Below are 288,358 nucleotides of genomic sequence, written 5' to 3'. Positions count from 1 at the left end.
GGTTTTTGGGGTACAGGCGTACAGGGTAAAAAAAAGAAAAATTTACATTAAATCAATTAAATGAAATTAAAAAAAAAAATTACATTAAATTATTAAGTGTTTTATTTATTTTAAATGTATATGTATTAGTTTTAATTTTGTTTTAATATTTTTATTTAATATTTGTAAAATTATATGTATTTTAAAATATTTTTACATTATTATTAATACATTTAAAAAAACGATATTTTTAATTTCGATATTTTTGTACTACGATATTCTTTTTTCGATATTTTTGTACTTACCTTTATGAAGATATGACTCCGATATTTTTTATGTCGATATTTTTGTGCCGATATTTTTGTATTTCGATATTCTGTCTGTCGATATTATGTCAGACATTCGGTGTGGAGAGCCTGGGACTCACGTCTGAGTATACCCAGCACACTCGGGGTGAAAATTGCAAAAAACACAGTTGATGGACAGAATGTAGAACAATGTCATACATTCACCCCAGTACAAGGATCTGGGCCTAAATCCATCGTTTTTTTGCACTCCACACCACCCTGGGTTAGACACTTGCTATATGCAAATCAGCTCTGACCCTGTGCCTCATGGGAACAGTCCAGTCCGAACTACCAAGCCATGTCTTTCCCAGACCGGAATCAAGCATCCAAGGACCGGTTTCTGGCTATCAACCTTCTTCAGCCTGGATAGCTTGACTCCAGTGGTGTGGAGAGCCTGGGACTCACGTCTGAGTATACCCAGCACACTCAGGGTGAAAATTGCAAAAAACACAGTTGATGGACAGAATGTAGAACAATGTCATACATTCACCCCAGTACAAGGATCTGGGCCTAAATCCATCGTTTTTTTGCACTCCACACCACCCTGGGTTAGACACTGGCTATATGCAAATCAGCTCTGACCCTGTGCCTCATGGGAACAGTCCAGTCCGAACTACCAAGCCATGTCTTTCCCAGACCGGAATCAAGCATCCAAGGACCGGTTTCTGGCTATCAGCCTTCTTCAGCCTGGATAGCTTGACTCCAGTGGTGTGGAGAGCCTGGGACTCACGTCTGAGTATACCCAGCACACTCGGGGTGAAAATTGCAAAAAACACAGTTGATGGACAGAATGTAGAACAATGTCATACATTCAACCCGGTACAAGGATCTGGGCCTAAATCCATCGTTTTTTGCGCTCCACACCACCCTGGGTTAGACACTGGCTATATGCAAATCAGCTCTGACCCTGTGCCTCATGGGAACAGTCCAGTCCAAACTACCAAGCCATGTCTTTCCCAGACCGGAATCAAGCATCCAAGGACCGGTTTCTGGCTATCAGCCTTCTTCAGCCTGGATAGCTTGACTCCAGTGGTGTGGAGAGCCTGGGACTCACGTCTGAGTATACCCAGCACACTCGGGGTGAAAATTGCAAAAAACACAGTTGATGGACAGAATGTAGAACAATGTCATACATTCACCCCAGTACAAGGATCTGGGCCTAAATGCATCGTTTTTTTTGCACTCCACACAACCCTGGGTTAGACACTGGCTGTATGCAAATCAGCTCTGACCCTGTGCCTCATGGAAACAGTCCAGTCCGAACCACCAAGCCATGTCTTTCCCAGACCAGAATCAAGCATCCAAGGACCGGTTTCTGGCTATCAGCTTTCTTCAGCCTGGATAGCTTGACTCCAGCTATGAGGATTTCCTTTTAGGTTGATATCACTCAGAAGTGGGAGTGATTAGTTTAGAAAGGTTTTTATTATCTTTCTTTGGGTACACTGTTGTATATATATTGTATATATGGTATAAGTGTATTGTAAATAATTTTTGTATTGTACAGATTGGGTTTGTATAATTTTGTCTGTGCTAGTTTTTGTTTATTTGGGTGCCACTTTCTTGTGATACGTTTATATGTCTGTATAAATTTGTGATTTAGCTCTTTTTACATTAATGTGTACTGAACAAGATAATTAATTATTTCTTGTGTCTTATCATTAAATGTTGAATTAATTACTCAATACCTTTCTTTCTACTTTTTTCATCTTTGATGACCCTTGCTCCGGTATGGGAGGGTGATGTGGGCAGAACCCCTTTAGTATTTTCTAGTTGAAGTTTAGTAGAGATTAGAATAGTTTAGGAAAGAAGTTAGGCATACTTAAATCCCTCCGCAGATATTACATCCTTGTCCTGCCACTTCTGAGAAGTTTTTTCTAAATCATCCAGGAACATTGCGATAAGAGAGGAATAGGCTTCTCCAATAGTATTTTTCTTAGAATGAATGATTGACTCTACAAAGGCTGTTGCTTCGCACAATACCCTCCCCCCTAATTTTCGTACAAGAAAATCTCTTATTTGTAAATATTTTAAAAAGTCATGCCAGTCCAAGTGATAATCATTTTTTAACATTTTAAAAGATTCGATCCCAGATGGGGTGAAGAAGCATCCTAACGGTACTAATCCTGCCCTGTTCCATCTGATCATACAATTATCTCAAAAAATGGTTCCTGGAAGGATTGGGTTGTCTATAAGGGGGGTGTAAAATGAAATGTGCCCTAAACCCAGAATTTTACTCACCACCTTCCACACATTGAACCCACTGTAGAGTGTTTTGAATTTTACCTTTTTGTGATAGCTGTCGTGCATATGTCTCTATAGATACCCTCTACTTTGATTGCCAAGAAGGAATTGAAGAATAGACAGTTTATCGCCCCCCTGCATTTCCTCCCCCACCGAGTTTTGTATGAGCTTGCAGCTATAAAGTAGCACCGATGCCCAATAATATATTTTACATTAGGGGGAGCCAGACCGCCTTTATCCTTAGGGAGAGTAAGAAATTTAAAGGCCCAAATAAAGCTGGCAAACGTGTGTTCTATTGTCTTAAACCAGTGGCTTGTAAATTCAAGAAAAATAGTTCTGAATAGGTACAAAAGTTTCGGGAAATACACCATTTTAACTGTGTTCACTCTACCAATGATAGACATATGGAGATTGTCCAGGCGACGTAGCTCTTTAAGTATTGAGCCCAGCATTGGTTTTAGGTTTATGTCTACCATATTCTCCAGGTTAGAGGAGATGGCGACTCACAGGTAAGTAGCTTTTTCCACCACCAGAGGATCGCCCATCCTGCTTTTTTTGTTTAAAGCGATTTGTGTCTTCCCTTGATTAAGAGCATAGCCAGAAACTAGACCAAAGTGGCTGGCTTCATTCTCAATAGCGGTCATAGCTGCGTTAGGATCAGCCGTTACAATGGCTATGTCGTCGGCGTATGCCAGTGTTTTGGTTCGGTACTCTTGTGCCACAATAGGTGGTATTTCCCTATTCTTTTCAAACCTACAGATAAAGGGATCAATATAAATTGCAAAAAGCAATGGCGAACATGGGCAGCCCTGTCGTGTCCCTCGGGAGATTGTTACTTCTTTGGTTTAGCTTCCATTCACTGATACTACTGCACTGGGGTTGATATATAATTTTTGTACTGCCTGAATAAAGCCTTCCTTGAACCCAACCTCAGCCATGGCAGCCCATAAAAATTGGCAGGAGACCCTATCGGAAGCCTTCTTGTCATAGAGAAGGATCAATGCCATAGGGTCTCCCACAACCTCAGTACCATCAAATAGGGTAATCACCCTCTGTATGTGATTATATGGCTGAGATACCCGCCACCCCCTCTCAACACACTCCCCAAGAATGGGAAACCGGAAACGGTTCTGAACTTTTGGAAGACGGGAGGGAGTGACCCTCCCGGCCGTATTTATTAAAATATGAAACAAAATTAAAACATTAAAATAACAGTTTCATATTAATGTACAATTTCATTTCCACATTGCGATGTTTGGCTAACCTTAACATATTCTCTAATACAAAGGTTCTCCTAGCCGAACTAACATCCTACAAAACGTTTAACTTGAAATTGTACATCCTAACGTTTAAGGGCCAACGGCAAGGTCGTAACCGGTGTCAAGATCCCTAAACCAGACATATCACCCTCACTTGTGAGGGTCGACCGCACAGAGGCGTACCTCAAGTGCATTTACCAATTTCCCTTGACTTGACGGGGGCCCCAATAAACTCGACGCCATTTAAAGGTCGTCCGAGGACTCCTGTGAGGTATCTAGAAGGTAGCGTAGACCCCCTCCCAAACCCCACACAACTTACCACATCTGCCGTCGCAGATGTCCCGGCCCCGGGAAATTCCCCAGGAGGGGGCTGTAACCCCTCCTACCCAGGAAGGGGCCTTGACCGCCTTTCCTTTCCTTTCGGCGGCCCATCCTTAGAAGGGACCGCCTCCCCGTTGAGGGGCCAATGGCCACCTCCCTCGAGCGCTCCCATCCGTAATGGGTGACGCCCACCCCTAGGGATCTTCCAATTACTGCTCACCGATCATGACCTTACCGCCACAGGCCGGATAGTTGACCGGCTATCCGGACCCCCCACAACACTCCTGCCTAAAGGTCATGTCACAAAGTCTTTAGCCAAGCTATCAGGTCTCCTATGAGTAACTCGTTCCCCATCCGGGACAAATGAACACCATCCCCCAAATACATACTATCCCCTTTAATACAACCATGCGGAATAGAATGCAGTGTACTTGAACGGAACAATCTACTCATTTTATTATTAATTTTTCTTACTGAATGATTCAGAGCAGAAACCGAAATAGCCCCCCGCCACACTTTCCGTGGAATCATATGGGACCATGCAATTGTGCACCCTGGAACTCTTCTCGCTAACCAACTTACAGTGGAAAGCATCCCCTCAAGAAGAAGTCGTCTACCAGTGGTCACCAAATCGTTGCCTCCAAGATGTACTATGACTACAGACGGCGGTGACCTCGTCCGCCCTAACAAACCCTCGAAAAATGATTGAAACTGGTCAATACAGAGCCCGCCCTTTCCGTAGAAGGACACACTGTACCCGTATTCCCCAGCCACGTGAATCATGTCACCTGCTTTGAATACGTCCGCGGCACGCCTCACGTATGAGTGGCCCACGACCCACACCTCCTTTTTCACAGCCGGTGCTGTCTGACCGCTGGCCCCCCGGTGTCGGGTCGACTGCACAGTCCGCCCCGCCTCGTAGGCTTGCGCAACTGAAAACCAAACAAAAACAAGAAGCGTGAGTACAACATTACAGCTTCACAACATGTGCAACCGCACATATCTCTTATAACAGTTTGAGGACCAACGCCCCACACGTTTTACTCGTTCAACATTCAGACCCCTGGCTGTAGCCTCTGTAGCAGCCCCTATCCGAAAGGAATGGGTCCCAAACTCGCCGGGGTTCAGGCCCGCGGCCGAAATTGACATCGCAAGCACCCGCTGAAACTGAAACCTCGTCAGTGGGGTGGCGTCAGCGTGTCTCAACAAGGTCCCCCCCCCATGATGCCACCCTATGCGTTAAATATTCCTCCACGCACACCACAGGGCACATGGAAGACCCGGGAATTCTTTGTATGATTATGCTGTCCCCGATCGCACCCTGATCGGTCTTGGACCTGACCAACGAGACAGTCATGGTCTCCCCCCTGATCTGAACGTGCTCTCGGCACAGTCCCCCCATGGCATCCTGCTTGTTCCTTGCTACTAGTTCGCTTACTCGCATAGCCCCATGGAATGCTAGCACAAAAGCGGCTCGGAATAACACTGATTCATACTGGGATGAACACGTTGCAGGAAGTACCGATAACAACAGAGCCAACCTATCCAAACCTATCGGGCGCCTTTCATCTACTCTGCGACCCTCAAGGCGTTGCCACCCACGTAGCGCTTTTTGCACCACGAAAGACACAGTCGGGTCTTGGATCCCATGAGCCCTTGCCATAAAGGAGATGGCGGCCCGATGCCTCTGGGCCGTAGCCACTGATTTGCCTGCCTGATGTAAGGACAGCTGAAATTTTACCACTAGCTCTTCCTGACCCCAAAGCTCTCCCCTAGCAGTCCCCAAAAAGGCCCAATAGGATCGGAACGCCCCTTCATATGCCTTCCTCGTCCTGGGTGCTAAACTCTCTCCCACGAGGTTCTGTAGTTCGGGGCACCGAGAGACCAGAGAGCTTCGGGAAAGGGTGCCGCCACCGGGTCCGCTGTGGGCAGAAAACCCCAGAAGGCCTGCATACGAAAACGAGAAAGCGCATCAGCCGCTTGATTCATCACCCCCGGCACATGTCTTGCCCTAAACAGCACGTTCAATTGCATACACAATAACACAATTTCTTTGAGTAATCTCAGAATCCATTTGCATCGTGCTGCCTGGCTATTGATACACTCAACCACGGTCATGTTATCAGACCAAAACACCACAGAGTGATCTCTGAATCCCTCAGGCCAAGTTTTCAAGGCCACCAGAATGGGAAAAAGTTCAAGAAAGGCAATGTTACTTGTCAGCCCACCCTCATGCCACCATAACGGCCATTTTTTAGCTGACCATTGTGTGCCGAATATGGCACCAAAACCAATGCTCCCAGCCGAATCTGTCCACAACCCCAGCTCTTCGGAGGACACCGCCGGTTTATTCCAGACAATTCGACCATTGAACTCCGCCAGAAATGCCAACCAAATGCGCATGTCCTGGCGAACCTCTGCCGATAGTCTCGTGCGATGATGACCCTCCTTCAGACCGACCATGGCCTGAGCGATCGAGCGAGAAAAGGGCGGGCCATCGGCATTACTCTCAGGGCAAAATTCAGCTGGCCCACCAATTGTTGTAATTGATGCAGTCTGACTTTAGACTCACTAATACATTTTTCCAGGGAAGCCCTGAATCTTAACACCTTTTCATTTGGTAATCGAAAACAACCTTCCTTTGAATCGAGCTCGATCCCCAGGAACTCGAGGCAAGTCGAGGGACCCACAGTCTTACCTGGTGCCAGTGGCACACCAAAATGCTTCATTAAGCACAAAATTCATTCAAAGCCTGTCCACATTCTGGATCCCCGGCCGCCCCCAGAAACAAAAAGTCATCGAGATAATGCATGACATGCTGAAAACCCGTCCTCTTTGTGAAGACCCATTGCAGAAAACAACTGAACTTTTCAAAATAGGCACAAGATATAGAGCATCCCATCGGCATACATCTATCCATGTAATAGTGACCCTGAAACATGAAACCAAGGAGACGCTGATCGTCTGGGTGTACCGGGAGCAACCGGAACGCTGACTCAATATCTGATTTTGCCATCAGCGCCCCGGGCCCTAGGCGATTCAACATGGCGACGGCCTCATCGAAGGATGCGTACTGCACCGAACACACTTCCGGGTCTATCGCATCATTCACGGAAAGACCACGTGGGGCTGATAAATTATGTATTAACCTAAACTCACCCGGGTCCTTCTTAGGGACCACCCCCAAAGGGGAACAAACAAAGTTAGCACATGGTGGCTCATCAAATGGACCGGCGACTCGACCTCGAGTAACCTCCTTCCCAATCTTCTCCTGTACCACGGTTGTATGTTGCAAGACCGACAGTTGGTTTTTACATTTTGCTACACCCTGAAAATCCCCCACTGGGATGCGGAAACCATATGAAAACCCGTTCCGCAGCACCCCAGCGGAAACATGATCCGGGTACTCGCTGAGCCAAGGAATCATTGCCATGGTATCAATCGGAGTAGGTAAAGGCGCCCCTCGGACTATTTCAGACCTGCTTGGCGCCTCCCCTACCACCGTTATCACCCGTTTTGGCTCTGCACATGGACTCAGGATGGGATGGCTGCCCACACCCACCGCATTCATGTCTAAACTTGCATGACCCCTGGGGCCTCGTACATTTACCCCTGTTAAAGTTCCAACAAATCCCCCTTTTACCTGCGTTGCCGTTTGGCTTCGAGTGGTAGTCATTACCTGTACTCGATCGAAAGGGTGTCCCAGCATATTGGCGGGAGGATTCACCCCCGCTACTCCCTACCAATGGTAACTTCAACATACCAGTACTCTCCATTTTTGACCATGAAACAGAATCGTAACAATCCCAAGTCAAGTTCTTGTCGTGTTCTTTCGCTTTTCTAAAAATATTATCGTAACAAAACCACTGATTGCCCCTATACGATACAGAATATTCCATGATCCGTGACTGATAAATAGGCAATTCGGACAGCAACTCGGGCCTACGTTCGCCCATGATGGCGGTAAAAATTCCCCATGCCCTGCCCCAATTGCCAATGTTTTCGTCAACCTTAAAGGCGGCCATCTTTGCGCGCCAAACACTCGGATGCATGAGCTCCTTTTGGCTCTTAACATGCTCCATCTCATAATGATCAGTCAGCAACGAGAACATGTTTACATACTCATCTGCCCACATCTTTTCCTTAATAGCCAAAGGAACATGCTGACCCAATTTTTCCCTTCGTGAGGGTGCAGACTCATCCCTCGCAATCGGCAATGGCCGCTTACCTGAACCGGAAGCTGCGTCTGCCGCTGGACCTGCTCCTGTCGATTTTCCACCCGCCGGAGACGGCATGATAACTGGCGATGGTGCCTTCACCGCCTCCCTATTGTCACGCAGTTGCTTCATCAACACCTGTGCGTCATCAGCCGTGGCGCCCTCGCCATCTTTCCCCAACCACGCTGCCAATTGTGCTGCCAACTCGGGCGGCATATCCTCCCCGGACACGGGGGTGACCACCACGGGAATCGGATTCCCCTCTGTCGGCACCGGGGTTGGCCTTTCGAGTGGGGTATCGGGAACCGGGGTGTCTCCCCCCGCTGCCCCCCGTCTGGGCCTCTTGCCCTTCCCTCCCGGAGCGGCTCCTGCCAACGGTCGTTTCGGTCCCCCTTCCCCGTCTCTAGCCGCCATCTGCCTCTTTAGATCGGTTACCTCCTTCATGAGCATACGGAGCATCTGGTCGGTAGTAACTCGCTTTCCAACTTTCTTAGGCATTCTCAGACAGAGTATCTGCAAGACAAAAAGAAAGATTACCACGTTCAAAATTGGCTCTTCGTTCCGTCTCGAGCTCACGTGCAGCGAGGAGGTGCAGCTTCAGAGCACAGGAACAAGAGGATGCTTTCTTGGCTTGTTGCTCCTTTTATCCGTCTTCAGGGCGGGCGTAAACCCGCCCCTGCCTGCCCCAAAGGGCGTGGCCGGCCGCGTCAGTGTCTAGGCCAGCCCACTCCAGGGCGGGAAAAAGCGCGCCCCGGCTACGCCGCTTCGGGCATACCAGCCGAGACTCGCCTCCCGCCCAAGATGGCTTCCCGGGGGGATCGTGGTACTCCGCCATACGTTCGGGGGGACCGAATGGTCGCCCCTTTCCAATAGTAGACTTCCTAGGGACAAAACCATGCTGACAATTAGTAATCACTTTATGAACAATTGTGGCAACCCTATTAGCCAGCATCTTTGAGTACATTTTTGAGTCTGCATTGACAAAAGTAATAGCGCAGTAACAGCCTAACTGCTCTGGGGGTTTATTCTTTTTAGGAAATATTACTATTTTAGCCCTGGACCATGAATATGGAGGTTGGCCGCCTTTAAAAATGTGAGCAAATAGCTCTAGTAGTATGTTTTTAATTTGCTCTAGAATGTTGAGTAAAACTCGGAAGGGATACTACCCAATCCAGTAGCTTTCCCCTTCAGGAGGTTTTGGATGGTGGTTAAAAGCTCATCTGAGTTGGGGGGCTGCTCTATCATAGTCTGATCCTCCTCATCCAGTTTGTCATAAACACTATTTTCTAGGTATTTTTGTACCTCAGCTGGGCCCCAGCTTCCTTCCTCCATGTATAGATCTCAATACCTCCAAAAAGCCTCTCTAATAAGCTCTGGGTCCTATAATTGGCCCTTGACGGGAACCTGTATTTTGCGGATCAGATTGGATGTGGATTGTTGTTGCATACACACAGCTAGCTGATGGCCCACTTGTTTGTTAACTTCATACACCAATTATTTCCGTGCTGTTGCTTTCCTGACTGATTTGTCAGTAAAAATATTGGTGATTGATGCCTTGGCGATTGCTACCTGACTTTGGGTTTTAGTAATTTCTTCAGCCGGATTTGCCCCGCTTTTTACTCTTATCAGTTCTTCTTCAGCCAGCCTAAGATTCTCCTGTAAGCCCCGCATGGTCTCCCTCTCTAGTTTATTTGCCCTCATTGAATACCGCATTGTCTCTCCCCGTATCCCAGCTTTTATTGTGTCCCAAACTATATCAATCTAAGCGCTGCTGATGTTGTCAGCTAAAAAGTTGGGGATCCAACCTTTCATATGGGCACAATAATTATCATCTAGTAGAAGGTTCTTCTCAAAGGTCCAGGATGTGGGTTCTACTTTTACAGGTGCCATATCCGGGAAGCAGATTAAAGTATTGTGATTGGATAGTATTTGAGGCAGCTTCTCCGTTTGGCATTTACTTTTGAGTGAGTTTGACATTAATATGTAATCTAGTCTAACATGGGTAGAATGTGGGTTGGAAAAAAAATGTATCCCGGATCGTTAGGTTTGGATGTTTGCCAGCCATCCACTAGGCTGTGTACGTAACACATATTTTTCAGAAACTTAAATACTTTCAGTTTGTAGCCTTTGTATAGCCACTCATCAATCAGCGACCAGTCAGTTGGAAGATTTATATTAAAGTCCCCACAGACCGTTACGAGAAGAGGCCAGTGTGCAAGCTCGTTGGAAATTTCATCAAAAACTACAGGGTCATCACTGTTGCTACCATATACTGCACATAATGTTAGCTTCAGTCCCCTACCGTTTTGGCATTCTGTAATAGCTATCGGCCCATCAGTTTTAGAGCGGTTAAAAACAAATCCACTGCCCTTGACTAAGATCGCAACCCTCCGAACCCGTGCCCCCTGTGACGTAGCACATACCAACCTATACCCTAGTGTGTTTAAAATCTGAATCTTAGATACCTCTATGTGTCTTTCTTGGAGGCACACAATATTCGACCCCAAGCTCTTAATCCTGTTGCGACTATTTGTCTTTTTTATGTCATTTAATCCACAGATGTTTAAGGATAATACTTTTAAAGCCCCATAGTTTTAGGATGAATGACTCGAGTGTTGCACCTAGTTTACCACCAGCCCATTTGTTACTTTGGCTTGGCCTTTGCCTGCTGGTGTTACCTGATGATGTTTCTCTCATTAGTTTGAACTAACTGTCTGACCCAACCCCATCCACCCCTGGTCCCTCACCACCCTCCACCATTCTTGGAGGTTACCTGTCCCACTCTGGGCCAGGGGTTTGACATCCGTCATCCAGTCCCCCATGAGCCCGCTGAGCCACCCCCGCCGTGAAACAAACTGGTGCTCCCCCTCATGTACTACTAATCAAATACCTATATTATATGCACAAGAAAAGGAAGTAAGGGGAAAAATAAAAGGAAAGAAACTTAATAAATACCGCAATTAAGACACCAGCCCTAAGGAGTTATCACATATGCTTGCTTAGCCATTAAGGCCCAATTGAAGCATTTAACATAATTGAAAATACATTCATTGTTTGTGCCCTGCGATTTCCTCTAGGTAGTTTTTGGAGTGTATTTCTGAGATACAGCTTTGAGTAGTTCCTTGATAGATAATTTTCAGTCTGGCCGGATTTTGCAGCTACACTGTTGCCCCATGCTTCTGGAAGGGGTCAAAGAGCTGCCGGAGTCACCACCTACGCTCCACTGTGGCGTGCGCAAAATTAGGTCGGGAAAAAAAGGTTACTCCCTCAAAAGATTCTTTGTTCGTGGGTCTAGCAAGATCATAGAGAGCTTGCCGGAGCAGAAAATTTCCAAAGAATAGTAACATGGCCCGAGAATGTTGCTGAGATACTGGGCCCCACTTACTGGGAAATAAAGGAAACCTGTGAGCTCTCTAAACGTCTTTGTCCCAGTCCCAATCTTATAGTTCTGGAAACGCCCCTTTGAGAAACGTGACCATAAATTTCCTTGGATCATCCTTCTCAATATCTTCTGGAATCCCCAGAAAGCGAAGGTTATTATGCCTCTGCCGATTTTCTTGCTCCACAGCCTTCCACATCAAGTATTTAACAATGCCCTTGTGTTCATCATTCTGTGTTTTAAGCAAAGAAACATCTTTTTCCAGTTGTTCAGTTCTTACTTTCACCGAAGCCATGCGGTCAACAATTTCAGCACACGTCTTTCCCACCTTCCGGACTGCTCCTTGCAGTTTCTTTGCCACCAGGCGCGATCTACGACGATCCGCCTTAGCCTCTGCATGGAAACTCTTGATAGGTTGTAGAATGTCTTTTAGTGCGGGCTCGTTGATCTGATCACGATATTCACCCACTTTAGAGCTTTCCGTGATTGTTTGGTTACCGCCAGCAGTTGACACAGGTTTAGAGAATGCTGTGAGTGAGGTAATTCATATTCCTACTTTAGATCTGTGGTGTCTTCTTTATCAGAAGTGTTGCAGTCCTTTTCCTGTTGGCCCCTCTTTTCCTTTTGCTTTTTCAGTCTTTTAGAGAGGTGTTTATGCTTCAGTGGGTCGGTGTTTGAGCTGCTGTACCACTTGGTGGCTAGCCCAGGCCCAATTAAAATGTAATGAAGAAAAATCATAGGTGCTTCTTTACGGATCCTTCCGCCCCGCCCCATTTTAGAGAAGATATTTGGCCGGCAGGCTACCCCTTGTCTAAATTTATAGGGAGCCAGGCAAAAATTTAGGGGTATGGTTTAGCGAGGAATTTAGATTTCTGCCCCAGATCAACAGGGTGGCTGGTGTGTGCTTTGGCACACTGAAGCGCCTTAAAAAGTTTCTTCCACTTTTGCCTAGAATGGCTAAGGAAATGGTGACCCGGGCTCTCATTCTCTCACGCCTGGACTATGCTAATGCCTTATATATTGGCCTTCCGGCATATCAGTTAAGAAACCTACAGATTGTCCAGTATGCAGCGGCTAGAGCGTTACTGGGTATGCCGGGATGGTCCAGTGTGAGCCAGCTTCTTCGGGATTTGCACCGGCTTCCGGTCGACCTACGTATATTGTTTAAGGCTCTCACGTTGGTCCATGGAGCACTTTACAAGTCTGGCCCTCAGTATCTTAGAAGTCGGTTCACGTTCTATGTGCCGCCCCAACAGCTACGCTCCTCTGGCCAATGCCTGGCCTTGGTCCCCAGGTATTGATTGGCTAGAATGGGAGGTAGCTCCCTCTCTGTCAGAGCAGCTGTGGCCTAGAATGCCTTGCCCTTTGAACCGCGGAACAACGACTACCTCAGACTGTTCAAAAAACACCTGAAAATGATGCTGTTTAAGTAAGCTCCTAATCTGATCTGGCTATCTCTCCTTCTTCCATTTGGCTTTCGTGCCGGGACACTTCCGAGTAGCTGTGCGCGCTATAAATGGAGGATAACATAACATAAAATAACTTGGCACCCTCTTCCGCACTTGAAACGGAGATACTAATGTCAGATAGTTTGGAATCCTCAGTGAGTGAAAAGAATTTATCCTGACAATCCGGTGTCTTCAGGGTATACTGCTGTTGGCAGAAGCTACTAGCTTGCGTATTAGGGGAGGTACTCACAGGTTCTACCAGGGGGGTTGCGCTGTGATATATAATATACATATTGATATCCTTACTGGGGCTTCTACAATGCTGTATCAAACTTCCAGGAGGGTGTGTAGAAGGGGCTGTAGCAGCTATTGGCGTTGCACCGTCAGAACAATGTGAGTCATTTATTGCCTCTACTGAGGTAGACAGTCTGCACTCACTTTGACCATTACCACTCTGCATCGACCTGGCCTCGCTCGCTCCCGGAATTTCTACAGTAGGAGTGGTAGTAGAGCCATTTTCAACCCTCGTTACGGAACCAAAACTTGTGGTGATTAAAGGTTGCCTACTTCCTGAATCTTTTATTAGGTGCGAAAAGCTCTTTTTGGTAGTTACTGGTTTTGTTGACTCGTTTTCATGGGCTTTCCTATCGGGGCACTCCAACCTTTCCCCCTTCTCTCCCCTGCCTTTGGCTTTGGATCCCAGAGTATCTGCTTTCCTCTGCCGAGTTATGGCGACCACAGCACTCGTCTGTGAGGGTACGGACGTGGGGGCAGATTTATGTCGGACTTGCGCCACGTTTAAGCCGCCGTTGCGTCACACAACGGCGGCGTAAACGTGGTGCATCCCTGCGACCCATTTACAATGTGACGCATCTAGGCAGATGCGTCACGTTGTAAAGCCCTGCGCCACATGCGGGCATTCCGGTGCTGGGTGGGCGTTCGGGGGCAGGTGCGCCTCGCAAATGTGCCTGTGTGAAATCTACAAGATTTCACGCAGGCACTTTTAGGCCAATGCTGCGTCAAAACCCTGCGCCTACTTGAAGCAGGCGTAGCATTGGACAGATATGGCCCCCCAGAGCATTGCTGGAGCTGCGTCGCGCTTGCGACGCAACTCCAGCAATGCGCCGCCTTTACGGCACAGATGCGTCACGCATCTGTGCCGTTTGTGCCCCATGGTGTGCTGCATTGTAAATGCGGCGCACCATGGGTGGCAGAGCTGTGGCGCACAATAACTGGCGCATCCCTCGGGATGCGCCAGTTATTGTAAATCTGCCCTGTGTTCTTTAATTTGCCACCACGCGCCCCTTTTACTGTCATGCGTACTTGTTCTCTGCAGCCACTGACACCACGTCTGATCCGGGAAGACCTGTCTGGCCAAGGAGTTCTATACCAGCTGTCGCCCGGCAGAATCAGTCGGTTTCTTCGGGGTTGAGGGCGTGAGCTTCCCGCAGCGCCTCTGTGGTCAGGTGAATCGGAGAGAGTGGTGGAGCTGCACGCAGGCCGGCGCGAAGTCAGAATACAATAGCTGCGTTCTCGCGGCCGAGGGGATGCTGCAGCTCAAGCCTGAAGATGCAAGTAAGAACAGCGGACGGGGTATTGGGGGGTGGGCGGGGGGTGGGAGGGGGGAGGGAGGGATGTTTCAGGACCATTCCTTGTGGCCCTTTCATGTCGGAAATGTTCCGTAGGCGTGCACAGCAAAGGTACTCCCAATCCACGAGCTTTTTCCTTTCCGCTTTTCGTTTCTATTTGTTTCTATACCGAAAGTCAATCAGCACACAGGGGGATGCTCAGCGGAGCATCACATTGGCGATGTCAGTCGGATGCCATCTTGCCTCCCAGTTACTGCCTGTTTAGTAGTAAACTTTAGCAATATTCTGCGTTTAGTTGGGTGCCTCGAGCAGTTGGCCCTGGTGCCACTGCACCTGCTGCACCATTCAAATCAAGCCCCTTTTAACTGCAAGATAACTGCAATTGGGTCTGCCTGTATAGAAGTAAAATAGCCCAAGCTCGTTATAATTTTACCTTTGCAAGTTGCCCTACCACTTTTGTCTGCAGCCTAATGTGCGAGCCCCTTAAAATAGCTTCTTTTTCCCTTGAGTAAATGTAAATGTACAGGAATTTATATAGCGCAAATCACCGAGCGGTTTCTAAGCGCTTGCTTAAGGAACCCGTCCTGATATTGCCCTGTGAGATAACCCCAGCAGGGTATCCGCAAGGTGAAAGCCAGGCATCCCGCCGCTAGGGGCCGTTGTGGAGATTAAGCAAGCTATTGCCCAGAGTCGCAGAGTGTGAACCCGTGAATCGAGTAGGCACCGGAGCGAGAATTGTCGAGTCCATGGACATTTTAGGACTCAAGACCCGCCAAGCCGGGAATTGAACCCTGGTCCCGGGCTGACCTCTGCTTCCAGGTCTGCCTCCTCTAACCAGTGAGCCACACTTCTCCACCTTGAGTCAGGAAACAGTTTCTCAAAATGTAGAGTGAAATCAAACGGTGTCAGTCGGTACAGGCTGCACTGAAAAAATGCATCTTTGATGCCTTTCAATTCCAAAGACTACCCACGGGCAGTAACCCTCTCGATATGCATTCAGGGCTGCGTAGCGTGTTTGCACTCACTATGCCTCGGCTTGCTCTCATGTTTTTGTTTTCCAGCACACACTGTATTCCTCCTATGTTATAATTCACTCTTTCCTCTGTCTCTGCACTCACACTCCATCTTCCTACACTCACAACCACACTCGCCTTATAGACTCTCTACTGCTGCCCGTCTCTTCAGCACTCTCCTTCCCTCACGGGCTCCTATATATACTGAAAATACCTCTTCTCTCGGTCCCTGCGCTCGCACGCTCTCCATTTGCCTGCGCTCGCGCCCGCTCCTCTGAACTCGCACTCCCCTTCTCTCCTCTGTCACTCTCTCTCCCACCCTTCAGAAGTCTTACCTGCTCCCGGGAGATGTCCGCTGTAGCCACCGAAGGGGTCGTCTTCGTCGAGGCCAGACATGCTACCGAGCTGAGGTCACCACCAAAGACCGTGGAGATCTCTGGAGGGTCCTAAAATGGAAGGGGGTGCTGAGCCCAAGGCGAGGCCAGTCCTCATGAAACGGGGGGCCTCTTTCTCCAAGATGTGGGTACCTGACACTAAGAGATGGATTCTGGTCCCCAGGTGGGGAGAGGGCATTTCATTAACATGGAGAGCTGTATTTCAGAAGAGGAGGCAGAGAGGAACTCGATCAGGGAGGAGTGCGTTCCTATGCATTGATGCCCCCTCCTCCTCTGGCAGGGCAGGATCCGGGGAGGAGCAGGGGTAAGGAGGGCACTGAAGTTTACGAGGTGACTCGCTGCTGGTCGCTATGTGGACTCCGAGCTCGCGCTGCAATAAGGAAGGGCACGAGGAGGAAGTCAGAGGCAGCTGTCTCCAGGGGCGTGCGATGTGTGTGATCGAGTCAGGGAGGTTAATGATTTGTTGTGGTGATTTACATGGCCCGATAAAGTCAGTTTACGCTGGACAGGTGCCCGGGCGTGCCCCTATTAGCGTCCGCCTGGACGGGTGAAGGAACCACAGTGCCGGACAGGAGGGGGGGGGGAGGGGGGGGGGGGTGATGTAGGGAGGGGGAAAACGGGGGAATAAAAATGCAAACATCTATTGCAGCCAGAACAAACAGGCAATGTTTCAATAAGGATTTAGCGGTTGACAAAAGTAAAATCGACGTTCACTTAGTCAGAGCTGACCCACGGCAGGCGGCCGAGAGGAGAGATGTTGAGGAAGGTGCAGTTTTCAAAAGCACATGAAGACGGGTGCACCCTGTCGCTTCTCATCGTGTAGAACCTGAAAGACCCACTGACGTGTCCCAGAATCGATTTGGCACACCCAGTCAGTCACCTTACAGGCCTGGCTCTGACTGTAAAGGCCCACACTCAGGGGCTGAGGCCTCAGTGGACTGAGATTGAACGAGAGCTGCAGAGCTCGGCATCTCTAGGCACGCCCAGAATAGGTTAAACAGACCCCGAAATGGGTGTAGAGCCGCAGTGGCATAGTACCGATATCGGCAACCCTCCCCAACAACATTGGTAAGTGCCAGTTACTGCACGACGCGTTACAAGAATCAAGCCACACACTGGAAAAACAGTTTTGCTGCAGGTTCATTTTGTAAATGAAAACTGCCAACGTGGTGGGTTAACTTACAGGTGGTCCACAGGCAGGCAGCGATGAGTAACCTAAGCTGCCCACCCTCCTAGGGGGACCAGGCGTCCGGGATTTGCCCAGTCAGTGCCGGTTTTCCACCAGATGGCCTGGCAGATTTAGGGAACTTTAGTTAATGTCCTGGTTTTTTGAAAGGGTCGACTGAAAATGGTAGCAGGTGCCTTTTTTATGTTTTTACGAAGCAGGGATAGTTATCAGCTGTTAATAGAAAGCTGCTTTATTAACAGGCATGTTACTGGCTTTAATAATTGCATTATACTTACGTTCTTACTGCCTTTTCTGTGATTCTCTGCTGAGGATTGCTGAGCACTCAGTTGAAGTAACATTTTCGTCCTTCTATTTTTGTGAAATATTCCAGTTTTTGGCTTTAAAATTCGGGTCACCCTACACCTACCCCTACCTGATGAGCCATCAGCACTGTGGGCAACCCATACAGCGCCACCATTTGATTTAGGGAGTTTATCCCTTAACCCCTTCACTGCGGTGGCAATTCCGCCGCAGTACTAAGGGGGTTGGGGGGCCGCGCGGCGGTCCCGTGCTCGTGACGGAACCGCTCCGTCACGGCACGCAGGTGAGCTGTGCTTGTGACGGAACGGTTCCGTCACGGCCCCGCCCGTGCTACAGAACGTTAGGACAGGCGCAGAATTCAAGCCGCGCAGGCGCGGCGAGAGGGCCGTGACGGAACCGTTCCGTCACCAGCACAGCCCACCGAGGCTCGTGACGGAACGGTTCAGTCACGAGCATGGGAGGGGTTAAATACCGTGGATCACAAGTCCATGCTTTTTACTCACGCCTTTTTAGGGACAGAGCATTGCAAGGCAACCCAACAGTTGCCCAGGCTTACAATTGCCCGAAGGAATAGCGGGGAACCAATGTTTCCATCCAGGGTCCTGCCGTAAAGATTCCTGGGGTTTGGCATACAGCACCTGTTCATTAAGATAGTGCCCCTATACACCCCTCAGACTCCGGATCACCCTGTAACTCCGCCTGCAACACAAATAAATATTTAATACATTCAGCAAAGTGCAAAAGAAATCCTGCTTCCAACGCTGGGTGTGCAGTAGGGTGGGTGACAGCGTGTCAAGCGGGTGAGCAAAGAAGCTGGCACCTGAGTGAGGCAGGTATATGTACCTGGCCCCAGCCCCCACACGATGCCAGAAATGACGCTGAGAGAGCATCGAAAATGGGGGGACTCTCTGGGGGAAGGAGTCACAGCAAGTAGAGCGCAGTGAGTGTGCCAGAATGCACCACAAAGGGGTAGCCCTCTTACAAGTGTGCACTGTGTGTGCTGCGGGCAGCTACATAGTGCCGATATCAGCAACCCTCCCCTAAAACAATCGTACGTAGCAGTTAGTACACAATGCGTTACAAAAATCAGGCCACACACAGTTTGCTGGAAAACAGTTTGCTGCAGGTTTATTTCAAAAATAAAATAGAGCAAAGTGGTGGGTTAACTTACGGGCAGGCAGCGATCAGTAAACTTAGCTGCCTGATGAGCCAAATGGCACCATGGCCAACCCATTTGGTGCTATCATTTTATGTGGGGAATTTCTCCCTGTTAGTCCTGGGATCATTGGCGTGAGCCTCCCTTCCACTTTGACGGATTGCCTCCTCTGTTTTGATATGTTTTTGCTGGTGTTATGCTTTGGGCACTGTGCCACTGCTAATCAGTGCAAGTGCTTCCTATGTTAAATTAATGTACTAATTGGTGATTCCATGATTGGGTTATTTGATTTACTTGTCAGACCCTAGTACAGTACACCATGTGTGCCCAGGGCTTGTAAATCAAATGCTGCATGTGGGCTTGCAGCACTGGTTGTGCCACCCACAGAAGCAGCTTATAAAGTGTGTCTCCGGACTGCCATTGCAAGGCCTATGAGCAGTCTAGCACTGCCATTTCGACTTGGCCAAGTGCACCCACTTGCCAGTCCCTAAACCTTCCCTTTGCTTCATATTAGACACCCCTATGGTAGGCGCAAGGGCAGGGTGCATTGTAAGTATAAGGTAGGACCTGCTCTGATGTGTGTAGCATGTCCTAATAGTGAATTACAGCCATTTTCGTTTTTCACTATTGAAGGCTACCTGTTCTCCATAGGCTAGAATGGGCAGTTAGATTATTACATTCTTATAATCCTAACTGACTCAGGGAACATGGTAGAACGTCGAATTTAGTATGCCTGAACTCAGAATGATAAAATACATCTTTTAGTAAAGTTGGTTTTAATATTCTGTGTTTGAAAATACCACTTTTAGAGAGTAGATATTTTCTTGCCTAAATGTCCAGGCCTGCCTCTGCTAGGTTGTGTATTCCTTGTCTGGGTTTGTGAGTGACAGGGCTGGGGGATTCCAGGAGACAGGCTGGGGCAGCCCGTGGTGAATAGAGAAATCTGCATCTAGATGGGAGGGAGGAGTTGCACCTGGGACCTGAATAGGGCTGGGCCTTCCCTCTACAATGCTGGCTCCACCTCCTGTGGCTTGTCTGATGTCTCTGCCCTGCACTGTGAAAGGAAGAAGAGAGTCATGTAAACAAAGTGCTCAGGAACTGGTTTGGACTAGGCAGAGGCCTCTCGGCCTTCACAGAACAAAGGATTTTGTGGTATAAATATTGGGACCCTGATACCAAGAAATTAGATCACTTCTGGAACAAGAAACCTTTTGCCAAGGAGAAGAACCAAGGAAGCTGCTGGAGCTTTACTGCCCCTCTGCCATTGTGCTGTTTGGTGGGTTGGCCTGCAGTGGTTGCTTCATTGCCAAGGAAAGGATGCACTTTTTAAGGACTTTCATCATTTACAGAATATTCTCCAAGTTCTTGAACTGTGCTTGCCTCCTGCTGAAGTCTCAGGGAAAAAAGACTTTAACTCCAGCTCCCCTCTGAATTTCCTTGCTGGGAATTCTCAACTCCAGACATTTGCGTATCGCTGGGAGCTGGAAGCGCGATGCACCGAGAGGAAGCGTGTCATCGCCGCAGCTGAAATCGTCGCATCGCCGGAGAAGCGAGCCTTCGCCGCATCTCCTGGGAAGCGTGTGTTCATCGAAGCTGTCTGTTGTCGCATCACCGGGGAAGTGTGACGCCATCGAGAGAGTCACCATCGCATCACCGGAGAAGTGTGTAGCAGGGCCTGTCGCTGCTTCAAAGTACTGAGCCGTCGCAAGGATGCCAGGGCGTCTACGCATCATCATCGCATCGCCACATCAACGGTGTCATTTTCTCGCATCGCAACTGGATCATCGCATCGCATCAAGACACCATCTTGCACACCGCTACGGGCCCGCAGGCCGAGAATCTACACATCACCTCCGCACCAGTAAGGATCACGACGCATCCCCTATTCTGCACAAGTATTGAAGCATGACGCATCATCTCCCCCGGATCACGGAACCAACACATCTCCCCTTTTGCGAGCCTTTTGCTTGCTTTGCGTTACACATCCAGGTACTTTGTTGAGAACTTTGACGCATTTATCATCATCTTGAACTAAGCAACGTTTTATTATCTTTTAAGCAATCATAAGTGTACTATTGTGGATTTTTGTCATTTGTGGTCTTGTGTTAAGTTTATATAAAGAATACTTATTTTTTATCAAACCTGAGTTGTGTCCATCTGTAGTGTTTTCACTTTATTACTGTGTATATTCCAAATACCCTAACACACTGCCTCTGAGATAAGCCTGTCTGCTTGTGCCAAGCTACAAAGGGGGTGAGCAGGGGTTATTAAGGAGTGTAATCCCCTTATCCTGACTTAGAGGTAAGGGTCCCTATTTGGACAAAGGTGAATACCATTGCCAACTAGAGACCCCTAGATCTAACACTCCCTTCAATACCTTGGACCACCAGTCTATGATTTTTACTCATGCCTTTTTTTATTGTCGGAGCGTTGCAAGTCAAGGCCCCAGTTGCTAAAGCTTACAACCGTCCGAAGGACTAGCAGGGAGCTGACATTTACATCCAGGGTCCTGCTTTAAAGACTCCTGGGGTTTGGCATACAGTACCCCTGCTGTGCTAATTGAGATAGCACCCCTCTGTTCCCATCAGCCTCCGGATCACCCTGTAACTCGGCAAACGCCTTGGATGTGGCCCACCAACTCAGGCTCTCTAGTTACCTGCACCCGCAGTTACCAGTGCCTCTTGTGGGACCAACTTCATATCAACCTCAGACAGTTGTACCCCATCCTTATCATGGTACTTGCATTGATTAGTCCATGCCTTATGAAATTAGAGCCCCCTCTGCTCAATTAACTTGCACACAGTGATATTGACCCGCTGGCATGTGCGATGGTATCCCCAGATCTGTCTCCATGCCATCCCTGGGTGGGATTATCGCAGACAGCCCTAACTCACAGTGCCCCATAAATTCACAGATTTCACCCATGATAGACTTCATTGCCTTGATTAGCACGTAGGGCCCCAGGGGGTGAGGACCAGTCACCAAGGTGTATTACTAAAATGTGAGGTGGAGACCCCCACAACTATTCTCTCCTACAGCTTTGTGATCCAAACTACACCGATGCATGCCAGTGAGACCCAGTCATGCTATCTGAGTGAAGGAGAATGCTACAAAGTGTCAAGAGTATATTTGTTAATACTTTTTTGCTTGCAGTCACCCAATTCAGTTATCTTTACCAGCTACTGCCAATTGTCTGCTTCATAAGCTGACCCATAGAGACCAATTTGAAACTACTTTTCTCTTCATTAACCAAAGTACCATGTAATATACTCCATTGTTCACAGTGTGAAAATTTGTACCTTAGGGAATGGCTATGCCCTGTTGTTACCTCCACACTTGACAAGGCCCAAAGATCAGGGTTCAAACTGATTGCCCTATGCAGCACCAGCAAGTGAAATAGGGACTCACAGAAGAGGGTCAATGGGAGGGGACAGAGTCTTGTGCCAATTGCCACCGCATTGCTGGATCTGGCACCTTAGAAATGTCCCTCCCAATCCTAGGAATTTGATCCCATGTCCCAGAGAATATAAGCTGTGTCATGTCCTTTGGTGGATGGCAGGTGTGCCTTACCAGCCTAAGCCAAGGCATGGATCGGTCTAAAACAGGGGGTGTGGTGCAAGGCCCCCCAAAAGTACCCCTAGAATTCAGCTTCATTTCAGGTCCTTATTGCCTGCAAACCCACCACTGTCTGAGTGCGATGTTTAGATGCTTTGTCGCTGTGCTTATGCCTCACACTAGCGTAAGTAGCCCAGTGCAAAACTTCTGATATGGTATACCAGAATGCAGACAAGTGGATGGAAAAGCTTTGGGATGGTGAGAATGGGAGTAAACCAATATGTACACATTTACGTGCCCTTTCTTAAGCTACAGGAATGCCGAATGTTTTCTAATAAATTGCCAGGGTTTGTGCTCTAAACCAGTGTTTCCCAAACCTTTGGAACCACAGCACACTTTTTAGAATGACAAAATTACCCAGTGCCTCCTAGCTTAAATGACGATGACACAGGCAAATTTTAGCTTAACTGAAGAATCCTGTAACATGCCCTCATTTACGGAGAGCACATGTTCTGTTGAAATCGCCGCTAAATTTGCCTGTGTCGTGTTTTCTGACTAGTCTGACTGGTATCCTGCTAATCAGCACCCCAGACTCTGTGCTTTTTCCCTAATTTGTACATTATGACTACTTAGGTACACTCCAGATTGGCTACTGGTGTACCCTTGTAAGTCCCTAGTATATGGCCCTAAGGTTCCCGGGGCATAGGCACGCCAGTGGTACCTAGGGCATAAAGACCCCAGGGGTCTCCCATGGGCTGAAGCATGTATTATGCCACCCACGATAGACCACTCAAATTGTGACTACAGGCCTGGAATTGCAACCTATGTAAGCTGGTGCTAACACCACTTATGACAGATATAAGTTTCCATTATATCTGTGGTTACTGCACTTAAAACCTATAAGTCACCCCTTAGGCAGGCCTTTTTAATCCTGAAGGCAGGGTGCTCGGTACTTAGTGTGAGTGAGCCCCTGCATGAGCAGGACGCCCCTACAACCTTCGGAGTCCATTCTCCGGGGTTGTAAGTGCATCAGCCATTACAATACATAGAGTGGCCATGCGTCATTATGCGATGACCATCTCTAAACTGGTTGTAACAAACCAAGTCGTGTTTGGTATCAAACATGTTGGAATCATACCTCCCACACAGTTAATGGTATGGGAAGTATGATTCCATGTGGGAGGCAATATTCCAGGCACTGTAAAGCTCCTTAGGGAGCTCCTCAGTGCTCCCGGTACCAGTCTTCTAGACCCAGACTCAGACCCAGACAGCAAACTATGGCTGCTGACGACCAGAGACATGATTCTGCCCTCCTGCTGTGGATCCAAGCTCGAATAGAGGAAAGTAGAACAATAGGTATCCTGTCACAGGGAGGTGGGACCACCTCCCATACAGGGCTTAGTGTACTGAGAAAGGGTTGGGCGCTTGCAAGCACCACTCAGACTGCTTGAAGGGCACATTTGGTGCCCTCCTTACATACTTCAGTTCAAACCAGTTCAGGGAGACAATGAATCCCACTCTGGCGCGAAACTGGGCAAAGGACATGGGAGTATCCTCCCCACTGTTCAGCCCCTCCTCTAGGAGGAACGCCTGAATTGTGCTAACCCTTTCCTTAAGGTACTTAAGGGCTTACCTGTGGGTGTGTCCCTAGATTCGTCTTGGGACAAGATTCAGATCCAACACCACTTCAACGTCGACCATCTGGGCATTCTGGACACCGCTGGACTTCGCCTTGGGAACCAAGAATGCAACTGGGAAGATTCCTGCTGCTCCTGATCTCGTCATCCTGCAAGTCTGCTGCAACATCTGTGCCTGTGCTCCATACATGTTCTTCACAAGACCTATGGACGTCCAAGACACCAGAAGTAATCTCCCTTGTTGTGAAAGAGTCACTTTCCAGCATCTGCAGGCACCGCAACAAAGCTGACTGGTCTGCTGATCCTGGGCTCCCACAGACTCCAAAAGGCTCAGCAACACAGGTAGTGGTTCTGTAAATTCATCAAGGCCTGCACTGTCTTCTTACAGAGTTGGACGCCAGTATCCCTCTTCAGAACCGCTGGAACAGAACCCCTGTGAACTGCGTCAACTTGCTGTTGCAAAGGCTTGTTGACTCTCTCCTCCACAGATCTTCGGGCTCAAAGATGGTCCAACCTCAAGCATCTCCTGCAGCCAAGATCCTCGCCTGGAGAGCATCCTTTGCACCAAGGGCCTGCATCCTTTGGTGAGCTGGTTGAGGTACACTCCTGTGCCTCCGGCCTGTGGGTCCTCTTTAGGTTATTCTTCAACTTCTGTGGGCTCCCCTGCTTGCTCGGGGCCTGCACTGGCTTACCTACTTGTGGTGAGTCCCTTGGCTCTGCTGGTCCCGACACTGCATCTTTTTCGTCGACTACATTGTTTGCCACTGTCAAGGCATGTTGGTGCCCCTGAAGGGCTCTCAACATCCAACATGGGACAGCTCGTGAACAGCTCCTGGTCTTCTACAGCGTCGCCTGGTCTGCAAAGCTGCAACTTCAAGGGTACCGTCAAACTCTCCTGTATCTCCGACATTGGTGGGCATTCGTGCTTTATGGCCACTCCTGAGTGGCATAGACTCTGTCCCCTCGGCTTGCAGGTACCTCTCATCTTGAATCTACCTTTGGGTTCCATCTGATACATTCACGTTCCTAATCTGCCGCATCTTTCCTGAAGACCTCCATTGTGGTCTACAGCCATTTCTGAGGCCACTTCACACCTTTGCACCCAGCTTCCAAGTTGTAGGTATCCTGGTTCCTGGGGTATCCAAGGGTAGGGTGGCTCTCCAACCTTAAGTCCTGCAAGGGGGGCCAAGTGCGGACTTTACCAGCTTCAAACCAGATTCGCCACTTTCAAATTACACATTCTACATTCTACATTTTTTAAAGGAATGCTTTAGGAAGGAGGAATGAACCAAGGTAATGGTTATGACACAGTAAAAAGAGAATGAAGTAATTTACCAATGTACAAAAAACAGAGCACTGAAAAAAAATGTGAATTATCTGAGAAGATCTTGAACATTTCCCTCTTTAGGAGAACAAAAGTTGCATAAATGAATCACCTTTTCCTTTGAGGAGTGCAACTCTATAAAGATTCCACACACTACGGCTGCCTTCCAGTCCTCTAGAAGGTAGTTACAGTAAAACCATTGCTAAGGAAGTCCATGCTGGGAGCCAACAACATGAACAATCTTACACCCATCTGTTTGCTCTTTCACATGAGCAAAGGGTCTTTCACATGGGCAAAGGGTGGGAAGAAGTGTCCATGTATTAAAATCAGGACTTTGCAAAATGTAATGAACGACCTAGAAATGGGCTTCCATTACATTCATAGTGCTAAGCAGGTGGTCCCATCAGACTCAATGATCTTCACCAGCTCATTGATAAAGTAGAAACTGGCAAGCAAGTTCTGACGCCATCTATCAAGTTCAGGCAAGAGCCGCGCCGTGACCGGCGCTCATGATGGAACTTTTTTTTTTTTTAAACAGATTTTATTTGTCACAGGTCACATATTCCACTTAACTCCGTAACCCGGAGACTACATCACACAGCAATGGAAATACAATAATGCAGTTGACTTTTATCCCAACAAACAACACCCCTCCCAACCACCCCCCGATTGCGTGTATGCCATCCCAATTAAACAGTTGCATGGCCAAACGAACACACTGAGTCTGTCCTGCACCCCACAAATTGCCATCATCATCTCAATTTAAAGAGGTACAATAGATGCCTCGGCTGGCGGCGGGTCCAACTCCAATCCCCTATAATCCGCCCATCGTTTCCAGATTTTGGAATGTTTACGTGGGCATCCCCTAGCAATGAATATTGGCAGCTCAAGCCCCATGCAGAAGTCCATCCCAGATCACCAGGCAACCAGCGGCGGGGCCCGAGCCGCCTTCCAAGCCCTTGCTATATCCCTCTTCGCCAGCGTGAGACCCAACAGGAGCAAGTGGCACCTAGATCTATTACCCCCAACACTCTCCATCACATGCAGTAAGGCCCTTCTCAGCGTGTAGGGGAGCTCCCAAGCCAACACCTCTGACAAACAGGAGAACACACCCCTCCAGAATCTACGCAGCACAGAGCAATCCCAGACTGTATGAAAAAGCGTGCCCTCGTGTGCCCCACATCGGAGACACTCCGGGGATCCTATCATGCCCACCTTCCACAACCGCATTCTAGTAAAGTACACGCGATGCAGGTATTTAAATTGTACTACCACAGGCGTGTGGAAATAGCAGCTCCTCGTGGATTCGCTAGGGCCTCTGCCCAGTCCTCCTCCTCCAGCTCACCTACGTCCCCCACCCACGCAGTTCGGATGCGCTGTAAGTCAGTAGAGCAGTGGTGGACTAGCGTCTGATAAATGAGTGAAATCTTGCAGTCCGGCAATTCGCCCATAAATACCTTTGCCTGCAAGGGGCTAAAGTCAGGAAGGGACTCCAGCCCCACTAAATGAGGTGACAATGCGTGCCTAAACAGTAGATACTGAAAGAATCGGGACCACGGCATTCCATACTCATCGTGCAGCTCCTGAAAGGACTTAAGCGACAGATCCGTCATTACGTCACCTAAAGACAAGATCCCTATCGAGTCCCACCCCTGAAAACCGCGTAGCGCCCCCAGCTGTGGCATCTCCCGAGTCAGCACATTCCACCACCCCATCCTATGTAAGGTTTGTAGCCAAACCTTGAATACTACCTGCATGGCCGAGGGGAGGCTCCGCCGCAACGGCGCTGAATAGAGCAACATGTGTAGAGACCTAGCGCCCATCAAGTGGCGTTCCACCGCATACGCCGGATCCCCCCTATCACCAGTCGTTGAGCACCAGTAGGTGTGCCGCCTGGTAATAGGAGAGAACATCCGACGTCGCAAGCCCCCCAGTGCATGTAGAAAGAAAGCACATACGTAGCGCTACATGCACCGCCCCTCCCTCCCATAGAAACCCTCCCAAGGCCGAGTTTACCTGTTGAAACTAACATGATGGAACTTTTTAACAATGCATCCCTAGGTAGAATCTAGAACCTTCTGTATGTACTGCGGTGCCTGAGCAACCTTTTGCCGATGACCGGTGGAGCTGCCCTATGCAGCTAAGAGGAGTTTCGCTTGGGTTCACCCCTCGGCCGTCAACTACCCAGCCGGACGTCGGACACTGTTTTTCCTCGTCTCCCGTTGTATTTCTTACCCCCTCCACCCTATGTTTATGCTATGCTCTTGTAACTCATGTTACTATTCTCCAGCACCTATTTGGCCGTCACCTACACAGCTGGTCTTCTGACATTCTTTTCCTCGCATCCCCGTATGCGTCTCCTTCCCTCCCCCTCCCTCTTTTGCTCCTTTGATTTAAACTGATGTAACTATGTAACCCGTAACTCGCTGATTCAACTGATGTAAATTAAAAAACTGTGTTTACCTACCACGGAGCCTGAGCAACCTTGGCGGATGCCCGGTGGAGCTGTCCTATGCAGCTATAGAAGAGTCTGGCCCCTTGGCCGTCACCTACCCAGCCGGTCATCTGACATTGTTTTTTCTCCTCTCCCCGTTATGTGTCTCCTTCTCTCCCCCTTCGATGGAACAATGACGACGCCCCCTGGGCGGATACCAAACCTGTTTGTACCTATAGCGGAGACTGAGCAACCTTGGCCAATGCCCGGTGGAGCTGTCCTATGCAGCCATAGAGGAGTCTGGGCCCTTGGCCGCCACCTACCCAGCAGGTAATCTGACATTGTTTTTCCTCGTCTCCCCATTATGTGTCTCCTTCTCTTCCCCTTTGATGGAATATTGACGATGCCCCCTGGGCGGATACCAAACCTAAAACCTACCGCGGAGACCGAGCAACCTTAGCCGATGCCCGGCGGAGCTGTCCTATGCAGCTATAGAGGAGTCTGGCCCCTTGGCCGTCACCTACACAGCCAGTCAGCTGACATTGTTTTCCTCTTCTCCCCATTCGTGTCTCCTTCACTCCCCCTCCCTCTGTGATTCTTTGATTTAAACAGTTGTAACTATGTAACCTGTAACTTGCTGATCCTCATGGAAAGCGCTCTGATACCTCTGGGTCTAGCCAGCGCTATATAAAAGTTTGCAAATAAAGAAAAATAAATAAGCAAATATGGGTCCTTATTCTTTAGAAGTGCAACTATGACTTACCCCTTGAATTCCATTAGGTACGCAGTCAGGTTCCCACAATGTACACGACTTCCATGGGGTTCCTAGATACTCACTTTGGGTGGTTTCTTGGGAACCTGACTCTTCTACGTCTTCTGGGTCCAGTCTTGACTTGAGTCGTGGTTCGCATTCCATTATTTTAGTATATGGTTTTGCCTCCCACTGGAGACCACTGTGTATTCTGTGCTATTTATGTATTCTAGTGACAAAGTATTGTGTATATGGTGTTGATGGAGCAAGGAATCGCACGTAAAGCGACTTGTTCACATTCATGAACCTCGTTAACTTGTAATAGTACTAATCAATCCTGTTTGTCATTAATATTACACTTTTACAGTACACGCTGGTGTCCCAGAGACGCTTGCCTATGTGTCTATTAATACTAACTCCCATTGCATACTACAGAATGGCCGCTTCGCAGAAATTCAGTCTGCGCATGCGTCGGTCATACCCATGTGATGTGACGCACTCGCAGTTCTGGAGGGAGAGTTCGCTCATGCGCATTGTAGCTAAAAATGGCCGCTTGCCTATAACCACGCGTTCTGCATGCCCATGCTGCTTTGCATTTCTATCTATTTCTGCTTAACTCTTAACCGCTATAGTTATTATGAAGTAAGGGGTGCAGTGTAGATTATCATGGTGTACAGTGTATTCACTTTTTCTGTGTTTCTAATTTGTTTTCGCTTACTTTTCATGTACCCCGTATCTGGGGGCCTGGGAGTTGGGGAGCTTCTCCATCTTAGACGTCTATGTGGACCTGATCACGTGATATGAGGACCGGGCCTTGCATCAGTGGAACTCAGCCAGCTGGCTACCGAAGCTGAGACGCTCCTGGGAAGATCACCTCTACCCCGGGAGAAGATGCTGAATTTCTCCTAAAAATTTTACATTGTTTCTGTCCACTGTGTACTCTATTGTCCTCTTCTACACGTATGCTTGGGAACAGGAATGTAAGGGGTGGGTACTGTCATTTGAATATTTAATATGGGAACCCAGAGTTTTAGGTGGTGACTATGACCTAACCACCTCTCCTGACCAATCATAAGTTGGGACCTTGTCACTTGCAACATTTGTGGGTGGTCTGGGGACCCAAAAAGGGTATATCTAGCCTAGTTTAGTTAGGGAAAATTGTCCGACTTGTCCGAATAGCTGACCTGTCACCGACCCCACGACTCTATAGGTGATTGATACAGAGAGCTGCGGAGCACTCTGTCCGAATTTTCCACAAACTCCAAGGGGTGGAAATAGTCTTAAGTGCTGGCGAAGCACTTTGCTGGGAGATTCGAGAACCCAATCGGGGTTACTGGCGGATTCCGTGCAGAGAGGGGGTAGCGCAGGCATTGCATCCGAAGCTGCAGGTGTTGGTTGTGCCCTTTGGTGAGCCCAGTCCTGACCCAAAAGTCCTGAGGGGTATCCTGTCCTGATTTTCCGTGAGCTGTACCTGCTCACCTACTGATGTCCTAAATCCTTGAGGGTCCTTGTCCTCGTCTTTTCCCGAAGCTGACCCGTGGCCAGGGTTAGTCCTCATTCCTGTCCTAGGTAAATATACTCGTGGGTGACCGTCTACTATCCTTTCCTTCTATGCCCATGATATTCTCTCTGAACTCTCTAAAATTGCCTATGTTAACTGTTTATTAGTATGTTCCATTTTTCCCCTTCCTATAGGACATATTGAAACTGCTTTTGCTTGAATAGTGTGATGAATATTATTGATGTTTAGGATATAAGTTAGACAGTTTAAGATTAGGGTTTGAATCACTTGTAGGCTTTGAAGCATTCACTGACTAATGTGGTATAAACTTATCGTCCCTAGTATAAGCCTGAAATTTAATAGCATGTTACCCTTACCCAATAGAATTCCCATTCGCACTCAATGGTGCTTGCCATTATTCATAGTTATATCATTCTTGTAATCCTGATTATTGATGTTTTGATTTGCATCTGCCTTGTAATCATGTCACTTTAAATTTTACTCCTTATATAAAACTCTTAAAACCCTTCAGGTGTCCATGGTCTTTTGAAGGATTTACAAAGTGGTATTTAATGAATAGAATAAATGTTTAGAATCATCTTACTATCTACCCTCTAATAGCTCCTGATCTATCAGGAAGAGTAAGTACCTGTGGTAAGTCAGGTGCCATGCTAATAGGGTTTCGTAGTACACCCTCAAAATACTGATAGTAGTGCGTAAACTTGCCCGACTCACAAAATATAGTATTCCAATCACGTCATGGGCCCAAGTGCGTGAAATCTGGTAAACTCAGAGCTGGGTGACCTGCGCGCTCTATCAGTATTTTCTGGTAGCAGAGGTATGGTTAGGACTAGTTAAGATAGGTAGATAAGATAGTTGCTGGTGAACCGTGAAAGATCAAATGTGCTGCTGAATATTTTTTTTTTTTTTTGCTGCTACATAAGGATTGTTATTTCATTTAAATGTCATAGAATAAGTTTATTATATTTTATGAAATATTAAGTATATTACTAACCAATTGTGAGTAACTGTTTTTATGTTGTGGGGATCCCCGGGGAAAAGAAATAGCAAGTGGTGAGTAGAATCCACTTGGCTGTGAGGTCACTGGCTAGGAGGGAGATTAGTGCATGGTTAGGTAGAACTGGAAGCGCTAATTAGGACTTTTCAAAAACTCATTGATGTGTAAATGTTAGCTACCAATACCGTGGTGAAACTCCCGTTGTGATATCACCTAGTAAGGGTCACAGATGGCAGGAGTAATAGGTTCTTTGGAGCTTGAATGACAGCAAGGTAGGACATTGGTGAAAATTGACTTAGTACATATCCCGGAAAGAAGTGGATTCGTCAAAAGAGTAGCAGGTTCTCTATTGCTTGTGTGAAAAGGATAGGCAGAAGGGATCTATCCGTAGTAAATGAAAAGTAGACAAAAGTGGGTTACTTGCAGTAAAAGAAAAACCCTCTTTCTTATAAAAACACTCAAGCACAGCGGCGAACGTTATACGTTGTTAACTAAAATCCGCATTTGCACTTTAAGAAAAATTCAAAGTTTCCGTTACCTTGTGAAGGAGGGAGTCGGTCGCAAGGCTGCGCTGACGTCACTCCGTGCCGTGCTGGTATTGGTTGAGCCAGCGGGTGTATAGCGGAGCTAGACTTGTAAGGGAGGGGTGAGTGCCGAAGAGTGAGACCGTGTCTCACGAAAGGGCCGCGCACCCATTGGTCAACAGATTTTGCAACCTCAGTGCTGATTGGTTGCTGTGAGTTGAAAGACGCGTTAGCATTGGAAGCCCATACGTAAACAAAATTAATCAATCCGAGCTTGAGGATAGTTTGGAGAGGTGTATGTGGTATCCCGAATTCTTACCTAATCCGCAAAACCTAGGTTTTCATAAGGAGCAGAAGCTAAGAGGTAGACCTTACAATATGTACGGAGGAAAGAGAAAATTGACTCTTGCCGAAAAGATCAAGAATTTTTTCAAGAAAGACAAACCCATTAGGACTAGGGAGGGTGTGATCATTCCACCTCCTAATACTCCCGCATCCTTTATGATGTTTGACAAAGGGTATCATACCTGTGTGTGGTTGGAAAATTGGATAAAGTACACTGAAGATGACGGAGTCCTAGCATTTCCCCTCGATGGTACTTTTAATGGTAAAATCCTGTTTAACTTGAGAACCCGAATGAATGAATTACACCCCGACCCAGATTAACACAGAATGAAGCTCTAGAGGAATGGGAGATTGAGGCTCTAGGGCAAGACCGACCCCGAATGGATAAGGGAGTGAGTAAATGGTATCCGAAATTACAGCGAGAAACAAAAGAGCAAAAGATGAAGCAGTGGAGACAGAATATGATGGTTTAGGGACTGTTCCCGATGCTTGGGGTAACCGAACAAGCAGGAGGGAAAAAGACAGAGAAAACTCGACACCTAATGACCATGGGGGATTCAGAGGATGAGTATCTGGAGGGTTTATTAATGAAAAATCCACCTCCTTATGCTGAAGCGCTAGGAACCTTAAGTTCGAAAAATCCCTTTTTTCACCATCCCAGAAGTAGAAGGGCTAGTGAGACAGATGTAATGGGTACTGGCAGTAGACCCAGTAATAGCAGTGCCTTTTGCAGACCTAGTACCGCAGTCCCAAATTACCGACCTTTTGGTGAAGATAGACCAGGGTCAGCCATCCCCACTGCCCCGAATATATACCCTCCGTTGGTGCCCCAAATAATGCATGACAACTCGTCAGAAAGAGTGTTACAAGAACGAGATGCCCTGATTAAGCAGCGAAATGATCTAATTCAGACTATAGCTCAGATACATCCCAGTCCTGACGCCCTGACAATCCCTGTAAGTATTGGTCCTGCTATACCCCTTTACGGGGATAGGCAGGCTAGTCCAAAAACTCCAGTCATTACTCCAATCCCAGCACCCCCAAGAAAAGAGCCACTCGTCGTTGATGATCAGGCGAGTGAATGTGAGTCTGTAATCTCCCTAATGGATCTGTCCATAAGGGAGCCTGGGAACAGCGAATCTCGGGCAGGGAGTCAGGCTAAGGCAAGGGAAGTCCTAATCGAAACAACATCAGGAATCCGGAGTGCCACAGTGGTGACTCCAGAGGAACTAGATAGATGGACTAAAGAAATGGACCGAGAAACTTCCCCGCCCAAACCTTTGGATATTTACAGGCTAAGGGTAGAAATGGAGGAATTCATGGCCGGAAATGTAGGATTAGACAGATTAAATACTCTTAACGAAGAAGAGTTGCTGTTTATCAGCAAAAGCCTTACCCAGAATACTAGAGTGCTCCATGAAAAACTAATGGACACCGCTGCGGACATGGGAATTGATGTAAGTTGATCAAAAGTCTTGCAGAAACCCTATAGAGCAGAATTCTCAGACAAAGATTTAGAGAACATGAATGTGTCAGGGAAGAAAACTCAGATAAAGGAATTGCTCAATATACTGCAGAAATGGGGAGATCTAGATAAATGGAAAGCCAGGTGGGCAAAGAAAAAGGAAGATAGTAGGGTAAAACCAAAAGCTTCTGAATACGTGTTAAAAGAAGTAGGTCAAGCAGAAAAACTGTATCCCATGAGAGAAGTGCCAGGTGGGAAATATGTACATGTCCCGTGGTCCCGACAAGACATTGTGTCTTTTACCAATGACTTCCCAAAATTGAGAGAGAAGCCAGTGGAGTGGTATAGGCAGGTGGAGCGATTTGTGAAAGTCCAGAAATGTCTCCTAAAGGACCTCGATGGGTTCTTTGACATTGTAGTTCCTGTAGATTTATGGACTGACTGCAAGATAGCAATCGATTGGCCCAGTGATGAATATACAAGGGACTCCCGAACTGGAGCCCCTTCCCCAGATGTAATGAGAAAATATGACCAAGTCATACAATACCTAAAAGGAAAGGTACCAGCAAAAGAAACAGATTGGACCCGAAAAGATAGAACTACCCAGGATCATAATGAAACGGTGCATTCTTATTATGAAAGACTATTACAGGTATTCAAAACCTACGGTGGCATCGATAATATTGAAATGAAGGATATGACTCATTTCATTTATCGATTTGTGTTGGGTTTGAGACCGGAAATATCCCAGTGGATTAGAGACAATAAAATCTGTTGGCAGGGAAAGCCCATAGATGATGTCCTCAAGTACGCTAAGTACTGCGAGGATGAAATGGAGAACAAAAAGAAGGCCCTGAAGGAAAAGGTGATGTGGGCACAAGTAAAATTGGCCGAGCAACAAGAGAAGCAGTTAAGCAAATTGAATAGTAATGCTCCGAACACTAACTCTGGGGGGGAGGGAAACCTCGAGTAAAAATGAGTAAAGAAGAGGCCAAGAAGAAGTTCCCCTGTCACGGGTGCGGGCAGATAGGGCACTGGAGAGACGAGTGTCCACATTTGCAGGCTGGTAATGCCCCCATAAATGGTTTAAATCCACAGGTGCAGAAAGAGGGGCCACGAAAGAATCAGCAACAGGTAAATCCGCCTCCATTGCCTCGGGCACCTAGGCCTAACTACAAGAATCAGGCACAACAGAATGAGAGGGTTGAAGTATGGGAAGGACAGAATGAGAGAAATCCAGCAATTTCACAATTCCTGTTAAATGATACATTCCTCTGTGATGAACCATACCGACGGGGCCTGAGGGGGGAGGAAGGGGAGTGCGTGCTTGGCGCCTCCCTACCGGTAGACCAGACAGGGCCATACATTGAAGGAAAGGTTGAAGGAAATGATGTCACCTTTCTGTTGGACGCTGGTGCTACCCGTTCGACTGTGAGAACAGCGGGCGTTCCAAACCTACCCCTCTCGGGAGAAGCGATCCAAGTAGTGGGCGTATCAAATCAGATAATTAGTACTCCTGTAACTGAACCAATGGAGATTTCCATAGGAAATTTCAAGGAAATGCACAGATTTGTTGTTTGAGACTCCAGTCCAGTAAACCTACTGGGACGAGATTTGCTGTGGAAAATGAACTGTACCATCTTTTGCACACCAAAAGGCGTCGAAATTCAGACCCCAGATGAAGATGGCCTGTACAAATTAATGTTGCTAAGGCCCGATGCAACAGTTAAAGCTCTGACCATTCATGACTTACCTGAAGAACTCCAGCAAAAGGTGATACCAGAAGTATGGGATTTCACCGGGAGAGATGTAGGATTGATGGCAAATGTGGACCCAGTTAAAATAGCCATTAAACCCAATGCTACCTACCCGAAAACTAGACAGTATAAAATGAGTGCAGAGGTAAAAGCTGGAGTCGCCCTGGAAGTGAACAGGTTGTTGGAAGCAGACATTATACAGGAAGTAATGAGCAGTCCTTGTAATTCACCCATAATTGGAATTAAAAAGCCTAGTGGAAAGTACAGGGTAGTGCAGGACCTGCGAAAGGTAAACCAGATTGTTGTACCTTGCTGTCCGATTGTGCCAAACCCTGCAGTGATCCTGTACCAGATCCCATGGAATGCAGAATGGTTCACTGTCATAGATTTGTGCCACGCGTTCTTTTCCATCCCATTGCATCCAGACAGCAAATTTATTTTCTCGTTTGAGTTTGACAGTCATGTCTACGTCTGGAATTGTTTCCCCCAGGGGTACACAGAAAGCCCCTCAATATTTAATCAGATTCTAAAAAGATGCCTTGAATCTCTAGTTCTACCAAAAGAGTTTGTCTTGGTTCAGTACATAGACTATCTTCTAGTGGCGTCTAAAAATCAAAGCGACTGTGTTACTGATACCATTGCCCTGCTAAATCATTTGGGAAAAGGAGGACATAAAGTGTCGCCTGACAAATTGCAGTACTGTAAAAAGTCAGTGAAATATCTGGGGCACCAGATAGAAAAAGGTGTCAGGAAAGTCACTTCCGAAAGAGTTAGAATAATCCGAGATATGGAATTACCCAGAACCCAGAAGGAAGTCAGAATGTCCCTAGGAGTTGTAGGGTACTGCAGACAGTGGGATTTGCTGTTTTGGCCAAACCTTTGATAAAAATGACCAAGAAAGGAGTAGATGATCCAGTCAGCTGGGATGACGAAAGCATGACAGCCTGGATAAAGTTACGAAATTGTCTGTGTTCTGCTCCTGCACTGGGAATGCCTGATTACTCCAAGAACTTTGAATTGTTCTGTGATACACGAGACAATTGTGCACTCTCAGTCCTAACACAAGAACATGGTCTGACCAGACGTCCAGTGGCCACTCTGGACCCAGTGGCTGCTGGGTTACCTGGGTGTCTGAAAGCAGTGGCTGCTACTTGCACGAGTCTGGAACAAAGTGAAAACATTGTTCTGGGACATCCTGTAACTGTTTATGTTCCACATTCAGTTGTGATCCTGTTAACTCGAACCAAGACCCAGTATCTCACACCTAGTCGGCTGACTAAGTATGAGAGAATTCTTATCGGTGCAGAAAATGTGATAATTTCCCGATGTAATATTTTAAACCCTGCAACCCTGTTGCCCCTCACCCAAAATGCAGAAGTGGAGGGCGAAATTGAGCATAATTGTATTGACTTAACTGAGTTTAGCACCAAACCACGTCCTGATATAAAAGAAACGGCCCTTCCTATAGAGGACCTAGTGATGTTTGTGGATGGGTCCTGTTTGAGACATGAGGATGGCGGGTTGAGTGCTGCCTATGCTGTAGTCACACTGGAAACGACCCTAGAGACATCCTATCTAAGTGAAAAAAAATCTGCCCAAGTAGCCGAGTTGATAGCATTAACCAGAGCTTGCAAACAAGGGAAAAATAAGAGAGTAATCGTATACACCGACAGTCAATATGGTTACGGGGTTGTTCATGACTTCGGCCAGCTATGGTTGCAAAGAGAATTCATGACTTCCTCAGGTACCCCTATCAGAAACGGAAAAGTGGTAAAAAACCTACTGGAAGCAATCCAGTTACCCAAAGAATTGGCGGTAGTCAAATGTGCTGCTCACAAATCTGGAAAGGATGATGTGACAGCCGGTAATAGATATGCTGACCAAATTGCCCAATACTGCGCCCGATACAAAATGTCCCTAAAAATCTAATTATGGGGAGGCGGAAACAGCTGCCAACTTATGGTGTTTGAGAATGTATCAACTTGGAGGGAACTGAAAGAGTTGCAGCAAGCAGCAGAGGAGGAGGAAAAGCAAAGATGGGAGACTGAGGAATGTCAGCTCAGGGAAAGAGATGGTGTTATGGTTGATAAGACGGGTGTGCCTGTGTTGCCAGATAGCATGGCTACCCCAATGGCCCGGATGATACATATAGATACCCATATTGGGAGGGATGCAATGTGCCGTATGTTTCACCAAGTGTTCTATAACTCAAAATTCAGGAACATTGCGGAGATGCTTTGTCAGAGGTGCTTAGTGTGTCAGCAGTTCAACGTAGGGAAGAGGACTGTAGTAGAACAAAGTACCATTGGAAGGGCAGAAGGTCCCTTTGTCAGACTGCAGGCTGACTTTATTCAGTTGCCCATGTGTAAAGGATATAGATATGTCCTGGTAATAGTTTGCCTATTCTCAAGATGGGTGGAAGCATACCCCGCAAAGAAAAATGATGCCCTTACTGTAGCCAAATTGTTACTCAGGGAGCTAATACCTAGGTACGGTTTTCCAGAGACAATTGAAACAGACAGAGGTGGGCACTTTGCCAACGACATCCTAAAGGAGCTCTATACAGCATTCAAGATTGAGCCTAAGCTACACTGTGCTTATCGTCCAGAGGCTTCTGGAATAGTCGAACAAGTGAATGGCACTATAAAGTCAAGATTGGCCAAAATGTGTGATTCCACAAAATTGAACTGGATAGAAGCTTTGCCCCTTGTCTTGATGGGATTGAGGAGCATTCCAAACCGAAAGACAGGCCTGAGCCCCCATGAAGTACTAATGGGAAGAGTGATGCGACAGGCATGGGTACCTGGACACAAACTGCTGAGTATTTCTGATGATTTGGTGCTAGAATACTGCAGGCAACTGGGTGACCAAGTGCGTTCTATCTCTCACCAGATTGGGGAGACTGCTGTCGAATGGCCAACCACTCCAGACCATAAACTGAAACCTGTAGATTGGGTGGTGTTGAAGAAGCACACTCGGAAGAGTTGCCTTGGATTAAAGTGGGGAAAGCCGAGGCAAGTGATCCTTGTAACTACCACTGCTGTAAAGTGTGCTGGCGTGCCGAAGTGGATTCATGCCAGCCATACCAAGAAGGTAACCGAAGAAGAGGCGGCTGAGGCTGAAGGTGGTGCAGCTGATGAGACTCCAGACGAGGGTCCGGATCTAGCTGACGTAATACTACCGAGCACCAGTCAAGACGAATGGTTCCCAGCCGACGACCTGATTCTTGATCCAATAAGAACCAGGAAATATTCCTACCTAGATAGAGAGTGGGATAGGGAGGACGAGACAGGACTAGAAGAAGAAGGTCAGGTTATCGAGATTCACGTCAGACCTGATCAGGAAATAGGTCAAGTAGGGACAGATCAAGTCATCGACACTCCTCCAAAGACTCCTGAGACCGAAAAGGGACAGATAGAAATTAAAGCTGAAGTTCATGCGGAAGAAAACCAAGGGTCCGAAGTGCATGAACAGGAACAGATAGACATAGACGAACGTGTTCAGGAAACAGAGTCAAAATCTGTTGAAACCCAAAGTCAAATACAAAATATACCTGAACAAGGCCAGCTTAGAAACCAGGCAGAAGAAGCTGAAGAAAGACCTGGAACTAGTCAGTCAGGAAGGTAAAAGGACACTGCCAAAACAATAGTGCCACAACAGAGCGAAAATAAAAGAGTTCACGAAGAAGGTCAAGTTTCATCAACCACTAAAAGACTCAAGAGGAAAAATGAACCCCGATACATAAAGAGACTGAAACTAAGATTGAAAACAGTAGAGGAGAAGATAGAAGATTAAAAAAGAGATGCTAGTGAAAGGCAGAAAGCAGGAACTCAGCAAAACAGACGCAGTACCAGAGTGAAAAGGCAAAATAAAAACTATCGGAGTCCTGAATGGACCTATTTGGTGTTGGAAGAGATTGACGACCCTGAAGCGAGTGACAGAAGCGATCAAGATTCGATCGAGGATCAAAGTTCTGAGGTAGAAGACCCACCTTGAAAAGTGAAACTGCGTAAGCCTCTTGTGTTAAGAAACAAAGAGGGGTTGGAAAGCCACCTGTAAGCTAAAATGTCTGATTCAAATGTGAATGGAAGACCTAGAGGGAATTGTTGCAAAACTTGCTTTAAGATATGCTTATGTAGCGTAGCGTAGCAATAGTAATAGTAGTATGGATAGGATTAACAGTCTTTATACCTTTTATGATAAGTAAAGATACTAACCTGTACCCTACTAAACCCATGGCCCCAGACCCAGAAGTTGTACATACGGAAGAAACACCACGAAGAGTAGAAAGACGTGACAATTCAGTCAGCCTGAGACAGACACGACCTGACTTAGAAGCACCAGATGAGGAAAGACTACATTTTCACCAAATGAGAAACAGATCACATTTAAATGTCTTTGCAAATCTTTTAGTGCATTACGTAGAAGCTATGGAAATAGAAGATTGCTATGTTTGTTTTTGTTTCTTAAGCTTTATTCGATTTTTAAATACAAAATCATAAAAGCACATAGCAAAATATACACCATTACATTTCAATTCATATTACAGTAAGTAACATTATAGCATAAAATCTTTAAGAGAAGTCAGGTACCAAATCAATAGTATATCAAGTCAGAGTCTGGATATTAATACCCCTCACCCCGGTGCCGTTTCAGCCCAACCAAAAGTTACTCTCTTCATTGATCTTATATGGGGGTGGAGTGATTCTCTGGGATAAAAATCAGATAGTCCCCAGGTGTGTATAGGTCCATCTCCTATCTGTGATTTCCAAGTCTGGAGATATGGGACAACATTGCTATTTATAAACTTTATCAACACCAGATCGCCAGATCTCTCTTTTCGAAGTGGACCCAGCCATCCCACCCTTCTAACGCATTGTATTCTACCATCGATGTCAGGGGGCAGGGGTCTATTCTTTGTTAGCCAAAACAGTGCCTTATTTCTTAGCTCCTGTTGATTTTCAGTTTTTCCATTTGTGAGCTCAGGCACGCCAGAAAGGACACACACAAACGGAGCGGCCTCCGGTGGTAAATGGATGTGATTTGATTTACGTGGCATGTTCCCTGTATTGGGACGTGGCCCTTTGGATGGTATAGTTACTTTGTTCAGCCTCGTTTCAAGGGAGCTACTGTGTGCTGTTATTAGTTTGCCGGGAACTTTCTCAATGGATGGTGTTAACATACCTCGGACTACCTGTCGGGGTTGATTAATATTATTTTGGGGAGCTGTTAAAGGCACTACCGTGTCACATAAGGACTGTAAGTGATTGGGGCCTGCCATGCTGTTTAGGAGTAGCGAGTTTGACTTGGTTATTTCCTCCATTGCCGCAATCCTATCTCCAAGATTATTCATTCTGTCTATCAGAGGCTGTATCACAGAGTTAATCATAGATTGTAGCTGGTCCAACAGAGTTGGTGAAGTTGGGGGTGCGGACAGTTTTTTCTGCTTTGCTTGGCTGCCTGTGTGTTTATCCACTGGCCGTTGTCTTTTACCAAAACAGTCCGGGAGAGTCATTTTAGGGTTCGTGTTACCTGATTCAGGTGGACAGAGGGAAGTACCCAGGAGATTTCCATAAGGTAAGGATAATGTATTGGAGTGGGGGCTTGAGATAACTGTAGGGCAAAAGGATGCATTCATGTGCTCTGATGTCGATGTAACAGCAGCATACCTAGTTTTACATACGCTGTTAAGTTCCTCCAGAAATGATAGATTTTGTGATGCGGCGGCTGACTGTGGGGGGGGTGAAATCACTATTGGAGCGGACAATAGACAATCGTTCTCGGACTGTTCTTGCAGGTTGTTGGACAATAGGTGGTGGTGTCTTGATTAAATAGTGGACCATCGTCCCCTTAGCCATATCCCTAGTCAAAGTAGAAGTTTTTCAGCCCCCCTTAAAAGACATAATGTAAGTAGCAACAGGCACCTACAGGGACTGGAAATGTCTTGACAAAAGTACTTTTACCTCTTTTAATTGCACGGCCAGGGGGGGAGGCCCGTCCCGGCCTCTTCTGGCCTATGATGGCCTTAGATGGTCCCGCCCTTGTCCCGGGCTTCTCCCGGCGCGCTCCCGAGCAGCGGGGTCTACGCCTTCTTTAAATAACTCACTGATAGGTAGTCTAGCGGGTGGGCGGGGCCGGCAGGGAGAGCAGCCCAGCTGGTCCCAAGGGCGCGCAGGGACTCCTGGTTCTTGGAGTCCCTGCAAATGCTCGCAGCCCTGCCGGTAACTAACAGAGCACCCTGGTGTTCTCTCCAGCTGACGCCTGTGTCAGGGGGCGATGTGGGACCCGCGCAGCGGGTCCTGCGAGGTCCAAAAATGCCGAGTCTGGCATGAGGAAGAAGGAAGGCTCCCAGAGGCGCTGCAACCCCAGGCAGCGCGATGTAAATGTAAATGTATTTGAGCTTATATAGCGCACAGCTACCCGCAGTGGGTGTCCCGGCGCTTGCTTAGGGAACCCGTCCTGGTATTCCCCTGTGAGATAACCACGGCAGGGTATCCACAAGGTGAAAGCCAGGCATCCCGCCGCGAGGGGCCGTTGTGGAGATTAAGCAAGCTATTGCCCAGAGTCGCAGAGTGTGAACCCGGGAGTCGAGAAGGCACCGGAGCGAGAATTATCGAGTCGGTGGAATTTTTGAGCCCAAGACCCGCCGAGGCGGGGAATTGAACCCTGGTCCAGGGCCGATCTCAAATTCCGGGTCTGCCGCCTCTAACCCCTGAGCCACACTTCTCCAGCTTGAACTTGTGCACCTGCTAAGTGCTTTCAGTTTTCCAAAATTCGTTTTTCTGCCATTTCGCGAGATTCGCGGGGCATGAATTCGTGCGAAATCGAACTTGCAATCCGCAAATTCGTGCGAATTTGCGCATTTCTTTTTTTAATTGTTCGCACGTTTTTTTGCTTATTCGCGGATCGCTTGCAGCGCACCGACCCCGAGGTTGCCCATGCGGTCGTGTATGGGTGCGGCCATCTTGTTTGCGTGACGTCTTTCCGTTTTCGGGTGCTAGTTGCATGCTCACGTCATATGCGCGCGATTACGTGTTCGTAGGCGTTTTTGCGTGCTCGCGGGGGAAATATCGCACAAACTTCCCCACGCGGTCGTCTATGGGCGCGGCCATCTTGTTTTTCATTCACTGCTATGGTTTTGGGCATGCTACCTTTCTATCCATCTTACATCTTTGTAATCCTATGTTTTTCTGAACTTTTTTGTGTTTTTTTTGCTTATTATCTCTCTCTTCAATTTCCTACATCTATATTTTGTGTTTTTTTAACTTTTTGTTACTTTATTACCACTTTATTTTTATTTTATGTCAGGGGGAAAGCCCTTTGTATGAAGCTACCTACTTCAGTAGCTGAAGGCGTGACCTATCACCATTTACCCCTGACCTATGGAATTTCCTGTAGTATATTAGCAAGCTTGTTTTATAGAAGCACTTTGCAGTACTACTATTCAAACACTGACGTGATTTTTTCTGAACTGCCTATTCGGGGACACCTGAATATTGTGCAAAGAAAGGCCAATGATAAGAAACCGAAAACTCCTAAATGGGCTGAAAACATGGAAAGCACCTCAAATGGCAAAGCAAATCCTGCACTGTTGTTGGATTTTGAACGAAAAGGGAAACTCTGTCTTCATAGAGAAAAGACTAGTTATTATAACAATGTATTCATCGGTTTCAGTGAATGCGAACATAATTACAAGGTAATTGGAGGTTGGGGTTTCAAAAATGGGTCAGAACCTGTGTTTCCTGGAATTTATTATATCTGTGGAAACAAGGCTTATTTCAAATTGCCGGATCACTGGTATGGAAGCTGCTATTTTGGCATTGTCTTCCCGAAAATATACCATGTGAACAACGCCGCTGGAAGCAATGAAAATACTAATGGTTTAGTGCGTAGTAGACGTGAAAGTGTAGGAGAAATTATAGGTGATATATTTAGTGCACTGATACCTGGAGTGGGAGTGGTTCTGAATACTCACCGCATCTGCAAATTGTCTACAGTAGTGGATCGGTTGTCTACTGACACTGCTGCCGGATTCCTGCTGGTCTATACTGAAATGGTTGCGATCAGATCGATGGTTTTACAGAATCGCCTTGCTCTTGATACCTTATTGGCAAAAGAGGGCGGAGTCTGCAGAATGCTGAAGGCGCAACATTGTTGCACTTAAATTCCTGATAAAAGTGTAGAAATTAAGAAATATGTACAAAACATAACTAATTTGGAAGAAGAACTCAAACCACTAGAGGTTGATAGTGCCTGGAAGAGACTAACTGATGGTCTCTCCTCTGTAGGTAGTTGGTTTTCTAACATAGGTCATAGTATTGTAGGGAAAATGCTGATGCCAATAGCTGGAATAAGTCGGATTGTGTTCATAATAATAATTTGCTGCAAATGTCAAAAATGTAGAAAGAAGTATACAGTAAATAAGAGAGGAGTCAAGATAAATATTGACGAACTTGAATTAGAAGAGTTAAAAAACCAGATTTATAAAAAGGCCAAAGGTTTCCATCCTAATAAGGATGCTGAAAAGAGGCTCAACAACAAATTTGTTGAAATCGAAATGAGTGAAATGTGAGAAAGAGAGACGAAGTTGGCATCTGTTTCCATTAATAGTGATGATAGTAAATATCATCAAAGAGGGGATTGATGGAGCAAGGATTCGCACGTAAAGCGACTTGTTCACATTCATGAACCTCGTTAACTTGTAATAGTACTAATCAATCCTGTTTGTCATTAATATTACACTTTTACAGTACACGCAGGTGCCCCAGAGACGCTTGCCTATGTGTCTATTAATCCTAACTCCGCTTGCATACTACAGAATGGCCGCTTCGCAGAAATTCAGTCTGCGCATGCGTCGGTCATACCCATGTGATGTGACGCACTCGCAGTTCTGGAGGGAGAGTTCGCTCATGCGCATTGTAGCTAAAAATGGCCGCTTGTCTTTAACCACGCGTTCTGCTTGCCCATGCTGCTTTGCATTTCTATCTATTTCTGCTTAACTCTTAACCGCTATAGTTATTATGAAGTAAGGGGTGCAGTGTAGATTATCATGGTGTACAGTGTATTCACTTTTTCTGTGTTTCTAATTTGTTTTCGCTTACTTTTCATGTACCGCGTATCTGGGGGCCTGGGAGTTGGGGAGCTTCTCCATCTTAGAAGTCTATGTGGACCCGATCACGTGATATGAGGACCGGGCCTTGCATCAGTGGAACTCAGCAAGCTGGCTACCGAAGCTGAGACGCTCCTGGGAAGATCACCTCTACCCCGGGAGAAGATGCTGAATTTCGCCTAAAAATGTTACATTGTTTCTGTCCACTGTGTACTCTATTGTCCTCTTCTACACGTATGCTTGGGAACAGGAATGTAAGGGGTGGGTACTGTCATTTGAATATTTAATATGGGAACCCAGAATTTTAGGTGGTGACTATGACCTAACCACCTCTCATGACCAATCATAAGTTGGGACCTTGTCACTTGCAACATTTGTGGGTGGTCTGGGGACACAAAAAGGGTATATCTAGCCTAGTTTAGTTAGGGAAAATTGTCCGACTTGTCCGAATAGCTGACCTGTCACCGACCCCACGACTCTATAGGTGATTGATACAGAGAGCTGCGGAGCACTCTGTCCGAATTTTCCACAAACTCCAAGGGGTGGAAATAGTCTTAAGTGCTGGCGAAGCAGTTTGCTGGGAGATTCGAGAACCCAATCGGGGTTACTGGCGGATTCCATGCAGAGAGGGGGTAGCGCAGGCGTTGCATCCGAAGCTGCAGGTGTTGGTCGTGCCCTTTGGTGAGCCCAGTCCTGACCCAAAAGTCCTGAGGGGTATCCTGTCCTGATTTTCCGTGAGCTGTACCTGCTCACCTACTGATGTTCTAAATCCTTGAGGGTCCTTGTCCTCGTCTTTTCCCGAAGCTGACCCGTGGCCAGGGTTAGTCCTCATTCCTGTCCTAGGTAAATATACTCGTGGGTGACCGTCTACTATCCTTTCCTTCCTGCTCTTTAATAAAGCCTCTATGCCCATGATATTCTCTCTGACCTCTCTAAAATTGCCTATGTTAACTGTTTATTAGTATGTTCCATTTTTCCCCTTCCTATAGGACATATTGAAACTGCTTTTGCTTGAATAGTGTGATGAATATTATTGATGTTTAGGATCTAAGTTAGACAGTTTAAGATTAGGGTTTGAATCACTTGTAGGCTTTGAAGCATTCACTGACTAATGTGGTATAAACTTATCGTCCCTAGTATAAGCCTGAAATTTAATAGCATGTTACCCTTACCCAATAGAATTCCCATTCGCACTCAATGGTGCTTGCCATTATTCATAGTTATATCATTCTTGTAATCCTGATTATTGATGTTTTGATTTGCATCTGCCTTGTAATCATGTCACTTTAAATTTTACTCCTTATATAAAACTCTTAAAACCCTTCAGGTGTCCGTGGTCTTTTGAAGGATTTACAAAGTGGTATTTAATGAATAGAATAAATGTTTAGAATCATCTTACTACCTACCCTCTAATAGCTCCTGATCTATCAGGAAGAGTAAGTACCTGATGTAAGTCAGGTGCCATGGTAATAGGGTTTTGTAGTACACCCTCAAAATACTGATAGTAGTGCGTAAACTTGCCCTACTCACAAAATATAGTATTCCAATCAAGTCATGGGCCCAAGTGCGTGAAATCTGGTAAACTCAGAGCCGGGTGACCTGCGCGCTCTATCAGTGTTATATCTCTTGGTAGGAGATAATACATTGTTTTAGTGAGTGTTTATAAAACATATTTTTTTTTATAACTATACTGTGTGGTTCTTTTTCACTTAATTCATCCCATGAGATTAAGTACTGGTAAAACAAGCTGCTTCACACTCCTTCTGGACTAAGCCTGAAGGTTGTTCTCCACATCTACAACTTAGAGAGCTTTCCAAAATTGCCTAAAACCACTAAAATCACCATAAGGGTTGTCTGGATTACTGCAGGCTGCTACACCTACATAAGTGTGCACCATATACTAAGCCAGCCTCCTACAGGAATTTAATTGATAAAACTATAGTGAACAAATTAAAAATGTGTAAAATCCTGTTTCAGTGAATGTTTGTGATTTGTGCATTGGCTGGCAAAGTGCCTTGATTTGTTTTGGCTGTATTAAAATTGTTGCTTCCATCACACTTCAGGATTACAAGAAATGTGCTTCATTTTTGCTCGCCTGACTGGAGTGGGCCGAGTCCATTCACAGCTATTTCTTTACATTTTTCTCTTTCTCAGTCTGCAACATGGATGGCTATTGTAAGCACCAATATCAGTGCTAAAATAGAGCTCAGGACTCAAGTCCTTGAGCTGTCCAGAACAATTGATCAAGCCTATTTGAGCGGGAAATCATCTGTTCAATTTATGATGACAGCCTGGCAAAATGAATCTTGCTACCCTTATTTGGATACCCTCCCGAATAAGTGGCTTGGATCCGAAGTTTTAAGAGTTAGGATAGGTATTAATCCTTGGCTGTCGAATCAGAGGGAGAAGGTCATTAGGCTCCACCCAGATGGGAATTGTTATGTTTGCTAGGCATTAAGGGTGATATGCTGCATATTTTGGTAGAATGTATGGCGCTTATATCTCAGCGTAAATTGCACATGAGGCCTATTTTTGTAAAATATGAAATAAGGTCTCGTGGGCACGTGATTGCTATCGCTATTGGAATATATATGAAGTCTGTAAAAAGCTTTTAGCAAAGTATCGTAAATGTTTCAGATTTATTTTGGATTTTAGTGATTTTATGATGATTATTTATGAATTTTAAATTAATATGAATTAAATCTTCCTTCTTGGTGCCATACGGGTAGAATTTTAATGTGTAAGTATGTTTTTGTAACTACTTAGTGAACCTTGGTTTCTATTGGACAGCAAAAAGCATGTCCTGGAACAAGAATGTATTGATGAACATGGTGTTTCTTATTGTGTGTTACTGATTGTGTATTTATCTTCTGTTTTAATATTTGCATTGTGGGTATTGCAGTTTAAAGACTAAGGTGTAAATAAACATTGCTTTGACTGACTGACAGTGCTAAAATAAATACAAATTTAAGCAGATTCTGACAGGAGACATAGCCCTCTGTGGTGTGATTTGAACTGCTATAACTATCCTGAAATGAAGGCCCTAGCTATGCTGCAGGATAGGCAAACCATGCGCACCCAGCTCCCTCTTGTGACACACATCTGCTAACTGTGATTACTAATATGCTCCCTATCCATGGTACTTTTTAGTAAATCAATGATATTGTAAACAGAAGGGCCTTTGCTGGACTACGTGAGAATATTCACATGTATGGCACTTTAACCCCAAATGGGAGTCGTCCCACACTACGTGCTAACAAGCCTTGACCCTGATTACTTAATCCAGAAATTAGACCTAGTTGAATTGGTTTATCCCAGGAATTCATTGCCCTTCACCAGAAGAAAGACCTACCTTGTTTCTAGCTTACTTTCTAGTAACATTGTAATTAATGATAAGCGCCTTGAGACCCTAGCGGGTGAGTAGCGCACTTTACAAATACTCTTGATTGAAAACATTTTACTCAGCATAAGACTGCGCAGACTTGTTTTGGCATTGCAATCACCCATCCTATGCGCTTTTAAATCACCATCTAACCTGCCTGAGCAAGTGGATATGTGGCTGTAAGCCCAGTGGTGCTTGGAAATGCTCTTTAACCCTCATATTCTCTGCACTTTCGCAAGCAATACTCAGTGTTGTAGATGCCTTAGTATGTGAGCAACCTGCTGGCTCCATCGCACCACCCATTAATTTATCCCAAATAGAGGCTCCCGTTAGTTGAAAGTGTGTGTAAATGTCTTGCTTGCGTAGACACAAAATACCATTATGCATTGGTGACTGTCCTCACTATGCAACGTGATAGCCCAGCTTCTGGTTCTTAGAAACATGTGGCCTTAAGCAATGTATGTCATTGTTTAATTGCAATTTGCCCATTAATTCCCTAGAGGAATTTCCCACGCTCAGTTGAATACTGTGCTGTTCAGCTCACAATCTTCCCAGGCCATTTAATTGTTAACAATGTGAGTGGCACGGAGACATTATCTAAAAATCTAAGAGTCGCAGTTTCATGTCTTGGTGCAGCCCACATCTATGAGGGTTTTACTGGAACCCCTCTGCCTCACTGTGAGTGACGTAGGTACTTAGTCCTGCTCACTTCACTTGAAGCATGTGACTCAAGAAGACAACTAGCAACAACTGGACATGCTGCCACTTAGTGAAGATTTCAAGCAGGTACACCTGGCTTCTCAGAGATATCTACCGTTTGGATGGCCTGGAGCCTTATTATAGTCTTACTGCAGTTAATTCTTATTCAAGTGTGACATCTAGTAATGCCTTGAGGTCCTGCAGCTATGTGAAATACCAAACCTATTGACTTTCCTCTTTATTAATCATATTGTAGAGTCAGTACTTTGAGCTCAAGACCACAGTTCAAGGAATACTGGCGGGTTTCCAATTTTCTAAATTCACTAGCACCAGCTCAAACAGTAACCTTGTATTCCTTGACAGAAATTGAGAATTTTAAACTCCAGTCAAAAGACCTAAAGAAAAAATTGGAAACCCACCAGTATCCTGATAGAATCATCAACCAGGCCTACAAGAGGGCGAGAAACAACTGCAGAGAAAGTCTCCTGGAAGAGAAGGTACCAAAGGAGGAGGAACGGAGACCTATTTGTACAACTACATACAACACTAGTTCCAACCAGGTCACCAAAATTCTGAATAAAAATTGTAAAATCCTTAACAGTGGAGGCCTCCAGATTAAGCATGGGCGGAAAATCCGTTCGCTCGCGGATTTTGCGGATTTTCGGGAAATCCGCAATCCGCGAGATTTGCGAATCTCCCGCAAAATCCGCAAATCCGCACTGTTCGCGTGAGTTTGCGGCTTCCCAGTACAACTTCGCGCCCCGCGAATAAGTGCTAAATTGCAGAAATACGATCTTAGCAAAACTGAAACTACTTGCCAGGTTCAAAAGTTCAGGCTCATCATTAGTAGCCATTTCCTGTAGTGCTTCCTGAGGGGCCCCTCCAGAGTTCAGTTGCCAGTTGCAACTATTATGTGACCCTGCTCTGAACCTCAGAATAGTTACACATATGCCACAAAGGTCCTGAATTACAGCTAAGGGAGACAAGCAGGAGCCAGGCTGGAAGTTAAAATCCATTAATCAGCCCCTAATTCATTATTGTCAGTTGGGGCAGGGCAGGTGTTGTAACTAATTTTGCAACAATGAAAGCACTTAGCAAGTGCAAAAGATCACTAATCAGGGCGCACTAAGGAAGCAGGTGCCAGCTAAAAAAATATTCTGTGACACATTAATCAGCCCCAAATTAATTCAGGTCACTTGAGGCAGGGAAGGTGTGCTTTGCTTTGCCGAAAATAATGTACACTGGACAACCAGAGGGTGTGGTGATGAAACAGAGGGTGGCATGGGTGGGCCAGAGGGTGGCATGAGTAGTCAGAGAGTGGCAGTGGTGACAGAGAGTGGCAGTGATGAAGAAGAGTGTCCCAAACAGGCTGGACACGTAGAAACAACAAGTTCGCGAAACTTGCGACCCGACAGGTAAGTTCGCAAATTGCGAAATTGTAAAAACCCTCGCGAACTGGCAGAAACACGGGCGAACACAAAAAAAAAAAAAAATCGCGGATTTTGCGGATTGCGAATTCGCAAATCCGCAAAATTCGCGAACGCGAGATCCGCAAAATTCGCCCATGCTTACTCCAGATACCTAAACCAATTTTCTCCCATAGAAAGGGGCGAAACATAAGGGATATATTAGTCCACACAAGACCTAAAGCTGTAAAAAACGACAAAAACCCAAACTTTTTACAAGGACACCACCCATGTGGAAACTGCAAGGTCTGCTTTTTAACCAAAAGGAGCAAAAAACTGACTTTCCAGAATGGGACCACCTGGGAGCAGAGATCCTTCACTAATTGTAACAGTCTCAACGTGGTATACCTCATCACGTGTCCCTGCAACTTGGAATATGTGGGCATAACCAGAAGGGCTATTAAGACCAGAATAGGAGAACACAAAAGTATGATAAAATGCAAAAAAAGCCAGAACCAAGCTGACCATCCACTTCCTAGAGAGCGGTCACAAACCTGAGGATATTACTTGGACAATAATTGAATCGGTGGCCCACGAGAAACACCTTTTAGAGAAAGAACAGAGATGGGTGTTCCGCATCAACTCAAACAAAATTGGTCTGAGCGATGAAATCCCATAGGGACAACTTTAATGTATGCTCACCAATGCCTTTACAACATCCATAAGGGCTAAACCCATCATGGAGCACTTTGGTTCACCTATCACAATAATGAAAAACTCTGGTGAACCATCCTGAACATGCATGAATTATCCAATCTCAATATTGGATATACCATTAGTTTTCAGTTAAATACATTGAAGTCAACCACCTTTGGTTTACTTTTATTTTAATAGAATATAATCAATACTGGTCTTTACCATCACCAGAAAACCAACTAATCCCAATGTAACAAACTTTGTCATAAAAACAGTGGAAAGACTTAAACAACACGTTTTTTTCACACTGTTGTGCCACTAACGTCACGGCCATCTTGGGTGAGAGTTCTAGTCTACACGGTCTCACACGAGTCATGGATGACTAATCAGCCTCTCTACTCAGTCAAAAGACGGCAAAGATACGGCCACACCATCCCTCGGAGCGGCACAAGGGTAGGATTAAGGCATTGCTCCACGAAGCGGTAATGTAAGTAATAAACTCCGACCACGGGTCTTTAAACAACTGGTCGCGCACTTTACAAAGGTAACAAAAACTCGCCAATACCGTAGAGTGACTGTAAGATGCGGTTTCTCTTTTCAGTACACAGCGGGGAACACCCTGCGCATACCAGCTTATGAGGCACGCTAGATGTGTCTTATCAGTATGTATAAAATCGTTTTACTCTATCACACGTGTTAACAGCGTTTGTTTATATGAAATCCTTACGGCTAACCACTGAAAGAGAGTTAACGATTTTCCCTGGAAATACCCGTTTTTAATCCTGAGCCACCACATTATAACTATCGGCAGAAGACTTCTTTGTATTCTCACGTTTGGTGTGTGTAATCGGGTGCATGGAGACTTGAGTGTATGTTTTTTTGAGATGTACTCCACAGAACCTGTGGTTTAGAATTTATAAATATAAATTAATCCATATGACGAATTTTGCCATTATGATGGAGGCATCCATCTAAAAAAGTGCAAAACTCTTGTGTCCCTCTTTACATTAAGCAAATCAAGTAAGCTTATGAGTTATAAGGACACGCAATGACAATTTGATCCTCGTGGATGATAGACATCGAGAACTATTTGAATGGATAAGTGTAACACTGACTTACATGTTTTCTGTGCTTTTTCCCCTTTTCTTATTACAGAGACCACATCAGGTCAGATTTTTCCACGCTTCCCTTAGGGCCCACTCAAGCCCGGAAGCTTAACTAGGTAGCCGATTTTTGCTACTCAGTTATAGGACTATAGGCATACATTCTTTAGAATTTGAAATTGAGTGTATTTTCTCTGTAGGGAGCATCAGAGGTCCTGATGAGTAAGTAGTAGGGGACTACTTACGATACATGTTGACCAGGTAGCAAGCAACTTGCTCTACCCACAAAACCCCCTTTTTTAACGTTCCCAGCCAGAGAACTTAATACATTCCATTTTTTTCTATTAGCCAGGGAATTTTTAATTAATTTTTTGCATTCACATATATAGGTCCCTACACTTCACTGATATCACTTTCACTGCACCACACATAGCCTATCGTCACACCAACTAGTGCTCCCACGTAGCTCGTAGGTCGTAGCACGCCCGCCCCGTAGAGGGAGGAAAGACCCCCATGATGAAGCATGACACTAAAGGGTTGTTTAGTGTGTGAGGGGTATTTTAAAAGCACATAGTGCCCTTATCTTGTCATCACAAGAAAGGGCCGCGTCTCACATTTAAGATCATCATCACTAGTATTAAATTAATTCACTTGTACACATTGATGGAATCCTGTTGTTTATACAGATCAGTTAGGAGGGTGATTCTATCATTACCTCTACACTTCCTCTACTGTTGTTTTGATGATATAAATAACATCACAAGAGGAATAGCGACTACGCAATATAAAAATAGAAGGGAAAAAGGCAATTATATAAAATACGAAATACCCATATACCCCTCTTAATAAAGTAACAAATAGATGACAAAAATTTACATAATCCAATGTAGGGAAGGCTCCATGTAAAGGTGTGGAAAGAGGGACTGTATACCCAAATTCCTGCCCCCAGCCTGAACAGGGGACAACCAACGTGTATGTAAAATGTGAACGATAGGGACTACTACCCAGTGTCCTGCTCCCACCCTAAACAGGGGACAACAAATATGTGGATGTGGACGAGAGGGACTTAAACCCAATGTCCTGCCCCACCCTAAACAGGGGACAACGAATATGTGGATGTAGACGAGAGGGACTTAAACCCAATGTCCTGCCCCTATAAACCAAAAGGGACAACCAGTGATTATAAAAATTATTTAAAAAATCACACTATGTAAAAAAACATACGTCGTCTTGAGAACATAGGGACTGCACCCAATGTCCTGCCCCACTAACAACTAAGGGACAACCTGTAAAATGAAATGTGAGAGCTCTCCAATGAGAGGAGGCCAGCAATGAGTAGACTCAACAAGAAAAATCATGCGGCACAAGGCGTCTTAAGCACGCAGGGCCTAACCCCTGCAACAAGTCATAAAATCACCCTTGCGTAAGAGTACTAATGTAATATAGAATAAAGTTGGACATAAAAAAATCCTAAAATGTACCCCATTGTAGGGCCAACCCTCATGTAAGGGTACACTCACCCCGTGTAAGGGTTCACCCCCGTGTAGGGGCCATGTGAAATGCAGCTAACACCAGCAAAGTAAACAAGATATCAAGCGAAAACTCAATTTGTAATACTGTAATGAAATTTTGACTTAAACGCTGCACACTGATATAAAATGTGAAAATTAGACACTAGACAGCAGCATTGTACAGTGCAGTGAATACTGAAGACATGGATGAAAACTAGATTTCAATTTAACGAAGAAAAGTACTCCGATGACCTTTCCAACTAAGTTTTGCCAAATACTAGAAAGAAATGTTTTGAAGTGGAAGTTTCCAAATAAGGCTTCTGTGAGTTGTTGCCCAAACGATGCACAAGCGCTGGATAATGAAGTTTAATGTTGCTTTCAAATGGTGGACATGCACTCCAATGTTAAAAAAAACAAAACAAAGTTTTAAGTACCTTTTGTAGTAGGAGACACAGACCTTCCTTTCTTGTTACTTGTCACGACGTCCGTGTTAGAGCTCTTTCCTTTCAAATCAGACATATTGAAAGAAAGCGTGATAGGTACGAAAATCGAGCGTGATTGGTAAATGGCATGGGCGTGGTTGGAACATGGTATAAAAGCATAATTTAATTGCTTGCTGTAGCGCTAAACCCAAAATGGTGGCACGTACATTGACATCGTGCCGGATGGCTCAAAGAAGCAGCGTGCACCAAAGCCCCAGAGGGCAGCGCTGCAGCTGATGCGTCACAATGTAGATCGTCGAGATGATGAAGAAATCACCAGAGACTGCGCGGGACCCTAGCACTGCACCAAGCTGAGCGTGAGCAAAGTCTCTTTTGAATTTTAAATTGGCAGTTGGATAGGGCGGCAATATCGAAGTCTCAACAAGCATTGAAAAAAACAAAGTCAAAACATGCTCCACCTAACTCGTGACTCTGGCAATTGTGGGGAGACAGCAGCATCAGGAACAAACAGTGAACACTCGCCCAGGAAGATCTGTGTAAAATACAATAAGCAAACAGATCATGTCCCACCATGCCTTAAACATGAGGTTTGGTTTGTACACCTCTTGTGTGTGTAGCCCACTGCCAAAGAACGTTCAAAGTTTATTTGCACAAAGTCCATCTGAACAGACACTGCCAATAGGCCACAGCTGTGTGCCACCAAATCCATCTTGTCACCTGTCTTCACTCTAGCAGGCACAACCACAGGTGAGATGAGTAAAACTTCACACTTTGCAAGATCTGGTGTGAGCCCAAATGTGTAGGGACAGGTGATCCAGTGCCTTCATGCCTCAGGCACACACAAGCAGAATCGGACAGACTTTCCCGTCAGAATACACATGAGAGTCACACTCTGTGCATCACCCTTAAAGTAAAAGGAAAGCCTTACTGTGTGTAAAAGCTCTCTCTGCGCAGCATCCATGGAGCTTCTTGTTGAAGTTGACTCTAGATGTAGAGTACAGCACGCTTGTCTGAGGGCTATCCGATCTGATGGACACCGGTGGGACTGCACAGCACGCTGTCTTTGTGGTTGTTTACTTTGTTTCTTTTGAAGCTTAAAGTCTTTAGAGTAAGGTACATGTGAGGCCTCTTGAACATCATTTCTGTAACACCTTGTTCCTTCTGGTTTGACCAGTCTTCCGTTACTTGTAGTATTTTTTCTCCAGCGTATTCTTGAAATCATGATTAGGTTCCTCAGGCCACTTCTACTCATAGTTGAGCGTAGGAACGCCTTTACCTCGTCACCAACAATACGTGTAGTAATCAGGACAACACAGGTATGATGGAGACAACATAGTTTTATTGAAGAGTAGGTAAGCAGGAAAAAGATCTCTGTCAGAAGTCCTAAGTATCCCTTAACAGTCACACCGGGAGCAGCCTGCTTGCTGCACAGCCCCATCCATCCAACAGTCACTCTCCTCCAGTCGTCCAAGCACTCCACACACAGCCCACACACCAAAATTGCACTCAGAACATTCACATAGGCTGAGCAGCTAGGGGCAAGTTAACATAAGAGATAAATAGAGATAGTAGGATACTACAGTGTCACTGCGTTCTCACCAGCCCTAGCTGCCTCTTTCTTGGGGCTTCTTTCTCATGTCCCTTGATACCCCCAGGCGTCTCCGGTTTCATTTGCTGAGTTGGGCTTGCTTACTTTCTTCTTGCGATAGCATGACACAATCTTAGGTAGGGTGTCTGTTACTTCACTCACAATTTAGTGCAATCTCCTCACCATCAGCTTTGGGCTACAGCAGCTACCCCTGTGCTGCACTAGCCTCATCCTGGCACACCTTCGCCTTCCTGTCCAATGCCTCATTGTCACCGTCACCCTTTCCTCTCTTTAGCTGGTGTAGTACTGCTAATTGGCCACTGGATGACAGTGTTGCTTCATTTCAAGCGTGGGCCCAGGCTGGTTTCCTGAAACCAATGCCGCAAGCTTTCTTCACTCTTTTCTTTTAGGGATGCCGGTACCAGGATTTTCTCGTGACCTTGGCTGCTCCTCGGATGCCGTGGGTCTTTGGGCCTCTCCAGGGTAAGTCCTATTCTTTCCTGCCTGCATTTTCTCTGTCATCACACTTAGGTATCAGCCTTCTGCCTTAATTACGGGCCGCGCGGATCCTCCGGCTGTTCATCTCACAGCCCGGTCAACCTTGGCACGGCGCTCACCCATTTGCATAATCGCCCAGCAGCCTCCTTGCTTCAGTTCACTCTCCATTAAAGGCTGCCTGGGCAGGCATAATTTTTTCAGTACCTGGAGGCTGTTCTACCATGGGGGCGTTTGGGCGCCGGCCCCCCTGCTTTCTCGCCGTGCGAGAAGAAGGCAGGAACAAATGGTAGTTATTTATTTATAACTACCATTTGTTTCTGCCTGCCCTTCTCTCACGGTGAGTTAGCAGTCAGCAGAACAGAACTTCTCGCGCCTCAGGGCAGGGGGGAGTGGCTTGGGGGAGTGGCTTGACCAATGTTGTTAATACTGACTGTTTGGACAGCCTGAGAGGCTGTCCAAACAGACAGTATTAGCAACAGTGGGCAAGCCGCTCCCCCCAAGCCACCTCCCACTTTCCGTTCTGCAGGATGCAGACTAGGGAAAATGACGAGGTTAGGGCAGCCGGCCGAACCAATCAGCGCCGGCTGCCATGGAGGAGAGGGAGGCTGCCTGCAGCCTCCAGTGACGACGAGAGCCCACACGACCACGTCAGACGCAGCGGCGACACGGGCATTCTAAATTCCGGAAGGCGGGAGTCTGCACTGCAGTCTCGAGACGGGACTCGAGTCGGGAAGCCAAGGTAAGTTTTTATATTTATTTTTGCCAATGCCAAACATGTGTTTTGCTTAGCTTGCGCGGTGAGGGTGTGCAGTGGAGCTGGCATGTTGTCTCCTGGCGCTGGCGCACCTTAATGGCAGTTTGGCAATCGCGGCAGCTGGTGGAGGAGTCGGAGTAATTACAGGGCCATTCCAGCTGGTGGATCTGCATTGGGGTTCATAAGTCGTTCATTCATTCATTCAGTGCGGCAGTGCGCCTTCAGTTCTGAGACTGAAATTCATAGTGAGTCTGTGGTTGTGAGACTCTTTCCTTGACAGCAGGCCGCGCTCCGAATGTGAGACACACAACCAGAGTGAGGTTGCTGGACGCCAGTGTTCATAGCACAGCGAGCTGTTCCTCACCGGGTGCCAAACTGCTCCACAAATGATGCTTAAAAAAAGCACAAAACTTTCTTTCTCGGCCGGCAGCCTGGCCTCCCCCGGGCACACGTTTTACGCGCGGCCTTTCACTCACCCACCCACCCACCCACCCACCCTCCCTCCCTCCCTTTCTCCCTCCCTCCATTCTCTAGCACGATATTTCATTTTTCTTTCTGTCACAAGAGATATGCGCCGTTAATCACACGACAGATAAAATGAACAAAAAGGAGGCGCGGGAGGGGTGAAAGAATGAGAATGTAATGTTTCTTCTCAGCGAGCAGGCAGCTGGGGGGAGGAAGGGGGTGCGTCTGGAAGAAGGGGGGGGGACTTTGTACTATCATGTAATGGAACGGGAATGGCTGGTGGACAGTGGCGGCTGGTGAAATTTGGGCTGTGAAAGCGGTTCAGCGCTCGATTCACCTGCCTCATGCAGGCCTGCCGCCGCGCGCGCTGTGCGGCCTGGCAGCAGGTGGGAAGCGCATAGAGTCGACAATCCCCTTCTGTAGCGCGAACTAATCGAAACCCCAAGTGCCGCCATTAGACCCATGCATTTTTTAACGACTCTCCTATGCTTAAATCATGGGTGCTAACGAGAACTGTGCCAAAAGGGACCCCATTCACTGCAAAATATCAGAGAAACAAATACTCCTCCGTGAAACAATTTCTGCACATTCTAAGACCAGGCAGTAAATATTAATCACCTATGAAAGAGAAAATGACGATCTAATTATGATAAATAATGCACATTCAATATTTGCAAGCTGCACGGCGATGAAATACGTTTCTATTTATTAGTATACACTCGGAGTACAGAAACAATGTCATTCGCTACCAGTCATTCATCCTGAACATTTACGCCCTACCACTTTCAAATGTCACCAGCCGCCACTGCTGGATAGGCCTATGCTACAGGCCTAGCATTACTGGTGCGCAGGGCTTTAAGTGGGATGAAAAAACAGGGGGGGTCTCTCAAAGGGGCGTGGCCAGTGTAATTAGGGGCGTGGCTTTAAATCACTTACGCAAAAAATCTGTGCTTAGCATAGTGTGCTATCCCGATTTGTATTTTACTGTTTCTGTCATTACATCCAGATATTTGATACAAGTAACATCATACCTACATTAAGCAAGGGATATTGGCTTTGTCAATGGTTATTACTTGCAGAAGATAAATAAGCTGCAACTATGACTTGTATATAATATCGACAAAGCTTCAAATTAAATCCCTGGTGACCCTACCACAATGTTGCTGCTCCTGAGTTTCAGAAAGAGAAGTGAAATCCAGAAAGAAAATGGCTCTTAAAGGATTTCCCTTCCCCCACAACGCTCACCTGGCATAATGTCATGCTGTAACTTCTCTACTACTGAGAAGTGAGCAGTGTGAGCAGCGCACATCCATGTGCCTGGTGCTGTCTCGAAACGGGTCTCTATCAGGCTTTGTTTTGCGCACTGGCACTTTTTTCCGGACTGCAGTGACAGCAAACAGCTGTCACTGCAGTCTGGGAAAAAAACGGACTGCCTGTGTCAGGGCTTAAAACAGAGCCCGAAAGAGACCTGTTTCGAGGCCCCCTGGAAAAAACTGCCGGTGCTCAGACCCCTTGAGACCCGGCCCACTTAAAGCCCTGCTGGTGCGGAAACAGCCATGGCTTGGCTGCGCGGTGACATCGTGCCAGGCCTCTGCACCGCCGCATTCATTTCACAGCCAGTAGCCACCCTTGTTTTGCAGTCTCTCCGTCTCCAGGTGCATGGGTTCTCTCATCGTGAGGGCGCGGTCTAGTTTCTTAGCATGCGGGCGGGGCACCATTTCTGATGACTGCCAACAAAACACACCTCAGGCGGCCCTCTCGCTGGACAGCAACATTTCCTCCCACCTCCCGGTAAGCTTTTTCAGTTTCAGTTGGTGCAGGGAGGGAGGGTGAGTCCGCAGTCTATCACCAAGCCTCCCTGTATTTGCGGGCCTTGTACCTCGTGCCCTTGCAGTCTCCATCACCGCTCTTGCTCGGTAGGCGGGACCCTTTACCGCCTTCTCTCACCCACCAGCAGCCCGCTTCCTCAGTTCGCTCAGAGCTGCCGGGGTTGGTGTACCTGGGACTGTCCCTTCTCACTGTGCCCCTCCACCTTGCCACTAGGGCTCACCTTCTGCCCGCAAGCCGATCAGGCCTGCCTTCACCGCCAGGCACAGTCTGCTGCAGCGGCCGGCGTCTCGGCAGTCCGGTTCCCACTCGCGCTCATGTTGGGGCTTCCACAGACCTTCACTATGGCCTCTCTCCTTTGCTGCACAGTTACTTCTGCAGTCGGGTGCCTGCAAACCTACTGGGACACACCAGGTGCGGGGTGCGCTCCCGATCGCCTCCTTCACGCCCGGAGATCTTCCCATGCCCGCGGGTCATCTGGCGTGTCCTGTGCCTGCTCCAGGGGGTGACACGACATGGGCAACACTCTCCCCCTAAAAACCTCCAACAAGGCGGCTTCACACGTGGGCAGGTCCCGCTCATCGCCAATGCACTCATAATGATGACACAGACACAGATAGTTACAGAGTAGAAGTGGCCCAGGGCAGGTGCACCTGGCCCCTTTTATTGGCAGGGTCACATGCCCAGTGACGATTGTGGTGGATGGGTGTGGGGTCGGGTGTAGGACAGCCCTCTGGGAGTGGCTGATACATCAGAATAACTAGAACAGTGACCAGCAGGGCACTACAGTAGTGAGCAGTTACGGCAAAATTCAGCCCTCAAGGCCTGTTACGGGGAACCAATGGCTTCCAACAGGGTAGTCACTCTGCGCTTGGTTAATAATAGCCCAGCCCACTTATCTATTACTATATTAAGCCTCACCATGTGCGCAGGCGCAGTGGTAACAGACGCCTTGGTGAACGGTCTCTGGTCCCATTGTTGGGTCCATAAATCTTGTCCGACGGAAGCAATACTAGCCGACTCCATGCTAACTGTTAGAAATGAGGGAGGCTCTGTTTGGCACAGGTAAGTACCGGCGACAAGCAGGGTCCCTCACCGCTAGGTCAGGGCGTAGGATTACCCTTAAGAATAACCCTTGCTCACCCTCTAGGTGCGTGGCGCAAGCAGACAAGGCTAAACTTCAGGCGTTATAGGTTAAGCATCTGTAGATACACACAGTAAACACATCAACTGCACCACAAAGGGACACCAAACAGGTTTTATATAAAAATAGTATTTATATATATATATTCTTAAGCAGACTTATTACAAGACCCAGTAACGTTGTTCAAGTGGGCCACAATACTTTTGCAACTAAAGAGTTCTTTAAGACCGGTTTAGTCTCTTTGGCAAGTGTTAAAAATACTTCTTCTGTAGTTTTAGGTACATTAGGCCAGTCTTAGGCCTGCTGGATGCTTCGTAGCGCTTCTGGACACCTAAAACGGGAGGAATCACTGCACCCTACCAAGTCTCCCGCATCTAGCGTGAGTAGCGTACGCGGCATGCAGCCTTTCCAAGAAATCCGGAGAGTACAGTCTCAGGCTGGGCCCCCACAGGCAGCGCACAGTTCACACAGCCTAAGAGGGACAAAGCGAAGTGTACCAGGGATCAGGCCATACGTTGCGCACAGCGGTGCGAGGTGCTTGACGTACAGGTCACTTCTTGCGATGCGGAGGACACAGCCTTTCAGATAGATTTACAAAGCGCACAGTTCTGTTTCAAAGTGCGCCACGTACAGATCACAATGTAATGAGCAACGCACCGTTAAGGCTGATGACGGGAAGTGTACAGGATGCGATTCACTTCGTACCTTAAGTTGATCGTGTGAAGGCGGGTGCATGACGCACAGCAGCTCTTTGAAAGGGCGAGGCGGCGTCCGGGGATCCTGAAGCTACACACAGTCTGTCCTTTGGGTCCTTGATCACGGTGGGGGCATCAGCGGGAACGTGGGGAGCCCTTCAGCGAGCCTCCAGGGCGAGGTGGCAGGGGCGGCCTGGCACAGCGGGGGAAGAGCGGCTCAACAGAGCGGGGCTCTCTCCCGGCGAGAACGGTCAGGCGGCAGTAGACACGGCCATGGACGGGCTGTGGGGGCACCAGGGTTACGGCTCCAGCGGGGAAGAAATCCTCACGGCGGTCACAGACGGGCAAAGCACAGGTTGAGCCAGATGAACCTGTGGCTCAGGTGAGGGGGCAAGCTCTCTTCCAAGCCCTTGGAGATAGTTTGAAAAGCACAAGTTCTTTGTAGATGACTGAGTTTACCCAGAAAGTCTGTTGTGTCCTTTATATATGATCTCAATAACATGACACTCGGTTGGCTGTATTGATCTAGATATTTGCCTATGGGTTCATGCAGGCTTCCGCGTGTGGACACTATGGGTCTACACTACAAGGTGGTTTTGTAGGGTGTTTATGTACCTTGGGTATTCTTCATACACTTTGTTGTCCAGAACCACCTTATAGCTGAGCATGAAGTGGCACGTTGTTTTGTTAACAGCAGTCTGCCGAAAATGCAACACACGCATAATTGAGAGTACGGCCCGAAATAGACACTTTCACACAGCATTTCATGCATCAACTAACAGCTTAAACAAAGCACTGCAGGCATGTTGTTTCACAAGTTTAGCATAGACCGCTTGAAATTTCGACCAACACAGTAATAATATCACAAATATTTCGCTAACTCCGCTCCAAGTGCTCACATTGTATTAAAACACTGCGGAAGGGCCAGTCTGAAGACAGACCGGCACACCAATTATTAAAAACCTGAAAACACAGTCACCACACATTTCACCTCGCGGTTTTTTGTAAACAGCATGACATGTTTTCATTTGTCTTCGTTTAAAAATTTCATCTTGCACACATTGTTTCCTATTGTATTAGAAATTGTATTAGACATCGATAGCGTAATCCATCTATTCACAGATAATCCCCTTGAAGAAGGCTACAAGCCGAAATGCATTGGGGCAAAAAAGTTGTACAGATAATTATACACCAACTATAATGCATTGTGGGAAATTAAGTTGATCGTCAGAAAACACTATGTGTGATGAACAACACAAGATTAAAAAGAATTTGATCTAAAAAGAACTGCAAAAGGTTGGAGGAGCTTTGACCATCATCCCACTCTTGCCACTTGCCTGGCAAGTTTGGCAAGACCTGCAATGTCCATCTGACTGCCTTCGCATTTGGGGCCAGAAGAAGTGGGTAACAATCCTGTCAAAGGTCTTGTCCAGCCCTACATGTCCTGCCAAAGGCACGTCATGAGCCAGACCCAGTAGGAAGGTCCTGAAGCACTGGGGTACCACCAGCACACGGGCTGACCCAGGCTCAGCAACCTTAGGCTAACTATACAGGAGATCATTCTCCCAGTGTGATCCGTACTGATCACCAGCTGACTGATCTGCAGCCTGCCACCGCAGATCCTCTAGAGAAGGGGACTCTTTCTGCTCCCTGCAGAATTCTTCCCTGGTGGGAGTCCCCTTCTTGCTGCCAATGGGTCAGCCCAGAGATGTCCCCCAGTTCAGCTACCTGTTCCCCTGTAGCCACTGGGATATCCCCATCAAGGTCGGCCTCCTCCCGGTCCATGGGAACTTCAGGTGCTGGTTTCCCTCGCCCCCTGCCCTTTCTCTTGGAAGGGACCTGGGCCACTGTTTCAGGCTCCAAGTCCTTCTGATCACCCTGTCTGGGCGCTATTGACTGAGTAGACACGCATGCCCACTCTGGCAACCCAAGCATTTCCAAGTGAGACCGGAGCTCAACATCCTTCCACAAGGACTGCTCCAGGTCGTTACCTAGCAGACATTTTACAGGCATGGTAGGTCTCACAACCACACTCAAGGGACCTGAGACTACCCCATTCAAAGGGAACCTACACAACCATACACTGGCGGTCTGAGTTGTCCACAGCAACTACTTGGTGGAATGCCCCTGGGACTACCTGCTCCTCAGAGACCAGGTGAAACTGGACAGAGGTCACACTGGCTCCAGTATTTCTGAGAGACTCTATCCTTTTCTCATTGATGGTCACCTAGGTGCTGTATTTCTTTGTGTTAGGGGCACCTTGCTTCCTGGGACCATCTAACTGTCCTGTAGTGAGACAAGGGTCATTTCTTCGGGATCCCCCCCTCCTGCGGGTACACATCAATCACTGTAAGTCAAGTGCAAACACAAGCCCTATCCGCACCGCGGACAACCAGTGTTAGAAATGAGGGTCTCTAGTTGGCATAGGAAGGTAGCTTTGTCCAAATAGGGATCCTGCTTCGTAGTCAGGATAAGAGAGTTACACTCTTAAAATAGCCCCTGTTCACCCCCTTGGTAGCTTGGCACAAACAGTCAGGCTTATTCTAGAGGCAGTGTATAAAGCATGTGCACATAATCAACAATAATACAGTGTAAGTACTACAGAAAGACACTACACCAGTTTAGAAAAATATCCAATATTTTTATTTACTTAAGGCAAGACCAACAAGCATTAGCAATGCAATCGGTCTCCCCATTGGGACCTTGTAAGAGTTTAGCCAGAGCAATTGGCTCGGCCAATGTGTTTAAGACATGTTATTAAAAAGTACTTAATTTAACCCCTGCGGTGATCGTGTGCGTCGGACGGCCGGGGGTCATCCGATCTGCGCACGCGTGGAATTTTGCAGCAACGCTGCAAAATTCCGGCCACCCCCAAGGGGTTAACGACAGCCCACAAACCACTCTGTACAGACTTCCCATTGTAAGGGTTACTAGAATTATGTGGCAAATGTATGTAAATTATCGGACGCGGTTATCGAAATTATGCAGAACGTTCTCTGGCAGAATTAATTTAATCCATTTGAGCAAAAACAAAATATTTTTTGAAAACTGCAAATTGAGTGACAAACTATAAGGAAAATTTGGTAAATTCAAACTTACAAGGCATGCGCTGCAGCCACAAAACGGAATAAAGGTACAGGTTCTGACCATTAATATTCTGGATGTAAAATATTTTATAATTGAATTGATGCGTTTTAAACCTAATCTCTCATACCCTTTTAATTACCCCTTACCTAACAACTTTCTGGTTAGTATTTTGTGTGATATATTTTCTCTATTCATATTCTTGTACTCAATATGCAATTATTGTTATAATGAACAGCGCTTTAATGCATCTAGGGGAAGAAGCAGTTAATTTTTAAACCAAAGCAGCACAAAGGAGCATCTGTAAATCTATGTGCACTGGAATTTAAGCATTAGGCATGTCCACAGAGTGTTTGGATATGGAGGAACGGTGTGAAGATGGATATACCTACACCGCCTGCAGTTAGGGAGTTAGGCACCTCTCCACGTATTGTGGCGTTAGGGCTATATGCACATGAACGTTATTTGCGTCCATTTATATCAGCAACTATGAAAACCTTTCTGAACCCAACAGTGCTGCATAAGAGTTTGTGATGTGGATGGGTGGGGGCGAGCAGGGAGAGTGGCTGCATCGCAGAATAATGTTGCTTCCTAAGGGATATCTGTTGAAAGCAGGGCACAGGTGGCATCTATGTTATAGATTTCTGAAACAGATAATATGTGTACATGTGCCAGGTCTTGCCAACAGCTTGGTCACAAGGGCAAAATGGGTAAGAGATACCTGTGATAGGCAGGGATTTGGGATTAATAACCACATACTGAGTGGTCCTGACCAAGCCGTTGACAATTAATAAAAAACACAGGTCGACACACCTGCACCTCCTGTATGCTACATCATTATTCCTATATGCTGCATCATTAATCTGGTAAGGATACTTCCTACAGGCATGTTGTACAGACGCTCTATTTTGCACACGGTCTGACAGTCTCTCCATTCCCTACAGAGTTCCCACGCATTGCTATGTGACATCATCTCCTTCACATTATTATTTGATTGAAAGCGCTGTGCTACTTTCGGATTGCAGCCCTCCCCCACCCTGACTTGGGGTAAGTTCCCATTTAGAAAAACTATAATATCTGGTATTTATACTGATGTGACATGTAGTTCATGTTGTTCCCTTCTAATGGACTATTTCTTGTTCTATTCTTCTTCTCACATAATCAGCACCGGCTGGGTCCCATGTGAGTATCCTTCACCCTTTTCGTATCACTCACCTGTGGCACACACTCTGCACAGGGCTGCGTAGTCATCCAATCAGGTACCAACAAACATTTTGCCTTTACGTTCCACATCTAGCATTGATGCCACTAAATTGGCCACACACTGACATTAACTTCTTTTCTTAGATGTCCCTACATACGTAGGTCCTGAAGAGACCCTACATTGAACAAAGGGTCAAAACGTTGTCGTCAAAGAACTAAAGCTAACCATTAAACCAGAGCATATCATTGTATATAGTCGCGGTCTACTTTGTGCACATTTTATAATGGTCGACTTTGTAATACTTTGGAAACCAAACACAATTGTCACAAATTGACCACACCAAATAAAGGTTTAATTAAAAAAAACAAAAAAACAATTGTCACAAATATGTCACCAATGTTTTAGGTTCCAGTTTTCACTGGGGACATCTTGCACTATTGCTCTTATCTCTCTCTGTATATATTTTTTTGAGAATTATAAAATACAACCGTGATTAAGTTAAACAAAGGTGTATTTGAACTCTTCTCCTTTTAATATTACGTTAACCCTTCCCATTGTGATTGTTCATATTCTTATCATTATAGATTTGTGTATTATTCCACAGGAACCACTGTTTCTGATAATAATTTAACTACCCTGGTTCCATGTGAGTAGGGACCCCTTGTCCTTTGGTAACAAGTCTATCACATGGTGGCATGGTTATATAATTTAGAGATGAGCACATCAGAAGTTATTTATTAATTCAATATACATTAAAAAGGAGTGCTGTCCAGGCCATCCATATAATGATGGGCAACTGGAATAGTCGGAATTGGTAAACCTGTAAGAGAATAATGGTTAGTAGTTGTGTTGATAGTGTCATTGACAGTGCTGGCAGGGGCAATGGGTGGTGCAAGCTGCAGTGGTCTTATGACGAGAGCCCTGCCAATTATGTTTTTACAAATAAGCACTGATAGGCTACAAATAAAGTTAGGCTACAAATAAAGCTCTGTCACTGACTCCAGTATTTTGAAATTAAATGGAGTGTTTTTATAAAAATTGACCCTGTTCGTTGTGTTGCTTACACCTAAACAGATGTAGCAAAATGAAGCAAACATTTTAAAAATACAATGTGTGCGCCATCATATCTGAGCATGTATTCATGTTGCAACAATAGGCGGTGAGGTGAGCAAAGTTGTAAAATGATGACTCTGATATTGAACTGCTCTTGCAAACGTGGCCCACTACACTTAGGAGGAAGGGAGTAACAGGTTCAATGTACTGGTGAGTTTCCATGTGCTTGGATTTTCAAAAAGGGCCTATCATTGGTTTGGAGAAGTTGTTGCTCTCGCATAGGACAAATCAAAAGGGAGGACAGACAGCCTGCTACTTAACGCCCAGCCAATTTGATGAGATGTTCTGCAGCAGGGTAACATGCACTCAGAAGAAGGCGATGAGTAGGTTGCTGAGCGCCAGCGAGTAGATGAAGATGTTGGTGACAATACGCATGGCCTTGCTGAAGGGCACCACGTAGGTCAACAAGGTGTTGCCATAGGGCGCGAGCACGAAGATGAGCACGCAGAGCAGCACGAAGGCGAGCTTGGTACGCGGAGGCAGCTCCGGAATGTAGACCCGTGGCTCCAGCTGGAAGCGCTCGATGAACTCCCTCTGCGGCACGTTATCTCACAGAAGGCGAACTGTTCCTGCGTAATGTTCAGAGACTGCAACAGGGACCGAGTGTAGAGGGCAACCTTTGCTCAGCGTTGATCTTCAGCACCCTGTAGGCAGAGAAGTGTGCCCACAGAGTTTGGAGCGTGGCATCCCCACACAAGATGAAGACAGTACTTAAAACCCGCGCTGATCTGCTTGCTCTTCCTCCTGTAGTGGCCCAGAGATCGCCAAAGAAACATTTCTCAGGCAAGAGACCATGCCACTCACTGGTGTCTTCTCACCCCTGTGTCCCAACTCATCGGCACTTGGAAAATTGCACTTTGGTCTGCATTTAGCAATAGTTTTCACTGCGCGTTGTTATAAGAGTTCCCCTTGCAGCTACCCAAACAAGTTAGCCATGCCGTTCCATTTACTCTTCATCGTGCGAGCTATGTTCCACGTTAGAATGACTTCCGGTCTCATGGGCGCCTGACTTCCGGGCCGCAATGTTTTCTCCGGTTCCTAAGTGCGAGTGGGCTCCCTCTTCAAGGAAAACAGAATGCAGGGTGGGCTCCCGCTCAACCACAATGCGAGGTGGGCTTCGCTAACAGAGTGGCACAAAGTGCGAGGTGGGCGTGCTCGTCACTGCGCACTGCTTTAAAACAAGCATTTGCATTGCATTATGACTCGCATTTACGCAAGTACTGCATTACAAATTGGAGTACCGGTGTTTAAGAAGGCACAAACAGGAGTGGAGGGGGGTGATGGGGGGGCAAGAAGTGATGAACTGCAGGAGGGGGTGGGGGGGGACACAGGCCAGAAAATAGTGTTGGAGTAAAGGGGCCAATATCCAGGGAAGGATACAAATGACAAGATGGCCGTCAGGAGGAGGGACTAAGAAGCCGAAAACCAATCAGAAGGCAGCATTTAGGATGGAAGCCAATCAAAAAGATGGGCGGAGCTTCCAGAAAGCTTCTACGCAATAGTATATACTGCATGTCTCGAGACAGCGCAAGCCCTGCCTAGTAGAGACCTAAAAATGATAAAAATCCACAATACAGTACTTAGAAATCTTCAGTTATCATAACCTTGAAAAACATTTCCTTGAAGTCGATAGCTCCTTCTGGGGCTATCACGGCGTTGTGAACAAACAATTTCAAACAGTTCTGGCTGACCGCAGCGTCGCAGGCCAGCTACGGTATTGGAAAGACCCGCAAAGCAGTACCTTTAGAAATGCAGGGGGTTGGCGACCACGCATTGAGTTTCCGAAAGCACAGCGTCAGCAGGCGTAGTTCCGGTGATCGGTGCAGGAGTCGTCAGGCCCTCGAAGTAACACGCGAGTTTGAACTCCTCGCGGTTGAAGTCAGGAGTGCTGGCGTAGGCAGGCGTCGGGTGCTGCGGTGCAAAATGCAGTGGCGGCGTCAGGTAGCATAGTCTGTAAGACCAGGGTGGCGGTGTGAAATGATGCAGTGCACGTCGCAGTGCTGGCAGGTCACGGTGCAGGCAGCGGTGTCGTCGTTGCTGAAGCGCTATAGTCGGCTGATGAACTAGAGTCGATGGCACCGGTATCAGTAGGCCAAGGCTGCGGTGCGGGATGAGGGCCGTGTGTCATGTAGCTTTACGAGAGTTTCCCTGGTACCACGGTTCAAGCAGCGGCATCAATTTCATCGTCAGGGAAACCAAGGCGGCATCATTATGCGAGGCAGAGTGTGGTGCCCACAGGTCGCAGCGCGAGCAGCGGCTCTATGGCGGTGTCAGCAGATGGCATCGGTGAGACCAGGGTCACGGTGCGGCGTGGCGGCAGTGCCCTCTGCGATGCCTTTAGGACACTGAGTCTGAAGCAGCTTCGTAGACGGCTCCGGGTTGCTTTTTCCTTCTGTTGCTTCACAAAACGCACAGTCCCCAGTGCTGAGGGCAGAAGAACTTGAAGTCCTTGCTGTCCCTGAGACTTCTTGAACAGGGGGCAAGCTCTACCTGAAGCCCTTTGAGTAACTCACAAAGATAGATTGCAGAAAGTTCAGTCCAGTCCTTTCACTGCCCGAGACAGAAGCAGCCACTGCAGGCCAACACAGCAAAGCACTCAGCTAAGTGGTTGTTCCTCCTCACAGCTTCTCCATATCTTCTTCTTGGCAGTCTTCTTGGTCTAGAAGAGTTCGAAAGTTCAGGGGTTTGGGCTTCACTTTAAATAGCTCAAAATAATTTGTCCTCTAGGCAGAGAGTATCTGTGCTCAGCCAGAACCAGTTGTGCCCTCTCTGGTGTGGCTTCCTAGCAGGAGGTGGAGACAGCATTGTCAGAGCCAGACCAGGCCCATTCAGGTGCAAGGAAATTTCCTTCCCTACTCTAAATGCAGCCCTTTCCGGACCCACCTCGACTATCTGGAGCATCTGCTCAGGGGGCACTACGGGGAACAGGTAGCCTTGCAATAGTGAAAAATGAAATTGGTAGTAATTCACTATTAGGACATGCCACACACACCAGGGCATGTCCTACATTTCACATACACTGCACCCTGCCCACAGGGGTACCTTAGGCCTACCTTACTACCTTAGGGGTGGCTGACATGTAAGACAATGGAAGGTTAGGGCCTGGCTAGTGGGTGCACTTGCCAAGTTGACATGTCAGTACCAGACTGCACGCAGGCTCTGCAATGGCAGGCCATAGTTACATTGACAGGCAGTTTGTGTGGGTTGCACAATTCAGTGCTGCAGCCCACTAACAGCATTTGATTTAAAGGCCCTGGCACACTCAGTGCCCTTTACTAGGTACTGACACATAAATCAAATAGGCCAATCATGGAAACACCAATCCGTAATGCATTTTACCACAGGAGCACTTGCACTTACCAACAGTGAGAAAAGTGCGCAGAACCACTAAGCCAGCAGCAACAGAGTCAAAAGCGGGAGGTCAGAAAGCAAAAACTCAGGGGAAACACGGCAAAAGATACCAAGTCTAACAGGCACCTTTTCACATAAACTATTGATAATTGTGCATTTAAAGGGTCGCTGATGTGCTGTTATTTTTTCTACATTACAGTCACCCCTGAAGAAGGGCGTTGAGCCCAAAATGCATTGAGTTTAAAACTTCACATAATTTGTTATATTGGCTATTTCGACACGTTGTAGTTAAGGCCTGAATTTGCGAGTACATGCATTCGAAAATTGAAATTGCTATTTCTGCACATCTAATGAGAAAAGGAGGTTTAAGGTAATAAAATTGTTCAAATTGGACAACCTATGGTTTACAATGATTATTTCATCTTATCCAATCATAAATGCTACATAACTCGAATAGATTCCCAGCAAATGAAAATGTTTTAAACAGACTGTGACAGGTCCTATGTTCAGAAATTCGAGGTATGTAGCTGCATTTATGATTAAATATGACAGTAGAAGAAGTGAGGATGGGATCCGCATACTTTTTACTTAAATTGGATTGTTCCTTATACTAATAGGAATATTTTCTCAGTGCAGTCTGGGACCTTTTAGTCATTAAAGACTGAGAGGATTTTTTCCCTGTTACACAACCGCACATTGAGATTACGGTGGGTGTTTTGAATCACTAGTATTATGCAGATGTGAAGAGTGGATTTTATAGATGACAAGGAGACAACAAATCCTAATACTAAGTTGGTTATGGCGTAAGAGTAGTAGTGTCTTCCATGAACATGTAAATATCAGTAAGAGCTATATAGCCTGAGATATATGGGAGTCCTTGTTTATGGATTAGATTGCTATGTATCTGAAGAACTGAGGGTGGATGTGGGTATGTCAAGGAATTATATAACAAGCCAATAGTCTTATGTATGTGTGTTTTTTCCAAAAAAATGTAATGCATTGTTTAAAATAAAGGCTGAATATGATTATGTGTATCAAGTGAATAGTGTTGCAATATGTTTGAATGTATATATATACATATATATATTTTAAAAGTGCCGGGACAAAAATATTGTTTTTATGTAAAGCCTGAAGAAGGTGGTTTGGACCTGCTGATACCACCGAAACATGTCGCTTCTTGGTCTTGTTGTAGATAAATCTGGTGTACATTATTGGTGTTATTGCAATGTTTTGAACAATTATATCTTGAATGGATCATTAATGTTGACCTTAATGGTGTTTTGTATTGTGTAAGAAATATTCTTGCTGGATATCGTGCAATATTTTTGATAAAATTGTATTTTAATCTATGAGTTGATTAAATCTTTTATTAATCATTTTTAACTTTCTGCATTTATTTTGTGAATAAACTATGCATGTATTTGACTTTTGGCTACTGATATAGGTCCTGTGTTAATAAGTGTGTGCGTGAGAAGTAATTGATCAAGTGTGCTTTTGTGGTTTCCAAAAGGGAATTCTTTTTGACATAGCGTAGATGGGAGAGGGGTGCCATGGGAATCTGGGGAGGAACAGAAAGGATTTTAAAAAAAATTGCACAGGACAGGCAAAGGTGGAGGAAACAAAGGAAAAGCTGGGAGAAGCAATAGAGAGAGTGAGGGGTGGGGAAGTGAAGTTAGAAGCAGCACACACTAGGAGAGAGCAAGAAAATACTCTACTTACTAAATGAAAAAGTAGTTCTTTGATTGCAAGAAACGTCAGCAGTGGAAGCATACAAGTCAATCACTCACAACACTGTAAAACTGTAAAATCCTCTCTTGGTGAGTGTGACCAAAATTCTCATGTGTTAGATAAATATATGAACAGGGAGAAAGGTCTTTCAGTCAATCAGATATAAATGAGATAAGAAACACAATCGTCCAATCATAAACACTAAGTATATGTTATATATTGCAAAACAATAGGTCTGCTTACATCCAGACAGCTAAAGCGATCTAACCTGAAAACATAAAAAAAGATTACATTCAACCAAATATACTTTACATTAAATTCACAAAAAAGTGAATAAATACATTTGTTCTAAGGCTCTGACTTATTAGGAGAATGTCTGCCAGTTGTTTGCATTGTAAATCTCACCCACTCCCCTAAGGGGATTTCTTCATAGGGTCACAAAACGAGGAGGAGGAGAGTGAGCACCGTCTTTGAATCACTAGTGTTGCCATCACAGTCAAGGATAAGGTTCCCCCCAGCACCAAGCAGAGTACTTGGGACAAATACGCCCAGCTCAGGGGCCCTCCTCTATCACTGGGGCAGGTAGACAGGACGGTCCTAATTCTGGACAGTGCTGCACTTCTGGCAGCTATTACTCAGTCGCAACACATGTTGGATGATAAAATCGGAGCGCTGGGCACAGACGTTACTTTGCTTCACCAAGACCTCACGTAACCCCTTGAGTGGATTGCAGAGGCCAAAACCAGGGTCACTGGAGTAGAAAACACCAGCGAAGAGGTGCTACAGGTCTATGGGATGGAAGACTCAGTTAACACCCTACAACCAACGGTGACTAAATTTACTGCTGTAACCAGGGAACTGGTGGCGAGAGTACAGGACGTGGACGGCAGGGCTCGCTGAAATAACTTGAGGTTTGTGTGCTTCCCGGATGGGTGTGAGGGTCCCTCAATGGAACGCTTTTTGGACCAATGGCTATGCTCTCTGATGCCCTCAGAGGCTCAGTCCTCCCGTTTGGTCGCTGAGCTGGCCCACAGAGCATTAGTGCGGTGCACTTGTCCCGGGGCTCAGCCTTGACCGGTTATTGCGAAGCTCCTAAATTATATGGACTTGGACGCTATCCTCAACATGCCTGTTTCCAAGACAAGATTACATACCAGTCTCAAACCATTCTGATCTTCCCGTATTATTACAGGATTGTGCAGCAGCAATGATAATCCTTCTTGGCAGCTAAACGAGGACTCTGTGACCTGAATATACAACGCATGCAATTATATCTTGCTAAGTTGAAGGTCTCTACTGATCGCAGATTCTCTTCTTTGAGGCACTCTATGAGGTCTTTCAGTAGATCAATGAGAAAATGTGTTTAACGCCACACACTCCCCCACACATGGACTATAATTCATCCCAAGGGGACAGATGAAACAGACCAACCAAAACCCCGGTGAAGAGGCTCAACAGGTATCTTTCCTCATGGAGGTGCTCCAGACAGGATGACGGGGCCCTGGTCGAGGGAGGAGACCTCCCGGAACCTCTGATGTCAGCCACATTGCCTTCTACATTAAACAGGTGAAGGTAAGTTGATCCTTGTGGTGTTTGCAACCAGCTTCGATGTAGTCCAGAAAATTTGCAACCGCAAGACTTTGAGTGTGGTATATTTTGACTTCCCCAGTTGATTGACCTTGTTGGGTATGGGGATCCATTGGTGAGGTTCCCCGTTAGGGCCTATCGGCAGTCTGCCCCACAACAGATACTTCCTGTTTTCGGAGTATGGTAGGTTGGGGATTTGTTTGTGTTATCATGTTTTTGTTTTGCGCACCTGCAACGCGCCTCTCACATTGTCTGCAGTACCTACTGGGAGTTCTGCCCTAGTACATCATGAATAGCTCTACAATAGATGACTCCATGGACCAGCTTCATGTAGTGTTGTGGAATGTGAATGGTTTACTAGATAAGATTAAATGGGGGCAGTTCTGAAACCTGCTAGGTGGGTGTGGGCAGATATTTTGCTGCTTCAGGAGACCCATCTCCTTATCAAGCGCGATTTGGCTTCACTCAAGTTTATCACCGAGTTTCTGAGGGGATCCAGCGGTACAAGCATCCCGATTAAAAATCATGGTCCATTCCAGCATGTTAAGACATGGGTAGACCACCAGTGTAAATATACGGCGGTAATAGTAACATTGTATGGGGAACCTCTCATGTTTCTCTGTATAGGGTGAACTCCCTGGGGGACTCCCGGTATTGGGGGGGCGTGACTGGAATGGTGTCATGGATCATTCGGTGGACCTGAGGCACCCACATGGACCAACGTGGGGGTCTGGGAAACCCCACCTATCATCTTTTGTAACTACTTTGGGTCCGATTGATGTCTGGGTGGCACACCATCCCTCCAGGGGGGTTATACATTATTCTCCCCAGCATGCGGCTCCTTTTCCCACCTAGATAATTTTCTTATCCCACAGTCATACCTGCATAGAGTTGTGGAAGACACTGTTTTTGCGTGGGTCTTTCTGATCACTTCCCCGTGGCAATTAGACTAGCGTGGGCTATCATCGACCTGCTTTCCGATGGCACCTATCGCCTTGGAATTTACAAAACTTGGATTATGGATTTCATATAGAGCGCTCCATTGAGGAATATTTTGCACAGAATAATGGCTGTGACTTCCTGGGCGATACTGTGGGAGGCTTTGAAACCCACATTGCGGATGGGTAGATATTACCTATTCTACGGGGGAGCAGCGACGCTGGGTGCAGGACTTGGTCGATTTTCAATTCCGGATGGTGGACCTGGATGCAAAGAGTCGTCGGGTTAATAGGCAGACAGCATGCAGACACTAGGGTCAGCCTGTTATACACGACGGTACATGTGGCCGATGCCAGATAGGATTCATTTCTGATACAGCGGGGGACTATGCAGGGATTCAAATGTTCCCCTGCTGTTTGCTCTTGCCATGGAGCCTCGGGTGGTGTGGGTGAGGATGGACACTCCAGTACATGGTTTTAAATTTGGGGAGGGGTGGGGGGCACGGACTCGCACATAGAATTGCCCTACATGCTGATCTTCTCTTCTTAATCACCCCTGAAAACTCAGGACCCCAGATTCTGCAAATTATGCATACTTTTGGTGAAACCTCAGGCCTTTACATTATCTGTCTAAATCTATGGTGTTCTCAGCAGGTAGCCTTGGGTAGGTTAAAATATTTGGGTGTCTTTGTATACCCTGATGTGGCATTGCCATGAACCCAGAACTTGGAGCCTGTGTTTGCTTGTTTGAAAGAGGATATTAGGATCTGGTCGGTTTTGACTTAGTCCTTAACCAGTATGTCCGCAGTTTTTAAAATGGTTTAGTTGCCTTGGGTTCTGTACCAGCTGCAGAATTTCCAATATGACATTCCATGGCAATGGTTTTTAAAACTGAATTCCATTCTCAATAGCTTCCTTTTGGAGGGTTGAGCCCCCGGCATTGCACTTAGCCAATGGTTTTGTGGGGATATCACTGCGGCGGATCTTGGATTAGATCATCATGTCACATTGATGGCTGGTGGTATGACCTCCAGGGTGACCCCGCCTTTGCGCCCGAGAAGTGGGTGATGGGTGGGTGGGGGGAGGGACTTTCCTGGTCTCCTTTCTGTACAAGGGAGGTGGCGGTGGTAGTCTTCCTTTGGCGACTAGAGTGGTCCTGAATCAAACTGACGGCGTGGATGCCGCTCTGGCAGGAATGCCTGCTGCCACAGGTGGCTGCAGTGTAGGGCTTTACATGGATCTTTACTTTAAGTGATGTCAACAGTGAAACAGTCCTCAAGTCCTTTCTGACCCTACAAGTGGAATGCTAGCTCCATCTTAGTCCGTTCCATTGTTACCTTCAGCTCTGCCATGGCTGACCCCGTACATTGCAACTCTGTCTGATCTCTTATATTTAATCCATTAGAGGGTAAGCTTACAATGGGAGACCTGGGAGACCACCAGCTTGCAGAAATATACCAGATGCTTATCTCCAAAAACCCACTCATTCCTTGCTCTCCATGGAGGTGATGTAAGGGTTGATGTAAGGGTTCTGGAGAAAGAGGATTAGAAGGCGGCTGAGGGGCTCCTCGGGTGGCAGCCACTAAAGCCATACTAGGCTGATCCAGTTTGAATACCTCCACAGGGTATACTGCACACACCACTGATTGTGACGTATGGGAATAATTGTCTCCTTGACCGGTCTTTGATGTAGCGTGGAAGATTACAAATTTTTTCATACAGTATGGGGCTGCCCTGAATTGGACCGGTTCCTGTTCTGGCGAGGGGGTGACATCCTGCCTGGGCAGGGTCTTGTTCGGGTCCATTTCGATGGACCCGAAACTTACTCTCCTTCAAATCACTGGGTGTTTATAGAAACAAGCTGTCACTATTATTTCTGGAAAAAGAGTGGAAGGGCACGTCCCTAGCAGTTTGGAAAAAAAGTGTTGGACCACTGTATGAGCTAAAAGGTGACGCTGAACAAGGTTCAAGGTTCAAGAAACACTCCAAGGTATGGCAGGAGTAGGCAGATTATAGGGGCATTGAATTGCAACCTATCCACTCAAGGGGACAAATGGGTAATGATGACATTCGAATGTTCAGGGACTTGAGAGGAATTGGAGGGTGCAAAACCAGTGATCAGATTATTAGACTGGTTATCACGCCTTTCTTTCTTATGCTTCTTTTTTTGCTTGTCAGCCTTCTAGGCCATGTTTATATTTCAAAATCAATAACATTTGCTATATAAAAAAATATATGTAAATACCATCCTTCTGGAAAGTGCAGAACTGAAAGAGCATAGAAAAGGAAACCAGCTTGATACAGTGGAAGGATGTCAAGCATGCCCAAGCAATGGGCCTGCATTAAAATCTCTGCCAAGATTATACCAAGTTCTGTTTGAAGGAGTAATTGAGGAGTGCTATCAAGTCAAAGATCAGCCAGCTGCACACTCAGTACTGCCTCCCACGAACCAACACAACCTCCTGCAAGGCATTTTACTTTTAAAGAAGATTGATGGTGAGCCCCTACTTAAGGAGTATAAGAAGACTAGAAAAAGTGTACAAGATAAAGGAAGATTAAAGGGGCACATGGCCTGCAACCAACTAGTAGGCATTGGGTTAGGAATAAGGTGCATTGTACTTACTGCAGATTTGCTACAACAGAAACCAGCTTGGAGAACCTACCATTTGGGGAATTGTTCACAAACCGGTTGCACAACAGCAGCCAAACCACTACTGAAACCCTTTATGTTCCAAGTAGGAAGCAACAGACTTGGCAGAGAAGATCGCATGAAGCATGTGGTGTATTAAATAGCCCATTTGATGATTTCTCTTGACTAGTTGCAAGGCCATCAAGAACCCTCTCTTCTGTTAGAGACTTTTTATATATTAACCCTTTGGGCAGGTTATGATCTCTCCAACACCAAGACGTTCACAGGCTGATAAAGTGCTTTACAAGTATCAAATCAATTGCATATGTTATATAGGTGATTTTCGGACATTGGCAGCTTGAAAATAAATTTCAATTCTATGGTCTAAATAAAAATAGCAACATAAATCAAGACACCTTTAAACACTAGTTATACAACAATACCAACAAGCCAACAGTTAGATCTTCTAAACCAATTAAACAAACAAAGAGAGGAGTACCATCATTAGAAGGTCAAAGGAGAATCCTAATGAGGTGGTCAATCGGCAAAAGGAGGGAATTTATCCTTTTGTTAAAAACCCCTCACTCACCAACCTAGTGGTGACATGCTTCATCATCGGGGTCCACCCTGGTGGCCTAGCGTCACCAGGGTGTGCTACGACACCTGGATTACAGTGGAACAGGTTGTGAAATGAAAGTGCAGAAAAAAAGAGTGTTAAAAATTGTCCTGGTTTAACTAGAAGAAATAATTTTTATTTACAAGTAACTGGACAATGTTAAAAAAGGGTGAGGCGAGATACTGTGAGGGTGTATTAAGGCCGAAAGTATCTCTTGTCTATGTGCTGGTCTACATGTTTCAACCGTGGATGGAAATTACCAGGTTTTCTTCAGGACCAATATAAACAGGGAACTGGATGGTATGTACCCCCTAAAAGGCACATCCAATCCTAGTTCGCTGTAACCCAATATAGCAAAAACTCGCTAAAGGGTGAAAAGGGACTCTCGCCAAGTTGGGTGAGTCAGAAAAAATATAGTAAAAAGACCTGTGGGAGGAAGAGAGAAAAAAGAGCAGACATCAATCAGACGTGAACTATTTTACATGCCTGTTACGTTGTGCCGTGTTGTGTCTCTGGTGTCTCCATGCGCATTACCCATTCTCATTAGGAAATTATTGTGGTATTTAATGGTGAGATTATCACGATGTGGTATAGTCAATTCTGGACTCACGGTCGGGCTAGAGCACTCATGCTTATCAAAAGTGCGTGCTGATCGGCAGCGTGGTTGCCGTTGTTTATTACAGTTAATCATTTGAACCGTCTCACATGCTGATCATACCATTATTGTGTAGTGGTATCTCAGTTTCGCCGTTCCATTATGGTGATTGCGATTGTAGAGTAAAAGTGCATTCATTATCCGTAACGTTACATTCGACTCACATGGACTGACTGACACAAAACACAAAACATAAAGACATACAGTGGCAGTAAGTGTGTAGCTTACTATCGTATTAGAGTCTTTTAACCTCGGAGGGCGGGAGAAGGTATCCCCACTACTCTAACATATTCTGAAAGAAATGGGTATCGCTATTATCGGAGTGAAATGGTGACCGGCATGGTTAGCGGTCAAAGGGATAAGTGCATGGTTGTTGTAGACACCTGTGGGAAGAAAATGCCTCTACTTACAGTTCCTTCGTGGGAGAAATGCCAAATACCTAGAATCGTCTCGCGCTGCCCCGCTACGAAGCCACACTGTCTCGTGTTGGTAAAAGTAGCGGAGTAGCTTCTGGGATGGGCGGGGATTCTGACTCAATCACGTGGTCGTTGTCAGGGTAACGTGGGACTGTTTGTTTGCTACGGTGGCCGAGTGCGTTCAAAATTGTAGCAGTTTTGTCGAAACATAGTTCCAGTTATGTCTATCGTGAATTTAAATTGACATTAAACAGATGCAGTTGCCCAAGGATATCGCCATTAAACAGATGCAGTTGCCCAAGGATATCGCATCGGAATCTTAATGTTGTTGTTATAAATAATACGATGATTTATGTTTGGGTGACTGGGTGGACTTAGTGCAATTTAAGGAAGCAGCATAGTTGCACTATTTTTGTGCAGGTTGGAGATAACATATTTTGGTAGGGCACCACTATATTAGGTAAGAATAAGGAATGGTTGGTAGGATTACAGGTAGTAGATCTGAAATGGTCTATGTAAGTGTACATATGGCTTATGCATAGCAGTTCCACACACGCAGTAATTTTGTGTTAGGCATTCAGAGCGGAGTGATATTTATTTTAGAACCGTGGCCCAAGGAATATTGTCATTAAGGCCCCTCTTGTGTGTGGAGAGCCTATGTATCCATCTTTGCTCCTTTTCAAATAGACGGTTCTGTATGTTGGGACCTGGTTGGATCTGTTCAATGACCGCCCATTGCATGTCATTGGGTGTATGATGTGCTGTCAAAAAATGGTCTGTGAGTTTGGTAATGTTCTTTTTGCAGCGTATCGTGCTCCTGTGTTCGCTTATCCGTTGCTTTACCTTGCGTGTTGTCATACCTATGTAGGGTATTCCACAGGTGCACTTGATCATATATACCACGTTGGCACTATTGCAATTCGTGTGTGACCTCTGTTCCCAGGTTTTTCCTTCCTCCAAATTGAGTGTCTTGGTGTTTTCCGTGAGATGGCATACGCTACAGTCACCGCATCTAGAGTGTCCTGTAACAGGTGGGAGCCCCCATAGTTGCGTTAGACTGGGATTTGTGTTGATAGTTGTTATTTTCGGTCTGGTGTTGACCAGGCTGTCTTTTAGGCTCCGCCCCTTTCTGTATGAGAAGAGTGGTTTGTCCCACTTGAAGTTGCCTGTGTTCAGAATGGACCAGTGTCTGTTGATGCTTTTACTCACTTTGTTAGATAGCGCGTTATAAGTGGTGACGCACGTGAGTGGTGTTTCTGTTGGTTAGTTGGTTCGGTCTTCCAGTAGTGCATCCCTAGGTTGATTTCTTGCCCTCTTCTGGCATTTATTTACAATCCTGGAAGGGTAACCTCGATGTTTCAGTTTCTCAGGGAGGTCCTTTGCTTGGTTTTTATAGTCTGATAATTCGCTACAGTTTCTGCGTAGTCGAAGATATTGTCCGTTGGGTAAGTTTTCCCTGAGCGGTCGAGGATGGAAACTCTCGTACCTCAAGAGATTGTTCTTGGCTGTGGGTTTAAAGTATGTTTTTGTGATTAGATGATCCTCTTCCCTGCTGATCTCAATGTCTAGAAAGACCATGTTGTCTTTGTTATGGCAATGCGTGAATCGTAGGTGTGGATCACGCGTGTTTATCCATGTTGTGAACTCAGTCAGTGTTTCTTGAGGTCCTTGCCAGATTACCAGGATATCATCAATGTACCTGCGCCAGAATTTGATGTGAGTAGCATATGGATTGTTAGTTGATAGGATGTGTCTCTGCTCAAAATCATAAACGTATAGTACTGCTACACTGGGGGCAAAAACACTCCCCATAGATGTACCACCCGTTTGTAGGAATAATGATCCTTCATATTCAAAGTAATTCCTTTTCAGGGCAAGTGTTGCACATTCAAGTATGAATGTCCTGGGTGTAGTGTATTCCCAATCAGTATCATCCAGAGTTTTTTTCAGGACAGCGATGGTGGCATCTTGGGGTATGCTCGTGTAGAGACTCTCCATGTCAAAGCTTAGGAGGATTGTGTCTGGTTCCATTTTGATTTCCTTTAGCAAAACAAGGAGACTTTTGGTGTCTTTAAGGTATGTTGTTGCGTTCTGCACTATTGTTTTAAGGAAGAAGTCACAGAATCTAGATAATGGTTCTAGCAGTGAGCCTATTCCTGAGACTATTGGTCTGCCAGGAGGGGGAGTTATGCCTTTGTGCATCTTGGGCACTATGTAAAAGTAAGGAATATTGCCTTCAGTTTTGCACAGGTAGTCAGCTTCTTGTTTTGAGATTTTACCTGCTGCTTCTGCTGTCTCCACGAGTTGAGTGATTTCAATTCTCAAATCTTCTGTTGGATCAGACTGGAGGGGTTGGTTGTTCCTAATGTCCTCAAGTAGTCTTCTGCACTCTGTATTGTAGTTTGCCTTGTCCATTACTACAAGACCTCCACCTTTGTCTGCAGGCTTGATTATGATGGTGTCATCTGATTTTAGGTTTAATATGGCAAGATTTTCTGCTCTACTGTTGTTCTGGTAAGGTTTAGTGACTGTCATTGATTCGATGTCATTGAACACCGCTTGCTCGAAGGTGTTGATTTCGGCTGGGATGGTGTGCGGTGGTGGCATAAATGTGGACTTAGGTCTGAGTCCAGTCTCATTAGTCATTTCATCAATTGTGTTTGTTTCATGTTTTTCAAAGTATGCCTTCAATTTGAGCTTCCTGAAAAATGATGCCAGTTCAGTGTAATTTGAATTTATCCAAATTAGCTGTTGGTACGAAGCCAAGTCCGTTGTTCAGGGTCCTTTCTTCGATCTCAGTGAGGGCTCTTGAGGACAAATTGGTGACTAGCTCCTCGCATTTCTTGGTCCCGCTTTGTTCTGTCCCGTTTTGCTCCTGGTATAGCTGCCCACGGGGTCTTCCTCCTCCCACTGGACGCTGTTCCCTTGTTTTTTTGCATCCTCTTCCGCGCCTGCCTCTGTTGGGAAAAGGAGGGCGGAATTGGTTTTGTTGGAAGGGGTATTGCTGGAAAGGTGGTTGCCATCCATGCATTGGAAATTGTTGGGGTGGTTTGAACGGGTTTTGGAAAGGGGCCTGATTATATTGTGGCCATTGGTAGTGTCCCCTGTAGGCTCCTCTTTGTCTTTGTCTTGGAGTCCCGTTCCCAGAACCCCCACTACTATTGGAGGTGTTGCTGGAGGCATCAGAGTCCGAATCTGGTGTGGCAGATGTTTTGTAATCTGGGTCAGAGTAGGGGTATGCTTTTACAAAGGAAAATCTTTTAAGATCCTTTTTAAATGTTGTTACTTTTTGTTGCGTTAGATGGTCCCTGTACTCGTTGATTTCTTTGTTGACTTCGTCCAATTTCTTTTTGTATCCTGTTATACTGGTTTTAATCTGTGACTCTGTGACCTGTATCTCAACTAGGATTTTCTCGGATAGGCGTAATGCTGTTTTTAGGATCAACATAATCCAGTCATGGGTGCAGTGCCATGCTATGAGGGCCCAATCTTTTCTAAACTCTGGATCATCCAAGAAAATGCGGGGGGCATTAGTGACCAATAGTCACTTAGGTGCCATGTTGTTGGTCACGTATTCTTTTAATATTGTTCCATGTAGAATGGTTCTTATGCGATTTTGTTTCATTTCAGATAATTTGTCCCAATCTGAGGTTTGGGAGATGGTGGTGCTGATGTTTGCATCTGCAAAAACTGTAAGGTTGTCATGATGGTGGCAATTTCTTCTGTAGAGTAGGATAAGCCTTGGTTTTCTGCTATGATTGCCCTGTGTGTCTGAATATATTACGGATATAGCACTGTATATGAACTCTCGCAGCTGTGCGCTGCCAAGACATATGCTAACAAAAGGGGAGAGCAAGGGATCGTGTTCACCTCAAGTGAACAGAGAATACTCCTGTTCCCCTGTAGAAGAATTAAACAAACAAAGAGAGGAGTACCATCATTAGAAGGTCAAAGGAGAATCCTAATGAGGTGGTCAATCGGCAAAAGGAGGGAATTTATCCTTTTGTTAAAAACCCCTCACTCACCAACCTAGTGGTGACATGCTTCATCATCGGGGTCCACATGTTCTACAGGGGAACATTGTCCAGTTACTTGTAAATAAAAATTATTTCTTCTAGTTAAACCAGGACAATTTTTAACACTTTTTTTCTGCACTTTCATTTCACAACCTGCTCCACTGTAATCCAGGTGTCGTAGCACACCCTGGTGACCCTAGGCCACCATGGTGGACCCCGAAGATGAAGCATGTCACCACTAGGTTGGTGAGTGAGGGGTTTTTAACAAAATGATAAATTCCCTCCTTTTGCCGATTGACCACCTCATTAGGATTCTCCTTTGACCTTCTAATGATGGTACTCCTCTCTTTGTTTGTTTAATTCTTCTACAGGGGAACAGGAGTACTCTCTGTTCACTTGAGGTGAACACGATCCCTTTCTCTCCCCTTTTGTTAGCATATGGATCTTCTAAACCACCTGATCATTTGAAATTTACTAGATGGAATTAAAGAGAAAAAATAAAACAGAAGTAAGGCATGGTCAGAGAGCTTATGCTAGTCCCATAATAGGTGCAAAACCAACAGTTGATGGACAGAATGCAGAACAATGTCATACATTCAACCCAGTACAGAGATCTGGGCCTAAAACCATCGTTTTGTTGCACTCCACACCAACCCAGTTCAGACATGGCCATATGCAAATCAGCCTTGACCCTGTGCCTCATGGGAACAGTCCAGCCCGAACTGCCAAGCCATGTCTTTCCTGGACCGGAATCAAGCATCCTAGGACCGGTTTCTGGCTATTAGCCGTCTTCAGCCAGGATAGCTTGACTCGAGTGGTGTGGAGAGCATGGGACTCGCGTCTGAGCATTCCCATCCCACTCGGGGTGACAAATGCAAAACCAACAGTTGATGGACAGAATGCACCTCTGTACTGGGGTGAATGGATGACATTGTTCTGCATTCTGTCCATCAACTGTGGTTTTTGCATTTGTCACCTCGAGTGGGATGGGTATGCTCAGACGTGAGTCCCATGCACTCCACACCACTGGATTCAAGCAAGCCGGGCTGAAGACGGCTGGAATGCCAGAAACCGGTCCTCTGAAGCTTGTTTCCGGTCCAGGGAAGGCATGGCTTGGCAGTTCGGGCTGGACTGTTCCCATGAGGCACAGGGTCAGACTGATTTGTATATGGCCATGTCTGAACTGGGGTGGTGTGGAGTACAAAAAAAACAAAAAAACTATGGATTTAGGCCTAGATCTCTGTACTGGTGTGAATGTATGACATTGTTCTGCATTCTGTCCATCAACTGTGGTTTTTGCAGTCCCATAATAGGACCTTATTATGAATCTGTCATGGGATGCTAATCTAAGTATATGGTTGGATTCTTAACCTCAGTTTGTCAAAGTAAAAATATTTCCCTACCCATGGGGTTATGCTCACAGAAATCTCAGCTAAGTGCCAATTATCACTCCTAAGCTTGGCCACAGGTATTTGTCGCTGGATGGACGAGTCAACTTTAGGATTTGGTGGCATGGATATTTCGATGTTTTGAGGGTCTTCACTCCTGGGTTCTGCATATAGGTGTTTTCAGCTAAACTAGGAGGATAGCTCCATGCTCCGCCCACAGATGAAGCTCAACTCAGTGGAGATTGCTGCTCCCGAGTTCTGCCTACAGGTACTCTGTTAAACAGGGAAGTCACACTTAGCCTCTGTCCATAGTGGGGGTGGGGATCTTTGCTCCTGGATTCTCCCTCACAGGAAAATTCTAGTGGATCTGAGCTAGGTGCTCCCAGACTGCGGACATAACCTGGAGATACCCTCAGACATCACCCCGACCACTGAACAACCTAACAGACTACAAACCATTTAATCTATAAGGCTAAAAAACTACTAATTAGACATCATCCAGTCATCTTGCCCTCTGTGCTTCCCCCGCACCAAGAGAAGACAACAGAGAAGACAACCAAAAGGTCAACCCCTCATCGAAGAGATCTTTTCATTCAGCTACAGGTACATGCCCCAATATTATTCAGTAGGAATAAGCGGCCAGCTTATTTCCTTTCCACTTTAACTGGTATGGATCTCTATATTTCAGCCCTTCTTCGCCTTCTCAAACTCCATAACGTTGCAAGATCCTCTATCCTGCCTCTGTCCGGTACAGCCATTGTTCTGACCCTCTCTCTGGCACTTCAATCCCTGCTTCAAAACCCCAAAAGGCTCAACCTTTGTCCATCACAAAATTTGCATACATATTGTAGGAAGGAAGGATCTTTCTGCATGTTTACCCCCACTTTTTGCATGGTGCTAAGCTGTTTTTTGACTAGTCTGACTGGGATCCTGCAAATCAGGACCCTGATCTATCTGCTTTCTCCCTAAACTTTTATGGTATGTACTTGGGTACACTCCAGATTGTATACTGGGGTACCCTGGTCAGTCCCTAGTATATGGTACACATGTACCCAGGGCATAGGTACCCCAGAGACCTCCCATTGGCTGAAGCATGTATTATGCCACCCGTGAGAGGCCATGCAAAATGGAACTACATGTCTACCATAAAAGCCTGTGTACATTGGTACATGCACCACTTACTTTAGGTATAGGTTTACTATATCTAAGCATCAATGCACTTAAAACCTATAAGTCACCCCTCTAGCAGGCCTTTACAATCCTGAGGGCAGGATGCTTGGTTTTAAGTGAGAGGGTGCCACTGCATGAGAAGAACACCCCTGCAGCCTACGGAGTCCATTCTCCTAGGTTGTCAGTGTATCAGCCATTTACGAAATATATAGAATGGCATTATGCAACAGCATACTGACCAACTCTAAAACGGCTGAAAGTAAAACTTTGTGGAATTGTACCCAGGTGTGGGAGGTATTATTCCAGCCCTCGGAAGCGAGCTTCTTGGGTCCCTGGTGTTCCTGGTACAAGCCTTCTAGTCCCGGGCAGTACAACATGGTTGCTGCTGACCAGAGACACAATTCTGCCCTCATGCTGCTGAGTCAAGCTCGAGCAGAGGAAGGTGGAACAATAGGCATCCTGTCACAGAGAGGTGTGACCACACCCAGACAGGATGTAATATATTAGGGGTGGGTGGGTGCGCTTGCCAGTGACCGAAGGTTTGCATGAGAGGCATTTTTGGTGTCCCTGTGCATAGTCCAGTTCAAACCAGGCCTGGGAGCCGTTGGCTCCTGTTCTGGCACGAAACTGTCCAGACCCTATCCTGGGAGGGTCCCCTGAATCGGTACAACCATCTCCTGTGGGTACAAAAGGGCTTACCTGGTTGTAGGACCGTAGATTCGACGTGGATAAGATTCTGAACCAGAAACCACTGAAATTCGACTGTCTGGACACTCTGCTTTCAGGTACTCTTCAACCAGAATCCACTTTTGGATTCCATCGGACCCGCGTCTCCTTCCCCCCTCAAAGCCCTCCATAGAGATCGACGGCGGTTTCCGACGCCACTTCAGACCTATGTACCTAGCTTCCTAGGGACAGGTAACTCTGATACAACGGTATCCACGGGTGGGGTGGCTCTACAAACTTCCACTGGGTTTCTTTGAAGTCAATTGTGAAGGGTCCTTAATCTTTAAAATTTCAACTGCAACTTCCCCATAGAATTGTACTAGGCGAGCGGTCGAGTTCCACATTGCACCCGTCCTGCGTGGGGTCCCTCCTTAGTCACCTTGGGTGGTTCCTTGGGGTCCCAGTGATTCTGCATCCTCTAGACACTGTCTTGACTAGAGTCGTGGTTCTTATACCACTATTTTAGTATATGGTCTGGTCCCCCCCCTGGAGCTCACTGTGTATTAGGGCTATTTACTATTGTTTCTGTGTTTCAGCATTGTGTGCTTTGTGAGTATCTTTGTGTAGAAGATACTGTGTCGTACTAGAGAGTGTTATATTAATAAACACATATTGTTATAGTTACGGTGTGGTTCTCCTTTCATTTAACCAATACTGTAAGGTTGCATTCTGGTAAAACGAGCTGCATAACATTCCTGAAAGACTAGGCCTGAAGGCTGCTTTCCACAGCTACCACTTGGATAGCTTTCTAAGGTTATCTTTGACCTCTTAAATCACCATAAGGGTTGTTTGGACTAGTGCAACGTGGCCAATTTAATAAGTGAACAGCATATACCCGGCCAACTTCCCACACATATCCTTAACAAACCCAATCCTCAAATCGCCACAAAGAAGCCCTCATCATGCTCCATCATCTACACTAAGCATAACCCACATACAATAACCGCCCACCCGCCAATCTTATCCTGATACCACCTGTAAACTCCCCCATCTAATCCTACTATGTCCCTTTCTTCACTCTGGACCCAGAAACAAGAGGTATACAAAAGAAATGTAGCTGCTCCCTCGTCAATTGGTGCTCCATGAATACATATCCCTCTGACCATCTTTCAACTAATTTGAGATACATCAACAGATCTCAACTTCATAACAGAAATGAGACTCAGTTGATGATACCTCACCACAATTTCAGAAGATCGTCCCTCCAATCTACCACAAGAGCGCCATACACCCAGCAGGTGATCTCTTTGTTGTCTTTAAAAAACAATCAAGACAACAAGTACAGAAGACTTCACCATGACAGATGGTGAATCCCTTCTGATAATATTTTCAGCCACCCCTACATGCCCCTAATTATTCCTCATGAAATACAAACAACCTCCAAGCACAGGATACTTCAAGGATGCTTTTTACACGGACAGAGAACACTCTTCATCACAACAACTTATGTATTTAAGGAGACGTGCATGTTTGGTTCAACTGCCCAGATACCAGAAAAATAAAACCTCATCAAATCTGGAGGCCTTCAATGTCAGTCCTATCATTACGAGACCATCACACACACACCAGGACACAATTGGCAGGGGATATTCTCCTCTACAGGACATGCTAAAAAAAGTGGAAACTCCCTCCACAGTACAGAGCAACCAACATGGACTATCCCTAAACAAACTGCCAAGAGAAAAACTACCCCTGAACAATGGAGGAAATAATACCTTCCAATATACACAGTTCTCATAAACCTTGCATAACCATAACCTAACAGAAGTGATGGCATTCTACCAGTTCAATAGTTCACCAACTGCCTCACAAACAGATTCCATTGAATGGCAATAAGAAAGCCCAAGAAAGGCGCACACAAAGATGAAGCTATTGTATAAGAATATGGGCAGGCTACAACACAAATCGAGGAAATCACACACCTATGATGACAAACTAGAGCTATTAAGTCACAACAGGACACACAGAAAGGCAACAGAAGTGGCAAAGAAGCTAAAATACTCAATGTGACTAAGGGGCATAGAATGTCCTTCAAAACAGCTACACAGATTCTGGCACAATTCTGCAACCCTGGATTCTTAATTCAGTGATACCACAATCATAGCATTCTGCAACTCAGTCTCCAAGGAGCTTATTGCCAAAACCAGGAAACCAGATGGCCACCTCAGGTTAAAGGATCAAATTTTACACCTACAAACAACAGATTCTATGTAAACAAAGATGTATTCAACCAGCAAACCCTGACCTACTTCAAGATGAATCCTGACACACAATACTGAAAACTAAACAAAGCAAGGACCCCAACCAGCTCTCCAATGTACACCGATACGGCAAAAACCTTCAAACGGATCACCTAAAAGAAATGTGCTTGATCCCTGGAAAGGAATATCTCAAACGGTTCCCTAGATCATGAATCATTCACACCAGAATTGTAAGCATCTGATCACAGATTGATCCACAAGAAAAAAAACGCTCTCTCATTACAGTCCTGGCAATTAGAGGTCAATATCTAATATATTGGGCCAATTACTTGAAAGGGGAGGTGTTTGCCAGACCACTATGTGCAGAGACAAATTTACTGATGGATCAACAATCTGGGTTCTGCACGGGCAGAGGTGGAGTCAGCTTTCAGGAAGAACTTAAAAATCTAAATGTGAAAATAATGCAGCAGCTGCAATGCTACTTCTGAATGTATGGAAAGCTTTCAACAATACCAAGCGTCAGACATTGCTAATTAGACTCAAAGAACTCTGCACAAGCAGGAATAACTTCTTGCTTTAAAGACAGACAAAGCTTTGTAATTATGCACCCTTTGCATCACTGCGGTGTCCCACAAGGAAATTACAAAATATATGACCCGTCTGCTTCTCTTCAAACTCAATGTGATGCATAAATTACTGCCAGAGATTTAAACAGGTCTTAACTTGATTAATATCACTGTGCCTTCGAGGACTTGATATTGTGGTTCACAAATTCAAAATATCAAAAATCGAAATCATGAGGACATTGACATAATCACCACCCTACCACAATATGGCAACATTAAGTTGGGATCGAGGCAGGAGCTTCAAGAGGAGACCTCCTTTTATACAATGAGAAACCTGAGATGAATCATCCATAAAAAACTACAAACCATACTCACCCATGTAATATTAAGGGTGGAATATGATGCCTATACCATGGAGCGCTTTAGTTAATACAAAAATTACCAATACTCTGGCAAGTTTATTACTTCACCTCCTCCCAAGGGATCACATGACACCACGTCACCAAGTATTACAATGGCTACCAGCAGCAGGGCGGTCAGCATTCAAGGCCCTCTGCATCTTCCAGTCATCCAAGGAAAAGACCCACTTATTTACATTTGAAATTAAGAGAATAGTCCTAAAACAGGACACTACTGCCAAGTTTAACTCCTCAGATCATCCTCCATTACTATAAAAGTAAGTACATTGGTGAATCTGCATTCACAGTACAGACGACAAAACTTGGTACCTCATTGCTAGTTACACTATTAAATAAAAAACATCTACAATTCAGGGAAGAAGTAAAAACCTGGGTATTCTCGAAATCAAACTCCGAACATTTGACCGGACCCCATGGTGTGAGCATCAAATTAAACTATTGATCAGTAAAGCGCATATCACCCAAGAGAATGGACTTGAATAGACCCAGTATTCTACTCAAGAAAAGCCACAGATCTCCAGAAAGAAACAAAGCCATGGTTAAGGAGATAAACATACTCGGTACAGGCATTCATTAGAGGCATTCATACTACTTTGGTGCCATCGCCTCAGAAGAACAGCGCAGCCAACTGTAATCAGAGCTGCAGAAATGACATCAGTAAACCCAAATGGTTCTCCTATGAACCTAAATTACTGATGGTTAGCACAGAATACCACAATCAGTGCAGGCTGCATACCAAAACATACACATCAGTATTCACTACGTAATGTACCAAAGAATAGCCTCACAGCAGTACACATTATACCAATAGCTAACAACTAAACAGCAAAAGTGTCAGACAATAAATGAATGACAAAGCATTGTTGGCAATTAAGAGCACTTCAAAAAAAGTTTATCCCTACAGACGCAATCATCAAAAAATTCAATTAACCAATAGACACCCACATTTACACAATAAAAGAGGACACATTTAACATGAATGATCAAGGCAGATCTCTCTCCTCATTTTTCTTTCCATCACCTTCCTGACCCTAGTACTTCAGACAAGTCAATGCATAATCAGCAGAGACAGAAAGCAGATTGAAAACTTCAAGAAAACCATGGTCATAATAAAGGGCCTCCAGAGCACCAAAGTGGCCAGTGATATCCAACTATAATTTGCCAGTCTAGCGCAATGACTCCTCAAAGTCACACTGCTAAGCATAGCATCTGAAGCCAAGATAAGAGCAGCAATCCGATCACTCCTACACAAGATCAATGCTTGCCACACAGAAAACAGTAGCCTAACCGCACTCACCCATGGTGTACCAAGCTACCCATTCGAATATATACGTAGGCGCCCTGGGCTGGGGTATGAAGTGCTAAAAAGTGTTACAAAACAACTAAATATAATAAACTTGTTCTTCAGTGGCCATATGTTGAATAGGAGAAAAGTCTAACTTCACACTGAAGCATGTGTGAAACCAATGGTAACAATTGGGAGGTCTGCTATTTCAATTAATCAGAAAACTTGCATTTTCTCTCTAACACATAATTAAGAAATGCATTTTTGGAGGGGACAGAAATTATGTGAAAGAAAAGCTCTTTTTAAATGTTTGAATTTGCATTTGTTTTGTTGAGAGGCCAGCAGGAGCAGGAAGTAACTAGGATTTCCTGGAGATCGTGTCCTAATATTTAGCAGAAATCATATTTTGTGACAGAGTGTAAGCTTTAATACACATCCTAACATTACATTCTCCCAAAAGTCAAATGCAGACTTTTCTAAACACAGGGGTTTGTCAATGATACCACGTGTAGTGATGGCAAAGGGAACTGTATTTTGCAGGAATCTACAGTGGATTGGGAGGGCGGCTTAAAAGGTGTACCATGCCTGGTGATCAAAATACTCTGGCTCTAACCACAGGGGTATTTGACCAATCAGTTCCTTAACGTCAGCACTGCAGGCACTTTGCCAGTGCTCAGTGTGTCTACTTGTCCATGTCATTGTCTTGGGCTAAGTTTACTTTAATTGTAAAATCGAGATGATACTAAAATCTCAACAGTGCACCTGGCAAGCAGAGAGGGCTCTCCTGTTTTAGGCCGACAAATGTGCTCTGTATGTGGAGGCATGCAGAGGGAACTTGCTTTTGTTCTTTGGGATCCACCAATCGGCTTTAGTCCTTCACAGTTCTACAGATTACAACAATGGTCAGCTTACCAGTGGAATGGATGCAGCACATTAGAGCTTTGACCAGACTGGACCGTGTTTAGTCGATACCTGAATAAAGCAAGTATACTGAAGAAAAGAGGATTGACCAACATGCAGGTGCCTCTCGTGAGGCATTAGGACATGGGATGGAGTCATAATTCAAGCGAAACAATGTTGTAGGCACTAACAAGTCAGTTAGCAAACCAGCAACTGGTACAATTGGATAATAGGGTTTTAAGTGCACCCAGGCGGTGTCTCCGATCGGCCTGAGGGATGAGTCAGATAGGAGTCGAAGAAAAAGACACCAGAAACACCTCGTGGATTACCACTTTCAAGTCACAATGATCACAGCTGCAAAAGTTTACCTGTCTTAATTTTTCAAACTGCAAGTCGTACATTTTATTTGGGTAAAAAAATGTTTCTTGATTTTTTTTACAATTTGGTATGAAAAGTAAAAATTGTTCATGATAACAACCCAATCTACTGTTCTCGTCCCTGGTCCCGCTCTCCAGCTGTATATATTACACTAATGCACTCTGGCCCCTTTTTCCACAGGGTTGTAATGTTTCTAATAGCACGGCTGAGGAGACACTTCCTACATACAGTAAAGTGATGGGATAAACTGTGAAGTCTTTCAGAGTTCAGTTTTCAAGTAAACAAAAAAAAACCAATTCAAATGTATTGGACAAGGTATGTACTCCCTAGAACACGTTTATTTTAGTAATACTGCTGCTTTTAAGGGCAGTGAACTTCAGACCCTAAAAGTCAGTTCCTTTTGAACAAAAATACTTCTGCGAGCTATCGCGAATTTAAGACACTTCCTGTGCACGCACTCACACCCTTTAAGATGGCTACCCACTTGCTTGGCGGCATCTTGAGGAGTTCCTGGGTGTACTGTCTGCACTATGTGTGGTGACCTTGGATTGAGTTTGGAGGACTGAAGAAATTGTAGAGCCCTAGTATCATATTTCATAACACACACACCTGTCCAGACTGACGTTTCTGCCACTTACAGGTTCTTCATGGAACAGCTGTCGCAACAGACGAGACCCATAATACCACTGGGAGCTTATTCAAGAAGGTGTGCAGCAGTTTACTTTCTGGTTTCTAAAAGAAGCCCGTTAAACGAAACATAGCTTTTATATGTTCTTTAGTCTAGAATATCAATCCAGGTGCACCATGCATGCTAGCAATAGTAGCATCCCTTTCTTATTACAAGTGCAATGCTTTAAGCAGTTAAACCAAGATTGGCTGAAGGTCTCGCATTCAATATGGGGCAACTGCGAAGCTATGAAGGAAGACAGAGGAATCATCTATTTTAAGTATAATGAAAATCAGAAAGTTCCGTCAAACAAATTTTTCCTGTTCAATGGGTCTAGGTTGCACCAGAAGGCGAAACCAGAACACTTCCTTAAAGGCCAGCAGGGATTGACATCGTCTGTCACAAAGTGTGTCTTTTAAAGGTCAGTCGGGTTGGAGTAGAGTTGGTCTCATGTGAGATTACATAAAATCAGCTCTGTTCTAACTCGGTTTTAGACACTCACAGAACATTTACAAATTTTCCAACAGTTGACCTGACGTCTTGATGAGGTTAAGCCAGTTACTCCCAACAAGCATAAATAATTTTCCTTTACCCTTCGGCAGGAGAGGGTAATGCGCTTCACACACTGATACCTATACATCTGCATGGGTTAGGTTTGGCACACAAGGGTTGGGCCTGAAGGGAGTATTGAGTATAGCTGTACATTCTTAACTAGCCATGTTTCTCTATCGCTCTCTCTGAAAGTTACCCTTGGAGTGACTTTTCGGGCTTGTCCCTGCCCGACTCTTCATGGCTCCGCCTCGGACTGCGTGGGGAGGTGGCAGCCAGGATCCGACCGGTCACCAGTAGTGCCAAAGCTAGCAGGTGGACTGAAAAGTAGATTGAGTGCCAATAATGCATTGTGTCAGAATAAGTGAGCAGCACAAAACCCATGCACATGTAGTCGTACGACCGCATCTTCAGGAACCAATGCACCCAATCGAATGCAAGCTTTCCAGAGTCTGACAGACGGTGCCGCAGCCCAGCCTCCATGGCGCCTTCAGCAGCTAGGCAGAGCGGGATGGTCAAGAAGCTCAGGTAGTAGCCGGGATGAATGCCGTGCCAGTAAGCACTGATCAGCATGGTCCAGGCACTCCTACAATGGAAGGAAGGATGCACAAAGTCAGAGCCTGTAAATTAAAATACTAGGAAAGCCTCAAGAAATGGAGTATACCCCTAGCCTGCTTGGAGAGTCCAAGTAAATGTAGCATGACCAAGCCAGAGAAGCTGGTCTTAACATTTATTGAAAAGTGAAATCGGGATCACATACAAACAATAATTAAAATGGAAGAAAGGCAAACAGGATTACCAATTCCTGCAATTATTCATAAACACAGTAATTTGGATTACAATTAAAGCATGCTTCCAAACAAAAATAGAAGCATCAAGAAGCAAACAAGCAAAAAACAGATCATTACAGCCTGTATTCGGGAGCGCAAAGCATGTGAGAAATTGAAATCCGCGGTTAGGCAGAGGTGGCTCCTCCACTAAGGTGGAAGAGCATCGCCTCACTGCTCTGTGAGCAGTTTAAAAAGGAAAACTAAAATTATAATAACCAATGTTATTATCATTTTAGTTTTCTGTTCCTGCTTAGATGCAGGGATGGGCAGCGCAGGGGCCAGGGAGAGAAATGGTGAGCACACTCTAAAGTGAGCATGACGGTTTGGCCAGCCTTCTTGGCCCAGCCAAACAGTCATGCGCACTTTGCATGTTCTCCACTGCCTGTAATGCACAGCCTGGATGGAGAACATGCACAGCCTATCAGTCCCTCTACAAGTACCGAACGACGGTGCTCAGATCAATCACAATGCTGCTGTGAGGCAGCATTGTGATTGATTAGGTGTCTGGGAGCCTATGTGCTTACTGGTTCCTGCTTCCTGCTGTCGATGGAGTAGCCGAAGTGAACCGAGAGGAGGGGGCCGGCTGGCTGGCCAGCAGGTAAGTGGGGTGTTTTTCCAGTTTAATTTCTTTAGTGCCCACTCAAGCATATGCCGCGGTTTCTCTAATCAAGAAGTGCCTCGGGAGCACTAAAAGCAGGTTTGAATGGTCCACAGTACAACCTTGCAACTTTGTTAACGATGCGCATGTTCTAGAGTGAGTGGTGCACACCATGTCCTCAAGATGTTTCTGTCAATCAGTTTTGTTTGTATAGTGCAAGCATGCTGGCTTTTGGCTATTTCAGAGCACATTTAATGTACGGTCAGTATGGATAAGTCTTAGGACGTCTCCAATAGTATGTAACATTTCAGTGGCACATCATTCTAACCTGAGAGTTTTGAGACAGCTGAAATGCCTAAAAAAGTGCCTGAAAAAGCTGTGCAGAGGACACTGAAGTATTCCAGCTGTGCCCAACACAGAGTATTGGTATCCGCATGAGAAACAGGAATTGCTTTTCATTTAGTATAAAAAAGCATTACTCACCCATGCTTGATGACAGAGCAACATTTTGCCATTCGTTAGTGCGCTACAGTGCTTAGCTTTTTTTAGGTCTGGCTAAAGGAGAATTAGGTGTTGAATGCCTTTATTTATAATTTCTTTAAAATATACAGAGTGAGCCACATGCCAGAAGCTGTTTCTGATGGATTATTTTTACCTGCAAATTTCTTAATTGTTGTATATCCCTCGGTGCCAAACTGGATCCTGCTATTTTTCGTATCTCTTTAGTGCTAGTAGGGGACACATGCTTTGTCTGAGCACCAGAGACAATGCCTTGGTGACGTCACTGAAGTCATCAAGCGCCCACCCTAGCACACTTAAGTCTGTTCCTTTTTTTTGCACCCTTCGACGTCAATTTCCTTCATTTTTCAGTACCTTCATCTTCTCTTAAATTACTACAAAAAGTGAAGTGCTTGAGGGTGGCTACCTCTAATGAGTCAGGGTACACGCCCATTTAGAACTATAACAAACAAATCTCAATTTCAGACACACATGCAGCGGGTCTGTGGTGTTTGGGGTCAACCCACGACTCAAATCATTAAGACATGTGCGGCTTCATGTACCCAAGAGCCATTAAGGAGCACATGGCCAAGCTTTTTATGGCATTGACCCGCAATGAGCCTTTGGTTCATCACCATGTTCTGGGTCAAGATGTCAAGATATCAATCTAGGCCATCTCCTTCACTGACATCCTCAAATGTCTCAATTGCTATCAAAAGGCAAGTTACCCGGATGTTTTCTACCCACTGTGGAGTCCCCTCTGTAGCCGGAACTGGTGGAGATTTTTCCCATTAGGACCCGGAACCTGCCCCTTAGTCCTATCCTGCTCCTCATTCACCGGCACCAGTAATGGCTCCACCTCTGGCCAACCCAGAATTCCCAGAACAGGGGGCATTCTCCAGTTTTCTTTTTACATGCCATGATGGAAATGTTTTGATACAAGACAATCTTCTCTGGCAAACTTGCGGGCCCCACTGGAATTGTTGGTCTCCATTCAAATCCTACTGACTGGTCCTTGGCCGGTGGCTTATGTCCTGGATAGAACCCCAGCGCTTTCTGGAAACATCCTGGTCTTGAGACCTTTGACAGATGACCTACCCCCGAATGCGTTCTCATGAGCCACAAATGCCAATTCTGGCATCACCAGTCCAACCAGTGGCTTTACCCAAAATGCCCCTCCCCCTGAATGTGATGAGCCCCCCTTGCCCCTGCAGAATGTGGTAAACCACCTCCACCCCCCGAAGTCGCACATATCTCAGATATTCATCGGCCATGGGCTGAATGAGGGCCCCTGAATGGTTGTTGCTCTTTGAAGAGTTGGGGGGGGGGGGGGCGGACGACATACACCACAAGATCTGCAGGGGCCTGTGTTACACCCCTGGCGCCAGCATCACCAGCACCTCCTTTGGGGCAGCTGGTGTTAAAATCTTAAACTATCCTGCAAAGATCGAGTAGGGAAGCCCAGAGCATAGTGGAGTAAGAAAGATAAAGGGAGGGGTAGCAGGAATATTCCTGATAGTGTTACTGGCACAGAATATTGGAGCTATTTGGCTTGAACTATATTATATTGACCATATTCAGAAGCCTGATGCCATTAAACATGACACAGAAGACAGCAGTGAAGCAGACAACTGGCACCCATCATCTGACATAGCAGATAATTTAGCTCTATAGCTTGCTAGTGCTTTAGCCATTTCTCACAATATAGATATGGACTGTCCCTTAAAGCGGGAACCCAATGAGATGGTTTCATCTTAAACAGTCCTGAGTAAGGCTGCAAACATGGCCGGCTTTAGGGCGGTGAGACTGCAAGGGGCGCCAAGCTCAGGGAGGCACCATTTGTGCTCCTAAATCAGCACTGTTCACAGTATCCAAAAGCTGGGAGTGGGCACCGTTGTCCTTCTTGCATTTCCATGATGTGGGTCCTCGTGGTAATAAAAGGACCCCGTGTTCTAGTCATCACTGATTTTGTATTCTTATTGCCAGCCCACACGCCACACTGTCTTGTATTCTCAGAACACTTGATTAATTGGAGTCATCCGGGAGACAAAAAGTTGTGTGAGCACCGTTAGCAAGTGCATTAGAGGTCAGTTTGGTCCCAACTGGAAGCCAGCTCGTAAAAAGCAATATAGAAATTAACATTTTACTTGGTGCAGTGTTTAAAAGCAATATAAAAAGTATCATTTTACTTGGTGCAGTGTTTCAGTATTGCTGGATGCTGTAAAAGGTTTAACCTGTGAATTAAAGCCAAATTGAACAGGAAGATTGCAATTGCATAAGTGAAGGAAAATGCTACTTACCCAGTATGCATCTATTTGTGGCAGGTGAGCTGCAGATCACATGCTGTGCATAGACTATAAAGCAGTTATCTCCCAAAGTGGTGGCTAACCTGTAGCTGTTGCAGTTGTCTGAAATAGTGTACGTAAAACTGCTTGGCTCACACTAGCTTGCGGTCTTGCTAACACAACTATACAACAGTGTTTTGCGAATGTGTGAGTGATAGACCATGATCCAGCTTTGCAGATATCATCTATGGGTACATTTCCTAAGAAAGACATAAAAGCCCCTAGTTTGAGTGTGTAGTGCGCTTTAGGGGGACCTGCTATTCTTCTTTTCGTTTTTGCATAGCTTATTTAAGTGCACTCGACTATCCACCTTGCAATGCCTGATTTTGATATAGGATTGCCTTTATGTGGTGGAGCAAAAGCGACAAATAGTTGTTTTGTCTTGCGGAACGGTTTTGTCCTTCCTATATAGTAAAGAATTGCTCTTTCCACATCTAAAGTGTGTAACACACGTTCTGTCACAGAATCTGGTTGAGGGAGGAACACAGGCAACTCAACGGATTGGTTGATATGAAAGGCAGAAATGACCTTTGGTAGAAATGTAGGGTTTGTCGGAAGAACCACTTTGTTTTGGTGTATTTGTAAGAATGGTTCTTCTATGGTTAGTGCCGGAAGCTTGTCCACTATTCTTAGAGGTGTCATAGCTATGAGGAAAGCTATCTTCCAAGTGAGAAATTGTATTTCATATCCATGCATTGGCTCAAAGGGTGGTGAGGACAATGTTGAGATTCCACACAGGAGCAGGTGGAAGTCTTGGAGGATTGATTTTTTTTAAGCCCCTCCATAAATGCTTTAATGACAGGTACTCTAAAAAGAGACAGCTTTTGTCTGTTCTGGAGATATGCAGCTATTGCAGCAAGATTCTAGTGTATGGAAGAGTACGATAAATTGGAACACTGCAGATGTAGTAAATAGCAAATAATGTTTTGACCTGCATCGTCCAATAATCTATATGAATGCTATTGTGGTATATCATAAATAGCTTCCACTTTGCTGCATTGCATGCCCTTGTGGTAGGATGTATAGCCCCTTTGATAATATTTATGCCGTCTAAAGGAAGATTAAGGTAGCCAAACTCTAAGATTTTAGGTGTCAGATCGTAAGAATGAGATGGCTGGGATCTGGATGTCTTATCTCTCCATGGATCAGAGTGAGAAGAATGGGAGTGAGGTGCAGTTTTTAGTGAGGAACTCCTGAGAGCTCCAACAGGGTTGTGAACCAGGGTTGTCAGGCTCATGTGGGAGCAACTATGATGAATGTCAGGGACGCTTGTCTGAGGGTAGGGAAATATCCCTGCCCAATTCATCCATTGTGCATGGCCATTGGACAATGGGTGTGGATGTCTGGATGCAAAGCTTGGGAATTTTTTTCGTTTAGGTTTGTGGCGAACAGATCTATGTCCGGAAAACCCCACATTTGAAACAATAGGAGGAGAACTTGAGGGTGGAGTTCCCATTCGTGGATCTGTTGTCTTTGACGACTGAGCAGATCTGCAATCCAACTGTTAACTCCTGGATGGTGTTCTGCAAGGAGAATCATTTTGTGAAGTATAGCCCATCTCCAGATGGTCGGTACTAGTTGTGACAGCTGGAGAGAGTGTGTGCACCCCTGTTTTTGTATGTGGGCCTGCTACTACAAACCTGAGTTATTTGCAATGAGCAGGATGCATTGGCATATGGAAATAGGCATCCTTTAAGTCCATAGTGGACAGAAAGTCACCTTGTTGAAGGAGCGGGAGCACTTGGTGGAGAGCGACCATGTGAAAGTGGTCAGACTGAATGTATACATTTAGTTCTGAGGTCTAGTAGGACCTGAGAGAGCCGTCCTTTTTGGGAATTAAGAAGTACAGGGAGTATACCCCGGTGCCTTGATGTTTTAGTGGGACTGGTTCTATCGCTCCTTTCTCCAACAGATAGAGAACTACTTTTTTTTAGAAGTGCAAGATGTTCCTGTGACATTGTGTGTGATCTTGGAAGAATGTTTGGGGGAGTGTCTGTAAGTTCCAGGCAGTAACCATATTGGATAATTTTTAAAACCCATCTGTCTGAGGTGATGGTGTTCCAGACAGGGGAAAAGTTGAGAGAGACGTCCCCCTACAGGAGTGGAATGATCGGGGGTAGCGGAAGGGAGTCACTCTTATTTGAGGGGGAAGTGCGTGTGGAGTTGCCTCTGTCTCTTCCTTTACCATTTTTCCTCTAAAACCTCCTCTAAAATAGCCTCTTGATGAGGGTGATTGGTTGTTGCCTAAGAGCAGGAGAGATTTTCTGTGGTAATATTTTAGGAGCCGCTCCTGTAAAAGGAGCACCGAAAGGAACCCCTACTCGCAGGTAACTGTAAACCCCCAGGGACTTTGCAACCTCAGTGTCCTTTTCCATTTTTCCCAGCAAGGTGTCAACTGTTGGACCAAAGAGGTGTTCCTTTTTAAAAGGCTGATTGAGAATGAAGGTCTACACCTCAGGTTTGAAACCTGAAATTCTCAACCATGTGTGTCTACGTAGCAGTACGCTGTCGTTTACTGTGCACTCTGATGTGTCTGCTGCATCTAATGCGCACTTCATGGAGGTATTGGTGACAAGTGTGCCCTCCTGGATAAGATAGTTTGCCTTAAATTTGTGCTCATCAGGCAGAAATTGCATAACATTTTCTAGGTCATCGTAATGAGCCCTAGCATATCTGGCTAGCAAAGCATGAGCATTAACAATGTGCCAGTGATTAGATGCTTGTGAGGCTACCCTTTTGACAGGCATCAATTAACTTGGAATATGTCCAGTATCTGGGTGAATAACCAGTTCTTTTTGTTTCGGATCCGAATGTGGAACATTGGACCGAGGCACTTCTGTCAAAATCTTTTTATTGTTACTTACAGTTTTCAGCATCAAAACGTTCCGCTCCGAACTCTTCAGTACCGAAGATTTAGGCTTCGACAAAAATGGAACATGGACCAGGATGTGCTTGGATTTTGGCTCCAATGAACAACTTCAGTTGCCAATACTGCTATCTATTCCATTATTTCATCTGAAAGATGGAAGCAAAACCAATCTTCTTTGACCACTTTTCGGTTTTAATTTTTTCAATTATTTCAAAGGTTTTTTTTCTTTACACCTTCTTTTCTGTTTTTTATGCACAATTTAAATGTTTTTAGATACAAAAATCACTATACATATACCCACAAAAAAAATCAAGTATAAAGGCGTAACATATAAATCACCATATCTTAACACCTCATTCTCTGCTCAATCTTCCAAGTGTAGTGACATTCATTCTGGAAAGTGAACTCATTCATACATTCAGTCATACCATTTCTTATATCAGTTCTAAACCCACTCAAGGGAAATAGTCTCAAAACTAAATCTAATACTCAAAGAGAGCTAGCAAATCTAAATACAAAAACAACATTTAATCATTTAGTGTAGGCCATCAGAAACTCTGTTTAACTTTTCAAATATTCTTGTCTGAATAACTTGACTTGATTAGCCTATCCAAAACGTGGTCGACGCGTTTCGAATTCCAGTAGCCAAGGAATTCTCCCGAGGACCATATTTCTCTAGAAAAAGTAAAAGACGGTATCTTTACTAAGAGTCAGCTGACTATGCTTACTGAGAAGAGGAAAAAGGATTGCAAAAATCGGAATGTCTCTGTAAACGGTTTACAGCAGAAACCTTATCCTTAAACCTCACGTATTCCCTTACTTCCTAGAAATCGATTCCGCTTCACTACCCCAAGTTTCAAGAGCAAGAAAAGCCTGGCAAGGTATGCTGACATTAGATATAATTGCAATAAACACAGTTGATGGACAGAATGCAGAACGATGTCTTACATTCACCCCAGTACAAAGATCTGGGCCTAAATCCATCGTTTATTTGCACTCCACACCACCCTAGGTCAGACAATGGCTATATGCAAATCAGCCTTGACCCTGTGCCTCATGGGAACAGTGAATGTAAGACATTGTTCTGCATTCTGTCCATCAACTGTGTTTTTCGACATTAGATATAAAGCATTTTCCTGATCTAAAGATTTGCCTATGTTTCTAAGAAGACTTCATACATGTATTCCAGGTCACCAACAAAGAGCAGAGTTTGGGCCTTAAGAAACATCAACTTGTTCCTGTGTGACAACTACTGAAATACCAGAAGTAAGCATTATGAATAATGATGGTAGCAAGACTGTAAGCACAGTCAGCTGACTTTTTTAAAAAAAAACAACCCCCTCCTTAATTATCCTGATTTTATTTTATTTTTCTTTGCAGAGAAAATGTGATTTATAAAGAGACAAATTCTCAAAGAATTCCCAAAGGTAAGAAAGGAATAATCTGCCGGTAAGGGCAGTTGATGGAGAGTTATTTTTTGATAGAACATCTTAGTAAAGATACCATCTTTTACTTTTTCTAGTGACATATGGTCCTGAGGAGAATTCCTCGGCTACAGGAATTCGAAACGCGTCGACCACGTTTTGGATAGGCTATCAAGTCAAGTTATTCAGGCAAGAATATTTGAAAAGTTAAACAGAGTTTCTGATGGCCTACACTAAATGATAACATGTTGTTTTTGTATTTAGGGTTGGTAGCTCTCTGAGTATTAGATTTGAGACTGTTCCCCTTGAGTGGGTTTAGAACGGATATAAGAAATGGTATGACAATGTATGAATGAGTTCACTTTCCAGAATGAATGTCACTACACTTGGAAGATTGAGGAGAGAATGAGGTGTTAAGATATGGCGATTTATATGTTACGCATTTATACCTGATGTTTTTTTGTGGGTATATGTATAGTGATTTTTGTATCTAAAAACATTTAAATTGTGCATAAAAAAGAGAAAAGAAGGTGTTAAGAAAAAAAAAACTTTGAAATAAATAGAAAAAATTAAAACCGAAAAGTGGTCAAGGAAGATTGGTTTTGCTTCCATCTTTCAGATGAAATAATGGAATAGATAGCAGAATTGGTAACTGTAGTTGTTCATTGGTTTAGTTAGGCATAGCCTTGCTGCATAAGTGCCAGAACCCCTCCATTGTTAATTGGATTTCGGCTCAGCGCCTGAATGGGGCTGACTCCAGCCAGAGACAGAAGGCTTTTCTTTGTCTTTCGGCGCAGGAAGGCAGAGGAAGGACCGGAGTCTTTTTTGATTTTGGTTGTTGGGGCAAGGCGGTTTCTGTACTCCTTGTACGCTGAACCGGTGTAACTAGCTCCTCTTCTTCCATGTTTGAGACGGCCTCGGAGATATGTTCCTTCTTCCTCAGCTCTTTGAGGGTGTGTTTCTTCTCTGTCGGAATCTTCGCCGAAGATATCTCGTATGCAGCCGCCTTGGTGTTGCATCTCGTGACGTCGAGCCCAACGGTAAAGCGTCTTCTTTGATCTAAATGAATGGCATGCGTTGCAGTCTTTCTTGCCGTGTTATGGGGACAAATAGAGATTGCACACTTCATGCAGGTCGGTGCGAGGAAACTTAGCATGACACCCGGGACAGAGCTTAAATGGAGTCCGTTCCATTGACTGCTAGTGAGCCCGGAGCGGGTAGGCCCAACGGCCCTCCACGAGTTTTCCGATCGAAGATGTTTGATTGTAAACGCTACGCGGAGAATAGGAAATGTGATCAAAACTATACAGTTGAGGGTAGTGGATTGCACGTCAAAGGGAACCCGAGAAACAGTGCCGAACCGGAGCGCAGCAATTCACATCCAAACCAGATTCCGGGAAAAAAACTATCTAACAATGGAGTCGATGCCCCTGCGCACTATCACCGAGGAGGAGTCACCTACCTTGAGACTGGAAAAGACTTCTTCGAACAAAAACAAAGTGCAAACATCCGGACCCAACACTAGATGTGGGGATATGCACAGCATGTGATCTACAGCTCACATGCCTCGAACATAACTTTTCTGTCTTGATGAATGATGTGTAAATGTGACATCAAGCTTTGCCTCCCTTCCTTTCAAAAGCATTTCAATAATTGTGACCTTCAAAACGCCAATAAAAATGTGCTCCCTAAAGCTTATTTTTGCTAGCCTAAAGACAGGAAAATAAGCCTGCTGCAAAGAACTGTAGAATGCAGATTACTGATCTGTATTTAAGGTGGATAGTTCAGGAGGTCACTGCATCTATCACAGAGATCCATTTGTTACTTGCAGTTCATAAATTCTACCCTAATATAACATAGTGACCAATGAGCTGCCATTAACGAGCTGCATGGTATAGGTCAGAATATGGTTTTACCCCTGTGCTTCATTATTCTAATGTTGCTAAAAAGGGTTCATTTGGGTAGAAATATATTCTTATTAGTAAAGCCAACCATCAACCAATTTGGTGCATTTAAATCCGGACTCTGTGCTTCTTTAGACCAAACTATCAAAAAACATACTGCCTACTGGTATGGACGACATGCAATTCCTACACAGTGTAATCCGCATTGCATTGTGATATGTAACGTTTTTCATTTACTGATTTATACACATGATTCATTGTCTCTATATAATGTGTATGTGATGTAAAGTGCTCTGAAACACCGTACACTGGTATGAGTAGTGCTATAAAACAAATCAAATGTATGTGAGAGAGGGGCTATGGAAAGATGAAGGGCACTGTTGTAGGGAGTTGGTGAAGAAAATCATGAAGCAGGAGATCATTGGGTTGGGGGGTAGGGGCAAAAAACTGACTGTCGCACCGGGTGTCACCACTGCTAAAGCCGGCCCTGACCGCAGAGTGTTCTAGAGCTTCCCTTACCCACCGTCAAGGCAAAGTCAAATACCCTAACAGAGGTCCTGCAACCCTGGAGTCCCAAATGCCTTTAAATGAGGCCTTCATGGACATAGTGATAATTAATAATAATGATAATAACAGTAAGATTTGTAGAGCGCATAGCGATTTCACATGAAGTGTCCCAGCGCTAAGATCCTGACTCCCGTTAGAGAAGAGAGCACTAAAAGCTGTAGCAATTGTCAACCAAACCTAAAAAAAACAGTTTTTAACTTCTTCCTGAGAAGAGCTTCACAAGGAGCCTGATGGACTATAAGGGGGAAGAGAATTCCATATTTTGGGTGCCAGGTAGCTGAATGAGCTGCCACCAATTCAGACTCTTTTGTCTTTAGGAACAGTGGCGAACTTGGAATCAGCAAATCTAGGATTCCTACATGGAACGAGAAGCTTGATCAATGACCGAGGATAGTGTTGTCCATTGTTGAATAAGGCCTAGTAGCAGAGGGCTTTTAATTCAATTCTCTGCCTCATCGGGAGCCAGTGCAACTTGCTAAGTGCAGCCCCGCTGAAAGCACATTTTGGAAGATTCGGCAGCAATCGTGCCGCAGCATTATGTACACGTTGAAGTCTGCTCATTCGTGATTGAGATACAAATAGGTAGAGGGCATTACAGTAGTCCAGCCTGGTAATAATAAGAGCTTGGACTACTTTTTATGAGCAGACTCTGTGTGAGCGCAATATATTTTCTTAACGGTTTTTAGCAGCCCAAAAGATTTTCCTTCAAGTGCAGTGATTTGGCTATCAAAAGAAAATTCATCATTGAACCAGAAGCCCATATTTATGACCTTAGGAATGGAAAATTACATGGGAAAAGCTCACATTAGCCACTGCAGTAAATAGTTTGGTCCCAGGCATTCTAGAACAGATGCTGTGAATCCGTCTTTTTTGTACATTCATCTTTCTCCAGAAAACCTGGTTGGACAGGCCTCCACTACAAGACAAAACCCTGGTTCTTTCTTGGTGGCCCCTACTGGACAGAGTCAAGGAAGCTCAAGGTAGTAAGAAAGACTAGTTTGGCACTCCACTCGTAAATGTAGTATGTTTGTTGGGAAGGTGTAGCCCAACTTGACGTAATATGTCACAATTAGTGGTACCGAAATAGCCAGATCACCAGGCGGACTACTTTGTGGAGGTGGTCTGTGATGGGAAGGATGCCTTTAGACAGGTTACCAGAGCTGACATGGATACTGGTGACTCAGTGTTCAGAGCTGTGGGCTCTTCTGTGGCTATTAGAAGGAATGCCTTGCTCATATCAACTGGCTTCTCCAGGGATGTACAAGCAGCGGATATAGACAAGCTGCTCGATGGAGCAAGACATTTTGGTGCCAAAGTGGATTCTGCGATTTAAGCAGTGGCCATTTCCTTTCACTATCAGTCTCTAACAAAAGACTAATGCCAATTCCAAACATTTTGAGGCTTCTTGAATGGCTTCAATTTTTATCAACGCCATCCCTTCACCAACAGAACCAGCTTATTAAGCAAAATTGAGGCAGGAGCAAAGGTAGTGGCAGTCAGACAACAATTCTTCTCCTCTTCCCTTTCCCCACCTGGAAAGCTGCTTTAGCTTCCCCTTGAAGAAGCATATGCAGCCTTTGGGAGCATGTGCATTCTCCTTTCTACAGGCATGGAGGGCTACAACACTGGAGCAATAGGTCATTCAGATTGTAGAATAAGGTATGCTGTTCTCGTGCAACACACTCCTAACCAGATTCCTTCACTGCGGTTATTTCCTACAGAAGACAATCTTTGAATATTGCAAACGCTAGCCTCTGGTAGCAGTGGTTTTGAATCAGCAGCCTAGGGTTGGTGTCTGGCTGTTTAACAACTAATTGCACCTTTGTGATTTTTTTAGTGTAACAGAGCCGTAAAGCAGTTTGGGGTTCGAGATCGGTGTTGGAATCAAATCTCAGGTTGACGCCAATAAAGAAGGTATCAGCACTGGCATGTAAAGAAATGTTGTACACCGTGGTGCTAGTGTGGAAGTTAAACAGGCATTGGTACAAGCCCGGAAACACATTTTTGAGGGTTGAGTAAGGGGCTAACTCACTGGTGAAGTCTGAGTGGATGCCCTTCAGCTCCGTGGAGCCCCAAGGCAATCTAGAGGGGACCGAAATAGCCTGAAATATTTACGGTATGGCTTCTTTGCAAATGAAGTATCAACTTTGCCATTGCCTACACTGCACAGCAAATGCAGGAGCAAGGGCAAAGATGTCCTTGAGGAATTTGCTAATTGTGCACAGTTCGCCAATTACCCTTCCCCACAAGGACATTTTAGGAAAGAGCAACAGCAGTAATACAATTCCTGCCCTCAAGAAGGGCCAATCGCAATGACAATGACAGAGTAGCATGACTGCATTTTCACTATCGCTATATGTGTACCTGCCATTATGGCTACTAAAGGAGGCCCTGGAAGAGTGAGAACAGTCTATGACTAGACTCACCCTCATCGATAATAAGAACATAGACAGTGTTTTTTAGAAGGAGCAATAATAGACTGAGGCCAGTGGTGGACTTGGAGACAATCCAAAATATTTTCTTACAACTGTGTGATGACATGTGATTTGACATAGGTTAAAGACATTTTAGTAGTACTGGAGGTGTTGCAATATGCTAGTTTAGTAGTACTTATTAAAAATGTGAACAGTAGCCATTTCTTCAGAATCTTTTAATTTGGTCGACGTCCAAGTTTGCACTTCTTCATGAAAGATGAACATCGTTTGTTATTAGTAGGTCTCTCATATACACCCACTGTCTGGTTTAAGGGACGAATTAGTTTGAGGTTATTAATAATGTCCTGATGGAAACTGGCCATTTGAGCAGTTCGGCCACAAAACATATTGTTTATCTGTGGGTGTGAGGAGCGGAACTGGATTATGAATATTACCAGTTACAGTGGTCTACAGTTTCCATCTTGTTTTAGGAATATGTCGCTATTAGAGAGAGGTTGCATTGATACTTTAAGATTAAAAGGAACCACTCTATAATCAATTCACTCTACAGATGCAGGATCCTCCTCCTCCTCCTCCTCCTCCTCTTGTGATTGGTCTGAGTGCTGTGGATCCGCGCTCAGCCAGGGAATGGGAGGCTGGGAATGTTATCCATGCAGGCTGTAATGTAGCCTGCATGGAGAACATGTTAAGTGCACATGAATGTTTAGCCGGGTCCAGAGGGCCAGCCAAACATTCATGCGCACTTTACAGAATGCAAACCACTTCTCCCCTACCCTGTCAGCAGAGCAGACCAGGCCGCCCTGTTTCGCCAGCAAAGCTGCCACAACAATAGGAAAAAAATACAATGATACTAACTTAACCCATCCCGTGCTCATGACGAGCTCAGCTCGTCATGAGGCACGGTTGCTCTGTGCTGTGCTGATGACGACCTGAGCTCGTCATGACACGCGCGGCGTTCACACGCGGGGCTAATTCCCCCGCTGTGCTGAACGTTCTGAAAAACAGGCGTGGTCATGACGAGCTGAGCTCGTCATGAGCACAGCACCACCGTGCAGCGTGACGATCTGAGCTCATCACAAGCACCGTGGCACTGCCTGCGCCCCCTCTCCCTCCAGCGCTGCAGGGTTATTAGCCCCACGGCAAAGGGGTTCAGAGTTATTATCATTGTATTTTTTCTTTAGTCACACTGCTTAAAAGCCTTAGTGGAGGTGGCGCCACTGAGAGCACACCCTGCCTGCGGGGATAGTCTGATACATAGAGTATCTGCTTCTCACCCAAATATGAAGGACTTGACGGGCGAGTTCTTGTAGATGTACTGCGACAGCCACCATTGGACGCTCATGTTCCAGTACCGCATGCCATCCTTCACCTTCACACAAAAGTCAGCACCATAGCAGTCGATATTCTTCACAGTTTCGTAGTCATATAGCACAGTCATGTGTTCACCATCAGGTGACCTGTGGGAAGCATGCATTGGAAATTGATTAGAGCTGAAACACTACTTTCTATTTTACAGCAGCACACACAAGCAGAGAAACCGAGGTGGACTGGTGAGGCAGAAGATCAAGTCTTATTTTGCCTCTACACTAGGTTTCCAAGTAGGTATGTTACTCCTATTTCCCCCTATGATCTGTCACAACAACAGCGTGCACCGATTGCCTCTCTAAGATGACACAGCAATAGGTCACAATTCAGCATCATATCTTTCTTTTTTGCTGCATACTAAAATCCACCCATGACCACTACATCCAATCAATAATACCATTGTCATGGTAGGATGAATAATGACCAGTTCATGCTTAAGATATTTGCCACTGTATGCTATAGGGGACACTTCTTCTACATGCACTGTTTTTCTATGACTGTCAGTTTAAGATTCTATGTCAGGACCGCAGGCAAGGATTATTCTTTATAATCTTTACTTCACTGATTATAAAATCCACAGCAACCATATTAACATTAGCTTAGTATAAAGAAAACTAACATTTCCAAATGTCCATGGGAGACTACAACACCCGATCACGTAATAGCAGTCATAACATAGTCCACAGTCATTGTCCATGCGGTCTCTTTACTTCGCTGCTCAGCATATGGAGATAAGTGCTGCTTCCTTCTCTCTGCCTATTACTTGAGATTAGCCAATATTTTTAGTACATGCATACGATTTTGTGTCTCTTTTTGCTCTTACTTGCGTTTGGTTTGTTTTTCTGGCCGTAGGAGTTTCCCTGCGTTCCTTACACGGCAGTGTTGTATTCCATTTGCCCAGGGACAAGCTGACGAACTGTTGGACTGCAATAAATCAGTTTCTCCGGATTTTCGGAATGTGGGCTATTCACACAGGTGGACTATTCACACAGGCACTCAAATGAGGAGCCAGGCACCTCTTGGCCTTGGTGCCCTAGTGCTGCGAATGACACATACGACCAATCCCCTACTAACAAGATGTCCGACATGTTGGACCCTGAAGATATAGTACACCCGCACTCTCTGGAACGGACTCCAGTGACTAAGTGGTGTTGCAGGCCAGCTATGTAAGCCTCTGGAAAAGGAGACATGCCGTCGCCTGCATGTGGAATGTAACAGACCATCATTGGAGGGTAAGGTAGCCTTTACCCCCAAAATTAATACGAGGATGGCCACTATCATTGCCAAATTAGTCAAAAATCCAGAGAAAGGGATAGACCGTACCTGGTGCTCATGCCAGGACAAACTCCTGGACATGGTAGGGCCATTAACCAAAATCTTGGACATAGCAGAGGATGCCAAGGTTTCCGGTTCTCCGATTTCCCCCAAGGTCCTCTCTGGCTGGCCAAAGATTCCATAATCTTTTTAGGGAACTCCCACTGTGCCATATCCACAGAATGTTGTCGCTCGCTGCTCATCAAGGTGGACCCCAAGTTGAGGGACCTGGCTTTCCCGGAGACAGGGACAGTGGCCCGGGGTGGGGGGAAAGGAGTGGGGGGGGGAGTCTCTTTGAAATAGGAGCTGGGGGAAAATAAATGTTGGCAGACTTTTCATCCATTGGCAAGGCCCAAACTTCTATTAAGCGGATCTTTGACCCTTGGTTTTCCAGGGGGCCGGCCGTGGCAGGGGCTGCTTGGCTAGCCGCCTTTCCTCTCAACCCCTCTCCCAGGGGAAAGGCTCTGGACGCAGACGGAACCAGGATCAAGCCTGGTTTGTGAACTTTTATCCTACCAGAGTCCAGCAGTTCCAGGGCAGAGCTGGCTCCAGAGGACAGGTCTCCAGCACTTTCAGTAACCACAAGTGTGAACCTTTCTTCCTATCTAACGGTAGGGGCTGTCTGGCACAATTTTCTCACAGGTGGGTGTCTCTCACAATGGATGCATAGGTACTTCAGCTGGTTCATGGTTTCCAGATAGAGTTCTGTGGGTTCTCAAGACATGAGAACACTCCGCATCCGCTAAGGTTCTCCATGACACAGAGCACACTCAGACGCACAGGTACAGGCCCTTCTCGACAAAGGGGCCACATGCCATACTACTCCGGACCCCTCTGGTTTCATAAGCAAACTCTTCTTGGTCAACAAGCGTGGCGGGGGCCAAAGGCCAATGATCAACCTCTGAGTTCAATGAATGATTGGTGTACTGCCACTTCAAGATGAGGAGTCCAGCTTCTGCAGGATGTACTCCAACCATTCGATGGATAGTGCATCTAGACCCGAAGAACGCCTACCTGGCCATCCCAATCTTTCAGCCCCATTGCACATTCCTTCACAGTATCTGTATTCCTCACACTTCCATTCGGCCGGTCGTCAGCACCTTGGTGCATGTAGGAAAATGGCCCTCACTGAAGGGTCACCCCAAACATTTTGCCTTCTCCCTCCTCTTTTTGCTGTAGTCTTTTTGTTAGTTTTAGGACTGAGCACTTTACCACTGCTAACCAGTGCTAAATTGCATGTGCTTCTCCCCTGAACATGATGACATTGGTGTACAATGGATTGGCATATTTGATTTACTAGTAAGTCCCTTGTAAAGGGGTATACGATATACCCATGGAATGTCATCGAATTGCTACTAGTGGGCTGCAGCACTGGTTGCACCACCCAGAGAAGTAGCCTTTCAAACCGGTCTCAGGCCTGCCATTGTAATGCCTCTGTGTGCAGCTTACTGCCTATTCCACTTGGCATTTAAACTACTTGCCAAGCCTTATGCTCCCCTTTATTACATATAGATCACTCCAAAGGTAGGAACCAAGTCACCCTAAGGGCAGGGTGCAGTGCAAGTTAAAGGTACGACATGTACTTTTATGTTTTGCATGACCTGGTTGTGACAAACCGCTCATTTTGTTTTTCACTACTGACCGGCCTACCCCTCATAGGCCAGCATTGGGAATTCCTTAGTAAACGTTTAAGCTGTAATTCATAATCAGAGAGGAGAAGTTTTTACCATTTTTCATATCTTTGGAATGGTAATGATAAATCCTCCCAACTGGTCAAGTTAAATTTAACATTACTGTTTTACGAATGAGACTTTTAGATAGTGGATATTTCTCTGCAATTACTGCTGTTCCCGACATCCTGTCTCCAATACACGTCTGGGTGGGCTGCAGCTACACTTTGTACATTCCGTCCAGACAGCCACAAACCCAGACAAGAGAGGCACATCTACATTCTGAGAACTCATCTGAATTCTGATGGGTCTTTCTAGGCAGGGAGTAATGGGAGGGGCTGGCACACTTCAATAGGTAGTGTACTGTCCACACACAAAGCACCAATGTACCTATAACAGACAGCCGGACAGACAGGACTGGGTTGAAAATGGCCCTTGTGCACGTCAGAGAGCTGCTTTGAAGTCACCCCTACATCAAAGGCACTTTTGGGTAGAAGTACTGGGTCTCTAACCTCCTTAAAATCAGGCACTTCTGGATCTTTGAACTGAACCTCTGTTAGAAGGACTGTTGTGCTGCTTAAAGGACTGCTTTCGGCTTGTTGCCCTGCTGCTCCTGGACTCTGCTGAAGGGCAGCTGGATTCTGCCTTCCCCTTCAAGTGATCGCCAAGAGCTTGCCTCCTGTTTTCAGAAGTTTCAGGGATACAAAAGACTTCCAGCAATTCTACTGGTGCTGCTGGACTCTGCCATCTGGGAGTCCTACCCATGCCTGATGTGCCCTCTCCACGTTCTGGCCCTCAGAAGTGGGTTCTGCAGCTGTTGTCTACAAAATTGGCGCATCATCACCCCTGCACTGATCAGAATAGATGCACTCCCGTTTGACACGGACACAAAGGCTGTTCGACAACAGTGGTTCTACTGCCTGTGCAGCCAGGGGTGATGCTCTGCGCGGCTCAACGCATTGCCTTCACAACAGCAAAGCTAGACAATGATGCAGCGACCTAACTGCATGGAAAAGATAGACACATCAAGCCCTCAGTGTCGACGTTTTGCTCCATCCAAGGTACTTCTCAGTGGGGCCTGCATGGGTCCTGTACCCGGACTACCCTACATTTCTGTTGGCCTGAACTTTGCTCTGGTCCCTCAGGACCTCAAGTTACCTTCTTTTGACCGCTAGAGACTTCTAAGCACTATTTTTGCATTTAATCTTAAAAAAAAAAAAATCAAATCTCAACTTCTACTTATTGAACTTTTGTTGTTTTGGTCTGATTTTGCTCAGAAACATATTCTCTATTTTTCTAAATCTGTGTGGAATCTTTCTGTGGTGTTTTAATTGTGTTAGTGTGTGCTGAACAAATACTTTACACACTGCTTCTCTAGATAAGCTTGGATGCTCTGTGCAGAACTACCAGAGGGTGAGCACCAGTTTTCTTTTAGTGTGTATCTAGCTTACCCTTACTAGAGTGGTGTTTCCTATGTGGTCTAGGTGCATACCTCAGCCAACGAGGAGTCCCATTTCTAACTGTGCTTTACGAGGGTCCTCAACCGATGGTAGAGCACCCGCGTGCTCAAGGGATGAGACTCTTATTTGGACAACACGATCATTATGAATCAATGCGCCGAAAAATTCTTGCAACTGAAGACAGCAGTCAATCTCTTGGAGGGGCTGGGGTTTGTGGTCTACGAGAGCAAGTCACTTTTTCACCCTCATAGATGACGAAGGTTCAGCAGCATCTTTACGTCTCCCATCTCAGAAGATAGCAAAGCTTCATCACAAATTCAGACAGACCCTTTCCAGGCCATACACTTCTTTACTCCAGATAGCAAGGTTAGTGGACCTCCTGTCATCATCAATTCAGGTGATCTTTTTGGGCCCCTATACTATCGGGCACTGAAACACACCAAGGTTCATCATCTCGGGAGGGGACTAACGTATTCCCAGTTGGTGCCCCTGTCAGAGGGGGCACGTGAAGAGATCAAACTGTGGTTATCCCACATTGAGGCCTGGAACAGGAGAGCAAGCTTCGGTTCCAGCCCACCTTGATTATAGAATCAGACGCTAGCGGGTTCCTTTGCAGTTTGGTGCTGGATCAAGGGCATTAAGTCTGGTGTCCTTCTCAAAATGGACATTTTTATGTTGCGTTACATCAACCACCTGGGAGGGACCAAGTAGATAGCACTGTTGGATCTGGCAAAGGCGTTTTGGCAATATTGCCTGGACCATCATATATCGGTCACAGCGGAGTATCTTTCAGACCAGGCAAACAAAGTGGCAGGTTGGCACTCTCGCCATTGCTACGATTCCAGTCTCTAGAAACTGGATTCGGAAGTCTAATGCATGATTTTGGACAGGTCGGGGCAGTTTTTGATGGAACTTTTCCACTCTAACCTAGATCATCAGCTTCCCAGATTCTTCAGTTGGAGGCCAGACCCCCCTTGTGATGGTGATGGTATGCTTTTCCCCCGTTCTCAATGATAATAAGAGAGGCATCCCAGGTGCACAGGCAGTTATCAGAGGTGGTCTTGGTGACTCCCTTTTGGAGGTTGTAAGCTTGGTTCCCAGTTCTGATGGAACTTTCTTGGTATTCTCCAATCCTACCCCCCTTTCCGAATCTTTTCCTCGATCCGAACCTTCTGCCGCACCAGATGGTGATGAACGGTTCGATTTGCCTCATGGTGTGGCTGGTTACGGGCAAAGATGGAAAATTCAGGGACTTTCAAGGCAGGCTGACATCCTCTTGTCCAAGGCCTGGGCACAAAACATGGTCAAGCGATACAGATCAGCCTGGACAAGATGGATGAGTTGGTGTATACGACAAGGCCTGGATCCCTTGGAAGCAGATATAGTCCAAATACCGGACGGAGCTCTCTTCAGAGGGTTTAGCATATCGGACTATTAATGCCTTTCAATCTGCCATATCGGCGGGTCATGTGTCGACAGATGGATCCCCTGTGGGACAACATCTTTTTGTACAAACAGTGCTGAGGGGTATGCCATTATCTATGCAGCCTGAGCCGCTGTATTCTACTTGGAACGTTAACTAAGTTCTTAAACTCTTTCTTTCTTGGCAGCCCAATCGTTATGTTACTATGCCTGGTGTCATATAGTAAGGTCTTGGATGTAAGAGCCCTGGTTATTACAGGTACAGTATTTTTCTCACAAAGACTATCTTTTACAGTTCGGAAAAGGACTAAATCTTATATTGAATTATCTCTTACCCTGCTTTTGGAGGATTCTCCTAAATTAAAATATATGTTGTCGGGTTCTTTAAAGCATATATATGATGGAGGGGTTACATCCACCAGGTGAGCAGCAACCTTTGCTTGCCCTGCGAAAATAATATAGAGCCGTCTCTTCCTCACGATTGCTGGATGGGTACGTTGGGTCATGACTGAAGCTGGCATCAATATTCGGATGTTTGGGGTGCATTCTGGCAGAGGGGCAAATGGCATCTAAAGCATTTCAGCTTGCTGCCCGCTTGGAAGAGATCATGAATGCTGCGGATTGGACCTTTGATTCCACTTCTAAGAGGTTCTACTACAAGCTGGTGATCGATATAGCCCAGGTGGTAGTAGAAAAGCCTTGAATTAGCATAACCCTCGCCTCCATTCCGGACATAGAATTAAAAATTCCCTAGTTATTGTAAAGGAAAGTTTCAATTCTATTAAGGACTCAGAAGTGAGGATTATCCCACCCACAGAGATATGTCTCGGATGTGTTTTCCTTACAGTGATCAGTAAGTAGAGGGTTATTCTGCTTGTATCTTGATAGCGTTGATTCATAATTGTATCGGGATTGTCTCGATTGCTTGCTTACACCAGTTATTGATATGGAAAATTTGTCAATTATGAGGAAATAGTTAGAATAGTTTCTTTCTTTTCATGGTTCTTCTTAGGACTTTATGGCTCCAAATAAGATTCGTGAGCAAATGAGGACTAGGTGATTTGTGTGCAGAAAAGAGACAGCATGGACAGTGACAATGGACTATGTTGTAACTGCCATTACGTGATTGGTTGATTTTATCATCTCCCATGGACTTTTGAGAATGTTCGTTTTTTTTATACTAAGCTAATATTAATATGGTTGTTGTGAATTTTATCATCAGCGAAGTAAAGATTATAAAGCATCATCCTCACGTCAGAGTCCTTAATAGAACTGAAACATTCAGTTACGATATGTAGGATATTCATTGTTTAGTCTTATGAAAAGGGGCAGTCAAGCCTTCCTAGTGAAAGCCTACCTTAGTAATATTTATACTGTTTTGATTAAGGTTTCCAGCTTTTATTTTTCAGTGCCCGTCTTTCCCATGATTTCATTACCTTACTTTCGGTAAGCCTTTTTACGGACCAAGCACCAACTTATGATCTTAAGCAAGGCCATATGAGTGCATCAACCCTCTCTGTATACTGTACTGCTAAATTTATGTCATGAGATTGTTCTGTTACATCCACTTTACAACCTCCTCCACTACTAGATCTACTCTATCTAAGAGAACAAGGTCCTTACCTCTCAATAGGAGCATACTCCACAGTCGGTCCACCGCCTGAGCGAGACTTGGCTGCTACTGGATAGGCACCAAACGCAGCAGACATGCATCCGCACTCTGCAAAAATCCATGCCACATAGAAGCGCATGCGGAAGACGAAGAACACAGTTGTCATGTAGAAGAGACGGTACAAAAAGGCCCGGTCGTAGAACTCCTCAGATCGCACATATTCCAGTGGAAACTGCTGAGACACCAGGAGGAAGAGGGCGCCAAATACAGGAACTGGCTTCAGACGCAACAGTAGGGGCCACAAACTTGGTATGGACTGAGAGTCCAGCTGGTACAGCCAGTCATGATAGGTTTTGTAGCGGTAGAAGGGGCCTAGAAGAGAGTCATAAATGTGAGTGAGGCTACCGGAATTGACCCTAAAAGGATACATTGTAACTATTGTTCTCCATCAAGGATCATCATACATTAAAAGGGCTACTCCGCCTACCATTTGAAACCAGAAGCCTGAAAGAGATTTGTTTTTAGAAATATGCTTTAAAACAAACTACTTCTTTAGGAGGATACTCCATCCCACTTACCTGTAATGAGATTCACATGCTTGAATCAATCAGAGTGGTCAGGCTGGCTGTCCTATGGTAACATCGTAACAGCAGGTCTATGTTAAATATAACCCAAAAGATAGAAACAATGGCTCTTTAGTAGCCTTGCCACAGCAATTAAAATGAACCAAACTTCAACTAATAAGGGCAATCGACCTGAAGCTCACACCCAAAAAAGCCACCATCCGTCCGAGTTACATGTAGCACTCGGGTGAAGGAATAAGAGAAGGCACTGAGCCTCCTGCCGGAAGGAGGGTTGGTCGCACTTGAATCTATAAAAGATACCAATACTGAAGAGTAACCTTTATAAGCAAGCATGTTTTTCTCCTCCAATATTAGTTCTTTCAAAGGTTCACGTTTTTAAATCAGAAGAACAAGTATTACTTTTTTTTTAACGAAATCCCAAAATATCCTGCAGTGTTGCAGGCCTGAATTAAGCTACACTGGCTTCCAGGGGCAAAGAGAACGGCATTTAAAGCTCTTTGAATAGCTTTTAAGGCACTGCACAATATTGGTCCAGATTAGCTTCAGGAGAGATTAGTCTGGTACACCCCACCCCGGAAACACAGATCCTCAGAAGCCAAGCACTTAGTACTACCCAAGGGCAAGCAAGCATCGTGGAAATGCAACATTACTCGTTTTTTGGGACAGCAAAACTATGGAACTCTCGGCCTTGGATTTTAAAAAAAACTTCCCAAACCTCCTGTCATTCCGAAAGTCTCACAGACCGGTCAATTTAGTCATTAGTGCAGCATTAATCTTTAATTGTCTTTTCTCTCTCATGAAAGCAGCAACGCCAAGACGCCTCCGGACATTAGAGTGCTATATAAAATTATAAATCAAATCATATTAATGCACGTAAGAAGCTGCAGGGAAAAATCTTTGAGTGGATCACCTCATCAGAACAGATGATGTAACACTGCTTGGCCTATTGCTACATCTTTCAGTATGGTCTCTTCTAGACAGTAATGTCTTAGAAGAGTGTACACACATTTTCATGTTGCTGTTCAGCATATTTCTGTCAACGATACTGCAGTTAACAGCACGGGCGTAGATGCACCTCTAGTCGAATAAGCTGTTCCTCTGCTGTGTTACTGCCTGCCTGCTTGTATGTGGCATGATACAATTGTGGCTGCAGGCCTGCAGCCCATCAAGTAATGCTGTGTGGAAATGGCTTTTCTCTTACTTGGGTTTACAAAAGGTGCCAAAAGCAGATCAGGCTTCCTAAAACTCTGTTCTATCCAGAAAGATTTATAGACATCTCATATCTAGAGAAAGCAAAACTCTCTCTGGAGCATATGCTGGATTTGGAAACTACTTCAATGCCATGGTTTTATTCAGGTCTGAAGTCTGAATGTACTTTAGGTATACATTTTGGGTTAGTTCTCAAACGTACTCTGTCAGAGCGAAACTAAAGAAATGGTTCTTAAACTATGAGGGCTTGTATCTCACTGGTTCTCCAAGCTGATGTTAATGCCAAGAGTAGGACTACCTTATAAGAGAGGAACTTCATTCATGCCTTATAAATTGGTTCAAATGGTGAGTGTATAAGCTGTGAGAAGACTATACGGAGTTGCCAAACTAGGGCGGGGTGGGGATTGCAGCTATATAAACTTTGCTCGAGGGATGTGCTAACCCTGATCGAGAGTATCTGATGCAGCACTGAAGATCTAGTATGTAAACTTTGCTTTTCACACTACAGCTGCAAAACCTTTGCCATTTAGTACGGCAAGTCTTATTTGTTGAAATATATAGATCTTGCCTGTGCCAGGATTTCTCTGCAGTTTAGTGGGATGTCTAGACTTGAAAATTCAAAGAGTGAAGCTTCAGGGAAGTCGGATCTGGTCACTGGCTCTCGTCAGGAGATCTTGCCATGGCATTCGTGCAATTTTCGGAGCTTCAGAGTAGAAGTTATATCTTGGGTTTACTGGTGTGATTAGTATTAACCTGCAGGGTTACAGTTGCATTTTCGCTTGCACGTGTGGAATTATGGAAAGAGGGAAAACCTTCTGGGCTTTATTTACCATTCATGGCACTTGAGTTTATTGTGACGGAGCACCTCTGCCAACTTGCTGTCCTGCCGTGGAAGGTGCTCTGCTGTTAATGACGCATTGTGCTCAATGGCCCAGTTCCACAGGGTCTTTGCTTCATTTGATATCTCTTTTGATCTGGCGCCATTATGTTCAGTTATATAAAACATGGTGATGGTATTATTGGTGCCTATGAACACAGATGATTTTTCCGGTCTCAGTAGGAAGAACTGAAGTCCTAAACACACTGCTCTGAACTTTTTACTTCTTTAATCCATTTACCAATGATAGGCAATTCCAGGAAATTCGCTCTTTTTATCCTTCCTTGGATGTGCCTGTTAATAATAGATTCTGCAGGCTTCATCAGGAAACAGATTTGATAGACTTTACCTCCACCACACAAATCAGCTTATATCTTTGCAGTTTTATCTATTTTGTCCATCAACATGTCCTTCTATTGTATTGGACGATCCAATTCTTCCTTAAGTGGCCTCCTGTGCAACCAACAGAACGGAATCAATAGAATATAGGAGATCATGACCAAAAAGGCAGTTGAGATGTTGAACCACAAACTGTTTCTTGGATCAGATTCAGATCGCTAGGTCCTGCAATTTTACCAACATTTACGCTGAAGGGGAATGCTTTTCCTTTTCTTGCATTCAAAATTGCATATGGAATTATTACATAAATCAAAAAGTGGGAGAGATAGCGGTAGGTTCAGCAGGTTCATTTATCTTCCCATCATCAGTACCATTTATTAAATAATAAAATAGAAGACGATCAGTCCAATATACCCTAGCTACCCTAATGACGTTTTTGCTCTTATTTTGTTTCAGAGGGTAACTGCCACCTGGACACAGCATTCATAACTGCACTTACAGGGGTTACCTCAAAACTTAAGGTAACCCACCTCACTAGGTCCTGACAAATTTAAGGTAAACCACCTCACTAGGTCCTGACAAAAGCCTTAGACCTTGAGGGACCTTACGCAGCTGAAGCATGTAGATCTTCACCTCCCTTTCTTCCCCCTCAACAGGATCACAAATCTTATAGCGCGGGGATGCCCTTGGGTCACCAGGCGCTTTAGAAATTGTTATTAAATTAAATTAAATTAAAATCACCAGAGGTGTAGGACCAGTAATTCTTCCTTACAACATCGCCTCTTTTTAGCTTTATCCCTATCCCCTTTTTTAAATCATTTTTCCTGATAAATACTCACTCCGAGATTGGAAATAATTCGAATATACTCACTTACCAACACTGTCTTCACTTGAGAAGTTCTCCTTCAGAAAGGAGGATACTTTTTCACTTGGAAAACGGAACACTCAAGTGAAAGACACCATGAGGATGCCATCCACGACATCACCCCAGCGGAGATAACATGCCTTGTTGGGACTAAATACGTGAATGAGGATCTTCAAGAGAATCCTCTATGACCCTATGGTTTATTGACATTGCTGTTCACTTTTTTGATAAACGTGGAATAATTAAACACTTCTGTATGCCGACTGTCGGTCAAAAGATGCAGAATAAGCTCATAAATTATTGTGCTGACTTTCTGATCAGACTGAACAATGGGCCTTTTTATCAGCCAGTCGTACAAAAATGAAAACACTGAATGGCCTTTTTTCCTTATGTGCGCTGTGGCTGATCACATGGACTTCATAAATATCATTGGCACGAATTTCAGCATAAAAGGTAGTACTTTGAACTGATAGCTGCAACCAGCCATTTGGAAGTGCAAACATTTCAGGAAGCCAATGGTAATGGCGATACAACCTGTGCAAGTGGTTCAGTCATTTGAGGGCTAGCAGTCGCCCGTTACAGAATCGGACTTGGCACACCTTCCCATAGGTTCTTATCAGGAAACCATTTGTAATAGTCTGCTCTCATTAATCTTGCATATCTTACATCGGTCACCAGTGCAATTGGCATTTATCTGGTCTGGTTTCTTGACTAGTGTAGTTAGATCATCATAGTAGGGTGCATACTCTGGACATGATTGGCTATCCTTTGGTTGGGACTCTTCACCAAAGGATTCATACAGCTTGGTCTGGTATGGCTCCTCACAAAATCCCTTAAGGCTCCACAATAGAATACTCCTAATCTCAGTCATATTCTTGGCATTTAGCCTTTTATTGGCCAGGACTTTATGCAGGACCAAATGGCACTTTTTCTTTAGAGTCATCAGAATCTAGTATCCTGGACAGTGGAAGTATTATTATTAGTTTTTTTGGAGATGTACGACATAGCACACCTTACTTCGGCACCCCAGTTTCAGAAAATAAAAAAGTGAGACTTTAGAATATTTACTCGCATTGACGGGGTTGTCGTCAACAGAGATGTCATTGACTTGTGACTCACAGACAAAGGGAGGAGCCGACACAGGGATTGCCACAGATGTGTCATCCATTATATTATATTATCTCCCTAATAATTACACATGATATTGTGTAGCTTTTTATCAGTTTGGTGATGGCCATTTTCCAGTGTTTTTTCTCTTAGAGTTATGGTCTTTTCATTTAATTTTCATTATAGATATTCCCCTAATGAAGGCCCTGGTGCTGGAATGCATTGGGAATTGATTTTCGCATAATTGATATTGATTATGCATGTCATAGTATCATAATGGTTACATGGATTGAATATTGAAGAAATATTGACATCTTTACATGGATTTATGTTCGATAATAAAACAAACTTCTACTTCGACTTTAGGAAGGTGGATACCAGACTATGGTTACCCCAGAATTTTTGCCAAGTGTTTCGCTGGTTTTCGACTTAGTTGGCTTGGGATCCTGCTAATCAGGGCCCCAGGCTATCTGCTCTCTCTGTAAAATGGACTCCATGTACTTTAGGTACATCTCGAATTGGGAATTGGGTCACCTTATGAGCCCCTGTACAGTGTACTATAGGTACCCAGGGCATAGGTGCATCTAAGGCCTACCAGGGGCTGCAGCATGTATTATGCCACCCCTAGCCGGCCACTCACATTGACACAACTGGCTGATCACTCAGCTGGGGCAAGGTCGTGTAATCACCCCTTCCTTAGATATAGTATTCCTATATCTAACCTTATATCTAGACACATATATACCTATAAGTCACTCCTATGGCAGGCCTTAACAATCCTGGAGGGAGAGTGCTTGGTTTTATGTGAGATGGTGCTCTAGCATGAGGTGAGCCTGTCTGCAGCTTTCGGAACCATGTCCTTATATCTGTTCTAGGATATTGCCATACCATATACTCTTAAGTGCATTATAAACCTCGCGGTTAAATGCTAACTCTGTTTTGGCTTTATCAAAACATGTCGAGTAAGGTGTCATGCGTTTTGGAATACTACCCCCTCGCCAGTTCTGGCGACGGGGGTAGCATTCCACCCTTCTAGAGGGAGAAGACATGTTCCTACTAATCCCGGTTAAAGTTAACCAGAGCCTCAGCATCACAAAATGGATGCTGCTGCCACAGACACAAGTCTGACCTCCTGCTGCTGGGAGTCCTTCCAGCGAGGGAGGCTTGGACAATAGGTTTCCTGTCTTGGGAGGTGCTAGCACCACCCCAGACAGGCTATAGTGTATTGGGGCAGGGAGGGCTGAAAGAAATGGGACACTGCCTGGGGCGCACAAGGTGTCACATGCATAGTCCACTTCAAACCGGTGCTGGGGCACTCCAGCCCCAGCTCTGGCGTGAAACTGGACAAAGGGAAAGGGGGGTAACCACCCCCTTCCCTGGTCCCACCCATAGGAGGGACCTAGCAGGTAATCCAGACCCTAGATTTGGTATATAGGTAGGAGATGAGTCCCAAGACTTTAGATTTATCCTGACTGAAACTTGAAACAAAACTCTGGACCTTCGACATTCTACCTGAAGATAGAAGACTGAAGAATCTCCTTTGTGGTCAAGGAGTGACTACCCTGTGCAAACAGGCAACATCCAGCGATCAACGGCTCGCTTTGTTGACGCTCCCGCCGGAGCCCGAGCACAGAGCCTGACAAGAACCGGACTTCCAGACTTCCAATAGCCCGATCCACAGTCCCAGCAGAGCTGAGACCCGTGGAGGCGACGAGAGACGTGGGACCGGCCATCTTGAAAAGTCTGCGACTTGCTTTTTGTACAGCACCCAAGGCACCCTCGAAGTTGTGCATTGGGGATTGAGAAGCCCCAGCCCCGAGCATCATTTGCACCGAAAATCATCCCTGCACCCTCCACGAGTTCTGCGTGGGGCCCTTCTGCATTTTTCTGCTCAACGCGTCTGTCCGGTCACTTGCCCGTTGGCTAGTGGCCATCTTGACGACGAATCTTTGAATTTCCACCGCTGGTCTGGTTGCAACAGACTGGCCCTTGCTTCCCTCAAAAGAAGCAGCCCATCAGACCTTGCTGGTCTGATTAAGAAGCCAACTTCGTTTCCTGCTTGGGTTGCCTTTGCCAAGGCTTGTTGACTCCAATCCGGAAGCCAACACCGCCGACAGCGAGAGCCTTCGTGGGACAGTCCGTCCCTGACTCCTGGTCGTCGTCGACGCCTCCTGGTCCACGTGGCTGCAGAGACCAGATTCACGACATCACCTGATTGCTTCACGACATCGCCTGGTTCCTTCCTGGTCACTGGCTAGTGACCCAGACTCTGTCCCCTCTTCTTTCAGGTCCTCTTCATCCTGGAACCACCCTTGGATCCAACCGGACACTTCTCTCCTGGTCGCCTGCAGCATCTTTCTCCAAGGCTTCATAGGATTCAGCGACAAAACCAGACACTTTGACACCTATGCACCCGCTTCCTGTGGGTGAGGTAACGCGAGTACTCCGGTGCTCCTGTGGGTATTGACTATCCAACTGTCTAGGTTTCAAGTAACTTTCATCGAGTCCAGTCAGAAGTGCCCTAAAAGAACTAGTTTCCATCTTTTACGTTCCCATTCATTCTCTATGGTAACTTGTGTGTGTGTGTGTGTGTGTGTGTGTGTGTGTGTGTGTGTGTGTGTGTGTGTGTGTGTGTGTGTTTTGACACTGCACACGCATCCCGTGGGCCTCCTGCTTCCTAACTCTTGGTAGTTCAGCGTCGCCCCAGCGATTCCCTAGGCCTATTCACTTTCCGTGTAGTGGTCCTTATACCACTATTTTAGTATATGATTTAGCGGGCCCCTAGGGCCCTACTGTATTTTGTGCAACTTATTGTATTTTAATTAAGTATCTTGTATTGTGCTTGTGCCTCTGACCTCATAAAGAGTTCAGAGGGATTGTCTAGAAATAAATAGCACATATATAAGTCAACTGTTTGTGCCGAGATCGTCGGGAGACTTTGAGGCCACAAAAACCCATTGGAGCAAAAGCCAAAGGGCAAACCTCAAACGCAGCCAGCGGAGGAAATGTCATGCCCGCAAATGCAAGTGGAGGCAAGCCGGGGAAACAAGGTCAGTGGAATCGGTTCTAAAAGAAGACCGGGAAACAACCAACTCAAAATCAATAATCAATCTCACAGCCCTGAAATTGACTACAGGTGAAATCGCTGTCCTGAATTTGGGGCTATCATATTGCCCGCCCTGCAACATGAATTATGCAGATACTAGGATGGACATTTATAGATTTACCCGCAAGTTAAAATTAAGTAAATTCTTCCAGCTTCAACCTAAAAAGAAGAGCCAAGTTGAAGTTTTACATAGCCCTGTGATGACAGACAGTGAAGACCGGAATACCTCGGAAGAAATCTGGTCCCTACAGAATGAACAGGCATCCAGTCAACTGGGTAGAAGCAGGACCCTTGTTTCTGGTAGTCAATGCAATGTACCTTTCAAGCCCAAATCCACATTCCAGCCAATTATGGTACATGATAACCTGGACACTTACCAGGAAATAGTGGTATAGGACTTGAAGAAATTATACACCGCCACAAACAAAAATAAATTTTACATCAGCAAGCAAAATAGATGCTACAAACAACTTATCAGCAAACTAGAAACAAATCATGATGTAATAGTAAAGCAGGCTGATAAAGGCGGCAACGTGGTCCTGTAAATGTAAATGTAATATAACGTGGTCCTGTGGCACCGACAAATGTACTTGGAAGAGGCAGAAGTCCATCTGGGGGACTCCTCATGTTACCGCAGAAGTAACATCCAAAATGTCAAAACGGCGAGGGTGGATCAATACTTGAAACTACAAGCATGGAGAAGTGCGGGGCTTTTATCGGAGGTTGAGTTTCGTTACTTAAAAAAGGAACATCCGGTAATCCCAGCATCCCCTTCCGCCAATTCCTTAGAGTTCGAAGGAATTGTTCTTCATTAACAGACTTTGACAAGAGAGCAGCCGAGATGCAAAGCAAATTTGTATCTCAAGGATACCCTAAAAGACTAGTTCGTGATGCCTACAAAAGAGCCAGGTTCTTTGATAGACAACATCTATCGACACCACGCATCAAAGAACCTAACCCCAAACTAGTCTTTGTGACAAAACATTCAACCATGAATGCTAAACTCCAACAGATAGTTTTCGCTAATTGGCACATTCTGAATGCCACCAAAGCCAAGGACAATCGGCTCCCTAAACCAGTCTTTGCCTACAGAAAAAACAAAAACCTTAAAGACTAAGTTGTACGATCAAGAATGGAGCCAACAAACAATGTCCCCACCCAACAATCTCTCACTGGCATGACTCCGGTAGTGGGCAATTTCAAATGCCTTTCTTGCACTGCCTGTGACTTTGCTATAGAGACCAAAGAATGGATGTTCAACAAAAAATCCCTGCGATCCCAAACCCTAACAAATTGCAAAACTACAAATGTAATTTACTTATTGCTATGCCCTTGTGCCATGGGATAAGCAGGGGAAACAGCCCGCATGATGTCCACCTGTTTGTCTGAGCATAGATCAGCCATTCGAACGGGCAAAATGCAAGCCCCATTAGCTAAACACTACATTGAGGCAAAACACAATCCAAACGATATACGCTGGTACATCCTGGAGAAAATACGTAAGTCATCAGGAACGCTCAGCACACAAGTACGAAAATGCAGAGAGGTATACTGGATTTTTACTCTGGATACGTACACCAAAGGATTAAACAACGAAATACCCTGGGACCAGGTCCTCAAATACAACCATGGCTGAACCAGTCCTCTATCATCCACGGTCAATCCCTTTCACTATACTCTCACGGGCCGTCCCACGACGCCATCCCTAAATATGCTACCCTATACGTAGTGGTTTTTCCATCCCATCAGTATCCTTTGCTCAATTCATTACCCTTAGTTCCTCAAACACACTCTCCGCACCTCGGTCCTAACGCATTAGGTCCCCCTTCCATTCACTGTAATACCTCGTCATTCTCATTAAAACATATCCCTCTTATATAATAGACATGCTGCCATGTATCATATCGGCATCTCTGAAACTTAGGTTCCCTGGAGTATACGAACACACTGCTCGGAACACTACTAACCAGTTCCAAGATGTCCGATACCAAACAGACGATAATCTAGCAATTCAGACCTCGTCCTTTCTTTCTGTCGACCACCTAACAACGGGACGTCACTTCCCCACCAGCCACATTGCGCGCGAAATGTGCATTTAAAAACACTGCCCATTCTCTCTACGTTCTCGGCCGACCGGGACACACCACCGAGGCGCCAACAGACCCCACCATAGGATCGAGTGGAGAAGTGTGGCTCACTGGTTAGAGGAGGCAGACCTGGAAGCAGAGGTCAGCCCGGGACCAGGGTTCAATTCCCGGCTCGGCGGGGTCTTGAGTCCTAAAATGTCCATGGACTCGACAATTCTCGCTCCGGTGCCTACTTGATTCACGGGTTCACACTCTGCGACTCTGGGCAATAGCTTGCTTAATCTCCACAACGGCCCCTCGTGGCGGGATGCCTGGCTTTCACCTTGTGGATACCCTGTCGGGGTTCTCACAGGGGAATACCAGGACGGGTTCCCTAAGCAAGCGCTTAGAGACCGGTTGGTGATTTGCGCTATATAAATTCCTGTACATTTACATTACATAGATCACGGGACTCCATGAACAGGTATTTATCGATCCCCGCTCACCCCGTATCCAATAGCATAAAGCTTAGTCGCCCTGTCTGGGATTGTTTGCGAGCAGGTCTATCTTATGTCTGACTATCCTGTCCCGACATTTTCAGATAACCGCATTACGGATTCCCGATTTAACAAACGCCGTAATCCCAGCCTAGAACAATCTAAAAGATTGCCCAAACAGGTACCTCTTATGGTTTCTTTACCATCTTGACCATCTTGTTTACACGCAAATCTTTGTATATGTTTTAAGGCAGTTATTTAATTACAATCATCAACGCCTCATATACATATCCACTCCATCTGCAGATAAAAACGGCCACAGAAGTTTTACCGCCATCAACTCACCAGATCCCAATATTGGACAAGATGACGAAGTCAGTGCGCAGGTATTTATTTTTATTAGGGCAGTATCCCCTGGTGACTATACATTTCGGTCATTTTTGAGATACCAAATCTTCCTCTTTTTCTCCCTAGGACCAACCTTAAATTTAAATTTACTACTCTAGCTACACCTACATGAATGGCCCGGGCAGCTTCATACTCCTCTAATTAAAGTATTCAGATCTTTTCTATACTTTCATTATATCTGAGCTCTCTAAGTGCTAAACACCTTGATCTAATCATTTGGCTTAATTGAAATCCAAAACCGTTTCCCTTTGCAGGTATCTTTGCCTCACATCAATTTAGCCTACTCAGGCCGCACTCGATAACATCTACCTATCCTCAGGTACCTATGTCTTCTTATCAACAAGAATAGTTTTCCAGACACCCCTCCTTTTTCCCTCTCCCTCCCACCTGTACTCCACCGGCCCCTTCCTTTCCTCCTTTCTCCCTCCCCTCCCTTCCCCCCCCCTTCCTTTTCCCCTCCATCCCCCTTCCCTTCCTCTGTCCCCCCCTTTCTCACCCCCCTGTTTTTTATCATGGCACACTTAGATCTTAGAGCTAGTACCATTTTCTATAAAGGAATTGTATTTTCGTATGCATGTATATTTGTATATATGTAAATAAGGAAAGTGAGGCAGCCTTATGTCCCACTTGCTTTGACAAAACATTTGTAAATATTATATATAGATAGACACTGTTAAGGGCTTATTTTGAATGTTTCTGTATAGGACAATAGACTGACACTGATATATATAGACTGACACTGATATGTATTTTTATGTATATATTTCGTTATATAGGTTCTCTGGGAATACTCATGGCTTCCTGATGAAGGCTCACAGCCGAAACACGCGTAGTAAACTGTAACCTTTAGCCATGTTTTAGACAACCACTGTAATGTAATATGAATACCAATGAATTGGAATTTACAGTATGTCATATATGTAGATAGCTTATCACATATATATATTTATAGCAGCTAAACATGATTGCTTTTTAATAATTAAATAAGAACTAATAAAGAATACACATTTTTGTACCAAGATTTTTTGTTTAGATACATTCATTATTGTCTGATGTCAGTCCTAGTCCATAATTCAACCTGTTCCTAATTTATTGTACTTTCAACTGTTTGATTTATCCCGAATTAGGAACTTTAGTCGGGGGTACCCCTTATTTCTTGCACACATCCGGTAATCCCGTCCTTCTACTTGATACCGATAATTCACAAGGGAGCCGACATTCCACCTGCTCGGCCCATCATCTCTGCTATTGATAGTTCGACGGAAAATGTATCCAAGTATATCGACTTCTTCCTTCAGGATTCTGTTAAGTCTTTGAACTCTTATGTGTAGGATTCTTTCGATTGCTTGCGTAAGGTGGAGCGGTTCTCCTGGGGCCCAAATAGGTTGTTAATGATGCTGGATGTCTCAGCCCTTTACACCTCCATAAGACACTGTGACGGACTGAGAGCAATGGAATTCTACCTCAACAAGCGCCCCACCAATCTAGTGGCGCACAACAAGATGCTACTGAATATGACACAGATGTGTCTGGAACAGAACTTTTTCATCTACAATGGTGCCATCTACCAGCAGGTCAGGGGTGTGCTTCTCCCTCAGCTACGCGTGCTTGCATGTTGGGCTGTGGGAGGAGCAGGTCCTCTTTGGCTAACACCATGATATTGCTTCTAACAATATTTTACTGTACCTGCGGTATATTGATGATTTATTCCTTATTTGGAGGGGTAGTCCAGACAGTGCCAGGGACTTTGTAGAGGTGCTCAACAAGAATAACATCAATTTGAAGTTTACTTCCAACATCAGTTCAGTAGCACTATGTTTTTGGGATGTGGAGGTGTATGTTGAAAATGACAATCTTGCAACCAGGTTATATAGAAAGCCCACTGCGGGTCACCATCCGGCTCATCTGATCCGGAGCATCCCCTTTGGGGAGATGCTCCGGATCAGAAGAATCTGTAGTACTGATGCAGAATGTTCAGTGGAGCAGGAGTCCAGTAGAGTACGGTTTCTGGCCAGAGGGTATTCCAATACTAGCTTAATTAAGGCAATTCGGTACAAAAGTGGGTGGTGATGGATGGAGCCTCTGAATCAAACACTCACTGGACTGTTCCCATGAGGCACAGGGTCAGACTGATTTGCATATAGCCATGTCTGAACTGGGGTGGCAGAGTGGGCTAAAGAACGGTGATAGATTAAACCCAGATCTTTTGACTGGGAGTGAGTGTTTGATTGATTCAATGCTCCGTCCATCACCACCCACTTTTGTACCGGTTTTGGCCGCCATAAGTGTGGCAGGGTATGCTCAGACGTGAGTCCTTGCTCACTTTGCCACTGGATTCAAGCAAGCCGGGTTGAAGACGGCTGGAATGCCAGAAACCGGTCCTCGGAAGCTTGTTTACGGTCCAGGGAAGACCTGGCTTGGCAGTTCGGGATGGACTGTTCCCATGAGGCACAGGGGCAGACTGATTTGCATATAGCCATGTCTGAACTCGGGTGGCAGAGTGGGCTAAAGAACGGTGATGGATTAAACCCAAATCTTTTGACTGGGTGTGAGTGTTTGATTGATTCAGATGCTCCGTCTATCACCACCCCCTTTTGTACCGCTAATTAAGGCAATTCAGCATACTCGGTCCATCACAAGACAGGAGGCCATGATTCCCAAAGATAGGACTACAGGACGGAATGGTCCAGAGGAAGACAGGGATCCCGAAGTACCCTCGCGTATGGTATTGACATACAATCGCCAACATGGGGAATTAAGAAAAATCTTGCATACGAATTGGAGCCTTGTCCAGAGCAATCCTATTATTGGTCAGAAAATGACGAAAAAAACACTCCTGACTTTTCGCAGATCGCCCTCAATGGCAAAGGCCTTAGTTAGGAATACCCTGGAACCAAAACTTTCTAGTACCTGGTTATCCCTCAGTAAGGGTTTCAAAACATGCTCTCAATGTAAGGCTTGTCGCTATGGGAGCAACAGGACACATTGCAGCAGTCCTTTTCGACGAGAACGCACTGCCATTGGTAAAAGGTTAACGTGCGGAACGGAATTTGCTGTGTATGTGTTGAGTGCCCTTGTGGGCTCAGGTATGTCGGTAGCACCCGCCTGCCTGCCCACAAGAGGATACTCCAACACATATTGGCTATTGTGGGACACGACCAAACCTATCCGGTTGCCAGGCATTTTGAAGCCAAGCATGCAGGCAATCCTAGTCAGCTCCAGTACTATGTCATCGATACAGTGCCAGCATCCAGGAGGGGAGGAGACCGAGAGGCCAAACCCCGTCTTCTGGAGACCAGGTATATACTGGAGCTGAACACGAAGAACCCTAGTGGATTGAATGATAGGGAGGATTTGCATACGTGCATCTAGGATCCTTAAGAACTACATAGCCTGTCCTGATAGGTACACACAACTGAATGTTTCCATTGTTTTTTATACGAGAATATGGGGCTAAATGACATTATGACATTTTTGTAATACATGTTTTTAACATCTGTTAGTCTTGCACATTTTTGCACAAACTTTTAGCACTTTGCACATCACAATTGGCGCTTTATAGCGTTGGGCAGACATGAAATAATCTTATCACTTGGGCAGTATACTATTAGAAATATTTTTATGTGACTGTTGCATTTGATAATTATGACATGAAGCTGTGATTTAACAGTGAGATCTGTGTTGAGTAGTGGCCTCTTTTCCATTACAGTCCAACAGGCAGAGGGACCATGCTGTATAGGTTTAGCTCTACACAAAATAAAGTAAGGGCAAGCTGGTAGAAATTCCTCATTGTATGTTAGACACTATGGCTTTAATGAACTTTCCATACATGCTGGTATCCCAGACATATTAGAATATGGAAGAAGGAAAAAATCAACTCCTTTTTATTTTTTTATAAAACTATTTTCTATAGGTCTTATAAATTGGCTGCTATGTACATAGAGATTTTTATTTTCTATATGTCTTATAAATTGGCTGCTATGTACATAGAGATTTTAATGTACTATTGTTGGAATATTTATGTATTTATTTATTTGTTCCATCGACATGAGTCACACAGTATCTCTTCCATGTCTATACTTGATTCCTTCGCACTGTCAATTTAAAAGTCTGCCTGTCGGCTTGTAGTACGTCATGTGATCAAGCCTCTTCCTGAGGCGAAACGCTTCATGGAGGACGCGCTGGCGCCAGCAACTTACGGGTCTACTCTTCGTCCTTTTTGAATTATCGGCAGCGGCAGCTGTAAGTGTGGCGATTTTTCATATATATTTTATAAAAATGTGGTGTCCTTTCATTTGGTATTAAAGGGGTTACATATGGTAAAACAGCTGGCTTCACATGCCCTCTTGAGTTTAGCCTAAGACTGCTTTGTCCATGCTACCACTAGGATAGCTGGTCTATAAGGTTGACTTTACAACCATCATCATGAGGGTTGTTTGGAATGGTGCAAGGTGCTCACTAGAATAGTGAACATCATATACCAGGCCAACTTCTCACATTGGTGTGCAGCGGTTGGGATTTGAGCTTGCTGTTGTTTTACCAGTTGTAATATTTGCAATATCACTTGAAAGATCACATAGGTACATATAACAAGACTTAGAATACTTAAGTTCTACTGAACTCAGTTGTTGTAGAGCAAAGGGCCTAGCACACCCCGACTACAACTCCTAGAGAGGTTTAGTAGGAAAACACTTAGTGTAGGTAGGTGCACACACCCACACCTCACTAGATCATGTCTGGCACAGGTGAGTCCAGTGGACCTCTACCTGTGGTGAGTGACCCTCCCAGGGCACCCTCCAAATTTGATATACTCAGCTTCAGGGGACTGAGACACTTGTGTACCACAAGAAAGCTGAAACAAGGGTCTAACCCTACCCTTCAGCAACTGATAGAACTCTTAGAGGAATCTGAAGTTTTGAAAGCCTCTGGCTCAGGCCCTACAGGGAATGCAGATGAGGTCCTACCCTCTACAGATGATACCACTGACCGCCCTGTCATAGATGATGAGGTGGATGAGGTTGGGGAAGATTCTGGGGAAGAGGTAGACAGCCAAGTCCACGTTAGGAGACTTAGCCAGGCTAACCTAAGCCTACATGGGGCTGCAGATGGGCTAGTCCCATGCAGACCTATTAGTAGATTTAATCAGAGGTATAGGAGGAATAGATCTCACTCAGGTGACTCGTCACACCGATGCTTCTAGAGGTTCTCAGAGGGGAATTACTTCTCCTCAGAGGAGAGACCACCAGGCCAATCTCAGAATTGAGCGAGAGGAACTTGCCCTAGCCAAGGAGAAACTTGCTTTTGACAAAGAAAGGAGGTTAGGTGGGCTAGAGCATACTGGTGGCAGCAATATCCCTAAGGATAAAGACAGAACCTATGACAATAGACACCGGAGTAAGATCGTGCCCACCTACAAAGATGGGGATTACATCCACAAATGGATAACTGCTTTGGAAAGGGCCTGCAAAGTACAGCAGGTACCCCAAAGTCAGTGGGCAGCAATCTTGTGGCTCTCCTTTTCAGAAAAAGGTAGAGATAAGCTCTTCACAGTTAGTGATGAGGATGCTGATAACTACAAAGTCCTGAAGAGTGCTCTGATTGATGGTTTGGCTTAACCACTGAACAGTACAGGTTGATGTTCAGGGATACCCAGAAGACACAGACTGGACTGATTTTGTAGACTGTGCTACTAAGGCTCTGGGGGGCTGGTTATTGGGAAACAAAGTACATGACTATACAGGATTGTATAATTTGATTATGAGGGAGCAGATCCTTAGTAATTGCCAAAACCAGCTTCTACACCAGCACCTGGTGGACTCAGATCTGAACTCTCCACAAGAATTGGGTAAGTGGGCAGACAAATGGGTCAGAACCAGGATTGGGCCTACAAATCAGGGTAGTGACCAGAAGAAAGATTCTACCAAGCCTCAAGAGAAAGGTGGGGATAAATCTAAAGACAAGTCCTCCACAGGGCCCCAAAAATTCCAATGATGGGAGTAGGTCCCAAAACACTTCCTCTAACCCAAAGAAACCTTATTGCCATGCCTGTAAACAGCCTGGCCTCTGGAAGACTGACAGCAGTTGCCCAAGGGCCAACAATAAGGAAAACATTCCCCCAAGTAATACTCCCAGACATCCTGTTACTATTAGTAGTATTCACCCAGGTGGTGGGAGTGCCCCCAAGAATTTGGCTGGGTTTACTTTGGGAACTCATGTGGACTCTGGCCTAACCAGGTCCCCTAACTTACCTACTCTTGGCTGTGAAAATGGCATGGGGTTTGCCAACTTCACTGCTTGTCCCAACACTTTGGGCAAGGACAGACAGGAGCCCCACATCAATGGCCAGAAAGTTGAAGCCTACAGAGACACAGGGGCTAGCATCACTATGGTGACTGACAGTCTAGTCCCCTCAGGACAACTTTTACCTGGGTTCACCTATCAGGTGATCAACGTTGATGGAGTACAGAAAGATCATCCCATGGCAGTGGTTAATCTCAGCTGGGGAGGTGTCACTGGCCCCAAGAGAGTGACAGTGTCCACAAACATGCCTGTAGATTGTCTACTGGGAAATGATCTAGAGATCTCAGCCTGGACTGGGGTAGAACAAGAAACCCGTTCCAAAATGGTAGGCCTTCCAGAAAAGGTTAGTGGGGCTGTGATAGCCACCGCCCCAGCTCAAGCAGAATTCCTTCCTAAAGAGGTTGGAAGGGCTGTGATGGTCACAGCCCAAGCTCAGGCAGACTTCCCTGAAAAGGTTGGCAGGGCTGTGATGGTCACAGCCCACACCCAAACAGAGTTCCTTCCTGAAAAGGTTGGTAGGGCTTTGATTGTCACAGCCCAAACTCAAACAGATTTTAGTGTCGTGAAGCCTGAAACTATGGATCACTCCACTCAGACAGAGAGCATTGGGGAGGAACTATAGGTGAGAGTCAGCCTCCTCAGGGAACTGACCCTACCCCTTGTGAAGGAACCGCCCCAGAGGTAGTCAGGCCTAGCCTGGCAAAGCCCCTGATGTCAGTGGACCCTTCCAAGGTGGGACCCAGTCTGGAGCAGGTAACCTGCCCCTCTCTACCCTGCCTCAGTCAGCCCAGGGCTGCAGAGGTCAGGGAGGCCAGTGGTGGACCCCAAAGGGCCCCCTGTCCACAAGAACCACCCCATCAGCAGATATGGGGCACCAAAGCTAGCAACCCTAGCAAGGTGAACATTTCAAAAACTCCTAAGGGATCTCCTTTACACTTAGTTAGAAACCTCCCCCAGATGGATTCTGTTGGGTACAGCCAAACCTGGGACCTAACCAAACCCAAACCTGACCTGTCCCTCCAGTAAGCCAACAAAAGGGACCCAGCCTCCAGCTGTAGGCAGCCAGATGTTGACCCTGAGAGCACAGTGCAACTCAGTCCTGGAAAGAAAGGCATACATGGTGGAAGATAATTGGAGGAAGCTGAACCCTAAATTAGAGGAGCCTCACTTCAGTACTCCATCTCAACACCAGCCTTTTACTTTGCCAAAACACACCACAGGTAGAGATTCCCTATGGTGGAGACCCTATGATACCCTTAGGGTAAGGGATTGATTAGTGGACCATGAGACAGGGGGTAAGCATGCTAGTGCAAGTACTTCCTTATATGGCCACTTAGGCAATATAGGCTTAACTGGTCAAGGATAGCCGTATCTCCTTTCGTTTGGGTGGGAGGGAGGGGGGGGGTGTGTAGGAAGGTGGATACCACACTATGGTTACCCCAGATTTTGTGCCTAGTGTTTAGCTGGTTTTCGACTTAGTTGGCCTGGGATCCTGCTAATCAGGGCCCCAGGCTATCTGCTCGCTCTGTAAAAAGGACTCCATGTACTTTAGGTACATCTCCAATTGGGAATTGGGTCACCTTATGAGCCCCTGTACAGTGTTATGTTAAATTTTTATTTGTACAGCGCTCGTACGCCCGTAGGCTTCATGGCGCAACTGAAGTTTTTTGGGAACACAACATAACACCTAGGTACATTGAGCAAAGGTGAGTTTCACATCAATTTAAATTAATAATAAGCTGGTCTAAAAAGCAAGGTTTTAAAAGCCTGTCTGAAGGAAAGAAGATCGTCGCTCCGTCTTATCGGTAAAGGTAAGGAGTTCCATAAAGAGGGGGCAAGAAAATGGAAACTACTCCCACCCTGACGTTTTTTCTTGTATGAGGGAATCGTTAGCAATTCTTGATGGGCCGAGCAAAGATTCCGTGAGGGGATATATTTGCCAACCAAATTCCTAATGAATTTCAGGCCCTTACCATGCAAAGCCTTAAAAATGATAGAACCAGCTTTGAATGTAACTCTCTGAGCTACTGGCAGCCAGTGAAGTTTTTCTAATCCTGGTCTGATGGATTGCCATTTAGATTGCTTACAAATGAGCCTGGCTGCCTGGTTCTGAACATATTGTAGTCTCTTCAACTGACCTACTGGAAGACCAAGGTACAGGCTGTTTGAAAAATCAAGCCGCGATAGTATTAACGCAGTAATTGCCTGAATTAAGGCAGAATGAGTTAAGAGATGGGAAATTTTCTTTATCTTTCTCAATTGAAAGAAGCTGGATGAAATTACCATCCCTATATGACTTTTTAGCGAAAGATCCTCACTGAGAGTCACCCCTAAGCTCTTAACTGTGTGGGATTTAATGGGTGGAATTCCCATGACGGCCAGAAGTGGGAACCCCAAATGATTTCACTTTTCCCGGGTAAGATAAGTTCGGTCTTGCCCGGGTTAACTTTGAGGTGATTTAAATTCATCCATCTCTGGATATGGCACATGGTTTCCTGAAAATCCACCACAGTATCAGTGGAGTCCAGTGAGAAAACCAGTTGCAGGTCGTCTGCATAGTTAAAAATTGTAACTCTGATTTTTCAAAGAATACAGTAATGGACGTAAATATAAATTAAAAAGCAATGGGGACAGGGATGATCCCTGGGGAACACCACAGGTAGAGACAGTTTTTGGGGCTGTGAATGACCCCAGTCTAACTGACTGAGTACGTTCAGAGATGAAGGACTCCAGCCAGCTCAAGGCAGGACCCCTGAGGCCGGCCTGCTCGACACGGTTGACAAGAATAGAATAGTCCACCGTGTCGAACGCAGCCGACAAATCAAGGAGCACCAATGCCTGTCTGCGTTAGATCTCAGGGTATTCTGGACCGCAAGTATCACTGTCTCAGTAGAGTGGCATGGGCGAAAACCTGCCTGATTCGGTTCTAAATATTCAGTTAGTTCAATAAAATTCGAAAGCAGTTAGAGACATGAGCTTCCAGAATTTTTGATAGGTAGGGTAAGAGGGAGATCGGCCTGTAGTTTGTAAGGTCATATGGATCAATACCAGATTTTTTTGTTAAAGGGATCAGCAGGGCGTGCTTGACACTACTGGGTACCTTACCCTGCACAAGTGATTTATTTATTAAGGAAAGGATACTTTGAGGAAGGGCAAGTCCTATTTCAGTCCTATTACAGTGTACTATGGGTACCCAGGGCATAGGTGCATCCAATGCCTACCAGGGGCTGCTGCATGTATTATGCCACCCCTGGCTGGCCACTCACATTGACACAACTGGCTGATCACTACGCTGGGGCAAGGTCGTGTAATCCCTCCTTGCTTAGATATAGTATTCCTACATCTAACCTTATATCTAGACACATATATACCTATAAGTCACTCCTATGGCAGGCCTTAACAATCCTGGAGGCAGAGTGCTTGGTTTTATGTGCGATGGTGCTCTAGCATGAGCTGAGCCTGTCTGAAGCTTTCGGAACCATGTCCTTATAGCTGTTCTAGGATATTGCCATACCATATACTCTTAAGTGCATTATGAACCTCGCGGTTAAATGCTAATACTGGTTTGGCTTTATCAAAACATGTCCAGTAAGGTGTCATACGTTTTGGAATACTACCCCCTCGCCAGTTCTGGCGACGGGGGTAGCATTCCACCCTTCTAGAGGGAGAAGACATGTTCCTACTAATCCCGGTTAAAGTTAACCAGAGCCTCAGCATCACAAAATGAATGCTGCTGCCACAGACACAAGTCTGACCTCCTGCTGCTGGGAGTCCTTCCAGCGAGGGAGGCTTGGACAATAGGTTTCCTGTCTTGGGAGGTGCTAGCACCACCCCAGACAGGCTATAGTGTATTTGGGGCAGGGAGGGCTTAAAGAAATGAGACACTGCCTGGGGCACACAAGGTGTCCCATGCATAGTCCAGTTCAAACCGGTGCTGGAGCGAAACTGGACAAAGGGAAAGGGGTGTAACCACCCCCTTCCCTGGTCCCGCCCATAGGAGGGACCTAGCAGGTAATCCAGCCCCTAGATTTGGTATATAGGTAGGAGCTGAGTCCCAAGACTTTAGATTTATCCTGACTGAAACTTGAAACGAAACTCTGGACCTTGGACATTCTACCTGAAGATAGAAGACTGAAGAATCTCCCTTGTGGTCAAGGAGTGACCACCCTGTGCAAACAGGCAACCTCCAGCGATCAACGGCTTGCTTTGTCGACGCCCGGAGCCCGACCACTGAGCTGGACAAGAACCCAAGCGCATGGTCTGCCTTGTCGCCAAAAATGCGACGCCATCAAACGGCATGTCCATCAGTGTGTTCTGGACATCGGCCAAAAAGTTGGCAGACCTCAACCAGGCGTGGCGATGAATCGCCACTGTCGTTGCCATCGCTCTGCCTAGTGAGTCGGTTCTATCCAGCCCACACCGGTTAGAATATTTTTCTGCATCCCGGCCTTCCACAAGGGCTTGGCCGGGTTTGGCCCGTACCTCCAGAGAGTGGGTGTAGCGGCCCAAGAGGCATGCGGTGTTGGAAGACCGCAGTCCCAGACTAAGGGAGGAGAATACCTTTTTGCCGTACTGCTAATACGTCTTGGATTCCCTGTCCGGCGGAGCCGACGGGAATGCGTTCTGGGAATTTGAAGCCTGGATGACCAGGCTCTCGGGGGTGGGGTGGGTGGACAGGAAACATTGGTCGCCCGGGGCCGGGCGGTGGCCTCTGTCCACTTTCCCATTTACGGGTGAACCCGTAGCGGACCTGGACCAAGTGCCCAAAAGAACGTCGGTCAAGGCCTCATTAAACTGCAGCAGAGGCTCGGCCGAGTTTGACTGCGGTTTAAGGACCTCAGTGAGGAGGTTAGTCCTCACGGCCGCGACGGGGAGCTCAAGGCCCAAGGCCTTGGCTGCCCTCATCAACACCACACTGTATGTTGCCCCCTCCTCCGTAGCCACGGTAGGAGGTGAGAAAGCCAGTGTCTGGTGAGGTGTCCAGACCACTGGCATCCCCAAGTCCACCTGTCCAGTCCTCTTGAGACTGGCACTCTCGGGTCAGAGTGTCCTCAAACCCCTCCCAATACTCCTCTTGACCCATCCCCTAATAATCAGGGTTGTCAAACGATGAGGCCGGTTCAAAGAAGCTAAACTCCCCAAGTGGCGTCGAAAGTGGCGCCCAGCGGCGCCGTTCCGACGCCGGAACTAGAGGGAGGTATCGGGACGGCGCCACCCGAGGACGGTGCCGGAGGTGACACCTGAGGGACCGGCGCCGGTGAGGTCTTTAGGTCAACCGGCGACGACCCGGATCCCTGTAGCGGATCCAGTGGGGCCCTGCGGCGCCAGCCCGAAGGCGCTGGCAGCGTCGAGGCCGAAGCACCCGACGGCGTCGAGGCCGAAGCCCCCGACCCGCTAGGGGCCCCAGATGGGTCCGCTGGGCCCGAAGGCGCGGCGGAACCCGTCGGGGAAGAGAGGTTCCTCATGGCCATGAGGAAGCGCTCGATCTCCCCCGGCGTCGCGTCCTGCCCAGGGACCGGAGGGTGTGGAGCATGCCGCGACGCCCGCGACTCCGACGGAGCCGCGTGGGCGGTGTCACCTGAACCACCCTGGCCGCGTCGCGCGAGCGTCGGGGGGAGTCAGAAGAGCAAGGACGTCTCTTCGACTTCTTGTGCTTACCTGACGACGACTTCGACCTGGAGGAGTGATGCCGACTCTCGGAGCTGTGATGGCTTCGATTCCAGGACCTGTCCCTCAACCTCCTGTGGGACCGGGACCTCTCGCGGCGCGGGGCGACTGCCGGAGTTCGAGTCGCTTGCGGGTCCGCTCCCGCCTAGCTTTCGAAGTCAGGGCCCGGCAGTCGGGGCAGGTCTTGTCGTTATGGTCGACGCCGAGACAGTGGAGACACAGATGGTGAGGGTCGGTGACAGACGGTGAGTGTCAGTCGGTCGCAATCCTCACAAGGCTTGAAACCAGGCATCCCTATCGGCACCGTCCGGAGTCGCAAGACTCAAGAAAAATGATCAATAGAGATCAAAAAAGTCTAGTCAAAAAGTGACTAAAGTACTGCTTTTTCCAGATCTGCGCTTGCTGGCGCGGAAAAAAAAAAAAAAGAACTGAAGTCAGCACGCGGAGGCGGCGTCTAAGTACTCTGACGACGTCATCACGGCGCCGACAACGGACGCGGAGCCGCATACGACGCCTACCGACGCGCAAGGGTACTGCTACGCAAACATTTCCGGATCCAGTCTGACGCCTGGGGATATTCTAAGGTAAGGAATCTATCACTAACATGTCTCTTTCAGATATACTCTTTTTAATAGTATCTGACATGTTAAAATAAAAGGTGAAAACCTTATTCAGTCACTATAGCAAACAAGTCAAAACACAAAGGGTGTGTGTGTGGTGTGTTAAACAGCAAGGATATGGCGGCCCACTAACCAAAGCAGCTCCTAAGCAGCTTGCTTCTTCTACAAAATCCGAAGAAAAAAGGACTTACCTGTGAAAAGTTAGCAGAGCTCAAGGGGACTCCCTTCACACACAACATGAAGGATGGTGGTGGTGCAAAGTGAGGGCTTCAGGTTGATGGTCTCTGATTGATTGAGGTTTGGTTCATTTTAAATGATGTGAATAGGTTACTAAAAAGACACTTTATTTTAGCCTTTGTCTAACATAGAACTCATGTTATTGTGAAACTCCAGAATAATTCATGCATGTGAATCTATAAAAGGTCCAAAACTAGAGAAGCTTTGCCTCCGCCCGGAGCATAAAATTAAACAATATTTGTCTGATTTGCTGCACCTCTTCACTTCTAAATCATTGCAACCCATACACATGTAAAAGACCCTCCCAGAAGTATAAATGACAGCCCCCTATTAATATCTGATGTGAGAGCGGTCACTCTGCACTGGTAATACGAGTACAACCACTTCGTATCTGTTCACAGATAACCTGTGCTCAATGACATCTCACAGCAAATTATACAGATTCCTCGTCACCTTACCCATGCCTATCAACTTATGCCGTAGGAGATCTTGCGATATAATGGTTATGGATTCCAGCCACACTACACCGGTTTACTGATATCCTGTGGTTAAAGATCTCTCCTGAACTATAAGACAGGTTCCCTGCACCGATCGTTGCATTCAGGGACTAGAATAGTTATAAATGATTGTCTCGTCTTTTGCCCTGTAAGGCACAAGACAAATAGGTTTTCTCCTTCACCTGGTAAAAGTGCGCAAGGGGCAGGGGTGAAACAGGTCTGCACTGCTCACCATATTTAGCAAATTTCTGCTTTTATAAGGTTGTGGATATTAGCCACAATGTACCTTCAATGTTTGTAATTTCTTCTTTTATAACAGAAGTTATTTTCAGATATAAGAAAAATAATCCTTTTAACAAAGTTTTTAACACATGCCCTCCTACATACTACTTGCGCCTCCTCTTCACGAATAGCACTCATGGTAGAAAGTGACAGGTTCCCTACCCCTACTGGCTCGTAATCAGCACACAACTGCATTTCTTACATTATAAGGACAGCTTTATATTTTTTATTATGAGTTTGTAACTAGTGCAAAATAACATTTACTATACACTTTTATAGGATTATATATTTCCTACACAATGAAGAACTACATTTTTCTGCAGACAACAATCCTAACAAATCAAACTGGCAGCGCTTATGAGACGACTAAGGAACTGCCACTCTATGTATTACTGGATTTGAAAATGCGTGAAAAAGGCACCTTCACCTCAGATTACTGGCCAGTGCGCCCTACCCACCCTTGAGTTCACAGTGAGAGCTTTGATGTAATATTCAAGGTGTTCATGATGCACTATCGATTGCTGTCAATGTTTTGGAGTGGAGAGGATCTCACAGTGAGGCGCTAAGAGGTGCAGAACAAATTATCAATGTGGAGGGGTACACTACATTGTTCATACACAATGGGATATCGTTAGGGGTGCAGTTAGAGAGCAGCCTCACATAAAAGTGTTGTTCTTATTTCTTGTTCACATGCAACTCCGCTAGAAAAGCTTGCTGTATCTTTCGGAGTCAATATGCTCCCCAATCAAAGAGGGGCTTTGTATTGGGATCCGACTTTCAGCTTCCTGAAGTAGCTGAGCAATTTTGTGGGTTCTACTAGAGCCCAGCTACAAGAATAGTGCTTTGAGCGAGCAATACCGGACAAAATGGCAGTTCTTTTTAGGGTTCGCCTGCACAGCGCTTGCGCTGTGCAAGTGAAATATATTGCATTCAATATAAATCTTAAAAGGGGCTTACATCACGCCCACTCGCATCCCTACTTTTCATCAGTTCGTATGCTTCCCACGTGGCTTCTCCTACCTATGATTTTTCTTACAATTGACTATGGCCCTGCTACAGACATCACCTAAATCCACGACTCACCCCCATAACTAGTGTACAATAGGCAGTTCAAACATCACACATCCAACACACTTTCAGTATGTTGGAATCAGCAACCAAAAAGTACCTTCCACCCAACAATAGTTACTACACACCACCTTTCAAAATGTACTTATAATTTGCCTTGCTCAAACGAAACAGAAACAGCAGACAAAATCACTAACACAGTTGCATAGATCCGCCCCGCCCCCCCCTAAATGTCTCCGTATTCAAACCTGCTTTTCACAATTTTATTTTGGAGTCAGTTTTATATAGCGCCAATATTACCCAAAGGTACACAAGCGCTTTATATTACCACCAGTTACTTCATACAAGCAAACAGGTAACTAATCTCCTACACATTTAAACCTGATTATCCGAATTTTATTTCAGGATCAGTTGTATGTAGCACCAACATCACCCAAAGGTACAGGGCCACTTTATAGGACCAGCACATACTGCACAACATAGTTTATTTCTAAACAAACAAATTCATAACACTTTTACAGAATTTCTTTAACTTATATTGCACAACCACTCACTGACTTAAAAAACGTATCCCCCCTAAGAAATATATTAAATCACATAGGTGAAACCAAATGCATTTACCAATGCTCGTTTCTTTTTGGCTTCAATGTTAATCCTAGTTTACTAATCAAAAAAGGTGGGTGAGCTCCCATTGTGAGCCTAGCTTTTTGCATAACCACATTCCCCCACATGACCACATCCCAATTATCAACTTGAGCTTATAGAAAGAGGTGACTAACCAGATACTGAACCTCTTGTTCTGTGAGTTCTTACCAGTCATCAGCCCGACGTAGCAATAACTATAACAGAACATCTCCCACAGTCTCGGGATGTTAGGAATCACACCAATCAAGGAAGACTTGGTGAACGTGGTCATTTCCTGTTTCTTCGACCGGCAGAATTCTTGCACCTCATTGGCCAAGCTCACCAGCTGGAAGGACAAGAAAGAATACTTTGTAGCACAGAGCAAGATGGCAAGAATTAGGTGCAACTAAATAAGGTTGAATGTCTAATGTGTGTTCAATCACACACGTCCTAGGGATGGAGATCAATCGCCAAGTCCCAATCAATCATAGCCCTCTCAATCAGTTGACACTGCTGCACTCGGCATATCAAATGTGAGTACAGATTCAAGAATCTATTGCAGCACTTAATTGTCTAAAACGCCCAGAAATCCCATAGTCCTATGCATCAGTCATCTTTTGTTTCGCAGGAAGGCTACAGATAGTACTAGCACCTGTGCTGGAAAATGTGTCTTGGGGTAAGCTGAGCATTACTACTAAGAGACAGAAGGAAATGCAAAGTGAACAGTAATAAGGAACTGGGGCAACGTACCTTCAGTGTCAAAAGTAGCTGAACAGCATTTGTGAATGGAGTTGGGGTAGGAAGCCCAAAATAAGTCACAGTCCGAAAAAACAACAGGTAGCCAAAGGTCCAGCCCAGAGTCAGGAAGTGACAGGACCTGAGAAAGTGGAGAAATAGAAGACTCACATGGTTTCATCTCAGTGGATCAGAAAAACACAGATCTCACTAAACACCTACAGTCTGTCATCGCCTATCCAAAAACACAGTTCAAGCCTCTGGCCTCCATGGCCGTGCAGCTATAAAAGTTATGTAATTTCATTTTCAGTATGTTGTAAGACACAAGTACGATCACTTTTATCACAAACTCTACAATTCTGACAAATGACTGTCAGATTGTTCACCTGATTGATTTCCAAAACTCAGGAAAAATAAGATAAGTATGTTTTGTTGTTACCTTACTAGTTTTTGCCTCACTGTGTTCTATGGAGTAGGCCATGATTAATCCTATACCATACAAATGTGGTAAAAAAAAAACATTTGCTCAATATACAAAACATACAAACAAAAAAGAACACACAAGAGGATGTACGAGAAAGAGGCAACAACAATTAATATTGGGTACTGCAGGCTTTAGGGGAATGGATAGCTGTCTGGTGGAGCGCCTGCTACACAAGGCGATTCTTAATTATGCTTCATTATGTCTTTCAATCTACGCTTCTCTTTACATTGCGCTTTCTTCATGTGGTGCATGCCTTTCTGTAGCGAGACAACAATCAATAGTCCAGTCACACCATCTTCCCTCTGCTAGTGACCAGCCCATAGAGGGCTAGTGACCAGAGACTGGCTGGCGATAACAGATGGATACAATAATGGTGTTTAGGGAATATTTTATGATAAGGTCTACAGGTGAAAGCTTGCTGGTGCACTCGGTGATGATGTAAGATGCTGCTCTTGTGGCCACACAATGTGGACATAAATCCGTGGTAAGGCAAGAGGGAGACGGTGTTTGCTTCAGCAAACAAAGCTATGCAAAAAGGCCAGCATGCCACAAGGTGGAAAGTCAGTATCAGAAGAGACATTGTGTAACTGTAATGTGCTGAATAGCAAGAAAAACGCTTGTGGGGGTGGGGAAGGATTTCCAGTATATTAAACTGTGCCAAAATAAGTTGTAACCCAGGGAGACAAGTCGTTTGATATAATGAGGGAACCCCACAGTGAAAAGCCTGTGATTTCCAGTGGCGTGTTGGCATTGCCTGGATACTTGATGCCTGCTGATGGTTAGCCCAACATGGAGGATACTGCAATGTGGTAAGTGGGTCTTGTGTCTCTATCCATCAACTGTTGTCTGTGCTTTGCGCCAACATTTTAATAGTGCAGTCTGATTTATATAGGGAGTTGTCTGCATTAGACTTGTGTATATTTCCTGCTCCTATTATTTAAGGTTTTAGACAGAGGTGGGCTCTCATTTACCATTTACTCACCGGCTTTTCCTTCTTCTAGGTGCGAGTTAGCATCATGAAAAAGTATTTGTGGGAAAACTGGTCTAGTAGTAACGTCCGGCCAACTCTTGAGAGTATGAGATACATATGATGTCTTGCTTGTTGTTGAGATTTGGTGGAAGTGCCACCATTCTTACTCTCTGGATGGCACTGTGTAACCCAGCCTTACTGTTGGATATCTGAGAGCTTCAAACTCCGGTTCACTAGTTCCCATGTATAAGGACTGAATCATGTAGGCCCAGTGTTAGTCTATGCCCGAAAGACAACAGGGGCACGTAGACAGTGTTATGTTATGTTAAAAAATAGTTATCAAGCACATGTTCACCAGACGGTTTCTTGGCGCTGGAGTGAAAGTAAGGCAGCAGCAGAGGGGTGAGCTTATTATCATATGCCTGGGAAAACAACCAGGTCTTGAACTGTTTTCTTAAATGTGCATAGGAGGTGACCGACCTCGGCTCCATGGGAAGCGAATTCCAGAACTAAGGGGCTAAGACTGCAACTCGGAGCCACCATGTTTCTTGCGTTTGAAAGTGGGAGTGACTAACAGATTCAGATAGGAGGATTGTATGTTACGAGTGAGGGCATGGCATATAGCTTGGAACAGATGAAGGCTGGACTGTTGCCATGAAGAGCTTTGACAATTGTGCATCCCAACTTAAATACACCACTCATAGCCACTGGAAACCAATGAAGGCTTTTCATCAGTGGTCTGACGTGATGCAATTTGGGTTGGTAAAAGACCAGTCTAGCAGCCTGATTCTGGACTAGATGGAGGCGTCTGAGTTGGTAAGCCGAGATGCCTACAGAGTGTGAATTGGCATAGTCCAGTCGGTAGATGACCAAGGCCAAGATCACTAATGTCAGGGCTTCCCAAGACAGAAATCTGCTGATCTTCTTAATTCTAAGCAGTTGAAAAAACCCATCAGAGACCAACGAGCTGAACTGAGCCTTCAAAGATAGGTCATTGCTTATCACTATACCTAAACCTTTGGCTGAGCTAACTGGAAGGGGAGTGTTGCCCAAGGGAAAAAGGCCAACGGTTGGAGTGTCTTGCTCCTTCTCCCCAGTTGAAAGGTTGAAAGGTTGAAAGCAGGATGAGCTATTCGGGATCTTGATTTGAAGGCCCCCTGCTTTCCTCGAGAACTAAAGAATGAAGTTGCTGTGAAATAACTCGGTTAATAGGTTGTAAGACTCTGAACAGCGCAGTACATAAGAAAGACGGCACAATGACAGGGGAAACAGCCTTTACAACGCATGCATTACAACGCATGCCGTTACCCCACATTTTTTACTCCACAAAATCTTTTACAACGCAGCTCTTTACACCGCAAACCATTACAGCGCATTTCCCAAAGTAATGCCTGGTGGAGTTACAATAGTAAATTGTATTGCAATGGGGAATGCGTTGTAATGGATTGCGTTGTAAAACAATGCGTTGTAAAAGATTTTGCGTAGTAAAAAATGTGGGGTAATGGCACGCGTTGTAAAAGTGTGCGGGCTAAAGTGTCCTATTCAATGACAGCTCTGGCCCTTGGATAAACACCAATAACAGTCCACCTGAGAAGAATCATTCTGTTTGTTCTTCAGGGGTTGATGATCAATCCCTAGGTTTTAGAAATGGGGCTCTATGCCCAGCCGACTCCAAACTAGTGATAATAAAGAGCATAAATAACCTCACAGTTTTTCTCTCGACACCTGCTGTGTGCAGATGGATGACAACTTGGGAAGAAGGCATAGTAGTTGCAGACCAGTTCGGTAGGTGAAATAGTATCTCAGTTCCTAGATCAAAGGATGTGCAGAGGAGAGCTGGTCCCTTCCGAAGCACCTTTCAGCAAAGTGAAACTACACAGAGAAACCCAAACCTGAAATATCTTCAATGTAACATACCAGAACATAACATACAGGACACCAGCTGTAGCTCCCTCTGTATCGTTTCATTCCTCAGAATGAGTCAATTCCAAAAACCTAAAAGAACAACAGAGCAAACTCACAATAGTGGATAAACTGATTTTTCCAAGGACCACCGTACCTTTCCGGAAAAGTGCTGCATCTGTGTCAGGAACTTACAGAAGACTGTGTGCATTTAATGATGGAAGAAATGTTACTCAACCTGCCGGTCAGTGTTCCTGAACGCTGCGCTCAGAGCATAGCAAAGCATTCGCACAGCTTGGGCCTCTCTGATGCCCCTATGCTCGCAGTCACAGGAGGGCCGTTTCAAAAGTTGCCTGGAGCATCGTACCTAAAGGGCAGTGGTGGGACTCTCAAAATTCAGTGCAGAACGAAGGAAGTCAAACCTTTTTTTTCACCAAACTAAGGCCATTATTTTCTGGAAAGGGGTATAGACATGACTAATAACCGACCCTTGCAAAGATGGTCACCTGTCCATAGGATGGTATGTGCAACTTTCATTTTAAGATGAGGTATAATCTTTCCCCGAGGTGTCAGTTCCGGTTTGAATCATATATAAAAAGGAAGCCATCCGAGAGAAAGAAACACTGCAATACATCTGTGCCCTTATTTCTCATCACATTCTTCACCTCCTTACTACTATTATTCACCAGGTTTTTCTGGATTCAGCACCTGGAACGTTTATTAGCAAAGGAAATGTGGTGCCTCTCTGATTTCTTCAGTATTAATGTTCGTCTGAAATCAAGAGCTACAAAATAGTTAAGGAGGATTTTTTCCACTATGTGGAACCCGTTAAGGAGACACTCCTTTCTTGTACACGGTTGTGCAGGTTGACATCTTGGCTACTGGGAACAATCTTCTTTTCTTCAAACAATCAAGAAGGAGCTGAAGGGCCTTTGGGGCCTTCTAAGCCTCCAGTCCTCGACAATGCTATTACGATGATGGGTACCACATGTTCTAGGAAAGCAATAAGGACTCAACTTTCAGTGCCTTGCTAAAATCCTCACCTCACATTTTTTTATTCTAGTTTCCTAGGGGTCATCTCACTTCCTCGTGTACTTTATCAATTTGCACCACCCATTCCAGGACCTGGAGTTTTTTTGACCCAGACCCAGAAATGAAGAGGTGATCTTCCCCAGCCGTTCTCGGTTTTGTGGGTATCCATGCTTTCATTTTGTTCCTTTTATTACAAATCCTTACACACCCAGCATCCAACCTCCACTTTTTTGTTTCCCTGTCTGCACTGTGTAATCTTGCGATGTGGTGCTGGTAGACATTTTTGCTGTCATAGTTAGTGTTCATTCAATTTAATCTAAATGCACATTGGCTGTAATGCAAACAAGTCTATCCAGATTTCGGTAAGCATTGGGAAAGGAACTATATTAAAGAGGCAATCTGCCCAGGAGTCCACCCTAATGGGCTACATGGCTCCCTGGTTTCAAAGAAGGCACCAAAGCCGAGAATATTCCTTTGCAACCTGAGGAATAGGTTCTACCATTTCAAATGTGAAGTGAACCATCTTCTGAAAGTTCCTTTGACCTAAAAGGGAGCAGGAGGGAGAGAAGGCCCTTGCCTTTCTGTCTGTTAGTGGTGGTCTGGAGGCTCCGTGACTCGGTTGGGGGGAGGGGTCTGTGCAGATGGCGTGCACACATTCACAACGTCAATAGCAAAAATCTCTCTCCAGCCAGGAACACACCCACACAAACTGAAGCTGCACTGGTACAAGGTCCTGACCGGTCTCCGGGATGAAGGTACGGTGAATAGCGAAGAATGCAATTAACACATACATCCCTTTAAAAGGCACACAAATCACCACAGTCCTAGTTTCAAGAGGTGCGCCCCTACCGTAAAACGGTCGGCAAGGAAAGAACAATCTAGAATGATCAGCAGGAAGCTGTTGAGTGAGGGAATATTTGTAGATCTGAATGCAGTTGACTGCAAAATACTTTCTAATGTCTGTTGAGGAGTGGGAATAAGGAAACCATGGTTTTGTAACAATCTGCAAACTTTAGTGTTAACATTTTATACTGTGCATACAATAAATTGTTCAAGCACAAGCACAATGATTCATCAATGTAGAGTCTTTACTATTCGGTAGAGTGCTCTAAGGAAATGTAGTGAGCTCACCTTCCATTACCGACTGTTTCCAGTAAAAAAAAAAAATTAAAAAAAAAACCACGTGCGCAAGCATGCTAAATTTTATAAGTTGATGAGTCTTCTCATGCTCTTAGATTGCTCCTCGACTACATATAAATTTAAACAGAAGCCTAAAAAGCAAGCCTTGTAGGTGTTTGCTTTAAAAAAAGAAATTTACATACAAAAATATAAACTTGAAATAAATGTCTTGCAAAACTATTGTACAGCTTGATGCTGTTTCTCTGAGCAATAGTTTACTATAAAGTGAAGAATCAATGCAAAAACACAATTGGAAACATGAAAATAAATTAATTAGAGGTTAACCTTTAAGGAAAGTGACAAAAGTGCACATACACAGGTGTAGGCGCTTGCCTTGGTGCAGATTTATGACTGTAAGGAATTCACCACAGGTTACAGACGTAGCCCTGAAAGTCCTACGCCTAGCAAACCTTTGTGAATTTCATTTTCATGTGATCAAATATACAGATGTATATTAGCTCACATGGAAATTCCCTACACTGCTCATCCCACTCTTGACATTATCTTACATAAATAAGGCGGTGCTTACCATTTTATCTGCAACTCGGGGAGGATTCTCTGAACTTGAACTACTGCTTGGCCGGAAGTGGTCAGATGACTTCTTTAATTGCACAGAGATCTCTATTGGAGCACCACATGTGTGATGAAACAGCTTAATACTCTAAATATAGGGCCATAGGCCCATCAGTAAAATGCTGATGTGCCTAGATGCTTCAGTCTATTGTTATTCTACTAAAAATATTTAAAGCTTTGAATCAAAAGCGCCAATATTAGATTATAAAATGTATAACTTATTATTTTTCAGTCCAGTTCAGGTATGTAACAAAGTTGTTGTAATTAAGTGAAGATAGCATTGTGGAAATAAACTCCTTACTAAACAAGGATAACAAAATAAAAAGTTTAAAGAAAAAAAAAACACACACATATCCAACAACACATAGGAAACTGTCAAAAAGTGGCTGAGAAAAGACTGTACGATACAAAATATTTGAAGGGCTCATCGTTTCATTTAAAGACCATATCTTCTCCAACTAAATAACGGCTCTTGAAATTCTACACAGACATGGTTAGCATGTAGGGTCAGAAGCAGACATGGTTAACAATTAGGGTCAGAAGTTTCAGTTATGGATTAAAAAGAGCTGGAGCTAGAAATGACTTTTCTGCCGCTCCAGCCCTAATAGGGAGTTTCAGAGATTATTACTCAATTTAATTTGTTCGATTCGGTCTCATGTATGATGGAAGGCAGTTCAGTGCAATTTGTAAGCATTCTTTCAGTGAGTGTGCTTGTTAGGTCGGTGTTCGTCGTATCTAACGTTGCAGACAGAGACAACAGGACAAGGATACACAAGTGATCTTTGACCAATATCATTATTGCTTCATCATCGATTTGAAGGATGCTATTTCCGTTGTAGAGCTAGATATAAATCTCGACTGCGAACAAATCACAATTCTTCAATAAATTGTTAAAGTTGTGACACTATAAAGCTTTCTACAATTTTATTTAAAACTTGGAGATTTCTAACACGGAGAAGGTTAGTTAGAGCTTCAAAATTAGCTCCTGGTCCTGGTGTTCTTTTATGAGTGGGATGGGCTGTATTCTTTTAAGACAGTCTGAGTACATGACCTGCTATTGTGAAACTTCCATCATATGAGACAAGCAAGTGGCTAGAGATGGGTTGATCTTTAAGCATTGTGGCCGGTTTTCGATCAACAAATGACATAATGGTACATTCATTATAGTCTTAATTTACTATCGATAATTTACCCATAGTTGTACCAGACTACATGGTTGTCTGGAACTAAAGTCTGTAGTATTTTGTCAACTGATTTAGTGTGCTTAAGAATTTATTTTTTTATTTTTTATTTAAATCAAATGATTCTGAGAATGTGTTACTCATTAACTTCTTATTTTTTTACATCCAGCGTAAGGTAGGGTTTGTATGCTGTTTTACAATGTCAAATGATTCTGTATCTACTTATGGCTCAATTGATATCTGCAGACAGAGGCCTTTCTTTACTTCAAAGATGCTGTTTTTATACATTTTGTCTCACTTTATAGAGTAGCTAGATTCACTACTTCTGACTCATGCTGCCACGCAATTTCCACTACTCTGAGCTTCCTATCTACGCAGAGCTCTGTGCTGATTTTTGTTTTCTGTCTTTGTAAGTTCACAGAGAATAACTTCGCCTTAATTGCTTCATAGCTTCATTATAGTGGTCTGGCGGATGTGGGGGTCACTTAACTCTTTGTAAAAGGGTTGGAACAGACAACATACTCAACACCATGGTATAGGTAGCAAATGTTTAGCGTCCCAAATCCATTTCTACCTTATTTTTTCCTCACTATTGGTCACTGCCTTTAAATAAATTAGGAAAAAAAGGAATGAGGTGGTGGTCTGACCAGCTCACTAGTATTAGGGGTTATGTGCTCAAAGTACCTTTTATCACCGTACGAATGTACAGGAAAAGCCTCTTCACATGACAGGGCATCGTACAGAATTATGTTAGGCCACGGATGCAGAGCAGACACTCAGTAGAGAGATGGAATATATCGGAGTCACCCCAATGTACGTTAACACACCCTAAAAATGTTGTTTAAAGATGATATTGCTTTGTCAGGGATTAGTTCCATAAAAGTACCATCAAATTAACATCAGTGGGTAGGCATGCGCAGTGTGGGGTTACATGCCCAGATAATTGTAGTGTAGTTCCTATATTCCCAAAAGGCTCTGCGCATTGGATAATATATCCTATAGATGGGACATAGGACTGAGGTCAGTATGTCTCTATCGAATATACTAAACTTAATTGCGAGTGCCAGCTAGCTCAGAGGTCATAAGAAACTTTCTCGAATACACAAGAAGGGATTAGTTTCTGAAAACTGCATAAGCATTATAACTTTGTTTCCCTAGGACTGGAACAAATATCTTTGTGGAAACAATAGATAACAATTTTACTCAGTCAATCGTGCACGCTTCGTTTCTACAGAGTTGCAGAAAAGATAGAGAGATGGGTGTTTCAATAAAAGGGGTTTATTGAACAGTCTTCTTTCTCATGCAAGAGAGGTGAACTGCTACAATCGTTAAACAGAATGCAAAGTATAATGCGTACAGCGTAAACAGTAGTATAAAATAATACTGTAATAGTATTGCCTAGTGTTATGACATATAAAAATACATACATAAATAACAGGCTAAAATTCTCAACTGGTGCTTCTAAAATATGCCTACCCCAATGTACCTAACCTAGGTCTAGTACGAGGGAAGTAGTAAGTGTGGTCTTTAGCATAGGTTTAGTTTTTGCCAAGAGTTGCCAAAGGTTTCTCTAGGTTCTAATCCGCTCAATACCTTAGAATGAGAGAGGTTGGTAGTTCTTTCACAGACTCAATTTCCCCACACCCCGCAAGGGGAGTCAGAAACACTGGAGCTGGATTCTCCGCAGGATAGGACAGCTTCTGATCAGTGAGTCAGCTGAAGAATCGGCTTCCTTTGGCACTTGATGTAGCGAGCTGCGTCGGGTGAGTAGGTAGTCTGACTGCACCGAACCACACCGTGTTTGCAATAGCAAGTGAAGGTTTATTTATACCTTGAAGGTGTTTAGGAATGCCAGCATTGACGTAAAGTTGAGCATATGAATGTCATGGATGAACCCCTCTGGAATAGTTGTTCATGCATATTAATAAGTTTCTTGGAGAAATCAATATCCAGGCTATAAGAGTCTGGTTTTCCAAGAAATCGTTGTGACGTTTGATGAACTGATGGAAGTAGCCATTCCTGTATTTGGGCTGTATGGACTATGCCTAAATAAGGACTGGAGATCTATGCCTATATAAGGGCAATGTGAATTGTACCTATATAAAGGAATGAATCGGGAAAATGCATAAGGAATCTAAATCGCCACACAACACCCACTCCACTTTCTTATGTACAACATTACTAAGTTCTAAACACGTTAAACATATCTAATCTTGTTGCGTGCTTATCTAGGTTCCTGATCGATACTGTGACCTTATGCCCCTATTCGGCTATAAATCCATTTATTCCCTATATTGGCATAACCGTTCAAGTGCGATTTTCTGAAAAGTCATCTCTGGCCTCACACGAACAGAGCCACATTCCAGCATGACTCTCTGCTACTTCCTTTGCGACCAATTAGTGCAATGACAGAGCAGCAGTCACTATCTGATATTCCTAGATAACACTCCGAGTTCTTCAACAAGATAAAAACTTAGCAAACCTGGAAATCCCCGCTTGCTATGTTTTGATTAGTAATGGAACTCTAATGAGCAACTGATAACTGTCACTTCCTAGTGACATCTTTAATTGACGTCTTATGTCCAGCAAACTTGCGTCAAACCCGGCACCTGTCAGGTATAAATATTACCAACGTTGCCTTAAGCAATGAGCGAACCTGTTGCTGATGCCAGCTGCCTGCATGACCCCGTGTTGGTAAAAACTAGCACTCTGTCGCTGCAGCCTGCTATCCTGTGGTGGTGAAGCTACTGATTACCATTATCGCCGCTACAGCGCGAACTATGGTTCAGTACGCTTGAGGAGCCGTGCAGCCGTCCTCTGCGAAGACATCCAGCCCAGCTGCCCGCGGACGCTGTCACCCCTCCTTCCTCGACGCGCTGAGAGAAGCCGCTGCATTTCTCGTGCAGAGAAATCCAGTCCCGGCGCTTCCGGTTTACCCTCGCGGGTGACTGGGATATCGAGAGAGACCCCTGAAGGAGATACCAATCCTCCATCATTCTATTCAGAGGTATGGTGTTGACTAAACCCTTAGACGAGAATTCTTGAAACAAACCTTGGCAAAACCAACTTAACTTAAGCTACTTACTTGCTCCCCTTCTCACGTGTTAGGCTTAGGTCAGGCACACTGGGGTAGGCTTAGTTAGAAGCACCAGTTGAGTATGTTAGCCTAATGTATATATGACTGTATATATGTTTTATTACTTTTAAACCATTGTATGGCTAAGAAACCATATCAATGCTTTTACAGTTCTATTTCGCAATACTTATCTTACTGTACGTACTTTTTATAATAACAGTTATTGCAATTGTGGCAATACATTTCTCTTGTACGAGAAGAAAGACTGTTCAATAAATGTTAACCCTTTATTGATACACGCCCGTCTCTCTATTCTCTACATACTGTGAAAGTAAACTGCACTAGACTGACTGAGTGAAATCTGTGTCTATTGTTTCACACGACCCTAGAGATTGACTCTTGATCTGAGGAGCAAAGTTGTCATGTTGCACGGTTGTTGGAAAGCTGAATCCCTTCTTGTCTGTGCCAAGGAAGCTGATCACTTCCTATGCAGAGAAGAAAGTTTCCAGTGACCTCTGAGCTAGTTGGTAACACAACCCAATTAAGTTTAGCATAGTCAGTGGAGGCCTGGAATATCCGCAGTTCCACGTCGATACTACTGTTTATGTTATTCCAATGCGCAGGGCCTAGTGGGAAACTAGGAACTACACTACAGGGTGTTAAAACCCACCCTAAATACATAAAAATGAAATGGTACTCGTTGTACAAAAAGAGCATTGGTGCTGTACGCATTTAAAGCAATGTTTCATTCTAAGCATATAGTTGACATTCGTAAATGCTGTCTGAATGAAACAAGAAAATATACATTAGGGGAGGAGCTTCGCGCGGATCCAAGATGGACGCGTGAGCACAGGGCTCCTAGACCCTCTTTGCCTCTCGCATCTATCCTGCCACAAATCCTGATTTGATCGACGGGTACTTGTTGACTATGCCCTGCTGATTCTAAGGACTTTTTCGGAACCGAAATCGGACGCCGTGATCCGGACTTGCTGCATCCTGAAGTTTGTGGCCTACATCGTAGACCGTCCCCGGCCTTGAGTCACCGAGGTACCAAGTCAACAACAACGGCCAGTTGGGCACGCCCACAGCCCCTGGGGTACTTTCGGTTTCGTTTTGGGCTATTGTCGCAACGCTCTACGGCTGCCCCATTCATCTTCTTGTCCCTGCTACGGATCCTGAATCTGCTCTGGTTTTTAGCCCTCCTGCCCTTGAGGTTCATCGAGAGCGTGATCATTTTGACTAGATTGCAACGACTCCGTGGGAGTTCGAAGCCCACTATGGCAGGCAAGCTAGATGCCGAGAAACGGAACACCAACGGCACGCATCGTGGGGGCCTCATCCAAACCCAGACTATAGAGCGCTACACTCGCCCGAAAGGGTCCCCAGGTGGAGCGAGTAAGGCTCTTGAAGGGACCGTGGATGGTACCCCGCCGTCGGAAGAACCGACACTGAGAGACATCATGGGCGCCATTACCAGTGTTCGGTCCGACATGGGCCATCAGTACGAGACTCTTGCTGCCAAGATCGATACGGTGGCGATTGAGGTTAATCTTATCAGGGCTGACCTGGGTAAGACAAATGAACGGGTCAAATCTCTGGATATTAAAACTGCGAGTTTGATTACTGATGTCTCAGACCTTCAGGCTGAGGTTCGCACGCTCCGTACTTCCAACGACCAGTTTGCCCGCCGGCTGGAGGATTTCGAGGGCCGGGCCAGGCGCAACAACGTTCGCATTGTGGGGCTTCCGGAGACCCCGCCAGACGTCTCCACGGACCTTCTGGTGGAAGATCTGGTCCTTAAACATCTTGCGCCTAAGGGCCTCAGTAACTTTTTCACAGTGGAACAGGCCCATAGAGTTCCCGGCGGGAAGCCGAAGCTGGGAGCCGCACCGAGACCCATCATCGCCAGGATCTTTAACTTCCGTGACCGAGATGCTATCCTGCAAGCTTCCAGGACCACGGGTCCTACTAAATTTGACAATGCCTCGGTCAGTTTTTACCCTAACTTTACCCAGGCGGTTCAGAAACAGCGCATGGGTTTTACTGGGGTGAAGAGACAACTCTGGGATATTGGTCTAAAATATGCCACGCTTTTTCCTGCCCGGTTGAGGATTGAGTATGAGGAGCGGGCCTTTTTGTTCGATCGCCCCGAAGTGGCCAGTGACTGGTAGGACACTTTGCCATCACATCGTAAGGGCGGCGAGGGCCCGGAAGGTGCCGAGGGCGGCCCAGCCGAACAGGAGCAGTGAGTCTGCAGCGGCAAACTGGTTACTTAGGACTTCTAGCAGTGGCTTTTTAATAGACTTGCTAATACTGTGGGTACCGGGGGTGGGGGGATTCGGGTTTCCTCTTCCTCCTCTTCCTCCTCTGGGGGCTTTCTCTCTCTTCTCGTAGGTTAGTTTCATGGGGCGACAGGCACACTGCAAGTTGGGGTGGCTTTCTGGTCTAATGCAGGGGTGCAGGGTGGGGGTGTGTGTTTTTCGGGGTTCCCGGGAGGTGGTGGGGGGGTCCTTTTCTCTTTGTTTTGATCGAGGCTGCTACATTTCCTGTTGTCGATTCTGTGTGCTTTTTGCCATGCGTGGGGGGCTGGGTGTTCAATGCCGGGATGGGGGGGGGAGCTTAGGATGCTGAGTTGGAACGTTAACGGTCTTGGAGATAGAATAAAGCGGGGTATTGTCTTGCAATATTTGAAACGTTATACCCCAGATGTGATTTTGCTTCAGGAGACACACTTGGTGGGCAATGCATGCCGTGCACTAAACAGACGTGGTTACCGTATGGTAGCGCACTCGGGGTTCACTTCCGGCTTGAGAGGGGTGGGGGTCATGGTGCGTACTTCCCTCCCATTGGTGAGAATTGAAGCGGGGCAATTGTGGTGACTCCGCGATCGCTGCTGTGGTGAAGGCTCCGCGCCCGTGCTGCCAGATGATTTCTTCCTGCTCGCTGAGGAACGCCTAACACCCCCGCGCTAGATTGCTGCGCAGCCGAGGATTACCCAGGGCAAAGCTGCGGAGAGCTGTAACGGCGCATACGGGGTAGACGCTGCTGGCATCGGTTTGGCGGTCTTAAAGAGTAGCCACTATACACCCCTGATAGCCGTGTAGATTGCTGGGCTGCGCGAAACAACGTGGAGCGTTATGGCGGCCTGTGCTCATCTGGCGAGACAAGACAGCGAGCAGGTCAGGGTCTGTGACCCGCGTGGGAGAGTGCCGGACGATCCAGCCGAGTGCACCAAAATCGTGTGAGTATAGTGGATTCAACAGCGGAGCAGATATCCTCGGCGCCGGTACCGGAGCTGAAAACAAGCGCTTACCTGGGCACCGGTAGGCAGAGTACCGAGAGGCTGCATGCCCTGAGGGCCCATTAGAGGTGATTGGCGTACTGCTGCAGCCTGGCTTCTGTCGGCATACGGAGAGAGTGAGAGTGTCTGGGGCTGCGTGCCTCTAATTGCACAAACGGTTGATACAGTGGCAAACACTGTGGCCACGTGAGAGAGGCGCGGAAACTACTGGGGTGCATATCCTCGGTCTCTGACAGAGTACTCACACGCCGGTGGACCATGCGGTGCAGCCTACGAGGAGATTGCTGGCGGACCGCCTGTGCTGCTGTTTGAATGTTTGCCACAGTCACATCGTAATCTTCTGGTGTCCTGGTCAATGTGACTGTCTGCAGGCAGGGGAGGAGAGGAGGAGGGGGGAGGAGAGCGAAAGGATCGGAGACATGGCGGGTAAAATAAAACAAAAAAAAAAAAAGCCGGAGGGAAGAGAGGGGAGGGGGGAGGAGAAATGCGACACGGCGGGAAGGGGAGGGGGCGGAACGGGGGCGGAGAGGGGAGAGAGAGAGTAGGCAAGGGTAAACAAACACGGACGTGCACGCGCCCGTGACTTTTAAGGTCAATGCGCATGCGCATAAGCTTAATGCGCAAGCGCATTGACCTTAAAAGTCACGGGCACTGCAAGGAATCGCCACGATTCCTTGCAGTTAGATAAAGAGTGGATGAGCCCCTATAGTCTCGCTTGCTCGATGCGCATGCGCATCGACAGGCGAGACCTAATGACGTCTCTCCCCCGCTTTTTATATGCCATTTAAAATGCACTTGATTTGGTACCTGCTAGCTACTTCCGAGACATCGAGGGCTTACAGAGGCGGTTGGTATGGGGTGGGCGACCACGCATTGCACTGGCAAAATTGACTTTGCCCTGGTACGATGGAGGTATCGCACTGCCCGACATCAAGCGCTACTATTGGGCCTCCCAGTTGAGTGCTGTGAACCACTCCATGTATGGCCCTGTCCCTAATCCTGCGTTTGATATGGATAGATGGAAACTCCCTGGGGGAGATTACAATCGGGCTCTCTATTCCAGAGCCGACCGCAAGCATCTCACGAGCCCTACGGCAGTGGCTGCGCGAGTTTGGGGAAGCGCGACCGCTGCCACGGGCTGGACGGATAGGTTGACGAAATCTACCCCATTGTACGCCTCGGAAGCGCTAGGTAGTTGTGGAAATTGAAGGGTTTCGACAGCTGGGACCTCATTGGTATCAGCAGGGTGGGTGACCTCCTGGCCAAGGGTGCAGTCAAGACCTTTGAGGCACTACAGCGAGAATATAAATTGAGTGACAGGGAATATTTCCGGTACCTCCAGGTCCGTCATGCGATTCACTCGGTTTTTCCGGCTGACGCTTCTGTTCCGGAGGCCTCCCCTCTTGAGGATAGAGTGCTTGATGGGTACGTCCCCGATAGCACTATATCTCTCATTTACAAGAAACTTATCAACGACCGCTCGGACCTCCTTTTGCAGTTGCGGACTATTTGGACCGGTGACGGATTAGAACTGGATGATGAAGATTGGCAGGCGGTGATTTCCTCGCCTAAGGAGGTTGCGATTCCGGCGCGTCTTAGACTGGTGCAACTTAAAATATTGCATCGGGTGTATGTCACGGGCCCACGACTGATGCATATGGGTTTTTCTGTGGATGGGTTGTGTAGGCGCGGATGTGGTATGCTAGCTACCTTTTTGCATATCCTCTGGGAGTGCCCGGAGGTGGCGGCATTTTGGCGCCGAGTGCATGTGGTTATGGGTGAAGTGACCGGAGTAGTGTTGTTGCCTGAGGCCAGGCGCTGTCTGTTGAATGTTTGGGAACCGAATGACTACACTGTTGCTCAGACTCAATAGGTCACATTGGGTAATATGGTTGCTAAACGTGACATAGCCCAGTTATGGGGTTCCCCAAGGCCACCGACGCTCATGCGCTGGAAGGAGAATATGGACTGGTCCATGTTCAGAGAGAAAGTTGTGTATGTTTCCCGCGGCAGACCCAAGAAATGGGGTAGGATATGGGGACAATGAAATGCATACCGTGGTGAGATTTGTACCCCTCCGTTCACCGACCTTCCGGATCCACTCCTTCTTCCTTGACCGTGCGTTCCCTGTACTCAGCTCTTGTTGATTGCACTGTATTGGTTGCTACCAGGTTTCCCCCCCCTGACCTCCCCGATATTTCTCCTCATTCTCATTGACACAAGTTTTTCACCCGTCTCCCACTGCCATAGGGAACTGCCAGTTTATACATAGCCATGCTTCGCTTTTTCTTTTCTGTGTTTTTGTTTGTGGTTTTATTTAAATAAAATATAAAATGTGAAACCTTTCGCGGATCCTAGCTATACCACAGGCTTGTACGTAATCATGAAGCATCGCTGCCGTACCCCCGGGTTATCGGCTGATGAGCTGTGTAACTAGATGTTGATGTTATTATGTTCGACTGACCAGCCTCCGTGGTTGTGGGTCTGTAACTGTCCTTTCTTTACATAATAAAGGTTTTCAAAAAAAAAAATATATATACATTTATGAAATGGCTCGTAAATACAGAAGAAAAAAGACTGAAACCATTTCATGTCAGATTACATAAAAATTGTTTGTGTATGTGGACAAGGTCAAATATTGTCTCTAGAAGTTTTTTCCAAAGAATTCTTGTTCTCTATGAATAGTTCTACTTCAAGCAGATTACTTGTGCCAAAAAGGAAAAAATATAAATTTGGAGAAAAAAAAAAAGGTAATCATAGGAAAAAGAGTCCCAAAGTCAGAACTTTGTTTTGTCAGTGTTAGTGTTTGGAGAAAACATCAAATCTTCTAAATCTGCAAAGAAGTTGTCTACCATTTTAGGTGAAAGTTGGATTACCTCGTTTAGAAGATTAACCGCACCTATATGTGAAGCATCGCCGTCAGCATTGATCGTATTAGCAATGTTCATAATGGATGGTACCTGCACGCCCGTTTCCTCTCGTACCTCACCGTCAGTAATTTGCATCAGTCAGACCTCATTGAATGCCGCCATCAGAATTGGTAGCTGCTGGGGACAACACTGCGCATGGCCCGTAACCGGTTCAAGCAAAGTATCAACTTCCGTTGGCATGACTGATGGGAGTGTGAGACATGAGTCTTAACATGCATTCTTCTCCGCATAGCAGGCAGCATAGAACAGGGAAGTTGCAATCTTGCCAAATTGGTCTGAATGACAGAAACCATGTGGTATTTAGTTCTCGTAAACAAGTTAATCCCAAAATTTGGACGATGCGCTCACGACACCTCATAGCCAGTAGAGTTGTCTCAATGGAGAACTGGGTGTCGCTGGTGAATTGGCTTGCCATATCGCAGCAGTAGGAGCAAAAATAGTAACCCAAAAGCAAATCCCAAAATGAGAGGCAGTCCGCCAAACACAGAGTGCACAAAGTTTGGAAATATTCCTAGGACTGCTTTAAAAGGTGCTAACAGTTCAGAAAATACGGTTTTAAATACATGTACAATATCGCTCGTATCAGACATGTTTAAGATAAGACTTAACATTTCTGAGAAATGTATATGGCAGTTTGTAGTTAAGAGGGCATGTATCTCAGCAGATGTCCTTGCGACTTGCAGATCGTAGGTCTCTTTGGGGGAAGTCAGTGGCACAGTTTTTGCAAAAGAATTGTTTTCATTCTGCTTAAAGTATCAATTCGTATAGAAGAGATGTTCAGTGAAGGCCATGAAGGCGACTCCTAGTCTGTCTTGGTTTTTGGAAACAATACTTGCATACAGCAAGTGACCCTGACGGCTGACACAGTTACTAGATATGGTATACCTGGCAACATGCTGCTGCGATCGTTCAACATGAGGTAACTTCCATTTGAAAGTTGTCCAAAAGTTGGATCAATCACCGCAGCTGGTGATCCTTGCAGATGGCAGAATAAGTTGTTAGAGGAACCATCGCAGGCCCCGTGTAAATTAATACCCTGACAAAGGAGAGAGCCGCTTAGTGCGTTTTCACAGTTATTTCCGCTAAGAAATACTTCACGGGGGCGTGGCCAACGACCAGCTAAGATGGCTGCATCTTAGGAGTGCTCCGTGGTCCGGCGAATCTCCCCTGTAAATCCGGACATTTATCCTGCCTGAAAACGGCGCAAAGTTGCCACACAGGACACCGGAACGTCCCCGCTATACGGAGAATCCACTCGCGGCGCGGAGTGACCTGCTGGCGCCGAGATCCGCCGCTCCGAACGTCGCGGCCTAAAGTAACGGCCGGAGCCGGGGACTAAATTAGGAGCAGAGAACCTGAGGACGGCGCGGCGGGGCGATTCCTGCCGTCGGAGGCGGCCGCAGGGCCGGGTGACTGCACCGGAGCTCTGGAGGACATCAGCTGGTGTCGGTGAGGTGCCTTCCGAGCCAGCTGGCCCACAATTGGGGCCGGAGGTGTGGTTGGACTGGTAGACGGCCTGGAGCGCGGCCGGAGCTGCTGGGGAGCCAGGCGGAGGCCCGTTGTTGCCCGGGAAGGAGCGGAGGCACCCCTGCAGGGCGCAAGGACAGACAGGCGGAGTAAATACAGGGGCGGCCTGACGGTGAGGCCCCACATAGCAAATAACTGCCCGGTAACAACCTGAGCACACACGGACCCACCGCACGAGTTGCACTGGCTTTAATGACCCTGTGAAGACATTCTCCGGAGGGCCTACTACCGCCAGCAGCGCGATCCTGGTGCAACCCGCGCATACTTGGTGTGAAAGGCGAGGCCCCAGAAGCGGGGGTGCGTACCGAATATACCAGCATCTGGTCCCAAGACGGCGCAGGGGTGGTGAGGCACTGGGAGGAGAGGCGCCCCTGAACTAATCAGCCCCGGGCGTTACCCTCACAGCGCGACCAGACTGGAGCAGGAGTCAGACACTAAGTGGAAGGCATCTCCTGGGCGTGAAGCACGAGCGCCGCCAGCCATCTGCATCGAGGCCTAGGTCTGTAGCATTGACAGCGAGCAAGACCGGTGTATAGAAGTCACTGCCCGGGGGAGCTCACGAGGTGAATGTGCAGCAAACTGTGCCCATTTGGCCACCTGAGGTTTCCCTGAGGACTGAGGGGAGTACGAGACCCGACTCTGGCTTTGCGGGGCAAACATAGAGGGCAGGCCGCGAGAGGCCGCACCGTCGGATGTCAGGTTCACGCAGCTGCTGTCCCTACTAAGAGACGTCCTGCTGGCTATTACAATCGGGAGTGTGGTGTCGCGATCAGCCCCGCGGGGCCTCTTCGTAACTGGGGACTGAACCGCCGAGAGACACTGGCCGACGCCAGGGCCTGCCCTCCCGACCGGTGCGAGGAGCGGATCACGACCAGGACCTGTGTCCCGTAGTGGAGCTTGGCTCCGGTGGTTCCTGGCCGGCCCCGGACCGCGTCCTGAGTCGACTCGGACACGCACGCAGCCGCTGTTGCAGACGACAGACACAACAGCCCATCAACGAAGTGCTCGGCTTCACCATGCGGCCCCCCAAAGGAGGGACAGGGACCCAAACTAATAAAATGGACCAATATGCAGTGACTCGTACGCAGCAGCAGCCGGCTGGGGCGGCAAAGGACGGTAAGGAGCAGGCGGAACCGTCCCTGAACTCCATCATGGCCGCCATCCAGACATTGGGAGCCAACCTCGAGTCAAAGATTGACAAGATCTCTATTGAGGTGAACTTATTACGCGAAGACCTAGGGAAAACCACTGAGAGATCCAAGACTAATGAAGGGGCCATAAAAACGCTACAGGCCTCAGAAAAATGCCTGGAGGACAGGGTGAATGAGCTCATCCACCAACACCAGAAAATGGCGCTGAAGCTCGAGGATCAGGAAGGGAGGGCTCGAAGAAGTAACATCTGCGTGGTAGGTGTGCCGGAGACAGCACGGAGCTGTTTCTAGAGGACCTTATCCTGCGACACCTAAAGCCCAAGAGACTGTCAAACATCTTCACCATTGAACGGGCCCACCGAGCCCCGATCCCCAAGCCAAAACCGGGGGCCTTGCCGAGAACAATTATTGCCAAAGTGCTCAACTATAGAGACCGCGACGTGATCCTCCAAGTCACCAGACAACAAGGAGACTTGCACTACGAAGGGGCAACGATCCGATTCTTCCCTGATTTAATGCTGCAAGTCCAACAGGAACGACGATCATTCCAAGGGATCAAGGCGGCACTCCGTGAGCGAGGACTCAAATATATGATGTTCTTCCCAGCTAAGTAGAAAGTTCTGTCTGGGAGTAAATCCTACTTCTTCACCTCACCGGCGGCGGCCCAGGAATGGTTGGACAACGCAGCGCCGGAGGCCCGGGTAGAAGGAGACAGCACCAACTGGAGAGAACCTGGGGCTTCCTCCACTGGCTCAACGGCTGGAAGACAGGACGGAGACGATCTGAGCCAGAGGTCCTGGCGCTCCAGGTCAAACAGCCCCCGTTGGGGTTCAGCCCGAGACAATGCAGTCGGATGATGTCACGAACATTGATGCTGTTGATCTTCGAACAGTAACGTATACTACATTCAGTGTAACAATGGGAGAAGTGTGGTTCACTGGTTAGAGAAGGCAGACCCTGATGCAGAGGTCAGACCTGGGACCAGGGTTCAATTCCCGACGCGGCAGGGTCTTGAGCTCAAAATGTCCACGGACTCGATAATTCTCGCCTCGGTACCTACTTGAATCATGGGTTCACACTCTGCAACTCTGGGCAATAGCTTGCTTAATCTCCACTACGGCCCTACTGCGATGGGATGCCTGGTCTTCACCTTGGGGATGCCCAGTAGGGGTTATCTCGCAGGGAAAGCCAGGACGGGTTCCCAAAGCAAGCGCTAAGAGACCTGTCGGTGATTTGGCGCTATATAAATCGAAATTAACATAACATAACATAACATAACATATTGTGGCTTACATAGTTGATACGAGACTCGGGGACCTCAAACAAGTGTTCTTTGTGCTTCGAACATGTGTTAATGACTTACAGGGGCAGCATGGGTTGGCGAAGGGGGAGTGAGCCCGCCACGTTTCCCACAAGAAGTTCCTCGGGGAGGGCTAGCCTCTCTTCCGGGGGGGAGGGGGGAGGGGTTGGGCGACAGGCGCTCTGCTAATTGGGGTGGTGGGTAGTTCGAGGACCCACAGAGCAGGGGGCAGGGAGGGGGGGGGGACTGTTGTGCGGGGAAGGGTGGTAACAAGAAACAGAGATGGGGGGGGGGGAGAGACAAGAGGGTTCTACAACTGTAATGCTGTTCAAAGTCTGCTTGAATCGCACATGTTGGGGGGGATGTTGGGAGGGTGGGGAAGTTGAACAAGTTTCACGGTCACAAGTAGTCCGCACTGTCAGGTTTGGATCAGGCACCAGAGTACGGGTAAACAATGTCTCACTTGGGTGGAGTCAATTGTCTGACAGATCCTTGATCGCTTGCACTGAGTACACCTGCGGGGTGGGAACCAGGGAGGGGTGGGAAGTTGGGGATCCTTTACGGTCACACGAACTAAGTTGTCATGAAGTCAGCCGAAGCGCCGGGGTGGTGGGACGCAGCACCTAACAAAGCAATGGATATGGCTAGGAGGTGGGAGAAGAGTCTGAAAGTCCTTAGCTGGAATGTTAACGGGTTAGGTGACAGACTTAAACGCACTATAGTCCTACAATTCATCAAGTGACACCAGCCAGACGTAGTACTAATGCAAGAAACTCATCTGATGGGAAATGTAGGTCAGGCCCTCAACAGGTGGGGCTACACTCTAGCAGCTCACTCTGGCTTCACCTCCGGCTCCAGGGGGGGTGGGGATCCTCCTGCCTCGCTCACTGCCCCTCCACTTAGACCTCATTAAAACTGACCCACAGGGCCGCTTCACGGCTATATCTGGACGGTGGGAGAGCCGCACACTTAACCTACTCTCTGTCTACATTCCGCCTGGCCTCCAAACTCGGGCCTTCGCGGACTTAGGCACACTTCTCCTCTCCCTTCTGGGGACTTTAACGCAGTAGTGTCGGGGACCCTGGATAGGCAGCCCCCCAGAGATCTGCCCCAAGGGCAGAGGTGGCTGGCGGACTTTCTCGATGCCTTCGGGCTCACGGATGTCTGGCGCCTGCTTCATCCTACAGACAGCCACTTTACCTTTTTCTCTGGGTCGCACCATTCCTTTCTGCGCTTAGATTACATCCTTACTGTGCTACAACATGACAAGACAATACGGGAAGCAACACTTCTGCCCAGGGGCATCTCAGACCACTCACCGGTCCTTCTACACATAACAGTTAGAAACAGCCGTGAGGGCTGCATTGCACCAATAAACGCCTAGCATTTAAAACACAAGGACACCAGAAAGAAGATATCCAACTCCATCACACAGTACTTCGACAATAATGTTGGCTCAGTAGACTCCCCCGTCACCTTGTTGGAGGCATTTAAACCCGTGATTAGGGGGGGGAGGCGCTCTCAACCATCTCGATTAGACTGAAGGAACAACGTAGACAGGTCACAACACTTGAGCTAGATCTCGAAGATCTAGAGCGGGAGGCGCTAGAAACTGGAGCCAGGGAAGTCAGTCACAAACTGCAGTTGAAGGCGGCGGATTACAGAGCACTGGTTACCCAAGAAGCTCAGACTGTGGCCCAGCATAAGATGGGTAGACTTTATGATCAGGGCGACAAAGCCGGGAAACTTATAGCCTGGCTCGAGAAAAAACAGCAGGCCAGTAAGGTGGTGCCAGAAATACGCACTGAGTCAGGGAGCGTTGTTACAGAGCCCCGGAGGATAGTGGAAGAGTTTGCGAGACATTACCAACAGGTCTACAGGCGGGAGTCAGATCGCCCGGAGGAGGACTCTATAGACCTCCTAACCGATATTCGGATGCCTTCCCTATCAGATGAAGATCAGGAGGCCATGGATAGCCCGATTACTGAGGCCGAACTACAGCGTGCAATAGGAGACCTCCGCCCTGGTAAGGCTCTAGGACCCAATGGCCTCCCAATAGAGATTTACAAGCTGAAACCTGACGTCACCAGTAAGTACTTGAAACTCATGTTTGACGAGAGTAGGGAGAAAGGGGTGCTGCCTCGTGATCAGCGCATAGCGACCATAGTGGCGATACCGAAATAGGGGAAACCCAAAGACTCATGTGCGTCATATAGGCCAATCTCGCTCCTCAATGCGGAGCCCAAAATACTGGCCAAAACGCTTGCCAATAGGCTCAAAATCGGTACTTCCTTCGTTGGTACACCCTGACTAATCAGGGTTCATGCCCCATCGCAACACGGCCCTCAACATCAGACGGCTAAATGGCGTACTGGGGCAGCGCCACAGACTACAGGAGGACGCGGTGGTGGTCTCTCTGGACGCCACCATGGCATTCGACACCCTAGAGTGGCCATATATGTGCGCAGTCCTGCGTAAATTGGGCTTTGGACCTCACTTTATAGCGTGGTGCGTCTTCTCTATGCAGAGCCCCTGGCGCAGGTACTGGTGAACAACAAGGTGTCTGAGGTCTTCACACTTGAGAGAGGGACTAGACAGGGTTGCCCCCTCTCTCCTCTTCTCTTCGCCCTTTCCCTTGAGCCGCTCGCAGCCTGGATACGGCAGGACGTTTACTTGAAGGGCATAGTCTGGGCGGAAGGGTGGGAGGACAAAATATCCCTCTACGCCGACGACATCCTCTTGTACCTTTGCAGGCTGCACAGGTCGATAATGGCAGCACTCGACATATTTGCAAGCTTCGGTCGCAACTCTGGCTTCCGGGTCAACTGGAGCAAATCATCTCTCTACGTCCTACATGGTGACCCTCCAAGGCTCCCTGACACGTGCCCTATCACGGTGACAGAGGACGGGTTCAAATACCTGGGAGTGTACATAACCACGAACAAGGCCCTACTATATGATCTAAACCTCAAACCGCCGTTAAGTCGGCTCCAAAGGGAGGCCAAATCCTGGCAGCACCTACCACTGTCTCTATTGGGCCGGGCAGCCCTATTTAAGATGCTAGCGCTGCCACGCTTTCTCTATGCGCTACAAATGTATCCAGACTTAGTCCCTAAAACCTACTTTGCAGCAATTGAGGCGGCGAAGCGCGACCTCCTCTGGGCCGGGTCACCCCGAATCGCATTGACCAAACTAACGCTGGGGTGGTATGATGGTGGTATAGCCCTCCCAGACATTCGCAGGTATTACTGGGCAGCCCACCTTTCAGCGATCAACCAAGGGACGTATGGCGATGGGAACGATCCCGCCTACGGTATGGACAGATGGTTGCTTCCCGGGGGGAACTATGAGATAGCACTCTACTCCAAACGGGGCACACGTCAACTCACTGGACCTACACTACACTCGGTACAGGTATGGCACACTGCTCAGAGTAAGCTCGGATGGTCAGAAGTCCTTCCAATGGCCACGCCACTTTGGGCCTCCGAAAAACTAGGCAACCTGGGACGTACCAAGGGCTTCCGCAACTGGGACTTGATCGGAATCTCCCAAATCAAGGACATCTGGGGCCCTAAAGGGATCCACACGTTCGCCCACTTACGGGACAGATATGAGCTGGCGCAAACTGAATACTATAGATACTTACAGGTGCGACACTCCCTACAGGCTAATATCCCACCAGAGACTAAATTACCACAATCCTCCCCGCTTGAGGATAGACTACTTGATGGGCACATGACAGAACACGCCATATCACTTACATACAAAATACTAATCAATAACCCCCCCGACACGCTCCTACCCCTTAGAGAGAAATGGGTTGCTGATGGGCTGGAGATAGATAAGGAAGAATGGATGTATGCTTTGGCTTCACTGCGTGAGGTCGCGATATCAGCCCGACTGCGACTTATCCAACTGAAGATACTACATAGAATATATATCTCTTGTACTAGGCTACACCTAATGGGGAGGGCTGACACTGTACTCTGCAGGAGGGGACGTGGTGGCACGGGTACCTTCTTCCATGTATTATGGGGCTGCCCGAAGATTCAACGGTATTGGAGAAGGGTGGTGCAGTGTATGCAGGAGGTATGGGAGGTGGAGATTCGCTCAGAGGCCAAGAGGTGTCTCCTCAATATATGGGAGCCAACGGACCTGCCACCGAAAGGGAGGCTCTAGGTGACGCTCGGACAAATGGTAGCAAAAAGAGACATTGCCAAACTCTGGGGAAGGCCTGATCCACCGAAACCTACAGACTAGCACAGCGATATGGACTGGTGTATGCTACAGGAAAAGACTGTATATGTGGCGAGAGGGTGTCCCCGAAAATGGGTGGAAGTATGGTCAAATTGGAACGATTTCAGGGGGGGCATCTGCGAGCCTCCGTCCACCACGCAAGCTGGATCAGAAGATATGTAAGGACCCTAACGACCTTGTGGTTCCAGGTGCTTTAGAGTGGGGCACTATAGTGGCATCGCTGGTACAGAGGTGGACTTACTGTGCTCAACGTGGTGACTGTGTTGGTTGGGGGAGGGGGGGGGGGGTTTGTTCGATTGTTAGGCTTCACTTGACGATATTCTTGAAACATGCTCTTGTTTTTATGGCTATAAAAAAGGAAAAATCAGACCTTCACTATCCTCCTCTAAACTGTGAGACACTTGCACTTTATAACGCCGCTGTGCCCCCGGGATGACGGCAATGGGCTGTGTACTATCTGAAGCAATGCATGTGTTACATACTGTGCGGCCAGCCCGAGGGGTTGTAGGCTGGAAGCTGTGTATCGTGGAAGACTACAATAAAGGTATTTAAAAAAAAAAAAGAAATACTTCACGTCCCGCACTCCAACATCTATGTGTGTACGGTAATTCCCAGTATGTCTTGATGCATTCTTTACCCAACCTTTCATATGTGCCTGCTGTTATATGTTTTAGGCAATATTGAAAATGGAAAATTGTAACAGGTAGAGTGATTGTTCCATGTATTATCCATTCAGTAGCTGGCTTTTCTGCTACAGTAAATGGCAATCTTTCCAGTTTTTCAATGCTCAGCACTGTACAGTCTGCTCCCCTTTGTGCCAATTTGATCTGTTTATCAGTGAGATTGAATTCTGAAAACAGTGACGTAGTTTTGATCAAACGCCAAGGCACATAGCCTGAACGAAGGTTTTGCAACGTCCAGCCTAATAGCATGATAGAACGTAATTGTGACGTAATTGTGACGGACCATGTTGCAACATGACCAAGTCCTGCTCCACGATGTCTATAGCAGAAGACACTATGCTGTCCAATAAATATATCCTGGACGACAGAGTCATTAACCCATTGTCAACTACAGAGAGAGTTTTCTCTAAATTAATACGATCAATTTCTCGTATTCATTCTGCAGTCTCTGCTTGCGTAATCTTCCATGCTTCATTATAAGCAGCATAAATACCGGCATATATAAAACGTTTATGACGCGGTGTTCTTAGTCCTAGAAAGAATTCCCTAAGATCAGTGCTATCTTGAAGTAAAGATAAGTGTTGCTTTACATCCTTCAGTGTAGATCTATGTCACCATTCAAAGCAAAGTTTCCCTACACTGTTTATTTTTACTATTCCTGGATGCTGTCTGTGAACATATCTTGGGTCTGGTCTTTGAACATATCTTGGGTCTGGCCTAGTGAATGTGAAACTCTGTGTTTTGTTCAGGAATCTATCTTGACAGTTTGTGTCTGTGGGCCAAATCAACCATTTTTTTAAATGATCCAAATCTGTTCTGTTGTGATGCAGAATAATAGTATGTAAGTCGACCTCCTCCTCTGAAGTGTTATTGCTATCAGGTGTAGGTATGGACATATTGTTTAGGTCCTTTATCTTGGCTAACCCAAGGCAGACGTCTGTTGGACAGTGTCATTCAAAAAGATCATTTGCTCAGGGCCGATACAGGCTCTAAACATAGCTTCTATCCCCTGTACCTGCCAATCTTTTATGCCCCCGACAGTTTTTGTCTCTATGTTGTCTTTCCAAAAGTCAAAACCTAGTTTAGACAGTTGGGCATAAAAGGATGCAGAATAAAACGGTTTTGTATTGGTCAACATACCTTTCATTCCTGTTTTGTTTACATTTTTATAATAAAATGATTCATCATTTGATACATTGAACCCTGAAAAGTATGGAAACTTATTGGCAAAGGTTTTTGAGCTACCCTTTGGCGGCGTAGGACAATGTTCCCATTGGTTATACATTAATACATTTCTAGGATTTGTAGATTTGTGCAAGAAATGATGACCATAGAGATTATAACAGTACATTTGTTCATAGTCTGATGAACCTTCTAAATAGTCATGCTTTGTGAATATGCAGACATTTCCAAGTCTGACACCATATTATTAACAGTCTCAAAGTCCCAATCATCAGAAAAGGTACTAGATAAAACAAAGTAACTTAATCAAATCTTCAATAAGTGTGGAATCTTCAACAGCTCCGACGGGCCAAAATGTCATAGTCAGTTCTGTCCCAAGCTATACCACCAGGTATAGGAACGGCTGTGATGTTCACTGATGGCAAGTCTCTATTGTTCACGATGGGATGATGTGTGGCTTGAGGAGTAAGTTGATGTTCTTACTTGCGGTGTCAATTTTGAGATATTTTCCATTTATCAGCATTCCCAAAGTTATTACCAGAGTCAACCAAAGTAGAAGAAAAAGCATACCCAATACAATCCAAAGTACAATCCATGGTGAAACCAGATCAGTCTTTTCCAGGTGATGAAAAAGGTTTGTTGCTTGTTCTTTCAAAGTTCTTTTTACTGGCGTTGTTTCAGGTTCACTGGAATCCTCAGAAAATGTATCAAAGTTAATGAAATAGCCAGAGGCAAATGTTGGGATTGCATCAGGATTCGTTGAAATCGCTGGAACCACTTGATCACGTGTTACTTCATTGTAGACAGGTGTTTCTTGACAAACTGTTATTTGGGTGTCAAGAGGTACAAGTTCCATAGCTTTATTGCATAGTCCTTCATTTCTCACTGCAGATTCTTCAAAGGTGATGAGTCTCTCAGTTTGAACCTCTTGGATAGTAGCCAGATTAGGGCATCTGCTACTTGGTCGGAGTCCACTTGGCCTACTGCTTATTATCGGTCACATGAGGTGGTTTGATCAGGTCGATTGACACAAACCTGTTCTCCTTTTTACCAGCAAGGGGCGGCAGTAATACTGTTCTTGATCCGTGGATTGCTAGGACAGGTACTGGTTGTCTGCAAGAAGGCCCAAATTCCTTCTTGTCCGCGATCTTCTCTCTGACTAGATCCCCAAGCTTAGGTATCCAGACAGGCTTTGCTGGGACGGTCGGTCTTTCTTCAGTGGCGGTTGGCTGCAGGAACACGTTGCTTTGTTTCGTTCTTATTTCATTTAAGTCCTGTAAAACAGCCAAACGATCTTTGATATCAAATGTTTTTTGGTCTACCACTGAAGTCTGACAATCGAGGTCCGCAACCAGCATCCTAGTCCCAAAAATGACCTCATATGGAGTGATGCTCCCTAGAGAACTTCTTGGCAAGTTGTTAAGACTAAGTTGGACACTTATTAGTTGTTTGACACACCGTCACCCTAACCGAATACCCTAGCTGTTATAGATTGCTTTATGTCCCGTTGTTTTCTCTCCACAACCGAATTTACTCAGGATGGAAAGTACTAGAGTACCGCAATGCAACACCCAATTTGGCCATGGCCTCCTTGTAAGCTTGCGAGCTAAACGCAGGACCCTGGTCAGAATGTAGCGTGCCGACTGCATATGTGTCGATAAAGACTCGCAAATTAGAGTTAGCGCGTCAGCCGAGCGCTGAGGCCACATCCAAATGAATCTTGAGCACGAATCCACTGCGACTACAATATATTAATAGTTACCATCCCTCTGTAAGGGACCGCAGTGGTCCAGGTAAACGCAAGCTAATGGTTTATTTGACATTAACAGAGGCATCTGCGCAGGACATTTCACAGTAAATACGTTCATCTTTTGGCATATTTTACATTCTAAAACATAGTTTCTGGTTTGTATCCTCATCCACGGCCGCCAGTATCTCAGTTTTAATAATGACACAGTGGCGAAAACACCTGCATATGCTGCTAAAATTAGTCCTAATCTATGTTCCATGTTTGGAATTACCCTATCTCCCACTCCAGGGATTCGAGCAAACGGAACATTGTTCGCATCAGTTATATACGAGTATTTGAGTGGATAGCCTTTCGGTAATGTTTTACCACTGTCTTTGCTTGAAGCATTGACAGCCAGCATTATTTGGACGTCTTTTTTCGTTTTTGAACGTGTGTGCAGCTATGGAAGCCGTTTGCACAGCTGCCTTCGCGGCTTCATCAGCCAATGAGTTCCCTGCAACGTGAACGCCATCACGTTGATGATTCAGAGTATGTATCACGTGAGTGTTTTGTAGTATTTCTCGTAATTGAAATATTTGTTCCCAAAGCATTTTATGCATGATTGTACCACTTTTTGTATTTTTAAAACCGTTTTGAATCCAGTTTTGCAAGTATTCATTGTAAGATTGAACACAATAATACGAATCGCACACTAGGAGTGTGCGGAATTCGCGGTCCATATTCTCTAGTGCCATCTTGAGGGCTTGTAGTTCAGCTCGCTGAGCTGTACAATCTCCTAGAGATTGAGTTTTAGTGACCATTTGGTAGGAATTTGCCATTGCGCCAACGACATTTAACAATCGTGCCCGCTGCACTATAGGCTTGTTTACCCCACCCCCGTAGCCGGTTGAGCTGATTCATCAGTATAAATTATACATTCATACTGCTCTAGAGGCAGAATTTCAGTAGTCAGAGGACATTCTTGTTCGTATTGAATTGAATTTCTACCCTTCAGAGGCGAATCCCAGTATAATGGTGTTCACTCTGCCAAGTGCCTATCCAAGTTATCGTTTGTCAGATAGAGGTCATCGACATATGACAAGGCTTCGTCATCATACGTTTTTAGTAACTGTTACCCTTGCTAAAATAACCCAGGGCTATTCTTAAATCCCTGAGGGAGACGACAGAAGTGACGATGTGTCCCCATAATTGAGAAAGCGGTCAAATACCTGCTTTCTTGTGCAATATTGAGACAAAAGAACCAGTTAGAAATATCTAATGTGGTTTTGTACTTTTTACGCACAATGTTATTCATAAATGCTGCACTGTGTGCATTTTCCACTGCAAATGTTTTGCAACAAGAATTTAGATGTCTGTAATCCAAAACTAGACGATATGTATTGTCTGGGTTGGAGACCAGAACCAAAGGATTGTTCATTGATTAGGTGCATGTTTCAATCACCCCTGATATTCAAGTTGATCTAAGATCTCCCTGACCTGTTTTTTTGCTTCTTGCTTAACGGGATACGGCCTTTGTGCAGTTAGTTGATTTTTTAACTGAATTTTATGGTTAGGAGAATCCTCATCCCATCCTACATGATTTTTGTATAATGCAGGAGCCTGGGCAACTGCCCATTCCCTGGTGTAAGTATATTTTAAATTAATTGGAATGTGGTTGGAGAAGGCTGGCATAATGAGGTCTTTGCCATGTGGGCACTTCCTGACAAATTCTGGTGGCCAGTCTTGTTCAGCTAGAAGAATGTCATAACCCTTAGAGGGTCGCTCCCAAAAGAGTGCTCTTATCTTTCTTGGTATGTCTCCCTCCATCCAGAGTGTTATTTCATCTAACTTATGTGGAGAACTAATCCTGGTATCTGCAGTTTCAACTTGAATGAATTCATTCAAATTCACTGTCTCCAGATGATCCTTCAAGTTCTTGCGAGCTACGGTGACTTCTGCTGCACTGTCCAACATTGTCTGAGCCCATTCTCCGTTCTTGAGTTGGGTCCTCAAGATCCTCTGCATGTTTGATTTTTAGACCTGCAACCTTCTTTTTGGTAAATTGAGGTTTCTTGCTTTTATGAACGCGTTCTTCCTTGTTTTCTGACCGTCCTCTTCTTTTTGATTTCTGTGACCAAGTCTGAAAGGTACAAGAGAAACGTGAATCATTGTCTTGATATTGGTCAGGTTGATATCGGTCAGGTTTTCTCAAATTATCCCTATTCCTGAGGTTATACCTTCTTTCAGAGAACTCCTTTTGAGAAGACAAACCTCTGGAATGAGAACGCTTCTCTTTAGAAGTTGTTTTAGTGTTTTCCCACTTCTTTTTAGAAGATGTAGGAGTATTTTTAGTAAAAGACCTTTTCAGGACTTTCAGACAGTTGGGGTTCAACTGGTTTCCCACCTAGACGGTCTCTGCCTAATTCTTCATAGGATTTTTCAATTATTTTGGCCAGTTCTTGTGGTTGCTCAGTTACTCAAATTCCCTTAATTTTTGGTAGATCGCCACCAATGCTGCTTCACCTTTAATATTCGCTAATATTATTGCTGAGACCCGTTTGAAATCTTTCAGAAGTTTCATACCCAAATTTATGGCAGGCTCTCCCCCGTATTCATTTTGAATCTGTTTCAGGATGTCTGGTATTACCGCCATGGACGGAACACTGAGTTTTAGTGTAGATTGCAGCAAAGACTGTTCCCCAAGTGGTGCAGTGTCCAGATGTGGTGTGATCCCCATTGGTAAACAGATTGTTAGAATTCTGTGTTTCTCATGAGGGTTAGTATTGGGAAATACTGCTTAGAATGGAGTACTTTTCTGAGCTATCCAGAATGGAATTTGTTCCCGTTTTTCAGGTAATTTAACAATGGCTTAGTGTAAAGTCTGTGGTGACATTTTTAATGTAGTCCCTTGGTGAGGGGTATGTTGTGGAATCATTATTGCAGGTTGGACTGTAAGAGTTTGCATGACATATTGAACCAATCGTCTATATATTTTGAATAACTCTAAGTTGAGTTTGTAATTCCGCATCTGACATTTCTTCAATGCCAGGATGTGGTGTATAGCTGGCTAAGACCAGCCATGTTGCTCCTGGTCTAACTAGTGGACCGAGCCTGGTAATGTGATTTAAATGTTTTAGGACGCCTTTAAACCAGAGCTCATGCTTCTGGTAAATTAGTGGAATTTCCATATCCTCGAAATGAATATATTCCTCTGGTGGTTCATCTTCTTTGTAGAAGTGAAACATCTGTGTTACTGGATTTGCTTCAGCGAAGACTATCCACGAATAGCATACCTCTGTCTGGTGATATTCATGTGCCTCTATCACAAAAACTATCCTTCCAAATCTCGAGGTTAGGCCACTTTGTATAAGTTTTATAGTGATGGCTTTCCTTAAATTCATAAGAATGCATATAGCATCCTCGTCGGTTTCGTTAAAACCGGTTTGATTAAAAGCTAGTACGGCGTTGTCGCCTGTAGCTCCGCTGGGCCCGGCATTATCTTAGTCAGCCATTTTGTAGACAAAGTTTGCAGAGCAAGTTTCAAGGATAAGGTGCACAATATTTTGGAACACTGTATCCTTCAACGTTGAACAAACCAAATAAGAGAATAATCGTCCACCATTTAGAGGTTCGGATTCGTGGGCGAACACGATACAATTTGGTACTGGGCCTTACTGATCTTCCAGGCATGTACCATTGAAGAAAGTTTTTTAGCTAGATATCTTGGGCCGGTATCATACAAGGTCCTGTATGTGAGGCATAGGATTTTAAAAAGGCCTCTTTGCCGCACCGGAAGCCAATGAAGAGTTTTAAGGTTGAGGGCGAAAGGGGATCTGGAAGGGAGATTGAGAATGAGTCTGGCAGCAGTGTTCTCAAGAATCTGAAGCTTGGAAAGCAGATCCTCATTAAGTGCCACCAGCAAAGCATTCCCATAATCTAGGCTGCTGATGATAAGACCTTGCACCAGAGGTTTCCTGGCTTCAATGTGTAGCCACTTGAAGATTCTACGGAGATTACGCATGATTCAATAGCAGGCACCAAGTACATGGTTGACATGAGTTTTCATGGACAATGTATTATCGATGGTTACTCCAAGGTTGCGTACTGATTGCTGAGGGGGGGGGGGGTAGGGGGGGGGGCATGGGCACAGTTCCAGGGGCCACCAATCGTGTGACCAGAATTCCTCTGCTCTGCCAAACAAGATGATCTCGGTCTTGCCACCATTCAGTTGTAATTTATTTCTGCCCATCCAATCGTTCACATGGACCATACTGTTTTTTAAATGAGATTTTGTGTCCGCGTAGTCTGGACCAAAGGTGACAAGCAATTGAGTGTCCTCAGCATACAACACTGTTTCAAAGCCAAATGATCTAATAATACCAGCTAATGGTGTTAAATAAAGATTAAGAATAGAACCCAGTGGGACACCTACACTGACTGGTAGGCTGCATGAGGCTATAGAGTCTACAAGGACAGTAGTAGAGCGGTCAGTTAAATCATTTTCAAACCACTCTAGGGCCTTCCCTCTGATTCCCACCTCCCAGGAGCGGAGCGGAAGGGGGTCAACCGGGGAGCCTGATTTAATCTTAGTTAGACCTCCCAACACTTAATTGAACGAAGGGGTTCAAATTACAACATTTATTTCAGGCTGCAGAGGTGACATGAACATGCTACTATTTTGCTGATGATCGTCTGTTTCTCCTTGGGAAAAAGATAAGTAAATGGTTTTGATTTTGTCAAAAAAAAGAAGATATTGAGTCTACCCATTCTTGAGTAGGGGGGTGAAAGACTGCTCTACCTGAGGAGATGTGAGCTATTTCAGTATTTTATAGAGTTCCTTACTGAAATGTGCTGCATTATTTATCGGCTGAGCAGCTGCAACGTTTTGGCCAGTTTAAAGTAGTTGAAGTGAAACGGTCTGTAATTCCTACGATCCGCGTCAGATTTAGTTTTCACTGGCGTTCTGCTATTCTACAAGTTTGTTTGTCAGCTTTTATTATTGCCGTATACCAGGGCAAAGCTTTTTTTTATATTTTAACCCTGGCTAGATGGACAACCATGTCCAATGCGGATATAATGGAGTTTTCTAAAGTACTTGCGACATGCTCCACGGTATCTGTATGGAATATCTGCTGTGGTTTGAAATGGGTTGAAAAGGCCTCTGGTGTTAATATATGCCAGGGCCGAATCTAAATGGTTTTATTTAGTCCAGGTTTCCTGAAGGGGTTTATAGGCATACAACATTTTAAAAGATGGTGATCAGTCTATAATAACGGAAAAGGTAGCTCAATTGTCAATTTCGTGGAGTTGTAAATATTAGGTATAGGGTGTGCCCGGCTGAATGGGTAGGGCCTTCTACCTTCTGTGCCAATCCCAGTGTTTCCATTGCTTCGACTAGCTGGCTAGTGTCTGTATCAAATTGGTCGGCATGATAATTGAAATCTCCAATTAAGATGAAATTGTCAGCAGCTAGTACATGTGACACTACCAATTCTAATACGTGATTCACAAATTTCACTTTAGGACCCGGGGTCTATAAACTAAGGCTCCTCTCCAGGTTTCAGAGTCAGGAGTACTGATCTTAAAAATTAAAATCTCCAACATCATGGTGGTAAGGGATTCTAGTACAATGCTCTCAAGTGGGACCTTGGTGGCAACTGTGGTGCCTCTGGCTCTACCAACTTCCCTGTCTAATCTCGCTAAATGGTACTGAAGAAGGAAGGCTGTGGTGACATCAGAAAAAGCATGGCTATGAAGCCTGTAATAAAACAAATGTTGGGGTCTTAAGCCACCAGAAGGCTCCTAAGTTCTAATGCGTGTTTGGGAATGGACCTGGCATTTAAAATACAGAGCAGTGGGAGGTTTGGGAGCTACTTTTGTGTCAATAACACATGTATCTATAAAATCAGGGTTCAATACAGGCATATTTTTATCGTTATGAGCAACAGACTGATAATTGGCAAAACAATCTGCAGTTTGAGGGAAGCATTCATGGCTTTGTATGGGGAGAGGATTCAGAGATTTCAACTCCGCACTGGAATAACACAACATGATATTTAAAAGGCCTTACCAAAAATACGGGGTAAAAGATGCAGGGGTCCTGGCGGCTGGCGGCAGTCTGACGCAGACTGGCTTGCCTTTGCGTCCGCGCCCTTGTTCGTTTAAGTAGGCAAAGGGGGGCGGAGCCAGCAGCTAGACCGCTGACCTGCCCGGAAACTAGAAGGCAATTGGAAGCCAAATCACGTAGACCGTCCTGTTTTGCTCGTTTTGAACTATGGTGTGGTAATAAATTATCTTTAAAATAATTACCTCGGGCGTGGCAAAGATGGCAGCGAAGTAAGAAGTGCTTTGCTGCCTCTCCACCGACCGCTGACTTCCAGCACCGACCCGCAGGCTTCTGAAGCCGTGTTGGAGGTTGTGACGGTTCCCCCTCCCCCCGCCCCGTGCATAACACCGGAGCACTCTTGGAGGTGACATTTCGCTGCCCGCACGTTGCCGCTGGCGAGTCCCGGAGCTCAAGCCAACTCAGCGGCGCATGACTAGGCCTGCGATATGGGGAGGAGACGTGCCCCGGTGACAGGCCTAGACGCCCCCGCGCCTCCCCTGGTGCTGCATGGTGTGGTGGGTCCTCTGAGCTGTGGATCGCTTGCCATATGTTCTCTGTTCCGGCAGCGGGCCAGTGGACTTGGAGGCCATAGTGCGCAGCCGGGCAGCAGAGGTGCGACCTTCGATTCTTTGGCAGCCGCAACGGCCCGGGCCGCTGGTCGCACTTCGGCCCGGCTTCTTTGTTCTTGCCGGGGAGTGTCTGCCCCGGATGGCATCCTGCCGCTCTGCCTGCCGTTGACCCCGCTCTCACCATCGGGGCAGACTGGCCTGGATGCGGGTGGTGACCAGCGTTTGGTGGGCGCGGACTACCCCAGCAGCGAAAGGGTCGCTTTGCCCCGCTTCAGGGACGGTGAACACTGCACTGAAGTGACTGCTGAGCGGCATGAGACGGGAGATGGGTGGACTGGCCTCCCCCCAGAAGTGCTCGAGGCCTGTGGCCCAACGGCGATCGACAGTAGAGTTCCCGGCGACGGGGTCTGCTTAACTGGCTCACGGTTTGCCCTGTTGAGTGGCCAGGGGTGTGTGGCCTGCGGACAGGGAGACGATGCCAGGACGTACTTGGACACGCCTGCTTTCACCAGTCTTTTCTGCTGAGGCCCATCTTCGCCTGCGGTATCGCTGGACCTGTTGACGGGGTACACAACAACGCCCGCAATGTTGGATTAGGAGGGTGAGCCGCGCTGAGAACTGGACGCTGGACTGCACACACAGCGACTGGAGGTGAGGAGGCTTCCTGGCGCCGGCACACCTGGGGTGGAAGTTGAGGGGGCCTGGAGCCCTGCTCCCTCAACCTAGCCTGTGGAGGGGTGGTGGCTCTGTCGGATCGACCCAGGCCGGTTACACCAGACTGACAAGCGTTGCTGCCTGTTGAGACTGGCAGCCCCCGAAACTGTGTGAGACTTGAGGGGGGATTCGCCAGCAGCTTTCGCTACACGTGGTGCGCTGGGAGGAAGCCCTGACCTGGGCGAACTGAGAGCGGCGGTCACAACGGCGATCTACTGCTGGGCCTCCGGAGGGAATCGCAAGCCCAGGACCTGGAGTGAGCCGCCTCCGGGAGTGGGTGACACTGGTTTTGGACGCCCCGGGTGCTCCCTTCACTGATACTTGGCCCTCATCCTCTCTACCCTGTGTCTCGAACCCTGCTGGACTGAACTCCGGGTTGCTCAGCCCACCTACGTGGCCCTGTTCAGGTGGGGCGGACTAGAGGACCCGCTCCACCTGCTCCCGGAGGCACTGAGCTGGGATATGACCTCCACCTGTGCCAAGAGGGATAAAGCTCTGAAGGATGCTAAGCCCGACCTCACGGTGAAAGATCTCTTCTCCCGCGCCAGGCGGGGCCCCGTAGAGATTGCCCACTCATTTCAGGTGTCCAAGTCTTCCCTCACACCAGGTGATACCCGAGAGGATTATCATAACAAAAAGGGGAGAGAGAGAGATAAAAGTGGATTTGATCTCCCTAGGCAGTAATTCATAAACAAAACAGAATACACTCACGAGCAACAGTGGCCCCTACAATTGTGGGGAGCACTCAGTGTTTTTTAAAATACCCCTCACACACCAAAAGGACCCTTGATGTCATGCTTAATCATCGGTGTCTTCGCACCCCTCTATGGGATGCGGAGTGCTACTACCTACGGCTACGTGGGAGCAGTTCTACACAGACTATGTGTGGTGTGTGTAGGGTGAGGATTTTGTGTGAGTAGTGGGGTTTGGAAAGTGATAAGGGATTATTAAGAAATACCTGGCTGTGGGGTAAAGAATTTTTTTTAATATGACCCCGGCTGGCATTGTTAAAATCAGTGTGGTTACTAATGTATAGTGATGTACATTAACCTCGCTAGTGCGTCGACATATCTAAAACTCCTTCAGGACGGGGTTGCGCAAATCCCCACCTTACTCACATGTGATAAAAGTGTATTATACAGAAAAGTGAACTCAACGATATATTTGTAGCTAATTCACAATGTATTCGTAGTCTCTCGCCCAATTGGCGTTGCTGTAAGGAAAAAGGAGGGAATAAATCATTATAATTGATATTCACAAAACTATTCATGGTTCTCCTGGCAATGTGTCCACAGCAAAGTGATGGGAAGCCGATATCTAGACAAAATTTGCCATACTATTAGTGATCGTGCCCCCTGTAAAGAAAGGAACAAGGACAGGACAAACAACACACAAAACAAAAAGCACACGCTTCTATATTAACTTTCTTCCATGGCTTATGGTTTTTTGTGAGGGTCAATGAATATTGGAGGTTTACATTGCTGGTTCTTACTTATAGTTTTGAGCTTGATAAACCTCATGAGCCTCCTAGCGTTCGTGGGGGTTGAATCGGGCCATTATGCAACCTGTGGGTAAACAAGGATTCGGGCTCAGGGTTTTTACTTACAAGGTTTTGCTGTTACCATCTTCCTTGCAGGTTAGTTACTCATGAATACTGGAAGTCGGGTCTTTCTCCCTCCCCTCGACGCGGCTCCGCTGGATCTGGGTTCCCGAGCGGGCCGCGCCCTTTATATACCTGCAGAATGTTGTTGATTGCCAATCTGTCGGTAATTAGAAGGCGGAATAGTCCGGCGTCATGCCCAAACATGGGCATGCCGGTAATTGTTTTGCCCCGGGTGTAGCGAGGAGCTGTGGATTCCCCGGCGCACATGCGCGATTGCTCTTTCATGAGATGGTGCATCAGCGCATGCGCAGAGCCGGAATTCTTTGCATGCGCATGCGTGGTTGTTGTAGGGGGGCGTCTCTGTTTGTGGTGTTTGAGCCCCAAGGGCGGCTCTTATACAACATAAAGGTTTGGCGTATGATATTACTCTGAGCTAATGTGATGTTGTGAACACAGTATTAGAAAGAATATTCTCCTTATTGTATATAGTTCAGATATGATAAAAAACGATTTTGACTTGGTGAAAAATCGAGGTCATGAGGGTTTGCAAACTATATGAAAGAAAAATATATTAAAACATATATAAAAACATATTGGAGGCGTGGGGGTGTTATAGCCACTGGGGTGCAATGCTGTGATTGGCAACCAGTGGAAAGGGTTCTTGCCACCCACGTAGGTTTGGATTCATTTATCTGCAAGGTGCAGCGTGTTGAAAGAGATGGCGATCACATGGGGTCAGCGTAATTGCCGCCAGGAATTTCATCGTTGAGGCCATTCTTGTTTGTACCCAGGCGGAACACCCATCTCTGTTCCTTCTCGAATAGTCCTACTTCAGATTGCAGTTGTTCAACTATTGTCCAGTTGAGGTCATTGACACAATGTTCAGCCTGTAGAAAATGTCCTGCCATTTTCGTGGTGCTCTTTTTGCACCCAATATTGCTTTTGTGTTCATTTATTCTTATTTTAGCTGCTCTGGTGGTCATTCCGATGTACTCAAGGCCACAGGGACATGTTATCAGGTACATTACATTCTTACTGTTGCAGTTGGAGAATCTGCGTTGTTCCCATTTGCTACCATTTCTGAAGATCAGTTGTTGACTTTTCTTGGTGAGGTGGCAACTGCAGTTGCCACATGGGTGGTGGCCCTGTATCCCATGTAGTGTGGTTTGTTGGTGTTTTTTCTGTGCCCTGGTATGCACTAGAATGTCTTTTAGATTTTTTCCCCGTCTGTGGGCAAAAAGGGGTCTTTCAAAGTCAAGTTCACCACTAGTTAAAATGCGCCAGTGTCTTTTAATCAACTTTGATACGTCATTAGAATGGGTACAGTATGTAGTCACACAGACTGGTCTGTTTTTGTTCATTTCGTTGTTGCTCCTGTCCACTAGTAGAGCCTCGCGATTGTTGTTGCGAGCTCTTTTCATAGCGGAGTTTATGATTCTGTCAGGGTACTCTCTCCGTTGTAGTTTGGTTTTTTTAATCGGCTGCTTGTACTTTGTATTGGCCTACGTCACTGCAATTGCGGCGTAGTCGCAGAAACTGGCCATAGGGAAGGTTCTCTCAGAGGTGCCGAGGGTGAAAGCTGTCGAATCGTAACAGACAGTTCCTTGCCGTAGGTTTAAAGTGCGTCATGGTTTGGAGGAAGCCATCCTTGCTATAGATGTTTAAATCTAGAAAGACCATTGTCTCATTGGATACTAGGTGTGTGAACTTTAGGAATTTGTTCTGTTCATTCAGCCACGTGAGGAATTCTGTCACTGACTGTGAATCCCCCTGCCAGATGACCAGCACGTCATCTATGTACCTCTTCCATGTCAAGATCTTGTTTCTGAAATGGTTGTTTTGATGGAGGATTTTCGTGGACTCTAGATGGTGGACGTAGAGTCTGGCCAGGCTCGGCGCAAATGTGCTGACCATGATGGTCCCGTGACTTTGGAGGTACAGTGTGTCTTCGTAATCGAAAAAATACCACCATACATAGTCTGTGTAGAAGTGCTCCCATGTAGCCGTAGGTAGTAGCACGCCACATCCTGTAGAGGGGTGCGAAGACCCCGATGATGAAGCTTGACACCAAGGGTCCTTTTGGCGTGTGAGGGGTATTTAAAAAAACACTGAGTGCTCACCACCATTGTAGGGGCCACTGTTGCTCTTGAGTGGATTCTGTTTTGATACCAGAGAGGAGCCAGTGACGCGGGCCTTCCTACAGATTCTGTTCACGACCCTCCGAGAGGATTTACAAACCGTGAAGCATGATCTCACCTCTGAGATTAAAGGCATCCACAAAGACGTTGATGCCATTGGGGAACGGGTTGCCACACTAGAGGACAGAGGGGATGACAGGGACACGGAACTGTCCGCACTTCAGCAGGAGGTTATACGCATCCATGAACAACAGGTAGACCTCCAGACACACCTCGAGGACCTGGAAAACCGCTCCCGGTGGCACAACATAAGAATCCAAGGGATTGCTACTAACGCAAAGGGGGTTGATGTTTTCGCCTTTGTGAAATGACTGTTCAACCATGTCTTGGGCAATGCACCGGACTCTGATATCAAGATTGACAGAGCCCACCGGGTGGGGTCCCCCCCCAAGGCAGACAGGGCCGCCCCGGCTGATATCCTGGTCTGCATCCAAGACTTTCACACTAAAAAGGAAATTCTCCGCAAAGCCAAGTCAATGCATCCGATCGCTTACCAGGACCATCGCCCCACCCTCTACCAAGACCTCACTGCGATCATGCTTCCGCCCTATCACATCCCACCTAGGCCAAAGAGACATTTCCTACTCCTGGGGACACCCTTTCCGATTGATCTTTCGCATGGATGGAAAGCAATATCAGCTTTGCTCCCTGTCGGAGGCCGGCAGGGTCCTTGGGGTTGCCCTCCTGGAAGAGATGGGGGGCACCATGGCTATGGCGATGTTGCAGAGTCCTCATCATCGGGTTGGCAAAGGCAACAACATAGACGACGCTCCAAGCGACCAGACCCTGCAGAAATAGCACTGAATCAAAATGCTGCCCTGGAGTCTCTACCGGAAGAGTTGGCGAAGACTCAACCCTCAAGACTCTAAACGGGTTGATTTGCTCTTTGTCTAACGATTGCGGGAGGCGGGACGGTGGGTACACTTGGCCACACTATGGACCCCTTATTGAACTTTTGACTCATCCTGGGATGACTTCTAAGTTCAAAATGTTGGTTATTAGCGATCCTTCACTCTTTTGTGGGGAAGGTTTCTCCTTCAGTTCCCTTTTGGAGCGGTTTATACACTGTCTTTATTCAGAGCATTATAGTTCTTTTTCATGTTGGGGCTTTTTCACTCCTTTGTTTTTTTTTCATTGCTTTTCTTGTTTTTTCCTCTTTGCGCTTCCCTTCAACCACCCATCTCTGCTGACATCGGCTCTCCATGCAGGTGACAGGTACCCTGTGTCCTCCTTAGGCTGATGAGACTACGCCATAGACCCTGCCTTAGGCCGCGCACACTCAACACATGATTCCCCTGCTGTAGATGCCTCCCCATAGTCGGATAATCCTCTCGCTAAATGTGAGGGGACTTAACAATCCTGTTAAGCGCTGTGCGGTATTGGCTTATTTGGAGAGTTCCGGGCTGATATCTGTTTGCAACAAGAAACGCACTTGCTGGACGAGGATTACCACAGACTTCGGTCCAGAGCTTTTCCGCTTCCATTCTTTTCCTCGGGTCCCTTGAAATCTGCTGGGGTGTCAATTTTGATATCTAGGCCTTTTAAAGGGAAAGTGGTGCAAAACGAGGCTGAAATTATGAGCAGGCTCTTCAAATACAACTCACGATTGGAGGCCAGACACTGATCCTAGGGTCCATCTACGCCCCTAACGAGGGACAGGAACGGTTTCTCCATGAGGCGCTCACGGAGGCTACTGCTACACTGGAGCGCAGCTTGCTCTAAGGAGGGGATCTCAATCTCATCCTTAATAACAAACTTGACAGGTCGGTGCAGCGCTTCGGCCAGGTCAGAGCTCTTTTTTTGCGCTGGCCTTGCTAAGCTGGGAGACTTCGGCTTAATAGATTTATGGAGGGACCTCCATCCGAGTGCTAGAGAATACTCCTATTACTCAAGCACTCATAAGACCGACACCCGGTTAAGACTACTTTAAAGGCATCAAGATGATTATAGACAACACACTCTCTTCCGAGATTCTCATGGCCGCCCTATCGGACCACGACCCGGTAGTAATTACACTGGCTCAGCTCCCAGTTCGGCCCCCCACCAGACGGTGGCGCTTCCGTGACACCCACTTACAATGTGCAGACACGGTTGCCCAGATACAACACATGCTCAATGATTATCTCTCTCATAATGACAACGCTGAAACCCCCATCTTCACACAATGGGAAGCCCTGAAAGCGGTGGTCCGGGGTGCAATTATCTCTGTCTCATGGGCCGATAATACAGAACGGAAGTGCAAAAGGGAGGACCTCACGCGGAAAGTGCAAAAGTTGGAGCTGATCCATCAATGGACTGGAGCGCCGCGTATCTGGCGCCAGCTGAAAGTGGCCAGAATGAAGATCGATGCCATAGATCGAGATAAAGCAGAATATGCAGCTTTCCGTCTTCGCAACTCATTTTATGTAGCCAGCGACAAATGCGGACGTTTCTAGCACACAAATCACGGGAATCTCGGCGGCGCGACGGGGTACAAGAGATTATTGATCACAAAGGCCCGGTATACACTGACATAGCAGAGACTTTCCGTGACTTTTATGCCCATTTATACAATGCACAGCGTCTGAGGTCGACGGCCATAGACGCTTATCTGAATCGGGTTACGCTCCCCTGCCGGTCCCAGGCGCATGCTGACCAACTGGAGAGGGAGATCCGCCCAGAGGAAGTAATCTCGGCCATCTTGTGCCTAAAAGTGGCTAAAATCACCGGGCCCAGATGAGTACACGGCGGACTTTTATAAACAGTTCTGCCCCACACTCACCACTCTTCTCACGTGCCTCTTCAATTCCTTTGCTTCTTCAGGGGCGATTCCCCCCTCTATGTCTTTTCACTTGGAGACCTTTGTGGACCGGGGGGCACACAACTGTGAGTGACATTTTTACTGGAGGTGGTGTCATGAATTTACTCTTCAGCAAACCCACTGGGGTTAACATTGATTTGATGGGAGGCGTCCAACGGCACCCACTTGGATTTTAATGAGCGGGACTACCAAGACCAGAGTGCAACTGTGCACACACCTACTCGGCGAGACCTCTACGCCCATTGGGGCGGAGCTTACCTGAATAAAGAGGCGTACCTAACTCATTGCAGGTGTTCGTCCTTCTGTTGCCAGTGATCAAGGAAGTTGTTGTTCCGAAACATGTTTGGCAAGTGCTGGGAGGTAGAGACTGGCTCCACTGCTGTCCTCACAATGGAGGTTCTAACCCCCGTGTGTGGTCCTTCCAAAGAGGGCAACCTTTGTGTTATATATATATATATATATAACACAAAGGTTGCCCTGTGCTTGCACTAATTAAATGAATTGCACGAACTTGGACCGTGTCTGCGTCATTCTATGGAGTGTGGGGAACGCCTTACCCTATGGAGTCTGAGCGCTAATTCTTGGATATATAGATATAGAGATATAGATATAGATATAGATATTCACTGAAAAAACCATAGGTTTGACACCAGTTATAGTTAGCTGGAAATGTTACTGAAATTCCCACGTTATAGTTAGTTGGACTCACTATAACTTGCGCGCCTGCAATGCACTGCTGATGACGTCACATATTACATCACTCATGACATGGTCAGTGACATCACTCATGACATCACTGATGACCCCATCCTTGTGACAGAGTGACAGGCCTCCTTTCAGTGTAATGTAACCCTTGAAACACATATTCAAAAATAGAAACTAATTTTTTTTTTTTTGTAAATGGAGATACCACCACCACCCAGAGGACCACCACAACACCACAGTGGTGGATATGAAGAAGAGGAGGAGGAGGAGGAGGAGGAGGAGAGGAGGAGGTTCCTGCCAGAAGATAATACCCCATATAGGCCAAAGCAGCACATTATCTGGGAGTTTTTTTCAATCCCAAAGGACCTCAAAAAAGTAAATGCGCCAAGAGTTACTTGCCTAATCTGTGGCACTGAACTTTCAAGGGGGAACCCTAACAAAAAGTACTCTTTTGGCAATAACACCATGATTCGCCACATGCAACGCCGGCACCCTAACAACTATGCTGCGGCAGAGGTCAGAACTGGCCAGAAACCCTCCCCAATCTTCACCCAGCACCTCCAAAAGTAAGCAACCCACTCCATCGGGTCCAGAGACAAGGGAGATGGTCCCAAACATACAACCCCAGTTTGGACAATACAAAATCAGTTATATATTTTGTGGTAAACCTACAGGGTCAGAGGGGTGGGGTGGGGGGGGTCTACTCTGCCCCCTTTTGGTAATTTCCCCCTTTGTTTTTGCCACCTCTTGTGTCTCGATCCTACCGAGACACAAGATGACGGCCGCTCCGGACTGTTTGGAATGTTGACAGACACCCGAGAGAAAATCAGCTTTCCGCGCGCGAACTCGGGTAGCGCACTGGTACGCGCCCCGGTGCGCGCTTATAGATATATATATTTCTTTGAACCTAAATTACTCAAAATCCACTGGAGCACATATCTTGAGACATAGCAAAGGCACATCGGGCTACCAGTCCCTACAATTTTGCCAAGTTTGGTGGAAATCCATTCAGCCGTTCGGGCTAAAAGTGAGTTCAACCGCCCTATGGAAATTAACTTGAGGAAAACACGTTTTGGGACCCCCCTTTTATCTTGGCCCCAGCTTGACGAATCCCCCCCCCCCAAACTTTCAGGGAAGGAGCGGAGCGCCGCGAGGCAAATTTCAGGCAGATTCCTCAACCGGCGCCAAAGTTATTCCCAATAGAATGTTGCGAATTCCCTATACAAAATAATCCTAACTATAACTACCTACTGGGGACCGCCAGTAGGTAATTTATATACAAATACACACACACACACACACACACACACACGCGCGCATGGGCCTTCGGTCAACCCTCTGCATCTGTTTCTCGCTTTGATTGAATCCATGAGATCTCTATGACCATCAATCCTGCTGCATACTGGGTGTGGCAATGGCTCAGTCCAGTTCATACACTAGCTGTCTTGCATTGAGAGTTCCCTCATTTTCCTTATCACATATGCACGGTCGTCTGAAAAGGAGTCCACTTCAGTATCGGGGATGGTGTGTCTTAGCTGCTGGACCACACCTTAATTTGAAGGCTGTTAGTACAGGTGGTGATGGAAGGTGGCAGCATCCCATGGTTTTCTTTATGTTGGGTGAAGGGATGGTGTTGCTCTATTGGACTGGGAGGCTTTTGGAGCTGAGCAAGGATATAGAAGGCCGTGCTATGCACAGTACCCCAAATACTTCTGAACGCTGAACTTCAGATAAAGCTACCAGAACTGGATATAGTACTAATGTTCAAGCATTCAGATCAGAGCGCAGTATTCAACATGGAAACCTAATGATTCGTCAACCGTGAATTAACCTTTAAGATTACATCTCTTAAATTGAGTTAAAAGTACGATCACTGTTCTATGATCAACCAGACGAGAATAATAAATATATATTGAATTGTTCACTTCAGAAAGGTAAGGAGACAAAAAAATAATATAGATCGATGTTCAAAAAAAAAAAAACGAGAAATAGTATGAATGTATGAGTGGATGTAGCAGAAAGGCAAGAGCTGCAGACAGTGGAACTGGGGAATCCGGTTCGATTTTTAGTCAGATCAACATAACGTGATTCTGGGCAAATAACGTAATCTCCCTGTGCCTAAAAACAAACAAACAAAAAAAGTGTCCTTGTGCAATGTAACTCTGGCGCTCACATAAGGCGTTATGATACCTTCAGCCAGGTATGTGCCAATTAAAACCGCAAAAAAGGAAATATTTACACAGACACATCTCGAGTTAAAGGTGAAATTCTTTCTCAACTCTGGAATGCGTGTGAGCAGTAGGATCGATAGCCAGAGAGATCTCATCCAGCCACCAGCAGTGTGTACACAGTGTGAGATAAGCCATTCCCATAATATACACCTAATACTCTAGAAAGTGCCTTCAATCAGCCTGTATATGTGAGGGGGTGAGAGGCCATTCGGACGCACATACCGAGCACATTATGATTATTTTCAACACTCCAGATAAAATAAAATTCTGCCAGCTGTAGGGCTTCCCATTCGATGGATTCAATGCATTTTCAAACCGTTTTTAACTCAAGCAGTTACAAAAAATGGAGATGCACATGAATATAGTGAGAAGGGCTTCGGCTCTGCGCCTCTGCATACCTGTCAATTCATTCACATTTGGCAGGCGTCACAACCTCCGTTTACTTCTGTTCACAACTAAAATGCCTCAATAGACTTTGATGGAGTCACCTGCTTTTCAAATCTATATCAACCTCCAAAAAAGGTGTTCCTTCCCTATTGACCTTACTGGGATCACCCAGTTAAACGTCTATCTTCACCCGGTGTTTTGAAGCAAGAGGTTCACAAGTACGTCTTTGTTGATATGTTTACAGGCATTTGAGTGGGAAGCAGTTGTGAAGCAGTTACATTGTAGTGTATGGACAGTGATGAGTTCATGCACTTCAGTGGAGATGCATTGTTTTAATATACATTTCCTATCCTCTGCATTAAAGAAAACCATTCACATTGCTTACAGACTGTTACTCGTGCACGTGAGCCAGTAGCACAGGGTAGACAATTTCCACCATCAATGCACAGGATACACTGCGCACGTGAAGACACACCGCGCACATGGAGACATCAAAAGATGACTGCTGTGGGGCAGGGAACTAGTAGCTGTAGATCGTGTTCATTCTAAATTCCCCTTCTCCAAACTAGTCCCTCTTAAAGGATATACCTCATACTGTATTTGAGTCCTAAACGGTTTGCCACCTTGTGGGATAAGCCTCAACTACGCTAGACTGCAAATTTTGAACGGCAGGTTTAGAAAATGAACAACTATGGTATCCAAAAGTAATGAAACAGTTGCTAAGACATGGGTTTCGTACTCGCTGTGTCACAGGACTCAGACCGAGATTGCTTGTGTCCCTGTTCAGAGAGGATCTGGCCAGGAGATTTTGGGTGGACTGTTCCTAATGGAGAAAGACTAAGACAGATTTGTATCTAGCTGGTCTCCGTCTGATATGGTACACTGGGTGAAACACAAGGGACCCTACTGTACCAGGCAGCAGTACCTTGGGTTATTACTAGTTCCCTGCCAACTCAAGAAACTTAATTTTTATGAGCAGAGCAGAGCAGAGCAGACCACCATATCCATGGCAAAAAACGTGACTATACTTTTGTTTAGTGCATATCAGAGATGGCAGTGCTTCGACATATACATTTTCGTATTCACGTTTGCTAGTATAACGATTTGTCCTATTTTCTACGAGCTAAATAAATAGGCCTTTGCTGATTAGCATGTTATTAGTCATTAATACAGCTCTGAGGGCATCACATTTCTGTTCTGGAAGAAGCAAGTAACAGCAGCCTAATATTTAAAGGCATTACCTGTCACTGGTACATATAAAATGCCTTCATTTTGTACACCTGAACAGCTTTTTAGCTGCTTGTCTAGAAGGCGTTTCCTGAAGAAGGAGGTATAGCCCATTCGGCGGCTCTGCGTGCATAAAATTAACAAAGAGTTACAGTCATCCCAAAGTAACCATGAGAGATCATGTTGACATGAACATTGGTCAAGTGTTTGCCACCGTACGGTTGGGTAGAGGCGCACTAGCTGTTATCAATACTGATTAAATGTTTAACAATCATATGGCTAGCAGTGGTGGGTTCAGTCTCTGTCCCTGGGGCACCTAACCTAATTATGGCCAAACTGACGTGGAAGAGAAACACATTTGTTAAGTATGGTTTCCATCTGCATCCTGGCCTTAAAATATGTCAAAAAATGTGTGGCAGTGCAAAAAAAAAAAAAAAAAAAAAAAGGGGGGGTGGTTTCTTTCTCTACAAGTATCAATAATTGATTTGAACATGGCAAAAAGTGAGTTGATTCAGTGTATTTTCATGTATATAATACAGTCTATATTTAATTGCAAATTAACAACTTCCTAGTAGGCTTAATAGTCTCAAAGCAATGGTCGAAGTGAGTCGGACTCAAATAAGGCACTGGCTGAATGGGGCTCAGCAAGGAGTCCACTGTATATTGTAAACAATAATTCTTGCAAAAAGAAAAAGAAAAAAAAGGGTTTTTTTCCAATGAGTAAAAGACACTATTGCGGCTTCCACAGCACCAAGGGCCCATACAAAGTTGCGCCCTGTAACATGAATCATTCCCAATAAACTTAAACAGACTAGTCATGATGGATCTGTCAAATGTTAATGTACTTTAATAAAAAAGTGTTTTAAAAAGGAGACTCAAGACAACTTTGGCAGTTTAGGAGCTTTGGAAAAATATGCTCCTATTAAACTCACATCAAATTGGGAGATGAGCGATATGAGGATGCATGCCAGGCCTTACCTTGGGGTGGCCCTCAGGATCACCCACGTCCCGAGAATGGAGACAACAGAGTGAAGGATATGGATATGGCAGGTTAGTAGCATTAGGAGGACACCAAGAGCACCCCCGCCAACCTGCTTCACCCAGGGGCCTGCACAAAAAAAGTGAAGACATATTAATAAGAAAGCAGTATTGTGTGCACGTGGCCTAAAACATGCAGGGAAGGTTGTAATCATGGACAAAGAAAGGAACACAGAAACAAGATCAAGAATTTTAAAAAAATGCAGAAATCAAAAAGTATAAAATACAACATCGAACAAAGTTCAGGAACACGCGAATAAACCATAGAAATAAATATATAAAATGGAGTATAAGGAGTGTACATGTGTATGGCAAAGGGCAGGCTCTAGAACCCTGGAAAGGAACAAATAATGCAGAAGACAAGAAGAATACATCAGAGGTATAATCAGGATTAAAGTAATAGTTGCATACAAAAGAACGGAGACCTTAGACGTGCACAATGCAGTGATTTAGATGCACACTCAAGACCTATACACAGAACAAGAACAGAGATAATGCATAAAAGCAACAAGTGTATAGCAGACGTCGAACTGATGACAGGTGTACTATTCTGCTAGCAGTATGCATTCACTGGACTGGACTACATCAACGGGGAAAGAATGATTATAGGACATAGCCACTATGCTCAAAACCCACGTACATCAACAAAAAAAAGCACAAAAAAAGTCAAATCTTTAGTACCTGCAACAGCATCATTTGCCGTCTACTCTGCAGAAAAGGAAACCCTACCTAATGAGTGCTCCACCCATTCATCAATAAAACAAGGAAGATTGAATTAGAATTGCAACTAGCATCAGCGTTTGATCAGCCTTGACCCGCCCAGTCTCCTCCAGGTGCAGTACCTGGTCAGCTCTCCTCCTACTGGATATACTACAAAAAATAAGGCTACTTGGTCCTCCTACAAAATCCCTGACGAAATTGGCATACTCACAATAATGACTCAAACGAAATCCTCTACCATTTTAATGATCCTTTGCCCGCTAAACTTGTCAAAGAGATTAGATCTTCCATACTCTTTATATGGACAAAGATTATGAAAGCATCTCTCTCTCAGGGCATGTTCCCCAATAGCCTAAAGATAGGAGAGGTACCCCGGTTTAAAAATAAATAAATAAATAATGATTACCAGTCTGACACCAGAAAACTTTCACCCGATCTCCAACATCCAGATGCTAGCAACATTTCTGGAGAAAGGTTTACATCCGCAGCTCTGCAACCACATTGACCAATTCCAACGTCTAGATCAGTAACAATCTGGTTTCAGAACTGGTCATTTGCACTGAAACGGCTCAGACTAATAGTGTCGAGGGTGTCCTGAGAGTGCTTTATCAGAATGATTCCCGTCTACTTATACTTCTTGATCTCTCATTGGTGTTTGATACCGTAAAAAATTTCACATAACGATTAACCTCTTAGTAAACAGGATGGGGTTATCTGATCCAGTTTTAAACTGGTTTGCTTCATTCCTTCAAAGCAGAACTGAGAGAACCAGAATAAACCATTACTTAGCAGACATTACACAGATAGAAATTAGAGTACCCCAAGGGTCCACACACTCACCCACACTATTCAAATTGTTCATGGAACCTCTTTCAGGAATTTAAAAGAACTCAAACATTCATTACCACATCTATGCTAATGATACACATTTGCATCTGAAAATGTCCTCACCTGAACATATCAAAACACTCAAATTGCACTTTGTTGAAAACCCAACAATGGCTGACCCGCAATCAATTCATGCTCAACACTCAAAACTGAATTCCTTTTATCGCCCCACACAATCTCTGGGCCCCTGTGGAAGATTAGATCAAACCCCTCTCTACTGCTCCCCCCACATTGACTCTACTCTATCTCTAGGCATTTCTCTAGACAAACATCTTAATATGCAAGATCATAACATTCTAAGGAAATCCAGACCTGCCCTGCCTGCCCCCTACGGATTTTCAATCAGCAGTATAATATGTGGTAATCTCCCGATTAGACTGCAAGAGTGCCACTCTTGCTGGCATTCCCAAAGTAAAGTTGGCCTTGTTAAAGGCCACACTGAACTCAGCTGACAGACTCATAACAGTTTTCAGGAGAATAGATCACATAATTCCAGACTTAAAGCATCTAAATTGGCTACCGTATGAAGCTAGAATCTAATTAAATATTGCATGCATGATGCACAAGGCCTCCACCAGAATACTTCTGTATACTTGGCCAAAGAACTTGAGTTATCCGGGAGCAGTCAAAGAAGCACTGAATTCCTTTTATTGGAACCACAGAAGGTAAAAAAAAAAAAAAAAAAAAAAATTAAAAAACAACATGTAAAACTACAACCGCGCCTTCTCCAGCCTAGTTCCCGGAACTCAGAACACTTGAACTCCTGAAATGAGGACAAACCCCTCAACTACCTACTTCAAAAAAGAAGCAAAAAAGCTCTTGACACATAATTTTTTCCCTGGGAGCTTTGATCCTTATTCAGCTCAGCTAGCACTGGGTGGACTCCCGAAGATCTTTGAACTGATATACTTAATATACTGTAAAAATGTAACTCCATGATTATTCCATCTCCGATTGTCATTTGTTTTTCTCTTTTCCCTTTTGAAGGACTGGGTTGCTATGTGACCAGTGCTCGGATACCGGGACTGGTCATGTATGAGCTATATAAAACTCCATAAATAAACAATTAAAAAAGAAAGCATGTAGTTTAAAAAGTATTTTGAACCAAGGGCATATGCACATGTATAAGAATAAGTAGACAAAACTTAGAAGTGGGAAAGAAAACTGAATATGTCCACAATGCAGAGAGCAACCAGTATTCACCCAGCCCAGAACCCTTGCAGAATGTAGACAGCAGCATGTAAACACATCACTGATGTCCATAGACCGGAAGTAAGGTGCCTTAACAGAGTTTCTAACATGTTACATAGGCTATAGGTTACTAGACAGAGAGAAAGGTGCACAATATTTTCATGCAACTAGAGTATAAGCGGATTGAACTGAAAGCAAGTCAACTAGTTCGTAAAATGGGCTGCCAAGACTCAAACCCAGATCAAGTGCACTACAAAGGGACAAGCTCAGCATACCAAGCTTACAACTTTGACCAGTAGCGACTCGCCGAGGGAGTGCTGCAGGACTGTAGGGTGGGGCTGAGGAGGGGCAGGGTGGGGGGTAGTGGACTCGGACAAACGACTGACAGAACTCAGAGTAAGGCTTACTCTGGGTTCTGTCTGTCCGCTAACCCCCGACCCAGCCCCTCCCCGCACCGGCCCACAGCACTCCCTCGGCGAGCCACCACTGACTTTGACACCATAGCTAAATTTAGAGGGTGTGTTAGCCTTTTGGTTCTTCAGTGTGCAAAGCCCTTATTGCTAGAGGTACAGACCATAAAACCCAGTTGATATGTTACAAAAGATACATGTATACAACGTATAAAAGACCACACACTTCCCATCTACACTGAGCTTGTTCTAAACTTGTCAGAGACCAACTGGTTTAAAAGCTAATCACATGATTTCGTATTCAACCAGTACCTGAGGAAGGATGCGGATGTCACATAGAGCATTAGAGTCAGAGGGGTCCCAGAACGGGAGGACAGATAGACTCACAACTCAAAAAAAGAATTTAGAAAAAATTCCATAAAGTTTAAGAGTACAATGTTATTTATTCACAGAGTACTCAACCACACCTTGGTATACATTGCATGAGATCATCAATTAGCAAATACTGGTGCCCAAAGGGGGGGGGGAAGGGTTAGGATGGAAAACGTGAAGTGGTAGGAAGTGGTGTAGGGTAGGGAACGAGGTGCAGGTCAAACATACTTATTTACAGACACACAAGATTTATATTGGCATCCCGTGGGAGCCAGACATTGGTATCACAAATGTTCATAAGATTTCGAACAACTAGACTTCTGAAATCAGCACTTTAATTCGTGCTAGTGGTAGAAGCTGGTACGGGGAGTAGTAGTCTACGTTTCGACCCTGAGCTGTGTAGGGTAAGTGTTCCCTTACATATGGGTCTTCATCAGGACGGTGACAAAGGGAGGGGGGGCAGATTCTGCTTGTCACAACGAAGCTTAAAAATTAGTAATCAGGCTGCCAGATGGCGGTCGAAGGATAGCACGGTCCTCTTTCAAACGGGAAAAATCAGTCGAAGGTGACCAGGCTCAGTATGCTTAGGGCATGATTACCGCAAGGGGCTGACGCCGGAAATGAATCCACCAACTGAGTCCAGGGCTGACGGCTGCCAAGCTGGAATCAGAGTCACATAGAGCAGGCAAGTGTGCAACTCTGCTGATCTACCAGAGGCAATACCTGCTGATAAAATTAGACTAGTGCTTCTATGTTGGGACGTGTACTTAGTCATTCTTTAATGAATGGCCCCTTACTGTCAAGTTAAAAGATATTTAAGCTATAACTGCACTATCAAAGAAAGATGAAAACCCCAAACAAAACCTTTTTGCAATCCCACATAGTCCAAATAGTAGATGTTTGACATTTTCTAAAATAAAGGATCTGAATATTGTATACCAAAGACATTTTACTGTAGTAACAGTTGCTATCCTACCTATGAGGTCCCATTTACAGTTGTACTGTTAAAAACAGACTATTACTAACCATTTCTAAAAAAGAACCCGAGACCAGACCACATAAGGCTTCTGTTGAAATCTTACAAGATTGGGATATACACAGGACAGCTTGAAAAGGTCCTGGGCCTAATGGCATTGGGCAAACACACAGGCAAGACATGGTTTTCTCTTACAAAACTGTTAAACAATGAATGTAAACTGAACTATGTGCATAGCATAACAAATTCCAGCCAAATAAAATAACTATTTCATACTGCATGTGGTTCCTTTATTTGTTTGAAAAAATTTCTTTAGAGTCATTTGGGCTCTATAAGATTACAAGAAGGATTTGAATGGGTGCTAAGGGTCTCGCACTTCTTCCAACTCTACAACACTTTAATAAAGGTCATCCAGCTCAACTATGGTGCTCACACAACAAATGAAAATTCTGGTCCGTTTTCCTTGATCTTCAACCCTTTATTTCCAAAAAATTATATATGTATCAAATTTACTGGAAGCCAGTGGGCCAATGCATAAATAAAGGATTATGATGAGGAGTGTATGGTCCCAACATGGAGTCTACATGGAAAATACCTGTAGAGATTGAAGCTGCCTTACAACAGTCATGCTAAAAAGATCACAACAAAATCCTTCCCTCCTAAAGCAGAACATCTAGTTACTGCATTCATAGGCCCTTAATAAGGATTGTGCTGTTGCACATTTAAAACCAATTATGATGTCATATTCCCAGCAACAGTGCATTATCTTGGGTAAGCATGCATTTGTACACAAATTTCCCAGGCATTCTCTAACTTGCCCCAACGTCCCAAGGTGCAACAGGCTTAACACTCACTAGCATTCTTGAAGAGGAATCCCACTGGTATGGCGGAGATTAGGATGGCTAGGTACTGGAGCTCTTCGGGTGACATTATGACACTGTGACAAAAAGAAGAAACCTAAAAATTAGAATCTAATTAGAAAAACTAAACAGAAGTCTCCAAAATGAGAGATCTATTGCAGCTTACAAGAGGAAAACGTGAAGAAGAAAGCTACTGAATCTAACACAACGATGCTAAGCCGGTTAACTCCTTCAAAAGACACCCTGGAAAACAAGGAAACGTATTTTTTTTTATTTCACTGCAGTGTGTTTCTATTGCTGGATGGAACAGTCATAAATTACAATTTGTGCTTAGCCCCTTAGATGCGGCCTCGATTCCCCTGGTGTGCTGTAAACAGCACGAACAGGGGCGGGCCGTGACGAACCCCAGCCGTCATCAGCACACGAGCACCGTAGTGCATGACGGCTGGGGTTCGTCATCAGCATGGAAGGGGTTAATGCAACATTGAGAGTATCATTGATTTCCTCTTAGGTACAGCATGGACAGCAATGGTACAAGCTTCCCTCAAGCACAAGTCCAAGCACAAAACGCAGACTTTACACAAACAAAAAGTACAGAATATTTGGTAAACATATGAACTTCCCACACAAATAAAAAATGTAGTTACTGAATAGGCAGCAGCAAAGAAAGTCTCACACACATAGACCCATATTTCATAGTTATGGATATAAGGAGACCACCACCCCCATTCAAGTTTACAAATAATATAAGAGGAGTAACCTTTTTTTTTAAGGGGTTCAACATACGGACACTGCAGTCAATAGCAATCTTGTGTTTATACACAAAAAATAAATGAACACAATTGTCAAAAGGGTCTTGACTATCTGAGGCAGACCTATCGTTCCCAGTACAGAATATGTTCTTGGAGTGGGTTTTGGGTCAGTCCCTTACTCATTTTTGGATAACCTTATTGCCTATCTCAGTTGTCTGCTCCTGATTTGACCTCCGCATTTTTGCACTAGTCCTGCCGGTGGAGGGAAGGAGGTGGGCATTTCGGTTTACAGTGTTCTGATTAATGAGTTCTATCTAGTGTTGCCAGATTGGGCTATTTCCAGCACAAGTGGGCAATACTTTTCGCATTTGTGCAGGGAAATTACTTCCCTGGTGGGGTGCATACATTTGGATTTTATTATGACCTACACAGGTGAAGAACAAAGTCAAAAACGTGCCTCCAAATCATAGTGCGGTTTAAGAACTTGTGAAGCCATCCTCACTTGTACTCCCCCAGCACTCCTGCCCACCCTCAGTTGTGTGTGTACTTCCCCAAACCCCTCCTGCCTACTCTCCGTTGCCAGGGTGCTTGTCCGTGTGCTTACCCTGCTGTCCACCCTCCATTGTCCATGTGCTTGCTCCAGACCCTCCTGCCCACGTTGTGTTGTCCGTGTGCTTGCCCCAGTCCTTCCCAACAACCCTCTGTTGTTCATGTACGCCTCCCTTACCAATCCTCTTCCACCTCCCACTGGCTTATCTCCCTCCCTCTGTGTTACCTCGTCTCCCCAACCCACTCCCTCGTAAGTTTTTTACCAAAAAACTGGGGTTTAGGTGGCTAAACGAGGCAATATGAAGGAAGGGAGGGCAGGAAAGAAGGAAGCCATGATGGGGAAAAGGACAGACAAGGGCTGTGGGGGAGGACCACATAGCTAAAAATGCATTTTATTCATTTATTTTTTTATAAAATACTCGTTTTAAAATCAACTTCTACATGTTATTTATTTATTTTTATAAAATACTTTTTTTTAAATCACCTTTAGCCGCACCATTTTACAGCATGGCTATAAATCAGTGTGAAAGCCATTGGGACTCACAGTTGAGACCTAGTGGCTTTGTTAATGCTGGTTTTATTTTTTACTCCGCAATTCATGGGACTGCATATAATTGTACTCTTTCTGCCTGCTTGTTATTCTTCCTCCTTCTGCGTGCCAGCTATGCATGCGTGTTGATGCATGTGAATGGCAAAACGCACTGGCAAATCGAATACACTTGCCCATTAGAGCCAGGGCCTATTGGCTTTGCCACTGCTTTTCTGTTATATCAGTGCCTATTCATATAGAACCATCAGCTAAAGAATGAAAAATTCATCACTTTCCATGGCACCACAATATGCCCAGAGACATATTGTATTAATCTTCAAGGTCGAAATTATACAAGGGACTTTGTCATAAAGCACTGAGATTCCATCCTGTAGTATCAAAGTCCATTTGCTGAACCTTAAAAATTGTAAATTGATACTTATATAGCGCACTTCTCACCCGCAAGGATCTTAAGGCGCTTGTACGAATACTGCTGTGGAACCCATCCTGGCTTTCCCTGTGAGGCGTCCACTCCTGGGCACCCCCAAGGTGGAGGCCAGGCATCCTTAGCGTTGTGGGGGCCGTTGTGGAGATTGCCCAGAGTTGCAGAGTGGGACTACATGATTGGAATAGGCACCGAGGCGAGAATTATCCGGTACGTGGAATTTGAGCCCAAGACCCGCCGAGGCGGGGAATTGAACCCTGGTCCCGGGCTAGACCTCTGCATCAGGGCCTGCCGCTCTAACCATTGAGCCACACTTCTCCACAACCTTAGAGACATTTTGCTTCTGAACCTCGGGTTGCTTTAGCAGCAGCCTGCTCTATAAACATCCAAAATTAGGAACACACGGACAACCAAACAAAAAACATAAGCATTACCCCTGCTGGTTATCGGCAGAAACTATTCGGACCGAAATTTCAGCTGTACACTCTTTACAGCATTAAAGACCAAAGTAACAAAGGGGGCAAATGTGAATGTTGCAGCAATGTGTGTACGTCTGAAACACAAGGCCGCGGGTTTACATACCAGTGAGTTGGCTCAGTCATTCATTTAAGGTTAACAACATAAAAATAAACATTGGTCAAGCCAATAGATCTCACCTTTTAAACGTATTGGCTTTGTCAATAGTTTTTAGTATGCTGTACAGCATCCCCTTTGCTGTGCAAGATGGCAAAATAGGGAGGATAAAAGCCTATGACAGCTGGCTGCACCATTTTGTAGGCACGTATCACACATGCGCACTCCTACAAAATGATGCCAACACTTTTCCCCCCTATTTATTTGCCAATCAGAGTATGACTGGCATATAAAAAGAAAAAACGCACAAAAGCACTTTTTGAAGTGTGGGTTGGGGAAGCAACATGGAAAAATAAATGTACTCTTGAGGTGTGCTTAAACAAAAAAGAAAATAGTGGTCCTTGAAAAGCAAGAAGTAAACATAGAAGTCAGCAAATAAAAGGAAATGATCACTATGCTCCATGAGAGAGAGAAACACAACATTGAAAAGTTGGACACAAATAAAAAAAGGGCAAATAAAGCGACAGGAAAGCCAACCAATGGTAAGCAAAATAAGGGCTCCAAGCTGCTGTATGTTCTTGATAAGTCCTCAAAATGTCTTTCCCAACCAGACAGATGTGCTATTTAGTGGGCTCAACCTAAGTTGTTTATCGATATCAGGAACTGCTGAACCACTAAACTATGGCAGCAGGTTTTTTGATAAATACAAACAAAACAAAGTAGAATGGCACATGGAAACCGGTGTATTTCTAAATGCCTCAACTTGATTTCGCAGTTCTCTGTTATTAGTCATTCAGATCTGCTCTCTAGAGCAGCTCTCTTTGCTCCACACCTTTTCACACATCTTTAGATCGAGTCTGGGCAGCGCAGGCGCCGCTGCGAAGCATGCATTAGTGGAGTATGGCTTTGACGCTCCGCCCACTCTCAGCCTATATTTTTAATTGGCTAGCAACATTGTCCTTCGTAAAGGCTGGCTTCCGAGTGGTTTTTCTACTTGTTAGTCTCTCCTTGGTACCACCTGGTCTGCATTTGTTACCTCCCATAACGACTGGAACTTTTACTGGTGTTGTTGCATGGTTTGCTTTATAAGTCGGTGAGCAGTATTTTCTTCAATGCACTACCCCAATTCCACCCATGACATTGCAGCACCCGCCCGTTTTTGTTTTAATAGTAATACTTTAATTCAAATTACAGCGTGGTCCTCTTTAAACTTTTCAGACACTCACCCCGAGTCACAGATCTGGGTTGAATCCGTCATCATTCTTTAGCTCACTTCGCCATCACCTCAGTTCAGACTCCGCTATATGCAAATCAGTCTTGGCACAGGGTCAAGACTGATTTACATATAGCTGTGTCTGAAAGGGGCGGCAAAGTGAGCTAAAGAAAGATGATGGATTCAACCCAGATCTGTGACTGGGGGCGAGTGTCTGAAAAGTTTCAGCACTCTGTCGATCCCCTCCTTGTGTATGCACTGTTGCATAAATAACCATCTAATATTAATGGCTTAAGAAACTGATGGGCCAGCATCTTGGACCCCAATAGACACAAACAGTTAGTCAGTATAGCATAGGTTCACAGTTCCAGAGGATAAGAGTGCACCCGAGGTCAAAATTCTTTAGTGCATGCTCAGCCAATTTACTACCAGGAAGACGAAAATGTTGCTAGAACAATCTGCATTAGGACATTGCCTTCCTATGTTTTTCCTTTCAAAAATAGTAACACTGATCTTGCACCAGGTCGGTGAGTGTCAGCCTGCAACTATTTCCAAACAAGCATTAGAAATGCAATAGGTCTCGCAGCATTAGAGTTAGTGCTTTTAGAATTGTTTATGGGTTTTTTTGTAAATCTTTAGCATGAGGTTGAGGGTGAGTGAGGGTGAGTGAGGGTGAGGGGTTGAGGGTGAGTGAGGGTGAGTGAGGGTGAGGGGTTGAGGGTGAGTGAGGGTGAGGCTGAGGTGGTGAGGGTGAGTGAGGGGTTGAGGGTGAGGGGTTGAGGGTGAGTGAGGGTGAGGGGTTGAGGGTGGGTGAGGGGTTGAGGGTGGGTGAGGGGTTGAGGGTGGGTGAGGGGTTGAGGGTGAGTGAGGTGAGGGGTTGAGGGTGAGTGAGAGTGAGGGTGAGTGAGGGTGAGGGGTTGAGGGTGAGTGAGGGTGAGTGAGGGTGAGGGTGGGTGAGGGGTTGAGGGTGAGTGAGGTGAGGGGTTGAGGGTGAGTGAGGGTGAGTGAGGTGAGGGGTTGAGGGTGAGTGAGGGTGAGGGTGAGTGAGGGTGAGTGAGGGTGAGTGAGGGTGAGGGGTTGAGGGTGAGTGAGGGTGAGTGAGGGTGAGTGAGGGTGAGTGAGGGTGAGTGAGGGTGAGTGAGGGTGAGTGAGGGTGAGTGAGGTGAGGGGTTGAGGGTGAGTGAGGGTGGGTGAGGGTGGGTGAGTGAGGGTGAGTGAGGTGAGGGGTTGAGGGTGAGTGAGGGTGAGTGAGGGTGAGTGAGGGGTTGAGGGTGAGTGAGGGTGAGTGAGAGTGAGTGAGTGAGTGAGGGGTTGAGGGTGAGTGAGTGAGGGGTTGAGGGTGAGTGAGTGAGGGGTTGAGGGTGAGTGAGGGTGAGGGGTTGAGGGTGAGGGGTTGGGTGAGGGTGAGTGAGGGTGAGGTATTGAGGGTGAGGGGTTGAGGTTGAGTGAGGGTGAGGGTGAGGGGTTGAGGGTGAGTGAGGGTGAGGGGTTCTTCAGGGCTTTTTTTTTCTCCTAAATTAGGAAGTGGGACCTCCGTTTGTGAAATCCCACAAGATATTCCCTTCTGCTTGTGTGGTTTTAAGCTAGTAGGTGGGACATCATTTTTAAAGGAAAATTTGCTGAGAGCTAACCAAGTGGACGAAGAATTCGAGCAAGATCGTTGGCACTAGCTGGAGGGATTTGATAATTTAGTTACTACCTTGTTTTATGTCCAGTTCTGTGGTTTATCTGTAAACCTATTGCACTCTGGGAGTTGTAGTCTGGGTTTACTTCGATATTCAACCAATTGCACTGCACGCCTTGAAATGATACGTGTAGTTTTTAAGAGCCAAGACCAGGGATGGAACATGGATTCTTGCTGAAATGGAGTGAGGTTGGAACCCTAGCGGCATAAGAGGAAGTCCTCACCGGGGTATGTCGATGCTGCTGGATCTGAGCAGTCGCATTTATGAAACCAGTGCTGCATGGGGTGGAGACATGGGGGACCACAGCGTGGGGACTGAGCATGTTTGAGAATCTATGAAGTGGTCAGCAGCGGCATTTGGAGGTGGTGACTGTAGGAGAGGACTCTCACTGAAGGCCATGGAGCAGTTAAGGTGGACAAGGAGGTTATCATGGTTGGCGTGCCCGGGGTGGAGAGACGAGGCATGTGAGAGGGCTCTTCGTCCATGGACTGGCCGGGGGAGAGCAGCCGGAGGGAAGAGAGGGGAGGGGGGAGGAGAGCGAAAGGATCGGAGACACGGCGGGTAAAATAAACAAAAAAAAAGCCGGAGGGAAGAGAGGGGAGGGGGGAGGAGAAATGCGACACGGCGGGAAGGGGAGGGGGCGGAGCGGGTCAAATAAACAAAAAAAACAAGCTGGAGGGAAGAGAGGGGAGGGGGGAGGAGAAGTGCGACAGGGGAAATGCGAGACGGCGGGAAGGGGAGGGGGCGGAGCGGGTCTGTGCAGGGGAAGCTGCCTCGGGCTGGGGGTGCTAGGAGAGGAGGAGGGGGGAGGAGACCTTGGAAGCAGAATTTGGTGGCCGGTGATTATGTTTAACATGGCAGTTAGGTCTAATAAAAAAATGACGTCAGTGGCTTTTTTTAAAAGGTGCGGAGTGTGTCATTGGTCACCATTAGTGCTGCCAGTTTTGTACATGGTTTGGACCAAGCTTCGATTTTTAAGGGTGAGTTTTGACATGATGGCGGTGACTCATGGCTGCAGGGCTCTGGAGTGAGAATTGAAGCGGGGCAATTGTGGTGACTCCGCGATCGCTGCTGTGGTGAAGGCTCCGCGCCCGTGCTGCCAGATGATTTCTTCCTGCTCGCTGAGGAACGCCTAACACCCCCGCGCTAGATTGCTGCGCAGCCGAGGATTACCCAGGGCAAAGCTGCGGAGAGCTGTAACGGCGCATACGGGGTAGACGCTGCTGGCATCGGTTTGGCGGTCTTAAAGAGTAGCCACTATACACCCCTGATAGCCGTGTAGATTGCTGGGCTGCGCGAAACAACGTGGAGCGTTACGGCGGCCTGTGCTCATCTGGCGAGACAAGACAGCGAGCAGGTCAGGGTCTGTGACCCGCGTGGGAGAGTGCCGGACGATCCAGCCGAGTGCACCAAAATCGTGTGAGTATAGTGGATTCAACAGCGGAGCAGATATCCTCGGCGCCGGTACCGGAGCTGAAAACAAGCGCTTACCTGGGCACCGGTAGGCAGAGTACCGAGAGGCTGCATGCCCTGAGGGCCCATTAGAGGTGATTGGCGTACTGCTGCAGCCTGGCTTCTGTCGGCATACGGAGAGAGTGAGTGTGTCTGGGGCTGCGTGCCTCTAATTGCACAAACGGTTGATACAGTGGCAAACACTGTGGCCACGTGAGAGAGGCGCGGAAACTACTGGGGTGCATATCCTCGGTCTCTGACAGAGTACTCACACGCCGGTGGACCATGCGGTGCAGCCTACGAGGAGATTGCTGGCGGACCGCCTGTGCTGCTGTTTGAATGTTTGCCACAGTCACATCGTAATCTTCTGGTGTCCTGGTCAATGTGACTGTCTGCAGGCAGGGGAGGAGAGGAGGAGGGGGGAGGAGAGCGAAAGGATCGGAGACATGGCGGGTAAAATAAAACAAAAAAAAAAAAGCCGGAGGGAAGAGAGGGGAGGGGGGAGGAGAAATGCGACACGGCGGGAAGGGGAGGGGGCGGAACGGGGGCGGAGAGGGGAGAGAGAGAGTAGGCAAGGGTAAACAAACACGGACGTGCACGCGCCCGTGACTTTTAAGGTCAATGCGCATGCGCATAAGCTTAATGCGCATGCGCATTGACCTTAAAAGTCACGGGCACTGCAAGGAATCGCCACGATTCCTTGCAGTTAGATAAAGAGTGGATGAGCCCCTATAGTCTCGCTTGCTCGATGCGCATGCGCATCGACAGGCGAGACCTAAAAATGATATCAGTCCCAATTTCTGGGAATCTTCATTCTCACCATTGACCAAAAGGTCAATACATTTTTGTCATACTTACTGTGATCCTCCAAGGCTGCCCTTTTTAAAAGCCAACTATTTTCATTCATACAGAGGTGTCACAATCTGTTCTTGGCCTGAACTCTGGAGGTCTGAACGTCATCAACAATACACCACTCAAATTGGTATTTGATTCCCATTTACCTAGTCTTAGCTGGGGAATTTTACATTCGGTTTCAAAAAATTCCAGTACTCAGACCACAGTTGTGGGTTTTACTGTATACACGCACAGATATGTATTTGTACGTATTTGTTCAATGTGTATCACTAAAACACTGTGCACTTCCCTTCTGTCGCCTTGCTATTTGATTGAATGATTTGTACTAATTGATTTTTTTAATCAAATTGGTGTCGGCATATAAAGCGGCTGGGGTAGTGGTTTGCTGAATTAATAGGTAACAATTGTTTACTGTGATTTATTTACTATTCATTGTGCAGTCTCCAGATGATTTAGCCCTTGGTGAACCACGATTTTACATATTCATATTTACCCAAGTTCCCCTGGGCATAATGGATTGCTCTAGTCTGTTATGAGTGATCATAAGTCTGTGCCAGCACAGCCAGTCATGACTCAGTAACAGCAAGCCAAAGCAGTGGTTCACAAAATTGCTTTCTGCAACAGCATTTCTTAAAGAAAATCCTAGCTTGTCCGAGGCTCCAGCACAAAGCCTTGGCGGTGCAAGCAGCTATTAACTCCTGCCTGGCCTATGCCAATACATTTTATATAGGTCTACCTAATATACTTTTACACCGCAAATCGTGCAAAATAACACTATTATATTGACTCTATGATGAGGTCTCTAGTGGTGTAGTTTCTGTGAAAGAGACCACACCACCGGCGCGAGGATGGAGATGCACAGCATGCGGTCATAGGCCGGATCACTTTTAAGAATACCAGCCTAACTTTTAGATCTATCTTACCTAGCTAATAAAATCACACCTTACAATGCTCCTAGCACCCCCAGGCTAAAACGGAAATTTTAATAGGCACTCCCAAATTCAATTTGGCTATCAGAGGAAAAGGCTGCCTCGATGTAAAACTACCCTCATCTGGAACTCTACCAGCTAACATCTGGCCTTGTCCCAGATTCACGACATTCAAATACTAACTAAAGGCACTTTTGTTTTAAGATACAATTAACTCTCCGGAGCTTAAAGATCACACAGGTTAACAGCGTGCTGTGTAAGTGTAACTAGTTAGTCAGTAAGGAAGAAATTCTCAGATAGTGCAGGGAAAAATCGATATGCACCTTGCAGTGAAGAGGTCTGCTCCATCTGCCTATTCATCCATTAACTTGTGGCTAGGTCAGCTTTCCGGTCCATAAATTACCGACTTAAGAGGAAGGGAGGGAGGCTTCAATCATTCATTGCGTGCATGCACACATGCCTTTTCCCTTACCATGGATTGTCTCTTTAATATCAGCGTGTGTGTGCGTGCACCCGGGCAAATATGCCTAGCAAGTTTCCCACTATGAAGATAGAGCGCAGGGCATCCTCAGCTACTTAGGGTCTAGAGGAAGGGTGGACGAAGTCAACAGTGACCGTCTTACCAATTGCACAACCTACTGTTGAGTGTTCCTTTCTGCTGCTAAGATAAATACATTTGCCCTTCATTCCTGCACGTTTTTCTTGAGCTTGTTGTAGACCTTCTGGTCCCACAATTGTTACAGGCACAGCTTGTGCCACGATAAGCAATTATATTTATTTTTAGTCTTGTATAGAGTGAGCTAGAAGGATATCTGAGCGCTTCGTGTGTAGTAAATAAATGCAGAAGAGTTGCAGATGGGTTGACAATAGAAAAATAACACTTACTGGAAAGTACAGTGTTCTTTCAATTACAAACCCAAATATCTTCTCTGCAGTGGCTGTGTACAGTGGAATCCATAACTTGAGCCTCACAGTCTAGAAATAGACCATTTAGCTGCATTCCGTTAGTTAGAGCATCATCAATATGTTCCGATTTGAAAGTGGTATGGAAGTAATAAGAACTTCTATCTATTTTTTAAGGTGACAAAAGGGCAACTGTTCTGATTGATGGGGAAATGGAATTCCTGACTCTTGGTTTCTTCCCAGAGAAGGCTTCTGAGAATCTTTATTTTCTTGAGTTTAGGAGTTTCCAGGCAGAGAAAGTCTGCACTCCAAAGCGCCTGTTGGCCTCCAAAAATGATTAGTTAGTTGGCAAGATAATATCAAGATGGAGTGGCAGTATCCCACAATTGGTCCATTACGTCCAGAAACTCAGACCAAGTATTTCGAGACAAGAATGTGGTAAAAATGCATTCCTTTATTGTTCTTTAATTTTCTTCATGAAATAAACCTACACAGTCGACATGCTTTGCCAATACACCGGGAGCTTACTCAAGGATTAAATTGTGAACAGATTAACCAAAAACCAAGCGATATTATTCAGAGATCAATTCAAAGCACATTACTTAGTACAGCTTCTATTGGCGTTGCAAATATTCCAATACAGTATACGGCTAACGGAATGGTGTTGTGAGACTTGTATGCGGAACACAGCACCATTTTGTACAGAATTGAAGTACATTTTATTGGAATATTTGCAGAGCCAATAGAAACTGCACAGAGCAACGTGCTTTCAATTGATCTGCGAGTAATATGGCAATTTTATTTTGCTAATCTGTTGAGAATATAAGTCCGGAGGAAGCTTGTGGTGTATGGGTACTCGCGTTGGCTGCGTAGTATTATTTCAGGAAGAAAATTAAAGAACAAAAAAGGAAATAATTTTTACCACAATCTTGTCTCAAGATAAGTGAAGCCTGTATATATGGACTTAATGGAGTATCTGTGGGACGTTGTCTCTTTATCTTGATGTGTTATTGGGTATTTGACAGGGACGACCCTGTGAGGTAGGCAACTTGTTGGTTACATGAGGGGAACTTGCTGGTTGATGTTATTAAGTAGTCATCAGCTGTCATTAGATTAGTCAGCAAGATACCTGGGAGAGCTTTCATGTACAGCCTTGTACACAATGCAAACTAGTTTAAATAAACTCCTTAGATCTAAGGGAAACCAGTTTAGTGAGAGCAGAATAGTAATTAAGCAAGCAATATTGCGGAAGGCTGTCTTTAAAAGGGTGTATTTTCAGTACTCAGTCAGTAATAAACTGACATTTGATTTGAGAGTCTGACCGCTTGTACCACAGTTTTAAAAGTAGTGTGGTGGACTAACGCTTCAACCCTCGAAGGAGTCTGATCTGGCAAAGCCTGTTCCTAGGTTGTTGAAGTGGTCCTGAAACTGAGGTTTTTGTGGAGTATGAAATCTAGTGTGAGAAAGTGAGTTTCTGTTTCAGTACCGCCCACTTTTTGCCCGATACCTGATGCACTTTTCCTTGGGGTGCCCTGGGTCCCTGCCAATCAGGTACCCAGGCCTGTGTTTCTGGCCTAAAAACTAACTAAAGCCTAAACCCAATTGGCATCTCTGGCCACGTGTCAGCCCCTAGTAAATGGTACCCTAGGTACCCAGGGCATTGTGACCAGAGTAGACCCCTAAGGGCTGCAGCACTTATTGTGTCACCCTTAGGGGCCCTGTACCTTGACACCCACACACTGCCTGTGCAGGCTGAGTGTCTAGGTGCAGAACCAAGCAAAGAATCGACATGGCACACATCCCTGTGTGCTTAGCCCACAAACTCACTGCCCTGGCATACATCAGCCACCCCTCTAGCTGGGTGCCCTATGCCAGTGGTGTGGGCACAGGTGCCTGAGCCCTGTGCCCCTACAGTACCCAGGCCCATTCCTGGGCACTGTAAGTGCAGTGATGCCATTAAGAGTATATGGTGCTGGGAGGTTGTCATTACGAACTCCACAGCACCATAATGGCTACACTTAACACTGACAAGTTTGATATCAAATTTCTCAGCACATTAAACCCACACTGATGCCAGTGTGGGAGTTATTGTAAAATGCACTACAGAGGGCATCTTAGAGATGCCCCTTGAAACCTAACATACAATCCACGTCTTGTCTGCGAGGCTGCCTAGGCTGCCACACAGCAGACATGTTGCTGGACCCCTGGGTGGAGAGCTCCCCGCTCTCCTGGACCTGCAACAATGCACATCCTGGGACGAGGTGCCAAGCCTCCTCCCCCAGGATGGGTAGGAGAAGCTTCAAAGGCATTCCGCCTTGTGAGCTTCTACAGACCACTTGCTGTACTCAGCAACTGGCCCCCACCAGTTCTGACCCCCACTCTGGCGGGAAGACTGGCGGGAAAACCTACGTCAGAAAGGGGCGGGTTGCCAGCCTGTGCCAACTCCACCCCTCAGGTGGGAGAGGCGAGGTGATGCACGACCCCGGGCTCAGGCCCTCTTGAAGATGGGGAGCCCTGCCCAATCACAGCTAGGCTCCTGCCCCCCTCCCACAGGAGAGGAGCAGGCTAGGGGGTGTACCCACCCCAGGACAGGGACCCATTGGTCCCTGCCCTTGCCCTACCTGCAAAGCCCCTACATTTAGTATTTAGGGGCATCCTGAACCTTTTTCCACAGATCCAGATTATGAAACTAGAAAGAAGATCAAGGAACACGAAGACCTGCCGTGCAGCTGCTAAAAAGAGGAAGACACCAACTGATTTGGCCCAAGCCCTACCGGCCTGTTGACCCTCGAACTTGCTCCTGTTAAACCCTGGCATCTCCAGTGGTAAGCAACCTCAAAAACCCCGGAGGACCCGACTGCCTTGTGACTCTGACTACCTAGGTCTCCCACGAGCAGTGGTACTGCTCAAAGCAAGTAACAAGCCCTGGTATCAGCCCGGAACCGCGAATCTTGCACACTCTGCACCCGCCAGGCCAGGCCTGTGCTGGAGTGAATCAAGACCCTGAGATGTCTCCCCTGCAAATCTGACCTGGAATCCAGTGCCCAAGGTCCCTCCTCGACGACCCAGACGACGCCTGCAGCCTCAGGACAAAGGACACCTCATACCGCGACCAACAGGGGGTAAGATTTCCCGACCACAAAATACACCCCTGCACCCGCCGCCCCACGGCCCCCTGTGCCCAACTCCTGGGTGCCTACCTATCCTCCAAGATCCCAACTTACTCCAGAAGATCGCCCGTCCCCGAGCCTGCAGCCTTTGTTCCCTTTTCAAGATTCTCATTGAGCGCCTGACGGCTCAAAAGCACTCTGCACGCCTTGGCCCTTAATACGATGCTAACTGTAACTTACAATGTGAATTGTATGAGAACTGGTGAAATTGTCTGTCTTTTTTCCAATAAAAATATTTTTTCAATTTTTTTAAAAAGCACTCTGCATCCCACTGCCCTGGTGCCCCTGGCAGTGCAACCTTTGTCCTATCCTACTTCCACATTTGCCCTGAGCAAGTGACAAGAAGCCCAGCTCCCACAGCCGCGAGGCCTGCTAGCCAGCAGCCACCAACCGAAGGCCTGCCTCTCATTGGATAACATTAGGCCTAAAAACCTCTGCACCCTGCTGCCCCTGTGCCGCTGAGGGTGTACCAACTGTACTTACCTGACCCTGGGGGACCCCCGAGTCTAGGCCCGGAACCTTAACTTCACCAGTCGACTACTCATCTGAAAACCGATGACTCACTTTCTTGCCATAGGATAACATTGACTGGTTTGACTAACATAATATTCATCTAAAAAAAAGCCGAAAAACGAATTTCGGATTACTCACCTGGGATCAGGAGAGAAGCCAGTAATGTACCCTGTAGCCCAGTACTGAACCGCAAAAGTAATCACAACCGTTTTTGCTAGTGATCTAAATTTCTGCCATAGGAAACCATTAACTGTTTTTCTGTGAAAATTCTTCTGTGTGAAGTTTTGAAACTAAAATATTAATCTAAAATCAGCCAAATATCGAAATCCGAAGTACTCACCTGTAATCAGGAGAGAAGCCAGTGATGTATCTTTTAGCCCAGTACTGAACCGCAACAGTAATCACAACCGTGGTTACTAGTAATCTAAAATTCATCCATAGGAAACCATTGACTGTTTTTCTGTGAAATTTCTTCTGTCTACTTTTGAAAATTACAAATATTCCTTCAAAACCGTACCAACTACTAAAACTTAATTACTTACCTGTCTTAGGTAGAGACCCCAGTGCTGAACCTAGGAGTCCAGTACAGGATTACGAAAGTAACGAGAACCTACTTTACCTGTGCTTTGAATTTCCTTCCATTGGATAACATTGCTGGTTTTGCACTAAAAAGTTTCTGTCAACTTTTAAAATACCTTTATATTCTTTAGAAATCATTGCTATAACTAAAACGTTTTTACTAAACTGTTTTCAGCTTAGACCCCAGGACTGAATCTAGGATCCAGTTATGAAGTTACAATAGTAATCAACTGCATTTATGTAGAAAAACCCATTGAGCTCAATGTTAAATTGTGTTTAGATTTGTGTTGCCTACTGAAACCATTGTACCTATTGGGGATACAAAGTTTATTGCCTCTTTGCAAAGTAATTACATCAGAGTACTCATATTGAGAAAAGAATATTTTGATATCTGTTGGTTCAAAAAATAAAACAACTGTATCTTTAGATATAAAAACAATTGGCCTAGAGTTCAGTTCAAGAGTGTGTGAAACCTTTTGCTGACAGTGTGTGCAACAAATGCTTTACACTGTCCCCTGGTACTGCCTTACTCTCTAACGTGGTAGCTTGGTCGAGCAGTAAGGTCAGACCTGGCTTTAACCTCGGTTATACCTATTTCTATTTTCTATTTAGGGGGTTTTGTAAAGCGCTTGGTGACGCACAGCGGTGTGTCCCCGCGCTGAGGAACTGATGCTTACTGGAAACTACCGGAGCGGAATAACTTACTGGGTGAATAGTACAGTTCTGAGCTTAGCTCTGAAAAGTGATTCTGATGGTTCTAGGCGCAACGCCATGGGTAGTTTGTTCCATCTAGATGCTGCCAGGTACCTAAAGGATCTGCCGCCCATCCGTGCTTTGGACACCTTGGGAATGGACAGGAGCCCCGTGCCGGAAGATCTAAGGGAGCGGGACGGCTCGTAAGGTGTCAGCAGTCCTTTCAGAGGGAGGGGAGACCTCCCATTGATAATCCGATGGCAAGTACACAGTGCTTTAAAATCTACCCTGCTTCTAACCGGAAGCCAGTGCAGGGACCGGAGAGCCGCTGTAGAGGCAGCTCTTCTGGGTAGTCTGAGCACTAGTCGGGCAGCAGCGTTCTGTAAGACCTGTAAGCGGCTCAGATTCTTCTCCAAAGTCCCTAAATAGAGAAGGTTGCCATAGTCCATCTTAGATGTGACTAGTGCATGCACCAGGGTTTTACAGGCTTTAATCAGTAAGAACTTCAATACCTTCCTGAGACTTTTGAGTGTCCCGAAGCATGATCCAACCACCCGATTAATCTGAGGGCCAAAGGTCAAGTCGGTATCAAACCAGATACCCAGGTTCTTTGCTTTTTGGCAAGGGGGTGGGTGTTGGACCTAGGCATGGCGGCCACCATGCCGACGTCCACGCCGCCTGGTCTCCCCCCACGACCAGCACCTCGGTCTTGCCTCCATTGAGCTTGAGGCAATTGGCGGACATCCAGGCAGCTAGGTCTTGCATGCATGCTCTGAAGATGTCCGCCGAGAGACCGGGCGCACGCGACAGGGAGAGGACCAGCTACGTGTCGTCGGCGTATGACACCATGCGGAGGCCATAACTCTCTACTATGGTGGCAACCGGGGCAACATAAAGATTGAAGAGAGTTGGACTCAGGGACGAGCCCTGCGGCACCCCCTGGTCCAAAGAAACTCGCTCCGAGTAGTAGTCACCTTGCCTCACTTGGAAGCCTCGGCCAGCTAGAAATAAGTGGATCCATTTCAATGCTGCCCCTCTCACCCCTCCTTTGCTCAGACACTGTAGCAAGATGGAATGTGCTGCAGTGTCGAACGCAGCGCTGAGGTCTAAGAGAATTAAGGCCATGGTTTGGCCCTCGTCAGCACCCTGCCTGAGGGTTTCAGTAGCCCCGAGAAGGGCAGACTCCGTGGAGTGACGAGGCCGAAACCCGAATTGGGTAGGATGAAGAAGGTTGTTCTCCTCCACAAATTTCATTAGCTGTTTGTTTACCACCTTCTCCGCTACCTTAGAAAAATAAGGAAGCAGGGAGATGGGACGCAAGTTGTCCAGCTTCTCAAAGCTTATGTTGGGCTTCTTGCGGAGGGGGAGCACCACAGCCTGTTTCCAGTCCTCTGGTATGGAGCTGGACCGGAAAGAGACATCCAGCAGGTGCCTAATGTAGGGTTCAAGTGTCTTCAGGCTGTCCCCCAACCTTTTTGGGGAGGCGGGATCACGAGGGAAGCCTGATTTCACCGATCTACAGATTTTAACTAGATCCTCGGGTGTGGGGGTAGTGAAATGGAGTAGCAGGTTTTGACCAACTTCCTCTCTCACGGAGTCTGCTGGCTCTTCCACTGCTGGTGGTATAGCGGGAAAAGCAGAATAAATCTTAGACACTTTGTCTCCAAAGTAGTTGGCAATGCGATTGCATGCTGCTACCGAGTGATCTTCGGCTAGAGTGGAGGTTTTCGGGATGGCCAGGGATTTATATATGCTGAACAATTCCCTAGCAGAGTTCTCTGCCCCCTGGATTCTGTCTGCGTAATATGTGGCTTTCTCTATCCGGATCGGATTATGATAGACGCGTCTCTTAGCGAGATAGCCCTCTTTCAACTGGTCGTCATATGCCACTCCCCACTGTCTTTCTGCTCGTTTACAGTCCTTTTTGGCACAGCGCAGCGCCTCGCTGAACCAAGGAGCAGATCTTTGTCTGCGGGCTCCCATTATTGACCGGCCCAGTGGGGCCGTCCAGTCCAGGGCAGCCGTGATGCGGTCGTTGAGCAATTTATTTGCCGTAACCACGTCATTGCCTCCTGGGGGCCCCTCCGCGGTCAGAGCCTTGTTAAACTCTGGCAGGGAGAATCTTGCCCACCTGCGTCGAGGATAATTAAGTGGGGTGGGGGCGGTGGCTTTGTGTTTGGGCAGATAGATTACAAATGAAACAAAAAAATGATCGGTCCAGGGCAGGGGCACTGGGGGAGCAACTGAGACATCCTCCCAGTTGGCAAATATTGGATCTAACAGATGCCCGTGATTATGTGTAGGGAGCTGCCCCTTTAGCTCTAGCTGTAGGGTGTGGAGTTCTTGACGGAACTCCATTGCTCCTTTATCTGATAAATCTTCCCAGTGTGTGTTTAAGTCTCCAAGTAACAGAAACGTATCCCTCCTCATCGCTGTTTCTGTGACACACTCTAAAAGATTGCCTTTAAACCTGGACATAGGTCCTGGTGGACAATAGATTAAGAGTCCCTTTACAGTCGTGCTCCCATCGATCTTTATGGTGAAGACACCCGCCTCGCATCCCGCCAGAAGAACTGGTTCCAGTTTACAGGCCCAATGCTGTTTGAAGCCAATCGCTATTCCTCCCCCTCTGCCTTCAGGTCTATCCAGACGCACCATCTGGTAATGCCTGAATAATATCGGGATCTGGGGATTGTGGACTCTATACACACTGTACCTTACTTTGGTCCAGTACATATTGAGCCACTTTCTCACATCTAGGTATTATGCAATATTCATAATTTACATCTTACAGCTGAGCGTGTTTGATGGATATACACAGGCTTGACATGGTGTGGATAATTTCAGAGGGAGGATGAGGAGGAACTTAGATTATGAGGGTTCAGTTTGTGATGATGATGCGACATCCAGGGTTGTTGGATTTTTATGGTGCTGCATAGTTCAAGGATGTCTACTGGAGAAGATATTTTCATGTAGAGTAGAGTGTAATTTTCGTAGAGCTGCAGTGAGATGTCTTAATGGTTCAAGAAGATAAGGAGTTGTTCCAGGTACACATTAAAGAGAGTCAGGGAAAGAACGGAGTCCAGAGGAACTCCTTGTTGAATGGATTAGGGGTTTGACAATACATTTGCAATTATTATCTGTTGGAAGCAGTCGTTCAGGTAGTATTCAAGCTACTTCAGTACAATGCCGCCATATGTAGTTCCAGGATTTTCAAGGCCAGTGTGGCTGACTATATGAAATTAACAGAACAGGTCCAGGAAGATAATGATGCCAGAGCTGACCATTTCTCTTAGTTATAGCATAGCACTTTTTGTTTTGCAGCAGAACGGAAGCTAGAGTGAAGATCGTCTAGTGGGTAGTTTTCATTGAGAAGAGATTGTTGCCTTGCAACACAGCTCTCAAGCACTTTTGCTAGGAAAAAGAAATTGGGTATTCGCCAGAAGTTAATCAGGCCTTCAGGTCTGCGCCCTGTCCTTTGAACAGAAGAGTAGTTTGGCTGGATTTTAGGAACTAGGTAATGCTACAGGGAGTAATTGATTAGATCTGTGATATAGGGAATGAGGTGAGGGTCAATATCTTTCACCAGTTTGATCGAGAGAGAGAGACTGAGAAATGTGAAGGAGATCTTATAGCTATGATGGTCTTTGCCACATCTGTTCGTATAATCATTTGGAATGATGACCACACTTTTGAGGTTTTACCCGTTAGGGCGCTGATGAGAAAGAAACAGGCATCTGTTGCACTGGTAAGCTCAATTTTTCTGATTTTCTCCTTGAAGAAGATCAAGAGGAGTTCACAGATTTTTTTTCAGTTAATATTACTATGGGAGGTAGTGTGCATGTGTTATTAATAATCACAAAAATGTTATGGATGACTGTTTGCCGTAATAATATTGGATTTGATATGCAGCACCTTGGCTTCAAATATATTTCTTTCATACGCTTTTCTCTGGTCTCGGAGATCTGCAAGGTTTACAACAGACTTGTTTCTTCACCATTCCATCTCTGTAGCTCAGAGACATTTCCTATTGTGTAATTCTCTGAGTAAATATTGCAAGGAAGGGTTGCTATTCTGGCTCATTCGTTTTAACACGGCTATTTCATCTGCTGTCTTCTTCAACTTGGTATTATACTGGTCTGCAAAAGAGGGTGTTTCCATGTGATTTCTGGGAAGAAATAGTTTGGTGGCAATTGTATTTCCCAATTCCAATTTGTCTATATTACTCTATATTCCAGCTCATGAAAATGATGGAGTCAAAACTGAATTGTGATACAAATGCATAACCTGATGCGAACTGCAATAATGTAAAATCAATAAAGAAAAATTACTCATGTTCCTCACCCACACTTTTTGCTTCTTCACATGCCCCACTTTTTGCTTCTTTACATGCCCCATAGTAGAGTGCTTTCTACATCACAGAATGAAAAATTATATATTGGCGAAGCCAGACTACAGGGATTAGAGGTTTATAATCTGGGTGTAACACCAACTTGTATCCTCATCTTTTTTTTCCAGAGGAGTGGAAACTAAACCAAGTATTTTCAGGAAAGAGCAGCTTAATTTTTTGCAACCAGAAGCATGAACGCACTTGACTTCTGCAGCTCACCTTTTGCTCCCAACCCACTGATTCAGTTAGAAGAATCCCGAGTAAAAGGCAGGCATTTCACAATAGACAGGAAAATGCATCCATCCTGTAGCTCACAAGACCAAGTAAACAAAACCAGGCACCATTGCCCTTGGTCATGGCAAAACACTCGCAAACTATAACAAGATACAAAATTGGAGGGATAAAAACACTCGCTATCCATAACAAGATACAAAATTGGAGGGATAAAAAAAAAAAAAAAAAAAAAAAATTTGCTAAACTTTAGCCTGTCTCTCAAGCGGAGGAGCAGCTTTTCTGAAACCTAATCTCCAGTATGCAGTGCCTCTGAATGTACCCATGGAAAAGGGTGCAACACTGCAGGACTTTTTTTTTTTTTTAACAGGACTATCAAGGAGTAATTTTTGTGGGGAGAAGGAAGTGCTTATCCTAAACTGAATGACAGATATAACAGTGTTGCTGTTCCGTTTGCACATGGAGACTTAAGTCGATTGTCTAACTACAATGAATCATACCAGTTAAATCTATTAACTACATTCTTGTATGTTGATGTCAATAGTTACCTAGTGAGGTTCTTACATCTAAAAAAAAAAAAAAAAAAAGGGGTACAGCTGTGTCAGATATTTGCATCTAGCTAATAAATAACTCTTCATGGTTGGAGCTGCTGACCCCGACTGAACTCCACCCAAGTGAGTATATCCCACTATGATCTTACACTAATTTTCATTTGCGGACCCTGGCTATTATTAAAGGGACCATAATCCACTGCTTCCTCATAGGACAATATGGGCTTACGCAATGTATGTTTGCAAGACTATTCATCCTGCTCAGCCTGCGGAGGGAGCACTGGCCAGGGTGCTCTCATAGGCTGAGGTCGGAAGGTGGAAACTTTAGCCAAGCCTCAGTCACAACTCCATCTGTCTCCCTAGCTCATGTCAGCATGTCATGTCACACCTTAGTAGTTTGGGGTGCGCCACTCCTAATCTTCTTGACATACTTTATGGCAGTAAGCTTGCTTGAGGTAGGTTGCTTGATTAGAATTATTAATAATGTGCTTCTTGTTTCCTACATAGCACTTCATAGGACACTTCTGCTGGTCTAATCACGGTTTACTGTTCATTAGTGTAGTTGTACCCAACTAATTGACCTTGGAAGGATGGAGGGTGAGTTTGCCTACATGGGAATTCAATCTGTTGCCTATAGATATCAACAGGTGTCATCTGTTGACATTTAACTATGAGCTATTTTGCAGACTTTTAATTATTGCACATAGTTCTACGCCCATAAACAAATGTGAGAGATTACTTAACAACAGTTTACAATGCAACTGTGGGTAAATAATATATGGAATAAAGTAGCCTCGGTCATACATTATAAGGACCTTGCAAGTCACCGAGTTCAAGTTCAAGTTTAAAATTTGTATAGCGTACTACTCACCCAGAGGGTCTCAAGGCGCTTGAGGGAGGGGGGTACTTTACTTATCGAATATCCAAGTTTTTAGTTGTTTTCTGAAGGAGAGGTGGTTCTGTGTAAGGCGGAGGTGGGTGGGGAGAGAATTCCAGGACTTGGCCGCTAAGTAGGAGAATGATCTTCCCCCCATGGTGGATCTTTGGATGCGTGGGATAGCGGCAAGGGCTTGATTGGACGATCGTAGTTGGCGGGTGGCGTGTAAAAGGACAGGCGCGTGTTGAGGAATTCGGGTCCTAGGTAGTAGAGGGCTTTGTGTGCGTGGGTGAGGAGACGGAACGTTATTCTCTTGTTGATGGGGAGCCAGTGGAGGTCTTTCAGGTGACCGGAAGTGTGGTCTTGGAGGGGGATGTCTAGGATGAGTCTGGCTGAGGCGTTTTGGATGCGTTGGAGTTTTTTCTGTAGTTTGGCTGTGGTTCCGGCGTAAAGGGTGTTTCCGTAGTCCAGTCGGCTTGTGACCAGTGCATGAGTGACCGTCTTTCTTGTTTCGGTGGGGATCACACGGAAGATTTTTTTGAGCATACGTAGGATGTTGAAGGATGATGATGAGACGGCGTTGACTTGTCTGGTCATCGAGAGGGAGGAGTCCAGGATGAAGCCCAGGTTACGTGCGTGGTCCGTTGGTATGGGTGCGGTTCCCAGGGCCGGTGGCCACCATGAGTCGTCCCAGGCGGAGGGGGATGATCCTAAGATGAGGACTTCCGTTTTGTCCGAGTTCAGCTTTAAACGGCTGTTCCTCATCCACTTGGCTACTTCTTTCATCCCTTCGTGTAGGTTGGTTTTGGCGGTGTTTGGGTCTTTGGCGAGGGAGAGGATCAACTGGGTGTCGTCTGCGTAGGAGATGATGTTGAGGTTGTGTTGGCGCGCGATGGATGCGAGGGGACTCATGTATACGTTGAAGAGGGTGGGACTGAGTGATGATCCTTGTGGTACGCCGCAGATGACTTCGGTGGCCTCTGATCTAAAAGGGGGGAGGCGGATCTCTGGGTTCTTCCGGCGAGGAATGAGACGATCCAGGTCAATGCTTTTCCTTGAATTCCGACGTTGCTGAGGCGTTGTATAAGGGTGCTATGACAGACTGTGTGGAAGGCTGCGGAGAGGTCAAGTAGGATGAGGGCGACCGTTTCTCCGTTGTCCAGTAGGGTTCGAATGTCGTCAGTTGCTGTGATGAGGGCGGTCTCGGTGCTGTGTTTGGCTCGGAAGCCGGACTGTGAAGGGTCGAGGGATTTGTTGGATTCGAGGAAGGCGGCGAGCTGACTGTTGACGGCTTTCTCAATGACTTTGGCAGGGAATGGGAGGAGCGAAATGAGGCGGTAGTTTTTAAGTTTTTAAGTTTGGTGGGGTCTGCTGTGGGTTTTTTCAGGAGGGCGCTGAGATCGGCATGTTTCCAGCTTTCCGGGAAGGTAGCTGAGGGAGCAGTTGATGACGTTTCGGAGATGGGGTGCGATAATGGAGTCTGATTTGTTGAAAATGTGGTGGGGACATGGGTCGGTTGGCAATCCTGAGTGGATGGAGTTCATCAGACGGATGGTGTCTTCAGTGGTGATTGGGTTCCAGGCGCAAAGGTTGTTGGAGGATGGGGTGGACGGGTCACCAAAGCTGTTATGTATGTCAGCGATTTTGTTGTGGAAGAACGAGGCTAGAGAGTTGCAGAGGTCTTGGGAGGGAGTGATGTCGTTGGTGCCGGCGGTGGGGTTGGTGAACTCTTTGACGATGTTGAATAGTTCTTTGCTGTTGTGGGCATTGTTGTCGAGTCGATCCTTGAATGCTGATTTTTTGGTGGAACGGATCAGTTGGTGGTGTTTGCAGGTGGCGTTCTTGAAGGTGGCCAGGTTGTCAGTGGTTGGGTTTTTTCGCCAGGCTTTCTCAAGGGTGCAACAGATCTTCTTGGATTTCTTGAGGTCATCATTGAACCAGGGGGCTTTTTTGCTACCTTGCTTGATTTGATGGTTTTTCAAGGGTGCTAATTCGTCAGCGCTGTGGGTGAACCATTATGTGAGGTTGGTGGCTGCTTGGTTTGGGTCCGATGTTTTGGCAGGAGGGTTTTGGTGAAGCGATGTGAAGAGCTGGTCGGTGGTAATTTTGTTCCAGTTTCTGCGGGGAATTGGTTGTGGGTGGTTGTGGGTCGTAGTCTTTTTGTAGTTGAAGTGAACGCAGCTGTGGTCCATCCAATGGAGAGCTGTGGTGTGATTGAAGGAGATGTGCTTGCTGGAGGTGAAGATTGGGTCGAGCGTGTGCCTGGCATAGTGGGTGGGGGTGTCGACAAGTTGATTGGGTCCAAGATTGGCGAGGTTGTCCAGAAGGGTGGTGGTGTTTCTGTCGTTGTTCTTTTCCAGGTGGAAGTTGAGGTCTCCCAGTAGAATGTAGTCCTCGGAGGGGAGGGCGTGAGGGCTGATGAAGTCAGTGATGTCTTCGCTGAATTGTGTGCGGGGTCCTGGTGGCCTGTAGATGAGGGTGCCTCTGAGTGTGGTCTTGGGGTCGGTGTGGATATGGAAGTGGAGGTGTTCGGCGGCTGCGAGAGTATCGGCGGAGCTGGTCGTGATGCAGATGGTGTTCCTATGGACGATGGCGATGCATCCTCCTGTTTGGTTGATGCGGTCCTTTCGGATGATCTTGTAGCCGTCCGGGATGGCTATGGCGATGTCGGGCGCTGATGAGGCGTTCATCCAGGTTTCTGTAAGAAATGCGACGTCCGGCGATGTGGTGTCGAGTAGGTTCCAAAGTTCAATGGCGTGTCTGTGGACCAAGCGGGTGTTGAGAAGGATGCACTTCAGGTGGTTAGGGTCGGAGCTCTGTTTGGAATTTGTGGATTTGGTGTGGGTTCTAGTGCAGTCGAGCTTGCAGGAATGGCAGGTGAAGGGTCCATGGGTGTGTCCTGGGGCATCTAGGTAGCAGTTTGGGAGTCGGACGGGGTTAAGTGCTGAGAGGGTCGCGGCGTCGTACGTTATGCGGGTGGAGTGGATTTTGCGGGGGCCAGGGGGTTTGGCGCTGGGCGCGGTCCAGGCGCGGACGGGCGTAGACGGGCTTACCTTTGGCGCACATGGGGCGCGTCCACTGCGCGCAAGCTGCTCTGACATAAGTGGATAGTGGGGGGGCGGAGATCCTGGCTGGGAGGCACAACAACAAAATGTCCGCAAAACAAAAGCGAAACAGGATGTGGGCAGAGGCACCGGTACAATCGGGTACAGTCTTCCCAATATAGCGCGGTAACAGACTTCCAATAAAGCGCTGATATATCACACAGGCAGCAAAGATATAAGCGCGATGTGGGCTATGTGATCAAAGCGCTACGATAAATATTCAGGCAGTCAATGCAGTATTTGGCAATGCGAGCAAGCGCTATAACATACAATCAGGCAAAATGCAATTTAGTCAAAATGCAGCAATGAGCAGTCAGGCGCTACGATACCACAAGAGCAGGGAGCGAGGTGAGCGACCATACAGAGGAACAAGGCGAAGGCTGAGTGCATTTATAAGGCTATGGAACTCAGGTACCTTGTGAAATCTTTTTGAAGTATGGCATGGTGTATTTTATTCATTGTATTCCTTCCCTAAAACTGGTTAAATCCTCTGCGTCTTGCTATCGAAAGATTCTTTATATCCTGCAAGGACCAGTAGTGTGGAAAAAAATAATCATATTCACATAAAATGTTTCCTTTTTTACGAGCGTTGCTTCTTTAAGAAAGAAAGTAGACCGACAAGTTAATCGACTATTTTCGGGTCACTGTCTTCATATTTACAGGACTTGGCGTGTTCGTTAATTCTCTCTAAATCGGTAAAAGCCCGGAAGCGCGGTTGAACCCCTCCGGAGAGTTGGCAGTAGAACTGGAGGAGAGTTTTAGTTGTGCAAGTCAGAGACCGGTCACTGCCTACCTGGGCTGTGCAAGAGCAGTACATACGTTGCAATAAGGCTATGCTAATACTGGCGACAACGGGCTCGTGGGATGCTTCATTCCAGAGGTTGCTGAATCGAACTGGCATGTTTTTTTAGTGCGAATAGATGCGAACGCATCACACTGATGCTAGTTAAACTGCAACGCAGTTAATAGGTATGTTGTCCCACATGTCCCTATCAAACTTTCTGGGACAATGATTCCATGTAACTAAAGCGGCCATTCATTTATACAGTGCATTAAGGATCTGTGTGTCAAACACTCTCAATAAACTGATTACACCCACATTCAAGCAACCACACAATCAACACAACTCTTCTGTTGATCCACCTCCCTTCAAGTCCCTCCTTCCGACGTCACCTCCAGGTTTGGCATTAATCCCTGCAACACGCACGTTAACACATTGTTATCCTAAAGCAAGCACTACACAATGCGGTCTACATGAGCAATGTGTACATCACATGGATGTACAAAAATGAGACTCAACAGAAGAAGCCCCCCAGATAGGGCGGCGCCGCTCACCTTCCTCGCGTCTCCACTCCAACGTTATCAACGGTACATGCTGTTTCACTCTAGGCTGGCTGCTTATCTGTCCCAACTCCGAGAAAATGGGAAGTTGCTGCTATGGGTGCAGCACCGATGCTGCCTAGAATCACTTCCTGGTGGTCGCCATCCCGCCTACCTCCCACACACTGTGCCAGGATTGGCTGAACTAAGCCCTCGAGCTACATTCAATAGGACACGCAGTACGTCAAGGAAGACGCTGCTCCTCCTTTCATACCAGAGCGTCTCCAGTCCACTCTCTGGCTATATCTTATCAGCTGTGTTAAACAACGGAAAGCGATTGATATTTTAATTTTCTAATCGCTCGCGTTGTGTTCTTTTCCTCGGACATTACAGTAACGGAGTTGGTTGAGCCCCTGCTGCGAAGATCCATGAATGCTTCTTCACGCCGCATTCAAATTCCGGCAGGACTTAGCCGGCCTCATGTTTGCTCACAGCGAGGTTGAATTAGAAGGGCATATGTGAGAAGCAAATGCATAAAAAAACAAGCATTTGCAATGCAATCGGTCTCGCCTTTGGGACCTTATATGTATTTAGCTATGCAGCACATTAGCCAGGGTGCTGAAACATTTACTGTTCTTTAACATGGAGGGAAGGTAAGCACAAAAAAGTATGACACGCCAGGTATGGGAACACATGGAGAGAAATATTGACTTTCAGCGGGAAATGGTATCGTCCAAAGCTCTACTTTTAATATAAAATCAGGGCCTTTGGTGGTCATATCACAGAAAATACAAGATTTGAAATATTATCAATGTCTAGAGGTGCTCGTGGAAGACAATTTCTATGGACTGGAATCTAGAGCATACTAAAGTGAGTCTGGTATTTTACTGACCTCTGCTGTTTTTTTTTCTATCAAGACAGTTAAATAGAGGCAGTTGAACAGGAAAAGAAAGTCCCTAAGCAGAAACAGACAGTCTTAGGACTGATCTCCAGAGCATACAAAGTACATACACATATAAGTATATAATAAGTATATACTAAAGTATATACAAGAGGTCTCGAATGCCCAACCTAAAAACTTGTAGACAGTGGCTTGTGATTTAAGAGAGTTTATATATAGAAGAGGTATATAAGGTAAGCAGAGAGGCTGTAGTATAATGTTATTGTTTGGAATGACGCGCGTGTGAGCACGCGCTTCATCCACAAACAATGTGCGTGTTGTTGTGTTTTAAATGTGAGTATGTCGCGTGTTGTGGTTCGCGTGCGGTGTCTGTGTAGATCGGTGTCTCGTGTGTGTGTTGTGCTTTGAATGTGTGTGGATCGCATATATGGCTGAATTGGCGGTTTACAGTTACTTTAACGTATGGCTAGCTGGAGTTAACTTTACTCCTCCGGGAGTCGATTCCTAGCGCTATATAAACCCGCAATTAATTAATTAACTTGCTGAAATAAACTCCTCTTACTTCATTACGGATTCTGCTTATTTCTTCTCTTGGAGTTCTTGGTATTGCTTTTGTAACACTGGCGACGAGGATGAGATGGGATGGGATGTGTGTGGATCGCATATATGGCTGAATTGGCGGTTTACAGTTACTTTAACGTATGGCTAGCTGGAGTTAACTTGCTGAAATAAATTCCTCTTACTTCATTACGGATTCTGCTTATTTCTTCTCTTGGAGTGCTTGGAATTGCTTTTGTAACAGGCATTCAAAATAAAGAAGGGAAATAGTAATTCAAGGTCATGCAGAATTTTAAGGAATGTAGCAGGTAGTTTTTTTTGCAACAGCATGCAATTTGTGGGAGAAAGTGGCAATACTCACCTCAGTGCAAAAAGCAAGCCCAATACTTGCTTAGACCACTTTACCAGCAATCGTGAAGAAGTGCAACTATGAACATCCCAATACCCATAATAACAATTTGGCAACACCGCTATTGGGTCACTGTATCCAATGCAAGCAATACTTTCAAACCTAGTGCCTACAACAGCAGTATATTCGATACCACAAAGTATTGTTATGGTTTAAACAAATAATTTTACACCGTAAATAAACCACACATATAGTATGTACATGTTAAGGGAGCTGACGTTCCCTCCAAAAAACAAAATAAATAAATAAAAGGGTGTGCAATGGAGAATTTGCAGGGGATAAAAATAAAGCCAGATGGGGTAGAAGGGCTAAAGGAGGGGCAAAGCAGCATACGGGATGGGAAGAGAGCAACACAGAGCACTGAGTATTTTGCAATGGATTTAGGCACATGAGGAAGAAAACTAAAAACACATGGACCCTGTGTACTTAACAAAAACAGAAAAGCCCACTGCAAGTTCTTGATATAACCCATAACAGGCTTTCTCTTACAGAGAGCTAAACACTGTTGTTGGATCTGGCCCTCTCAGTGGGGTCACAACCAAACTTTTTGCCTTCACTCCTCCTGTTTATGGACCCCATTATGTCTAGGATTTAGTACTCTGCACACCTTACCCTGCTAACCAGTGCTGAAGTGCTTGTGATCTCTCCTTTAAACATAGTGAAATTGACTTACAGCCATTTTGGCACATTTAATTTACTTGTAAGTCCCTAGTAAAGTGGTACTACATGCCCCCATGGCCTGTAAATTTAAAACTACTTGTGGGCTTGCAGCACCTATTGCACTACTTAAATAGCCCCTAAAACACGTCACAGCCCTGTCATTGCAGCCTGGGTGTGCAGTTCTAAACTGCAATTTCAACTTTCCAAAATAAACCTTTTGCCATGCTTGAACCTTTCTTTTTAATACATACAAGACACCCCTAGGGTAGACCCTAAACAGGCCATAGAATCGGGTGCAATGTATTTGAAAAATTGGACATTTAAGTTTTACATGTCCAGGTAGTGAAAAACTCACAGATTTGTGTTTCCCTACTGGGAGATCTACCTCTCCCATATAATAATATTGAGTTACCTTATTATGTTTAAATAAGTGATAACTGTGGATACAACAGAGGAAGGACTTCCCTGCTACCGGTGGGCTACCCTGCTGACTGAGGCCAGCCTAGCTGTCTGAGAATGAAGACTGGACAAGCACCCTTCATCCCAGGCTGAAGTTACTCCAGGGGTCAGCTGACGGACTTCCTGGTCTGAGCTACAGAGAAACTCTCTCAAACTGCCCAGACGGCCTACTGCAAATGAACCTGCTGAGCCCTGCTGGCCTCTGATTAAGTGAGTTCCTGATCCCCAAGAAATACCTCTCAGGCCCTGTACCCTTGGTGTGGCATTAGTTGAGCTCCTCTTAAAAAAAAGAGAAATCCTGAAGATTTTGGCTCTTCGCAACTGCAAACAGCTCAGTTTAAGCCAAGATCTTGACACCCATATCGATTGCCAATGCGAACCACCGGTTAACTCAACTCTTCACGCTACAGGGAAGAGGTGTGGTGCCGTGGCCAGGGCGACTGACACTGGACGCTGGGGCTCACGGTTAGATCTCCGGCTTCGGTGGCAGGGGTCTGCCCAGCACCATGTGACTCTGGGCAATAGCTCGCTTAATCTTCCCAATGGCGCCCAGTGCCGGGATACCTCCGTGTAGCTGTGTGCTTTGCAAATACTGCAAAAGGTTTAAAAATGAACAGAGATAAAGAAGCTGAACAACTTTTTAGTAATTTGGTCACAGGTGGAACTATTGGGACAGCAGTAGGATCTCCAAGAGATAACAAGAAAGAAGGGCTCAGAGCCAAATTCATTAAACATGAGTCACTCAAGAGATTAGAATTAAATAAGTGGTGGGATGCTGCCACACTGAAGCAATATCGTGTACTTAACAGAATACCATGTTGACTCAGGTCCCAAATAATACCAACTAATAAGGACCTTGAACCAGATTTGTATGTTACCTGGGAGAAAGAACTGAATGCCAGCTCCCGTAACCTTATTAAAATTCTTATTGAAAATGCGGAAAGGAAGATAGCTAAACTGCCTATTGAAATACAGAAAATTGAGGATGAAATTAAAGAGCTTAATCTCCCAGAGGCGACAGTTAAAAATTATACCTTACTTGACAATATACTGAATGAATTACAAATGGATATTAAAAAGATGAAAGCACGAAAATTGAAACGCGACGAGAACGACTATTGCTCTGGCCGGATATATACATTTGCTAAAAGATTTGACTACCTAGTGAAGAAAGGGCCTGTGACGAAACAAAAAGGTAGCACCCCTTCCATTAGTGACAATGATGCATCCTCGAGTAATATTTCAAGCAGTGAAAATGAGGATGCACCTGACCTTACTGTGCCCCCGACCCCTGAGATCAATTTTATTAGAGGAAGTTCCGAGACTAAGGAGAAGGAACCGGGACACGTAGAACAGGAATCGAGATTTAGATGCAAAAAGACCAGGAAAGGGAGGAGAGGGAGTAGGGGATCCAGGATTAAGAGTAGGGATGATATTGAGATCATGGAAACAACAGTGACTGAGGATTCTAATGTATGTGATATAGAGGTTATCAATCTGTCAAAGTTTGAGCTTTCTGATGATATGGTACTATTGCTTAACCCCTTCGCTGCTCATGACGAGCTCAGCTCATCATGAGGCACAATGGAGCTGTGCTTATGACGAGCTGAGCTCGTCATGAACAATGGGAAATCTCCATCATCAGCACAGGAGGGGAAAAGTCATAGCAGCCAAGGTGTTAAGAAAGGTATGGGGTTCTGTACTACGACAAAACAGGACTGGTTTATGACTAAAATAGACTTGTTTAAGTTTGTACGGAGGCTTAAATTGAAAAAGTTTTTTGCTAATGTACCTAAGAAAGTGAAACAATCCAAAATAAAACCACTGAGTAATCTTACTATCCAAGATTTGAAAGATACACAGTTACTTATCTCACTTACTGAGAAAGAGGATGACCCTGTGACGATCTCAAAACTGTTGGAAGATTTAGAGGTAGATCGATTTCAGAGTGAGGGGAGTGGACTGAGGGTGAAATCAAAGTGGACACCTCAACTGGTAACAGGTAATACTATTGACGTATTTTTCAAAGCTGTCAATGTAGACATTGATAGGGAAATAGATATGAAACGAGAGAAGCACTTGAGGATTAAGGTAGACAACCTTACTATTGGTGAAAGGATTGCCCGTAAAGAATTAATGAACAATAAATAAATAACTATACGTAGTGCTGATAAGGGCGGACACATAGTGGTTTTGGATAGCTGTGATTATAAGAATGAGGTCTACTCCCAATTAGACAATACGCAGTACTATGAAAAACTATCCTCTAATCCCATGGGGGAACTTACTTTAATGATAAACAGAAAGTTAAAGGACTGGTATGACCAATCCCTTTTGGATTATGATGAGTACTTATATTTGTTAGTTACATCTCCAAGGGCACCTTGTATGTATACTCTACCTAAGGTCCACAAATGCCGGGACAAACCACCTGGCAGGCCGATTGTTTCCAGCATTGGTGGACCTACCGAACGCCTATCTCAATAGATTGACACTTTCCTCAGGCAACATGTTTATAACTTACCATCCGTCATAGAATACACTAAACATGTACTAAATCTTTTGAATGATATAGTTTGGGAAGGTGGAATGATATTAGCAACACTTGATGTAGTATCGTTGTATACTAATATTGACCATGATCTTGGGAAAGAGGCACTTGATTACTTTCTCAGTCGTAGATCGGCTGAATTTTATGACCACACCCAGATGGTTCTGCAAATGACAGAGATGGTTCTCAAAACAATGTGTTTTTATTTGATGGACAGTGGTTCCAGCAACGTCTTTGGACTGCGATGGGCTCCAGATTCGCCCCGTGTTTTGCTAACCTCTTTATGGGGTGGTTCTAGGCGGAGCGGATCTGGGGGCATGAAGGAAGGAATTGGATGCAACATATACATTACTGGGGGCGTTTTATTGATGATTGCCTACTAATATGGACAGGAACTGTGGAAGAACTGAAAGGATTTTTGATTATTTAAATGACAATACTCTAAATTTGAGATTTACTACGCAATATGACAGTAAATGCATCACATTTCTGGATACTGAGCTGTTTGCTGAGAATGACAAATTGAGGAGTAGAATTTACAGGAAACCAACGAGTTGCAATGCGATTCCGCATGCTCGGAGCTGCCACCCTAGCAATCAGATCAATTCTATGGTAAGGGCACAACGTAATTGTACTTTAGATGCAGACTTTGAGTCTAACCTTAAGGACATGTCACATAGATTTATGGATCGTGGCTATAAGGGCGAAGTGATTAAGGCTGCAGTAACTAGAGCTAGGAAGTTGAACCATAGCAAAACACTTATGAAATGACACAAAAATGAGAAGAGGAAGGAAAGGGATGACAAGATTAGGCTGATAACAAACTTCAGTAAAGGGAGTACTAGGTTATTTACTATTTTGAAGAAACATTGGCATTTACTTTGACTGGATAATGACTTACGACCATACCTTACGAACAAGGGAAATAGATATGAAACGACAGAAGCACTTGAGGATTAAGGAAGACAACCTTACTATTGGTGAAAGGATTGCCCTTAAAGAATTGATGAACAATAAAGAAATAACTATACGTAGTGCTGATAAGGGCGGAAACATAGCGGTTTTGGATAGCTTTGATTATACGAATGAGGTCTACTCCCTATTAGACAATACGCAGTACTCTGAAAAACTATCCTCTAATCCAGAGCTTTCCAAACTTTGTGTCCCGGCACATTACTGTGTCGCCTGCTACTGGTGGGTGTGTCGCGGGATGACACCAGATATATGCGAAGAAAGGAGGAGGCAGTGAGGCGAGCGTGTGCGCCCGGCACATACGCAGTTTCAGAATGAAGAGGAAACGGCGGGCTCGGAGAACAATTAGTTTGTTACGGCGTAAGAAGGCCTGAACATTCTTGACCTTCTCACAAGTAGGGTGATTAAATAAGGTTGTGAATGGGAACTCCTGCCAAGATGCAGATAGTTGGAGCTGGTAAATTCTAGGGTAGCTACAAGACTGATGTGTTTCAGTTCCAGCACTAACCACCTGACCTTGGAACCTCCCAGAATTCTTCTTTCTGTTTTGCATAATTTATGCACAACTCTAGGTATCTTAATAGCCGGGTTTCAGCAGGTGAAAATCAATTAAGAGCGTCTTAGCATATGTTTAGACCCGTTTGATATTTTAGTTTGTCTCCAGCAGCATTGTAAAGGCAGGGTCCGTGCGGGTGACATTTCGGGTCTGTCCTCAGTGGCCCTGTTGGGCTCTGAGCAGAAAGGGTGAAACGAGAAGAAGTTGGTGACCCGGGCTTTTAGCAATCTCTGGCACCCAGAACATCATCCAGATGGTGACAGAAAAACGTCAATTATTTTTCGATTAAGTCAAAACATAATGTGATTTTTGGAACACCAGTTTTGGAAGTTTCGTACACTTTGTTCAGAAGTTGAAAGTCGACAAAATTTAAATGGCAGCAAAAGTCGCGCTTATGAAGTCTTCCGTTCACACTGTGTAGAAATCCCCGGTGCATGGGCCACACCAAATGAATCATTTCTAGTGAAAATGCACTGCATAGAACAGACTTACCCAATGTCGCACCTCCCCCCTCTGATTCAGGAGGTTCATCCCACAATAAAGAAGACACAAGCCACAACTGTTTGTCTTTTTTGGATGCCAACATGTTCGGCTCCCTCCAGATGTAGTTTCTATTTCTCACGGTTCTTCCCACCACATCAGTCATGTTCTCATTTTGCTATGGCCTTCCTATGCAGACCCGAGTCGGGGTTTGCAGAATATACAACCCGGAAGGAGCAGCAAATACTGCTGTTTGCCCTGCAAGGCCTGTATTTTCTTATTATACAAATGGTGGCAAGGACCCTCTTTATTACCAAGGTGCACCCGCTCCAGCAGCAGGCATGGGGCAGAGCCATCCTTTGCCAGGATAGCGCCCTGTAAGTGGATTGTAGCTGATAAAGACATATGGCTGTTTACGTGTTTTTTTTGCTTGAGTACTTAAAGATGTGACATAACATATCGTACATTAAACTGCTTAAAATAAGTTTCTCATTGTGCAAATGGTTGTAATTTGGGGTATTTTATACGTTTCCCTTCTCTTCATTCCTTCATTTTGCTTGTCACTCATACTCAATCAAATGTCACTCATAATCGCACTAAAATTATGAAAATGTCACACTTGCCAATCTGAAACCTTGGCAGCTATGTGTGTGTGGGGTGTGTGTGTGTGGTGTGTGTGTGGTGTGTGTGTGTGGTGTGTGTGGGGTGTGTGCTGTGTGTGGGGGGTGTGTGTCTGTGTGTGTGTGGGGGGGTATGTGTGTGGGCTGTGTGTGGGGGGGTGTGTATGGGGTTTGTGTATGGGGTGTGTGTGGGGTGTGTGTATGTGTCTGGTGGGTGTGTGTGGGATGTGTGTGTGTATGTGTGGGGCTCGAACAGGGGTTCGGGCTCGCTCGCTGCGCTTGCTCGCGTTACTGTGTCCCTGAATTTCTTTTCACAAAAAATGTGTGTCACCAACATGAAAAGTTTGGAAAGCTGTGCTCTAATCCCATGGGGGAACTTACTTTAATAATAAACAGAAAGTTAAAGGACTGGTAGGACCAATCCCTTTTGGATTATGATGAGTACTTATATTTGTTAGTTACATCTCCAAGGGGACCTTGTATGTATACTCTACCTAAGGTCCACAAATGCCGGGACAAACCACCTGGCAGGCCGATTGTTTCCAGCATTGGTGGACCTACCGAACGCCTATCTCAATACATTGGCACTTTCCTCTGGCAACATGTTTATAACTTACCATCCTTCATAGAAGATACTAAACATGTACTAAATCTTTTGAATGATATAGTTTGGGAAGATGGAATGATATTAGCAACACTTCATGTAGTATCGTTGTATACTAATATTGACCATGATCTTGGGATAGAGGCACTTGATTACTTTCTCAGTCGTAGAACCGGGTTTTAGAACCCAGCGGCGCCAGGGATATTGCCCGATGTCTTCGGATTCCCCAGACTTGGCAAACAGAGACACGGGACACTTCTTGACGACGTCAAGGAACAGAGGTCTACGAAGCACAACACGAGTGGTTCGCTAGAGACTGCACAAATTCAAGGAGCGGAGCATTGTCTTTTATGCCAAAAATCAAATTTCTGGCTAGCATCAATTACATACAAACTGACAAATGAAACGGTGACATTTCAAACATATCGCATGATGACAATCCCACTTTCCGTTGTCCAGCCCACCAGAAATGACAAGGCAGAAACCCACATTCTTGTTCAAACAGGCCGGACAAACCCATCATAAATACCTCAACCCAAATCAATGATTAAGCCATAAAGGAAGGAACAGAAGCAGATGAGAAGCAAGATAGAAGGGTGTGTGCATGCATGTTGGACTTGGCCCTTTCCCCCAAAATTTTCGCTTTTTGCCCCCCCTAATTTGAATGTCTCCCCCATGGTATTAAACATATAAGGACCATGTGTGGTAAGAGTTGGCCTGTTGTAAAATTAAATGTGGTTAGATGGTGTGCCGAAAATATTCCCCCATGTTAAAAATGCACCTGACTGAAATGTACTGTGTTTTTAAAATGGATGCCATGGCCCTGGGTTTTGCCACCTAACGGCGTTAGGTTGGCGGTCTAGTTATTAATACCCAGCCACCCCTAGCTTTTGGAGGGAAGCCTGGCACCCAGGGTGCTCAACCCCTCCCCTTGAGCCAGTGTGAACCAGTTTTCCCCAACATTCCGGAAGGTGCTGGCTCTGTGAGGGAGGAGGGTATAAGAAGGGAGAAGTGCCACCAGAAAGTCAGTCAGCACTGGGACAAAGAAGAGAGGGGACCTGCTGTGAGGTGCTACCGCCACATGGGCCTGTGAGCTGGACCCTGCACCCCTATAAACCCCCACTCTGCTGTCCCTATGGGCCCCTGATAAGGGAGGGCCCCTACCCAGGTCCCTGACACTGCGGGGACCGGGAATTACGCCAGCGCTGCGATGAAGAAGCGCCCAGGAGGTGAGAAATAGGACTGTCTACTCCCTCTGGTGAAGCTGTGACCTTGTGGAAGTGCTGGGTCGTGAGGAGCTGCCTGGAGGAACTGTTGCCCTCGAGGAACTGTGTCTCTTAGTCTGCCCCTGGACTGCCTACCAAGCACTGTGGGGAGAGAAGCGCTGGGGCTGGTGTGGCCCCCGGAATGCTGCTGGCCCTGGAAGTGGTGTGGGCGGAGGGAGGAGCAGTGCGCTGTGAATAGCGCCATTCTCCTGAAGAAAATCACGCTGGAGGAGCCTACCCTTGTTTCAGCGCGCTGTCCGCCATATAATTAATTAATTAAGAAGGGAGCCTACCCCTTATTGCTGCCGTAAATCACCGCCGCGGCCAGGCGCCGCCTTGAGGGACCCCCCACTGCCGTGGGAATCGTAGCGGCGGCCCCCGGTGCCAGGAGAGGGCCGCCGATGCCAGGAGAGGGCCGCGCTAGGCCCTGAGGCCGTCAGGTCCCCCATCACATGACGGGGGCCAGGACGCGTCATCGGCCCGTCCCTGCCAACGCCGCGCACGGATTGGTTGTCGGCCGGGAAGGCCGGGAAGAGAGTCGAAGCCCCGGGTCCCCGTGAGGTAGGAGGGGGGACCCGGGTGAAGAGTCGGTGCGGGGCCCCCAGTGGTCGCAGGGGGAGCCCCGAAGCAAGAGCGACCGGAGCGGGAGCCCACCCCGCCGGTCTGAGCCCCAGAGTGAGGGACCAGCGGAGGAGGCGGGGCCGGGGCACACTGTCGGTGCCAGCCCCGCCGGCACGGAAGAAGCGACCCGAAGGAGGAGGGAGGAAAGCCAGGCAGGCTTCCCCCTCGCGGGCCAAGTCCCCGCGCTTGTCCCCGGTGGCCACGCCGACGCCGTTTGGACACCCCGGGCCCCTGTGAGGAGGAAGGGCCCGGGTAAAGCAAGTCGCGAGGCATCCACACGGCCAGTGAGTGTCCCGGGTCCCCGTAAGGCAGAGGGACCCGGGAGAAGTTGGAAGATACCGCCGAGAGGGGTGCTCGAGGGAGCGCGAACCCCTCCTTCCTTCCACCCCGACGTGTCAGTGCTGCAGGGGCCTCGAGGCACATTGTCGGTGCCTGGCCCCTACTGTAAAGAAGAGTCCTGGGGAAGCCGGTGAGTGAAGCCTCAGCTGTGTAGTGGTTGGGGGGCTGGAGTCGGGGCACAGGGTCGGTGCTCGCCCCAGGACTAGTGCTCTCCCCTGGAAACTGTTCTGAGCTTCATTGGCCCTATTGGTCCCCTTTTTAAGCCTCTAAACTGGGCCGGGACATTACTGAGGCCCCCCCGGGATTGGTACAGGGACAAGTTAACCCCTAGCTAGGCGTTAGGCCCTGCAGAGTGAAGGGCTGGGTAACTCAGCCTGTTTGTTAATGGCTTGTTTATCCATGAGTCCTGCAATTGGTTATTTGCCATGTTTATTTCTGATTAGGATGCTGGTTGCCCTATGGTAACGCAGCGTTTCCATGTTACCTATCAAGGTGTGGTGCGCTTCTGTGCCTAGTTTGAATTGTATTGATCCAACACAAAATGCCAATACTGTCAGGTGTTTTCTGTACAACTTAATTTATACCAAGCATATGGACAAGACTGTATGCAAGGAAGAATTTATCTCATCAGAATAAATCAATTTCAAATCTGCATTTTATTTGCACAATTCATTAATTTTTCTCGTTTTTGTTCCCTTTTTAAGGAAGCTTTTTGAAGCACATTACAAATACATAATACAAAAAATCATCATGTCAAAACATCACCTATATACCTCATTCATACAAAAAAGACATTACAATCATACTGTGAACTCATTCAAACTTCTCACACTCAGAAAGGTAAAGAAACACACTTTATGTACAATTATATGCAATATATGGAAGAGAAACCATAGATGTACAATTTCATGTGAATCACTTTAATTTACAGATTTGCTCAATTCTCTTATGGTTTCCACAAAATAAATGTGTTACAAGAAGGGGGGGTCTACGCGTTTCGAACTCCAGATTTAAGGAGTTCTCGTCAGGACCAAAAGCTGTAAATGAAAAAAACAAGGGACCTGTGTTAGTGAGTGGCCTCTTAGTGCATAAACCCACATGGGTTCAACACCCACATCTCTGCCTCTTACCTCTCTAAATGTAGCAGGATGTGCCTCATATATTCCACAGAAATCGCGGAGCGAGACCACCTGTATGGCAATTGAATACATTTACTATAATGGCTTAATCCTGACACAATTGTGTCAGGATTAAGCCATTATTCATAAGAGAATTGAGCAAATCTGTAAATCAAAGTGATTCACATGAAATTGTACATCTATGGTTTCTCTTCCATATATTGCATATAATTGTACATAAAGTGTGTTTCTTTACCTTTCTGAGTGTGAGAAGTTTGAATGAGTTCACAGTATGATTGTAATGTCTTTTCTGTATGAATGAGGTATATAGGTGATGTTTTGACATGATGATTTTTTGTATTATGTATTTGTAATGTGCTTCAAAAAGCTTCCTTAAAAAGGGAACAAAAACGAGAAAAATTAATGAATTGTGCAAATAAAATGCAGATTTGAAATTGATTTATTCTGATGAGATAAATTCTTCCTTGCATACAGTCTTGTCCATATGCTTGGTATAAATTAAGTTGTACAGAAAACACCTGACAGTATTGGCATTTTGTGTTGGATCAATAATTAAGGCAGGGTTTGGCCTTACTGTCTGGAAACCCATACCCAGTTTTGGTTTAGTGATTGTGATAGCAGGCAGCAGCCTGTGTGGTAGCCCCTACACGTGGAAACGTGACTGCGAGATAGTTGTGTCATTGGTTTCTCCTGTTGGAGAAAAGGGACCTTGTCCTGCGTCGAGTTTTTGTTTTTCGTGATTTTGTGTGGGAAAGAACCAGAGAGAGTGCGTGCCAAGTATGTCTGAGAGTGAAACTTTTGCCTACAGCGAAGACCATATAAAAAACCTACTAGCGGATCCACCCCTCTTTGCATCTGCCTCGTTGAGTGTACCAGCACAGAATCAAAATGAAACAGATAAATTGCTAAGGCTAAGGAAGAAACAAATCCGGACTGACCTACATGGTCACTTTCTTCTCCAACATTTAAGAGCAGGTACTATCCCGGGAGGCCTACAAATTAAAAACATACCTGTAATATTCACGGAGGATCCCATCTACAAAAAGGGATATAGTTTCATTGAAACTAAGTGTAGCCGGGACCTGATGGTCCTGACTATTGAGACAGCCCACAGGCTATCAAAAGTCCAATTGGAAGAAATTGAGAAATTACAATCAAGCATATCCACCAACGAACTAATAACGGATGCGAAAGGACTATTGGATAAAGTTGATAAGGAAATTAGTGAATTTAAGGACTACACCGTCAATCAAAAAACTAACCAGTTCGAAAAAGATCAAAAAAGTTTCAACATAGAAAAGGTATACCCGTATCTCCAACAAGACTTCTACTCACGGCCAGACTCCAGAAGATACCTACAAGAGAACCAAGGAAGATCATTCCAAAAATACATCACGTTCTCAGACACATCGTCATCAGGGAGCAATAGTGAAGGAGAGAACATAGAACAAAGAAGACCAAATAATAGAAGAGGGTCCTTCCAACAAAATCAACAGGGTCCTTTTTTAGGAAGAGGCCAACGAAAACCACGAGGGAAGCCGAGATACAATCAGGCATGGGAGATGTCAACAAGACGTCACAACTACAAAAATTGACGCCGTCACTGATTTTCAACATCTCTAACAAAGTCCTAACTAAGGATGAAGAAAATATATTTAAGAAAGGACTCACATTTGTCCCTTCCAAAAGGACTGACTTCGTGAAACTCAAAACAGAAACCATTGAATTTTTTCGCAAAATTAGGCTAAAAACGTATTTCACAGAAAATCCAAGCAATACCAACATGGAAATTACTGGACTCCATAATAAATCTACGTTTTGCCCTCCCAATTACAAAACACCAAAGGAATTACTAACTTTTGAGAGAACTATCCTCTCAGCAATTGGAGAAATGGAGAAAAAGACCCAGTGGATGAAATACAACATCACCAAATCCGAGTCCTTAGCACTCACAGATTTAACAAAAGACACATCAGTAATAATAAAGCAAGCCGACAAGGGAGGATCTATTGTGGTTTGGGACCGCCTATTGTACCAGAAAGAAGTCAAAAAACAATTCGATGACATCAAATGCTACCGCAAATTGTCTAAAGATCCCACAATGGAATTAAAACACCAATTGCATTCCATCATTGATGAAGCCTACCAAAAAGGATTTCTTGGTAAAAAGGAATTTGAATATCTTAAGATAAAACATCCCAGGACTCCACTCTTCTATGTACTCCCGAAAGTACACAAAGACGCTAGCGCACCACCCGGACGACCCATAGTATCTGGGTGCGAGTCATTGATGGAACCAATTTCTAAATTCGTGGACTTTTTTCTAAAGCCATTTGTCCCCAAGGTGAAATCCTACATTAAGGACACAACTGATTTCATCAATAGACTACAAGATGTGAAATTTGACAAAGGAAAAGAGTGGTTGGTTACTATGGATATAACATCCTTATATACCCAAATCCCACAAGATGAAGGAATACAGGCATTGAAATACCATTTGGAAACCCGAGAAAAACCGGAACAGGTTCCAACAGATTTCATCATACAACTAGCACAGTTTGCCTTGAAGTACAATTACTTTCTTTTTGATGGTGACTTCTATTTCCAAACAGGAGGCGTAGCAATGGGGTGTCCATTTGCCCCCGAATTAGCTATCCTTTTCATGTCTATCTATGAGGAGAAATTTGTTTACCAAAATAACCCATTCCATCATGCCATTAAACATTGGAGTCGTTTCATCGACGACGTTTTCTTCATTTGGTCTGACACTGAAGAAGAGCTAAAAACGTTCAACCAATGGCTCAACAACAGGACCCAAGAGATCAAATTTAGCCTTGTCTACTCTAGAGAGAAAATCCCATTTTTAGATGTGGAAGTGTACCCTTCGGATGGAGGAGGCTTAATAACCACTCTCTATAAAAAAGAAACAGACCGCAATAGACTGCTACATTTCACCAGCAACCACCCCCGCAGTCTCAAAGAAAATCTACCCTACGGACAATATTTGAGAATTCGGAGGAATTGTCATGACAGACAAGAATACGAGAAACATGCTGACAAACTGACTAACAACTTACTGGAGAGAGGATACCCCAAAAAACTTCTACACCGCTCCAAAAAACGGGCTTGGTGGACCCCGAGAGAACATCTACTGGAAAAAAAGCCCAAAAAAACACAGGACCGAATAGTCCTAGTAACCACTTACTGCCCAAATTCAAATAAGCTAAAGAAGGTCATAAATAATAATTGGCATCTGGTAAAAAACCTATGCGAAGACCTTAAAAAACCACCACTTTTTGCTTTTAAAAAAGAATCAAATTTGGCTAACAAGCTGGTGAGAGCTGCAATACCTACTAAATCACCCACCAATTTAAGAAGTATGATGGGCCTACCCCCAGTGAAGGGACACCATAAATGTGGAGGATGCAACTGTTGCGACTCGACTGAAGAAGGATCAGTGTTCAAACACAACGGATTGTCATGGAAACATGAGCAATTTACGAATTGCAAGACGAAATCATCCGTAATTTATGGTATCAAATGCCCTTGTAACCTCCTGTACATCGGGAAAACCAACCAGGAGGTACGCTCTCGTATCCAACAACATAAATCCAGGATAAAAAGGAAGGTACCTAATGCCCCACTTGTCAGTCATTGGCAATTGCAAAATCACGATGAAAATGATGTCCGATGGACGGTTTTACTCAAGGTTGAACAAGATCCTAGAGGCGGTGATGTGGACAGGAAACTGTCCAAACAAGAAGCCTCTTTGATTGGGAGATTTAATACGGCAATTAATGGACTAAATGAACTTTCTGAAATATTTAAACTATAAAATACATCCATTCTGATGTCCCACTGGAAGAAAAATGCAGGCTCCCACCACAAAATGCTCCCAAACGGTGAGACCACCTAACTGAATACACAAGCTGACACACCTTCCAACATAAACAGAGCTTGAAATTAATGACTGCTCAAACTATATGGATTCTCCAAGTGATTTCATCAACAGACACGTAAATCAAGCCATGATATGGGCGAATGGGACCACTCCAAGATGGCGACTTAAACACTAGCTCCAATCACGTGACATTGGAACCAGGAAGTAAATAGACGTCTGCACGTCTCCAACCACCAGACCGGAGGACGGGACCCGACTCGAGCACTCATCGGATTGAAGGTACGAGCTGAAGTCCAAACTTTTAAACTTTTAAATATTTGAAAAATGCTCTCCTCGCATAGAAGATATACGAAATCGCTCCCGCTCTTGACCCTACAGACGCAACGTATCCGCGCCCGATCCAACACTGATGCCGGCCCCCGCGTTGAGATATACCGGTAAGGCGAGGTTAATACAACATGCTTTACTCGCTGACACGCGAGGTTAATACAACATGCTTTACTCGCTGACACGCTTTGAGGGACACGCACTAAGACTGGTCCGCTTTCCTTCCCTCCCCAGACGCCCCGTGGTAATTGACTAAAACAAAGCTAATCTTCCCGGCGAAGACAATAACTCAACCGGTAAGAAGCGCTGCAATGCGCATGCAAAAACCTCAAGTGCCAGATATAATTGCAATCACTGATTGGAATCCTTGTCCTTTACCCATTTTAGAACTAAGGACAGACAACATCGAGTGAGTATGACACGGAGTGTGATTACATTGGAATTGTGTCAGGATTAAGCCATTATAGTAAATGTATTCAATTGCCATACAGGTGGTCCCGCTCCGCGATTTCTGTGGAATATATGAGGCACATCCTGCTACATTTAGAGAGGTAAGAGGCAGAGATGTGGGTGTTGAACCCATGTGGGTTTATGCACTAAGAGGCCACTCACTAACACAGGTCCCTTGTTTTTTTCATTTACAGCTTTTGGTCCTGACGAGAACTCCTTAAATCTGTAGTTCGAAACGCGTAGACCCCCCCTTCTTGTAACACATTTATTTTGTGGAAACCATAAGAGAATTGAGCAAATCTGTAAATCAAAGTGATTCACATGAAATTGTACATCTATGGTTTCTCTTCCATATATTGCATATAATTGTACATAAAGTGTGTTTCTTTACCTTTCTGAGTGTGAGAAGTTTGAATGAGTTCACAGTATGATTGTAATGTCTTTTTTGTATGAATGAGGTATATAGGTGATGTTTTGACATGATGATTTTTTGTATTATGTATTTGTAATGTGCTTCAAAAAGCTTCCTTAAAAAGGGAACAAAAACGAGAAAAATTAATGAATTGTGCAAATAAAATGCAGATTTGAAATCGATTTATTCTGATGAGATAAATTCTTCCTTGCATACAGTCTTGTCCATATGCTTGGTATAAATTAAGTTGTACAGAAAACACTTGACAGTATTGGCATTTTGTGTTGGATCAATAGTTAAGGCAGGGTTTGGCCTTACTGTCTGGAAACCCATACCCAGTTTTGGTTTAGTAGTTTGAATTGTAGGCTGATTACCCTGCTAATGTGAAATGCTAATGTTATGCCTACACTAAGGTTATTGAGGTCCAGGTATACTGTTGTTCTACACATGATGGGGGTTTGTATGCTTTCGTGCCCTTTTATTGCAGGCGTGCCCAAGGCTGGCCTGACGAGTTAATCCAGGCCCCTGTTTATGCCCCTTGTAATGAGCATGCCGTACTGATTTCTTACAGGTGCTCCTGACTAATATGTGCTGTGATGCCCTGTTGTTCTTCCCTTACAGGGGTGGGGTTTGGCGTTATAACGCATGAGATGTATGTGCGCTAATGTGGGATTTTGAAATTACAGCCACCCCCTAAGGAAGAGAGCAAGAGTTGGCCCCGCCAGATTGGCCCCAGGTCTACTGATAACTTAATCACAATCATCTTTATTTCAGCTATGGACTATGGACTCAACCCTTTTTGTCCCATGTAAATTATTCCCCCTGATGTACTTGGCTCTGGCGCCAGTTGGCGCCTTGTTGTGATTACCACTATTGTGTTCCTTTTTACCTTGCAGGTTGGAGATATCACTAAACTTCTTCTTTTTCCAACCAAAGGTGGTGTCGTGACTCTTTTGTAGAGTGATTGGTGTGTTGTCTGTGGATACTGCGTGAGTGCTTCACATGTCCTCGAAGTTTGGCCTGCCCGCTTGGTGCCATGCTACCCCCTTGGAGATTTGGGTAACCCCCATTTCTTACATTGGTGGCAGCTGTGGGATAGGACTTGTGCTTGTGCAGTACCACAGTGGCCACGGGTTACACTGCAAATAGAGCTTGGATGTAATCACAGCCTTTTTGTGGGGATTATTGTTGTTAGGCTGAATATTGTTTTTTTTTATTGCTTCCTCCTGTAGAGTGTTCTGAATTGTCCCCTTGTTCCACTGGGAGGGTGTGTCCCGGGTGTACCTCGCCACGATGGGGTTGGTTTACCAGGAAGTGGAACTGATGGAGTACACTGAGCAGGAAGTGTTACATTTTCTCAAGGAGAGAGGGATACCCCCAGTAGGAAACATTAGGAGAAATTTGTTTCTCTCTGAGGCCCTCAAGAGGGGAGAGCCCTTAGAGATTGGTGGGGACTTGTCTGACTACCCTCCAGAGGTTTTGAAGGGTCAGTGGGCTAGAGACCAGAGAGAGAGCTCCCCATCCAGAACCCTGGGAGGTAATTACTCCGATGAGGAGGAGGAAGAGTTTGAGAGGGCGGAGATGCCAGGAGCTGATGAGGACACCGAATATAGGGAGTCTCGCACTGGGTTCAGCCCCGGGGGCACTGCCCCATCCCTTTCCCTGTCCCCAGAAGAGTTTGATCTCTATCTGACCAGCTGCTTAACAAGGAACTGGCTCAACGAGGTCAGCCTCAGGCAAGGGAGTCAGTTCGGCCAGGTCACACAAAAGTCAGCTAAGGTGTACGTGTCCCAAAGACTCGTTCGGCCATAGTTATCGGCCCACCACACAAAATGGCTGCCGCTCACAAAATGGTACCCGAGGGTTCAAACGAAATCCCTGAATACGCAGTGTTCTCATTGATCGGTTATGACGAAAAAACTCGTACACAACGCACTTGCGGTCCGCTGACACCAAAATCATCTATATCCATCGAGCTTCATTGAACGGGTTCAGAATCTCCGAAATACAAACCCTCAGAGTCACAGAACCACAGAACCACACTCCCAATTAGACAATACGCAGTACTATGAAAAACTATCCTCTAATCCCATGGGGGAACTTACTTTAACGATAAACAGAAAGTTAAAGGACTGGTATGACCAATCCCTTTTAGATTATGATGAGTACTTAAATTTGTTAGTTACATCTCTAAGGGCACCTTGTATGTATACTCTACCTAAGGTCCACAAATGCCGGGACAAACCACATGCCATGCCGATTGTTTCCGGCATTGGTGGACCTACCGAATGCCTATCTCAATACGTTGACACTTTCCTCAGGCAACATGTTTATAACTTACCATCCTTCATAGAAGATACTAAACATGTACTAAATCTTTTGAATGATATAGTTTGGGAAGATGGAATGATATTAGCAACACTTGATGTAGTATCGTTGTATACTAATATTGACCATGATCTTGGGAAAGAGGCACTTGATTACTTTCTCAGTCGTAGATCGGCTGAATTTAATGACCACACCCAGATGGTTCTGCAAATGACGGAGATGGTTCTCAAAACAATGTGTTTTTATTTGATGGACAGTGGTTCAAGCAACGTCTTTGGACTGCGATGGCCTCCAGATTTGCTCCGTGTTTTGCTAACCTCTTTATGGGGTGGTTCAAGGCGGAGCGGATCTGGGGGCATGAAGGAAGGAATTGGATGCAACATATACATTACTGGGGGCGTTTTAATGATGATGGCCTACAAATATGGACAGGAACTGTGGAAGAACTGAAATGATTTTTGATTATTTAAATGACAATACTCTAAATTTGAGATTTACTACGCAATATGACAGTAAATGCATCACATTTCTGGATATTGCGCTGTTTGCTGAGAATGACAAATTGAGGAGTAGAATTTACAGGAAACCAACAAGTTGCAATGCAATTCTGCATGCTGGGAGCTGCCACCCTAGCAATCAGATCAATTCTATGGTAAGGGCACAACGTAATTGTACTTTAGATGCAGACTTTGAGTCTAACCTTAAGGACATGTCACATAGATTTATGGATCGTGGCTACAAGGGTGAAGTGATTAAGGCTGCAGTAACTAGAGCTAGGAAGTTGAACCATAGCAAAACACTTATGAAATGACACAAAAATGAGAAGGAGAAGGAAAGGGATGACAAGATTAGGCTGATAACAAACTTCAGTAAAGTAAGTACTAGGTTATTTACTATTTTGAAGAAACATTGGCATTTACTTTGACTTGATAATGACTTACGACCATACCTTACGAACAAACCGGGTTTGACCTTTAGAAAGGGTCTTACTCTTTCCAATATGGTGAGCCCAAGCTATCCAAAAAACCTGATAGTACGAACTGGTTGACTAGATTCAAAGGGTTTCATAAATGTGGGAGAGGCAGCTCATGTAGGTGGGCCAGAACTAAGGTACTGAATTTTAATTATAATGACACAGGTGAGAACACCATTGAAATGTTTATTAACTGTGATACCACCTACGTGGTGTATGTGATTGCATGCTCCTGTGGTAAGATTTATGTAGGGAGCACATAAGTAGACTGAAGGACAGAATGATTGAACATTACAGAGCACTGAAAAACGGTGACACGTGTTACCCCATTGCGTCTCATATGGTGAAGAATTATGAAAGAAAAGAGCAACATATATTTACCATTCATGGAATTAATCATATCAAACAAGACCCCCCGAGGGGGGAATAGACTTTTGACATTGAGGAGAAGAGAAGTACTGTGGCTAATCAAGCTCAAAGCTGTTGAACGTGGTCTTAACATAGATCATGAATTTGAATATTATTTAGGCCAAGAATGATTTATGTAATTGTTTATTCTGTCAGGATGTTAAGACGTTTTCTGTGTAAGGTAGCAGCCTAATGATAGAATGTGATGTATAAGTCCTGTCATGTAAGAGATTAGGCATGATATTGTATCTATTTGTAACTGTGACTGATGAGACTTCACGTGTTGATTTATTATAGGAGGGATCTATTATTCATTTATGTTTATTCTCCTATCCCCCCATACTCGCATTTCTATCTGGTCTTTTGGATTTATTGCTATATTTCTATCTGGTCTTTTGGATTTATCGCTATATTTTTCTGTCCTTTGTAAATAATATGGAGGCACAACTGAATACTTAATATGAGCTTAATATTGAAGAGTTTTACTATTGGAAGTATTATATATCGGATAGTCGTGTACAGCTGACTACCCAACTATAGACGGCGCCTATTCTCCGCACGGCGATTTCGGTTTTAGATAGTGTGCATTAGAGGCTGATATTGATCAAATAAGCAGCAGGGAGATGGTGTCACATTAGGAGTTATCTATCCTTATTATGGATAGAATAGACAGTGTAATTATGATGTATCTGAAGAGTTCGGCAGATATTTAATTAATGGTTCAAAATGCATTAGGGCAAGGGAAGTACTTAGATGTTTATTACCGTTGAGTGACTTGAGCATCATGTCTTGATTTATCTAGAAATCTGGTGAGATTTGTCACGCCTCTTTTTAGGAAGTATCGTATACTAGATGGTGGCCTACAGGTGACTATCCAACTTAAGATGGCGCTTACTCTTTATACGTCGATTTCGGTTTCAGACAGTGTGTATTAGAGGTTTGGACTCACAGTAAGGATAGCAGGGAGACGAGGTCACATTAGAAGATATTCAATTTCACTTGTAACGAACAGACTGCTTAATTATGATTTATTTGAAGAGTTCGGCAGAATACTGATTATTGATTTTAAATGCAGAATGATAAATGAACTTTACAGTTGAATATTAACATTAAGTGGTTGAGTAAAATTGATGGGATACACTTGGGAAATGTAGAGATTTTTTATGGTTCGGGCACTACGAAATGACTCGTTACAAGATGGCGCGGGTTTTCATGGCCGATAAATTACCACTCCAAGATGGCGCTGTTGTAGAACGCCACCACCGTACGGGTCGAGTTGCGCTACGGACAGTAAGCTCCACGATTAGGGGTGTGATTGTGAACCTTGGAGTCTTAACATAGTAACTACATAGTGAGCGGAGGCTGACTGTACTTTATTTTGATTACAGGACACGTACCCCTGCCGCAAACAGTGGGGATTGAACGTTTACCTTAGGACCATAGCCCGGTTTTCATCGAAGTACATAATTGAAGGTGAGGGCCCTTACAATTGAAGATAGTGGTTTGTTTGTCACAAATTAAATATTTGGATAAGTTAAATGTGGGTCCTTGTATGTTTTCCTTAGATTGCATCATGCCGGATTAGAAGGATAATGTATTACGACGCTTATTTTGATTTAGGTGAGTTATGTTCGGAGATAATCTGTACTCGATATTGACGAGATATGAGATAACGGCAGAATTGTAATTAGATATCTATTTCTATAGATCCAGTGAGGAACGGATGGTATTACTGAGTGATAAATTATAAGGAGTATATTATCTGATGAACTGGTACGTTGTTGCTGCCTCCAATTTTCTATTTTACTATATTGTACTATGCCTTGAACTACTGTTCTTGGCTTACCTTGGTATACTGGATTCAGTACCCATAAGAGTTACACTTCTTAGGGTGACTATGGCACTAAATCTATTGATGTACTTTTACACGCTTTTTTCAGGGTGACTAAAGTATGAATTTGGCTGAGGCTATTCTCTTTCCTTTACACATCCATTTGGGACATCTGATGGTGTGAGGGTGTATCACTAAATACCAACCTTTTAATTTAGAAATAAGTGCTGATAAAGCAGTCTACTTATGTTTGAGTTTATTTTTTTTATTATTGTTATTTGGGTTGCAGCCCTGAAGAAGTCATTAGTCTAAACTGACTTGACGAAACACGTGTTGGCTGCGTCTGGACAATGAGAAGAATTGTGGCATGAAATATATTAAACTTGGATATTACATGGAGAACTACTACATCTGAAAGACTGTTAATTTGTGACTTCTGAGTGCTCGGATGAATATCTTTCTCTTTACAAATACTGGATTTACATTTTACAGTGACCGCTAACGATGACTAAGCCACTCCATGCCACTTTACTCCACTGTATGACACACTACCTGTGCAATACCTGTGCTTTGCGCTAGAACATCAACAGCCCATGCTGACCGCCAATGCATGTCTCCAGCAATGACTGTTCATGACACCTGACAGGATTTTGGCGATACAGCTACTACAGTCCACAACTCCAGGCCTGCTCTTCACAGTACATCGACAATGATCTGTAACGTTCTCCCTGTTCCTCGCTGCCTTCTCCACCACAAATGTAACTGTTTGCGCAGAACTTTGGTGCGTAACCTGGTCCCTGTATCTGGCCCAAGCACCATCTAAGTCGGCTTAAACTTGTGACTATCGCCCAGTCTTGCACGATCAGATAGATACAGGTGATTCAGAAAAGGGGGTGGTGATGAACAGAGTGTCTGAATTAAACAGACCACTCTTACCCAGTCCAAAGATCAGGGCTTGATCCATCACCGTTTTTCAGCTCACTGCACCATCCCAGCTCAGAAATTGGCTATATGCAAATTAGTCTGACCCTGGCCCAGTGCATCATGGGAACAGGGCAGACCAAACTACCAAGCCAATTCTTATACTGGGAAGGAAACAAGCTACCGGGGACCGGTTTCTGGCATTTCAGCCGTCTTCGGCCCGGCTTGCTTGAATCCTGATGGTGCAATGAGCTAGGGACTCACATCTGAGTATACCCTTCCACGCTTATGGTGGACAAAAATGATTCAGAAAAGGGGGTGGTGATGAACAGAGTGTTTGAATTAAACAAACCACTCTTACCCAGTCCAAAGATCAGGGCTTGATCCATCACCGTTTTTCAGCTCACTGCACCATCCCAGCTCAGAAATTGGCCTTATGCAAATTAGTCTGACCCTGGCCCAGTGCATCATGGGAACAGGGCAGACCAAACTACCAAGCCAATTCTTATACTGGGAAGGAAACAAGCTACCGGGGACCGGTTTCTGGCATTTCAGCCGTCTTCGGCCCGGCTTGCTTGAATCCTGATGGTGCAATGAGCTAGGGACTCACATCTGAGTATACCCTTCCACGCTTATGGTGGACAAAAATGATTCAGAAAAGGGGGTGGTGATGAACAGAGTGTCTGCATTAAACAGACCACTCTTACCCAGTCCAAAGATCAGGGCTTGATCCATCACCGTTTTTCAGCTCACTGCACCATCCCAGCTCAGAAATTGGCTATATGCAAATTAGTCTGACCCTGGCCCAGTGCATCATGGGAACAGGGCAGACCAAACTACCAAGCCAGGATTCAAGCAAGCCGGGCCGACGACCGCTGAAATGCCAGAAACCGGTCCCCGGAAGCTTGTCTCCTTTCCAGTGAAGAATTGGCTTGGTAGTTTGGTCTGCCCTGTTCCCATGATGCTCTGGGCCAGGGACAGACTAATTTGCATATAGCCAGGTTCTGAGCTGGGATGGTGCAGTGAGCTAAATAACGGTGATGAATCAAGCCCTGATCTTTGGACTGGGTAAGAGTGGTCTGCTTAATTCAGATACTCTGTTCATCACCACCCCCTTTTCTGAATCGTTTTTGGCCACTATAGGTGTGGCAGGGCATACTCAGACATGAGTTCCTTGCTCACTGCACCATCAGGATTCAAGCAAGCCGGGCCGACGACGGCTGAAATGCCAGAAACCGGTCCCCGGAAGCTTGTCTCCTTTCCGGTGAAGAATTGGCTTGGTAGTTTGGTCTGCCCTGTTCCCATGATGCTCTGGGCCAGGGACAGACTAATTTGCATATAGCCAGGTTCTGAGCTGGGATGGTGCAGTGAGCTAAATAACGGTGATGAATCAAGCCCTGATCTTTGGACTGGGTAAGAGTGGTCTGCTTAATTCAGATACTCTGTTCATCACCACCCCCTTTTCTGAATCAGATAGATACAGGTAGCACTTTGTGCTTTTCAGAACTATAGTTCCCTGAAATATTTATAATTGCATATCTCTGTTTCTACTGATTGGATTTTATCATTTTGGTGTCAAATTATGTATGGAACTTTTACTCTACCTTTCTAAGTTAGTGTGGGATTTTGTTGTGTTGTGTTTTCATTTTATTACTGTTTGAGTGCTTTACAAGTACTTCACACATGACCTCAAAGTTAAACCTGGCTGCTTTTGTGCCCAGCTACCAGATAGTTAAGCACAGGTTAATTTAGTGACTTTTCTGGGTCACTCTGAAAAGAATTGCGGCTGTTGCTTGTAATGGGCTTACACTTCCCTCAACCACAACTCAATCTCTCACATCTGTCTAGGAGTAGATATCTAAAAACTTTACATATTTCGCTGCATATTAGGGATTAATGTATGCAAAGGGGTAGGACAAAGCAAGAGAGAAAGTGGTGAGCCAAATCAGTTTAGGGGAAAATGAGGATGATGAGGAGGACAAAGAGAAAGAAAGGGGTGGGTCAAGCCAGTTTAGGGGAAATTAGGGAAGATGAGGAGAGAAAACCACAGTTGGGGGCCATGGAAGAGAGAGAAGGTTCACTATTATAGGATGGAATAGGAATAAGAAAGATAGGAGAACAATATGGGGAAGAGAAAAGAGAGAGAGTGTATTTGTTATGTTATATTATGTTATGTTACAGGTACTTACTAAAGTGCAAACTCACTCACTTTAACAGGAGTATCCTAGCACTAGACCTTTAAGCCTACAGTTCATAATAACTGGCATGCCAGTAGACAAATTATTTTAAATAACAGGATTATTAACACATTTTCAAAGGTGATAACATTCTAACAAGTACAGATCTGGATCAGCAACTTATTCCTGTCAAGTTGTGCAAGGTGAGGAAAGGATCAGCCCCCTCCCCCCACAGACAGGAATATTAACCAACCAAGAGGCAACAGTTTCCCTGCATGAGCACTTACCCCCAGAAAACAGATGGCTTAAACAGAAACTCAGGACTTACACAGGAACACTGGGGTAAAGCGGATCGTTCAACCAGTAGATTTCTGTTCTAAGTTATGTTCTAAATAAGATCAGATTGTAATGTGTAACTCGAAAAGAGATTGATACGTCTGAAGATTCAGCCCAGTGAAATTACATATTTCACTCTGTTTCTATGCACCCAACGCCACCAAACGTGCTCTGATAGATACAGAAAAAAACACTTTTTAAGTGACTCAATTTACTTGGTGGTTTCTGTCAAATTTCTGGTGACAATATTTGCATATTTTTCCAGGATTTTGGGACCGTGCTCATCACTTTTGCCCCTCATGTTTTCAAATTGCTTTGAATTTCCTCGCATGTTCTTTGGTAACATCGTAGCACAGTCTTCACATTTTTTGTTTCTAAAGCATGGGTTTTGAGATGTTGTTCAATTAAGCAATAAAGCACAGCAAATCACCTGTGAGTGTCTCAACATGCTGGCATGGCTAACTGCTTTATGGTGATCTGTTCATTCAGACAGCCAGCAGTTGAGATCTATTCTAAAATGCTGGAGCAATGAGGCTGTCCTGAGGTGCAGGGAAAGGTTGTTTCAAGCTTAGGCCGCTAAGTGTGAGAAAGAGCATCCTCTTCTGTTGTTTCGATGGATTCAGGGGGTGTCTGCGAGGAAGAGGGAGGCAGATTACAAGTTTCTGGTCAATTAGTAAAAGGTTAGGCGTTGGTTGAAGTATGCTGGTCCTTCGTGGGCAGGGCTTTGTATGTGTGGGTCAACATCTTGAACTGCTATCTCTTCTGGATCGGCAGCCAGTCAGTGTAGCTTCTTGAGGTAGGGTATGATGTGGGTCCATCTATGGTGGCGAAGATGAGTTGGGAAGATGACTTTTGTATGGTCTGTAGTCTCTTCATGTGGCTAGCAATGATTCCTATGTAGAGTGTGTTCTTGTAGTCCAGCCTGCTGGTGGCAAGCGCCTGTGTGACAGTCATTCTGGTGTTGCCGGGAGCCACCTGAAGATCTTGCAGAGGATGCGTACAGTGTAGAAGCAAGCTGATGAGGCTGTGTTTAGAGGCTTCTTCATAGATAGCTTGCTATCTAATATGATGCAGAGGTTGCAGGCATGGTCTATCTGGGTGGGGGATGGGCTGAGTTCAGCAGGCCACCATGCGTCGTTCCATGGTGAGGTATGGTTCCCAAAGATGAGAACTTACCTCTTGACCGAGTTGAGCTCAATTCAGTTGTCCTTCATTCAGTAGGCAACGTTCTTCATGCAACTTAGGAAGTTGGCTCTGGTGGCGGAGGGGTCTTCTAACAACAAGAGAATGAGATGGGTGTTGCTGGCATAGGAGATGAGGTTGAGCCTGTGTATTTTGATGATGTTGGCCAATAGGGTGGTTCTGGGGGATGATCCTTGGGAGATGCCGTAGACTATCCTCTTAGGTTCCGAGGTGAACAGTGAGAGACGTATTCTTTAGGTTCTTCCGGTGAGGTCTGAGGTAATCCATTTGAGGGCATCCCCCTGGATTCAGATGTGGTAAGAGACAGTGTCGAAGGCGGCTGACAGGTCCAGAAGGATGAGGACTGCTGTTTCGCCACGGTCCAGGAGGCCCCTAATGTCGTCGGTAGCTGTGATTCAGGCTGTTTTAGGGCTGTGGTTGGCTCGAAATCCAGATTGAGAGGGGTCCAGGAGGTTGTTGTGTTCCAGGTGTTAAGTGAGTTTCTGGTTGATTGTCTTCTTGTGAATTTTTTATGGAAAGGTTAGCAGGGAGATTGGCTGGTTGTACTTCGGATCTGCTGGGTCGGTGGATGGTTTCTTCAGGAGGGGCTTCAGTGTGTTCCCAGTCCTCTGGGAAGGAGGCCAAGGTGTTCAGGACTTTTTTGTGCTCGTCGATGTTATGCTGTGCAGTCTAGTAGTTGGGGTGGGTGGAGCGAGAGGGGCCAAGGGAAGAGGAGGAGGAACGACAGGAAAGGGGGCAGTGAGATTAAGGACAGGGACCAGAGAGCACATATGAAATAAAGCTCTGTGTTAACTGAGAGATTTGTCTGTCTTTATTGCAAGCAAGACATGACAACTGGCGACAAGGGTGGGATGAAGTGACCTGCCAACCCTGCTGCATCGAGGAGCATCCTGTCCTGGGCACCAGGTAAGATGTGGTTGCTGCTGCACCGTCTGTGCCTCGAGATACCGCCGCCTACAGCCTTGAGCCCGTGGTAGCCGAGCTGTTTTTACGATCGGGCGATCGTGTGAAGCCTTTTAGGACAGCATGTGTGAAGCGCTGTGTCTCCAGCCCCTGAAGCGCTTCTTCGCGCGGAATATGGTGAGTGTGCCCCAAGGGAGATGTGCCAATAAAGAAGAAACTGGGAGCCCACCCCAGTCCTTCAGAAGTGCCCTGAAAGCTGGGGAGCGTCTGGAGAAGCCTGTGACTCCTGCCGGAAAGCATTGGGTCTCACTCCCGATGCGTGAGGAACGGCACGCGGCGGACGAAGAAAATCGGAACTTGTCATGTGGCCTACCTTAAGGGTGGAAAGTGGCCTAGAAGTGGTAGCGGTACTGCAAAAGTCCTGGTGTTGAAGAAGAGATCCTCGGTGAGTGCCCTGTGAGACCAAGTGAGCTGAAGAATGCATGGAACCCAAACCTCGTGGTGAATGAGAGTTCCAGTGGGGCGGCCATTTTAGAGTCAGGCAACTGGGAAGGACATCCCTGTGCAATTGTGAAGCGGCCATTTTGAAGTCAGGCATACCGCAATATCAAGAAGCATTGACAAAGTCAAATAAACTAGCATTGACAGAAGCAATTAAACAAGCATTGGTGATAACAAGCATACACGCATTGACGAGAACGCAATATCAAGAAGCATTGACAAAGTCAAATAAACAGCATTGGCAGAAGCAATAAAACAAGCATTGGTGATAACAAGCAAACAAGCATTGGCAAGAACAAATAAACAAGCATTGCGAGAAAGAATGAACAAGCATTGACAAGAACAAATCAACAAGCATTGGCGGTAGCCAGCAAACAAGCATTAGTAATAACAAATAAACAAGCATTGGCGAGAATAAGTAGACAAGCATTGACAAGATCAAATAAATAAGCCGTGGTGAAAAATAAGCAAACAAGCATTGATGAGAGTAAACAAATAAGCATTGACAAGACCAAATAAACAAGCACTGGAGAGAAGAAGCAAACAAGCATAGGCAAATGCAAGCAACAGGTAAATAAGCATTGACAAGATCAAATCAACAAGCAGTGGTGAACATAAGCAAACAAGCATTGACAAGAGTAAACAAATAAGCATTGACAAGGCCAAATAAACAAGCACAACATACACTAGACTTCTCGCATCAATGAAGTGACCGGAGGACTTGCACTAGTGTAAAGGAAACGCCAGAACGAACAAAGATGTCAAATGTGCCCAGCATCACCGCAGAAGAGTTGTCAACCACCTGCAACTAGCATGCGACTCTAAAGAGAGGGAGCCCTGTGTCTAGTACAGTGCAGCTGAGTGGTGGACATTCTGAACTCAAGAAATCTAAGTTTTATTCACTGGCGCATACTGTGATGGTTGCAAAGATTATCAACGTCTAAGCAAATGACCAGACCAAAGACCTCGACTAAAGAGAGTCAGCTAAGAAGACGAGAAGCAAAGTGAACAGCCCCGTGCCCCGCGAGTATAATAGATCAGAATCTTCCTCTCATGGCGGGGGGAGAAGTAGCACTACGGTTCACCCCCTGCATTGAAGTACCGCCCCCAGCGGTGCAGACTGATGGTTGGAGCCTGAGTCTCAAACGGAACCGATGGCTCGAAGCATTGGATGACTTCCTGGAAGCCAATGGTGAGCAAAGAGAGAGAAAATGTCTGATACTACTCCTCCATCTGGTGGGTCCTGAGGGCCGATGCCCAATCAAGACATTTTCCAAAGAAGACACAGAAATCTATGAAAGACTCCAAGAGAATCTATGTGCCCATCTCAACGCACAGGCAGATGTGGATCATGATCGTATCGTTTTCAACACAGCACGGCGGGAACCAGGCAAACCATTGCCAAATTTCATCATTCGGTTGCAAAATCTGGTACGAGGCTGCCATTTCAACACCTTTACAAATGAGGACGCAGTTCGACTCTGGATAATCGAAGGCTGCGCAAACCCCGACACAAAGCGCAAGATCCTGCGAGGGCATTGGTCGCTAGAGGAAATCATCAGGAAGGCTGAAATTGGAATGCACTTCAAGGCAAGAGACAGATCAAAGGACTTGCATCTGAAGGCAAAAAGTCAAGATACGTGGACAGATAAAACTCGGAAAACAAACAAAACGAAAAGGAGAGAGGGGGCAGGCAGACCAGTGAAAAGACAACGGGAGAGACAAAGTGACACGGAAAGTGACAAGGATTACTCCGAGTCAACCATTCAAAGGACAACCCCAAGGAGTTATTCACCCTCAAGGTGTCATTCAAAGTCTGACACACACTACTCTGACGAGGAGGGAGTGTCAAGTGGGACAGATCGCACCCCTGGACAAGATGGCAACCTACACAACAAGAGGGTAAGGAAGACAAACTATAGAAGAAGAGATCACAATGGTCAACACTGGAAATCGGCGCAGGAACACTATTCGCCAAGTTGTGAAGATGAGTCCAAGGGAACATCCAGCAGGAGAACACATCACACCCATATCATAGGTGTCCGAGCACCAAACAAGTGGGAAGAAGAAACAGATCGCATAAGACGGACTGATTCTCTCCAACAACGAACAGGAAAAGACCAACGCATCAATGGCACCCGCGACAACGAAGAAACTGAGAAGAGGTTGTTGACATCATGCGAGAAGGGCAAAGATAAAAACCTCAAGATCAAACACAAGGAACAAGCACGTGGTTATCGAACAACCTCTCGAATGAAACAACACGGAAGACAAGTCGACAAAGGCACCCGGAGAAGCGTCTCAAAGACAACCCTGAGTTAAAGAGCAACTTGTCACGGCCTACTCATTTCAGAAATCCATTACTCGAGACACTCTCAAAGGAACGTTCAAAAAAGAATGTGGCAAAGGACTCCTCTGATTCAGAGAGCGCGTCTGTCCGATCCTGGAAGTCGACAAAAGACTTCTCTGACTCAGAAAGCATGTCTGTCCAATCCTGTGAGTCGGCTGAGTCATGGTCTCGACAATGGCCATGGTGTCAAGCACCCGAACATACCATAGAACCAAAGGACACCCTACCCATCAAGCGCACCCTATCTCACACCAATGTGCCTGAAGACTCGATCACCTCACAAGACAACCTGGCATGGTGGTCGCAGGCAACTCATGACATAAAGAATGTTCCATCACCCCATATGGGGTCAGCGAGGTTGACTCAAAGGACATGCCGAAGGAAAACTAACATAAGAGACACTACACGTCGAAGGAGAGAGGAAAATGCGCCTACTCAGATAGCTAAAGGGTTAATCGGCCTTAGACGCAAAGGGGATTGGGTGAGACAACCAGAAGCTACAAAGGACTCCCCGGACCAGATGAGGATGACCCGTTCAGATATTACCTTGCCGTCTGGCGCACATGACTTTGCACAAGCGGACATTGGTGCCTTCGACTGGACCAGACAAAGAGACACAAAATCACACATGGGTGCTCGGAAGAGAACCAGAACGACGTCTGCTCATGAAGGAGAGCGAGTGTTAATCGAAAAAGAGCCCGACACCTCACGAGGGGCAATTAGGACCGCCCCAGAAGATGAAGATGAGTGGACAACCCGGAAGTACATTGGAATTTGCCATGAATTGGTGAACAAGAAGGTCACACAAGACATTGTGCAGTTTCAAATATGCATTCGTGTTGTCAAGGAGACTCTTGTCAAGGCAAGGGAAAGTCACGCCACGGAAATGGATAGGTGTCCTCATAGATTAAATGGGATAACTGTGGACCTGTGTGGCTGACGGTGTACTCATACTATGGAAGAGGCTCTCAACAAGACAAAGGAGCAACCGTATACTGAGAGGCTTGATCATACAGCTGCAGGGCAGAAATCGGAAGTTCAAGCAGAGGGTGATCCTGACGACGGAGTTGTGGTCCGTAGACCGCGACAAAACATTCATTGACCCATTTGACTGATAGAGTAATGATGCTCAAGTTGGTTTGTTTGTTAACAAAGGGGGAGATGTTATGCTGTGCAGGCTAGTAGTTGGGGTGGGCGGAGCGAGAGGGGCCAAGGGAAGAGGAGGAGGAACGACAGGAAAGGGGGCAGTGAGATTAAGGACAGGGACCAGAGAGCACATATGAAATAAAGCTCCGTGTTAACTGAGATATTTGTCTGTCTTTATTGCAAGCAATGATTCAGAAAAGGGGGTGGTGATGAACAGAGTGTCTGAATTAAGCAGACCACTCTTACCCAGTCCAAAGATCAGGGCTTGATCCATCACCGTTATTTAGCTCACTGCACCATCCCAGCTCAGGACCTGGCTATATGCAAATCAGTCTGTCCCTGGCCCAGTGCATCATGGGAACAGGGCAGACTAAACTACCAAGCCAATTCTTCACCAGAAAGGAGGCAAGCTTCCGGGGACCGGTTTCTGGCATTTCAGCCGTCGTCGGCCCCGCTTGCTTGAATCCTGATCGTGCAGTGAGCAAGGGACTCATGTCTGAGTATACCCTGCCACACCTATAGTGGCCAAAAACGATTCAGAAAAGGGGGTGGTGATGAACAGAGTGTCTGAATTAAGCAGACCACTCTTACCCAGTCTAAAGATCAGGGCTTGATCCACCATCGTTATTTAGCTCACTGCACCATCCCAGCTCAGAACCTGGCTATATGCAAATCAGTCTGTCCCTGGCCCAGTGCATCATGGGAACAGGGCAGACTAAACTACCAAGCCAATTCTTCACCAGAAAGGAGACAAGCTTCCGGGGACCGGTTTCTGGCATTTCAGCCGTCGTCGGCCCGGCTTGCTTGAATCCTGATGGTGCAGTGAGCAAGGGACTCATGTCTGAGTATACCCTGCCACACCTATAGTGGCCAAAAATGATTCCGAAAAGGGGGTGGTGATGAACAGAGTGTCTGAATTAAGCAGACCACTCTTATCCAGTCCAAAGATCAGGGCTTGATCCTTCACCTTTATTTAGCTCACTGCACCATCCCAGCTCAGAACCTGGCTATATGCAAAATCAGTCTGTCCCTGGCCCAGTGCATCATGGGAACAGGGCAGACTAAACTACCAAGCCAATTCTTCACCAGAAAGGAGACAAGCTTCCGGGGACCGGTTTCTGGCATTTCAGCCGTCATCGGCCCGGCTTGCTTGAATTCTGATGGTGCAGTGAGCAAGGGACTCATGTCTGAGTATACCCTGCCACACCTATAGTGGCCAAAAACGATTCAGAAAAGGGGGTGGTGATGAAGAGAGTGTATGAATTAGGCAGACCACTCTTAACCAGTCCAAAGATCAGGGCTTGATCCATCACCGTTATTTAGCTCACTGCACCATCCCAGCTCAGAAACTGGCTATATGCAAATCAGTCTGTCCCTGGCCCAGTGCATCATGGGAACAGGGCAGACTAAACTACCAAGCCAATTCTTCACCAGAAAGAAGACAAGCTTCCGGGGACCGGTTTCTGGCATGTCAGCCGTCGTCGGCCCGGCTTGCTTGAATCCTGATGGTGCAGTGAGCAAGGGACTCATGTCTGAGTATACCCTGCCACACCTATAGTGGCCAAAAACGATTCAGAAAAGGGGGTGGTGATGAACAGAGTGTCTGAATTAAGCAGACCACTCTTACCCAGTCCAAAGATCGGGGCTTGATCCATCACCGTTATTTAGCTCACTGCACCATCCCAGCTCAGAACCTGGCTATATGCAAATCAGTCTGTCCCTGACCCAGTGCATCATGGGAACAGGGCAGACTAAACTACCAAGCCAATTCTTCACCAGAAAGGAGACACGCTTCCGGGGACCGGTTTCTGCCATTTCAGCCGTCGTCGGCCCGGCTTGCTTGAATCCTGATGGTGCAGTGAGCAAGGGACTCATATATGAGTATACCCTGCCACACCTATAGTGGCCAAAAACGATTCAGAAAAGGTGGTGGTGATGAACAGAGTGTCTGAATTAAGCAGACCACTCTTACCCAGTCCAAAGATCAGGGCTTGATCCATCACCGTTATTTAGCTCACTGCACCATCCCAGCTCAGAACCTGGCTATATGCAAATCAGTCTGTCCCTGGCTCAGTGCATCATGGGAACAGGGCAGACTAAACTACCAAGCCAATTCTTCACCAGAAAGGAGACAAGCTTCCGGAGACCGGTTTCTGGCATTTCAGCCGTCGTCGGCCCGGCTTGCTTGAATCCTGATGGTGCAGTGAGCAAGGGACTCATGTCTGAGTATACCCTGCCACACCTATAGTGGCCAAAAACGATTCAGAAAAGGGGGTGGTGATGAACAGAGTGTCTGAATTAAGCAGACCACTCTTACCCAGTCCAAAGATCAGGGCTTGATCCATCACCGTTATTTAGCTCACTGCACCATCCCAGCTCAGAACCTGGCTATATGCAAATCAGTCTGTCCCCGACCCAGTGCATCATGGGAACAGGGCAGACTAGGGTAGAGTTTTATACAGCGCAAACTAGAACCGAGGGTATAAGAGTGCTTTACATGAACTCCAGTTACGTTACAGACAGATACATTCATTTTTGTTAGGCACAGGGAGATTAAGTGATTTGCCCAGAATCGGAGAATGTTGAGCGTCCCTGCCGAGACTCAAACCCGGTTCCCCAACTACGAGGCCAACCGCCCTAGCCATTTGGCCACATTCTCTCCTGACTTTGAAGATGTGGTGGGGACAACTGAGATCTTGTCCATAAAGGGTTGGGTGTGGCTGCACACATACATACAGACAGGTCTGAGAAGACATCATCTCTTTCTCACGCCCACGGTGCACCATAAAATACCTCATCTCTAGCAACTCATTTTGGCCACATATGCCATTGTCCCTTTTGCCAAACTATAAGCACAACATATCAGACTGAACATCAGAACTAGGCGGTATCTACAAAGCCTGATCATGCCATTCAGTTGGATGTGCAAGAGAGTGATTCAGTTTGGTGTGTTGTGTTTTACAAAACTCCCTACTCATATTAAAGTCCAAGTTGACAACAGAAGACAGACTTTTCCAGCTCCATAAGTCTACCATAGCTATAACTTAGTGTGGTGAATGCCTGCTACGTAGACCTGAGGGTGTAATCTGAATTTGCAGGCTTCAAATATTGATTGTGCCTTTATTCCTCTGGCGTCGATAAAATGAGAACCTATAACCGAACCCATTATTAGCAAACAAGAGGCAACATAATTTGTAATCGGCACGAAGGGCATGGTGGAGAGGCGAGTAAAAAAAGAAAAGCATTTGTCTTCCTGTTGTTTTAAATATGTATTTAAATATGTATTTTTGAGTGCATTACATATATATGTCTGTAAAATAATTACTTTTCATTGTAGTAAAACAATATGTTCTAATCGTTCACAGACAAAGTAAGACCTAAAGTTTTTTTCCCTGAAAAATAAAGTAAGCAGAACATAATAGGGTCGCAGCCAGGAAGATAGCTGAGTGGGGTAAGGCACCTGCTGGAGAAAATTATGTGCAAACTTCATAATTACCAGGGAATTGAATAAAAAATATGACGTTTACACTGCAAGACTGAGATGACAACCAAGCGGTATATAAAAATATTATTAATCAGGTAATCCATGCAATACTTCAGCTCTCGATAGCTGACGTCAGAAAAGCAAATCTCTCTGTGTATATTGAAATAAAAAATGAGTGTTTTGGAAAAAGAAAATGTAAGACTCATTGAAAACATAAAGGAAGATATATAAACAAATGAGGTAAACTGCTGTTCCTCAAGGTAATGTGAACAATATCCCACCTTTATAGTGCTTTTATCTTGCTAGTGCAACTGCAAAGAACGCTAATTTGGGTTCGAGAATAAGGAAACTGAATCACAGCGATCCCACTCAAAACAAATGATCTTGGACAAAGCCTTTTATTTCCCTCGGCCCTCAGTTCTCTTTCCTGCCAAAATGCAGTCAATGTGTGCTCCCGGAGATGGTGTCGGGTTTCAATAACATATTCCAGAACGAGGAAGGAGATTTCTTCTGGCCCAGCGGACCAGCACCTTTATAATTGTGTATGAGGAAGGAGAGGAGAGCTGTTACATTACTACAAACAGAGACGTTTTAAGTCATGGGCAGGGTGGGCAATTGCCCAGGGCCCCCCTCTTTCGAAAACTTAACATTCTGCCTATTTGACCTCTATTATGTCTATTTCACTATCAAAACCACTACTCCTCTCTTTCCCTGTCTGCATTTCAGTCTGTTTCTCTCTACCCAGTGTCCTTTTAAGGACTGTTGTAGTCCTTGGCAAGACATATTTCAATTATGTTTGCGTGATCCAGTTTTGGAAAGTTTAATATATTATTCAGTATAGTTTTGGATTATGCTGGCTTGAAATGGAAGGAAATGCCTGATAAATTCATGTCTTGCTGGACGCCATAATCCTCAATATGACACAGACCCCCTTTAACAGCGATCCACCGTAATGTATTTCAGGCTAATGACTTCATTTTATGAGAACTGATAGCTTTTTGAAAGCATATTGGCGCTTCTCTTATCATCTGAAACTGTACAAATAGTATGAGGAAAGTGGTGTCTTGCTTTTATTAGCCTCCAAACAAAGTACTAGGCATTTTATTTAAAGACGTCAGTCGTGCAATTTTTAAAAAATATCGAGCCTATGCGTAAGCCTGGTTGAAAAAGACCTATTGTGAGCTCACCAAGATCCTACAGTTCTCTTAAAGCCCACCCATTGCTTACCCATCATTGTAAATTGGAGAAGTGTGGCTCAATGGGGGAGAAGTGTGGCTCAATGGTTAGAGCGACAGACCCTGTTGCTGAGGTCTGGTCCGGGACCAGGGTTCAATTCCCCGCCTCGGCGGGTCTTGGGCTAAAAAATTCCACGGACCGATAATTCTCGCCTAGGTGCCTATTCCAACCATGGAGTCCCTCTGGGCAATAGCTTGCTTAATCTCCACAAGGCCCCCACAACGCTAAGTATGCCTGGCCTCCACCTTGGGGGTGCCCAGGAGTGGGTGCCTCACAGGGAAAGTCAGGATGGGTTCCACAGCGGTATTCGTACAAGCGCCTTGAGACCCTTGCGGGTGAATAGTGCGCTATACAGGTATCCATTTACATTTACATTTACTCTCATTTGCCTACTTCTTATTCGCAGACTTGCCTTATGTCTCCTGAAGTACACTCTGTTACCTTGTGCCCCTTCACTGTTCACTTTTAAGGAACTACTTTATTCTTACTCCTTATTCACTTCATAAGAGTGAATGTATGTTTTTTGCTCTCTGCCGGCTTTGCTGCTGCCCCTTCGCCCCGCACCGTAGCACACACTGTTGTATATGGCTCTCATTGAAAGCCTATATATTTTATTTCAATTTCTGATTCTCATATTCCACTGCTATGACACAGAAACAGGTGATAACAAAACAAGTTACCCCCTGTTGTGACGTGATAAAGGCCTTCCAGGCCAGAAAGAGAGGCCTCACTGAGAGCCTGTCAGCCCCACATTGCTTGTCTGCTTTGACTGGAGGCAAAAAGTTTACAGGGAGGACTGTCCGCCTGTCATGTAAGGCCTTTATGACATCACAAGAGTGAGTAACCAGTTTTGTAATCAACTGTTGCAATGTCACAGCAGTGGATTATGAGATTCAGAAACTGAAATAAATGATGGATGCTCTGTATGACAGTCATACATAATAACAGGCATTTTAAACACCTATTACTCTGTATTAAATATGATTACTGCTCCCCCCCTCCAGTATGGCAAACAGCAGCAGTAGGGTTTACGAATGCATATAACAGCTTTACTGTTTCAGTTTAGAGTTCTAGCTATTATACACTCTTATATTTGACTGTTGATCCAGATGTTGGGACTTGTTAGGATGCGACACTCAAGTTGCTTAAAGAGGGAAGTGTGAATACTTGAGATACTGGACTTTCAGCATCGACCTTCCGCAGTTGATGTGAGCACTCCTTAGTCATTGGAAGTGCATTTCAAAATTATTTTTCCTTTCCTTATCCTATAATTCCGATTGTGCTATTTACTTTTACATGTAACAAAGGGATATAATGAGGAGTGTGTCTCCTCGCATATTTAAGTGTTTGATGAGAATTGTGATTCTCATATTCCCATGACTAGAGAATCTGGATTTCATTAAAGATACTGAGGCTGACATTATGCATTATTCCTTTAATGCAGTCCAAGCAGCCGCTTACATCACAATATTAAAAGGTTCCAGAATAGAACAATAGCAACACATGAAAGGCATGGACCATCAACAATCTGCCTTTTTTAAATGTGGAGGAAAATAAGTTCATGAAACTTGAAACATCAAAACGATCTTCTGATGAGCAGGATGAAGGAGAAAGAAGAACAAAGGTAAAACCAAAGGCCAGACGGCACATAGTTAAGGAGCGTTACCTGAAAAGAGAAAGAAGTAAATATCTCTTGAATGTAAAAAATAGTGTCAAGCTTATCAAGCTAAAAGGAACAAGGGATGAAACAAGTATTGTTAATAAAAAGTACAGTTATAAACAGTAACAAAAACAGCATTAAATCATTGTAAGACCACCAAGGGGTGGGAAGGGAGGGATAATGTCAGCCTACGTGTCTTTAATGAAATCCAGATTTTCTAGTCATGGTAATATGAGAATCGCAATTTCATTACAAGAACGGAGGCTACATTATGCATGTTGGTAGCTTTGTAAAACAACATCAGACATATGTTCAATCGGCTTGCAATAATGACATGCAAAGTTTCTAGCATTTGACCAGACAGCAGCTTTGAGAATGTCGTCCAACTTACCTCCAGACCAGAGAGATTGACTGGCCATAGCACTCCTCTAAGGGAGTGAGCTTGAAATTTCTTTAAGTCAATACCTGCTAAACTCATAACAGTCTTAACCCATCTAGCAATAGAGGTCAAGGTTATGCCTTTTTGGGGTTTAACAAAGGATATAAGTAATTGGTTAACATCCTGAGGGCGAAGAGCAAACATTCTGCGATCATACTCTCTCATGCAGTCCACAACGCAAAGTTTTTGCCATAAATCAAAACGTGGGTAAAAGGTTGAATCAGACATAGTCTTTGTTCTTCTATAAATCTCAAATTTGACTTCGAACATGTTATAAGATCTATTCGTAATCTCCAGGCCTTTGACATTATAGACCTGTAGTGTTGGCTTTCTAGTTGTTTTACCTATGTCATCTTATGGAATGTTATCACACAGGATGACTGTTTGGAATGTTATGTTCTGATGCTAGAGTCAGTTGGGAGATGAGGATTGAGCTGACTGGTGACAGCTCCTGGTGGGGATTTACCTTGGGATTTACCTTGGAAATACTCTTACTATCTTGAACTACCACCTCATGTCAACTTAACTAATAAATACATCTTCCTACAAGAACCTACGTGACCTGATCTTCTTTTACATTACTACATTGGTGACGTTTGGGAAAATCGATTTTCTTCATATTTACAAGCAACTGAAACATGAACTTTCTTCAAACAAGGTAACCTTTTAAATTTCACTTTCAACTTCTTAGCAAACTGGCACGTTAAAAATCCCCACCAGTGACCATTCCACTCTTTTGGTCGTCCTCCAACTAATCTGCCAGTCCCTGCTTTCTACAATCTTAAATTATCTACTGCTGCACCTGATTTAAAAAACTGGATCACCTGATTGAAAAGTGACGGCACCTGATTTAAAAGCTGCTGCACTTGATTTAAAAAACTGGTTCATCTGATTGAAAAGTGACTGCATCTGATTTAATAGCTGTGGCACCTGCTTTATGACCCTGCTTATTTGCAAGCCTACTTTACCTGCCAGTCCCTGTTTTCTAAGGCTTTGATTTAAAAATTAACTACAGCTACACCTGATTAAGAAGCCTACCGATTTAAAAGTTTGCTGTGTTTGATAAATAATCCTACTGTTTTGGAAGCCTTCTGCCTTTTGAATTACAAGCCTGCCGATTTAAAATTCCCACTCTGCTTCACCTGATAAAGAAGCCTACGGATTTGAAAGCCTGCAGCGTTTGTTTAATAAACCTACTGACAGACTGAAAGTCTGAAGCATATTTGTTTTGGAGCCTCCTATGTCCAGTGACATATATGACATTTTCCATGCCGCCTGAGGTTTATTGATAATTGCTGTGTATTCTGCTTTTAACTTTGTGCCGTTTAGTGCCAGTCACATTGTGGATGTCCTTGACCTTTTGGCACTACTTGAATATAGAGTGGCACTCTTACACTGGCAGCTGTTTAAAGACTCAGTCCCGATCGAGCTCTTATCTCTTAATTTAATTTAACAAAGCTCACCTTCGTGGGACATGTCATTTTCTTTTCTGCCCATTTTTCTTTGCTGCGCAATGGGTTACCGTCATTTTTGCGAAGCGTACCTTTTGAAAGGGGCCTCGCGCATCGAATCTCTGTCTTTCTTCAAAGGAACTGCTTGTCTCCAAGGGGGGCTTGGGGGAGGGCAGCCGACCCCCGGGAGGTCTCCTCCCCCGGGCGGTTTGGGAGATCTGGGTGGGGGTCTTTATTCTAGCAGGTTCCATTGGGCGTTTTTTGGGCTGGTTTTGGTTGTATTGTGCGTTCTCCTATAAATGGGCGGGGCTCCTCGCTCCGGGCACCATTTTAGGCTTGGTGACCTGGTGGCCGGTTGAGCTTAGAATTTTTTGTCTTGTTTCCTTGTGCTTTCTGATTCGTGGTCATGTCTGGTGAGGATTACCGAGTGTTGGAGGCTATTCGCCTACTTAGTGAGGCGGGGCGTTTGGACCTGGTCATTGGCGACCGGGGTCAGACTGAGACCCCGCGCCCCCAGCGGGAGGCCTCTGCGAGGGTGTCGGCTGTGGTGGCAGCTTGTTACTCCCCGAAACGTCGGAGGCAGGATGGGGTAAGTGAGCGGGGTCGTCCCAGGACTCGGCGGGCGGGTTCTAGTGCCCGGCGGGGGAGTGATGCTAGTTCTTCTGATCCGGCCGTTTCTTTGGATTCCTCGTTGTTGGAAGTGGCTGGGGAAGGTGGTTTTCATCCTGTGGAGGGGGTGGTTTCCGAGGTGGGTTTGCGGGAAAGAGCAGCCTCTGCTCCCGTTTTGCGGGGCCGTCGGGCTTCCAGGCAACGTGGTTGCACGCGGCGTTCGGCTTCTGCCTCCGCGGGGGTGGGGACTGACGTCACTCAGGTGGGGCGGGCGGAGGCCATTTTGGATGAGGTTTCTGTGGCGCAGCAACCGTTACGGGGTGCTTCGGGTCAGGACATGCAGGAGGTGGTCGCTCCTTTGAGCGTTATACGCCGCCATGTGGTTCAGTTGCCATTAACGGTTGACGGTGGTGCAGTAGGTGTGCCCATCGCGCGTCCTTTGGTGTCGAATCCTGGAGTTGGAGGGCCTGAGGGCCGTGGAGTGCTTGTTCGTTCGGTGGGGAGGGATATGCAGAGTCCGTTATTGTTTTCTCCCTCGGGATCTGTTGGGGGGGAAGCTGTGGCCGGGGGTGGCAGTTCACTGGGGGAGGGGGAATGGGCCCAGATGGGTTTGGGGGAGGGTGTTGGGCGGTCTGACATGCTTATGCCGGGTGGGGATTTGGGTGACGCGGGTGGCTCGGTGGGGGGTTTCCATCAGTTGGAGGTGGTGGGAGACCTTCCTATCGGGGGGGTTGTGAGTGGAGAGGATGTTGCTCGGCACTGTGAGGAGGGAGAAGGGTCTTTTTATAGGCTGGCGGGGGAGTTTCAGTGTCCTGGTAGGAAGGTGGTTTCGGGGCCTGCATCTCGGGGTGCGGTTTCTGTTAGGGGAGTTCAGGATTGGGATCCTCAGGGAACTGCTTCGCGGATTATTCAGGCTGTGTTGGATGGTAGCTCGGATGAGGAGGTTTGTCCGCCGTCTCCTCGGCTTTGCGATGCTTTAAAAAGGAAGAGTGCTGTTAGTTCTGGAAGTTTTATGGTGTCTGGCAGGGGTGGCGGTTTTACTGTTGGCGGTTTGTCTTCTGCACATAGAGTTGGTTTTTGTGAGGGACCCGGCACACCAGTCCGGCCTTTTTCTTTACAGGAAGAAGCTCGACCTTCGGCAGCAGACTTGGCAGGGCGGCAGGCAGCCCGGGTACGCCGAGGAGAAGTGCGGGTGGAGCCTAGCGCGGCACGTCCCATACCTTCGAGGGATCCCGTCGCGGCCATCACACGCAGGTTTACTACGACCTCGATGGTCCCAACGAGGGATTTCCACATGGGCGGTGCTTCCGGGTCCGGCACGACCTTCCCGTCCTCAGCGTTGGACTCCAACATTGTACATGGGAGCGGGTTACGTACGACCTCTCTCGTGCCACGTGGTGGTTATACTACTGGTTTATCTTTTTCTGGAAGTCAACAGGTTGTCAGTAGTTCTGGTGGGGGGATGTATAGACGAGTTCAGTCGTCCTCCCCGCCTAGGTCCAGAGTGAGGGCTGGTAAGGCCCATGGTCGTTCAAATACGGTGGAGTCAAGTCAGACTTCAGTGGTTGTCCCTGCCCCCCCTCAGTTGGAGGAATCACTCATTCTAGATTATGATGAGGATAGCCCTGAAGAGGGTGAAGTTCGTGAGTTGGTGTCTGGGGGGGGGCATGTTAATGTTTCTCGTGATATGTTACAGGACCAAGTGGTTCGGAGTCGTGTGGAATCGTCAAGGCCACGAGTGCTCGGCCCCGCGGTGAGGGCTCCTCGGAGGGCGGACGACGGTGCACAGACGGCGTGGAGGACGGAAGCCAGTCAACCACCTCTTTTACGTCCAGGTGAGAATGTGGTTCAGGCCGTGCGGCCCAATATGGTGTCTATTGGTGTTGGTGTAGATTTAATGGCTCCTGAAAAGGATGGTAAACTACATAAAGGACGTGTGGTACGAGATCAAGCTGTAGGTACAAACGGGGATGATGTCAATACAAGTGAAAAGGTGGATAGTGGCACGTCCACTGTTGGTTTGGGCACTACGAAAAATGTACTCCACAGTAAAGAGCTTAAAATCAAAAAGTTGCCGTACATGGGTGTTACGAAGCCTTTGGGGGCTCATTTGATGCTCAGTACGAAGGAAAAGATATGGAATGGTGAGTATGTGGAACTGTTGAAATTGCTCCACAGGGAGGTTCGTGCTAAAGAGGGTTCCAAGGAGGAGGAGTTTGAATTGGCGAAACGCCCTAAGGTGCCTTTGACTATAGAGAATTGGACGGCGGCCTTTTTAATCTTTGCCAGCGTCTACTGTGAGAAGTTCCCTGAGCGCTGCGTGTCCTTATTTAAGTACATGGATGTTATCCGTAAGGCTCAGCTAACTAGGAATGATTATGCTTGGGCTCAATATGATGAGGAGTTTAGGGCACGTATGGCTTGGGATCCGGAGGCGAAATGGGGTGAGTTGGACTCTGACCTTTGGCAGCAAACGATGGGGTCGTCTGCCTCTGGTAAAACCATTTTTACGGCCAGCGGTCTTCCTATATTATATCGTCCCTTTCAGTCCCGTCCCACCCGGGGAGGGGTGGGGGCCATCTCTACTTCCCAGTCGCCTACCGGCACATGTTGGGATTTTAATACCGGGACCTGTACTAGACAGTTCTGTAAATTCCGTCACGAATGCTCACAGTGTGGTAGGAAGAGCCATCCGTTGTCCCGTTGCTGGGGTCCTAGGACATCAGGCCCCCAGGGTTCCCAACAGAGTCCAGGAACTTTCGTGCCACCTCAGCAACCCTCAGCTCCCAGGGGAGGGAAGTCTTCATCCGGTGCTGGGCCCAAAGGCTCGTACGCCGGTTAATGTTACTCGACTGGCCGCTGCTTTACGGGACTACGAGCCTGCCGAGCTGCGGTCGGTCTTGTTGCTGGGTTTTCAGGTGGGGTTTCGTTTGGGGTATGAAGGACCGCGTTTAAGACGTTGGTCCAAGAATTTGAAGTCAGCGAGTGAACACCCTGATATTGTACAGTCGAAATTGGACAAGGAGGTGAGTGAGGGTCGAATGGCGGGCCCGTTTGATGATTGGCCTCTGGAGAACCTAATTGTATCTCCTATTGGTGTAGTCCCCAAGAAGGAGCCTGGTCAGTTCCGGCTCATTCAACACCTATCGTGGCCTGAGGGTGGGTCGGTGAATGATTTCATTGATACTGAAGCTGCATCGGTATCTTATTCATCGGTGGATGTAGCCATGCAGCTGGTTGTCTCTGCGGGCCCTGATGCTCTGATGGCAAAATGCGACATCAAATCCGCATTTCGGCTCCTTCCAGTCCATCCTGAAGACTGGTGTCTTATGGGCATCCATTTCCTTGGAAAATGGTACGTGGACAAGGCGTTGCCAATGGGCTGTTCCATGTCTTGTGCGTTGTTCGAAACTTTCAGCACATTTCTTCAATGGTGGTTTACTACACAGAGTGGCCATGACCTTGTCACTCACTATTTGGACGACTTCTTTTTTGTGGGTGCTGCCAATTCATTGGTTTGCCAAGCGGCTCTCACATCTTTTCAATCATTGATGAGTTACTTGGGTGTGCCATTGGCCCCGGAGAAGACCATGGGTCCTTGCGCGACCATGTCTTTTTTGGGGATCGAGCTTGACTCTCATTTGATGCAGGCTCGTCTTCCGTTGGACAAGAAACAGAAAATGCTTGTGCTGGTTGGAAATATGTTGGGGAAAGAGAAGGTGTTTGTGAGAGAGATACAAGTTTTGCTGGGACATCTGAATTTTGCCTGCAGAGTGGTTCGGGCGGGTAGGACTTTCTGTAGGCGGTTGGGCAGAGCTTTGTCTGGTCATTCCCTTCCACATCATCGGGTGAGACTGTCGGCGGGGGTGAAAGAGGACTTACGTATGTGGGTCTTCTTCTTACATTCCTTCAATGGTGTGCCTTTGTGTTGGGAGGTGGATTGGTGTTGGGAGGTACAGATCTTCTCTGATGCCGCTGGTAGTGAGGGTTTTGGTCTCTACTGGCAAGGAAAGTGGTGTGCTCAACAGTGGCCCCCGCAGTGGAAGAATGGTGGTAGAAGTATTGCTTTTCTGGAACTTTTTCCTGTGGTTGTTGCGGTCACACTGTGGGGGGCGGAGTTGGCACACAAAAAGGTTCTCTTTCGGATCGATAATATGGCCGTGGTTCAGGTGATTAACAAACAGTCGGCCAGAGATCCCCAGATTTTGAAGCTTCTGAGAGTGTTTGTGTTGGGTTGTCTGAAACATGATATTTGTTTTCGGGCCCTGCACGTTCCTGGGGTGGACAATGACATTGCGGATGCTTTGTCTCGTTCACAGTGGGAGAGATTCCGTGGGCTTGCTTTGGAGGCAGACGAGGAGCCGACTCTCATGCCAGACCACCTGTGGACGGTAGGCAACACCGGGTCCTTCACCTGGTTTTAGGTTCCCTGGCTCCTTCCACGAGGACAGCGTATGAGTTAGCCTGGAAGGAGTTTTTGGAGTCGGGTGCTTGTTGGCGGGAACTGGATTGGCAACGGTCAGAGGATGTGGTACAGTTCATTTTGGTTTTGATGGATAAGAAGTTGTCTAGAATCACTATTTCCGGTAAACTAGCTGGTGTTTCTTTCATGGGTAAGCTTTTGTGGGGTTACTCTCCGTCGGCTGGGGAGTTGGGTAGGAGAATGTTGGAGGGGTGGTCTAGAGAGAGTGGTGCTATACGCACTTTGCGATCCCCTTTGTCTTGGCAAAGGCTGTTTCAAGTTATTTCTGTTCTCTCGGTTGTGTGTACTGACCGAGTGGAAGCGTGTTTGTTTGCTACGTTGATGGTGTGGATGTTTTTTGGAGCCTTTCGTGTGTCTGAATTGCTTGGCAACAGGTCCTCCCCTGGCCTTCTGTGGGGGGATGTTCAAATATCGGAGCGGGGGGTCCACATCTGGCTCTCACACTCCAAAACGGATCAGAGGAGTATGGGTAAGGGTGTCTGGTTGGAGGCGGTTTCGCCTCCAGAAACGTGCCCTTTAAAATGGGCTATTTGTTGGAAGAAACTGTCGGGTGGGACTTTGGATCTTCTAGTTTTTCGCCATACCAATGGTTCTTGTGTGACAAATTATCAACTACGCATGGTGCTGCGTAAAGCGCTGCGACATATTGGTTTGGATGGGTCTTTATACGGTACTCATTCCTTTAGGATTGGGGCGGCCACGGAGGCCTTCCACAGGGGCTGGTCGAGGGAGGACATCATGGGTCTGGGGCGCTGGACTTCTAATTGTTTTCGGCGCTATGTTCGTGATGAGGCTGCTGGAGCGCTGGCGTCTTCATCTGTTTTGCCTGTCTGATTCTGTTTTCTTTTACAGGTTCTGTGGCTGGTCCTCGGGCTGCTTACATTACAGTTTGGATCGTGGGCCATTCCTTCGTTAAGAGAGCTCAAGTTCAAGCTCGTCAGAGTTATTTTGGCTCATCGTTGGGTTTCAATGATCGTTTGTTTAATGTGGTTTGGAAGGGTAGGGGGGGTATGTTATGGAAGGAACTTATCCCTGCCTTGAATTCTTGGTTGGTAGGGGGGGTTTGCCCGGATGTTCTGGTGCTCCATTTGGGTGAAAATGACATGGGTTCTGTTAAAGGGGTTGTTCTGCTCCGGGCAATTAAAAAGGATTTGGCCTTATTGCACAGCCAGTGGTCGGGTTGTCATGTCATTTGGACGGAAATGGTGCCGCGGAGGGTTTGGAGGTATGCGTTGAAACCGAAGGCGGTGGATAAATCCCGGAGGAAAGTGAATCTGGAGGTTTCCCGTTTTTGTAGGGACTTGGGTTTCGGGCGCATCGTTCATAGTGACATTAAATATGATGCGGTGGAATTTTTTAGGGGGGACGGTGTCCATTTGTCCCGTATGGGTATGGACCTATATCTGCTGGAGTTGCGGGAGGTTCTATCTCGCTGTTTGACTGTGCAACAGTTTGTTGGTGAATAAGTGGGAGTCGTTGTGGTAGTTCTTGGTTTCCTTTCCTTTTGCTTATGTGCTCTCCCTCGCCCCCCCCTCCCCCTTCCCCCCCCCTGTTTTTGGTCGGTGTGGGGGGCAGAAAGGTGGGGCTCTCTCCGTATCAGTCTTTCACCCCACGGCTTTCTGGATGGCGGTTTTGCTATGTGATGGTCATTTTTGGGCCAAGTTTGGACCCGTTAGTTGTAATCGGATCTTGTTTGGGGATTTTTCAGATTGATTGAGGTGGGGTTCGGAGAATATGGGTCGGGGGATATGATCAGTTGGTTTATAGTCGGAGATGTGATATTTTATATTTGTTAGGTGATGTTATAATGTTATAATGTTATTGGGGTTTGTATGGTTTTGTGTTGGGTATGTACGGGTGGGGGTGGTTGTGATGGAGGGTGTGGGGTGGGGGCGGGGTTTGGGGTTTGAAATAAAAACGAACAAAAACTTGGGTTGTGATTTAGATTGTGAGGCGGTTGCCGAGTGTGTGTATTTGTAAATGTGCACCTGTTCCAATAAAGCGGCCTTTTTCACACTTCAATGGTTTTTGGGTCTGCTCACTCTCCCCCCACCCCTCTCTCCCAAGGGGGGCTTGGGGGAGGGCAGCCGACCCCCGGGAGGTCTCCTCCCCCGGGCGGTTTGGGAGATCTGGGTGGGGGTCTTTATTCTAGCAGGTTCCATTGGGCGTTTTTTGGGCTGGTTTTGGTTGTATTGTGCGTTCTCCTATAAATGGGCGGGGCTCCTCGCTCCGGGCACCATTTTAGGCTTGGTGACCTGGTGGCCGGTTGAGCTTAGAATTTTTTGTCCCTCCCTCCCTCCCCCTTTTTTAGGGGATTTTTTCTATTATTTATTTATTTGTTTGGCTGCGGTTTGAAACATGTGTTCATGGGGTCTTTATGCTGTTCTTTTGTCGCTTGGGACAGGTGCGTGGCGGTTTTGCTATGTGATGGTCATTTTTGGGCCAAGTTTGGACCCGTTAGTTGTAATCGGATCTTGTTTGGGGATTTTTCAGATTGATTGAGGTGGGGTTCGGAGAATATGGGTCGGGGGATATGATCAGTTGGTTTATAGTCGGAGATGTGATATTTTATATTTGTTAGGTGATGTTATAATGTTATAATGTTATTGGGGTTTGTATGGTTTTGTGTTGGGTATGTACGGGTGGGGGTGGTTGTGATGGAGGGTGTGGGGTGGGGGCGGGGTTTGGGGTTTGAAATAAAAACGAACAAAAACTTGGGTTGTGATTTAGATTGTGAGGCGGTTGCCGAGTGTGTGTATTTGTAAATGTGCACCTGTTCCAATAAAGCGGCCTTTTTCACACTTCAATGGTTTTTGGGTCTGCTCACTCTCCCCCCACCCCTCTCTCCCAATTTCTGCACGGTGACGCCGAGAGCCATCCGACGTAGTGTCACTGTACGTGCCTCCATTTGTTCTTGGTAGTCATTCCTGTCAATTGGTGTTACTGCATCACGAATATTGGGAACTTTGTTATTATGAACATAAAGCACCGAGGTACTTAATGGTTCTTTTGACAGCTTTCATGGTCCACAGAAGTTGTCAGCTTACATGAAGGTACTTTTATTTTTCTTCCGATGCAGTTCTTTTGATTACACTTCACTTTCTGTTTTTTTTTTTTTCAAAGTACGTGACATTCCTGCTTTTGGACTTGCTTTCAACTTTGATGCACACCATTTATTCATTTAATTTTTATGAGTGCATTCCGTCAATACTGAGTTTATAACTGCGAATTCCACGCTCATTCGCACATCCTGTTTCATCTTAATGTCTATTTAGCACATTGACTACGGAGACTACTTCATTTATTTTAGTTTGTTGTTTTAGATTGATGATTACATTCTAGCTATTGTGCTTTCTACAGCTCCTGAAGCAAGTATATTCGAGTATTATACCCTGTGGATTAATGTTGATGATGTATATGTATGCCTTTTACAATTTTAATGCAATTTGATTTTAGGTTGCAGCAGGTATGAATACTATGGATTACATTCTGAATATTAATGTATTTACGATACAACGCTGATTTATTTTATTGCTTATTTCCTTCATGATTACCTATCATTTGCAGGATTATTGTGGTACCAGTCATTTTTGGTATGCTAGTTCAATTTTAAAGACACATTCTTCATGAAAATTTTCATTTCATGAGGCATGATGCAGTTTTGGTCGATATTATTTACTGAAGTAACTTATGCATGCTTTATGAGTGGACTTTATTTGTCCACGTTACCGGTTTTAAATGATATTTTATGATGTCATTATTTACAAACAGTACTGTTTTCTGATGGTTATCCTAGAGCTCTGTTGATTTTATTCTTTATCTTTTTTTTGCACAAAATTCTTATTATTACTGAACTTTTCCTGTGCGTAGACGTACGTCACATGGAATTCAATTGTTATTCTATTAGTGATACATACGTTTTAATGCTTTACATGTATTGCTTTTGATTGATTGATTATGCCAGATTTTCTTCACCTTTAAGGTTTAATTCATGATTGTTCAAACTGGCAATGTTCTTCTTTATTCGTGCTCCTGATTTTCACATTTCTTTTAATTTTGCTGGAGTTTCTGATTGTTTCTCCTGTTGAGCACATATATATTTATTTTTCTCTTTATTCATTCTTGAAGAGTTTCTACCTTTCATCCATTCGTTTATGGTTCACAATTTCTCCAATATGGCCAGTTGTTGAATTTTGTGCTCCTCTTAACGTTTGTGTTGGTTTTCACTCTCGTTTATTCTTTCCTCTTTTTTCCTTAGAAAGGAGATGTGTCTTGTGCTCATTCTTCTATGTTTACTCTCGTTTCTTAATTCTTTCTTTTAGTCATCTCTATTCATAACTTCTCTTGATTCTTATCTATTTAAACTTTCACCATTTATTTATTCTTATGTCAACTGTTCTTATGATTGTGATTGCTTTGTTCACATTTTAACTTTTGGTTGCATTTGCTAAAATGTATAAAAAAGGAAGATATGTAGTGTGGCTGCAATTGCAAAAAAGTATAAAAAAGGAAGATATGTAGTGTTGGCTTTCTAGTTGTTTTACCTATGTCATCTTATGGAATGTTACCACACAGGATGACTGTTTGGAATGTTGTGCTCTGATGCTAGAGTCAGTTGGGAGATGAGGATTGAGCTGACTGGTGACAGCTCCTGGTGGGGATTTACCTTGGGATTTACCTTGGAAATACTCTTACTATCTTGAACTACCACCTCATGTCAACTTAACTAATAAATACATCTTCCTTCAAGAACCTACGTGACCTGATCTTCTTTTACATTACTACAAGACCCTTCTTCATGAGATTAGGCATAGTAGAGTAGCCATCTTAATGGAAACGTTTTTTTGTATTGAGGAGAGTATTAACAGGCCAGTTATTGAAAAGATCAAGAATTAGTTTGACATCCCAAATACTTTCATAATTAGGTTTAGGAGGTCGTCTTAAACTAATACTTTTCATCAATCTACAAACAATAACATTTTACCTACCATTTTAACATTGACAAGGACATGACCAGCAGAAATAGCCGATCTATAGCAATTGATATTTTTATAGCTGAGGCCTTTATCAAAATGTTTAACAAGGAAGTTAACTATGTCAACAAATTCCAAGGAATCCAGGTTCCTTTCCAGGCACCAACGTACCCAGATTCTCCATATGTTGTTATATCTGTAGTAAGTGCTTGGGGCTCAAGACTCTCTGAGGAGAGTTGCAGCCGTCGCCGAAAATCCTGAGATTTCACTGGATCGCCTGACACTCTCCAGGCAAGAAGGGTTAAACTCCTGTTCTAAATTAGGGTGTGAGCTCCCGGGTCGGGCATCCAGCTGAAGTTGTTCTCCAGTTGAAAGGTTAGTCTGCTTGCAAATAAGTCTATCTCTAGAGGGCCCCAGATCTTGTTTAGGGTACTGAACACGGAACAATTCAGTTTCCAATAGCTGTGATCTAACAGGAATCTTGAGTTCCAGTCTACAGAGATGTTCGATTTCACCGGAAGGTATTCTGCTTTGAGAGCGATGTGGTGTTCCAGACAGAACATCCAAAGTTTCTTTGCAAGATTCGAGAGGTCCGCAGATTTTGTGCCTCCCAGACGATTGATATAGGCTACCATTGACATGTTGTCCATCTTTAGAATGACTGACCTCCCCTGGCGAGAGTGTTTGAAGCTCATGAGGGCATAAAGCCCAGCTGTTAGTTCTGAATAATTTATGTGGTGAGATGATTCCTCTTGTGACCAAATACCACCAGTGTTCTGATTGAGAAGGCAAGCTCCCCATCTATGTGTCATGCCTGAGATTCCCGACATACTGTCCCTTTAAGGGAAACCACTATAAATGCTAACAAGACCCTTGGAGCGACGCTTTACGTTCTTGCATCTAGCTCCGTTGGTTAGCAGTTCCGTCCTGTTCCTGTGTGCCTGATTTCCTGTTGATACTTCTGGTTTTGTGCGAAAGTCGGAAGTCCACCGTTCCTTTGTGCCTTCTGCGCGTTGCACGGTTCCCCTTCTGTCCCGCTATTTGGTGCTTTGCTCCTTGTTCGGATTTACATTGGTGCCCCGCCCGACTGCCGGGCTTGGTCTCCGTGGTCCGGCCGGGCAACGCCTCCCTGCAAACTTTTGCTGTCACCTCCTTGCTCCGCCCGACTGCCGGGCTTGGTCTCCGCAGTCCGGCCGGGCAACGTTTTCCGGTAAACTTCTCTGTCACGTCCTTGCTCCGCCCGACTGCCGGGCTTGGTCTCCGCAGTCCGGCTGGGCTACATTTCCCTGCAACCATCACCTTCACGTTCTTGCTCCGCCCGACGGCCGGGCTTGGTCTCCGCCGTCCGGCCGGGCAGTGTGTTCTCCCTTTTAGGTATTTAGGTTTCTTTTTCCTTTTTCCACCCGGCGGCCGGGCTTGGTCTCCGCCATCCGGTGGTGTCCCATTTTATTTCCCCTTATTCTGTTGCTTGATTGTATATTGGCGAGCCCCATCATCATTCATTCCTGGGCCAGCCTCACTACGTGTTTGGGGATACTTGCGTGGACCCGAGTGGGGTGCAGACGTCTACCTTCACAACAAAGAACACCGTAACAGCGCTGAGCGCTGCACTCTTGCTTTATTTACAATAGTAAATTTATTGAGTCTTAAACATATGTTTTTGTATCATAGACTTCCAGGCAAGGCTGTGATGTTGACGTTGGATTGGTATCAAGTTCAATTGATTTACACATGCATCTAGAAGACTTCTACAACGCACTGAGTGAGAGCTTTGCACTTTAGTCTATCATTTTTCTAGGTTCATGGTAATAGAAGAGCATTCACTCTTAATTGTTTGTTATTCCAGTAAGAGCTTAAGTTGAACTCCTACAACTCCTACACATCTGATTTGGCGGTTCAGACAAAACATTTGTTGTATGTAATGGTCATTTGCGGAATATAAGATACCTTTACATGTGTGTAGGAACTGTTGTTAGATTGCCTGTATTTCTCTTTCAGCCTCACGTCTACCCGAAGTCCTTACAGTGTTGTGACACCTCCACGCAGAAGAATACAGTCAAGCCTTTTTGTCTTCCCCGCCTTTCCTTGTTTTGTCTCCCTGTTTTCCCCTGGCGAGCCTCTCGATACTCTAGTGTTTGATAGAGTCGGAAGGCTGTAGGGGAAGGCTGTGGACTAATCTTCGGATTCCTGACGCTCCTGCAGAACCTGCCTGGAAACCCTTACACTATGAAGGCTCGTATCTGATTCTAAAACCAAACATTGCTTTTCTGTTCCACTCGTCTAGGTTCTTGAGTCACCAGGCTAGCTCTGATTTGGCTTCTTGGCCCAGACAGATCCGATCTCCTTACCAGAGGCCAGATTTTAGGGCTCTCGCCTTTACCCTTTGGAGGGCCCGATAGTTGAGGGGACCGGGAAAGATGGCTTGGATGGAGGAGGAGAGAAGACCCGGAAGTCTGGCTAGCTCTCTCAGAGATAAGTCTTGCTGTTTCAGGACGTGTCTTATTTCCTTCCTGATTTTGGTAATGTTTTTGGAACGTAATAAAAGGAGACATTTCAATGTGTCTACTGTGAAACGTAGGAACTCCAGAGATCTGGAAGGAGACAGAATTGAGATCCATCACAGTCTTCAGGTCTTTGGCTAGTTGTGAAGGATCATGAGACATTATAAGAATGCCATCTAAGTAAATGATTAAACAAATGCCCCTTATTCTTAGAGATGAGGCAACAGTTCTCATGACATTGGTGAAGCACCAAGGGGCAGAGGAGAGTCCGTAGGGGAGAGCCTGAAATTGGTAAAGGTGATTTTTCCAGACAAATTAAAGAAAGGGTTGGTGGGATTCAGCCATAGGAATGGCGAAGTAAGCATTCTTTAGGTCCAGTTTGACTGGCCAGTCTCCCTCTAGAAGTCAAACCCTCAAGAGATGGATGCCCTCCATCTTGAAGTGTCTGTAAACCAAATATTTGTTTAGTTCTCTTAAGTTTATGACAGGTCCTTTTTTTACAAGAAAGAGTGTGCTTTAAAATCTTAAAGTTTCTAATGGGACCTCCAATATGGCTCCTTTCTGAAGTTAGAGGAGATCTCCTCTATTATTTTCTGTTGCTCTGGAGAGAGAGGCAAGTCTCTCGGGAAAGAAGTTTGTAAAGGTATGTTAGTCAAATCTATCATAAACCGATTGGCAGTGTTTAAGAACCAAGGGTCTGGGTGATCAATCTCCTATTATGAAGGAAGTATTTGAGGCTGCCACCCACTTTTTGGCGGAAAGAAGGAAAAGGGAGAGGGGAGAGAGTTCTCACTTGCAGGGTTGTTAGAGATGAAGATTCCACAGAATCTAAATCCTCTGATGCGTTGGCCTCTAATTCTCTGGGGTAAAATTGAGGTGCGTTGTACTGCTGATACCCTCTTCCGAAACCACAGGATCTTGGAAATGGTCTGTGATTGAAGCGGCCGGAAGAGAGGCCCAGTATTCTGGACCGCCCAAAAAGGTTAGGATTGAAAACTCTGCGCATATTTTGCAGTGCCTTGTCCAGGGCGGTGAAAGTGGGGATGTATTTCCCCAAGGATTTAATGAGATCTTCTCCAAAGAGTAAACCTTTTGGGTTTTGTGAGGGTTCTTTATATGCCACTTCAGTTAGTTTTGGATTTATTTTAGTCAAAATGACTCTTTGTCTTTCTGTATTAATGCTAACGTTGGCATTGTCCAGTAGAATTAATGCTCTCTGACTCCATCCCCTGATGAGATTAGTGTTGAGAGGGGTGCCATTGATGTGGCTGTCTTCTACGGAATCTAGGATTCTGGCTAATGGTCCTAGTACATCGAGAAGACGGTCTTGGCACCCTTTCAGGGATTTTTCCGTCTCTTTTCTTGGATCACGTCTAAGTTTGAATAGGAATTTTAATGAGTTCAGGGTCCAAATTGGGGGTATAGCAGCTTTTATTCTCAGTAGAAGGTCTAGAGCATTCAGCTCTAAGGATGTTACAAGTGTCTCTTTCTAAGAGGTTTCTTATCCATTTTTTAATGAATTTTGCGACGTGGTCCTGAGGGAACCACTCAGAACTTCTTGATTGCTTCCGATTTAATGGGGAAAACATTTCTTCCCCTAAGGGGTCAAGGATAATGTCCTTAGAGGATGATGGGACTTCCTCTTATGGATTGTAAAACTCTTGATCATCTTCATCACGATCAAGGACATACTCATCAGGTGTGACGGAGGATTCTATATCATTAGATTAGTTATTGTAAAGGGCATTATGATATTTTATGCCGCTAGGGACATTCAGATGTTTTGTGCGCTAAGAAACACCCAGATAAGTCATGCCGCTAGGGACACCTTGGGAGTTCGAGGTGCGAGGACTTCCATTAGAAGTTGAGGTGCTAAGACCTCCCTGAATTGATGAGGTGCTTGGACCTGCTATATTGCTCTTATCAATGTTTTTACTTTTCTTAAGTCTTTTACTCTTTTACCCCTTAATTCAGTGATCTTGTCAGAGTAGGGGTTTGGAATTTCTGAGATTTTGTCCTCATCAGGGAGTGACCTTTTAGAGGACATGATCTGACTTAAGGTCTCAGACATGCAGGACCTCAATTCCTTATGAAGGTTTTTTTACAGGGCTTCGTTGTCTATGTTAGGAGTAGGGGCAGAAGCCTTGTCTGAGTCAGAGTCAGACATGGTATATAGGAAATGTTAACTTGTAAAAAGTGGTAAAGCCCTTTAATGAAAGATAATTAGGGAGGATTTCCCTTAATAACAGTGACAAGGTTAATAGATGAAGTAATGTTAAGAGAAAAATTACTCTCTTATTATAATTAATTTTGTTATAGAATGTTGAAAAGGCCAGCTAAATGAGGATTTCCTGCTAAAACCCCTTTTTTTATTAATACATTTGTAAAGTAATAACTACTTGTGGATGAAATCTGAAATAATAAAAGGTAGCGATGCAGAGCCGCGTTTGGAGTGTGCAGCCTGCATCGGTGGGAAGAGGTGAAAATGGAAGTTAAATGAAGACATTAGGTAAGCTCATTATGGCATGAGGAATGTAGAACAAGGATGAAATTGAAGTATAATCGCTTACACAAAAAACAAAATATTAGGGTTCGATTAAACATCTACAAATCTTTAAATATATTCAAATATTAGAAATAGTACATAAGCTGAAAGAAAAGGCAGGTTAATCTGGTCAGTCACGCAAGGATGAGAAGAGGAAAATGGGTGTAGGGAGATGTCCGTAAATTGGAAATCGGTATAGAGGCAGTAGTAAGGGGGGTGTTGTTAAGCCACACACAAGGGAACTTCAAAATAGAGATAAAAATGAGTAATGGTTAGGAAGGAAAATAAACGTATCTGCTTGGAGCCACATTTAAAAGAGGCGATTCATGATGGCTCATGCCTTTCATGTGTTGCTATTGTTCTATTCTGGAACCTTTTAATATTGTGATGTAAGCGGCTGCTTGGACTGCATTAAAGGAATAATGCATAATGTAGCCTCTTTTCTTGTAATGAAATTGGTGCAAGTACGGTTAGATATCTTTATTTCACTTCAGACCACCATTCTGACTACAGTGGCATTTCTAGTGTCTTTACAATGGAAATTGCAGTTCCCAGCCAGTGTGCTGCTCAGTAACACAAACTGTTTTATTTCTACAGCAAAGTACAATCAGACACTGAAGGCAACCAGATTAGAGCGTCGCCCCACTGCTCACGGAGCAGTGTAAAAAAATACAATTATAATAACAGCAGTTATTTCTGTTAAAATCATTTCTTTTTTCTGGGCAGGTTGGGCCGGGCTGGGCTCTCATGATATCCAGGAGGAGGAGTGGTTGCTACACACGCCAAAGTGCTCATGACTGCTTGGATGGCCCTCTCGGGCCGCTCCTAGCAGTCATGTGCACTTTGCATGTTCTGCACCAGGCTGCATTACACAGTCTGGTGAGAAACCTGCAAACCCTCCCCGGTCCCGTCTGAGCACCGAGCTACGACGTTCAGACCAATCACAATGCTGCCATGCAGCATTGTGATTGGTTAGAGAAGGGAGCATGGGAGCTTCCTGGTTTTGGAGAGACAAGGGACTGTCAGAGGCTTAGTGAATTCTTACCACTTGATCTTGCGCAGGAGCAGAAGTTGAATGTTCGCTACTCCCTCTCAAGGATCCCACAGAGCCAGTTTACAAACGTAACTCTCTGAGACCCCAAAGGGGGAAGGGGGATTGGATAAAATAATAAACGACAAAGAAGAGACTGCTCGGGAACTCTTCCTCGGCTTCTCCTGTGTTGTCCTTCATGCAGACTTCTTATCAGAGAATACCTATATAATAGTAACAAACAATAACTCATAAACCCTTATCTACTCTACTCTACAATATTACTTAATCCAACTTTCTCTTATTACCAATTAGTTCCAGAGATGTTGCTTCTCTTCTATTAAGGAAAAGGTCTTTATGGTTCTTCTGCCTTCTGGTACGTTGTTCCTATTTAATAGGATGACAATATTACTAATGTAGCTTAATCCAAACTTAATACTTTTGTGGCTTACAGTTTTATTATTTCATAAGTGACTGTCTTACCAATTTTTAGTTTCCCTATTGGCAGGAAATTATCCTCATAAGCTCTTCTGTGGTGAAATAGAAATGGTATGAGCCTAATAATGTTATATGTGCCTATTAGTAACCTACTTATCTAAATACACTATATATCTACAAACTTAATATCTATCTATAGTTTTAATCTACGTGTGTTTTATTCTCTAGGAAACTTAGAAGTCTCTCTTTTCTTCTATTGATAGTTTTCTGTCGTGTTAAACTTCTGGTAAGTATCGTTATTCAAGTAACAAATTAATTTGCACTGTACAGTTTTTTCATAGGTCACAGTTTCTTTTCTGTACAACGACTTATCTCTCTCCTTCTGCTCTGTCTCTCTTAGTTTTCCTTTCATGTGAAATGTTTCCTCCAGGTGCTGCCGCAGAAGACCTTCCGACGCTGTCACCGAAAATCTTCCGGCGCTGTCACTGAAGAGCTTCGTTTCTACTTTCCCTTTGCATGAAGGTTCACGTAAGTTGAACTTCTCTGTAGCGCTGCTGTAATATGGAGCGCTTATGCTGAGCAATACCAAGAATGACTAAGAAATAAGGGGCTAGAACCAAGGCCTCAGATAACTGAGGAGCTTCTGTACACTCGACCGACTCCCGACATTGCTTAGGTTAAGTGCGCAGTTCTTTGGAACCACGCGCTTCACATCGAGCGAGCACCTGTGAAAAGCAGCAACAACTAGATCGCTAACTCACAACCTGGAGCAGCCCTCTTAGCGTTCCAGGCCCGAGTCAGCAATCCCCAACCATTGCGCACAAGACTAAGGCAGTTTCTTGACCACCACAATTTCCAGTTTAGAGCTGCGATCACATGACTTCTCCTTGAGGTTCTGACAGTACCCCCTAACAAAGCGGGTCCTTTCATTCTGGGCTTGTTTGGAAACCTTCGGTGGAAAACCTTCACCAACCTAGGAGCATGGACATCTGAACTACGTTCCAGGATTGTTCCTCTGGCCCATTACTTTTCCAGTCTATTAGGTAAAACAATTGTCCTTTCACTCTTTTTGAATCCAAGATTTCTTTTACTTCGTATTCCACTCCAGATTCAAATTGGATGGGTTTTGGGGGTAATTCTGTCCGTAGATTGGATGAAATCTTCTTTAACAAAGAAATATGAAAAACTGGATGAATCTTCCATTTAGGTGGCAATTGTAACTTATAAGTCACCAGGTTCAGCTGTTTCTCGATAGGATAGGGGCCTATGTACCTAGGTAAAAATTTCTGTTACCTTTCAGTCTCACGTTTTTAGTACTCAACCATACCTTATCTCCTATTTGCAAACTAGGACCTACTCTTCTCTTCCGATCTGCATAGACCTTGTACTTCTTTTTGGCCTGCTCTAAATTTTGTACTGCAACTTGATAGTCCTTTTTTAAATGAGTTACTAAGTCTTTCACTGCTGAAACAGTAATCTCAGAATCAGTTATTGTAGCATTGGGATGTCTACCATAAGAAGGGTGTGTGACCGGTAGACACATTGTGAGCATTGTTATGTGCAAACTCTGCTGCCCACAAAAGTTCTGACCACTCTCCTTCTCGTTTCAAAAAGAACAATCTCAAATACTGCTCCAACTCTTGATTCACTCTCTCTGTTTGACCATCTGTCTCTGGATGGTAACTAGTAGAATATCGAGCCTCAATTCCTAATCCTATCAAGAAGGCCTTCAAAAAATGGGATAGGAACTGGGAGCCTCTATCTGAGACGATTACCTTCGGAATACCATGGATTTTAACTATGTGTGTGCTAAATTGAAAAGCAAGTTGTTTAGCAGTTGGAACCCCGTTTAATGTCAAAAAATGTCCCATTTTGGAAAATGTGTCCACTACCACTAGTATTGTTGTATACGCTTGACTAGAAGGTAGATCCATTATTAGGTCTAGTGTGATGGTATGCCAAGGACCAGGGGGCGTGGGGGGCTAGGTAATGGTTGTAACAAACCTTTCAGGGCCTGCTTCTCCTATTTTCCCTGAGCACAGATTTCGCATGACTTGACATAATTCTCAATGTCTGTAGTCATTCGTGGCCACCAATAATGTCTCTTGACTAATTCTTCTGTCTTAGCTTCTCCTTTATGTCCTGCAAGGGGGTTGTCATGACATTCATATATTATATGAAGTTGTAGCTCCTTACTAGGTAGATACAAGGCTCCTTTGTAACAGGGCAATAGATTTCGAACCTCTCTGTTTGGATCTTCGTTCTCCCATTCCTGCATTTCTTCCAGACTCATAGCTTGTCGAATTTGCTCATTTAAATCCATAGGCATGATGGCACCTACTATCTTTGATTCTGGTATGATCGTTTGAACTTCTTCCGGACGTTTCTGTGTTTCACTTCCAATTCTCGACAAGGCATCTGCTTTTCCATTCTGGGTTCCAGGTCTAAATGTGATCACAAAATCATATTCAGCGAAATACAATGACCACCTGAGCTGCCTGGGCTTAAGAGTTTTAGCTGATTTCAAAGATTTTAAATTCCGATGATCAGTCAAAACGTTTACCTGATGTTGTGCTCCCATGAGATAATGACACCACTCTTTGAAGGCATCCTTAAATCGCAGTAATTCTTTTTCTGTGATGGTATAATTAATCTCTGCTGGTGTCAGTTTCCGGGATGTGAACGCAACTGGGTGCAGTTGTCCTGTCATCTTATGTCGCTGGGATAATATGCCACCAAGTGCTTGATCTGAAGCATCGGTTTCCACATAAAATGGTTCAGTTGGATCTGCATGCAGCGCTACTGGTGCTGTGGTAAAACTCTTCTTTAATATTTTAAATGCTTCTTCAGCTTCTGCCGTCCATTCAAAACGAACCCCTTTTTTCAACAACTTAGTAAGAGGTAAGATCTTTTGTGAAAATTCTCCAATAAATCGTCTGTAGAAATTTGCAAACCCAATGAAACTTTGTACTTCTTTGACACTCATTGGGGACTTCCAATCCACAACTGTCTTAATTTTACGTTCATCCATTTTCATGCCAGTGGTGAAAGGCTGAACCCCAGGAATTCTACTTCTGAGACATGGAAAGCACATTTCTCTAGTCTTACAAATAGACGATTTTCTCTAAGCTTTTGCAGAACTCCTCTCGCTTGCTCAGGGTGTTTGTTCTTATCATTTGAATAAATCAGGATGTCATCAATATATACTAAGACACATTGGTCAATGTATTCCCTTAGGACATCTATACTACTATTATAAAGAGAGAACTTGCACCTTTTGGCCAGGTAAACTCGGGAACCAGAGCGCCAATCTACACACCTGATACATCTATGAAAATGTCAGGGTGTGTAGATGGACATAGGCGACATTAAATAAAAAAAAACGTAAATTAAAAAATTAAAATTTGTAAACAAAGTAGTCCCCTAAAACAAGCGCCGACCGCGACGTAGCGCTGATTGCGACCTACACGTAATGTAATGACGATATGCGGGGAGGAGCGGTGACTTGCGGCGAGGAGTGGACTTGCGGCAAGGAGTGGCGGTACGTAATGACGATATGCGGGGAGGAGCAGTGACTTGTGGCGAGGAGTGGACTTGCGGCGAGGAGTGGCGGTAAGGCAAAGGCAGACGAGAGGCGGGAGGCGGGAGGCGGGTGGCGGGCGGCGGGTGGCGGGAGGCTCGAGGCGCAAGGCACGAGGCGGGAGGCGGTAGGGGTAGGCGGTATGGCCAATGTCGGGGCAGGCGGCGGGCGGGAGGATCAAGGCTGAAGGCTCAAGGCGGGAGGCGGTATGGCCAAAGTTGGGGCGGGAGGTGGGAGGGATGCGGTCTGGGCAATGTGGGGTGGGGTGCACAGAGGCTTAAAATGCTGCCCGGGGCGGGCTGCTAGTCATTTATAAAGTGCTGAAAGGCTGCAGGGGCCTTACACAATCCATAGGGCATGACTTGGTACTCAAACAGCCCGAACCTTGTTATGAAGGCAGTTTTCTATTCATCACCTTCTTTCATTCCGACCAAGTGGATGCTCCTCTTTAATCTAGCTTTATATCAATTTGCGCCCCCTTAACTTGATCTAATAACACTGAAATCAGGGAGAGAGGATAACGATTTTTCTTTGTTATTTTGTTTATGGCGCGGTAATCGATGCAAGTCCTCAGATCCCCTTCTTTCTTCGGTATGAAGAACAAAGGTGACGAAACAGGAGATTGAGAGGGTCGTATGAAACCATTCGCCATATACTTGTCTAAGTATTTTTTCAGATGTTGGTGCTCCTTTTCAGTCAACACATAAACTCTGCAGCATGGCAGATTAGCCCCTGGTTCAAGATCGATTTTACCGTCATAGTTGCTTTTAGCTTTTGGAGGAACTTACTTTGAGGATGCCTGCCGATTTCTGGACCTCTGTCCCTCGTTCCCGCGGGGGTGCTTTGCTGTGGACTTTCTGCCCTGTTCCCGTTGCCCCCGCCGCAGGCGCCGCAAACCATCAGGCGCAGCCGCAGAGTAGAGGGAATTGGGCACTTCATTGCCCAGGTGCATTCGCCTTGGCCACGCCCCTAAATGCGACCGGAGGCGCTACAAAAAGGCGCTGCATCTGCTGGAGAGCGGGTTGCTTTTAGTTTTTGGAGGAACTTACTTTGAGGACGCCTGCCGATTTCTGGACCTCTGTCCCTCGTTCCAGCGGGGGTGCTTTGCTGTGGACTTTCTGCCCTGTTCCCGTTCCCCCCCGCTGGAGGCGCCGCAAACCATCAGGCGCAGCCGCAGAGTGGGGGGAATCGGGCACTACATTGCCCAGGTGCATTCGCCTTGCCCACGCCCCCTAAACGCGACCGGAGGTGCTACAAAAAGGCGCTGCATCTGCTGGAGAGTGGGTTGCTTTTAGCTTTTGGAGGAACTTAATTTGAGGACGCCTGCTGATTTCTGGACCTCTGTCCCTTGTTCCAGCGGGGGTGCTTTGCTGTGGACTTTCTGCCTTGTTCCCGTTCCCCCCGCTGAAGGTGCCGCAAACCATCAGGCGCAGCCGCAGAGTGTGGGGAATCAGGCACTACATTGCCCAGGTGCATTCGCCTTGGCCACGCCCCCTAAATGCAGCCGGAGGCGCTACAAAAAGGCGCTGCATCGCCCGCATCGCGTGACGCACGCGGGACATCGCCGGGCTGAGCCCGGGCAGAGGGCGGGCCGTCTGTGGCCGTCCGTGGACGACTGTGGCCGGGCCCCGTCCCTTTATTGTATATCCCCTACATTCCCTCTTTCCAAGGCTACTGACCTTTAATAATGCCACCGAAGCCCGGAAACGGTGGGAAACAACAAATGAGGGGGAAGGTAAGAGGCACCCTGGATGACTTTCTCATTAAATCTGTTTCAAACTTGGACCATGAAATATCCGTAGCGGAATCACGCTTGATCCTCGAACTTCAAAAACAAGCGGTCATCTTTGGGCACAAATCGTCAGACTTCACCCCCTCTCATATTCAGCCCAATGAGCACAGGGATTCCCCCTTCCATGGATACTACTATTCCCCTTCTTTTTCAGGAAAATTCCCCAACCGTTACCTCTATTCCACTGAGAAGTCCTAACATTGATTCGGACTCCTTATTAGACTTCTCCCCATCGGAGACTTCCCTGTTGCAGCTTCCAAATGCTACTCCTATCCCGGTAAACAACACTCCCACGCAAACACCATGTAGACAACCTACCTTAATGAAAAGGAAGAGACGGGGAAGTGATCGCCGGGGTGGGCAACTTAAAGTAGCCCGATTGGGTTCCAGCCCACAAACCACTAATCGTAATATTACATCCCAATCCTGTCGCCCACCACTGAAATCAAAATCAAATCTCCCACAACCACAATTTAAGTTAAAGAAACAATCACCTGAGCCTAACCTAGTTTTAAATGACATATAACATCTAGTCAGATCCCTACTTCTTCCTTTATTAGAAAGGGTAAAAAGAATAGGTGACCAGCTGAACGGTAGAAACCATTTTAAACTTTCAAATCTTAAAGCGTGTGGTAGCCATCAACACGACTACTAAACCCAGTGAACCACGTTCAGTCAATGAATATGCCAATAAACCTACCCCATATTGTCCTGACATGACCACTGGGAAAGCTGGGCCTTTTAAAGATACGCGACATACTGTAAATATTCCTTGTGCGAAACCAGGGAAAACCAATAAGATTAACAAACTACCCACACACTCCACTCTTAAAGGACCCAGAGACTCAGCCCTTTCTCCACGCAACACTTCTATAATAACCACTACACACTCAGACTTCAAGATCATAGACACAGCAACCCGTCAACCGACAGGTCAACCAACAGGTCAACCCACAACAACCCAAGGATGGGTAGATCTTCCCCCAGAGGCGGTTCCATATGCTATAATCCTGACAGGTGTACCAGAGCTTACAGCAGGAAAGAAAGAAAGTTACTCTGAATTAAAGAATAAAGCTATTTACTGGCTCAAACAAAATAGGCCACTGCCACCCCCCACCCCCCATATAGATGGAGATATATTGTTTGTTAGAAGATTAGCGTGGGTAGGCTCTAGACCTAAGGACACTGCAGGAGACGTAATTATCATACATTTTAGAGACCGTAGGGTGGTCCCATACATCGCTGAATGGTATTACCAACAGGGATCCAGCACCATAGTTCCTAGAACCTTAACATACTTTTATCCAGAGGCATTAATCGTCCCCCATGGCCATCGTGGCGTGCCCATCTATTATAAACATAATAACTATCCCTTATTTCCACCAAAGAAGACTTCATGGTCTACCAACCACCCGGTTTATGAGAACTCGCACGGGCAATTTAAACACCAGAACTTTCCAACCCATCGAGAGTACAACCCATCATCCTGGTTAGTCCCCCTGTCAAAACGATATGATGCCCTCATGGATCTAAATGATCAGGATTGACACCAGGGAACTACTGCGATACAATCTCCAGCAACAACGATCGATATCCCGCCAACTGATCCCCAACAATCAGGGTGCTTAAACACATACCCTGTGGCGGGGGAACTCCCGCCTCCAACTATCTTTCACGGGCCTTTACCAACTGAGACTGATCAACTTTGCATATCTATTGTTGCAGTTGATTCACCTCTACCACAGTGTAAATTCTTGATCCCCCTCCTATAAATATTTTGAAACCTGAGGAGTTCACATATAGTTTCCTCTCTTGGAACGTGGCTGGTTTAGCGGACAAAGTCGACCAAAAACACTGGCTGGAGGTCGTCACAGGGCACAACGTAATTTGTCTCCAGGAAACCTGGTCCCGGGACACCCACCATATTAATGGTTTCCAAACCTTTCACACCCCAGCCACTCAAAGTCCTCACGGCCGTAACAAAGGGGGTCTTTGCACTTTTATATCTGTTACCGGGGGTATTGTAATTAAAAGGTTCATGGAGACCGAATTTTATCAGATATTGTGTCTACAATGGGGCTCCCCACAAAACGCCATAATATTAAATCGCTATAATAATATTCCTTCTGATAGGAGTGAGGATATCTTGCGCAAACTTCTTTCGACATTGATCTCCCAACATGACCAGCTGGTAGGCGATAACATCATGCTCTGGGTTGTAGATTTTAATTGTACAATCTGTCCCCATGGTCCATTTGGTTTGTGCGGCCTATCGGACAACGGGGAAGATTGCCCTACCCATTTTACTCACTCGTCAGTTGGTACCTCATTTAATAATATACTTTTTTATTTTAACCTAACATGTATTAATTAGTTTTGTACCCCAAATATACCATTTCAGCCAACCTTCAATGGAAGGGGGTGTAACACGATAATTGACTTCACCCTAATCTCTGCATCCCATGTAGGGACAGTGGCCACCTGGGAAATGGGTAAGGCTCTTTACTCCGACCATTACCCTATAGTGTTTAGTATTAGAGTTAAAAACCCAACACACAGAACAGCGGCCAATACCGTATATATCCCAGAAATAAGATTAGCTTAAAAAAACGGATACACTATCAAATGGGAAAAAATAGACCCGACCGGCTTTCTGGCCCAACTTGTTGCTTCTAATTACGAAGATATACTGACTGTTTATCCCTTGAAGAGACACCGAATATTGTAATGAAATCCTTTTCGAAAATATTAACCACTGTCAAATCCCTACTGACAAGAAAATATCAGAAGGGGACTCTAAAGCCCCAAAGGTGGTTTGACAGTAAATGCACTAAAGCACTAACTGTCATTAAAAAGGCATTGCATTCAATTCCCCAAAATCCGGTTCTTATCCGTAGTGCCAAAAAAATCTATAAAAATACTATAAAGTCGAGAAAAGCCACCCTAAAGAATAAGGTATGGGTATCCCTCACAAAAAGCCTCGAATAATAGAGATCATAGGGCTTTCTGGAGGGTGGTAAACGACCCGTTTCTACAGTCTAATGAAGTAAACTGTATTGATCAGGCAATTACAGCCTATCAATGGGTATCCCATTTTAAACAACACCGGCAACGAAGGAGGAATTATTCCAAATGATGAGGTTAACACCTTCCTGGTACGTAAACAGCTCACTTCTTTTCCCTTACCCGTAACCTTTGATTATGATGAAGTATTAAAAGCCATCAGGGACAGCTCATCGGGCAAGGCACCGGGCCCGGACGGCGTCCCTATAGATACCTACAAGGCTGAATTGGATCTTTGGGCCCCCATAATAACTAATGTTTTAAACAAAGCGAATCAGGAAGGTTTCATACCCACCTGGTCAGACTCTATAGTTATTCCTATTTTTAAAAAGGGCAAGAGGAATGATCCGACCTGCTATCGGCCCATTTCTCTGTTGGATGCCCTAGCAAAGGTAGCCGGCCGTATCATCCTAAACAGAATACAATCCTGGGGGGAGGAAAACCAAATCTTTTCTGAGTTACAGTACGGCTTTAGACCAGGAAAAGGGACATTGGAACAATGTCTAAATTTGTCCCTTCTTATAGCTAAGTACACAGAGGCTAAGAGCGGCAACCTTTTTATTTCTTTTATAGATTTAAGTTCTGCCTTTGACTGTGTAGATCATGAATTCCTATGGCTGACATTAACTGACATGGGGATCGACAGTCATATTTTATCTTACATTAGGGTGAATGTACCGACAAATTCCCCATAGATAGGGGTGTCAGACAGGGGTGCATTTTGGCACCCCTGTTATTCACTCTATATATTAATTCAATCAGACATTACCTGAGGAACTTTCCATTTGACTACCCCACTATTAAAAGAACCCCTATCCCCCTTTTATTATACGCCGACGACGCAGCATTAATGTCACGGACCAGACTCAGGCTACAAAGAACTATAAATAAATTTAACACCTATATGAAGCTTCGTGGCCTGAGCATAAACATTTCTAAAACTTTTACAATGGTCTGCGAAAAGAGTAGGAAAAAACCACACTGCCCCATATTTTTGGACAATAAGAGAATTGAAAACATAGACTCTTTCCCCTATTTAGGGGTAAATTTGCATAGAAGTAGCTCCTGGCAAACAGCGGTAAATGCCAGAAAACTGGCATTCATGCGTTCGATTGGCGCCCTGAGAAATTTTTCAAATAAATTGGGGGGGAAGCCAATCAATGAATTAATCTATATTTACAAAGCCAAGTGCATTTCAACTGCAACGTATGGAGCTGGTATTTGGGCCATCGAACAAGCACCGGGATACAAATTTGTGAAAACCAGTTCCTAGCTTATCTGTTGGGGGTATCTAAGACTACATCCTCATACATTTCGCATATAGAAGCGGGCCTTTCCCATATAACGGATACCGTGAGGATTTCCCCGATCCTTCTTTGGCATAAGATCTGGGTTACCCCAGAAACCCTATTAAATAGGGATTTAATAACTGATTGCTTATTGCTTGACGGGGTGTCCAAAATCAAATGGCTACGCTATGTTAGAAACATGTTTAGCGAGCTCGGTCACCCGGAATATTTCATAAAACCTAGCACGATGAAGAAGGTACCCAGAACTCTAATTAAAAAGATGGCTTTACATCACCTTGTTACTCAGAGGTGGAATGCAGCAAAAGGAAAACAATCTGTCCTTAGATACCAGCAAATCACCTCTCACGAAGGGTTAAAAAAATACCTAACTCGAGTGATTAGCCCTTATGCTCGTTCATTGCTTACCCGTTTTAGGTTAGGCTTTTTCTTTCGACTCGTTACTTTCCCCCAACGTAACACCTGGACTATGTCTAATCTCGTATGTCCCTGTGATGATTCTTCGTATCAATCTGATATTCATTGCGTTCTATTCTGCAAGTACTATCAGGCACCACGCAGGGCATACTTATTACCAATCTTAAGGACATGGGGGATTCGTACATGTAAACGAGCTTTTATAAAATTGCAAAAATTGGAGGAAGATAATGTCATTCATGCACTGAATTGCTTCTTAAAACTTGTAGTAAAGTTCCGTACCTCAATGAACTGATTATAAATATATTTTATGTATTTTTTAACTGGATCAAAATCAACTGCTCTCGATTTGGATATGTGTAGTTTAGTAATGTCTATCTGTTTTTAACTGTTTTTAATATGTTCGCTTTTATGATTTATATTTCTAAATCGAATAAAGCATTTTTAATTCTGATTCTGATTCAGTCATAAGCTCGATGAGGTGGTAACTGCTCGGCTTCTTTCTCATCAAAGACATCTGTGTAGTCACAATATTCTATGGATATGTCCTGGGAATTTATCACACATACTGTTACTTCAGCCATGCATAATGAAAGGCCAGGATTACTCTTACAACTTTTTTCACAGCCCCCAAAACAATTTTCTTTGCAATATGTGGAATTCATGGTTATGGTTTGTGTACTCCAATTTATGGTATGGTTGTGTTCAGTTAACCATGGTAATCCCAGTATAAGCTGAAATTGTGGAGCATCAATTAAATTAAACTGAATTACCTCTTCATGACCATCAACTGATATAATCTGCAAAGGTTCAGTGTGGCTCACAATTGGTCC

At 45.6% G+C, this 288,358-nt stretch overlaps 2 protein-coding genes across 3 annotated transcripts in view; both read right to left on the bottom strand.

The window, feature by feature from the left end:
• Positions 1-53,575, bottom strand: part of LOC147701659 (transmembrane channel-like protein 7) — a 475,400-nt gene extending 421,825 nt beyond the window's left edge. The window contains exon 1 of one of the 2 annotated variants that reach the window (XM_086930288.1): positions 53,485-53,575. In XM_086930288.1, coding sequence (XP_086786414.1) covers positions 53,485-53,569 — 85 coding nt within the window. In that variant the 5' untranslated portion in view covers positions 53,570-53,575. Of the gene's footprint in view, positions 1-16,128; positions 16,590-53,484 lie in introns of those variants that run through there. The other variant, XM_086930289.1, reaches the window with a different exon arrangement.
• Positions 53,576-90,819: 37,244 nt separating this feature from the next.
• MBOAT7 (membrane bound acylglycerophosphatidylinositol O-acyltransferase MBOAT7) lies at positions 90,820-220,404 on the bottom strand. Its single transcript, XM_086930287.1, has 8 exons — positions 220,232-220,404; positions 194,898-194,980; positions 189,427-189,556; positions 141,467-141,593; positions 140,906-141,062; positions 114,375-114,735; positions 106,795-106,977; positions 90,820-92,636 (listed from the first exon to the last, which is right to left on the bottom strand). The coding sequence occupies exons 2-8, from the start codon at positions 194,971-194,973 to the stop codon at positions 92,246-92,248; spliced, it is 1,425 nt and encodes a 474-aa protein (XP_086786413.1). The 5' UTR covers positions 194,974-194,980; positions 220,232-220,404; the 3' UTR covers positions 90,820-92,245.
• Positions 220,405-288,358: the final 67,954 nt, after the last annotated feature.

The sequence above is a fragment of the Lissotriton vulgaris genome, chromosome 7 (assembly GCF_964263255.1).
Source record: "Lissotriton vulgaris chromosome 7, aLisVul1.2, whole genome shotgun sequence".
Lineage (NCBI taxonomy): Eukaryota > Metazoa > Chordata > Amphibia > Caudata > Salamandridae > Lissotriton > Lissotriton vulgaris.
The sequence above is the reverse complement of the archived record's forward strand: the minus strand, read 5'-3'. Positions and strand labels throughout refer to the sequence as shown.

Bases quoted from the DNA above. Each gene is read 5' to 3' on its own strand.
- MBOAT7 (XM_086930287.1), bottom strand. From the start codon at position 194,973: ATGTCACCCGAAGAGCTCCAGTACCTAGCCATCCTAATCTCCGCCATA. The intron at 114,736-140,905 runs GTAAGAACTCAC...ACTCTCTTCTAG, and splicing joins CTACGTCGGGCTGATGACTG to GCCCCTTCTACCGCTACAAA. The intron at 106,978-114,374 runs GTAAGGACCTTG...TGCTTCCCACAG, and splicing joins GAGTATGCTCCTATTGAGAG to GTCACCTGATGGTGAACACA.